This window comes from Saccopteryx leptura, chromosome 4 (assembly GCF_036850995.1).
Source record: "Saccopteryx leptura isolate mSacLep1 chromosome 4, mSacLep1_pri_phased_curated, whole genome shotgun sequence".
Taxonomy (NCBI): Eukaryota; Metazoa; Chordata; class Mammalia; order Chiroptera; family Emballonuridae; genus Saccopteryx; species Saccopteryx leptura.
In genome coordinates this window covers 104,404,176-104,692,533 of record NC_089506.1, presented here as the reverse complement: position 1 = coordinate 104,692,533, position 288,358 = coordinate 104,404,176, and the positions used below count along the sequence as shown (strand labels likewise).

Here is a 288,358-nt window from a genome sequence, read left to right as displayed (position 1 = left end):
CTCCCCTCTGACTCTGAGAGTGCAGTTTTTCTTTCCACCAAAGACTGAAGACTGGGTTTCCCCAGCTGAAGTGGAAATACCTAATCACCATGCTGCTTTATAATTGAGCTATAACACTGCTGAGCTGTTCCACAGCTGTGCTGTACTGCAGTTGAGCTGTTTGCACTGAATAAAGTTTCCTTCCTCACCACACCTCAAATTGGGGATTCCTGTTGACATTAAATTGGCAACAAAAACTATTGGTTGACAGCTTCTTATTAAACATATAAAGACATTAAGAGGTGTAACATTTTGAGAAGGGTGATGGTAGGACAAGGTAGCAAGTGGCCCCTGGAAAATCTGAGAAGTACCTGACATTGCAGATTTGTGCCCCAATGCATTTTATTTTATAAGTGTCCCAGGAATGACCCAAAATGATAACCCTCTCTCTGTCCCCGTGACTCACCCCAGTTTCCATCACCAACTCATTCTGTTTTCACAACTTGAAATACTGACAAGAAGACATAAAAACTGATTTTTGAAAGCAAAAGCTGAATGTTATTAAAGTACATTATGTTGTAAAGGACTGAAGTGAGAATCTTCAGTGTTGAAGGGTATGGCTGTGGTTCATTCTTACTACTGTATAGAATTTTATTGTAGCTATATACCATAATTTATTTATTCATATTTGAGCTAAAAGACATGTGGACCATCTCCAGCTTTATGCTATGGCAAATAATACTGCTATAAATATTTCTTTGTATGTTTCCATATGTTCTAATGAAAGAATTTCTTTAGAGACTATACTAAGGAGTAGAATTATTGTGTTGTTACTATCAATATGCCAGATAATGCTAAAAAGTTTTTCAAAGAGATTAGATCAATTTACAAAGCTCTATATCCCCACTAATTCTTGGTATTGTCAAGCTTTTAATGTTCACCAGTCTGGTTGGCATAAAATGGTATCTGTGGTTTTGATTTTCCCTGGTTTTAAATAAATTAAAAATTAAATTTATTGGGGTGACATTGGTAAGTAAAATTATATAGGTTTCAAGTGTACAATCCTATAAGATATTTGTATATTGCATTGTGTGTTTACTACCCACCTGATATTTACTTTGGTTGAACATCTTGTCATATGTTGGTTGCTCATACATGTGTCTCCTCTATGAAATGCTCATAACCATTTTTCTATATAGTCATTTCTTATTTCTTATTCACTTTAAAGCATTCTTTATACACTGCTCACAAAAATTAGAGGATCAGGGAACTTGCAGATACTCCAGTACTTTAGCCTTTTGTATAGTGCATTTTCACCAATGAAATAGAAGTTGGTTTTGCATCTCATTTGCATAATTGAACAACTTTCTTTGACTTGTTTGCTTTTCTGATGTTCTTGTTTAATAAAAAAAATCAAATGCTTCTTTTTTTTTATCACTTCATATTCATTTTGAAATATCCCCTAGTTTTTATAAGCAGTATATATTCTGGATATTTGTTCTCATTTGGGTGTGTACACGATAAATATCTCTCCCCATTTGCCACTTGCTTTTCACTTACTTTTTATGTCTCTCACAATTCTTTATTTTATTTGTATTTTTCTGAAGCTGGAAACGGGGAGAGACAGTCAGACAGACTCCCGCATGCGCCCGACCGGGATCCACCCGGCACACCCACCAGAGGCGACGCTCTGCCCACCAGGGGGCGATGCTCTGCCCCTCCGGGGCATCGCTCTGCCGCGACCAGAGCCACTCTAGCACCTGGGGCAGAGGCCAAGGAGCCATCCCCAGCGCCCGGGCCATCTTTGCTCCAATGGAGCCTTGGCTGCGAGACAGAGAGGAAGGAGGGGGGGTGGAGAAGCAAATGGGCACTTCTCCTATGTGCCCTGGCCGGGAATCGAACCCGGGTCCCCCGCACGCCAGGCCGACGCTCTACCGCTGAGCCAACCGGCCAGGGCCCACAATTCTTTATTTTAAAATGCCAAAATAGTAATGCTTTTCTTTAATGGGGTTTATATCTTTGTATCTTTTAAAAAAGTCTTTCCTATCCAATGTTACAAAGATATTCTTTAATATTTTCATTAAAAGTCATAAAGTCCTGTCATATTTATATCCTTGTGCATGTGAAATTCATTTTTGTGTGTGGTATGAGGTAGGGATTCTGTTTTATTTTCCATTTGGATAATCAGTTGTCCCAGTACTATTTCCTCATTGATCTTAAATGTCACCTCTGTCAAATATCAAAGTTCCATATATATACAAAGCTGTTTCTGAGCTTTAAGTTGCATATTATTGGTTTTTTACACCATCCCCTCAAAATATACCCTCTTCAGAAAAGTATTGGATATATTTGACCCTTTAGTCTTTCCTGTAAGTCAGGGGTCCCCAAACTTTTTTCACAGGGGGCCAGTTCACTGTCCCTCAGACCATTGGAGGGCCAGACTATAAGAAAAACTATGAACAAATCCCTATGCACACTGCACATATCTTATTTTAAAGTAAAAAAACAAAACAGGAACAAATACAATAATTAAAATAAAGAACAAGTAAATTTAAATCAACAAACTGACCAGTATTTCAATGGGAACTATGCTTCTCTCACTGACCACCAATGAAAGAGGTGCCCCTTCCAGAAGTGCGACGGGGGCCAGATAAACGGCCTCAGGGGGCTGCATGTGGCCCGCAGGCCATAGTTTGGGGACCCCTGCTGTAAATTCTAAAATCATATTGTCACATTCTTCAAAAAATTCCAATGGACTACTGATTGGAAGTGATTGAATTTTAGATATATAGACATCTTATCCCTGAACATGGTATATCAGTGTAAACATGTATATTGGGTTTTCTAAAGATTTAAAATTTTTTCTCCACAAAGATTTTTTATATATTATTGATTTAATTTTTTTTTAATTTAGTGAGAGGAAGTGAGGCAGAGACAGACTCCTTCCTGCATGCGTCCCCACCAGGTTCCACCCGGCAAGTCCACTAGGGGGTGATGCTCTGCCCATCTGGGGACCTTGCTCCCTTGCAACGAGAGCCATTTTTTAGCACCTGAGGTGAAGGCCATGGAGCCATCCTCAGCCTCCTGGGCCAAATCGCTGCAAACAAGCCAAGGATGCAGGAGGGGAGGAGAAAAGAGAGAGAGAGAAAGAGAGAGAGAGAGAAATGAGAGGGGGAGGGGTGGAGAAGCAGATGGGAGCTTCTCCTGTGTGCCCTGGCTGGGAATCAAACCTGGGACATTCACATGCCAGGCCAACATTCTACCACTAAGCCAATAGGCCAGGGCAATTTTTATCCTATTTTTATTGTTATTTGAAATAACATCTTTAAAATTTTTTTATTTGTAAGTATTTGTGACTAGTATATTGAAATAGAGGTTTTTTTTAATATATTTACCTTAAAGTGAGCTATCTTGCTAAACTTTTTAATTAATTCTAATACTATTTTTAGTTTTTTTTGTTTTCTAGATCAAAACTATATCATCTACAAATAATGACAATTTTATTTATATTCTTCTATTACTCAAACCTCGTATATCATTTTATTGTCTTACCGCACTCTAGGATCACACAAGCAGAGCCCGTCCCTGACCTGGTACAGAGGATCTCCCTTTCCTCTGTGCTGCCTCCCTTGTACTTTAATATAAGCTTAATAAATTCTGTCTGGACATTTCTCTGGGTTTCCTCTCAATTCTATCTTAGGAAACCCAAGAACCCCAATGCCAGTAACAGAACTATACACCTAAACCCAAACATAGTGCATTAAAAAGCTAGTGACACTCAAATAAGGTCTACACCCAAATTAATAGTACTGTACCAATATCAGTTTCCTTGTTTTCCCAATGTGCTATAATTAGGTATGTATTATCCTTGCAGAAGCTTGGAGAAAGGTGCAATCAAATCGTATTATTTTTGAAATTTGTTTTGAGCCTTAAAGTCTTTCTTTTTCTTTTCTTCTTCTTTTTTTTTTTTCAAGAGAAACAGAGATAGGAAGGGAGAGAGATGAGAAGCATGAACTCATAGTTGTGTCACTTTAGAGTGTTCATTGATTGCTTCTCATACATGCCTTGACTTGGGGGCTCAACTTGAGCCAGTGACCCCTTGCTCAAGCCAGTGATCTTGGGCTCAAGCCAGCAATGTTTGGCTTAAAGCCAAAGACCTTTGGGCTCAAGTCAGCGACCATGGGAAAATGTCGATGATCCCACCTTCGAGCCAGTGACCCTGCACTCAAGCTGGTGAGCCTACACTCAAGCCAAATAAATCCACACTCAAGTGGGTGACCTCAGGGTTTCAAACCTGAGTCCTCAGCATCCCAGGTTGACACTGAATTTACTGCACCACCACTGGTCAGGTTTAAACTCTTTTAAAGTAAAAAAAGATATAGATATCTATATACTATCTGAATCTTATATATGTGTATATGATGTTATATATATATGATATAGTGTGTTCGTAAAGTCATGGTGCACTTTAGACTGGTCACAGGAAAGCAAAAACAGACGATAGAAATGTGAAATCTGCACCAAATAAAAGGAAAACCCTCCCAGTTTCTGTAGGATGATGTGGCAGCATGTGCGCATGTGCAGATGATGACGTAACACCATGTATACAGCAGAGCAGCTCACGGCCATACTAGTTGAGATGTGGATGGTACAGAGGAAAGTTCAGTGTGTTCTGTGGCTCGCTAAATTAGAATCAGTGACCAAAGTGCAACGTGAATATCAGCGCGTTTATAACAAAGCGCCACCACATAGGAATAACATTACTCAGTGGGATAAGCAGTTGAAGGAAACTGGCAGTTTGGTGGAGAAACCCCATTCTGGTAGGCCATCAGTCAGTGACAAGTCTGTAGAGGCTATACGGGATAGCTACCTAAGGAGCCCTAAAAAATCTGTGCATGAACCCACATCAAACTGCACTGAATAGGTATGAAACTGGGAGAGTTTTCCTTTTATTTGGTGCAGATTTCACATTTCTATCGTCTTTTGTTGCTTTCCTGTGACCGGTCAAAAGTGCACCATGACTTTACGGACACATTGTATGTATAACTGTATTGCTCACTTTGGATTCCTGCTTTCATTCCGTTTTCAGCCCTTTGCTTTTCAGAGTAGTTTAACTACTCAGACTAGTTCCTTTACTTTCTTGATAGCTCAGTCATATTTTATTTAGCATTTTAAAAATAATTTTTAATTGATATTTTTAGAGAGGAAGTGGGAGACAGAGAGAGAAAGAGAACGAGAGAGAGAGAGAGAGAGAGAGAGAGACTTCAATTTGTTGTTCCACTTATTTATGCATTCTTTAGTTGATTCTTGTATGTGCCCTGACTCGGGATTGAATCTGTAATCTTAGCATATCAGGATGACTCTAACCAATTGAGCTATCTTTCCAGGGCTTATCTAGCATTTTCTAGGTGCTTTGTAGCAGAAGTGGGGTTTTTTTGGTATCTTATCTACAACATTTTGGGAAATAATAGTTCTGCTGCACAAAAGAATATGAGAACTAAGAAGGCTTATAATAAAAAATGCTACCTTAGTGCTAAAAAATGGATAAGCTCAGTTCAGCGGAGTACCACAAAGTCCAGCTTAATCAATAAAATGGTTTTATAATCAATAAATAATTCTTTTTTTTTTTTTTTTGTATTTTTCTGAAGCTGGAAACGGGGATAGACAGACAGACTCCCTCATGAGCCCGACCGGGATCCACCCGGCACGCCCACCAGGGGGCGACGCTCTGCCCACCAGGGGGCGATGCTCTGCCCCTCCAGGGTGTCGCTCTGTCACGACCAGAGCCACTCTAGCGCCTGGGGCAGAGGCCAAGGAGCCATCCCCAGCGCCCAGCCATCTTTGCTCCAATGGAGCCTCGCTGCGGGAGGGAGAGAGACAGAGAGGAAGGAGAGGGGGAGGGGTGGAGAAGCAGATGGGTGCTTCTCCTGTGTGCCCTGGCTGGGAATCGGACCTGGGACTTCTGCACGCCAGGCTGACGCTCTACCACTGAGCCAACTGGCCAGGGCAATAAATAATTCTTAATATAAAGTGGAAAGAGCATGGGCTTTAATGTCATATCGACAAACTATATTTATACTCTAACCATACAAGTTATTTACTAGTTAACTCTATGAGTCAGATGAGATTGAGGGAGTAACACAGATGAGCTGTGGGTAACAAATAACTACCAAATCTCAGTGGCTTGCCACCACAGACTTCCTTCCTTCCTTCTGGCTCACTACAGGCAGCAGCTCCACTCCTATGGATTGCTTTTGGGATCCAGGCTAAAGGAGCAGCCTCTGTCTGGATATTCTTTTTTCCTGACAAAAGGAAAAGGGATGGCAGAACTAAGTGATGACTTTTACAGAGAAAGTCTCGTGGCAAGCCAGACATCAGTGAGGTGGAGTGTATCATTCTTTGTTAGGAACATGCTGGAAATGCAGGAACAGTATAGCAAATATTCCAACAAGAGTGCAGTATTCATAGATTAACCTTACTAATCATGGATTATTTGCCTGTTACTCCACACCTTGTCAGTGCAAAGAACTCCCATATGCCCTTCTCCCAGGATCTGCAGTTTTCAACATTTTACCACATTTGTACCATCTCTTTTATTCTTTCTCTCTCTTACATTTGTATACCCTCCATCATTCTTTTTCTTATTTGAGAGCAGGTTTCAGACACTGTATCTAATTGCCCCTAAAAGCTTCAGTGTGTATTTCTCCAAAACAAGGACACTAACACATGCTAATTCAACCATCCAGAAGAGAAATCAACATAGATTGGACACTACTATGCAATCAACAAACCCCACTCAAATTTTGAAGTGTTTCAATATGTGTCATTTTTGTTATGCTTCAGCATTCCAAGCAGAATCTCTAAGTTTTTATCTTGTTAGTTTCTTTCTACCTGAAACAATTCCTCAGCCATTTCATGTTTCACAACATTAACAGTTTTTTAAAGGGTACAGGCCTTCCATTCTGTACGATTGCTCTCAACCAGGTTTCTGGCTTCACCATAAGCAGACTCAGGCCATCCATTCTTGATGGGAATGCCATGGAAATGATACTGCCCTCTCCTCCCTGCATTACATCAGGAAGGAATTCAGTCTTAACACATCCTACAACTGGTGATGACTTGATCATCTAGCAAATTAGTGCCTGTCAGTTTTCTCCACCATGAAAGTCATTTTTTTCCCTTTGTGGAGAGATACTCCCCAACCTATGCCAACATCCTATACCCATTAAACCTCCATGTACCAACTTAAGCATGTAGTAATAATTCTCACATGACTTAATCACTGTTATAATGGTGTCCAGTTGTGATTTCCCTTTTTCATCATTGCTTCTACCTCTGGCAGTTGTCAGTCGACTATAAAAAAGAGCATTTCCCTCTTCCCCATTCATTCATTCATTCATTGATATCACTTTAAATTTGTGAATTCAAATTTTATTCAATGTGATCTGTTATTTATTTTAATGCTCAAATTGTCCCATATATATATATATATAATAAAATCTCCCTTAAATTACCTTCTTTATCATTTTGATATGTCCCATCATTCTTTGACACTTCCTTACCTTCTGATGCAACAAGGTGCTCCAGGCTCACCTTGTACATCCCTTGCCCGAGACCTGGAATCAACCATTTCCCTAAGGACTCCTGGTTGCTCTTAATATTTAAAAACTAAGATCCAGGCAGTAAGTATGCTCATTGCTATGGTATGCCATTACTACTAGACTCTCTGAGAGGCTAGATCTAGAAAATATATTCATATCTATGTGTGTATATATAGATATGCACATATAGATATAAGTGCTGTTTCACTTGTATTGTGCATAGTATATATACACATACACACATCATATAACTATATCTCTTTCAATAGCTATTTATCTCTCTAAAATAGTTCACACTGATATCTTCAGTTCTGGTCTGGCACAGCGGGTTATTCCTAGCCTTCCCTCTTGCCATTTTGGTGAATCTCTTCCTAACTGCCAGAAACCTGACTCCCATTATTCTCAATTTAGTTTCTTCTTATTTCCTGCCCTCCACTCCCATTTACCTGTATCTGACTAACCTCCTCAGCACAATAGTTGCCTCCTTGGCTTCCCAGCCTTCTGCTGCGGCCTCTACAGCTCCTTTTGTCTCCAAGGGAAGGGAAAGAAAAGAAGGGGCAGAGTGGGGAGACGGGGAGAGGAAGGGAAGGGAAAATATGTTTTCCACCAATTTGTTTTTTTATTAAAAAAATCACAAATAGCACAGTGGCAAAGAATAGGTTCTCGATATCATGAATTATTGTCCCTCCCCACTCCATGTTTCATTTGCTTATTCCCTGTAGATAGTCCAGATCTTCACCTTTTTCTCTAGGTCCTGTTGGTTGGGGATATTGGTCCTAGCAGTGTGTTTATTTGGACGAAATCTTCTTACAACAAAGCCAGCTGAGGTCCCGTGGAGCTGATTATATGGACAAAGTGTCTATATTGGGTTTGTGGGTACTGGCTTGTTGGAGAAAGCATACAGCACACAGTGAAGTCTTCTCTCCTGCGTGGAAGGCACACCATGGCCAGTGACCTGTGTCTTCTGCAGTCCTGGAGGTTAGGAGGCCACAGCACCAGCAGGGACTAATGGTGGCCAGTGAACCCTTATGAGCAGGATTAGCCCTAATTTGGTCATTTTAGGCAAAGCTGTAACCATAAACATCCTAAATCCAGAAATTAAGGTTTCCTAAACAATTCTCAGAAGGCATTCCTGGCAGCACTGCTTTCCCGAGGAAGCAGAGAAGCCTGAAACAAAATCCAGATGCCCTTCATGGACATTTGCTTTGTTACAGAAGGCAGTGCTGTCAAAGAGAAATGGCTTCTCTGGCTTTCCATATAGTGTCCCAAATGCAGTAGTGCCAACGGCATTCTCAGAAAAGCAACGGTGTCCTCAGAAGAGTAAACTTGGTGTCACGTAGATTAATGTGCTACAAAGTAAGTATATGCAGTAACTTTGGGAACGTCTGTGCCCCATGAGGTGGGAAGGACTGGTAAGCCCACTTCCTATGCTGTCCTGAGGTGCTCTGCTAAAGGCCACCTGAAAGGGGGCAGGCAGATGGCCCTGGGCACCACAATCAGCATTCCCATTTGTATGGCTGCTCTAGACTGGGTCTGGGTATTTCTGAATCAGCATTCCTGAGGAGAGTCTGTAATTAGATGTTAGAAATCAGCAGAAGGGACTAGAGGGAGGAATAGGGATGAGAGGACAGAAGGAGAGAGAATAGACAGGGAACTACGGCTGATGAAATGTCTGGGTGCATCAGACACGTTCTGTAACAATTATAATAATAGTATCTTACATTGTTGAGCATTTACTATGTTCTAGGTTCTGTTCTGGCCACTTTACATATGTTATTTCATTAATGCCTTTCACCAGCCTTATGAAGTGGGTATTATTATTATTTTTTATTTATTTATTCATTTTAGAGAGGAGAGAGAGACAGAGAGAGAGAAGGGGGGAGGAGCTGGAAGCATCAACTCCCATATGTGCCTTGACCAGGCAAGCCCAGGGTTTCGAACTGGCAACCTCAGCATTTCCAGGTCAACGCTTTATCCACTGTGCCACCACAGGTCAGGCCAAAGTGGGTATTATTATTGTTATCTCTACTTACAGGAACCAAGACATGGAGTAACTTGCTCCAACAGGTATAGGTTGAAAGGGGTGTGTACCTTACTTCATTTAATACAACAACCCTGAGATACAGATTTTTATTATCTCCATGTTACAGGTAAGGAAACTAAGGCCCTTGGAGGACCAACATTAACATCACTAGGGAGCTTGTTAGAAACACAGAGTCTTGGCCCCCACTTCAGAGCTACAGAGTCAGAAACCTGTACAGAACCCCGTGGCTAGACCAGTGGACTCTAGTGAGTCTCAAACTTGCACGAGCATGAGTCACCTAGAGACTATGTATGCTAAAACCTGGATTCCTCGGTCTATCCCCTAGAGATTCAGGGTTCATGGTATTCCACAGTAGTATTTTGGCCCTCTGTAGAACTGCTTCTACCAAGTACTTTTTTAGATCACATCATCTATCATGATTAGCTGATGTCAAAAAGCACAGTTTTCATACTAGTAAGAAGCAGGCATCAAAGCTTTGTTTAGCTCAGGGTTGACACACTCTTTCTGGAAAGGCCAAATAAATATTTTAGGCTATTTGATCTATCACAAAAGCAGCCACAAACAATATGTAAATGAATGAGGGTGATTGTTTTCCAAAACAACTCAATAAACTCATTTATTTATTTATTTAAGAGAGAGAGAAAGGAACATCAATTTGTTGTCCCACTTATTTATGCATTCATTGGTTGGTTCTTGTATGTGCCCAGACTGGGGATTAAACCCACAACCCCCGCACATTGGGATGATGCTCAAACCAACTGAGCTACCCAACTAGGACCATTAAGTCCTCCTCATTTAACTCATAACTGAGGGATCCTCCAGTGATGGCAATGAGACTACTTCAGAGTGTACTTGAGGAGCAGGATCTTAAATATTCAGACAGGAAAGGACTATCTAGATAAGACAGCTAATACTGTAGGGGAGGAAAAACAATTTACCTCGACTCTGCTAAGCCCTTAGCTGTCCTGCCTGTCATAAAAAAGATTGTCAAAAGAGCCCTGGCCGGTTGGCTCAGTGGTAGAGCATTGGCCTGGCGTGCAGAAGTCCCGGGTTCGATTCCGGCCAGGGCACACAGGAGAAGCGCCCATCTGCTTCTCCACCCCTCCCCCTCTCCTTCCTCTCTGTCTCTCTCTTTCCCTCCCGCAGCCGAGGCTCCATTGGAGCAAAGATGGCCCGGGCGCTGGGGATGGCTCCTTGGCCTCTGCCCCAGGCGCTAGAGTGGCTCTGGTCGCAACAGAGCGACGCCCCGGAGGGGAAGAGCATTGCCCCCTGGTGGGCAGAGCGTAGCCCCTGGTGGGCGTGCCGGGTGGATCCTGGTCGGGTGCATGCGGGAGTCTGTCTGATTGTCTCTCCCCGTTTCCAGCTTCAGAAAAATACAAAAAAAAAAAAAAAGATTGTCAAAAGAAAACAAACAATTTTAAAGAATTGTTTTATTGATTGTTTGAGAGAGAGAGAGAGAGAGAGAGAGAGGCATTCATTTGTTGTTCCACCTATGCGTGCATTCACTGGTCACTTCCTTTATGTGCCTTGACGGAGGATCAACCCACAACCTTGGCATTACGGGACAATCCTCCCGCTAAGCTAACTGGCCAGGGCCAGAAAAACAATGTTAAATAGGTATGTAAGGGAGCCCACCAAAAATATGAGACTCAAAGGCAGCCAGAAAGTTAAGGCTTACCTACCATCATAAGCTAAGGTAAATGATAGGGGCCTGGGGTTCAAAGGGGAAGAAGGCAAGTCACAGAAAGATAAGAAGCACAAATGCTTGGTAAGCAAATGTGTGCCATGCTGTGATGAAAAAGTTTCTCTGGTAATAACACTCTTCCTGGTACAGGCTCCTTTTCTACTTTCTTCCAGGCAGTTAAGAGGGAGGTAAAAAGCTTTGACAGAATCAGCTGAGCCTTGTTTGCCTTAAGGTCAAAATAATCCACTAAAGTGCTAATGTGGTGCATCCTGTTAATGGACTAAAGGGGTCCGTCTGTGGCTCCTGATGGCTTCCAGGACTGGCTTATATAGGGGGAAACCATTAGTCACTGTGGCTAACAGAGTTGGGTCATGGACCAGGGCTGAAACACAACTGAGGTCAAGACGTTTCTGGGGTTGGCTTTGGCCAGTAGCTCAGTTAGTTAGTGTCCACCCAACACGCTTAGATTGTGAGTTTGATCTGCAGTCAGGGCACATAAAAGAATCAACCAATGAATTCATAAATATGGGGGACAACAAGCTGATGTTTCTCTCTCTGTGTCTTTCTCTCTCTCACTCACTCTCCCTCTGCCTTCCTCTCTCTCTAAATATCAATAAATAGAATTTTAAAAAATTGTTTTGAGGATTCTAAGATGGTGATGGAGTAGGCAGATGCTGAAACTGCCACCTCTCAGGTCCAAATTGCATTACAACTTAATTTAAGAACAATCATTCTGAAAATCCAACTTTGGACTAAACAAAGAGGAGTCTATAACCAAGGATCACAGAATAAACCACACTGAGAGCGGTAGGAAGGGCAGAGACGTGGAAAGGGCTGCCCCGCTCCCAGGAGCTAGCGGCAGCTGAGGGTCCACAGGGACTCTCACTGCAGGAAGGGTCGCCCTGAGAGACTGCAGAGGGACTTCAGAGGGGAGGGACCTCAGCCCCGAGCTGGAGCCCCAGCCTAGAGCCCTAGAGCCTAGAAGAGGCTTCCACACAGTATTTGGTGGTGATAAGAGCCCAGGTTTCTGAGAGATGATAGCTCTCAGAGGCTTGGCCTGTGCAGAAAATCTCGTTCACAGCCACTTACCTGGGACTCCAGTGGAGGGCGGGCTGAGAGGACTAGAGTTGCGTGAAGAGAGTGTGAATTTGGTGGACCAGGGAGAGACACGGTGGGGAACAGCCACTGGAACCCCTGTGCTGAGTCATTCTCCAATACTGCAGTTACCATCTTTTTTGGGTGCAACAATTCCCTCTGAGTGGCATCAACTTGGGGAGAAGCAACGCTCCATCCTCAGTGGTCTCTCCAGACCTAATCCATGAAGACTGAATTATTTTGCAAAGTCAGCCAGGAAGCAGGGGATGCATCAGGTGACAATTTTCTGGTGTTGAGGCTGGAGCTTCCGCCCATATGCTCCCAAGTCAATGATTGGTGCTTCCACCTCATGGGAGACTCAGTAGAAATTGCTGGGAATGTGGGCAGACCACACTTCTGGGTCTCAGAGGACACATCCATAGGACTCCTGGTGGCCACACCCTACTGAGGTCTGTGATAAAAGTCCAGACAGACTGTCACTTGGGGCCGAGGGGTGGGAAGCACACCCACCACCCTTTCTAATTCCTGAATTACCTCAGGGTCTAGACTCTACCAGAGGTTTTTTCAGTGGCTGAGCTTAACAAGCAGACAGCAGACAGAGGCTGCAGGAGGTGGGACTCAGAGAACCTTGGCCTTTTAAGGGAACCTGCCCCCAGGCCCAATGTGGGTAAAGCGAGCCTAGGAGTGCAGCTTGGTATTTTTATGTACATCTGGGACTAGCAGAGGCAGCCAAAAACTCTGGATTGCTTATAGTTCCAAGAAGGTTGCTGAAGGCCAGTCACAGGCAGTGTCTCCCACTGGTCTGCACTGGGTTCCTTCCAGGGATGCCCAGAGCTGGCATATCCAGTGGCCAGCTGCAGTGAGCATCAGTTCAGGACCTAACAACCCTTGGTAGAGTGGTATCCTAAATAAGGGCTCCTCACACCTGGCCCAGCTGAGCCAAGTTCCGCTTTCTGTAATCAGCACCAGCACAGCAGCTCATGTGCATTAGATAAGGTGGAGCTTCACAGTCAGCTGGTCTGGGTGCTGAATATCCTGCCTCACTGGGCTAGCTTCCACAGGGGGAAGGGGGAGAGCCTTGGAGCATGAACATTCAAAATGTGGGTCCCTGCAAGCGTATGTCTGGTCAAGGGGCTTAGCCACTTTCTGGGCAGGGCACAGTCAGCCCCAGGAGAGGGCTCTCTCAGTCTTCCTCCCTGAGACCAGGGTCTGCCGGGGTCCAGCCCCGGGGGGAAGGATCCAGGGGTCCCACAGGAAGAGACGGCGTCGGCACGAATCGAGTGAGAGAGCCGAATTCTTTTCTTTCTCTTTATTCTCCAGTTAGCATTTACTGCCAGGCATCTCTGCCAAAATGCTGGTCTAGCTTTCCTTTTATGCACACACACACTAAGTTACAATCACATGATATTCAGAATACATTGATCAATCATTGTTTTTGTATCACTATTCTCACATCTACAAATCAGGTGGTAAGTCATTCAAAGTACAGTTATACAGTACAATCACTTGAACAGCAAGAACAATGTTGGAACAGACTTCTAAAAAGTCAGTACTGAATAACAACTCTACCTTACCTATGATGCTATTGTCTAATCAAATTTTATTTTTTACTATATTCGTACACTAGTTAAGTTTTAACTTTACTTTTCTCAGAATGTTCCACCACCTGCAGGTCAGGTATGCAAGAAGAATGGAAAGTTTCTTTATTCTACTACATGAAAGGGCTAAGGAGGAAAAGTAAGGAGGAAAAGTGATGAATTAAGTGAAGGCTGAAAGGTGCTCTGTGTATAGCTACTGTTTCCTACCTATTCATAAGTCACAATCTATTCTTTCTACCATGATTAATAAAAAGAAGTTCTCCTATCAACTTAACCCTTTATGAGGAATATCATAGCCAGCCTCTTATGTCTATGAGCCCAGTTCAAGGGGCTTACAGGCTTTTCTGTGGAACTCACACCCTCTGTCTCATTTCCAAAGAACTTACTATGAATCTACAGGGAAAGCACGGTACTATTATCCCTGTGCCATAAATGATAGCACACACCCAGAAAAGGGGGGATATAAGGCCAGATTAATTCAAAAAGGTCAAAAGGGGGAAGTATCGTTGTGCCTCTCCTCTGCGGTGACTTTGTCAACCCGCAGCTGTTAGTCTTCACTGCGGTGACTTTATTAACCAGCAGCCATTGGTCTTCTTCTGCTGTGACTTTGTCAACCAGCAGTTGTGGATCTTCTTCTGCTGTGACCTTGTTAGCCAGCACTAGTGGATCGGCTCCCGACAAGGGTCTCACCAGCTGTAAAAATTTCGTTGGCCTGAACCTGCTGCTCACATTGCTGGGGAGAAATAAAATGTGAGTATCCAGCAGTGCTGAGGGTTTAGGCTCTGGAGTAGGGGCCACTTTCCCTGTACTGAGCTCCTGACCAAGAGACCCCTGAAGTAGGTGTTCCCACTAATGTTGTATTCCCAACCTCAGCTGCCCCAACCCACCAATATTGCAACCTGTAGAGGGGTTGGTGGGGTGAGGCCAGTCTGAGCCCACACTACTGTCTTTCTATAGAAGACTCTGTGGAAAACAAGGCAGCTTCAAGAGGAGGTGAAGCAGCTGAAATGTGGAGACAAATCTTACAGAGCTTGGGCTTATATGGAGCTATTATCTCTAAGCAGGAGGAAGCTGATTCTTATATATAGGTTGGCCCCTCCCACACTACCCAGGCACAAGAAACGCAGACACAAACAGTGAATAAAGAAGTAGTTCCAGAGAGGTAGCCCACGGCATGTTACAAACAACAGCTGATGCCAACCCAAGAAGACCTAGAACCAACAAAACCAAAAGTGGGTGGCAGACAGCACCAAGCTTAGACTCAGCCAACTACACAAGCAGCATGCCCAAAGAAGGAGTTCAGCAGGCACCAGACACTGTGGAGAATAAATATGCCCGAAAGGACAGACACTGCACAGTGTTTAATACACATGATCAACGTTGACTCTTAGAGCCAGCCAGACTGAAGGGACATCTGCATCCACGAAAGGACCAACAGCATTCAATACTCACATACAACAAGAGGGTAAATAGTACCCTCAAGAAGCATGCCTAAAGCATGGAAAACAGGTGGCCTGGAGGTCAGTACCACCAAGCCCATCTTCCTCATAGAGACACCACAACAAATTTCAAAGTCAGAAAGCACTACTTAATACACAGACAAAATGGGCAAGAAAAGAAATATGACCAAATGAATCAACGAGAGAAATCCCAGAAAAAGAACTAAACGAAATGGAAGTAACCAAACTACCAGATGCAGAGTTTAAAATAACGATTTTAGAATGCTCAAGGATCTTAAAGAAACAATGGATGGTCATATGAGTACCTAAATAAAGAGATAGCAAATATCAAAAAGGACATTGAAATCATAAAAAATAACCAGTCAGAAATGACAAATACAATATCAGAAATGAAGACTGCACTAGAAGGAATCAACAGCAGGCTGGATGAAGTAGAGAAGTGAATTAGCGATTTAGAGGACAAGATAAACAAAAGCACAGAAGCAGAGCAGCTAAATGAAAAGTGGATTGTAGATTAAAAGAATAAAATGGCAGTAAATAAGTACATATCCTTAATAACCTTAAATATAAATAAATTAAATGCTCCAATCAAAAGACATAGGGTAGCTGCATGGATAAGAAAACAGGACCTAAAAAAAAGAAAAAAGAAAACAGGACCTATACATATGCTGTCTATAAGAGATCCACCTCAGAACAAAAGATACACATAGACCAGTGGCAGTCAACCTGGCCCCTACCGCCCACTAGTGGCTGTTTCATCTTTCATGGTGGGCAGTAGCGGAGCAACCAAAGTATAAATAAAAAGATAGATTTAACTATAATAAGTTGTTTTATAAAGATTTATTCTGCCTAACAGTGAAAATCCGACATAAAGTACTTGGTAAGTAATTATTATTATATGCTTTAACTTGCTGTAACTCTACTTTATAAATTTTATAAAGAAAAGTTACTTTTCTACTTTATAAATCACTATTACTGTGGAACCAGTGGGTGGTTAGAAAATTTTACTACTAACAGAGATACGAAAGTGGCCCTTAGGTATAAAGAGGTTGATTACCCCTGACATAGACTGAAAGTGAAGAGATGGAAAAAAGTATTTCATGCAAATGGAAATGAAAAAAGTCCTGGGGTAGCAATACTTATATCTGAAAAATAGATTTTAAAATGAAGGCTATAACAAGAGATAAAGAAGGTCACTACATAATGATAAAGGAAATAATCCAACAGGAGGATACAACCATTGTAAATATTTATGCACCTAATATAGGAGCACCTAAATATATAAAGCAGATTTTGATGGACATAAAAGGTGAGATCAACAGAAATACTGTAATAGTAGGGGATTTTAATACTCCAGTAACATCAATGGATAGATCCTCCAGACAGAAAATTAACAAAGAAACAGCTGCCTTAAATGACACACTAGAGCAATTGGATTTAATAGATATCTTCAGAACTTTTCACCCCAAAGCAGCAGATTATACATTCTTTTCAAGGGCTCATAGTACATTCTCTAGGATAGACCCATGTTAGGACACAAAAGGGGTCTCAATAAATTTAAGAAGATTGAAATCATATCAAGCATCTTCTCTGATCATAATGGCATGAAACTAGAAATTAACAATAGAAAATCTGAAAAACATTCAAACACATGGAGACTAAATTGCATGTTATTAAATAACAAATTGGTTAACAATGAGATCAAGGAAGAAATAAAAAATTTTCTTGAAACAAATGAAAATGAACATACAATAATTCAGAATTTATAGGACATGGCAAGAGCAGTCCTGAGAGGGAAGTTCATGGCATTATAAGCATACCTTAAGAAGCAAGAAAAAGCTCAAATAAACAACTTAACCAGGCACCTAAAAGAACTAGAAAAACAAAAACAAATAAAACACAGAGGAAGTAGAAGGAAGAAAATAATAAAGATTAGAGTGGAAGTAAATGATATAGAGGCTAAAAAAACAATACAAACGATCAATGAAATCAAGAACTGGTTATTTGAAAAGGTAAACAAGATTGATGAACTTTTAACCAGATTCACCAAGAAAAAAAGGGAGAGGACTCAAATAAATAAAATTAGAAATGAAAGTGGAGAAGTAACAACTGACACTGCAGAAATACAAAAGATTGTAAAAAAAAAATACTATGAAGGTCTATATGCCAAAAAATTGGACAACCTAGGTTAAATGCATAAATTCCTAGAAACATACAATCTTTCAAAACTCATTCTGGAAGAATCAGGAAACCTAAACAGACCGACTACAACAAGTGAAATTAAAACAGTAATAAAAAAACTCCCAGCAAACAAAAATCCTGGACCAGATGGCTTCACAGACAAATTTTACCAAGCATTCTAAGAAGAACTAACATTATTCTTCTCAAGCTACTATATTTCAAAATATTCAAGAGGAGGGAAGACTTCCAAGTCCTTTCATGAAGCAAGCATTATCCTCATTCCAAAACCAGATGAAGAAACTACAAAGAAAGAAAACTATAGGCCAATATCCCTGATGAACATAGATGTTAAAATTCTCAACAAAATGTTAGCAAACCAGATCCAGTAACATATCAAAAAGATCATACATCATGATCAAGTGAGATTTATTCACAAATCAATAAATGTGATTCATATCATAAATAATAGGAAGGATAATAATCACACAATTATATCAATAGATGCTGAAAAAGCATTTGATAAAATTCAGCACCCATTTATGATCAAAACTCTCAGCAAAGTGAGGAAAACAGGGAACATACCTCAACATGATGAAAGCCATCAATGACAAACCCTCAGCCAACATCATACTAAATAGGCAAAAATTAAAAGCAATCCCCTTAAGATCAGGAAGAAGGCAGGGGTGCCCCCTTTCACCACTCTTATTCAACATAGTTCAACATAGTTCTGGAAGTCCTAGGAAATGAAAGGTATCCAAATTGGAAAAGAAGAAGTACAACTATCATTATTTGCTGATGGCATGATGCTGTACATAGAAAACCCTAAAGTCTCAGTCAAAAAACTACTAGACCCGATAAATAAATTCAGCAAGGTAGGAGGATATAAAATTAATATGCAGAAATCAGTGGCATTTTTATGCACCAACAACAAACTGTCAGAAAGAGAAATTAAGGAAACAATCCCCTTCACTACTGCAACAACAACAAAAAGTACCTAGGAGTAAATTTAACCAAGGAGGTAAAAAACTTGTACTCAGAAAACTATAAGACATTGTTAAAGGAAATCAAGGAAGATACAAACAATGGAAGCATATACCCTGTTCACGGATAGGAAGAATAAACATCATTAAAATGTCTATATTACCCAAAGGAATTTATAAATTCAATGCAATTCCTATTAAAATACCAATGGCATACTTCAAATATATAGAACAAAAATTTATATGGAACCAAAAAACCCCCCAAATAGCCTCAGCAATCTTGAAAATAAAGAATAAAGTGAGAGGTATCACACTTCCTGATATCAAGTTATACTATAAGACCATTGTAATAAAAACAGCTTGGTACTGGCATATGAACAGGCATACAGATCAGTGAAATGGAATAGAGAACCCAGAAATAAACCTTTATGGTCAATTGATATTTGACAGAGGAGTTAATAGCATACAATGGAGTAAAGACAGTCTTTTTAATAAATGATGTTGGGAAAACTGGATAGGTACATGCAAAACAATGTAACTAGACCACCAACTTACACCATTCACAAAAATAAATTCAAAATGAATAAAAGACATAAATGTATGTTGTGAAACCATAAACATCTTGGAAGAAAACAAAGGCAGAAAACTCTACAATGTCTCTCATAGCAATATTTTTGCCAATTTATCTCCATAGGCAAGTAAAATAAAGGACAAAATAAACAAATGGGACTATATCAAACTAAAAATCTTTTGCACAGCAAAAGACACCATTAACAAAATAAAAAGACAACACACACAATGGGAGAACATATTTGCCAATGAGTCTGATAAGGCGTTAATAACCCAAATTTATAAAGAACTTCTAAAACTCAACACCAGGAAGGTAAACTATCCAATTAAAAAATGGGCAAAGGGCCCTCGCCAGCTGGCTCAGCGATAGAGCGTTGGCCCAGCTTATGGAAGTCCCAGGTTCAATTCCCGGCCAGGGCACACAGGAGAAGCACCCATCTGCTTCTCTACCCTTCCCCCTCTCCTTTCTCTCTACCTCTATCTTTCCCTCCCGCAGCCAAGGCTCCACTGGAGCAAAGTTGGCCCAGGCGCAGAGGATGGCACTATGACCTCCACCTCAGGTGCTAGAATGGTTCTGGTTGCAATGGAGCAATGGCCCAGATTGACAGAATATCACCCCCTGGTGGGCATGCTGAGTGTTTTCCGTTTGGGTGCATGCGGGAGTCTGTAGCTCTGCCTTCCCACTTTTCACTTCAGAAAAATACAGAAAAAATGGGAAAAGGATCTGAATAGATACTTTTCCGAAGAGAATATACAGATGGCCAATAGGCATATGAAAAAGTGTTCAACATCACTAGTCATCAGAGAAATGCAAATTAAAACCACAATGAGATACCACCTCACATCTGTCAGAATGGTGTTAACAAATCAATACACAGTAAGTGCTGGCGAGGATATGGAGAAAAGGGAACCCTCCTGCACTGCTGGTGGGAATGCAGACTTGTGCAGCCACTGTGAAAAACAGTATGGAGATTCCTCAAAAAATTAAAAATGGCCTGACCAGCTGGTTGCGCAGTGGATAGAGCATTGGACTGGGATGCAGAGGACCCAGGTTCGAGACCCCGAGATCGCCAGATTGAGCACAGGCTCATCTGGCTTGAGCAAAAAGCCCACCAGCTTGAACCCAAGCTTGCTGGCTCCAGCAAGGGGTTACTCAGTCTGCTGAAGGCCCGCGGTCAAGGCACATATGAGAAAGCAATCAATGAACAACTAAGGTGTTGCAACGCTCAATGAAAAACTAATGATTGATGCTTCTCATCTCTCTTCATTCCTGTCTTTCTGTCCCTGTCTATCCCTCTCTCTCTCTGAAAAAAAAAAATTAAAAATGGAATTGCCTTTTGACCCAGCTATCCCAATTTTAGGAATATATCCTAAGAATATCAAATCACTGATTCAAAAGAAGATATGTACCTTCATGTTTATGGCAGCATTGTTTATAATAGCCAAGATCTAGAAACAGCCCATGTGCCCATCAGTGGATGAGTGGATTAAAAAGCAGTGGTACATATACACAATGGAATACTACGTGGCTGTGAAAAAGAAGAAAATCTTACCTTTTGCTGTGGCATGGATGGACCTGGAGATTATTATTATTATTTTTTGTATTTTTTCAAAGTTAAAAGCGGGGAGGGAGTCAGACAGACTCCCGCATGCACCTGACCGGGATCCACCCAGCATACCCACCAAGGGGTGATGCTCTGCCCATCCGGGGGCATTGCTCCATTGTGGCTGAAGCCATTCTAGCACCTGAGGTGGAGGCCGTGGAGCCATCCTCAGCGCCCGAGCCAACTTTGCTCCAATGGAGCCTTGGCTGCAGAGGAGAAGAGAGAGACAGAGAGGAAGGAGAGGGGGAGGAGTGGAGAAGCAGATGGGTGCTTCTCCTGTGTGCCCTGGCTGAGAATCGAACCTGGGACTCCTGCACGCCAGGCCGACGCTCTACCACTGAGCCAACTGGCCAGGGCCTGGAGATTAGTATGCTAAGTGAAATAAACCAGGCAGAGAAAGAAAAATATCACATGGTCTCACTTATATATGGAGCCTAATGAACAAAGTAAACTGAGGAATGGAATGGAGGCAGAAGTGGGGTCATGGGGAACAGAGACCACTGTCAGAGAGAAAGGGGATGAGGGAATGGATCAGAGAAGGTGAAGGGATTAGTGAAATTACATATACATAGCACATGGACAGCAATCCTAGAGGGAAGATGGAGAGGGGTTAGAGGGAAGGGGGCAAAGAGGGTGTAATGGGGGATACGGGGTTGCGGGGTGAGCGTGTTATATTGAGTGGGACACTTGAATCCATGTTAACACAATAAATTAAAGTTAAAAAAAAAAGTTGTTTCGTGGTTGACAGAACTGAGGCTGTATTAAGACAGTTTAATATTGATGAGAATCTGATGTCTTAAGGACTTAATGATTAAGGAAGAGAGAGGGGCATGTTAAAGAAGTGGAGTTAGTGCCTAGTGACCGTTCTGAACCCCCTCAATACAGTATGCCGATTAACGTGTGAATAAACCACAACACCTTTGGGGGCTTTCTGCTAGGCTTAACATCTTAACACTTTATCAATTTCTTCAAGGCAATCTCTCATTTACAGGACTATACATTGTCACAGTTTCTGTCAGTTGTGTGTCATTAACTTTAAAATAAGAACTGTGACAACAAACTTTCATTCCCCTGGAGTATCAAGTGAATGAAAGTCCCATTTGACAGGGTCCTATTTTTTTTTAAGCAGGCATGTTATTTCCTAATAACAGACTATACATAGCAAAAATAAAATCAGGTAATCACCACTTTATCATTTCCAAGTTTGGTATAACTTTTCTCATTGGCATTATAGGAAAAAGCCCTGGGACATTCAGTACTGTTATAAAGATTGTTGTTGAAGACATGTGTATCATGTAGGTATGAACAAAACCAACTCTATCTTTGTGTCCCAGATTTGTCTCATGCTGTGACTTGAATGAACTTCATTGTCCCTAGCAAGCATATGAAAGCTGTCTAGTTTATAATGACCTGTGTTCCTTTGTTCCTTAAAATGTAGCCATAAATATTTTTTGGTAGGAATAGCTGGAATGGCATGACAGTGGAGATAAATATCAAATTGGTGACAGTATTGATTATAAGCAATCATCTGTCACAAGACTACCAGGAGGTGTGGCCCCTGGTGCAACTACATTCTTTGTCCCTGTGTCCTGTCAGTACCTGAGTTACACTATAAATCATGTACCGTAAAAGGAGTCTATCAGCAGAGAATAATTTATGCATAACTGGGCTGACTGTCTGCTCAGGTCCCATCTTCCATAAGTAAATTACCATATAATAAATTCTACTGTATGCTGTGGAGTTACCTGCTCCGGATTTTTTTGTCATTATGGTGTGGAGTATACCTTTGCTCTAGCGCCGAACAATATGATTTTCTACCTGACAGGATGTCAGTACCCACAGATAAATAGTCCTGTCTCCTGTGAATCATATAACTTCCCTAACCAGACACCAGGGTGTGAGCTTTGTGACCTCACTGTCTCCCTGGTATAATTTTATTTTACCTATCTTCATTTTCACTTACCATGTTTCCCCATGTATAAGATGCTCCCATGTATAAGACACACCTTAATTTTGGGGCCCAAAATTTGAAAAAAATATGTATTACATAAAGTTATTGAACTCAAGTTTTATTCATCATAAAATTCATACAACTTCTCATCACTGTCAAAACTTCCATCCATTAACTTGTTCTCCTCTGTGTCTGATGATGAATCACTGTCTTCAACAATGAGCGCAAAAACAAGTGCGAAAAAGAGGGAAATGCAAGTAAAAAAACCACAACCACTGTATAAGACATACCCAGTTTTTAGACCCCAAATTTTCAAAAAATCGTGCATCTTACACATGGGGAAATACAGTAGTTCCTACTTTCTCCAGCTACTTAATTTTTATCTTACTTTGGCAGTTTTACAAATTGCCTTATCTCCTTTTTGGAATACAAATTTACTGAAATAAAGAGAATGCTCAGAATTGAGGATTGTTTCGTCCAGTGTGCCTTGAGGAGGAAGCAGAAGTGGAGCTGATATTTGCAGACTTAGCAGAAAATTCATCTGATGGCAAACAGCAACTTGAATGTAATGTCCTCACATTTACATCGCCAGTCATATGACAGCAGTGGAGTGCTCCTACTGTTAAAGAAGTGGAGTTAGTGCATAGTGACCGTTCTGAACCCCCTCATTACACCTGTGCATTACACCTGCCTCACCTGGAGAGATCTAAGTAATCTAGATACAGTTACTCTACAGTATCTCTTCTTTGTTTTGTTTTTACTTAAAATTCACACTTTATTAGATTGAAATTAACTGCACAAAATCATATTTCCTCACCAAAAAAGCATTATTTTCTGTTATTCCTAGATAAACCATAAAAATCTTTGCAATTTTTGCAGTCAGGCCAATGTTTCTGGTTATGCATATAAATAGCAATCGATACGGTCATGAAAAACACCCCAAAGAAAACAGGCAAAACCAGACTGCTGAGTGCTCAGTACCTGCGGATTTAGGTTCTGTGTGACCTGTGAAACGGGGTGCTCATTACGTCTGCTAAGAGGCTGATGCCCGGTGTGGCTATAGATACAACAGCAGGAATGCAAGTAACAACAACACATGTGGGTGACAGTAGCCTGTTCTTCCATTAACAGTAAGAGAATTTGTTTACATACATTCTTTGGATGGAGACAAAGCCTCCACTGAAACCTTCTTTAGGTGAGTGCATACTTTCTATCTTTCTGGTGATTTCTATAACCCTCCACAACAAAGTCTAAATGACGTCCTTAAAATATGCGGTACTCAAGTCAGAAGCTTCATTGCATTTTATAAAAGTTTTTTCCTCTCCCTTCATCCCCTGCTTCTCAATATTTCTTTCAACAACTGATGACTCTAATTCTGTTTATTGAATCAGTGATAATAAATGTCATGCCCAAAATGATTTCAACCCCTCCATCCTATCACAGGAATCCAATAGCAGCAATCTGACACATTTGTGTAGGGTTCGCCATTAGGTGTCAATCATGAAATCCACATCATGCTTTGTGCGGAGTTATTTTAGCAAAGCCAGGTGACTTGACCTCTGTTGAGGCAGTGTTTACAGTATGTTTTACATCCAGGTTTCTTCTCCGTCTACATCCTGGGGAGAATCCACAGAAACTTAAACAATATGGAAACATTGAGAAAAATACATAAATATCAGATAGGCATAGAGCATTATAAATTGTGGAGAAAAGCTCTTTACCTTTTCCTCTGTTTCCACTTGAGTCTCTGACAATGACACTCCACAGAGTGTCTTGATTGGTCAGTCACTCTGCACATGTCGGCTTAGAGTCCCTCTGATGTGTTAAACTGGAGATGCCACACGTATTAATGTAAAAGATTTGAGGTGCTGATCTGGACACTCTGTTACTCCACTGAGTAGTTATAATAACCTCAGAGGTTAACTGAGATTCTAGATTCCCTTGGCAAGGCCTGCAGAACTTCCCACAAAGTTTCATTTGAATATCACATTTAGGGGCCAAATTTGTGGCTTCCTCAACCCAAAATTCATAATAAAATTTATTATTTTCTATTGCTACATTAATATGACACTGTAGTTTGGCTGCCAAGGAGACACCAGAGTTTGCTTGCCTGATTTTTTAACCCATGGGCTCTTGTTAAGAACAGCATATGAAATCTATGAAATGGAAGTCTGTTAATACACCATAGAGCACAAATGCTTGACCAGTTATAAACTATTCCATCTAGCAGGTGTGCCAATCTTTATACTGTCTGTACATAAAACAAACACTTGCAAGAGCTCCACCACAGTTTCAAAAGCATCATGTCTTCCTGGCTATTGATAGGGCCCATATCCTCCAGTTAAACCTTCCTTCACTGCTCTGATACAGGGCTGCGATTACATTGTTGAATGCTAAAAGCAGTTGCAGTGAGTGCTGGAAAAAAGAACAACCTTCCTCAGTTGTTCTCAATGTGGCAGACACCCCATAACAAGCCCAGACTTGCCAAGAACAGCAGAGTGTGTGGCTACCTCGGGAACATTTCTGTAAAGGCCTTTCAATATGGAAGGAAACTCACCGGACACTATACCTGACCACACCCCTCTCCACGATCAGCCCCATCGTTTGTGTATGGAGGATATCACAAATATGGACAGGGAGAAAGACTGATTCTTTCTAAAAAGTGAAAGTTAATAAAACATAAACTTAGGATCATAATGGTAGCTCACACTTACTGAGTATTACCAGATGCTGGACAGTGTGGGAAGCACATGGTATTAGTGTGTATTATATACACATATCAATAATAATAATGTAAACATTCCATTATAATACTGTTGTGTGCCAGACACGATGCTGAGCACTTTACATCATGTTCAAATCTTACTTCATTATCCTCTTGTGGTCTCAGTTGTCACACAGAGGGACATTTTTTTCAGAATGAGAAACGTCCCTCCCGTTGTGAACTAATTGGTCATTTAACAATATTTTATATCATTTGATCCCTTTTGCAGAAAGAAAAATATAAAGCCTTAAAGTTGCCAAAGTCTATATAAATGCCCAGAAACAGACCATCTACAAATCATTCCGTTCAACACATCTGTATTACATATCATGTTCCAGGAGGGTCTGAATCAGACACTTATCTCCTCAACAGTTTTGTGATTTGAAAAACATCACTGTGGGTTGCAGATACTCAGCACTTAGGTGGTAGGAGCTTTCCCAATGCTGGGAGCTGGGTACAAGGCACAGCAAGAGGCAGGCTTTTGAGCCAGGCTGTAAGTCAGGGCAGGACCGGCAACAAAGCCTCTGACTCAGGTGCTGGGCTCCTGCACACAAGACCTCAGAGCCTAAGTTGCGTTGCTCAGCAGCCATCTCTTTGGTAACTTCCCATTTTCTGCCCAGTCAAAGCACACACGCCAAGCAATCAATGAACAACTAAAGTGAAGCAACTATGAGTTGATACTTCTCTCTCCTCACCCCACCGCTCTCTGTAAAATTAATCAATAAAAAAAATATGTAGGAAGTATTTGTTGTTCAAAATTTAAACTGAACTGGGAGTCCTATATTTTATCTAACACCCTACTTCATCCTCTCTGTGTTGTCTGTGGTGTTTGGCCCCATGAAACTCTCCTCCTTTGGGCCGTATCACATTTGTTGCTTTTCCTACTCTACTCCTTCTGCCTGGTTCAGTGACTTCTATAGCTTGCACTGGGATCATTTAGCACATATCTGTAAGCCTCTCTTTTTATCTCCACAAGTTCTCTCCTTGGTGCAGTCATCTCTTCTTATCCCTGATTGGAGTGTAGTTCTTTATTTATTTATTTATTTATTTATTTATTTATTTATTTATTCATTTTTAGAGAGGAGAGAGAGACAGAGAGAGAGAAGGGGGGAGGAGCTGGAAGCATCAACTCCTATATGTGCCTTGACCAGGCAAGCCCAGGGGTTTGAACCGGCAACCTCAGCGTTTCCAGGTTGACGCTTTACCCACTGCGCCACCACAGGTCAGGCTGGAGTGTAGTTCTTAAAGTGTGGTCCTGGACTGGCAGCAGCGATATCACCTGGAAACTATACAGAAATGCAAATTCTCAGGCCCCAAGCCACACTGACAGAATCAGGCCTTCTGGGGTGGGGCTCAGCAAGCTGTATTTTAAGAAGCCCTTCAGTTGCTTCAGGTGCAAGAAGTTTGAGAACCTCTGGTTTAAATGAATACTTCTATGCTGTTGACTCCCAAATCTTATTAACCTTCGGAACCAGAATCTGCATTTAACAAGAGCCTAGGTGATGATAATGCCGCTGGTCTGTGGATCACATTTTCCATAGCAACAACCTACAATAGAGGTTCTCAGAGAGTGGTCCTCAGACCACCAGAGTCGGCATCACTGGAAACTTGAGAGAAATGCACATTCTAGGATCTCACCTCACACCCTCTGAATCAGAAATTCTGGGGATGGATGTTCGTACCTGAAGACCCAAGGAAAAATCCTGAGGCTGAAACTCTACCTCTGGAAGTGGAGGACAGGAAATATTGAAGAGGCTGGCCACTCCAGTCCAGTAACTAATAAAGTTTATTAAGAGAAAATTACATGCCAGGTGTGTCTTGGGCAACTGCAGTACAAAGTGGATGTTCTCACTGTTTGGCAGGTACCAGAGAATTATATGAGATAAAAGATGGGGCCCTGGCCGGTTGGCTCAGCGGTAGAGCGTTGGCCTGGCATGCGGGGGACCCAGGTTCAATTCCCGGCCAGGGCACATAGGAGAAGTGCCCATTTGCTTCTCCACACCCCCCCCTTCTTCCTCTCTGTCTCTCTCTTCCCCTCCCGCAGCCAAGGCTCCATTGGAGCAGAGATGGCCCGGGCGCTGGGGATGGCTCCTTGGCCTCTGCCCCAGGCACTAGAGTGGCTCTGGTCGCGGCAGAGCGACGCCCCGGAGGGGCAGAGCATCGCCCCCTGGTGAGCAGAGCGGCGCCCCTGGTAGGCGTGCTGGGTGGATCCCGGTCGGGCGCATGCGGGAGTCTCTCTGACTGTCTCTCCCCGTTTCCAGCTTCAGAAAAATACAAAAAAAACAAAAAAAAGGATGGGTAGTCATGCGTACAAGTACGTGAATGTTACCAGGTACAGAAATTACTTTACATGTTTGACCAGGACAGGGCAAGATCCTGTTCCAGGAACCAGCATGTAGTGGGAAGCAGGAGAGGGAGGCTTATTTATGTCAGAATGGACATGAGTTACCATCAGTCTTTGGGGTGGGCTGCAGACAGCAATCTCCATTCTGGCCCACGTCCGGCTTGCAGGACAGATGGTGATCGTGTCATGGAACAATCTCTCCTTCATAGTGGAGCCCAGCGATCTGTGTTTTCACTCCCCCTATTTCCCCAGGTGATTCTTATGCATGCTGTAGACCAGGGGTAGTCAACCTTTTCATACCTACCGCCCACTTTTGTATCTCTGTTTTTCTAACTGCCCACTGGTTCCACAGTAATGGTGATTTGTAAAGTAGGGAAGTAACTTTACTTTATAAAATTTATAAAGCAGAGTTACAATAAGTTAAAGCATATAATAATAATTACTTACCAAGTACTTTATGTCAGATTTTCACTAAGTTTGGCAGAATAAATCTTTATAAAACAACTTACTATAGTTAAATCTATCTTTTTATTTATACTTTGCTACCACCCACCATGAAAGCTGGAATGCCCACTAGTGGGCAGTAGGGACCAGGTTGACTACCATTACTCGAGCAATCTTCTTTAAAACCTATTTCATCTCAGGGCACAAGTAAACTAATTACTAAAATTGTGTGGCACACCAAAAATATATCTTTTACCAATCTGACAAAAAAAGAGATATGATTTTGATTCATTCACACCAGACAGATGCTGTTGTGTTGGCTGTTGTCATTTTTTTTTATTTGACAATCTAAAGGAAATGAGGTCAGCGACTCTGATGAAACAGTCAGAAACAAAGAAATATCACGCTTGGCTCTGTTTATGTTCCATTTATAAACAGGTATAACCATTACAGTAAAATTAAGACACTCTAACCTTGAAATCTGCACGTACTTGCTTTAAAATTTTTTTATCCCTCATTATCGTGAGTCATAGAATTTCTTAGCCTACTTTTGAAACTTGCACACTCACTGCAAAGGTGACAGAAGTGGGATGACATGCTGTGGTCTGCTACAGATGCAGCTGGGGGCGCTCGGGGCTGGGGGTTAGAGGTGGGGAGGGGACACTTGCTGCTCCGAGGCCACAACGTTGCTGGAGGTCTTGTGGAGGGGCGGTGTTGAAAGTGGCGGTTTCATTACTCCAGCATCAGCACGCTGACCCATGAATGCCCTCTGCCTGGACTATGGCAAATACCTAGTCCCAACTGGCCTCCCAGGCTCAGGCCCTACCCCACCACCCAGCGAGGTGTTTTGCAGGCTCCAGCTCCTGGTTACACCAGATGCCCTTGCTGTCTCCCTTTGCTTTTTCTCCAAAGCCCTTCCTCTGCTTCCTTCAGCGCCCTCTCCTTGGGAATGCCCTCTTTGTTTCTATCTTGTGCTTGCCGTTATGCTGGCCAGCAGCTGAGCACAGACATCCGGACATCCCGGTCATCCATTTGCTAGCTCAGCCTCCACCTGGCAACCCCCTGTGGTACAGATTCCTGTTTCCTCCCTGGCAGCTAGCTGAGTTCAACACATATTGTCTACTTGGGCAAGAGATGCCAGGGGGAATAAAACACAGCCCGTCTTAAGGGAGCAAGTTACAGGTCCTGGGAACTAGCCACAGCCATGTAACGAGCTAAGTGACCTGAAAGAGATTCCAGCCCATGCTCAGTTTTCCTGGTCTGGCCAGCACTTTTTAGGCCTTAAGATTACACAGGAGCCCATTCATTATTCTTCAAAAGGTGTGAGCTATTTTCCTAAGAAGCCGGCAAGGAGACTGAGCCTCTGCCACTTCCTCGCAGCTTACACAGAGCCAGGGAAGGGACATGGCGTGCACGTGGAGCTCAGGCTTGCTCCATGACTAATATTTTGTGTGCCCTGGAGAGGAAATGCTGAGAGCCGAGGACTGCTCAGAGCTCACTGGTGCCTGTGGAATAGAGTTCAGAATCTTTAGAAAGTTGGTTCACAATTAAAAATTGCCTCACATGTATGTTTAAGAAAAACCTTTTCAAAGCTCCACCTTGACCTGTTCAATTACTATCATTTGTATACACAAGGCTTCCACATTCTGGTAAATGTTACTGCTACATGAGTAGAAATGGCCAGGAGAGGCCGTGTTCATACTTTAAACATCATTAACATGCTACTCTCATGTCCCCTTGAGGACCTGTTACAGGGGCTCTTGGTTTCTAGAAGGTCCTTGGTTCCTAGAAGGTCCTTTTTCCTTCTCTATCATTTCCTTCAAAACTAAAAATGTCTCATACAGAAAAGAAGAGGAATGTGTGTGTGTGGATGACACTGACCTGATATTTGGCAGGTCCATCTGATATAAGTGCTTTTATTAACCTGTGAACTGAGTCTATGGTTAGTTTAGAAGACACAATTACAAACTTCAAACCAAAAAATGAAAAAAAAAATCATTACAAAGTTGATTGATTTGGACACCATGACATGAGCTAATTTTTCTAGTATATTTTGTCATACACATATAGCACTTAGCAGTTGCTTGATAAATATTTGCCAATTGAATGAATAGAACATAAAACCTTCCCCAAGGTTGCCTCATCCAACATTGGTGTTGTAGCCCGCGGAAGGGAGAGGGAACTCAGAGTATCTTAGAGGGATGCCAGCTCAGGGCCCTGTCCAGGTGCAGGGAGAGATCCTGGACACAGAGTCTGCATCATATGGCCCCTGGGAAGGAGGAAGGCCCAGGACTGGAAACCATAGCCCACCGTGCCTCTCTGGTGGTCCCTGACTCGACCACCCTGGGTCTTTTAGGGCTCCCCTCCCCCTTTATAGCCAGTTGTAAATGCAGGAGAAGAACACTGCTGGGGTGAGAACAATTTTAGATTTTAGAACAATTTTTCAAATATTCTTGATCATTACTTACAGTAAGAAAACATTTTACTTTGTGAACCAGGAAAGACACCAACATAAAATTAAAACCAAAGTTTTATAATACATTACCCTTACTAAACGAAATGCACTGATTTCTCAATTCTATTTTTTTTATTTTATTTCTTGATTTGAGAGAGAGAGAGAGAGAGAGAGAGATCAACTTAATGATCCACCCATCTATGCATCATTCACTGGTTGACCCCTGCATGTGCCCTGACTGGGGATCGAACCCACAATGTTGATGTATTGAGATGATGCTCCCTCCAATCAACAGAGTTACCCGGCCAGGGCTCAATTCTATTCTTGCTCACTCCTTTCCATGAAAGAAAAATGTAGCCCTGGCCAAATAGCTTGGCTGGTGCAAGCGTTGTCCAATAAGCAAAGGTTATGGTCAGGGCACACAGAGGAACAGATCGATGTTTCTGTCTTTCTTCTCCTTCCTCTCTCTCTAAAATTAACAAATAAAATTCACAATCCACTAATGGGTGAGACCAGCATTTTGAAAACAACTGCACAGTGATCCGCTGGCAGGATGGGCTCGGACTCTCCATCTCAGGGACCCTGCAGGGAAGGAAGGGTGGCCCTCCTCCACGCCCACACCTGGAAACACATTTAGGCCACAGCAAAGTGTGATGTAAATCCTTCTTTTCTAGAATCTGAACCAGAAATCTTCAAGGAGAGGTCTTTGCTTCTATATCTAAAATAATAAACTATACATAAAAAAAATCAGTAAGATTCTTAATCACAATCTTCCATAGGGAAGAAGACACTTTTGACTGCCCAGACAGGAACTCAGAGCAGAAAGACTGTTTCAAATAATCCTCAAAAATCTACAAAACACAGTTTAGAGCAGGGGTCTCAAACTTGCGGCCCGCCCACCAATTTTGTGCGGCCCGCAGACTAATCCACGAAGTTTGATTAGTCTGCGGGCCGCACAAAATTAGTCTGCGGGCCGCGAGTTTGAGACCCCTGGTTTAGAGAATGCTGCCCCAAGTGGCTGCTCTCTGCTTCTTCCACTAATGGGAAGAAACACATTGTAGACTTCCTCACTGCTGATCCAAGAGAGGGCAAGGTCAACCGAGGGACACTACAAGGGGAACTGAAGGCATCACTGTTATGTTGCTAACCAAGTGACAAAAGCAGAACTTTGCTAGCGTGCTGAGCGATTCTTGTTTATGGAGTCATCATTTGTAGTTTCAAACTAAGCAAGTTGTGCCCTGCCTACCTCCAGGGGGCACCATTCACACTGACCACATCGTGATTGAGGGCCTCTAGAAATAGGTTTATGTTTTAAATCGTGAAAAACAAAATAAAGTTACAGAGTTGTTGGCCATAACATCCAACATTCTCTTTCACCCTTGACGGCATCTGCTGATTCCTCCTTTTCAGTAAGAGCAGCTTCTCTGGTTGGGAGTGGGTAGGATCTTAAAGACTGGACTTCTTAGAACCATCAGTTTCTGTTTGGGAAATCTAAGACTCTGTCAAATCACGACTAAAACCGGCACGATGACAACACTTAGCCACCAAGCTAGGAGAATAAGGCACATTGAAGTTCTTTTTTTTTTTTTTTTTTTTTACAGAGACAGAGAGAAAGTCAGAGAGAGGGATAGATAGGGACAGGCAGATAGGAATGGAGATGAATAGCATCAATCATCAGTTTTTCGTTGTGACACCTTGGTTGTTCATTGATTACTTTCTCATATGTGCTTTGACCGTGGGCCTTCAGCAGACCGAGTAACTCCTTGCTCGAGCCAGCGACCTTGAGTCCAAGCTGGTAAGCTTTGCTCAAACCAGATGAGAACTGCGTTCAAGCTGGTGACCTCGGGGTCTCGAACCTGGGTCCTCGGCATCCCAGTCCAATGCTCTATCCACTGTGCCACCGCCTGGTCATGCTAAAGTTCTTTATAAATGTCTAAGAAGCCAGGTCCTGCTGCAGTTCCTGCTCTCAGGCGTCAGGGCTCGGGTTTGCTACGTCCTAGCTAATGGCACTGGGAAAGGCCATGGGACAACCCAGGGAGAAGTTGTTTGCCATGTGGTTGCTTATGTACAGTAGCTCTGCAGAGGAGGGTATTGTGCCTAAACTTGATGATTTGCTCTGAGCCAGGAGAGAGGTAGGACTCTGAAAATTGGACTCAGCCCAGAATTCTTTACACTTGCTGAAAAATCTTTGCTGCCATAAACAATCATTAAATAATTTCTTGGATCAATATGGTTATCCTGAGTGCCTCGGATATATACCATTACATTTTTACCCAAAACATAAAAACAAAATACACCTTTGGTCTCAAAGGCAACCATTTCTATGGCAGCATCTCTATTTTATTAACTGTAAGATGAGCAATCATATTTCCAGAGACTAGAAGAATGGAAAATTTTAAATCTCCCGGGAGCACATTTTGTGACGTGGGGTTTCATGAGGCTAACATGAACATCCCTGACGAGGTACACTTACTTTTTGTACCTTGATTGAAAAAAAAAAAAATCATGCCAATAAAGTCACTGGCCAACTTGCAAAATGCAAACCACTCTTCCTAATTCTTTCTAACAAAATCAGTTCCCCCCTTTTAGTCTTTATTGTTCTACAGACCTGTTTTATCTGAAGTCCCGAAACTGTGGGAGGAAGTGATTTGCTTGGTGGTGCTGGTGGCAGGCATCTGTAAGCTAGCGCTGGTCTCAGTGTAGCCAGCTGTGTCTCCTCCTGTGGTCCCCTCTGTGGCTCTGCTTCTACAGAGACTTCTCTGTGTGGACTGTCTCGCCCACAGCAGTTTCCAAGCCGCCGCTCTATACTTCTTTGAAATTAGGTTGTAGAGGATTGGGTTAATGGATGCACTTAGATAGAAAAGTTGCAACGCAACGATGTTAAAGTACTGAGAGAAGTACATCATTTGAGAATCTTCCGTATTTATGTAAATTATTCTGCCAACGTGGAAAGGCAACCAGCAAACTATAAAAGCCAGAACCACCACCACTGCAAAACAAGACACAGGCACCAGAATTAGCTAAAGCATCGCAAAACAAATAAGGGTCCCCAAGAAACCATCGGAAGTAATTAGTAACAGACAACAAATTAAATAAAACTTTGACCTAGCCAAATCCCCAGCCCATCCATATTTGTTTAAAGCTGCATATTTGGCTCATATATGTGTTATCAATGCTGGACATAAAGCAAAAGGAGCAATTTCTACTAATAAGCTACAGGCTCCCTTCTACTCAGCCACTTGAGAGGCGTGTTCTCTGCTTTCCGTTGAAAAGAATTCTGCATCGGGTCTGCACAATCATGGTTCTCTTTAGCCTTTAGAAAAACAGCATCAAGTAAAGAAATTTTAGTTCAACGTTATCTACCGTGTCTTCCCAAGGTTACGGTGAGAACCCATATCTGCGAAACCTAAGGGGGACAGGCAGTCGCCTTAAGAGTCTTTAATTACGTGTCCTGGATCAGCCCGGCTCACTGACGCTAGCGGTCGTGGAAAATCATTGCTGTTTAAGGGACCCGAGTTTCCTACCTTCAGGGACACCTGGGGACTTGGCTAGAGGAGGCGCCCAGGGCTGGGAGACTAGCGGGTTGTTGTTAGGCAGAGAGAGAGATGGCGTCACTTACGCAGGACGCGGACAGTCTGCCGGTGGCCCCTCTCCCGCCCGGAGGCGGCCGGGCCTCGCAGCGGCCCCCGGCTCCTCCACAGCTCGCGCCCAATGAGCCCGTAGAGGACGCTGAGGCACAGGAAGGGCAGAAAGAAGTAGGCGGTGGTGACCCACAGCATAACACGCAGCGAGCCCAGCTGCGCGGGGCTCGGCCGGCACTCGCGGCTGAACAGCGCCGCCGCCGCCTCGCGCCCCGACGGCGGGGACAGAGCCGGGGCCCGCGCCCACCCGAGGGGCGGCGGCGTGGGGGGCGGCGAGGCGCGCGGCGAGGGGTGGAGCCGCGCGCTGCCGTTAAGGTCCGGGAGCGCCTCGACGCGGGGGTCCTGCTCGACGCCCACCAGGAAGAAGAAAGGCCCCGCGGAGAGCAGCGCCACGGCCCAGAGCGCAGCGATGAGCGTGCGGACTCGGGCCCGGGTGACGAGGACGCGGGCGCGGAGCGGGCGACAGATGGCGAGGTAGCGCTCGACGCTGAGGGCTGTCATGTGCAGCAGCGTGGCGTAGGTGCAGCCCTCGCCCACGTAGAGCGACAGGCGGCAGAGCAGCGGCCCGAACACCCAGGGCCGCGAGCGCCACAGGCGGTACAGGTCGAAGGGCAGCCCGAGCAGGATGAGCAGGTCGGACACGGCCATGCTGCCCAGGTACAGGTTGGTGGTGGTCCGCATGTCCCGGTAACGCCCAATGAGCAGCACCGTCACCACGTTGCCGCTCACCCCGACGGCGAACAGGCCCAGGCACACGGCGGTCACCGGCACCAGAGCACCCAGGGGGAAGGGCGAGCAGCGGTGCTCGTCGCATGGCAGGAGCGCGGCCCACGGCGGCTCCCGCGCGCCCTCCGCGCCGTCGCTGCCGTTCCGGGGGCTGCCCATGGGCGCGCCCCACGGGCCAGACGCACAGACACGCGCGGGGTCCAGGCGCCGCAGCGCCCCTGGGTGGGCCGGGCGCCTAGCCTTGGTGGCGAAGCGCTTCCTTTGGCAGCCCACTCGCGGCGAGCGCGCCTAGCCCTTGCCCGCTGTGCAGGAGCCCAGGCAGCGCAGCCCGACCCCTGCAGCGCGGGAACGCAGCTCTGCAAGGTCCGCTTTGACGCGCGACCCAGCGGGTGGCGCGCAGTCTCCGCCCCCGGCTACCGCCCGCCCCACTCACGCCCATTTCCCGGGCCCGTTGTTTGCAAGGGCGCTTCCCTCTCCACCAACTGGAACTCGGGGCGGGGGGCGGCCGCAGCGCATCAGCCCCACCCCGTCCGGGGGAGCGGTGCGTGAATCCCAGTGAGGTTAGTTGCTGGGCGGTTTGGTTGGTCTGCCACAGCGGGGACCTTCTGAGGGACGTTGACCGGCGCCTGCTTACTGACGGTCGGGAAGGCTGCCCCAATACTTAAGAGTGGGAAAGGAGTTTAGAGGAGAATCTAGAGTTCCTCCGGAGTTCTAGCTGATCCACAACCTAGTGACCTTGGATCAGCTCCAGCCTCACCCAGCCCCATTCTCCTTTAATGTAAATTGTCTAGTGGTGTTGGGACAGCTGACCAAATTATTTTAACGATATCTTACAACTCTGAAATCTATGGGCACGAGTATGTCTACTCATCTTAAAGAACAAGGTTTACACATTTACCTGTACATTTGAGTGCTTAAACATGTGTTATATTGTTCCCATGTACAAAATAGTTTATGAACTTGAAAAACAGAGTATTTGCCAACACCAGAACGAACTAAAATTCCGGAGAAAAGACTCAAACTGAGTCAATTCCTGTGTAACGTCAATAGATGATGACATTTATTGAATACTCTGATGTGTTTGGTCCTGTGCTTTCCCTCTAACTGCGTCCTTGGGAGCTTATTGTACCGTGAACACAGTGTGATTCACTTGAGATAGCACAGGCGCCAAGATGCAGGACTGGGATTTGAACTCTGGTCAACCTGATTCCAGAGCCTGCAAGTCCTATGATGTCTCAGCAAACTGCCCTGCTGGACCCCACAGTCGTTCTAGCTTTGCAGGTCTCACCCCAAAGCACCAGAGATTGCTCTGGAACAAGAGGTGGATTTAACAGCAGGCTCATCCGCCTGTGCCATGGGCCCCGACTTCTGAAGGGCCTCGCAAAACCCCAACTTGACACATTTTTCTAATGACACCAAGTTTGGTTTCCTATGTGCAATTTTAACATTAATAGTACATAATATTTTTTATTTATTTAAAAATATGGTTAACATATATATTTATTTTCTCTCTCTCTCTCTCTCTCTCTCTCTTTGTATTTTTCTGAAGTTGGAAACGGGGAGGCAGTCAGACGGACTCCTGCATGCGCCGGACCGGGATCCACCCAGCAAGCCCACCAGGGGGCGATGCTTTGCCCATTTAGGGCGTTGCTCTGTTGCGACCAGAGCCATTCTAGCACCTGAGGCAGAGGCCATAGAGCCATCCTCAGCACCCGGACCAATTTTGCTCCAATGGAGCCTTGGCTGCGGGAGGGGAAGAGAGAGACTGAGAGGAAGGAGAGGAGGAGGGGTGGAGAAGCAGATGGGCGCTTCTCCTGTGTGCCCTGGCCGGGAAACGAACCCAGGACTCCTGCACTCCAGGCCGATGCTCTACCACTGAGCCAACCGGCCAGGGCCTCTCTTTTTTTTTTAAGGGGCCCAATATTTTCCTCTGAGCTCTCGGGGCCTCAACCGACCTTAATCTGCCTCTGTCTGGAACTTTGCTGGGAGTTCTTTATCTCATTGTGTGCATGGACACTGCTACCATTTTCCTATTCAACATTCTGTGGTTTACGTCCTCAATTTCTTTTTCCTAAAGTTCCCTTCTCCGTCCGTCCTGGAACTGAAACTTGGCTTTGGGCATGCAATTCTGTCTCACACCCAGGAATCATGGGCTTGGAGGAGGGGTACCTTCCCCATCATTGCTCTTCCCAGCCATCCTAAACTTCAGTCTAGAATCGTTCTTGTACTTTCCAGCTCTCTCTCATCATCCACACCCACTGAGGATTTCACTGCCTGCCCCTCACTCTCTCAAGCACTCCTCCTGATAAAATTTACACCCTCACACGCATCTGGCAATGCCTTCATCTCTTCTTTCTATCAGTGGTCTTGTCCTGCACCACTTCCCAGGCAATGGCTTCTGTAGACATCCCTTACACCTGATTACTGCAAGGACCTAGGAGTCCTTCTTAATCTCCATTTCAGTCATCCCAGTTTCTGACTTCTATCACCCATCTTTCCAGCTTACTTTCTCTAATACAGGGGCTCTCAAGTAACAACACAGTTCCGTTCCGAGGACAGTGACACAACCTAAACTTTGGTGTAAGTCAAAACACACCCTAGCCTAACACAAACAGAACACTTGCACTTTTAACAGTCCAAAATGGCGTAGGTAATTGAACTGGGGGACACCAACTCTCTCAATCATACTCTGCTTTACTGCGTATTCTTCTGCCTCACAACCAAACTAGTTTGCCCATGTAGTCTATAAGTACGACGCTAATGGCATAAGCCGAAACACTGACGTCTCAATTTTTTAAAGTTTTTATGGGAGTGAGCCTCATAAACTCAAAACGTTGTATGTTGAGATTGTTGTAACTCGAGAAACCCCCATACCTCAATTCTTGCAGTACTTCCGTGTCACTGGGACCTCTGACAGGTTGCTTCTCCGCCCCCCCTTTATTGTCCCTTATCTGCTTCAAGTCCTTAATTTACCCGATTTAAACTTCATAAACGACCCTGGTCATTCCCAGGCAAACACCTGCAGCTTCTGTGCTTTCTCTGTTGTCATACCCACCTCCTGAACCAGAGTACACCCACAACCCTGGCTAAGCAGAATTCCCCGCTTGTCATACCCACCTCCTGAACCAGAGTACACCCACAACCCTGGCTAAGCAGAATTCCCCGCCTACCCACCTCCTGAACCAGAGTACACCCACAACCCTAGCTAAGCAGAATTCCCCGCTTGTCATACCCACCTCATACCCACCTCCTGAACCAGAGTACACCCACAACCCTGGCTAAGCAGAATTCCCCGCTTGTCATACCCACCTCCTGAACCAGAGTACACCCACAACCCTGGCTAAGCAGAATTCCCCGCCTACCCACGCAACTCTCAAATAGCTGTTGTTTCACTTGAAATTCACATCCTTTAGAGCAGTGGTTCTCAAACTTTTTGAAGTTGGGCGCATTTAAAATCCTACAAATAATTGTAGGCGCACTATATACAAATTTCTGAGAAGTATGTTATAATAATTAAGTCAAATACTAAAGAAAAAAATATAAAGTCCAAGTATGCTTTTATGGTAATTAAACAAAATAAATAAGACAAAATTAAATTTATTTTAACATTAAAAAACATTTTTGTTACATTTTTTTGTTATGCTTTTTAGAATTTGTAAAAAAGAGGGGTTAAAATACAAAAAAAATGACAAGAAAGTTATCTATCTATATATATCTATAGCTATATATCTATATATATAGCTATAGATATATACATTCTTTGTAAGATTTAGTAAATTCGTCAGGTCCCAGTACGAATGTGTTATGTTTTTTTATTCTTGTGTTTATGAGAAACATGAGCCTGATGTGTCCTAGCGATTTCTTCAATGTTTGGGCATATATTTGAAAGGCGAACTCTCATTTCCTCGTCAATACATTGAAGAACTTCTCTCTTTTTACTCTTGTGTTGAGGGTAGAAAATCCTAATTTACATAAATAGGATGTTGAAAATTGTAGTAAAATGTTCAAAGCTTTTTTAGATATTGCCACATATTATTCTTTTATAGAAATCCAAAAGGCTTCAAGAGACAATTCCTTATGCTGAATCATCAATCCACAATCAGTGGATATAGCTGCCAGTTCTTCTTCTGTTAATGTTAAACCAAAATCACTTGAAGCTTCCATGAATGGGTTTCTAATCCAATTGTATTGTTCAGTGTTAAGTGAGGGAAAATGCTATAAATTAAATTCTGCTCATCAGCCTTCAAGTCCTATTTTATTTACACTTAACTTTTGCTCACTTCCAGAATCAGATTCTTCAATATTATACTTCTTTTTGAGAAATCTATTCATTTTATTTGGGTGTATTTATTTAAAAATATAACGATGTGTTAATAATAAATATAATAATGATGTATTAACAAAAAGAGTGGTATTCCCATAATGAAATGGTATAATAGAGTAACTATATTTATTTTTATATCTGGGCACATGCCGCGAACCAGTGCAGCTAGTAATTCTAGGTCCCGAGTGGGAATGGTGCAGAATTAAGAAAATACATGATTGGGAGGGCCCTGTTATTGCTGCTGGCAAGAACAAAGCACGCCCAAAAACCACATCTTGCTTTATTTATAGGGTAAAGTGGGCCATTAGCAAATCAATGAGATCTTTGATCATTTTTCCAAGGCAACCCAAGAATTTTACCAAGTGCAGAAAACCCCCACCATATATATCATCTTAACTTTACATCAAACAAAAGATAGAATAAACTTGCCTCCAGTCTTTACAGGGAGCATGGGGGTAGTGTAAACAATCCAGCACCACAGCTTAACAGCCTTTCGCAACCTAATCAGGCAAGTGAGGTGTGGGGTTGGGCAGTCTGTCAGTTTACAGCCAATTCCCCACACCTCTGTCCCCCAAAAATCTAAAGTCCAAAAGCCTAGTTGGTTTTTTGGTCCCCAACAGGCACATATTTCTCTGGAATACCATAGGGCGCACCAGTGCACCCTGGCGCACACTTTGAGAACCACTGCTCTAGAGTAATGCTTAGTTTTCCCGGCCATCTTCATACTTACCCTCTTTCATTCAGTCTCCCACCCTCCAGACCACTCTTTTATACATCCTCCCGTCTCCTCAATCCCCAGGACCCCTCCCCCTCACTCTCAGCTGCTGCCCTTGCTCTCTGATTCTCAGAAACAACAGAAGCAATCAGAAGAGAACTTGCACAGACTCTCGCCACCACGCCCACGCACCTGCCCTGTCCCCCCCTCCACACACACAGATGAATTGGGTGGGTGGTACTGAACCTGAAGTCAGCTCTGCCCCTTCTGTACTTCACTCACCTCCTCAAGGACATTACTCTTGCAGTTCTCTCTCTTATCATCATGTTTTCTCCCTCTTCTGGTTTCTGTTTTCAGCAAACTCAAAATAGAGTTTTTGTATTCACTGTCTCCATTTTTTCTCCTTCCCCCCCTCCTCCCCTAAGCAGAGAAAATGTAATTTCTTCATCTATAGTTGATCTGATTTTACCTTGAGCTCTTACCTGCTGGTAGCAAGAGAAAATTATCTAGTCCAAGTAAAGTGCAGTGGAACTGGTTGAATTAAACAGTCCCTCTAGGTCAGGGGTCCCCAAACTACTGCCCGCAGTCCGCATGCGGCCCCCTGAGGCCATTTATCCGCCCCCACCGCACTTCCGGAAGGGGCACCTCTTTCATTGGTGGTCAGTGAGAGGAGCATAGTTCCCATTGAAATACTGGTCAGTTTGTTGATTTAAATTTACTTGTTCTTTATTTTAAATATTGTGTTTGTTCCTGTTTTGTTTTTTTTACTTTAAAATAAGATATGTGCAGTGTGCATAGGGATTTGTTCATAGTTTTTTTTTTTTTATGTCCAGCCCTCCAACGGTCTGAGGGACAGTGAACTGGCCCCCTGTGTAAAAAGTTTGGGGACCCCTGCTCTAGGTAGTGTGTAGATCTCTCAAATAACATGGGTTTCCTCTCCCATGGCCATCTTTCCCTTCCCAGCCTTTAAATAAGGGGGCCCATGTGTTTGGGGAGGGGCGACGAGGTGGCTTGAAGATCCTTACAAAACCAGAAGGGCACCTGACTCTGTGCTTGTTCCTGGGGGTGCCTGGTCTGGCATTTGCTAGATTGTAGTTTAGTGTTCCTTTCCTGCCTGGCCACAGGTGCTCTGCTGAACCCCGAGGCAGAGCTCTATGGCTAGTGTAGTGTGGCGCTTGCTTTGACACGAGCGATGCTCTCAGGAGCACTTGACACCTTCCCCCTTGGCTCTCACAGTCTGTGCCCTGAGACTCTTTCCTTTTCTCCTATTCTGCTCCATAGCCTGGCGGTTGCCCCAGCCTCTGCTGAGGGCCCCTCCCTCTTTTCCCCACCTGCCACGGCAGCTCTTAGAAGGCAACCTGGGTCTCAGATTAATGTCTGCGCCACTCAGGCTCACCACACCAGCTATCTACCCTTTTTGACTGTTTTGTGCTGCTCACCCTCCTTTCACACCTCCCTTATCTGTTGCATTCTCTTCATACAGCTTATTAGTAACTGACCTGCTGTTTAATTTCCTTAGCTGATTGTTAGCTGCCTCCCTCCATCTCCCAACATCATGCGCTCTGGAAGACAGGGCTTTAATCTGTTGTTGTTTCATGCTCTTTCCCTAGTACCTGGGTCATGTCAGTACTTGGTACAGAGTGAGAATTTAATAAATATTTGTTAACTCAGGGAATGAATAAGCTTCTGTTCTTTTTTTTATAATTTCCAGCAGTTGAGAACAGTACTGTGATTATAGTGGGTGCTCAGTACGTGTTCTTTGATGATCTAGTTCAAGATAGAAAAGTGATACAAAGAGATGAGCTCACTGCAGGCTTTTTCTACAACATTGCAGCTCAATTATGACTTGGCCCACAGGACAGCTCTGACCCCTTATAATGGCTCGGCACTCTATATTTTAGAAAGAAATAGGACTGGTTTTCTGGAGAATGACTACATCTGCTTTCTACTTTGTATTTCTAAGGTTATCTACCCACTTACTGAGTTCATATTTCATCTGAGGAGAGGGGAAAAAATTCTCAGTAGGCCAGGTGTGTGGACACCTCTCTCCTCCATCTTATGAGTAACTCTCCATCCGGTGCCTGTGTGGGGCAAGCGTGAGTCTAGTTCTGGCCTGGTGAGGGCTCTGTGTTCCTGGAAGCAAGAGGTTGGTGTCCTCAGTAGGCCCTGGCTCCTGGCTTGAGGTCTCAGAGGCTGACGGGCAGTCTGGGACATCCTGCATAAAATAAAGCGAACACTTGCTGTGTTCAAGGTGCCGTTCTAAGTGCTTGCAGTGTGTTACCTCATATAACCTTCAACAGCAGTGTTATGAGGTGGTTTCCTTTGAGTACATCCGTTTTTTCAGGTGACAACGTCAAGGTTTAGAGGAGCAATCTCAGGTTATGGGCCAGTAAGTGCAAGTGCTGTCTGCCTCCCGAGTCTCCAGACACAACCGCTGTTCTGTGTGGCCCCTTGCTGTCCAGACCACAGCACTACCAACCTCAGCAGTGCTTGGTGTGACCTGGATTCTGCTAGGAAAGTGTCATCTAGCTTTATTCCAGAAACCAGATTTTGTGGACAAATGGAAGGACATGGAAAGTTTTAAGGAGCAATAGGATACACCCATAACTTGCAATGTACTTATTTTGAAACTTGTACAAACTCTACAGATTTTACACTTTCTCCACAGAGGAGCGGGTGTGAACAGAAGCTGAAAGGTGACTGCACAGCAACTGAGATTCACATTTCATAACATTTTGAGCCTTTTTTTTTTTTTTTTGGCAAGAAGAATCTAGATGAATTTATTGTCATTCAAATATTTCACACAGAAAGGAACATAGCAATTGAGTCGGGGTTTATGAAGACATTTTTAAATGCAGGTTTGTAGACATTGCCCGGTTTCAGCGAGGACAGGCTCTCCCGGCCTCAGGCATAGTGGCAGCATGCTTCCGATGCTCCTCTGCAGACGCAGGCAGCCCTGGGCACGGAGCACAGCCCTCCATGCAGCAGGAGCAGCAGCTCTTTTGCAGGAGATGCATTTGCAGTCTTCGTGGTCGCAGGAGCTGGTACAGGTGCAGGATCCCCCAGCAGGCAGGAGCAGTCGGGGCCATTTCACTCTGGGCAGGAGGCTTGCGGTCCAAAGCGGGAGAAGGCACTGGTGCTTGTGCACAGTGTGGTGGAGCCATCCTGGCTCGCAAGACACAGCCGCTCCCCCATGGCCCAGCTCGGGCTCCCCTCACCCTGTCCTCTCTGCTGTGATGTGATGTGGTTGGTGACATCTTTGGCACTCATCAGTCACAGGATCACAGCTGTCTCGATGCTGCCACATGTAGATTTAGAGCACTGAGCTCCCTCAAAGTCAAGGGGACCATGAGATGTAAGCCACAAGTGTTTTAGCTCTGTAATTGCAAAAATCTCAAAATTTCCATGAATACAATAATAAAAGTAAAGAAAAACTGTAGACACTGGTTATGATGCAACTGCTCAGACTGCAACATCTCCTGGAAAGCCTGCAAGTACTATCTCAGTAATCTGCTTCTGCCACCTATTCTTCCATTTTTAACACATTGTTGACCGCTCACGAGTTAACTTGCATTTTCATTCCCAAACGTTGTTGACCGATCATGAGTTAACTCGTGTTTGCACTTGCATTAGTTATTTCAGTTTTTGAAACTCAGGGTAATATAGGATTATAGTATTTGTGACTCTTCGCCTTGAGGGTCGAAGTTCGAAAAACAGCACACCATTCTATATTCTCATGTGGACTCCTTTTCTTCCCACTCCTCCAGGCGTGAGACCGCAAAATCAAAGGTACGATAAAAACAATCACAGTGTCGAGTCGTCTAAACTTGGACTATTTTCTAACTGCTTGCAGTTTGAACATACATATCAAGGATATTGTAAAATCTTTCTTCTTCGTGTTCAATTGTGTTCAGTTTATTATAAAAAAGTGACTTTTCTTGATATTTAGGTTTTTATTGCAATTATAGTATTACAAAAGTTTCAACCATGACAGATTGTGAAGGTGAAGAACTTTTCAATGAATTATATTCAGATACTTTATCTGATTGCCCAAGTGATTTTGAAATATATTGTAGTGATGTAGAAATTGATAGTTTATCAGAAGACAGTAATGAGTCGGATATTAGACCACCAAAATGACAAAAAAGAAATGTAATAAGATCTGAAAGTGAAAGTGATTTTGAAGAAGAGTAGATTGAAAATTATACTACACCAACTTTGGAGGATTATTCAAATATTTCAGGGGTAACTGCTGACCTTAGTGACCCACGAAGCATCAGGGAAGCGATGGAATTACTTTTTAGTGATGATTTTTTTTTGTTTAGTTGTTTCTCAAGCCAATTTATACCACCAACAAATGGAACAATTTTACAAAAAATCCACTAAAACTGTACCATGGATGAAAAATTACCAATACTGATTTAAAGAAGTTTCTTGGTTTGTTGGTATTGATGGGACAAACGAAAAAATTACATTGGAGGGATTAATGGTCAATGGACCCTTTGGTTGAAGCTACAATGTTTCCTAAAACTATGAGCAGAATGAGGTTTGAGCAAATTCTTATATTTTTCCATCTTAGTGATAATTCACAAAATACATCTAATGAAGACAAACTGTATAAAATTAGGCCTCTTTTGGATTACTTTCTTCCAAAATTCTAGTCTTTGTATGTACCTAAGCAGGAGTTATCCCTAGGTGAAGCAATGTTACCATATAGAGGACGTATCAGCTTCAGAACATATAATCCAGCTAAAATAATAAAATATGAGATTTTAGGGAGAATGCTTTGTGAAATTGGATACATCTGCAACTTCGAGATTTATTCAGGTGAAGGCAAAAGGCTACAAGAAACTGTATTATCTGTCTTAGAGCCACATCTTGATTCTTGGCATACCAAGATAATTACTACAATAGAGTTTCTACAGCTGAAATATTATTAGAAAAGAAAACGTTACTCTGTGGTACCATAAGGGAAAACTGTGGCTTGCCAAAGGTACTAAAAGAAAAGTCAGAGAATCTTCAGAGAGGGGAAATGATGTTTTTATGGAAAGGACCCATTGTCCTTATATCACGGAAAGATAAAAGACTAGTGAATATGATATCAACTTCCCACGATGCCTCTATGAAAACAACTGGAAAGCAAAAAAGAAATTCTATGGAAGGTATAGTTAAAACTGCATGCACATTAGACTACAACAACAAATACTGTACATGAAAGGAGTCGATCGAGCAGACCAATATTTGGCAAATAGCAGTAACTTTCGAAAAAGTATAAAGTGGTCTAAAAAAGTAGCATTCTTTCTGATCAATTGTGCTTTATTCAATGCATTTGAAATTTACTGTAATTATAATAGACAAAATAAGATCCAAAAAATTTCTATTTGAAGTAGCTAGGGAACGGATAGCTGCTGGTTCAAATGAGTGCAGCTCAGAACCTAACACTTCTTCTGGTACTTCTAAAAGAGCTCCTTACATTGACTCACCTTTTAGGCTTTCAGGGCAACTAAAAGACCATGTTTTAGAAAAAACAGTGACTGGTATAAAAAGGAATTCAACTAGAATGTGTAAAGTGTGTGTTTCAAAGGAAAGCGCAGCGAAACCAGATATATTTGCAAATGGTACACCTACGTGTACCACTACACATAGGTGATTGCTATACAGTATACCACACTCAAAAAAATTACTAAAATTTATAATATGTATAAAATATAATATGTAGCAGATATATACAAAGTTTCATTTAAATTCATTATGTGTAAATAAAGTATACTGAAGTTTATTTAGATTGTTTCACTTTCATATTCAATTACGAAAAATAGCCGGTGACATGAGATAACTTCTGCATAAAATTGCCAGTCAACAATTTAATAAAACACCAGCTGCCCTTAACAGCTCAACCAAGCCTTGTCTGAGTGCTTCACATGGCCAGGCACACCTAATACATACCTGCATAAAATAACAAGGAGTGATTCCCTTTTTTAAAATTGATTGATTGAGAGACAGAGAGAGGAAGGGAGACAGAGAAAAAGGGAAACATTCGTTTGTTCCACAGTTGTACATTCATTGGTCATTTTCTGTATGTGCCCTAACCCGTGATTGAACCTGCAACCTTGGTATTTTAGGATGACACTAACCAACTGAGCTAACCGGCCAGTGCCCACAGAGTAATTTCTTGCCCCCCCTTCTGCTATTCATCTTCTAGGTAGGTAGAGTTGTTGTTGGTGGTGATTTTTACCTCAGAAGGGGCTGCTTAGGTGTAACTTTCTGTCTCAGAAGTAGGTGTATGACTTACGTGAGAAAGTAGTTTATCCTTAGGGACCCTTCTGTTGTCCCTGTGGGGACTTCCCTCAGGGACTCTGCACAGAGTGAGGGAGAGTATGGATGCTAACGAGCTCCCAGGGCTACATACAGTTCGCCACTTGGTAGGTAAACTTGGGCAAGTTACTTAATGTCTCTGAGCCTCATACTCCTCCTCATCTGTAAAAAAGGGTGTTTATTCCAGGACCCCCTTCACTGGGTTGTTCCAGCCAGTAAATACAAGCCCTTATCTCAGTGCAGTGCCTGGTGCACAGGGAGCCTTCTAGAACTGTTTGTTCTTATTAATCATAATAATTAGAAGGAGGCTATCCTTGTATCTGGTTTTTTAAATTCAGTCAAATCTTATGCTTTCTGGCTGCCATGTCTCTGCTCCCAGTCTTAGCTCTCCTTCCATCTCTGTTGTTCAAGAGCCCAACCCACTTGTCTTTCTTTATTATTATTAATTTTTATGGGGTGACTGATTAATTAGGGTATATAGATTCAGAGAAAACATCTCCACCCACTTGTCTTTCAAAAGGGCACATAAAATGGCACCTTTTCCAGGATAAATTTCCTAAGCCCCTTAGTGGGATGTGAGTGTTGTTTGTGGTGCTCCGAGAGTCCTCTGACACCCTGACATACGGGCTGAGGCGCAGTCACAGACTGTCACCTTCAGCTCGCTAGAGAGCTGCCCCACAGCGCAGCCTCTAGGGCACGTGCACGCAAGGTGGCTGGGGCCGTCCATGATAAACAGGTGGCGCCTCCAGGAGGAGCAGGTGGTCAGCGCCAAGGGGAAGGGAGGAGAGGGGAGACTATGCTCCTGTCCCAGCAGCCTTAGAAGGCCAGTGGCCTGACATGCACCCCTGAGTGTATCTCAAGGCTGGGGGATGGTCTAGAGTGAGCTTCATTTGGTGGCTCACTGGTTTGGGTCGTTTTAGGCCGCGCCGTCATGGGCTTCTCTGTAAGACCAGATGCTCCCATAATCTCTAAGCAGGGGAAGCAGAAAGTGAATGCTACATCTGAAGTGCTTCCTCCTGAAAGTAACTGTACCAGCTCAAAGCCGTTGTCTCTGGCTCGAAATGCAACTTCTGGAATTCAGCACACCACTCATGTCAACAAGGGTGCTGGAGGATAGCGGGAGGGGAGCTAGCACCCGCCCCTTCTGTGTGCTCCTCTTCCTTTCAGCAGCACCGCCCTGGTTTCCAGCTCCTTCGGACACAAACAGAAGCCCCACAAGCAGCAGGCAGGCAGCAGCCCCTCCTTAGGGGTCTGACTCCCTGTTCCTGGGGCTCCTCCTTCTACCTTGGTTCCGACATCCTCAACATCTTTTGCTCCCAACCCAAAGTGGCAGCTTTTCTCTGCAATTATGTTGCCTCAGTGTCACCTGCTTTTCTTGTTTTTTTATTTTTATTTTTATTTATTTATTTTTCTTAGCTCTCTGATGCTTGTCCAATGTTAAATGATTCTTGTTAAGTACCTAGTGTCGCATCTGTTTTCCTGACTGAACCTTAACAAATACAGGGACATCTTTTCTGCTCACATGTTACTGGCCAGAAGAAGTCACCTGGCCCTTTACAACCTCCGTGGTTTAGGGGTGGGGTGTGTGGGGAGTGTCCTGAAGGAGAACCAATATTTGGCAAAGGACTTTGTATTTTGGAATTCGAATTAGGTCTTCCAGTAACTATTGCTGCATAACACAATTTCTGACTATTTAAGGGGTTTAAAATAACCATTTTGTTGTGCTTATTAATTTTGTGGGTCAGGAATTTGAGGGTGGCTTGTCTCTGCTCAAGGATGTCTGGGACCTCAGCTGCAAAGGCTGAAAGGCTTGGGAGGGCTGGAAAGCTGGGGGCTGGCATCACCTGAAGGCTCATGCACTCACCTGTTTGATGCCTGGACCTTGGAGACTCAAAGACCAGGACACCTGGCCAGAGTGCCTGCATTAATCTTGGCATTCCTTCCATTTCAGTTAATAGGAGACTACGATCTTCTTCTTGCTACAGCTGCATAGTATTTCACTGCATTAGGTGTTCAATTTATTTAACCAGTTTCCCACTGTTGCTTATTTAGGTAATGTACAGTCTTTCACTGTTACAAACAGGTTTACAGTGAACACGGTTGTCCACTATGGCACAAGTGGGTGACTAGATCTGTAGGCTAAATGTTTGTCACTGGATGTGCCTGATCAAAGAGTACATGCAATGTGCAACTTCCCTTCCTAGGGGCTGTATTGCTACTCCACAGCAATATCTTGTTTCTTTACAGTGTTGCCACATAGTGTGTAAACAAGCTTGGCATTTTTGCCAGACAGTGAAAAATGTTTATTTTCTCTCGTGTTTTAATTTAGCATTTCTCTTATGTGTGCGATTATGCATCATGTCGTATGTTTGAGTTCTTTGTATTTTCCCTCTCTGTGAACTGCCAGTATCCTTTGCCTGTTTTTATTTTGGGTGATTGGTCATTTCGTTTCCATATTTTGGAACTTAAGTTTTCCTGTGTTAGATTACATTAGCCCTTTTCTGGGGTATGAGTTCAAAAAAATTTTTTTCCCATTTGGTATTTGTTTTAATGTCTTTTTATTGCTATGGATAATTTTTTACTTTTATGATATTAAAAGGACGTTTTCTTTTTGTGGCATTTGTATTTTGAGGCATGATATAAAAGGCTGCTGCCACTCGGAGGTTAAGGAATTCTCCCACATCTTTTGGTTTTATTGTTTATAATTACATGTGAATTCATCTGGAACTTATCCTGGTGTAAGGTATGTATGATATGGATCAGAGTTTACTTTTTAGATGGCAACCCATCTAATGATGTCCCAGCATCATTAATTTATATTATTCATTTTTACTCTGCTTATCTGAGGTGCCAGCTTCATCACATACTAAATTCCTGTATATACTTGAGATTATAGACTATTCTCTTCTTTATTATTATTATTTTTGTGTGTATGTGTGTGCTGGTATTAAATGCTGGGGCTAATCCGCTTCTCATTGCCTTTTTCCCCATAGTTTTTATATATTATTTTTCCAAATGACAGTATCATACTCTTTTATTTACAGTGGATTTATAGTACCTTTTACATTTTTGTGTCCTATCTTTTTAAACAATTCTTTATATTGTCATAAACTGTGTGCTCTTTTTTGGAAACGTGTGTTCTCCCTATTTCTTTGCAGTCTTTTCACCCCTCTGAGGTTATTTTGAAACAGCTGTACAATGAATGTACTCCAAGTTTTTCATAACATGACTGGACACTAGACTTCATGCTGGTTTAAATGAGTCTGAATCAAATTTAGAGAATTATAAATTAATTCTATTATTATGACTTGAGCACTAATACATGAATTTTCCTCAGCTGTTTTCTAGATTACTTTTCAGTATATAGGCTGTGAGGAAAAGGGATCATACTACTATATAAGAACAGTCTTACTGCAAAGCAGCTGTTATTGGTAAACTGTGAAACTAAAATGTAGTTTATTCTCTAAGATGCTGAGTCACCTGAGAAATATTAAGAATCCGATACAGCTGATAAATTAGGTCTGTGCAGGCCAAATCGTTTAAAAGCTATCAAATAAAGCATATACATCTGTTAAAATAATCACTTCTTTCCAGGGGAAGGAGGTAGAAAAGTATATTCTAAACTTGGTTTATGAGTTTGTTGGTGGTCTTAACTTTTGTTTTGGCTCTAACTGAACCATGCCAATAAGTGTTTTCAAGAATTTTTGCTTAAGTATTTGTATGAAAGTTTACAAAATAAAGGAAGTTCATCTACACTTGAATCTGTAAACAAATTAACACAAGTGTACCAAGTGATTATTAACTTTGTTGTTTTATAAATTTGTATGAATTTGGAGTATCTGTTGCCCATTACATGTGCAAATAAATGTGGCTTAGACTTGTGTGGCTGCTTAAAAAAAAAAAAAGCTATCAAAGACAAACAAAAAAAAAATCAGTTGTAAACTAGGCACACCTGAAAGCAGTGGTACACCTAAGGAGGTCTGGGATGTCTGAAAAGGAAGTGAGGAGTGGCCTGTGTTCTTTGCAAAATGGACTTAAGGACCAGGTCAACTTATTCTGACTCACTGATGTCCAGGATTTTGTAGCCCTATACTGTTTATCAGTCTTTAGAAAAACTGATGAGAAATTCACACAACATATAATTAACCATTTTAAAGTGAACAATTTAGTGGCATTTAGTACATTCACAATGTTCCGAAACATTTCCAAAATAAAACCCCATACCCATTAAGCAGTTACTCCCCATTTCCTCCTTCCATCCCCTGGCAACCATTGATCTCTTTTGTCTTTATGGATTTACTTATTCTAGACATTTCATATAACTAGAACCATGACTTTTTTTTCCCATTTAACTTTTTCACGGTCCATCCTCATTGCTGCTATATTCCCCTTTTGAAGTTAGCTTGTCTCGTTTGTGGCAAGGGGCTATCTATAAAGCGTGGGAGACAGGCTGTGGGCTGGCAGGGTTGTCATAGCCTAAGGCTTAGTTTAAGAGTAAGCCTTTCCCATTCTTTTAATACTGAGATCTCTTAATACTAAGATCTTTTCAACACTAAGCTTTTCCCCACACCCTTGACCAGGGGTCCCCAAACTTTTTACACAGGGGGCCAGTTCATTGTCCCTCAGACCGTTGGAGGGCTGGACTATAAAAAAACTATGAACAAATCCCTATGCACACTGCACATCTTATTTTAAAGTAAAAAAACAAAATGGGAACAAATACTGCACATCTTATTTTAAAGTAAAAAAACAAAATGGGAACAAATACAATATTTAAAATAAAGAACAAGTAAACCTAAATCAACAAACTGACCAGTATTTCAATGGGAACTATGGGCCTGCTTTTGGCTAACGAGATGGTCAATGTGCTCCTCTCACTGACCACCAATGAAAGAGGTGCCCCTTCCTGAAGTGTGGCGGGGGCCGGATAAATGGCCTCAGGGGGCCGCATGTGGCCCATAGTTTGGGGACCCTGCCCTTGACTGTTGCATGATGTGGGTGGTGCACTCTTATGAGGAATCCAATTTATTCCCCAGATAAGTGGCTTTGTATCAGAAACTCCCCTATTTGTATATTGGCTTAAACTTTGTCTAAGCTATCTAATAAGTAAAAGACCAGGGGCTCTCACTCTCTGATCTTGCCATCAGCGTTGCAGAGGCCTCGCAATCTCATCCTCTTTTTCTCGGTGAGTCTATTTTAATTCCGCACCATTCTCCCTCAGGACCTGGAATTACTAGCTGCACTGGTTTGCGGCAATAAAGGTCCTTTCATACTTGGATGAATGACCATTTACAATGGGTTATTCCTAGGGTTGGTTGTAGGCTCAAAATGAGAGTCAAGGTATCCAAGGATGAAATTCTAGAGGAAACTAGAGCTTCTCATTTAGTCTGATAGGGCAGATTCTCATCTGACTTTTCAATCCTTAGAAGGGTGTGTGGGTTGTTTTGGATATAGCCAGTGTTAAGAACCATGCCTGGCATACATAAAGTACTTAATAAAAGCTATCATAAATGCATTATTAAAGTCAATTATTATTTTCTTCTTAGAATCTAGGACTTCTAGGAAGACACATGGGAGGATGGCGGTCAAGTGTGGGGGCACTAGACCAATCACTTGGATTCAAATCTCAGCCTATTATTCATTAGCCAGATGACCTTTGGCAGAGTGCTTGACTTCTCTGTGCTTCAGTTTATACTTAACAGGCAATGAGGAAGATTATATAACTATGGTAAAGCACTGAAAACAATGCCTAGCATACATTGAGTGATTAAGAGATGCTGGCCCTTTTGATTTGAATGGATCATGTGGCTTCAAAATCTGTCCAGTTTCAAAACTCTTTTTCTTGGCAAATTTCTCATATCAAGTATCATCCTCTTTATTATGTAAGATGAAAAACAGCCCTTTGTAGCATTTAAACATTTGAAGGAACCACTCTGGGCAATGAGAATTTGATGACAATTATTAAAATCTTAGTTCTTGTCAATTTCCTTTTTTCTGAGTTTCTTCATCCCTTTAAAAGTATCAGAAGGAAAATAATGAACAGATATATTATCTTAGAAAGTATATATGAAATAGAATATTTTAAAAACTTTAAAAAAAATTATTTTATTCATTTTAGAGAGGGGAGAGAGAGAGGGAGAGAGAATGGGGGGAGGAGCAGAAAGCATCAACTCCCATATGTGCCTTGACTAGTGAAGCCCAGGGTTTTGAATTGGCAACCTCAGCGTCCCAGGTCGACACTTGACCCACTGCACCACTGCAGGTCAGGCTTAAAAACTTTTAAAATGAGGCATTATCACCTATGTTGATGATAGGTGGTTAGGTTACAGGATGACGGAGTTTAGGTGTTTGGGGAACCATTTTCTTCTGCAGTCTGTTTCCTGATGGAGACACCATATACATGGGATCGCCCTGCAGAGAATTTGTTCATGATAGTGAGAAAGTATCTGTATTAGAAACCAATCCCTGGAAATCTCAAATATGATATATTTCCCGTGTCTAATCCATGGAAAAAAATGAGATGATGTGCACCACAATAATCAGTATCACATTCTTCTCAAGGCTGGACTCATGCTTAGTTGCTTCTGTGAATTAAAGCTCCTCCATCCACAAAATAGCTCTTCCCCAGACTTAATTTTATTGTGCCACCTGCATCTGTGGCAATTAGCTACCGAATTTAAAAAGTGATGGATGCCCAGACTGGGTCTGTGGGACAGAAATACTAATAGGGGATGAGTAAGAGGGTATGTTGCACTTTCTTGTGGAGGGCAGACCTGGGGTTAGATGGCAGTGCAGGACAGAAGGTTCTGAGGTCCTGGAGGGGGAGGAAGAAGGTATTAGAAAATAGATGAAGATACAGGAAAGATGAGGGGACAGAGATTTTCTTTTCAATGGTAAGTCTATCTAGGACTCATATTTCATATATGTAAAAAAAAAGATATCTAATGAAATGCACAAAATCAAGTCATGGGGATAACACTTCTAATTTTATTCTTTAATCTACTGATATTTACCTTCTTGAATACGGGTCCTCAAATCTTCTATTGAAGATATGAATACTATTGGGAAAATTGTTGTAAGCTCATTGCAAAAGTGGGGACCTTACATTTTCTGTAAAAGGCAGCAAATAATGAGTATATATGAATACAATAAGCATATCTCAAAAAAAGAATGATACAACCTTTATTTTCCATGGATTTTAAAGATACTTCTGCTACATAGTTTATGTACTTTTATGAGATAATAATTTTCCATTTGTATGAAGTTTAACCTTATACAATTTTAAGGTGATATGTTTGGTAGTGTATCTATAATCTTTAAAAAGTTTAGAGTTTTTGGAATGTACAGTGTATGAGGTAAAATCAAGATTACATTAAAAATTGTTTTCTCTTCTGCACTAATTTTGCAGTGAGGCTCAAATGGCAAGTACACTATTAAATGACATTTACTATCAAAAATAGGAGTTCATTTGCGTTACTATGAAAAACATAAGCCACTGTAACCACCACAGTGGCACAGTTTACCATTTTAGACATTCAACTATTATAGAAATCTCTGGGCTACTACACTCAAACTCATTTGTATTGCCAAATGTGGCACTTTTAAGTAGTTTCTAGAAAACAACCGCAATCATTTGTTTTTGGGGAAGATATCAGTCTATACATAAGAGGTTAAATTTAAATAAAATGTAAACATACAGTATATTATAGTGACAGGTCATTCTTACCACTTGGAAAGGCCAAGTTTATCCGTTTCTTTTTTGAACAAAAGTTAATGTTTTTTTTCTACAGCATGGATCATTTGACATAAAACAATTACAACATATGCCCATTCTAATATAAGAGAAATTCTTCAGAGATCTTCAAAGTACAAAACATATGTCCTTTAAAACACAAGTGCTTAGTAATCACTGAAATGCTAACCTCAGCAACTAAAATTAGTGATTCACTATCCTAAAATTCAAATAATAAATTAAAAAGGCTAGTTACAAGTGTTTTACAGATAACAGATATGATAAAACAAGAATTTTAGAAAGTTTCATCACAAACTGTATTATTACTGGCAGTCATTGACATCTAAGCAAGATGTACAATGTGATACTTGACAAAATACAATCTGATCATCCAATAACTCACAAATGCAGGCTCACAAACATTAATGAATTATGCAATTGCAAAGTGCTCTAATGCAACGTTAACCACATGCAATCAACAATTTAGAAGTATCCAAACAGACATTACATTAAACATTAGTTTTTTAATAAAGAAAGCAGCTTGAAGTTTACTGGTGCAAATTAATTTTGTCTTTAAATTTGGTGCCCCAAACAAAAAGGTTAGGTTTGATTATGAACTCTGATGGTGATGGCAGTAGTTGTGGGAGAAGCAGCGAAACTTGTAGGAGTTCTTCAAATCGGCCTATACCAGATAGATGAGTGTGTGTGTATTCCTACACTTTGTATGTTGTTTATATAAATGCCACATATGTACATGTATGTCCTTATACACATATAGTTCACAAAACCAAATCAAAAAGGTTTGAAATTCAGAGTTGATTATGATTACTTCAAAAAAGTTAACTATCTAAAAGCTCTCTGGTTATTTTCCATATTCTCAAGACCTGAAGACGTGCCTTTTGAGTACACATTAAATTATTTTAGGCCAAGTAAACTGTCAGTGCTTTCTGTAAGTGATTTGTCTATGAATTTATGACCATATAGTATAATAAGAACTCCACATCCATCAGACAAAGGCTTTTTTCCATGCATGTCCTTTCAAACAGTTCTGTTTGCTCTGCTCCTCCAGTTATTTATCATAATCTCACTTACCAAATAATTAAGACAAATGAGGAGGTAGAAATATAGCACTAGATTGCTTTCACAGCATCAGACTTACATTTTAATATAGCATGTTAGTGTGAATTTTAATCGTTCTGAATGATTCACTAGCTAATAACCTTTGAAACAGATCAGGTTGTCAGTGACACATGCTGACTGGTCAAAATATCAATTATATATTCTTGCCTCTTAGAAAATTTGTTTGACAAGAAGGCATGTCAAAAAGAAAAAAAAGAAAAATAGAAAAAAGAAAAAGCCCAATCAAACAAAAACCAAAAATTGCTATTTCTGTGGCTTGCATTCTAACAAGGTGCCAGCCTCTACCTAACAATACAAGCACTGAAAATGGCAAAAACGATGTAGTCTAGTCTCAATACCAGTGCTAAATGACACTGTTTTTGTAAAAGCAATACAGAAATAATTTTAGTACATGACAAAATAAAATGTAATACAGTATTAAAAATAAAGTTGTATTTTCACTTGATTACAAAGTACTGAATGATAAAGGCAATCAAAATGGAAAAGAAAGCAAACAGCACAAGGATGACAGCTGCACACTGCTCGTCACTGAGTGCTCGCCGGGCCCTCGTGCTTTCCACAGTGTCCCTGTTGGTGCTGGCTGGCGGTTCAGTCCTCTGAGAGATGAAGAACACTGTTGTGCTGTAGGGGCCGACCAGGTCCTGATGCCCCGCAGGGTCTTGGCACTGGCGAATGGCACACACGCGGAAACGATATTCACAGTTAAGCTGAAGGCTTGAATACCGGAATGAAGAGTCGGGACCCTTGTAAATCTGTTCATAGGTATTAGAAAAAGAGTTGTGTGTGGAGGCTGGGCAAAAAATGAGTGTTAAAATTAATTGGCTAGTTTTAAAATTATTTTTGACATGGAAGCTGGTGAAGGCCACTGATTTTTTATCTTTTAAATGATATTTAAAAAATACTTATCTACTAAAGAACTTACCTGTCTGCTGTATAAGTGCAGGAGAAATTTGAAAAGGTACAATGTAAGAGCTACCCTCACAGAGCTTGCAGAACAGTTAAGAAGTGAAGATGTGCCCCTAAAGTAGCTAGAGAACAAGCAAAATCAGACCATGGGCATTTCCCTGGTTTCCTCAAATGTAAGAAGTCAAACTTGTGAACTCATACATGAAAGGAGAAAGAGTGTCTAAATCCACTTCCCCATTACATCTCTGCAGAACTGGTCCCTGCATAGTTTCAAGTATCTGTTGAATGAAACAATGAATGAATGAATAAGGAGCTTTCTATAGGTGTTTATGGTAAGTCATTTAATAACCTTTGAAGAGATCACTTAGACCAGGGGTCCCCAAACTTTTTACACAGGGGGCCAGGTTCACTGTCCCTCAGACCGTTGGAGGGCCGAACTATAAAAAAAAATTATGAACAAATCCCTATGCACACTGCACATATCTTATTTTAAAGTAAAAAAACAAAACGGGAACAAATACAATATTTAAAATAAAGAACAAGTAAATTTTTTTTTTTTTTGTATTTTTCTGAAGCTGGAAACGGGGAGAGACATGTCAGACAGACTCCCGCATGCGCCCGACCTGGATCCACCCAGCACGCCCACCAGGGGCGAAGCCCTGCCCACCAGGGGGCGATGCTCTGCCCCTCCGGGGTGTCGCTCTGCCGCGACCAGAGCCACTCTAGCGCCTGGGGCAGAGGCCAAGGAGCCATCCCCAGCGCCCGGGCCATCTTTGCTCCAATGGAGCCTTGGCTGCGGGAGGGGAAGAGAGAGACAGAGAGGAAGGAGGGGGTGGGGGTGGAGAAGCAAATGGGCGCTTCTCCTATGTGCCCTGGCCAGGAATTGAACCCGGGTCCCCCGCATGCCAGGCTGACACTCTACCGCTGAGCCAACCGGCCAGGGAAGAACAAGTAAATTTAAATCAACAAACTGACCAGTATTTGGGAACTATGCTCCTCTCACCACCAATGAAAGAGGTGCCTCTTCCAGAAGTGGGGCGGGGGCCGGATAAATGGCCTCAGCGGGCCGCATGCAGCCTGCGGGCCGTAGTTTGGGGACCCCTGACTTAAGACTAACAGAATTGGATCTTAATAGCCAAGTCCTCTGCCTATCCTTTAGGAGGAAAATAGCAAGAATGGAATTCTATGGATTTTCAGGAGTGTGTGTTAGTGATTAAGAGAATACAGAATGGGGGCGAAAGTAGGTTTACAGTTGTCCATATGGAAAATAATTCAAGAATAAACTGTGTTTTATGTACTCACAATTGTAACCTAATTTTCTTTTTTGGGGGGCCTTGATCAGGAGGATGTGGGCCCTTGTAGAGCTACTTTTTCCCACCCTGTATGTATGAGAATGATCACCCCTGGGTCCAAGCTGTGTTCTACCACCTTCTACTCCATGGGATCTTATACCAATTATCTTAGTATAATGTACATATCAGTAGTTATCTTGTATGGTAATTATGATAATGAAATAAACGGCTACTTGTTAAAGCCTACAGCAAGTACTCAATATATGAAGCTATCATTTCCATTAATAAGTCCCTTCCCTGATTCTGTATGTAGGAAAAGCAAGGCTCACGGTGATCTTCCAGCTGAGTTCTCCCTGCTAGCTGGTGGCTATAAGTCAGATTAACCCAAACCTGGGCTAGCATTCTTTCAAACAATTTTAGATGCCTCAATTGTATCCAAGCTGTAAATCTAAATTTTTTACATACTGGTTTGCTCCCAAGGGAACAATCTAAGATCTGTCTCATTTTGTGTTTCCAGAATCCAGCATGTAATAGGTACTTAATAAAAGGCAACTAAATTAGTGAATTATTGACTATTTTTACTTCAAAATGTATTAGCAGTGGATGCTGAGAAGATATACAAAGAAACTCTTATTTAAGAAGGTAAGCCTAAGACAAGTCTTCAAGAAAATGGTGACCATACATTAGTTAGTTCTGAGGATGCAAATGAGCGTTTCAGGAAGTGAGAGCACAGACAGGGTTCATGCCTAGGCAATGGTAAAAGGACTAAATAAATTAGAAGCTTGTATTAAAATGCAGTGTGAAACAGCACATAAACTGAGGCCAACTTAGTAAAAGTAAAAGTAAAGAATAGTATGTATTGTATTTGTCTTATGGGCATAATATGGGTGTTTTTTATTTTTGTTTATAAATTTTTCTTTGCTTTCCATGTTTCCAAATAAGCATAGTAGTATGGTTAGAAAAAACTCAATGAATGGCATCTGACAAATGGCAAAGTGATATGTAAGAGATTTGACAGAAAGGAAGAATATGTTAATATATTAGTAGGAAATTTAAGTTTGATTCCCCAGGGCCACTTTAGGGGTGTGATATTTAAAAAGTGTTTAAGGAATCCTGATCATAAGGCTGAGGGAAGTAAGCAGGAACAGGGACTCTTGCTGTATAAAAACACAAGGTTATGAGGCCTTAGTATAGTTCTAGTTTTTATAGATCATTTTTAGAAATCAATTTTACTTAAATAAAAGCTAACATACTCCCAACCCCCTCCCCCCATTCTTCCAAGAGTTTAAAGCTTTGGCATGAAAATGGTGTTAGTGTTTACAACACTGATGATGTAAGGAAGACGGAGAAGAGAGATGGGAAGGAAGATGACATGAAATTTTCATTTGTGTTTTAGATGTTAGAAGGATATATAAACAGGGAGACATCTTATAGGTAACTTTAGATACAATACTGAAAAAACAAATGAACTTGCTAAAGCTAATTGAAAAAGGTTTTGGCCCTGTCTCAGTGGCTCAGTGATTACAACGTTGTTCTGGTTCATCAAGATCACGAGTTCAATCCCCAGTCAGCACACAAACAAGAGCAACCAATGAGTGCATAACTAAGTGGAACAACAAATTAATGCTTCTCTCCCCTTGCCCCCAAAATCAATGAAAAAATTAAAAAGGAGAAAAAAGAAAAAAAGAGATTTATATACCCAAGTGAAACTATTTAAAATAAGCCTCAAGCTTGAGATAAACTGGGTTAGGTATTAGAATAAAATATAAAAATAAAATAAATAATGCTATTTACGCCTCTCCATCCTTTTCATATTAACAAAGTAAAATTATTGTGACTTTAATAAACAGAAAAGGACAAGTAAAAACTAATTCATAATTTTTGGCCTGGAGCTATTGCTCACATAGTATTACATACAATAAAAACAAAACAAAAATAAAACAGCTCCTTATTTGCTATCAATCAACTATCCATTTATAAGGAGAGTGTGGCAAATACCAATTAATGCAGGTTTAGTTAAGAGAATGGCAGGTAAGAGATTACTGGTTTTATTTTGCATTTCAATTAAGAAATGCAAACTAAATTTAAGCTTGTGAAGTTTGTGCATGTTTAGTTGGCCAAGAATTTTGAAATAGTATGTCAAGTGCAACAGAATTTTACAGAAAAATCTTTAAAGAAAGTTTAGAGCAGCGGTCGCGACCCACAGGTTGAGAACCGCTGGTTTAGAGTTTCACAAATTGGTACTGGTCTTTATTTTGGCTTTGTGAATATATCACATCATGGAGAAAGTAACAATTATAGAACTGGGGCCAATAAAAATAAAACCAGTATCTTACCTGCTTATATCTATCTTTACACCTATATTCTAAAAACTCATTTGGTTGGCTAGATTAATTTACCAAATACCTTAATACTAAAATTCAAAAGATTTCTGTTATCTTAATTTAAGGGTACATGTACATGCTTACTATCAAAGATAACCACTTTAGAAGCTGTTATTATAGAGGAATAAATTCTAATTATTTTTATTTTTTGTGTACATTACATACCCACAAATCTGATTTTACATTGGCTAAATAACTGGGTAATATGCACTGTATACATTATTTATAGCAGTAACTATAAGACTGATTTCAGCAGTACATTACTTTTAGACTGAGTGTCCTTATTTAAACATCTCAAGATTTATTACGCATTTGATTATAATTAAAAGTCATTATTCATTATGATATATAATTAGGCATATGCTATCATATAACTTGGCATATAAGGTCACATGTGAGCCTTCTGTCATTTATGAATACACTATTGCAAATCATTACTTTGTAGTAATAAATGCATGAAAAGAACAGTAAAAACCCTCACAAACTGATCACAACCACACAGCTCTTGTCTCTACCATTACCCCTTTTCATTATTGCTGGGAAAGCTGTAAGTGAACTTGGAGCTTTTAAAGCAGTTCTTAAATTTATTGTGCACAAGTTCTAGAACTTAGGAAAAAAAAAAAAAAGTGTGGGTACCACTCCCAGATACGTATTTAGGTTCATTAGGTCTGCAGGCTACTCTGAGGAGTGCTCTTTTGAGAATCTAAGTTCAGAAAGGAAGAAGTTGTATAGAATCCAACAGGCCTCTGCCCAGTACCCATTCTCTGATGCTGCCGACAGTATCTGGATCTCAGGTGGGGTTTCAAACTCTCTCTTACCTGGGAGAAACTGGCCTGCCTCTTAACTCCAGAGGTGGGCCGTGGTTGGCTTTAGCCCTGGCATAGTCAGGGATGGCTTTGTAACTCAAAGTGCTCTCCCCACCTATCCAGCCCCCCCTCCCCCGAATGTGAATAAGGAAGAGTAAGTTCCATATGGCGAAGGGCAGCCATTGAAGACTGTGAGAGAAACTATGTCCCTGTAGACTTAACTGAGTTTCTGGATCAACCAGTTCTGAAACATGACTACCTTCAGGAGAGGATACTTAATTGCTTATAAGCCAGTTTGAATTGATTTTATTGGTGTTTGCAACAAGATGAACTCTAACACAAGAACTGCCTTAGGTATAGAGATTCCTAGGTGGGGCTGATCTTCTTTGAAAGTGGCTCTATTGTCCCCAATATTTTCACTTCACCTCATTATACCACTTGAAATGGCATTTTGGTTAAAATGCACTTGCTTTCAAAAATACATACACTTTTAAGATTAAAGAGCCAGCAGACACTTGACTTTTGGCATGAATTTTCTCAAGCAAATACTCTTTCTTTAATGCTAATAAGGTCAGCTATATTGTGTATATGGGAGTTATATGTATGCAAGAGAGAGGCAAGAGTCAGAGGAGAGTATAATTTTAGACAATGGGGGCAAGTCTAAATGAGGTGCTGCACAGCAGGGCAGAGCCTCAAGAACGCAGCAAGGGCTAGTCAAAACCTCTGACTGATCAAAGACCTATCATCAAAGGGAAGAATGCAAAAAAATCAATTTGTTTCTAAATCCCCAAACTTAGCAACATTATAGGTTAAACAGGGTTTTACAGGCTAACTTAGAAACTCAACCACCAATTTATAAATACGTATTTTCGCCCCATAAGACGCACCTGACCATAAGACACATCTAGGGTTTTAAGGAGGAAAATAAGAAAAAAATATTCTGAACCAAATGGTGTGTTAAAATATTTAATAAAATACCATATTTTTTGCTCTATAAGATGCACGGGCATTTTCCCCTCCACTTTTGGAGGAAAATAAGTGTGTCTTATGGAGCGAAAAATACAGTAATTCCCCTTCTTAAAAACAAACAGTTCTAGTTCCTGCTGCCATAGAATAAAGATCCACCTACACCTGGCCTCCTCCACTACACACTCCTTTCTTGAGCCTTATTCAAGTTATACTTGAGAACTCAGTTCCTCCTAAGCTTGCCAGTCCCCTAAAAGACTCACTTAAATGACGTCCCTTTTTGTAAGGTAGGTTTTATCTTCATTATGACCTTTTATTTGTTCAGCTATATATAATGTCATGTTTATAATAATTCTGCTTGCTTCCTAAATTTAATTCTAAACATCTTGAAATCAGAACAGTAACTTAATAATTTAGCTCCCCATCATTTTTTCCAATAATTCTTTATATGTAATATTTAAATAATGTGTGCTGAATATCAAGTAAATTTCAAATAAAATATAAAATTCTATGAATGAAATTGAACTCTTAAAAAAAGACTTTCAAACGTTTGAAATATAACTGGCTAACAAATTGTAAAAGTTTTATAAACATTTGAGAAATTTAAATTTAGATGAGCATACATAAGATGAAGTTCTACAGAAATTAGTATTTTAGGTTTTACAGTGTGTGAAAGTGATGACAGGGTTTAGCTTTTAAATTACAATTAGCATTGCTCTTTCATGTAGTGGTATTTGTTAAAATTCATACAGGACTCAAATGTGGGGTCCCTATTTCCTTTAAACATGTAATACAATTACATTTTCTTTAATATTAATTTGGCTTCCTCCTTGGAAGGAAGCCTGCTTATCTGTAAATTATATTAAAATCTAATTATCACATCAATTTGCAGATGGCTTAATAAGAAAAACAATCACATGCCAAATTTAATATGACTTTTTGGGGCCTTTTGTAATTTCAGTTAAGAAATTATACTTCTATACTTAATAAAATTTGAAAGAAAGATATATCTATACTGGAAAATATTCTATTATTAATAGTTATAACAGAAGACTAAAATAAAGATGAATGATTGGTTTTCTAGTGGAAAAAACAAATACAAGATGAAATACTAAAATCAAAACAACCCAGCTTAAAAGCCCTCAAGATCAAGAAGGTTGATAGCAAAAATGGAAAATCAGATAAAATAAATATAGAAATTAGGTTTTTGAGTTGCATAAAAACTTCTTTACCTTTGAAATTTGTTGGCCAGGAAGTTGATACCTTCTCTAGGCTTCTAGAATAACGGTATCTATTGTCATATTTACAACACTGCATTATAATTATTACTGTTATTATTATAAAAGCCTCCTTAATGGTCTCTCCCCTTCTGTCCTTGTTTCAATCTTGGCAAAATAATCTTGTGCCTGATCCTGTGACAATTCTGGTCAAAATCCTCTACTGCTCATTTTACATGGAGTGCAAGTCCAAGTATAGCCTATAGTGCCCCACATGCTATCCACACCACTCACACACCCCCTTCCATTAACTCTACCTGACTTCATCTACCATTCTTCCCCTTGCTCACAACCGCCCTAGCCACACTGCCTCCTTGTTATTTATTAAATTTAATCACATTCCTACCCCAGGGCCTTTACACCTATTGTTTCCTCTTCTTGGAACACACTTCTCCCCATATTTACTTCCTTTGGGTTTCTGTTCAAATGTGATCTGACTGCCTGTATAAATAATACTAGCTGTCTCTCCCCCCAGTACTTCCTATTCCTTTTATTTTTCTCCACTGCAACTATCACTATTTAACAAATGATAGTTTCGTTGCTTATAGTATCTTTTTCTACTAGAAATGTGAGCTCCATAGAGGCAAGGACTTTTTATTCAGTGTTGTATACTGAGTGCCTGATACCTTTTCAAACAATACTTGTCAAATGAACAAATGATCTGTTTAAGTGTAGTTCACATCCAAAAGATTTGAATCCTGAGGTCCTGTGTAGTTACTAATCTTAGAAACATTTTAAATACTGAACACAGTTTTTTCAATTACACTTGACATAATTATATTAGTTTCAGATGTACAACATGGTGATTAGATATTTATATAACTTGTGATCACCCCAGTAGGTCTAGTACCCATATGACACCACACACAGTTTTTACAGTATTACTGACTATACTCCCTTTGGTGTACTTTATATCTTTTGACTCTTTTTATAACTGCCAATTTGTACCTCCTAATCCCCTCACCTTTTTCATCCCCAATCCATAATCTGGCAACTATCAATTTGTTCTCTTTTTATCTATAAATTGAACGAATGTTTTTGAATTAGGAAGATAGAGAGAGCCAATCTTGCATTGAAAAAATTCATAAAATTGAGAATGGTAAAGAAAATAATATTAATCTCCACAGATTATAAAAAAATAAAAATCTCCAATTATATATTGGCACATACCTGTTTGAATTCAGAATCTTTTCCCACCATAACTTGAAGACTGTAAATAACTGGATCTCCTTTCATTGGCTGTAAACATTCCCATGTAATTTCACAAGTGTGATCATTGACTTTCTCTATTTTGGGGGCTGCAGAGAATTAAAAAATAAATAAAATCTGCTCTACTTAATTTTTACTTCGAACATCAAACAGGTACTTGTTTTAATCAAAATCAACAAAACTTGAAAACTTTAAAATTTGGATAAATACACGAAGTACAATCTTGCTGTGGTCACTTTAAAATAACACTTCTGAAATTAATTTTAAAGATATATGCATATACAAATGTGTATGTGTGTGTAAATTTCATTTAAAAAATTCAAGTCAGCATACAGAAACAGATCTATGTTCATGTCTCTATCTCTTCCTTCCTTTCTCTTTAAAACCAATTTAAAAAAATTTAAAGAATTTGTTTTGCTTAACAATCTGACTTCTCTCCCTGAAATCCTAATAAATGAAATAACAATGACTCAAAACAACCAGAATTTGTGAATTTTTTCTTTTAAGTAACAATAACAAAAACAGCTATTGACCTTGTTAGAAACCAGCCTATCCAACTTAGTATTTTTTTGTTAGATTATTAAAAAGATCAGTGACAAAAACCACTACTTGTCTGAATATCAAAATGCCAGATAAAATAGCTTTTATCATTGAGTGAAACTACCAGTAGGTAGGCTTATCTATCAAATTTCTTTCTTACAAATATTGGACTTATACTGCATAATAAATTTTAGTTACAGTACATAAAGCACTTGGTGAAAATGCATTTAAAAATCATTTCTTATTAAAGAAAACTGGAGGCTGTATAACTTACCTTTCAAAGCAGCTGGGACAGATTTTGGAGTAGTGAAAATATACTCTTGGGACAGAGGCCCTTCCCCTGCTTCATTACAAGCTTGAATACAGAATTTATAGGGTGTTGATTCATTAAGCCTCTGTACTTTGTATGTATGACATGGGCCTCTGTACAGGGACACAAACCTAAAATGGAAATGGTTTATTAAAAATAATCCTTGGCCTGACTTTGGCGGCACAGTGGATCAAGTGTCAACCTGGAACACTGAGGTTGCCAGTTCAAAACCCTGGGCTTTGCCTGGTCAAGGCACATATGGTAGTTGATGCTTCCTGTCCCCCCCACCCCCCCACCCCCGTCTAAAATGAATAAATAAAGTCTTAACAATTAAAAAAAACCCTTGACTACCTTATGTTTAAAAACTACTAAAAAAATACAGATGGGACATTATTTAGGAATAATAGCTTACTCCTAGAATTTAATGCCAGGATTGGTTTGTCACTCCAAATCATGTATGTTTTTTCATCAGATGTTGAAAATTACAGAACTGGTAAATTTCCCAATTACATGGTTTTCTGAAACATTATGGCTAAATTTCATATCCAAACATGGTAACTATTTCTTTTTGAGCTTCTGACTGTTGTGTTTTAATATACACATTTAAAAAGTTACTCAGAACACCACAATTTTCATTATAAATTATTCCTACCTGGACTCAAACATATAATTTGTCACATAAAAAAGATAACTCTCAATTCCCAGGCATAATTTTAGCTGATTTGGTGATGTTTTCTAGAGCTTCACATAGCAGTATGAGAGAATATATTATTTCCCATAAATTATCCACTCAAACTGCCTGATGAGAAGTTTAACATTGTACATGTTACCTATAAGTTCAATGTTCCCCAGTATTTTTGATTGGTATTTAATGAATGCGTATATAGTTCTATTAGTCTGAAAACTATAGTCAGGTTAAAAATGAAAGAATTAAAAATAATTCTTATGCGATCCTTTCTGGGTAGCTCATTGTTAGAGCATCATCCCCATACGCCAAGGTTGCAGGTTTGATCCCCAGTCAGGGTACATACAAGAATCAACCAATGAATGTATATATAAGTGGGACAACAAATCAATGTTTCTCTCTCTAAAATCAATAAAACAAAATTAAAAAAAAACTTACATGAATTCTATTTTAAAATTTATATATTTAAGACCCAAGAAACTGAAGAAGCAATTAAAAACTCCTACCTTCCATTCTTATCCTCCATCTGCAGGTGGTACTGGATAGAATCTGTTGACAATATCTTTGGGGTTCCTTCTCCCCATTTCAGCTTAAGGTTTTGGTGGCTGAAGGCAACACATTCCAGACGAGGTGGATCAGGAGGGAGGGGCTTTGTTTTTAACTTTATCATGTGGCTGAAAGGACCAGCCCCAAGGCTATTCAAGGCTTGAATTCGTATTCTAAGTGCCACATTAAAAGAAAAAAAGTTTAGTTTATGATTATTCTATTTAAGGTGTCACTCTTGTCTACGCAAAAACTGACACAGTTTTTATAATGTACCTGTATGTTGTATCTGGTTGCAAATTGTCTATAATATAGCTTGTAACCTTTCCTACTGTCAAAGGCTGTTTATCTCCAAAGTCTATGCTGTAGGCAAGGATTTCTGAACCATGGTCACGAGGCTTTTCCCAGCTTATTGAAAGGCATGTAGAAGGTGAATAATTGGGATTTTCTATATCATCATCACTTATTTCTCGAAGACAAGTTACCATAGCAGGAACTGATGGTGGAGTCACACAGGCTACTACGTCACTGAAAGGGCCTGCACCCACAATACTCAGAGCCTGCAAAATAACAGAGCTCATAGTTAACAACCACATGACCATAAAAATGCTCACAAAACCCTGGACAGAGTAAGTGACAGGCCCTGATCACCTTTACCTGGACTCTGCAATAGTAGGTAGTTGCTGGTGAAAGTCCTTTTACTTCATAACTGAGACCGGGACCACAGTAACATATCTGCATACTTCCTTCAACTCCTCCCCACTCCAATCGATATTCAGTGACATCAGTTCCATTACTCAAAGGGACCTTTAAATTAAGAAAAATGATACAGGTCTTAAGTTCTTTACCCAAAAATATAAAAAATGACTGTTTTTGAATTTCTTTAAAAATTTTAAGCAGGCCTGATGAGGCGTTGGTACAGTGGTTAGAGCATTGGTCTGGGACGCTGAGGACCCAGGTTCAAAACCCTGAGGTTGTTGGCCTGAACACAGGCTCATCTGGCTTGAGTGTGTGGGATCACAGTCATGACTCCATGGTTGCTGGCTTAAGCCCAAAGGTTGCCGGCTTGAAGCCCAAGGTCAAAGGATTGAGCAAGGGGTTTACTCACTCTACTGGAGCCCCCGGTCAAGGCACATATGAGAAAGCAATCAATAAACAACTATGATGTCGCAATTAGGAGTTGGTGTTTCTCATCTCTCTCCCTTCCTGTCTGTCCTTGTCTATCCCTCTCTCTCTCACTAAAAAAAATTTTTTTAAAGCAGAATTAAGACTATTCAATATTACATTTTTATTTAATAAGGGCACTTGAATTTAAGACTGGTCAAAAAAATATAAACTTTTTTCTTTTTTAAAAAAGATTTTATTTATTCATTTTATAGAGGAAACAGAGAGAGAGAGAAGGGGGGGAACAAGGAAGCAACAACTCCCATATGTGCCTTGACCAGGCAAGCCCAGGATTTTGAACCAGAGACCTCAGCATTACAGGTTGTCTTTTCTTTCTTTCTTTTTTTTTTTTTTTTGAGAGAGAGAGAGAGAGAGACAGACAGACAGACAGACAGGAACAAAGAGAGATGAGAAGCATCAACTCATAGTTGCAGCACCTTAGTTGTTCATTGATTGCTTTCTCATATGTGCGTTGCCTAGGGAGCTCCAGCTGAGCCAGTGACCCCTTGCTCAAGCCAGCAACCTCTGGACTCAAACCAGCGACCATGGGGTCATGTTTATGACCCCACACTCAAGCCAGTGACCTTGGGGTCATGTTTATGATCCCAAGCTCAAGCCAGTGACCTCAGTTTTGAACCTGGGTCCTCAGCATCCCAGACTGATGCTCTATCCACTGTGCCACTGCCTGGTTAGGCTAACTTTGTTTTCAATTAGAAATAAAAATATGACTGAATTGCTTTAGAAAGAGTACTTTAAGATAAACATACTTCTAAGTAATCCTATTAAGTAATACAAAATGGTAAATCATACAAGAATATTTTCTTTGTTAAATTTCAAAGGAAACTGAAAATGTAATTATCATTACTGATTATAATTATACACAAAAATACACTGGAGATAATAAATATGAGAAATAGTATTATACTAATTCTTATGAATGTTTCTTCTGAACATTAAGCTAGCTAGCCAGTGGCTAAATATCTCAGTACTGAGACAAAACATTTGATAAAACATAAAGCACATCATGAATAAGAATCTACATACTTGTAATGCAAATATAGCTTATTGAAATGCTTCAAAGAGAAGAAAGAACTCACTTTTTATCATGTGAATTCAATTAGACTTACTCTTTGTATAAAGATAGGATATGAACAGTATCTTTATTATTTTATATCAGGGATCGGGAACCGTTTTGGCTGAGAGAGCCATGAATGCCACATATTCTAAAATGTGATTCCGTGAGAGCCATACAATGGACCCATGTGTACCTTATGCATTATCCAATAAAAATTTGGTGTTGTCCTGAAGGACAGCTGTGATTGGCTCCAGCTACCCGCAACCATGAACATGAGCAGTAGGAAATGAATGGATTGTAATACATGAGAATGTTTTATATTTTTAACGTTATTATTTTTTTTATTAAAGATTTGTCTGTGAGCCAGATGCAGCCATCAAAAGAGCCACATCTGGCTCGCGAGCCATAGGTTCCCGACCCCCGTTTTATATAAACTATTCTAACTTGCTTAAGAAAGTAAATAGAAAATTACAAGTACAATACCTCCCAATTCACTTGGGCACAAGTTGCAGATCTGCAGGTAACTTGAGGGGGCTTGCACTGATCTGGTGGTCCAGGTGCTGTAGTAATATCACATTTTTCTGAAAATGGTCCAAACTAGAAAAACAAATATAACCAGCATTTTCATTTTACACCTACTGACTGCATAGCTCTCCATAAAAATTCACAAATAAATAAGTGTATAATTCCTCTCCTTTAAAACTATCTGGTCATAATATAATTCTAAAAGCATTCATAGAAAGTACAGATTTAATGATCATGAACTTCCCTTACTCCTTCATGAACTGTTTTTTCTGAGAAGGGCAGGGAATTAGGGAATTAGGTAGGTAGAATCAGGCCAAAGAAATAATGTGAGGGAGTAAAGAAATGGATACCAATTAAAAGCATGAGATGGTAGGCATAAATTCTATCTTAAAATTTACAATAATTTCAGAAGGGTCTAAAAGGTATGTTCCTTGGAAATACAGAAAGCAAGTGTTTACTTAAGATGATTTAGACAAATTATTACAAACCTGAAAATACAGATTAAAGATACTAGTATCAAAGACACTATACCATATACTATACTTGGGCTGACAAGATGAGTTATGTATGAACTGCCAACAAAATATATAAATTTGACATGTAAGAAATTTAGAAATAAGGTTACAGATATAAATGCTGAATTCATCTGGAGAACATAAAATGTAGTATAGTTTACTAAAACCCCCAATAATGGGAAGGAAAGCTTAGTTTAATTTTGTAAAATTTTAATTATAAACTAGTTCAAAGAAAGTGTTCCTCAGTTCAGAAATTACTGCTGTGACCTTAGAGAACCTGCTTCCATGCAGAGGTGAGAGGCTGTCATAGTTGAGTGGGAAGGGCTTCGGCTCTGGGTCTGAAAAACCTAAGTCGAAGGCCTGTCTCTATCACTTCTGTTTGTGTGACTATGAAAAAGAGTCTAGTTTCTCTGGACCCCAGCCTCCTTGGTTGTAAATGGAAATATCACCCATTTTGTCTATTTCATGGAGTTGTACAGCTATTTAGATAATATTTTTAAAAATCCACATAAAACCAGAAGTGCTTAAAATGTAGTTTTTATGCAAAAAAAAAAAAATTACAATTATTTGCCAATGGAAAGTAAATGCTACATATAACCAGCCTCAAAAAAACAAATATTTCATCTTATACTCTTGTTTCCACTCTTTGATTTATTAAGCTCTATTAGCATCACCTGAACGGCAAATTTTTGACCAGCTCAAGTGTCACAAACTGTAAGTGGGATTTAAAAATACAAAGGTTCTATAAAATAAGTTATGTTATATACTGACCTCTCTCTCTTATTTATCATATAGGCTTAAAATGATAAATTGCAAAATATGGAGTTACAAATAAGGGGTGTAATTATATGTTATATGAAACACCACTGTGAATGTAATTCAGTCACCATTGTCTTCCTACCCCCATTTTGTTAGCTGCATGCAGTCTGAAGCTGTAAGTCTTCCCAGGAAGCAGGCTGCTCACTGTACATTCTACTTCAGAACCTTGGTAAACTTCTCTGGGTTCATCTTTTTCTACTGGAGACATTTCCACACGATAGCAAGAAATAGGAGCTCCACCATCTACCGAAGGGGGTCCTAAAAGTGGAAAGATTTATGCAACTTAAAAAGGGGAGTATATTTAGTACTAATTCAATTATAATTTATTACCAAAATGGAAATTACCCCATCGTAATTGTATTTCTTTTGCTTTGGGTCTACCCTGTAATCTGGGAGGAAGGCATGGGCCAGGAGGCACCGCTGGAGTCTGCACAAGTAAAGTTTCAGATACCTGCCAAAACAAAAGCAAAAACAAAACAAAAACGCCCCAAGCTAAAGAATTATATTGCTTTTGTTAAAGAAAAATAACACAAACACAAAGATTACAACAAATATGAAACTGTACTTAACTAACAAATGAAAATAAAGTTTTGAATAAAATCAAAACCCAGTTAAATAATTAAAACTCAAATTTTATATAGACAAATAAAATAAAGACACTATGAGTACCATAAGCAAAGTAGGTTACCAAAAAAACAAAACAAAAACAAAATAAAAACTCTTCGTTTTCGCCTGACCTGTGGTGGCGCAGTGGATAGAGTGCTGGCCTGAAATACTGAGGCCACCAGTTCAAAACCCTGAGCTTGCCAGGTCAAGGCACAAATAAGAAGCTATGACTACGAGTTGATGCTTCCCACTTTCCTACCACCTTTTCTCTCTCTCTAAAAAAAATCAATAAATAAAATGTAAAAAAACCAACTCTTCTTCTTTTCATAAATAAAGACCAAAAGAACCCTACCAATACAACTTAACTGATATAATTTCTTTTTAAAATTGATTTTGAGAGAGAGAGAGAGAGAGAGAGAGAGGTGAGATGTGGGAAGCATCAACACGGAGTAGTGGCTTCCTGTATGTGCCTTGACGGGGCAAGCCCAGGGTTTCAAACTGGTGACCTCAGCATTCCAGGTTGACATTTCTGGATATCATTTTTGACCTTGTCAAAATGGATCCATAAATCTCTTCCTAAGGAGGGATGTTTTAACATTCTGTAAATGCTACTTGCTATGTTTAGACTATTTTGGCTACTTTACTGTTCACTGTATTTTTAACCTAAGCACTGATTGATTTAAAACAACTCTTTTTTTCCTGTCCAACTAAAATTAATTAAAATTAATTAAGAATTCATTCATGAATTAAAATTAATTAAAAAATCAAGTAAGTTTTTCCAAGTTAGTATTTGGTATTACTTTCAGCTTCTCTGCAATTAAAAAAAATTTTTTTAATTGAGTGATTAATTTAGAGACTCAGGAAGGGAGAGAAAGGTAGTGGGGAGAGAGGGAGAAGGAAAGGGGGAAAGTGGGAAAGGAGGAAAGGAGGAGAGGGGAGGAGGGGAAAAGGGGAGAAGGAGAGAAGGAGGAGAGAGGAGGAGAGAGAGAGAAGGAGGGAGAGGGTGCGGGAGAGGGGGAGGGGGAAGGGGAGGAGGAGGGAGGAAGGTAGGGAAGGAGGAAGGGAGAGAGAAGCATCAACTCACTGTTCCACTTAGTTGTGCATTCACTGGTTCCTTCCCATATGTGCCCTGACTGGGGATTGAACTCACAACCTTGGTGCTTCAGGAAGATGCTCTGACTAAGCTAACTGGCCAGGGCTATCTCTGCAATTTTTTAAAAAAATGTCTTTTTGTTTTATTTTAAAAGATATTTTCTTTAAAATACTGACACAAACCCAGTGCCATATTCCTTACCCACATTGTATTAAGGTTACACTTAACTTTCTTTCCAAACATTAAATATATGGTCATCACCTTATTCAAAGAGGTATCTTATATAAGAATGCTATAATGCTATATTAGAAATATAGCTTTTCTGGATAGGATTGTAGGAAAGGTTTGCTTTTTTTAAAATCCAGTAGATTTTCTCATTAGATAAAATGAGGCAACTGAATCTCAAGCCTGCTGGATAGAACTGGTACTCAAGTTTCACAATACTTGCATTTTCAACTAAAAGCTTGTAATTCATTTTTAAAAAGTCCTTTTATTGCACTAAATTCTGTTTGAAAAATAATAACAATTATAAATACTCCAAGAAACCATTCTTGGTTAAATTCATTAAAATAAACCAACACTCCCATTAAAAAACATACTTCTCCAGAACATTACATATTTCTCATACATAGTATGGGACATTTTAAATTCATCTTGGTTAATGGGTCTCTAATAATAAATGTAATTACCAACTTTTCTGAAATAAGTAAATATTAGAATCTACATTCAAATAGTAAATGATATTTTGTGGTTTGTCTTGATACACAGTTTAGTTATTTTATTTCTATTTGTTAGGTATGGTTATTAAGCAACATCCTAAAATTTATCTTTATAAAATTTTCTGCAATGTTTTCATATATTTGTTTTTTTCCAAAGCTAAACACCAAGCAGAAAATAGGTATTCACTGAATATAGACTATGAGCTAAGCATTATTACTAGAATATTCTGGTGACTATAAAATTAACAACCTGGGCCACAGAAATTACTTTTATACATGTGTAAATGCATTTTATAATTGAAATGGCATCTGGTGGTCTCATTTCATTTGACCAAAGTTGAAAAAAAAACTCTTTGTAAGTATTACCGCACTCTGTCCTCCATCACTGATGCAATAAACGCGTAAACGATAGAAACAGCCTGGAATCAGTCGATCACAAAGATGTTCCCTAGTAGCTCCACTGTATATCATATCCCATTTGTTTCCTGTAAGGGGAAGAATTATGTTCAATCAGCTCTAAGGTAATGTTTAACGTTTTGGTATCATGGACACGGCAGGTATCCTAGCTTCACTAAATAAGTGTTTATGCAATTTGTCAGAAACAATTTAAGCTTGTTTCAAGTTTCCTGGAAATGATCTAATTTTCTTTATCTGTGTAGCTTCCTAGACAAATTTGAATGACTTTGTTGAAGGGAAATAGCTCTGTAACTCTGTAGAGACTTTGGCTTAGATTGATAATTTGCTTTTAATTAAGCATTTTAAATGTGTTTACTGGTCCAGTAATAACATTATAATACAAAAAGAGTAGAAAAAACCAATACCATAGGAAATTTAGTCTTAATTAAAAGACATCCTTATTTTTTGCAGGCAATAAATCAGTTCACAGAAATAAAGATTGTTAAATGTGTCATTCAAGAATAAAGTTCACTAGGCATAAAATTTATTATTAAAACTAGTATAATGTAAATTAAATAAATTTTGGAAGATAAATTTTCTCTGATACATTTCGGTATAAATCTAACAGAAGAAGCCCTGGCCAGTTGGTTCAGTGGTAAGAGTGTTGGGCCAGCGTGTGGAAGTCCCACGTTCGATTCCCAGTCAGGAATCGAACACAGGAGAAGCGCCCATCTGCTTCTCTACCCTTCCCCTTCTCCTTTCTCTCTCTCTCTTTTTCCCCCTACCACAGCCAAGGCTCCACTGGAGCAAAGTTGGCCCGGTGCTGAGGATGGCTCCATGGCCTCCACCTCAGACACTAGAATGGCTCCGGTTGCAACGGAACAGCAGCCCAGATGGGCAGAGCATCGCCCCTTAGTGGGCATGCTGAGTGGATCCCAGTCGGGCGCATGCAGGAGTTTGTCTCTCTGCCTCGCCACTTCTCACTTCAGAAAAATACCAAAAAAAAAAAAAAAAAAAAAAATCTAACAGAAGAAACTAATTTCAGAAGACTTTAGGTATACTAAACCTGAGCAATGCAAATAAACAAGAAAAAAATAAGAAAATGTAAATGTGATAATATAGGTGTACAGCAGTCTTACATTTGATCTATTATACTTCTGAAGATTACAGCTTAAGGTAGGTTATTACAGGCAAAATCCTAACTGCTTCAAAGAAAAAATTCAAGAGGAAAGAAAAAGGATCACATAAAATGTAAAGTCATGAAGAGCAGAGGCAGACTGACTAGTATAAATAAATGTATTATTTTTTAATTTTTTAATAGTTATTCTTACCATTAGAACCTTCTGCCATTTCCACTACATATTTACTGATGGCTGCCCCTCCACTGTCTTTCGGTGGATCTATCCAAAAAAACAAAATGGTATTAAGCAAAGTATACGCAATTTAAAATGACAGAAATTCCTAATAAACATAATACCAAATCTATGATTGCTTAGAAAAAGCAATCACTTGCAATGTTTTTTAAAATTAGTATCAGCATCTCATTACTCTATTGTTTTTGTATTATGTAGTATATAAGCAGGTGCTCAATAAATGTTCATTTTTCATGAGGGCCAGGATGACCCTGGTAACATTAACTACAAGTTCCATAATCTTCCATTTAATACAGTGCTGCCCCTGCTAACAGTCCTGCAGTGGATCCCAAGGTCTTCCTGTATCAAATCTGAACTTAGTATGTATGTGGTGCAGAGCTGCCCACAAAAAAGATCATCAAACAATGACTCTCACATTTCCTATTAAATTTGCTCAATCTAACATATTTACTTAAATATCTTAAGAATTCTTAATATTCAAATCACTTTAATCAAATATAAAAATAATGATATGCAAATATGTACAATATCTTACCCCAAGTTATTTTAAAACTGTGTGAATGTATCTTTCCTTTTACTGAAGGCTTTAAAGGAACGCCTGGTTTATCAGGGCATGTAGTGAATTCTACTATTTCACTTGGATTACTTTTACCTTCTGAGTTGTAAGCAATAACCTGTGATAAGAAGACAAAAACATGAATTAATGTTTGATACCAAATGATACTGGCTTAATGAACAAAGTGATGAGAGACATAAAGGCTCAATCAAATGATAAAGTTTTCACACTGTGATGGCTTAGTTATGTAAGGGTTGATTGTCTTTGATAGGGATTTAGCATATATGAAGAATGGTCAGTCCTGGGAACACAAGCGTAAGTATAACATTTTGATAGTAAAGAAGAGTCATCATAGGAACAAGCTATAATCTGATGATACCTAATGGGCTTTAGGTTTGTTTCACTTATTCTTTCAATGTCCTTCAGGGTTTAACAAGTTGTCCACAAATTCTTTGAATATTCTTTTTTCAAAAGACAAAGGCTAATTCTTCTTCCTTTTGAACTGTACTTATGGCTTACTTCTAAAAAATCAAATGTAGCAAATATGATAGTGTGTGTAGCTTCCTTAGGGAGAAGCTTTTAGGGTGAAGAACTGGGAAGAACTGAGGGCTCCTGGTAACAAACACTTGAGTGAATTTGGAAGCAAGTCCTTCAGCCCCAGTTGAGTCTTCAAATGACTGGAACCCCAGCTGACATACTGACAGCAACTTCAGAGAAATCCTGCAGTAGAAACACATAGCTAAGCTAGTCCTGAATTCCTGACTCACAGAAACTGTGAGATAATAAATGCTACAAAGCTGCACAGCAATAGATATATATTCATATCTAGGTATTATATTTGACTTTAGCAATTTAATTATATATATTTATATTTCAACCTAGCTCATCGAATGAACTTAATGCTCACAGACAGTATCAAACCTGGTATGATTTTCTCTTTTACAAACCTGCTCCATCTCTGTTCTTCCCCATTGGTAAAAGCACTACCATCTACCTATTTGCTCATGTCTAAAATCCAGGAGAATCCTTGATTCTTCATTCTTTAAAGCTACATATAAATCTACAGTAGTTTCCCCCTACCCCCTTATCTGTGATTTCACTTTCCCAGTTTCAGTGACCTGTGGTCAACTGCAGTTTGAAAATATTAAATGAAAAATTTCAGAAATAATAAGTTTTAAATAGTACAACTATTCCGAGTAGCATGATGAAATCCTGTGCTATCCTGCTCCAGCCTGCCCAGGACATCAATCTTCCTTTGTCTAGCGCATCCAGTATGTAATACTGTCTACCTATTAAGTGACTTAGTAGCCCTCTTGGTTATTAGAGAAAGAAAGGGGGAGTGGGGAAGAAAGAGAAGGGGGAGCGATAGAGGAGAGGAAGAGAGTGCCTGTGTGCCTGAGAGTACTTTTACATAACTTTCATCACCACATGTATTGATAGTAGTTGTATTTTATTATAATTGTTAATTGCTTACTGTGTCTACTGTATAAATGAAACTTTATGATAGGTATGTATGTGTAGGAAAAAACACATGCAGTTTCAGAAATCCACTGGGGGTCTTAGAATACATTCCCCACAGATATGAGGGATTATTGTGTCAGTAAGTACTGTCAACTCTATCTCCACTTCTCAGTTTTCCACAACTACCACCACCTTAGTCAATGCTTCCTTTATCCTTTCTTTTCTAAATGACTGCAATATACCACTAACTAGTTTCCCAGCTTCCATTCCTTCCTTTAATCCCATCTGCTTTCTATACTTCAGACATCACTTTTCAGCTCAGAACCCTTCAATGGCTTCTCATCTTTATCACGGCCTATGTGGTTTCACCCGACTACCTCCACTTGAGTCTTTTGTAATAGCTATTAGTTCCCCTGCCTGGAATGTTCTTTTTGATCCTGACATGCTATATCCTTCTTACTATTCAGATATGTTTAATGTCATTTATGAGAACGCTTCTTTCCCTATCCAAGTAATTGTCACGTCACCCTAATTTAGTTAACATCACTATCTGATATTTGTTTGTTAGCTGTCTATTCCCTCTGCTAGAATATTAGCTATCCGACGACTGCTGTAGTCCCAGGCTTTAGAAAAGTGCTTACTACAGAGTAGATGCTCAATAATTACTGGATAGGGATCACTAATGACATGTCATGACACTATAGACAAGGACCTAAATAAACCTATTACCTCAAATAACTCATGCAGCCCATAAGAACTCAGTAAAATTTAGTCTACTAGTTCAATTTTGCTCAGACATCTAAAGTCCTTCTACACAGAATTCAGATGGCTTTTTCAGGATGTTTCATCACTCTGCTGCTATACAAATTAGACCACAAAGGGGAACAAAACACTTTCCATATGGTACAGAATGTCTGCTAAAACCAAATAACAAAACACTTTCCATATGGTACAGAATGTCTGCTAAAACCAAATAACTAGAGAAAACTTGAAAAATAAGAATTCCCTAAAAACCACAAAGACCCATTATGTTTTTAAAGCTATATAATATTTCAGTATCACCTTCTTTTACTTCAGTTAGCCATAAAGGTATAAAGCCATAAGGTTATCTTCTCCCATCCCAATTTTACAAGTAATCAAAATATTCATTTAGTGCCCACCACAGGGGGAGCATGGTGCTAGAAATTCTAGGTATAGGGCACACTTTACCTTTATTAGAATCTTTATGCAAAAGACAGGCAATATGCATATAATTAGGCAAGAGAGGAAAGATGACTATGGCTTAAAATGGTCCAGAAAAGCTTTGAAAAGGCACAAAGAAGTGATATGGGGTCTTTACGGGCAATGGCAGTGAAAGGGAAAGCACGGGTAGAGAGAGAACAGAAAGCCCTGAGTATAAGAGAAGTGAACAGTAAATAGAGAGCTCTGCTCAGGAAAGAGTAGTGAATCTGGTGAGTTAGCCTGTTCATGGCAGGATGAAAGGAAGTACATTTAAAAAACTGAATTGATCAGAATAAAAAGAACCTATATCAAACCAAGGAAACTTTTTTTCAGAGGGAAAGCTGTTTTAAAAAGGTTAATCTAGGTATAAAATAAAACTTGGATTAGAAGTCAAAAGAATAGCCTGAAAGCAATACAAAATAGGTTTGGAGAGTTAGTATTCTTTAGGACAGAAATAGCATAGGAGAAAGAAAGGCAGACAAGATGAGAAAAAGGAAGGGAACATGACTATGTACTTACTGTCTTAGATGCTGACACATAAGTGAATTTCAAGGATGAAAGATAAGAGAAGTTACTGAATTCAGATACTGCTCTGATTTCTCTCCATTGATGAAAAGGTATCGATGAGACCTTTCAAGTAACAAGTTAAAGTGAAAGTATCTAAGGGCTCTTTAGCCCTTAGACCAGGGGTCCCCAAACTTTTTACACAGGGGGCCAGTTCACTGTCCCTCAGACCGTTGGAGGGTCGGACTATAAAAAAAACTATGAACAAATCCCTATGCACACTGCACATATCTTATTTTAAAGTAAAAAACAAAACGGGAACAAATACAATATTTAAAATAAAGTACAGAGTGACGTCACGGAAATGGCGCCGTGAGCAGCGCGTCCGACAGATCTCCCCAAAATCACAACAAATTTATCAACTAGAAACAGGAAAATTTATCCTCGGAGCATTCTGGAGTTCCACACAAACTGAAAGCGAAAGGACTGTTATCATTTGAATCTGAGAGACGAGGGTGTGGAGGAAGCTACCGCAGGGACGTTCATTCAAGCCGCGAGGAAGTGCGCCTGTGGTGAGTCAGCCCACACTCGGGAGCCGCGAGCAGCCACCGCAGGCGCACGCCCGGTCCGGTTGCAGAGTGAGCACCGCTAACGTTCCCAGCGGCCCGCGCACTGCGAGTGAGAGTTGCCAGCCACCGGTGCCCAGAGCACCCCATTCGCGCGTGTACCCTGGGCATTCCACGCGCCCAGAGCGCCCTGCTGACCCGCACACCCAGGGCGCCCCATCATCCTGCGCCCGGTGCGCCCCAGCCGCCAGCAGCGGGGGGAGTGGGAGAGGCCCCAGGGCGGTATTCCCTACTTGGGAGATTCTCTCCGGGGCCGGGGCACCTCACCCAGCCATTCAAGCTAACAATCAAGCGTTGGGGGAGGGGCGCGCGCAGGCAGCCTGAAATACCTTCGGGAGCACAGCTGCGACCCAATTACTAAAATTAACTTAACCTGTGAAATCTGCGCACCCTCGGTTCTAATTGATAAGATCTCTCTCAGTTCAGCAACCCAAGACAAGAGGCGTGATATTTTTTAGTGCCTCTCGCTAAAGGGGCGGGGGCAACTTCTGATTGATAGAGCCTCCTTATTCAGGGATAAACGCTAACAAGAAGGACTTGGCAGATAATAAGATCTATACTACACTAGTCGCAAGCAGAGACTAGTGCCTCTTCTTCCCAGCCAAAACAGGCTACAAAGTGTGAAAAGCCTGGGTTGAGAGGTCCAACTGAATGCTAGGCGCTGAACAGTCACCTTGACAACAATTGACTCCCACCCCCACCTGATTACACTGGAGGCCCTGACTGCCAGAGCCTTTCCCAAAGCCTTGCACTGAGTGGGGATAGAGTGGGGATTTCCCAGCTCTTTGAGCCTCTTACTCCCCAGGCAGAAGCAGTTGCAGCCTTATAGCTGGATCACGAGGCTGCTAATTCAGGAAGGGGGGACTAGGAGAGAGAATCCAGGAAAGCAAACTCTCTCATCGTTGGACCCTGCAAACGTCAACAAGCCTTGACTACCAGCAAGACTAAAGACAATTATATGACATTGCCATAGAATCCCATCAACTGCAAATCCCTACCTAAGTGTGACACAGGGGCAGAGCCTGGGGTAGAGTCACCGACCAGGAAGAGGGAGAGAAAAGAAAAAAGAAGAAGTTAACATCTCAAAATCAAGAAAAATCCACAGACTTTACAACTTGTTCCACTAATTTGTTGTTGTTGTTGTTGTTGTTTGTTTCTTCTATCTTATTGCCTTTATTTCCTCCACCTCGGTCCTTCTATTCTCTGCCCATCTTATGCTTCCCTTTTCTTGAACTACACTACCCATAAGTGTTACATTTTATTTCTCTTCTTCATCCTCACCCTCCTTTAAGGTTATACTCCAAAACACTTAACTCTCACTCTCTCCTCTTTTGTTTTATTTTGTTTTGCTTTATCTTGTTTTTTTTCTCTTCCTTTATGTCTTCCTTCGTTTTTCTCTTTTTCTTATTTTTTCCTTTCTATTCGTTTTTTCTTTTCTCGTTTTACTTTCATCCCATTTAATCCTCAATCACAAACAAATTAGTTAATTTGGCTTTTTTTGGCTTTATTTTTCTTTTTCGCTTTTGTTTTTTTCTTGTTTGTTTATTTTTGTGGCATTTTGGGTCCTCCCAACCCAAGGTCTCCATTGTATTTAGTCTTCGCTCCACTTAATACAACAGATTTTTACTTATCATTTTTATTTTTTTTCTTCTTTATTATTCTTTTTTTTGTCCTTTTTTCTGGTTCCCTCTTATCCCTCTCATTATATCTCTTAGTTGACCATCACTCACAAGCAAATCATCTTATGCTTGTCTAAGATTTTCTTCCTTTTTTTTTTTTTTTTTTTGCATTTAGTATGTCCCTACTCCCCTTTTTTTGCCCCTTGAACTCTTCACCCCAAATCAGGCCCTCCATTATAGGCACGATATTTCCCTGAGGAGGGGAGAGGAGGGAAAGAGAAGAAAGAAAAAAAGGGGGAAATAATAAATTATTACTGTTTTTTTTTGTGGGGTGTTTTACCTTTTTTTTTTTTTTTTTTTACTTTTTACTCTTTATTAATTCTAATTAGTGCTATCAACAAGACCACCCTCAGATGCCAATAAGAAAGAGGAAATCGAATATTATGGATACAAAAGAAAGAGAGGTAACACAAATAGATGTGGAAAAATCTATGGAGAAAAGACTTAACATATTGGAAGCCTTGGAGCTAAATGACAGAGAATTTAAAATAGAAATCTTAAAAATACTCAGAGATATACAAGAAAACACAGAAAGGCAATATAGGGAGATCAGAAAACAACTCAATGAACACAAAGAATATATTACCAAGGAAATTGAAACTATAAAAACAAATCAAACAGAAATGAAAAACTCAATTCACGAACTGAAAAACGAGGTAACAAGCTTAGCTAGCAGAAAAGCCCAGATTGAAGATAGGATTAGTGAAATAGAAGACAAACAACTTGAGGCACAACAGAGAGAAGAAGAAAGAGACTCAAAAATAATAAAAAACGAGAAAGCCCTACAGGAATTGTCTGACTCCATCAGAAAGAATAACATAAGAATAATAGGTATATCAGAGGGAGAAGAGAAAGAAAATGGAATGGAGAATATACTCAAACAAATAATAGACGAGAACTTCCCAAGCCTGTGGAAAGAACTAAAGCCTCAAATTCAAGAAGCAAACAGAACACCGAGTTTTCTTAACCCCAACAAACCCACTCCAAGGCACATCATAATAAAGATGACACAAACCAATGACAAAGAAAAAATTCTCAAGGCAGCCAGGGAAAAGAAGAGTACAACATATAAAGGAAGGCCTATTAGATTATCATCAGATTTCTCAGCAGAAACTCTACAAGCTAGAAGAGAGTGGACCCCAATATTTAAAGCCCTGAAAGAGAGGAACTTTCAGCCACGAATACTATACCCTTCAAAGCTATCCTTCAAGTACGAAGGAGATATAAAAACATTCACAAATTCAGAAAAGATGAGAGAATTTATCAACAGAAAGCCCCCACTCCAGGAAATACTAAAGGGGGTTTTCCAACCAGATTCAAAGAACAAAAGAAAACAACAGCACAAGTAACAGCTCCACCAAGAACACAATAAAACCAAACTTAAACTGTGACAACAAAGGAAAAAAAGGGGGGAGAGGATGGAGATTAACAGTAGCAAAGGACGATGAAGTGCAGAAATACTTATAAGATAGGGTACTACAATGAATATGGTAGGTACCCTTTTCATTACTTAATGGTAACCACCCTAGAAAAAACCACCACAAAAACACTTGACTTAAAAAAGGTAGCAACAGAGGAAAGAAGTATGGAACACAAACAAACAAAAACAAATGATAGAAAAACAAAAGAGAAGAATCAAACTAGATACAAAACTAACAGAAAGCAATTTATAAAATGGCAGTAGGGAACCCACAAGTGTCAATAATTACACTAAATGTAAATGGATTAAACTTACCAATAAAAAGACACAGAGTAGCAGAATGGATTAAAAAAGAAAATCCAACTATATGCTGCCTACAAGAAACACATCTAAGCAACAAGGATAAAAACAAATTCAAAGTGAAAGGCTGGAAAACAATACTCCAAGCAAACAACACCCAAAAAAAAGCAGGTGTAGCAATACTCATATCTGATAATGCTGACTACAAGACAGAAAAAGTACTCAGAGACAAAAATGGTCATTTCATAATGATTAAGGGGACACTGAATCAAGAAGACATAACAATCCTTAATATATATGCACCAAACCAAGAAGCACCAAAATATATAAGACAGCTACTTATTGACCTTAAAACAAAAACTAACAAAAATACAATCATACTTGGAGACCTCAATACTCCGCTGACGGCTCTAGACCGGTCATCCAAACAGAGAATCAATAAAGCGATAGTGGCCTTAAATGAAATACTAGAACACCTGGATATGATAGACATCTACAGGACACTTCATCCCAAAGCGACAGAGTATACATTTTTCTCTAGTGTACATGGAACATTCTCAAGAATTGACCATATGTTGGGCCACAAAGACAATATCAGCAAATTTAGAAAAATTGAAATTGTACCAAGCATATTTTCTGATCATAAAGCCTTGAAACTAGAATTCAACTGCAAAAAAGAGGAAAAAAATCCCACAAAAATGTGGAAACTAAACAACATACTTCTAAAAAATGAATGGGTCAAAGAAGAAATAAGCGCAGAGATCAAAAGATATATACAGACAAATGAAAATGAAAATACGACATATCAGAATCTCTGGGATGCAGCAAAAGCAGTAATAAGAGGAAAGTTCATATCACTTCAGGCCTATATGAACAAACAAGAGAGAGCCGAAGTAAACCACTTAACTTCACACCTTAAGGAACTAGAAAAAGAAGAACAAAGACAACCCAAAACCAGCCGAAGAAAGGAGATAATAAAAATCAGAGCAGAAATAAATGAAATAGAGAACAGAAAAACTATAGAAAAAATCAATAAAACAAGGAGCTGGTTCTTTGAAAAGATCAACAAAATTGACAAACCCTTGGCAAGACTCACCAAGGAAAAAAGGCACAGGACTCAAATAAATAAAATCCAAAATGAAAGAGGGGAGATCACCACAGACATCATAGATATACAAAGAATTATTGTAGAATACTATGAAAAATTATATGCCACCAAATACAACAATCTAGAAGAAATGGATAAATTCCTAGAACAATACAACCTTCCTAGACTGAGTCATGAAGAAGCAGAAAGCCTAAACAGACCAATCAGCAGGGAGGAAATAGAAAAAACTATTAAAAACCTCCCCAAAAATAAAAGTCCAGGCCCAGACGGTTATACTAGTGAATTCTATCAAACATTCAAAGAAGACTTGGTTCCTATTCTACTCAAAGTCTTCCAAAAAGTTGAAGAAGAAGCAATACTTCCAAACACATTTTATGAGGCCAACATAACCCTCATACCAAAACCTGGCAAGGATGGCACAAAGAAAGAAAACTACAGACCAATATCTCTAATGAATACAGATGCTAAAATTCTAAACAAAATACTGGCAAACCGAATACAACAACATATTAAAAAAATAATACATCATGATCAAGTGGGATTCATCCCAGAATCTCAAGGATGGTTCAACATACGCAAAACGGTTAACGTAATACACCATATCAACAAAACAAAGAACAAAAACCACATGATCTTATCAATAGATGCAGAAAAGGCTTTTGATAAAATACAACACAATTTTATGTTTAAGACTCTCAACAAAATGGGTATAGAAGGAAAATATCTCAACATGATAAAGGCCATATATGATAAACCATCAGCTAACATCATTTTAAACGGCATAAAACTGAGGACTCTCTACCTTAAATCAGGAACAAGACAGGGTTGTCCACTCTCTCCACTCTTATTTAACGTGGTGCTAGAAGTTCGGGCCAGAGCAATCAGACAAGACAAAGAAATAAAAGGCATCCATATCGGAAAAGAAGAAGTAAAGGTATCACTTTTTGCTGATGATATGATCCTATACATCGAAAACCCGAAGGACTCCACAAAAAGATTATTAGAAACAATAAACCAATACAGCAAGGTCGCAGGATACAAAATTAACATACAGAAGTCCATAGCCTTTCTCTATGCCAACAATGAAATATTAGAAAACGAACTCAAAAAAATAATCCCCTTCACGATTGCAACAAAAAAAATAAAATACCTAGGAATAAACATAACAAAGAATGTAAAGGACCTATATAATGAAAATTACAAAGCATTGTTAAGGGAAATCGAAAAAGATACAATGAGATGGAAAAATATTCCTTGTTCTTGGATAGGAAGAATAAATATAATCAAAATGGCCATATTACCCAAAGCAATATACAAATTTAATGCAATTCCCATCAAAATCCCTATGAGATTTTTTAAAGAAATGGAACAAAAAATCATCAGATTTATATGGAACTATAAAAAACCCCGAATAGCCAAAACAATCCTAAGGAAAAAGAATGAAGCTGGGGGCATTACAATACCTGACTTTAAACTATATTATAGGGCCACGATAATCAAAACAGCATGGTATTGGCAGAAAAATAGACACTCAGACCAATGGAACAGAATAGAAAGCCCAGAAATAAAACCACATATATATGGTCAAATAATCTTTGATAAAGGGGCCAACAACACACAATGGAGAAAAGAAAGCCTCTTCAACAAATGGTGTTGGGAAAACTGGAAAGCCACATGCAAAAGAATGAAACTCGACTACAGCCTGTCCCCGTGTACTAAAATTAATTCAAAATGGATCAAAGACCTAAATATAAGACCTGAAACTATAAAGTACATAGAAGAAGACATAGGTACTAAACTCATGGACCTGGGTTTTAAAGAACATTTTATGAACTTGACTCCAATGGCAAGAGAAGTGAAGGCAAAGATAAATGAATGGGACTACATCAGAATAAAAAGTTTTTGCTCAGCAAGAGAAACTGATATCAAAATAAACAGACAGCCAACTAAATGGGAACTGATATTTTCAAACAACAGCTCAGATAAGGGCCTAATATCCAAAATTTACAAAGAACTCATAAAACTCAACAACAAACAAACAAACAATCCAATAAAAAAATGGGAAGAGGACATGAATAGACACTTCTCCCAGGAAGAGATACAAATGGCCAACAGATATATGAAAAGATGCTCAGCTTCATTAGTTATTAGGGAAATGCAAATCAAAACTACAATGAGATACCACCTCACCCCTGTTAGATTAGCCATTATCAACAAGACGGGTAATAGCAAATGTTGGAGAGGCTGTGGAGAAAAGGGAACCCTCATTCACTGTTGGTGGGACTGTAAAGTAGTACAACCATTATGGAGGAAAGTATGGTGGTTCCTCAAAAAACTGCAAATAGAACTACCTTATGACCCAGCAATCCCTCTACTGGGTATATACCCCAAAACCTCAGAAACATTGATACGTGAAGACACATGTAGCCCCATGTTCATTGCAGCACTGTTCACAGTGGCCAAGACATGGAAACAACCAAAAAGCCCTTCAATAGAAGACTGGATAAAGAAGATGTGGCACATATACACTATGGAATACTACTCAGCCATAAGAAATGATGACATCAGATCATTTACAGCAAAATGGTGGGATCTTGATAACATTGTAAGGAGTGAAATAAGTAAATCAGAAAAAAACAAGAACTACATGATTCCATACATTGGTGGAACATAAAAATGAGACTAAGAGACATGGACAAGAGTGTGGTGGTTACCAGGGGTGGGGGGAGGGAGGACAGGGGGAGAGTTAGGGGGAGGGGGAGGGGCACAGAGAACTAGATAGAGGATGGCGAAGGACAATCTGACTTTGGGCGAGGGGTATGCAGCATAATCTAATGACAAAATAACCTAGACATGTTTTCCTTGAATATATGTACCCTGATTTATTAATGTCATCCCATTACCATTAATAAAAATTCATTTTAAAAAAAAAATAAAATAAAGTACAAGTAAATTTAAATCAACAAACTGACCAGTATTTCAATGGGAACTATACTCCTCTCACTGACCACCAATGAAAGAGGTGCCCTTCCGGAAGTGCGGCGGGGGCAGATAAATGGCCTCGGGGCCGCATGCGGCCCGCAGGCCGTAGTTTGGGGACCCCTGCCTTAGACTATACTTTTTTTTTTTTTTTTTTTCATTTTTCTGAAGCTGGAAACAGGGAGAGACAGTCAGACAGACTCCCGTATGCGCCCGACCGGGATCCACCCGGCACGCCCACCATGGGGTGACGCTCTGCCCACCAGGGGGCGATGCTCTGCCCATCCTGGGCGTCACCATGTTGCGACCAGAGCCACTCTAGCGCCTGAGGCAGAGGCCACAGAGCCATCCCCAGTGCCCGGGCCATCTTTGCTCCAATGGAGCCTTGGCTGCGGGAGGCGAAGAGAGAGACAGAGAGGAAGGCGCGGCGGAGGGGTGGAGAAGCAAATGGGCGCTTCTCCTGTGTGCCCTGGCCGGGAATCGAACCCGGGTCCTCCGCACGCTAGGCCGACGCTCTACCGCTGAGCCAACCGGCCAGGGCTAGACTATACTTTTTTAATTAGAGGAACTATTTTTCAGGAATTTTAGGAAACAAGGCTTTTAGGAAACAATCAGCTTTCTGGTGGCTCAGAGTCATAGGGATTGAACATTAGGCTTCTGAAGCCTTTAATTCCTCTCTTAATTTTTCCATTGATTTGAGAGAGAAGCATCAAATCATTGTTTCATTTAGTTGCTCCCCTCTGTTGTGCACACACTGGTCGGTTCTCCTACGTGCCCTGACCGTGGCCTCAGCATGCTGGGGCGATGCTGTATCAACTGTGCCACCGGCCAGGGCTATTTTTTTTTTTTAATTTGGAAAGCAGTCTTGGTCCAGCTACAAGTGAGCCATTTAATGGAATTAACATTGTTGGCTTTATTTTATATGATTTTAAAAAATGACTGCTTTCTTATGCTTTAAATTCCTATTTTAATTCTTCTTTTACCTTTTAAATTCTTTCATTGCTCTAATTTTGTTTTAATATATTTTAGTATTTTTTAGTGTCCGAGGATTGTCTTTAGTATCAAATCTAGAACTCTGGCATTTGGAAAACTTGGTCATTAAGACTTTTATTTTATGTAGCCCTGGCCGGTTGGCTCAGTGGTAGAGCGTCAGCCTGGCGTGTAGAGGTCCCGGATTCGATTCCTGGCCAGGGCACACAGGAGAAGCGCCCATCTGCTTCTCCACCCCTCCCCCTCTCCTTCCTCTCTGTCTCTCTCTTCCCCTCCCGCTGCCGAGGCTCCATTGGAGCAAAGATGGCCCGGGCGCTGGGGATGGCTCCTCGGCCTCTGCCCCAGGCGCTAGAGTGGCTCTGGTCGCAACAGAGCGACCCCCAGGAGAGACAGAGCATCGCCCCCTGGTGGGCATACTGGGTGGGTCCCGGTCAGGTGCATGTGGGAGTCTGTCTGACTGCCTTCCCATTTCCAACTTCAGAAAAATACAAAAAAAAAAAAGAAAAAAAAAGAAAGAAATGATTATATTAAACAAGCACTGCAGGAAAATTTGATAAACTCAAATTCTGAGTTTATCAACTAATGAGTATCTTGTTATATTTTTGTGAAAATTTCTACACAAAAATATAAGCTGGCTTACATGAACTGGTATGTTAATTAGTTCAAGCACTGTCAGGAAATAGCAATGCTTATCATGGTCCAAGTCAGAGCTAAAATATATCCAAGAAGGTATGCTATACTAGAAAAGATAAGAGAAATTTTAGGAGTCTCCATAGCAGAAGAATTTCAAAGTTTGCTAACGTTTCAAGTGAGCAATAATAATATGTAGGGTCTCCATGCCTTAAGCAAGCAAGAATAACATGCAGTCTTTACTGTCTTTTTCTCAAAATGATTCCATCCAAAAATCAACAGATGAGCTAGCTATACAGGCAAGTATTTGTGTTGGGGGAGAGGGGTGGGTTGAGTGGAAGCAGTAGTATTTGCTTAGTAGAAAGTCAAACATCCTGAAAAGAGAAGGGCATGATGAAAAGGGGAGGAGCTTGATCTAATAAATAAATAAATTTACTTTATATTTTTTATTGAATGATTTTAGAGAGACAGAGGAAGGGAGGGAGAGAGAAAGTAAGAGAGAGGGAAGGAGAGGGAGGGAAGGGCAAAAGGAAAAAGGGGAGAGGAGAAAGGGAAGAGAAGGAGGGGGAGGGGAAAGGGGAGAAAGGAGGAGGGGGAAAATGGGGGACAGGAAGGGAGAGAGTGGGAGGGGGAGAAGGGGGCAGAGGGAGAGGGAGAGGGAGAGTGGGAGGGGGCGAAGGGGACCATAAGGGGGAGGGGAAAGGGGAAGAGACAGAGAAAAGTATTCATCTGTTGTTCCACTTAGTTGTATACTCAATGGTCACTTCCTGTATGTGCCCCGACCAGGGATTGAACTTGCAACCTTGGTGTTTCAGGACCATACTCTAACTAACTAAGCTAATTTGCCAGGGCCAATAAGTAAATATATTAAACAGAATTGGGGCAATGTTTCTCACTGATAATGAAGGAAGTCAGAACTAAAAAAAGGGGAAAAAAACTAGTATGAACCTGTGGTGTTGGACTAACTTGGTATAAACTCATCATGATTTAAAAAATAAAAAAAAAAAAAAAATATATATATATAGGCCCTGGCTGGTGACTCAGTGGATGGAGCGTCAGCCCGGCATATGGATGTCTTGGGTTCAATTCCTGGTTAGGGCACACAGGAGAGGCAATCATCCCCCCCCCCCCCCCCGTCCCCTTCCATAGCCAGTGGTTTGTTTGGTTTGAGCATGGTCCTGGGTGCTGAGGATAGCTTTGTTGGAATGTGGGCTCAGGCACTAAAAATAGCTCAGTACTCAAGCACTGGCCCTAAACAGGGTTGCTGGGTGGATCCTGTCAGGGCATGTGTGGCAGTCTGCCTCACCATCTCCCCTCCTTTCACCTAAAAAAAGAATATATATATATATATAATATATATATTATATATATATATTATAATATATATATTATAATATATATATATAATATATATATTATATATATATAATATATATATATTATATATATATAATATATATATATATAATATATATATATATCTGTATCTATGTGTATATCCCCCCCCCCCACAAATACAGTTGTAAACATGTTTGTAAGTACATAAATTATGAGCACACATACATAAAATACAGTTTCCAGCTCTGTCCATTGAGAGGGTGACCAGGAGTAGCAAAATCCTTATAGCAATAAATATATTGCCAGATCTTGGCTTCTAAATGCCACTACAAAGGACCCAGATACTTTGAGAAATAGCCAGTTCTACAGTTAAAGGGAAAGTACAAGACTGGAATGCCATGTGTCAGAAAGGAAAGTCTTAAAGAATAATGGGGGGAGAGGTATGTCAAAAGGATTAACAAGCCAGATTGAAGAGACTTCCAAATCTTAGACAATTTGAACCTCATCTCATAACTGATAATATCCACAGTAACCAAATATAACCCATTCAGTAAAAAAAAATTCATGACTTCATATTGATACAGAAATGTATGAAAAGAGAAAGCTTTTCCTTATATTATAATGCCAACTAATAAAATGTAGAAGGAATGACAAAATACCATGTGGCAACAATTAATCATAGTGATGATTCAGGCAGAAATTATCAATGGGTGTTAAAACGAGTAGGTAAAAGTTTGATGAGGTAAGAAGTTTACATAGTATTTACAAAGTACTTATTATAAAGGGTAAAAGAACTTTATAGTGAAGAAACATGATAGCTATCACCTTCATCAAGTGACTACCAGTAATGAGACAAACTGAAACTGTGCACCATTTAATATGATGCACTGAGAAAAAAGCATTCCTTTTCCTATACATACATATTCTGAGTATGTTTAACCTTTTGAGTGGTACAAATGTTCATGTACATCCTCGTGCCTCCTGACCATCCAGAGTACGACCACACATGTACGTCTTTAAACTCTGAGCTGGAGCAGTAAATGTAGTATGTTCTTCTTGTTTACATAAATTGGTTATCAAACAAACATGATTTTAAGTTAATAAAACTGGAACTGGGCCTTGGCTGGTTGGCTCAGCAGTACAGCGTCGACCTGGCGTGTGAAAGTACCAGGTTTGATTCCTGTCCAGGGCACACAGAAGAAGTGCCCATCTGCTTCTCCACCCTTCCCCTTTCCTTTCTCTCTATCTCTCTCTTCCCCTCCCGCAGCTAAGGCTACAGTGGAACAAAGTTGGCCTGGGCGCTGAGGACAGCTCCATGGTCTCCGCCTCAGGTGCTAGAATGGCTCCAATTGTGTGGAGCAATGCCCCCGAGAGGCTGAGCATCGCCCCCTGGTGGGCATGCCGAGTGGATCCCGGTCAGGGGCATGCAGGAGTCTGTCTGCCCTCACCCCCTCCCACTCTCCCCCCCCCCCCGCCCCCGCTTCTTACTTGGAAAAATACAAAAAACTGGAACTGGAACTAATTTCATTATTTGAAAAAAAACTCCCGGGGATCAGAGAACATGAAAAAAACTCACTACTCAAAGGGTTAAAAACAACATGCACATTTAAAAAGACATTTGTTTCTCATTATACAAAGAGTCCCATCTAACATTAAAACTTTTGAATTTAAATACAGTAGTTTCCCCTTATGTGCATGGATAAGGCCCCCAGTAGATGGTTCCAAGACCGCCAATAGATGCCTGAAACTGCAGATAAATCTAAATCCTGTATGTACTAAGTTCTTTCCTAAACATACATACCCCTGACAAATCTAATTTATAAATCAGGCACAGTAAGTGAGTAAACAATAAACAATAATAAAACAGAACTATTATAACTATAATAAAAGTTGTATGAATGTGGTCACTGGTTTCAGGAGATCCCTTGCTCAAGTCTCTATATAGGCTCAATACTTTCTATCACAACATACTGTCAACAACTGGAACATATTTTCTGTCATGTCTGCCACCCACAAATTTAATGCCTTTTCCACTGTAACTAAGCAGTTACACACTGTGGCCGTAACTTCTGCAGTTTTTTTTCTTCACAATTTCGTGGATAGAAGATTAGTTCTTACTGTAGAACTTAGGAACCTCAAAATAAGATTTTTTTCTCCTTATTAAGTCGATAACTTTCATGTTTTCATTTAAGGGAAGTACTTTATGGTTTCACTTGGGCATATCTGAATTGCCAGCATGACTGACTATTCTTGTGCTTTGGGGCCATTATTAAGTGAAGTAAAGGTTACTTGAAATATGAGCACTGTGATACCATGACAGGCGATCTGATAAGGGGAATGGCTACGAGGTGATTAAAGGGGCAGGGAGCATATACATGTGCATATACTAGACAAAGGGACGATTCATGTCCAGGGCTTGATGGATTGGGAGGTGTGAGATTTCATCATGCCACTCAGAATAGTGCGCAACTTAAAGTTTATGAATTATTTATTTCTGGAACTACCTATTTAGTATTTTCAGACCTCTGTTGACCATCAGTAACTGAAATCGCAGAAAGTAAAACCACAGATAAGGAGGAGCAGGACTACTGTAAAGTGTGAGAAGCACTGCTATATAGTAAGAAAATATAACAAAGTTCATTAGAAAGAACAAGATTATTTAAAATTTAAAACCAAAGGAGTAAAGTATATACTTGGCTTTAAAACAGGAATAATAATAACAAATCTTTTAAGGGCTTTCAAAGCTTACCTTAAATTTATACTTTGTACTACGCCTGAGGTTTTTCACTGTGTAAGACAGATCTTCTCCATCATATTTTGGCTTAAACCCATATCCCTGCAAAGGGAAAACAAATCTTCAATAGATGTCTAACAGAGAAAATGGGAATAATGAATACGTGAAAAGACCCAGCTTTTCCTCATCTTTTATTATGTGCTATGTGATCAATGCTCTGTAGAGTGTAATTTTCATGTGGATACTTCTAACTTGACTGGACAGATGCAGAAATGCTACTAACATATGTAGAAGGATGAAGGAGACCACTTATTTTCAGTAAAAACAGTAGCCAAGAGAAGATTTTTGTGTTAAGGGAAGAGTCAGAGCCAATGGTTAACTACTATTAGTAAGTTTATCTCGAGAACTAATTAAAACTTTCCAGACACATGTTTTAAGAGCTAAACACAACTATAATTAACATAGTTAAGTTGCCCTAAACATAGAGTTGAGTTTAGGTGAATTAAATGATCAATCAGTTGGAATGTCACTTAGGTTTGGGATTGCTATTTACAGCTCCACTGACAATGCTTCATTACTTTCCTGGTGCTATTTTTAAAGTTTTAAAAAACAAATATAATTCATGTACCATAAAATACACATTTTAAAGAATAAAATTCAATGGTTTATAGTGTATTCAAAAGGTTGTATAACCATCACTTAATTCCTAATTCCAAAATAAAGCCTATACTTATTTTTTGGTTAGCAGTTACTTCCCCTCTTTTCTCATTCACTAATTTACTTTCTGTCTCTAAGGATTTACCTGTATCAATATGAATGAAATAACATAATATGTGGTTTTTTGTGACTGAATTCTTTCACTTATGAAACAATGTTTTCAAGGTTCATTCATGTTGTGGCATGTGTCAATACTTCATTCCTTTAAACAGCGGAATGATAGTCCATGGGACAGCTCAATCACACTTTGTTTATCCATTTAGCAGTTGATGGACATTTGAATTGTTTCCACAGTCTGATTGTTATGAATGATGCTGCTATGAACACTTGTGTACAAATTTTTGTATAAACATGTGCTTTCAATTCTCCTAGATATATACCTAGGAGTAAACCAATGCTATTTTTGATTTTTATTGGTTCAAAGTAGCTCTAAAAAGCTATGAACTATATAGAACTAATAAAAGACATTCTAACTCTTGATCAGCTCGGTTCTAGCTCACAGAAGATGAGCCACTGTAACTAGATTTAGGTTTCACGAGGGAATCTCATGTGAGCCTCTTTAAAACTTCAGCACTTGGGTAAGCAGTGTATAAAGACAAGTGGAGAAGGCAGAGATAATATTCCCTTATCTTTCAGAGTAGAGGCTGCAATGATGTTCCCCTTCTCTTTATTTCCCCCCAAACATATATATTTAACAAACAGTCCATGTTGTTCCCAGGCACAAACATACATACAAACACATAAAAAATAAAACTCATTCCTATACATCAAAAAAACTAAAGACTGAGTTCTCTCTCACTCCCAATCCCTCCCTGACAATAGCCAACCAAGGATTTGAAAGATTTGGAGAAGGATCTAAGTAGTGTGTCAGTATGTATTACACTGCTCACAAAAATTAGGGGATATTTCAAAATGAGTATGAAGTGATGAAATATCCCCTAATTCCTGTAAGCAGTATATATTAGGATTAATATCATACTGAAATGTTTTAAATACTCTATTTAAAATACAGATTCATACTCACTGAAGTTTCTTCCTCCATCTCTAAAATGTAAGAAATTCCTTCATCTGATGGTGTTCCTGAAGGTTTACTCCATTGTAAGGATAACCAAGTAACCCCAGCCTTAGTTAATACGGGGCTTGCTGGCATAGAAGGGGCACAGCCTGAGGTGTAATATAAAACTTCTTCACTAAAACCACTGTTGAAACAAATGGTTATTTTTAAGAAGGAATGAAAAAGTGGTATTTATAGCTAAAGCACTAATTTTTGATAAACACTTTTGGAGAAAATGACAATTTTTGATAACTATCTTGAATTTTATAATATCTTATGTTAATCAAATCAGAAAACTAAAAGTAAATTAGCATTCTTTTAAAACTGCAGTTTACGTAACTAACACATTCTCTTATAGCTTTTAACACAACTATATCAACAAAATGATAACTTAAAAGCAGAATTTTAGCAGATAATTTGGACTGTGAATAATTTATACAAATGAAGTTGGGTAATCTAAAATATCTTCTTTAAAATGTATCTTACCTTGTACCATACTCATTTTTGGCCGACAGTCTAAATTTACAACCCATTGCTGGTGACAGTTTCGTTATTTTAAATTGCTTCTGTGAGCCGATGTAACACTGACAAAATTCTCCATTTCCTTTTCCCTGAAAGAAATAGCTAATTATTATATATTGTGTACATTACTATAAAAAGATAAGTCCACATTAATTCCTACTTGACAGACAGTAATATATTAACTAATATACATTAAAAGTCATCTTGTTACATGCATGTCATGGATCTCAAGAGAAAGTTGATCATAACATATCTTTTACATGATACTAACTGTTCATTAAATGCAGAATTCAAAAACTCATGAATAAATATCTTTGTATAGCTTCTTGAACTAAGTACCCTGTTTTAGCCAACACCAAACCTTGGTTTTAGTAAAAGAAACGGCAGGTATGGATCCCACAATCTCTGTGGGAGGAGTGGCAGTGGTGGGAGCAGGGTGATCTTTGATGCGTACAACTGTTGGTGCTCCTCAGTCAATATAAAGTTCTATGCAAACAGTTTTAAGAAAATGTCCCCACCCACTCCCAGAACTCCACCTAGACAGCTGCTAAGCTTCTTTACAATAATGATTTTTAAAGTTACTACTGCCTAGATTTAACACAGAAAATGTATAGGCAGAGAGAAAAGCCCAATTACAGGCACTAAAATTGCAGAGAAAACTCTGCAGGTTGGGGAAACTAGAGTTTTAGAAATTTAGGGTGCTACATAAATCTAGTTTCTCATCTCTACCCATTTTTGCTTACTGTGTCAGTAGAGGTAAAGGGTGGTTAAAGTAACTTCTGCTTCAAAGAAAACCTTTAGTCTGTAACAGGCTGCTTTACTGAACTCCCTTGTCAGTTTTAAGTATTAGTTGATTCTACTAAGTTGTCTAAAAAGAAAGTCACATTTTCTCTAATTATCATTTTGCCCCCTAGGCAAGCCACGATGGCTGTACCTCATTTTGGTTCCCAATCATACTGCAGAATATAACTTCCTGAATAATGTTAAATAAAGGTGGGGATAACTGGTAACTTTTACTTGTCTCTGCTTTGACCAGAAATCCTTTCATTGTTTAGTGATGGTGCTTTGCTTAATATAAAAATAACAATCAAAACAGGAAATACCTTTCAATTCCTAATTTGTTTTGAATTTTAATTAGAATGGGTGCTAAATTTTACCAAATATTTTCATAATTTATCAAGATGATATGGTTTTTCTTTTAAATTACCATCATATAGTGATAGGTTTCCTATTCTAAATTCTCTTAAAACTTTTGGAATAAAACCCATTTTGCTGGGCCTCATTACTCTTAACGCATTGCTGAGTTCCCAAATTATCAATGCACTTTATACTCTCTCAGGCCCCTCCTATTATTATATTCGCGGTGGTGTGGCCAGATAAACAGAGTACTAAACAGTAAAGCCCAGTGTGCCTGCTGTGGTAGGCTGAATGATGGCTCCCAAAGATATCCAGGTCCTAATACCTAAAACCTGCAAATGTTTCCTTACATGGTAACAGCGACTGTACAGGTGTGACTAAGTTAAAGTCTCTGAGATGGAAAGATTACCCTGGTCATCTGGACAGGCCCTAAATAGAACTAGAAGTATCCTTTTTAGAGCGAGGCAAGGGACTTGGAAGATAGAGGAGGAAAAAGACAATGTGGTAATGGCAGCAGGGGGAGTAAAGGCATCTGATGTAGCCATTAACCAAGTAGCAAGATGAGCCTCCAGAAGTTGGAAAAGGCTAAGCAATGGATTTTCCTCCAGAGCCTCTGGAGGAAGCATGGCCATGGTGACATCTTTTTCTTTGACTCAGTGAAAGCCATTTAAGATTTTTGGCTTCTAGAACTGTTAAGAGAATAAATGTGCATTGTGTTAAGCCACCAGGTTTGTGGTAATTTGTTAAAATGAGCATAGTAAATAAATATGCTTGCCTTTAATAGGCTGATATAAAAAAATGATTCTTTAATCAAAGTAATTATCCAAGTGACAGCTTGATGATGGTTTAGCTGGAAAAAGAAAACAAAAACAAAAACAAAAAAACACAGGGAAGTCCAGTCAGTAATATTTTCTAAGAATACAATCAATTCACTCAGGCATTACACAAGATCATTTATGTTTTTAAAGAGAAAATATTCAACTATTAAACAAAATGTTATTTCTGCCTGAGGATATGCACACAATTTTAGCCAAATTTAAAGATTCAATTTACTTACCTCATCCCATTCTAAAATAAAGCTTTGGATTTTAGAACCATTGTCACTAGGTGTCTAAAACAAACAAAACGAGTACAAATTAGTACTTTTGTAAAAGATACTGTGATGATCTGATCTAAGGAATCTCACTGTTGCAGATAATCTCCATGACTTAGCCCTAGAAAAAGTTGCATAGAAAATACAGAAATAAGGCCCTGGCCTGTTGGCTCCAGGGATAGAGTGTTGGCCAGGTGTGTGGACGTACCAGGTTCCATCCCCAGGCAGGGCACATATGAGAAGTGGCCATCTGTTTCTATCTCTCCCCTCTCCCACTTCTCTTCATCTTCCCCCGCCCCCTTGCAGCCATTGGCTGGGTTGATCTGAGTGAGTGCAGGCCCCAAGTGCTGAAGATAGCTCGGTTGGTCCAAGAGTCGGCCTCAGGTGCTGAGGACAGCTCAGTTGATTTGAGCATTAGCCCCAGACAGGGGTTGCCGGGTGCATCCGGTTGGGGTACATGCGGGAGTCTATCTCTTCTCCTCTCAATTAAAAAAACAAACAAACAAACAGAAATATAGCCCTAGAAAATTTACACAGAAAGTTCAGCAACATGTATTGTATACCCATAATCCTTTTAAATGCAAGAACAAAGCAAAAAGTTATTCAAGTTTTTCTAAATATTGAACTGTCTTTGTGAGCAAGAACTCTTAACTTTCAAAATGCTTTAAAAAATCATTTTGTCTTTTATCAGGTATATAGTAAGAACTGTCAATTATAAATCAATCTCTTTTGCTACAGTTACATATAGTAAGAAAACCCAATATAGAAGTATTATTTTAAGATATAAGAAACAAATGCTTATTTAATATATGTAAAGAGCAAGAAAAAGAGCAAGAGCAAGTTTGTCTCCAAAAATAACTGAAATTTAGTATTACGGGGGAAAAAAAGGGAAATAAATGTCCAGTTGGAAATACTCGAGAGAATATTATTACCTTCCACTGCAAAGTGAGTGAATTTTTGGTCCGATTGGCTATCCGTGGTGGATTAGGGATGTCAGGTTCACAGCTCAAGGTGGTAAAGCTTTCAGTTTCTGAGGGAGCTCCCTTTATAGAATTGTATTCTGCCTGGACTCTATGGTGATAAAATAAATAGTTTTATCCTGCAAAATCATTGTATCTGGCCTTTCAATAGCATCACCTTTAAGTACTTGCAAGTTAGTAAGCTGCCCTCTAAATGTTCTATTAAGAAAATAATCATATTAGAAGGGTGGTCCTTATAAAGACAAAAAGGATAGACCAGTGGTTTTCCCCTTTTTTTGACTGCTACTCAAAGTAAAAAATACATTTTATGACACAACTGTCTCTGTGCAATATGTATTTACACACAGGCACACAAACACTACTGAGTGAGCACATGTGGGAAATGAGTATCCTGAAACAATATCCTTAACTAGAGTAGTATAGAGATACTTTTCTATTCCATTTGAATCCATTTTATTTTTTTAAAATGCTGAATGTACTCTACACAAAACTAATTACACGGTCCAATAATGGTTGCAATCCATAGTTTAAAATATACTAGGCTGGACAATACATTGGGTTTATCCATAGGAAGTATAATTGAAAATTTATTTTAATAGTTTAATAGGAATAATCCTAACCTCAAATGTTGTTTTTCAAAATGAAGATTACTAAATGTATTATACTCAGTCCCAACCAGGAAGTCTTTAGTCTATAAAAGTGATTAAATGTATTATACTCAGTCCCAACCAGGGAAGTCTTTAGTCTACAAAATTTTCATAAATTACAATGAAAGATCTACACAGAGCAAAATAGTAAGGTATCCCCAATTAAATTATATAAGAGTTTTGATATCTCAAACTCTTTCTGAAAGAGAATGTAGTAAAAATACATTAGTGTAAGCCAAATATTATTTATGATTCTGTTTTGTAAAAATTTCAAAAGCTGGGACAATTTTCTATTGCTAAACTAGATATTGTAGGCATATTGTACATATTATCTGTATATTCATTCTAATCCCTAGGTCCCACAAACTGGGTGATTAACCCTGCAATATAACAGCTGACTGAAAATGTTTTACTTCTGGGGGACACTGTTAATAACTACACCAAAAGAAAAACCAAATTCCATATTTTTAAATACAAAGTTAAATAAGTTATTTATATTCTAGACTTTTAATAAAATGATTAAAAATAAAATACTTATGCTATATCACAGAAAAGCAACATGTAAGAGTTCCTTACTTTGCATGGTATTCCGTAGCTGGTTTGAGATCATTTAAAGTGACACTTGTTTCTTCTCCTCTGAGGAATAAAAGGTAATATTTCATGGTCTAATAAATAAAGCATTTTGAAGGTTATGCTTTATAAACTCTACAGGCAATTTACAAAATTATACTGCTTCTTACTTTACGAACTGACTATATTCAAATTCCACTAAAATGGAATTTGTCTAATTAGGATATGTGCCCAAAAGTATGCATCTGCACACCACTTTAAAACAAATAGGTGTGGTAAGAAATCAAGAAATGGGACCATTTTATATTATTTAAAAATCCACTTTGCATATAGTTAAAATGCAAAATAACACATACAATACAGAAATCAAAACTACCAAATTTTTACAAGGAGTCTGCCACTATTGCATTTTATTAGAACATAACATGGAACTTTATTTAAACTGTTACAGTTTAATGAGTAGATAAAGTTACCATAATTTATAGTAAAGCATTTCCAATGGCAATTACTACATTTTTAAATACTAGATTCATCTTTTAAACTAATCATTTCATAGAATTATTATTTGGTATATAGTCAACAAACCAGTCTATTTTCTATTTCTTTTTCTTTTTTTCTTAATCATTGTTCTCCATTCCAATTCCTTCATCCAAGTTTCTCTTTCCTCTATGGGCTTCTGTAACCCTTTCTCCTCTCTCCCTGCTTCCTAGCTATCTGTTTTTTAGATTAAAGCCAGAAAATATGAGAAAGAAAACATGTCTCATTGGTGAAAATAAACTTGAATGAACTGGCAGTTGCAGTAGCATCCTCAGAGAGACCTTAATTGGTACAGGGTGAAGGAAGTGACTAATACTCCTCTTGTGCTCTCTGGTCAGACTGCAAATGGACATAAATCCTCTTAACAAGCAACCATGGCTAATTAGAAATGACCATTAACATATAAATACCCTTTATGTTGATGGTCCTCTATCCCCTATTTATTGTACAGGTAGGTTTGTCTCTTTTAAGAAAAATGAATAAATATAAGGAAGTCTCAAAGAGATAAGGAGATAGGACATTTTTATAACCTTATGTTACTAGGTGATACAGTCACTTGGAAGTTTCAATTCCCTTCCCTATACTGGCTATTTTTTGAATAAAGATACCAAGAAGGCTGATGGGTCCAGTGTTCTGTGTTAATTATGATCATTTGATGACTAACCACCTTGTTTACAATCTTCCTGGTGCTTAAATTGTATCTAATAATCAACTTTATTCTGTATTTTTTTATTAGAATAAGCAATGTCTATATGAATAAGGACAGAAAGATAATTTATTTTACAACTGTCAATCATAAATGTCACCATGTTAGCCACTGCCTCTAAGGCTACTTGGTGTATAATACACTTTTGAACCAAGGAAAGAGACTATGGTAGGTTTAACAAAGCAACATATAAATGAGAAATAATAGTATTAAATTCATTTTACAACAGGACATGAACTTGTAAATATAAGAATTAAGTCGAACTCTTCAGAGGAGCAATACCATATTGCATGAATTCATAATCAAAGAGTTCTCCATTTCTGGTTCTGGCTTCTACACATTATACTTTATATTTATGCCTCAGGAATATGTGAATAGTGAAATATCTGTGGGGAGCCTACTGAAAAATACAAAAGCTCAATGTGGCCAGTGAAAACAATTATTCCAAGGGCATGTAGAAATGTGTACCAGCTGACATCTAGAATATAAACATTGAAATCACTATAACTGATCAATTTATAGTTCAAAATAAAAGCATGAAGAGAGAAAAAGTAGAACAAAATTAGTATTAAGCTCTTTATGATAAATCATTAACCTGCATAATGAGTGGGAGTAAAACATAAATACCTACACATAGACACTTTTGTATTTCCCATCTTTTCCAGTACTCGAGACCAAAATTTCATAACCATAAAACTCTGGTATAGTAGTCTCATCTCTTTCGCCATTAATAAAGCTGGAAGGTGGGGACCAGGTAAGTACGATTGTCCTTGCCTGGATGTCTGAGGCCTGCAAAAATACAACATTCAAAAGCTCTGTTGAACAACTGTAACATGTATAATGAACAGTGAAAAATCTAACGAGGTTTCAAAATTAAATAAAATATATCTATCTACTTATATACAATGGGTCACAAATAGAAACCTGTCCATTTGTAGATGAGATATAATTTGATCTGAACTGTTGAATGGGTTAAACAAAAATTTAAAGACATTTGAACCATTCAAAATTATTAGTGTAAACACAGTCAAAAGAAAGAATGGGAGAAAAAAGTTCACTTGTAACATTGGAAAGGGTTCATTTCTCCAACTTACAAAGTATCTTACTATAAGAAAGACAAAAAAAAAAAAAAAAAACTCAAGAGAAAAATGAGGAAAGGACACAGACTCCAAAGACACATAAATATAAATGGGTAATATATGAAATGATGTGTAACTATATCCACAACTAAATATATGTAAATTAAAACAAGATACCACTTTTTTAACCTTCAACATATGAGAATATACAATATAACTATTGTATATCCTATTTTATGGAAGAAACAGATTTAGAAAGGTTAAGTGACTTGTCCCAGGTCACTTAACTCCTAAGTGTGCAGCTGAGGCTAAGACTAGCTTCCACACCCTACATTTGAGTCATATGATTAAGCTTTTCTTCTTTTCTTTCTTTCGTTTCTGGTTCCTCAAATGTGCCACGTTCCAATCATTTTAAATGCTGGTTTCAGTCCTTTTTAAATGCTGGTTAATGTTTGCAAAACTGTCTTCACGCCCTCTCTACAGTACCCAGCTACTACTTTTTTCTTTTTATATTTCAGTTCCATCCTTCTTCCCTAGGAAACTTTAACATTACAATCAAAGTCTTAGTCCCCTTTTATATATTCTTATAGCACTGTATCTCTTTGTTCTGACACTTTACAGATATAATTTTACATTTACTGCACAATGCTTACTCTACTAAGTTCTGAAGGCAGAGGCCATGTCTGCCTTTTGTTTCCAATTCTATCGCCAGCTTCTTAACACAGTATCTGACATTTTGTAAATGGTCACATATTTATGAAATGACTAAGTGAATAAATACAATTTGGTATTCTAAATGAACTAGAGCATGCAAAAACAACCACAAAAAAACAATAAAAAATCCTGACCTAGACTTCACAGCTTATGTAAATCTAATTTAAAAAGGCACAGCTGTAAAACTGTAAAAACAAGTATAACAAAACAAAACCATCAGCATTACCGGTACTTTACGTTTTATGACACAGAACTACTGTTTTATTAAGTTACCTCTTTATCATAATATTGGGCAAGAAATTCTTTAAAAAATTGTTTCAAGCTTTATATGCCTAAAAAAATTATACTTTTAATATTATATAGTATAACAAGTAAATCCTGCTAGTATTAGTTATTATATCATTCAAATAATTCTATTAAGGCGATCAAATTCCTTTTTTAGTCGTGATATAATCTGTATATATATAGATCTTGAAAGAATAATGCCTGAATTTCGATGTCAGCTTCAATTATACTTATTAAACCTACTCTTTCCTTATCTGTAAAACAGGAAAAATAGTAGAGAATTGTTGCAAAAATTAAAGGAAGTAATGCATATATATATTCAAAGTACTTTGGATAGAGTCTGACACTAGAAAGTTTGTGTTCGCTATTATAAAATAATTCTGTATATATATTTTTATGTTTATTTATTGACCTTGCAGGGGGGGGGGGAGGAGAGCGAGAGAAAGACAGGAAGACTGATCTGTTCCTGTAGGTGCCCTGACCAGTGATCAAACCGGCAACCTCTACGCTTTGAGATGATGCTCCGAGTTAGCTGGCCAGGGCTAAATCTGTATATGTTTACATTGATTTACATGTATATGCTCAATTTTTAAAAGAGAACAAATTAGAATGAGACATAACTAGAGAATCCAAATTTATTATTCAGGATTGTCAGAAGAAATAGGACCAGAAAAAAAAAGCATAAACTAAAATCTTGGACATTACTCATAGCCACATTTTTTTCTGATATATCACCTTCGGCAAGAGAAACCAACAAACAAAAATAAACAAATGAGACTACGTCAAACTAAAAAGTTTTCCACAGCAAGAGGAACCATCAACAAATGAAAAGACAACCCACTGAATGACATATTTGATAAATCTGACAAGGGCTTAATATCCCAAATTTATAAAGAACATATAAAACTCAACATGAAAAAAAACCAATCCATTAAAAATGGGCAAGGGCCCTGGCCGGTTGGCTCAGCGGTAGAGCATCAGCCTAGCGTGCGGAGGACCCGGGTTCGATTCTCGGCCAGGGCACACAGGAGAAGCACCCATTTGCTTCTCCACCCTCCGCTGCGCTTTCCTCTCTGTCTCTCTTTTCCCCTCCCGCAGCCAAGGCTCCATTGGAGCAAACATGGCCCGGGCGCTGGGGATGGCTCTGTGGCCTCTGCCTCAGGCGCTAGAGTGGCTCTGGTCGCAACATGGCGACTCCCAGGAGGGGCAGAGCATCGCCCCCTGGTGGGCAGAGCGTTGCCCCATGGTGGGCGTGCCGGGTGGATCCCGGTCGGGCGCATGCGGGAGTCTGTCTGACTGTCTCTCCCTGTTTCCAGCTTCAGAAAAATGAAAAAAAAAAAAAAAAAAAAGGGGCAAGGACCTGAATAGACAATTCTCCAAAAAGGACCAAGGACACAGAGATGGCCAATAGCCACATGAAAATGTTCAATGTCACTAATCATCAGAGAAATACAAATTAAAACCACAATGAGATATCACCTCACACCTGTCAGAATGGCTATCATCAATAAATGAATAAATAAGTATTGGAGAGGATGTGGAGAAAGGGAACCCTTCTGCACTGCTGGTGAGAATGCAGACTGGTGCAGCCACTGTGGAAAGCAGTAAGGAGTTACTTCAAAAAAATAAAAATGTAACTGCTTTATGACTCAGCAATTCCACTTCTGGGAATTTATCCAAAGAAACCTGAAGGACTAATCCGAAAGAATAAATGCACCCCTGTGTTCAATGAAGTATTATTTACAATAGCCAAGATCTGGAAGCAGCTCAAGTGTCCATCAGTACATGAGTAGGTAAAAAAAAAAGGCAGCGGTACATTTACACAATGGAATACTACTTGGCCATAAAAAAGGAGGAAATCTTATCCTTTGGGACAGCATGGATGGACCTGGAGAGCGTTATGCTAAGTGAAATAAGCCAGTCTGAGAAAGACAGGTACCATATGATTTCACTCATACATGGAATCTAATTAACAAAATAAACAAGCAAAACAGAGACTTATTGATAGAGAGCAGGCTGACAGCTGTCAGGTAGGGTGTTGGGGAGACAAGGAACTAAGTATAAAAAAAAGAAAAAATTCATGGACATGAACAACAGTGACTGTAGGGGTTGTGGAGAGGAGGGTATGGGGCGGGGATAAATGGTGATAGATGGAAACTTGACGGGGTAAACACAATAAATCTGTGTATATTTACACTGATGTGTACAGAGGATGTGTTCTAGAATTGTGCACCTGAAATCTAATTGTGCACTGAAACCTAATAATTGTGTTACCAGTGTCACCCCAATAAATTCAATGAGAAGGAAAAAAATAAGAAAAAAAAAGAAATAGGACAATAGTAGCCTACTAAATTTGTGAATGTCTTACTCAAACTTCCTAAAATGAGGTAAAAATAAAAGGTAACTGTAGCAATGGTGTTAAAAGTAACAACTTTTCTAATCTGTTCTAACAAAAATTAGAGCAAATTATTTTTTAGATAATTTAGCACGAAATATTTACCATAGATTTTTTTGGGGGATAAGCAGATCATTTTCTTTTGAAAACCAAATTACTTTTTATCAGTGTTAAATGAATGGCCTATCCTGGCTGAAAGGCCTACTGTCGTCTACTTCTTCCACCACATTCTGTACTATTTTTCCCTCCATTTTATTACACTCCAGTGATAATGGTCTATCTGGCAAAGTTGTCACGCTCTCCCTTTCCTATTCCTTCCAACTTTTGTGACTTTTCTAACTCTTCAGAGGCTCACATAAAAGCTTTCTTGATTGTTCTATTTACATAACTCCCACCTCCTCAGTAACTCATCACATTACCCTATTTCTGTAACAGCACTTTTTACACGCACATGTGACATATATATATATGTTTTATTTACTGGCATATAGTAAGGGCTCAATTCATATTTTGATTGGTTATCATGATGATAAATACCTTGATAGAATGGATAACTATGTAGCTCTTCAAAGAATAATGTAATAACAAAAAGACTGCTAAGAAATAACATAGTAAGAGAAAATAGTTTGCTACACAGAATAACAGGGTACAGTATAATCTTTTTACATAGTGACAAGAGAGCAAATTTATAGCTGGATGTATATATACAAATGAATTGAAATAGGACTAGAAGGAATCCCAAACTGTCAGGCATGATTAAATTGGAGGCGTGGGTAAAAAGATTTACTTTTATTCTGTTTCTGTACTACTTACACATTTTACTGTATTAATTATATAAAATACCCAGATTCAATCAGTCACTGGCACTTTTATTAGCTGCTCTTAAAATGCAGTGAAGTTATAATTCTTACAAAAAGCAGGAAAAAAAAAGATTAATAATCAGAACAATGATCATGGTATTTTAGTTTTTCCTTCTAGTCTTATCTAATTTTTGGTAAAGGTTTTTCTTCAAAAGGCTGTAATTGTGGTATTCACAGTTTGATCCCTAGCATTTTCCCTACAAAAGCACTGTTTAGTGTTTTTGCAGTCTTTCAAACCATATTTTTAAATTGCTATATCATTCTGTCCAGTAAAAACATTCCAATTTATCTATGCATGCCTTGTCCTATTTCTGTTAATATTAGTGCTGCAACATACATTTTTGTTTGTGTAGCTTTTTATTAAGAAACAGGACTGTACAGTTTCAGAGAAGTTTATATTTCTTTTGATTACTATTTAAGAACCCTTTGGGGTCTTAACAACTTTATGAGGACTTAACTGAATGTTAATTTTTTGTCACATCTGATGTAAATATTTTTCCTATTAAAACGACAGCCTTTATGTAGGCTAAAAATCATGCAGAAATTTACATGTAGCCAATTCTACTACCATATGTTTTTCTGATTTCTTCTATTACATCTACACTTATAAAAAAATTGAAGAATATTAACTTTCCTCTACAGTTTGATATTATTTAACTATTTATGCATCAGGAGTTAACTGGACATATTTTATATGCAAATCATGCAAATTTGTTTTAAAAAATTTGACAATTAGTTGTGCCCACATGCTTTATTAGCTCTTAGACTGAAAATGATTTTCAATGTCATTTAGCATATATTCAATCCTTATTTAAGAAATAAATTCTTGGTTGAACATTCTGCTTCACTGATAACATCTGTCTCCTTATGTCAAATCCATATTGACCCATTACTGACCTAATATCTTCCTTATATAGAATTAAGTTTTAAGTAAGGCCTGAATAAAAATATACCAAAATCTTATCTGAACACACTGAATATAAACAGAAAGAAAATACATGAAATACTTACCACTGGTTTGACAATGTTGGAAAGAAGTGCTTCAAAGGCTTTTGTTTCTTCATCTTTTTCTTAAAAAAAAAAAAATTGAAATTAAAGTGCGCTTAAATGCAATCATCTCACTCCCTCCACAATGTTTTCTGAAACTTAGTATTTGAGATATTTTTCTAGTTTTTATTTCTTAATTCACATTCAGCAGCTTGCACCTCTCCAGGATTTTTGTTTTAGTATCTATTTCTATTTTAATCATGATTACTAATTATAATACCAATATATATTTATCTAAACTAGCAAGTTTTTCTTACAGAAAGTATATTTTTATTCATACTTGTAAAAAATATTTGTTCCCTGCAAAGTTCTTACTTGCCAACCTCATTCTTCTTTCTTTTTTTTTCCAATTGATTTTAGATAAAGAAAGGAAGGGGGAGAGGGAGAAGAAGAGGGAGAGGAAGAGGAAAATGGAGAGAAGAAGAGGGAGGAAGGGAAGGAGGGAGGGAGGGGGAGATAGAGAGAGAGAGATAGAGGTACACTGATTTGTTGTTCCACTTATTTATGCATTCACTAGTTGTTTCTTGTATGTGCCCTGACCAGGGATCGAACCTGCAACCGTGGCATATCGAGACAAAGTTCTAATGAACTGGGCTACTCAGATAGGGCTGCCAATCTTATACCTCTTACTGACAAATTAACTATTTGTTTCATTAGATGCCTTAATTATTGTTCCCAAAATAGGAATATAATTGACCTGACCGTAACTTATAAGCCACTACTGATAGACTTGAAACTTATAACTCTTCTGAAACACCAGTGCTGAAAAAGAATGATCGAGAGGTCTCAAAAATATAAAAGAACATTTTTGTAGATATTAATCTAGCCTGGACCAGTTGGCTCAGTGGTAGAGCATCGGCCTGGCGTGCAGGAGTCCTGGGTTCGATTCTCAGCCAGGGCACACAGGAGAAGCGCCCATCTGCTTCTCCACCCCTCCCCCTCTCCTTCCTCTCTGTCTCTCTCTTCCCCTCCTGCAGCTGAGGCTCCATTGGAGCAAAGATGGCCCAGGCGCTGAGGATGGCTCTGTGGCCTCTGTCTCAGGCGCTAGGATGGCTCTGGATGCAATAGAGCGACGCCCCAGATGGGCAGAGCATCGCCCCCTGGTGGGCATGCCGGGTGGATCCCAGTCGGGCGCATGCGGGAGTCTGTCTGACTGCCTCCCTGTTTCCAGCTTCGGGAAAAAAAAAGCAAAAAAAAAAGGTGAAAAAAGGTATTAATCTAGAAGTGAGGAGCCCTTAAAACATTAAAACTTGTTGGTGAGAAGTGAAAATTTTAAAGAAAAGGAAGTAGCACCCAGAGTTCACATTGTGAAGTCACAGGTTAGGGAAAGAATCTAAGGAAAACATGAGGATTTTAAGAGAAAAGAACTTTTGAAGAAAGGAATGGAGAATACTCTACACTGACCAGAGAACAATTTTATTTTCATTTTCTGTTGCATGAGGTTTTAGAACTGTTTCTATATATTTCTGCATGGCTGATTCCAAATCTGAAATCCGTTTTTTGGTGCATGCTCTAGTTTTTATGCAATTTTAATTTTTTTGTTACAGTTAATGGCATGCATTGTTTTTTAAATTGGAGTTAAAGGGCAATGACTCTTGGATTGAACATAACCACAAGGCAATTAATGTTTTACACACATCACTTTTACATAATTGTAGCTGGTTTTTTAAAATTTATTTTAAATTTATTCATTTTTAGAGAGGAGAGAGAGAGGGAGAGAGACAGAGAGAGAGAAGGGGGGAGGAGCTGGAAGCATCAACTCCCGTATGTGCCTTGACCAGGCAAGCCCAGGGTTTCAAACCGGCGACCTCAGCATTTCCAGGTCGACGCTTTATCCACTGCGCCACCACAGGTCAGGCAATTGTAGCTGTTTTTAAATGTAAAAAATTATCTGATAAAAACACCCTCTTATTTTGATTTAAGACTGAATCATGGCTTCTTTGAGTAGGTGTAAATGTAAGAATAGTCCTGACATCTTCTGTTATATATGTGGCTGTTATACACTTCAACATCAAAGGTGCAATATTTCATCATTTGTGATGTGCATATATTGCCTATTTTCAAGTTCGAACCCCTTGGTGATCAAGACAAGAAGTGGGCTTCTCATATTGTGTGTCATAATTTTGAGGAAATGCTTTGTGACCGGACAAAAGGAAAATGCAAAGGAATGCCTTTTGGTATTCCCATGGTTTGGCGTGAACCTAAGGACCACAGCAGTGACTGTTATTTCTGTCTGATCTATACAAAGGGCATCGGCAAGAAAAAATGGCTTATGATCGCATATCCTAGTATTTCTTCAGCAATACGACCTATCCCACACTCTGAGACACTCCTGTGGTTCCAGTTTGCAATGGTTTTATTTCTTCTAAGGATGAAGAAAGTGAACATGGTGATCAAGTGTATTTTGATAAGATGCATGAGAAGGCCCTGGCCGGTTGGCTCAGCGGCAGAGCGTCGGCCTAGCGTGCGGAGGACCCGGGTTCGATTCCCGGCCAGGGCACACAGGAGAAGCGCCCATTTGCTTCTCCACCCCTCCGCCGCGCTTTCTTCTCTGTCTCTCTCTTCCCCTCCTGCAGCCAAGGCTCCACTGGAGCAAAGATGGCCCGGGCGCTGGGGATGGCTCTGTGGCCTCTGCCTCAGGCGCTAGAGTGGCTCTGGTCGCAACATGGCGACGCCCAGGATGGGCAGAGCATCGCCCCCTGGTGGGCAGAGCGTCGCCCCTGGTGGGCGTGCTGGGTGGATCCCGGTCGGGCGCATGCGGGAGTCTGTCTGACTGTCTCTCCCTGTTTCCAGCTTCAGAAAAATGAAAAAAAAAAAAAAAGATGCATGAGGAAATGGTTGTAGAATTAATCTGAAGGGTCTTTTTCTAATGCCAAGCAGTCATTAACCCCTCAGCAGTTTAGCTAACTTGAATTGAATGACTCAGTAAGAGATTTGGGCCTATCAAAGAAAGCAGCTGAGTTATTAGCCTCCAGCCTTCAAGAAAAAAATGTACTTCACCAGTCAGCTAAAGTATCTCATTTCAGGAAGTGTGAACAAATTTTTGTGGACTTTTTCTCAAAGACAAACACTTTGTTTACTGTCATGATATCAGCAGTCTTCTCAGCTACCTAGGTGTTATCACTTACAGTCCAACAGAATGGCGGCTATTTCTTGACAGCTCTAAACGGAGTCTGAAATGTGTTCTCCTACACAATGGTAATGTTTATGCAGCGGTTCCAATTAGTTATTCAGTTCATCTGTGAGAAGATTATGACATAAAAATTGTCCTTGACTTTTTGAAGTATGAGGAGCATAACTGGATCATTGTGTGGATCTTAAAATGGTAAATTTTCTGCTAGGACAACAGAGGTTTATGAAGTATCCTTGCTTTCTGTGTTTGTGGGACAGCTGAGCTCTGTGACACAGAGCTCTAAATACCCAACACTCTCCAAACAGGATTCTCCAGTAAAAAAAGCTATATTTTCTAATATGGCTTAGGCTGTGAAGCTGCAGCAAGGCTTTTGATTTATTTCTGCTCGGAAATAGAAAGGTGGTTTCTGTGTTTGTGGGACAGCCGAGCTCGGGAGAAACACTGGACACAGAAGGAGTGGCTGAAATGTGAAGCTCTGGAAGTAGGGATGTAAAATATTGTGAATGAACCTGTAGTTAATTGAGACAGGATCATTGTTCCCCCACTTCAAATCAAACTTGGCTTAATGACGCAGTTTGTTCAGACTTTGAATAGAGAAAGTGAATGCTTTCAACATGTTATTTCTGCTTCTCCTGCCTTGTCTTTTGAGAAAATAAAAGCAGGTGTATTCGATGGACCTCAAATTTGAATCTTCATACGTGACGAAGAATTTGCCAGGAAGATGAATAAGGAGGAGAAAGCAGCATGGCAGACTTTTGTGGCAGTTACAAAGAACTTCCTTGGCAACAAAAAAGCAGAAAACTATGAAGTTCTGGTTCAAAGGATGCTGTTGGCTTTCCACGACATTGGATGTAACATGAGCGTTAAGATTCACTTCCTGAACAGTCTCAAAAATCTTGGAGCCATTAGTGATGAGTAGACTACTGCTAGAGCATCAAATGAGATCGTCCTCAACAAGTACACAAATGCAAGAGCTACAAACGCAAATTTTTGCCTGAATAGAACTTAAATAAGTTTTGTACAAATTTTATGATTAAAATAAGTGTTTTACTATGTTCTATTTTGAAATTGTAGACAAATCTGATGCAATCATATCTTTTAGTGTATTAGTGTATTTACTGCATTATATAAATTATTGTATCTTCACAAAGATGATGCTGAAGAAGACATTCTACTTCATTATGTTAAACTAAATGCTGAAAATTTTACAATAAGATGAAAACCTAAAATCTTGAATTGCAAAAAAACTGTAGCTTACAGAGAAAAACTAATGTCCCATTTGAGATCAGCACACTCGAATTAGGTAAGAACAAGTGTTTTTGTGGATACAACAAAAATTTTGTTCCCCAGTGATACAGTATCTCACTAAATTGGTGAATGACATAAGTAGTTACTGTCAGGAACTTACACATAAGATGTTGGGAAAAATAAAGAGTTTTGATAGAAAACATCATGACCTCATCAAAGGCACATTAAGAAGAGGAATCTGGAAAAACTTTATCTAAGTTTCTGTATCAAATACAAATTTCTCTTGGTTAGTAAAATTTTCAATATAAGTAGAACTACTAATTAAGTGCCTCCAAAATGTAAACAGGAGTACCCCAGTAACAACTCAAGTTCTAAAACATTTTCTTACATTTAGGGGTGTTAGGCTATTAATCTCGTTTATTTTGAGCATGATGAAATGACTAGAAAGTTAGAATATACTTTTAGTCTGTTAAATATTGATGAAAAGTACCAGAGAGCATAGCTGAGTATTTTAAATAGTTACCTTCGATTTCTGTATCGATGTGTGTGCCACCTTTCCCTTTCCCTGACTTGTTCTTTGCTAATCCTGTGTTTACCCCACTAGCATTCTGCCCTTTTATAAGTCCATTATGTTCACTTGTGGGAGAAGGGCATTTTTGGGGTGATGATGGTGGACTGCTCATTTTATCTTTCTGTGTTCCTTGGCGATCCTTTAGTTTTTTCTGCAAACGTTCATACGTTTTACTAGACCTTTCATCTCTAAAGTTGGACCTTCCATGTGTAGAGTGAGCATCTAGAAAGAAATAAATAAAAAACATTTAAAAGGTTACTTTATCCAAATACATGTATAGAATGTGAAAAGAAAATAAACCTATCATAATTATATAAAATACAAAATATTTTGAAGAATAATTTTGTACAGAAAAGCTACTTCTATGTCTCTACCAACTGATGAAACCAAGCTTTGTGACTTGATTATAGATGTAAAATAAATTTACAGAGACATCCCTTTCCTTCACCTTTTCGCAAGTAACAATTATTCTTCATAGAAATAGCTTGGTGGTATGCTATGATTACCACAGGTGCGGAATAAGACTTGAACTAAGCTGTATACAGTTCTTTTACTTTTTTGTAGCCATTACCTTTAGCATCTTTCAACTTCAAACATGTAAAATAGGTAAAAATAAAAATACCTAACTGAATTAAATTCCCTTATGATTCAATAAATCAAATCACTAAAAACTAAAGTTGTAGGAATTAGCAAAAAAGAGTTTATTGCTTACTAGTAACAGAATCTAGGTACAAAGTATTACATCTTCGGATATTATAAACTGAAGGTTGTATTAAAAAAATATATTCATTCTAATAAAAGTCACACATCAATATAATAAAATTAATATAGTCAATAAACAGTGTTAAATCAACTCTCCTCAGCTTATTTTTATTTTAAAGTTAAAAAGTCTCAAAAATCCCAGAAGTTTTAATTTATCAGTGCTTTAAGAAAATTATAATATTCTTGAAATGAGTATTAGAAGTCTATGTACAATGACATTAGAATAAAAAGCATAAGAATTTGGTTATCGACACATAAAAAAATAAGTTAGGATTCTTACTTTTCATCACATAGAAAAATTTACTCAAAGTGCCTCAAAGACTTAAATGTAGTCACTAAAACTATAAAACTTATAAAAGAAAACATAGGTGTAAATCTGTATGATATTTGATTACGTAAGTTTCTTAGATATGACAACTAAAGCACAAGCAATAAAAATATTTGACTTCATCAAAATTAAAAACTTTTCTACTTCAAAGGATACCATCAAGAAAGTGAAAAGACAAGCAAGCAAGAAAAATCTGTTAATCAGATTATCTGAAAAGAGTCTTGTATCCAGAACACATAAAACCTCTTACAACTCAACAATAGACAAATGACTTAATTTAAAAAATGGGTGAAGATTTGAACATCTCTCCAAATAAGATATACAAATGGCCAATAATCAATTGAAAAGATGCTTAACACTCATAGTTATTAGGAGCAAGCAAATCAAAATCATAATGAAATAAATCTTCATATGCCAGGATGGCTGGAATCAAAAGACAGACAATAACAAATTTTAGTAAGGGTACGGAGAAATTTGAGCCTTTATACATTGCTGGTGAGAACGTAAAATAGGGTAGTCAATATGGGAAACATGTCATTCCTCAAAAAGTTTACAGAATTACCACATGACCCAGCAATTTCATTCTTAGGTATATACCCAGAAGAAATAAAAACATATGCTTATACCAAAACTGCATTGGTATTCATAATAGACAAAAAGTGGAGACAAACTAAATGTCCATCAACTAATGACTGGATAAAATTATATCCACATAATGGAGTATTTTTCAGAATAAAAAGGAGTGGAGTGCTAATAATCATGTTACAACTTTGAAATGAACCTTAAAAAAATATGCTAAGTGAAAAAAGCTAGACAAAAAAGGTTACACATTGTACAAACATTTATATCAAGCATACATGTCATATGTACATTGACATGAAATGTCTAGAATAGGCAAATCCACAGAAATGCAGAAATGTTAGAAATGCAGATTAGAAGACAGGGTAAAAGAAATTGGGACTGACTGTTAATAGGCACAGAGTTTCTCTTTGGGAGGGTAGAAATGTTCTGGAATTAGATAGCAGTAGTAAATATGATACATAGTGAATATACTAAACACCACTAAATTGTACACTTTAAACTGGTGAATTTTGTTACATTAATTATATCTCAATAAAAAAAGAAAAATGTAGAAATTAATTAATTAGCACATACTTTTAAAATGTACTTATACAAATGTTTTTTGTATTTTATTTATTACAAGATAAAATAATATAGGAGCCATGGGCAGGGGATATCAAAACTATGTCCTAGAGAGAGCAAGGACTTTATTATGAAAAAGAACTGAGAGGGTTAAAACTCTCAGCAATGAACTAGTAGTGGTCATGCAAAAATTAGTTTCAGTTTCTTCACCTGTTACTTTGCAGAATTTTATCGAGGCTTAAAGTGATACAATACATATATCACAAAATTTAAGCTTAATAACAGTAGTTGTTGACAGTGAAATGTTGGATTAAATTCCACTTTGGGAATACATATGAAATGTGAAAAAGAATCACGGAAGCAGCTATTGGTTATAAAATTATCTATTATTAGGATCTGTTATTAGGATTACAAATTCCTTGGTTTATAACCTCAACTCAATATGACTCTTGTCTTCCATCATTATTAAGTAGCTAGTTTTCAGTTTTTTACATGTCATTTCCCTTCACAGCATTGTGAATCATATTTATATTTAAAATTTTGTATTTAGGGTTTATCTTCTACAAATTTACTAAGCATAAATGACAGGTTTTACTAAGTAAATACAAGAGAAACAGGTGATGAATAAAACAAATTCAGTTCACAGGGAACTGAAGTCAAATACGGGAGAAAGTAATTTTGTGTTCAGTTCTGTGAAAGAAATAAGCAGATTTCAGTTCTACAGACTGATAAACAAAGTCATCCAAGTTGAAACGTAAAGGAAAAAAAGCCCTCCAAGGAAAAGGGGGAAGAGCAGTCATGGCAGAGAATACCACGTGCAGAGGCACTGAGGCAAGAAAGAGCTTGGCGGTTCTGAAAAACAGAAGGGGTGGTGGAGACAAGGGGGACAAACGGGACAAGGCAAGCAGAGGCCACAGGACAGAGCCTTGTCCAGGGCAGTGGTTTGCAATCAGGGCCAATTTTGGCTCCTAGGGGTCACTGGGCAATGTCTGGAGACATTTTTAGTTGTCACAAGTAGGTGAGGATTGAGGGGAGGGTTGGAGTAGTGTGCCACTGACATGTGAGTAGAAGGCAGAGATTCTGCTAAACACCCTAAAAAGCAGAGTCCTATTTCACAACAAACACTTATCCATCCCCAAACATCAAGAGTGCTAAGGATTTCTTGAGAAATCCTGGTCTGGGAAAGGGTTTAAAATTTTATACTAATGCAAAGGGAAGTCGCTGACATAGGGGGATAGTCTGATACATGTTTTAAAATGATTACTCTGGCTGATCTTCGATGGTTGGAGGCAAGAATGACAGCAGAAAACCAACAGGTAGGCTGATGTTGCACTTGTCCTGACAAGAGCTGATGGTGCATTAGATCTGAGTAGCAGTTAAGAAAAAGTAGATAAATTTGGGAAATTTCTAAAAATAAAACTAATACTAAATGATGAAGAGGAATCACATTTTACCACCTGGTTTTCAGCTGAGCAAATATAATACACAGTGGTACCACATACTGAGATAAAGATAACAGTAAAAAGCAGGTTCCATAATTAGATTTATGTTTTAGAAATGCTGTAACTAAGATGCATGAGACATTTAAGTGGAGCTATCAAGAAGCCAGTTAGGAATATAAGTCTGTGGCTTAGAAGAGAGGCTTTGGTGATGATACAAATTTGAGAACCCTCAGTAGATGGTAAATCTACAGGAAAGAATAAGATTGCTATTTTGTGTGGATGGCTGTCTATTCTTCCCAACAATTAACTTCCTGAGGGCAGAGGTTATGTCTTAATGTTTTTTTCGACCTCTCAACAGAACCTAGCAACTTCAGTTAGTAGCATGACAGCCTTCAAGATTTAACAATGGAGTGATTATTCCTGGCTGAATATTTTCTTCAGAGCCTAGAAAGCATAACAGAGGAGAAAAACCTCTTTGAATGTGTCCTCACTTAATATTGCTATATGATATAAGGTACTTCCCCCCTCTTTGATTTTCTGTTGACTCATCTCCTTGAAAGATGATCATGAGATAGAAATACTTGGCCTAGTGCTTAGGTAACAGAAAATGACTGTGACAGTTACTATTTTTTGTTTCTTTTATATAATATGACACTAGTATTTATTATATTCAAGCAAAGAAGAGCCAATTGCATTAAACAGGAATTTTTTAGACATCTTACCTAAGTCTCCATATGCTTGTGAAGACTGATACTGCGGCATATACTGTGTTGCCATGTCTCCAGCTCCGGTCACTGGTGAGTACATGTGGCGTGGTGGAGGGGGCATCATGGTTGGGACAGGGATGAAACCCGGCATAGGAGGATGTGGAGAACGATGTATGACTGTGTGACCACCAGGATGAAATTCTGGTGCCTGAGGAACCACAACAACTCTTCGAACACCATTGTCTTCAATAACCTAAAAAATGAACATTAGATTAAAAGTTTCTTCTACAGAATGTAAGTAATTCTTTTGAAATATGATAGAGTAAGACTTTTTACACCACTAGAAATTAATTTTAAAAATATTATGACCCAGCAATCCCTCTACTGGGTATATACCCCAAAACCTCAGAATCATTGATACGTAAAGACACATGTAGCCCCATGTTCATAGCAGCATTGTTCACAGTGGCCAAGACATGGAAACAACCAAAAAGCCCTTCAATAGAGGATTGGATAAAGAAGATGTGGCACATATACACTATGGAATACTACTCAGCCATAAGAAATGATGACATTAGATCATTTATAGCAAAATGGTGGGATCTTGATAACATTATACGGAGTGAAATAAGTAAATCAGAAAAAAACAAGAACTACATGATTCCATACATTGGTGGAACATAAAAACGAGACTAAGAGACATGGACAAGAGTGTGGTGGTTACCAGGGGTGGGGGGGAGGGAGGATGCAGGAGGGAGGGAGGGAGAGATTTAGGGGGAGGGGGAGGGGCACAGAGAAAACTAGATAGAGGGTGACGGAGGACAATCTGACTCTGGGCGAGGGGTATGCAACATAATTTAATGACAAGATAACCTAGACATGTTTTTCTTTGAATATATGTACCCTGAATTATTAATGTCATCCCATTAACATTAATAAAAATTTATAAAAAAAAAAATTATAGAATCAACAAGATTTTAATTACATTAAGAACATACAAATTAGAATTGAACAACATGAGAAAGTTTTTGTTATATAATGCAATATAAATCTTAAAACACTAACGGGAATAGCAAAATAATAATATAAACAAGCTATGATATTAGGTATTTATCCTATGTGTTACATGCATTTAGTGATGTAGTAAAAATTAAGGGAGACTCCAGGGCATTTTTAGTTTGGACACAATAGGGTCAGGAATTATTTTCCTTTTTCATAGTATGGGTGAGAGTTGAGGGAAAACAAGCTGTGGAAAGAATACAGGTTGTGGAAGAAAAATAGGGAAAAAAATCAGATCCCGACTCCTAAGATCAACCATATACTGAATGAATTTAGGTATAAAATTCTTATTACCATGGCCAGGACAAATTTATTTATTTATTTATTTATTTATTTATTTATTTTGAGAAAGGCAGGGAAGAGAGAGGAACATCAAGCTGCTCCAGTACATGCCCTGACCTGCAACCTCTGCACTTGGGGACAATGCTATGCTCCAACTAACCAAGCTATCTGGCCAGGACTTTATTGTTTTTATCTACTGATTGACTTTTAGAGAGAAAGAAGAAGAAAGAGAGAGGGAGTAAGAAGGGAAGCATTCACTTGTTCCACTCAGTTGTGCATTCTTTGGCTGCATCCAGTATGTGCCCAGACTGGGGATCAAACTCTCAATCTTATTGTTTAGGGATGACACACTTAACCGACTGAGCTAACTGGCCAGTGCTGACCATGACAATTTTAACGGATAATCATTTTAATGGAGAAACATCTAATATATTAACTCCCATTTTAAGAAAAAATATTTGTGGGTTCAAGTCTTAGAAATTACACATTTTTAAAAAGGGGTCACACTATAGAAAAGGATTTCAAAAAAAACACAGATGTCTTTTTCCCTTTAAACCTGACTGGAGCAGCAAGGACATATAGGAAAGCCTAAAATAATACAGAGTTTAATCTCAAAATTTGGAATCCCTCCATTAAAATAGGGTCTTTACCTCCTTTTTTTGTGTGAGAGAGACAGAGAAAGGAACAGATAGGGACAGACAGAAAGGGAGAGAGATGAGAAGCATTAATTCTTTGTTGCAGCTCCTTAGCTGTTCATTGATTGCTTTCATGTATGTGTCTTGATCAGGGGTCTACAGCAGAGCGAGTGCCCCTTGTTCAAGCCAGCGACCTTGGGCTCAAGCCAGCGAACCTGCACTCAGGCCAGTGTGCCTGCGCTCATGCCGGCGACCTTAAGAGTTTTGAACCTGGGTCCTCCGTGTCGCAGTCCGACATTCTATCCACTGCGCCACTGCCTGGTCAGGCAGGTCTTTACCCTTTTATACTGAAGTGTAGAAAATGGCTAACAATACCTTTCCTAAGGAAACAGAAAATAATTAGAAGGTAAAGTGCTAACTTAAAGGCAAATCCTGCCTGACCTGTGGTGGCGCAGAGGATAAAGCGTCGACCTGGAATGCTGAGGTCGCCGGTTCAAAACCCTGGGCTTGCCTGGTCAAGGCACATATGGGAGTTGATGCTTCCTGCTCCTCCCTCCCCCTTCTCTCTCTCTCTCTCTCTCTCCCCTCTCTAAAAATTAATAAAAGAAAAATTTAAAAAAAAAGAAAAAAAAAGCAAATCCTGATATTTTCAGGAGAAAAACAAGTTTTTTTATGCTTAAGAAGAGCAAATTTTATATAAAAACATATGTGCTTGGTAGATATATCAGAAAACACTCTTGGGTACAGACAAGCCTTCATTAAAAGCAAATTACAGGTTTAGAAAGATAGTTGTGATTAAATAGTCTGTTAAACCATCCTTACCTGTTGGAGTGTGAGATAACTTGTCTGTAACACAGGTCTAGAAGACTAAATGAATTCACTGTTTTTTATACAGAAGCTCTGGAACTGCAACGCCTTGCTTCCAGCAAACTGGATGCCTCATATCCCACATTTTCCCTTACTTAATTTAGTTCTGGATTCAACCCTCAAACAAGTGCATATAATTGGCAGACACAAAATCGTCCACCCTAGCTGAAGAGAATCTGGAAACTTTTTATAGCTTTTCAGTCTCTAACCTACAGAAAAGAGCATCAGAAGAAGTTTAGAATGAATTCTGAGTGGCCAAACCATAGGGTCTGTCACAATATACCATTTATTACCTTTATCAACTCTCTAACTCACAAATCTCAAATGATCCCATTTCCAATAGGATTCAAGTCCATAATCTTTAACCTGGCATTCAACCTGGTTCCAACCTACCTTACTAGCTGTGTCTTTCTTCTACCTACCTGAACCTTAATTCTAGGTAGGCTGGTATATTAAAAAACCTATTTTCATACTGACTTAAACATTTTTGTACCTTTTCCTCTTAACTTTTGCTTCCCCTTAATCAATAACCACATGGATCTTATCTATCCTTCCAAGTCTATTTCTAACTTTACCATCCCCACTCATTTAAAAAAATATTTGTTTTTGAATAAAACAAAGACTGGTAATTTAGGAGAGAAAAAGTTTAAGTGATGTTTTTGTGGGGGCTCAGACCCACAGGGGCAAACAGAACAACGAAAGTGAATTATTTATGCTGCAAGGTGATAAAATAGTATAGAAGAAAACAGCAGGTAAGAGTGCATTAAAAGTATTGCGGGAGGGGGACAGGTTATAGAATAAAATAGTGTTCAAAATAGGCCTTTACTGGCAAAATGAAATTTGAGCACAGACTTGAAGAAACTGAAGGAATTAGCCATACAGAAATTTTGAAGTGTTCTGGGTAGAGGGAAGAGTTAGAATAAAGCCCCTAAAGTAAAAGTGCCTGGATTAGCATAAAAGAGGAGGAAGGACAGCATAAAGGAGGACAGAAATAGTTGAGGTCAAAGAGATTAGGGGGTGAGGGGTGGCCAACTCAGGTAGGGCTGTACTGGCTATTAAGGACTTAAAACTTCAGTATTTACTCTCAGTGGAATGGGAACCCCAGAGTTTTTTGGCATAAGAGTGATATAAGCCAGTGGCTCCCAGCCAAAGGTGATTTTGCCCCTTAGACATTTGGCAGTATCTAGAGCAGGGGTCTCAAACTCAACTCAGCATGTGGGCCGCAGAGCAAGATTACAGCCGTTCGGCGGGCCGCACTAGGTCTACAAAAGGCAACTGTTACGCAACACTTTTCTCACTGCAGTTGAAAACAAAAAAAAAATCAGTACAACAAGCACAATCGTACATGCAGTTTACTCAGTGTCACAAAACGACCAGAAACTGTAGTTCGCATCACAACTGCTGTTAACTAAGCTAATATCTAGCTAGGATGCTAGAGAAATGAAAAATACAAGTAGGCCCCTAGGCTTACTTAATTTTATCCAAAATATTTTGAACTTCATGGATTAGTCTGCGGGCCGCACAAAATTGTTCGCCGGGCCACATGCGGCCCGCAGGCCGCGAGTTTGAGACCCCTGATCTAGAGGTATTTTCGGTTGTCATAATGTGGGGGTGGGGGGAGTGAGTACTATTGTTAGCTAATGGGTAGAGGCCAAAGGTTAGGGATTGTTGGGCAGATAAAATGTATTATGCTCACTTTGTTAAAGATTACGCTGCCCACGTGAGGCCGTAGCCCAGGTGATATTAATGTGTGTTGAGAATCCTTGTAGCCTGGGGCTTGGTTTTGGGATTAAGCCTTTCCCACCCTTTTTGATGTAGGGCGGTACAATCCAATCATGCCTCGGAGAAGTGACTTTGTATTAGAGACTTCCCTGTATTGTATATTGGATTAAGAGTTTGGATTGCTACACTATAAAATGGGGACAAGTGGGAGCTTGGACTCTTGGTTCCTGAGATTAGCATAAGAGAGCAGAGGAGAGCAGAGAAAGGCCACGTGGAGTAGACCAGGAGAAGCAGCCAAGATGGCAGAGTGCTGAGAGAGAAGCCAGTTTGGGCAGAGTTTGTATCTGGGAGCTGGAAGGAGATGGTGAACTGAGGAGAATAAGGCCGGTGAGCTAGAAACCTTTGATTCTAGGAAACTCGGATAAGTCAGTGGCTTTGTGAGCACTGAATGTGAGTGGGTTTTGGAGCCCAGTGTGTGTTTTTACTTGCCTGCCGGGTGCAAGCTAGGATTAAAGACTATGGCCCACCAGTTTTTGGCTCCGTTGTTTCTTTACCGACTGTCCGAATCCAATGCGAACCTGCATGGGCCGGGCTGCTCTGATGGTGGCCCTTGCCCTGCCTGTTGGCTTTACAGGGATGCTGCTAAATAACCTATAAACAACTCCCTACAAGAAAAATTATCAAGACTACAATGTCTTTAGTGCCAAGGTCGAGAAATCCTGATATAATCTTACATTTAATAGGATTACTCTGGCTGTTGAATTGAGACTAGACCATAGAGCAAAGGCAAAATCAGGAAAACTGTTCAGGAAACTACTGTTGAAATCTAGACAAGATGGTGATGGCTTAGACTGGGTGGAAGCAATGAAGATTGTGAGAAGTGGTTCATAATTTGCATATGTACACTGCTCACCAAAATTAGGGGATATTTATAGCCTCATACTCCTTTTGAAATATTCCCTAATTTTTGTGAGCAGTATATAAAGGTAAAACAATAAGATTAGCTGATGATTCCATTGGAAAAGTGAGAAAAGAGGTTATAAAAGGATGGCCTTTCATAAACTGTGATGGGGAAGGCTGTAGGGTAGAGTAAGTTATTTGGGGGAAAGATTTGGGATGTGAGGTTTTCAAGAGCTTGGTTAAGTCTATGAAACATCTAAATGGAGAGTTCAAGTAGGCAGTTAGATATAGTAGTTTACAGTTCCAGTAAGACTGGGAAAGGACAACCAAGTAAGGTAGGAAGAAATCTAAGAGTGTGGAGTGTGGAGATGTCTATCAAGGATAAAAGATCAACTTTGTCAAATAATGCTGACAGGCTAAGATGAAGAATACCTGACCACTGACTCTGGCAATGTGAAAGTCACTGTGACCTTAATGAGAACAGTTTTGGTGTAATCATAGGGGCAAAGTGTGATTGGAATGGGTTTAAGAGAGATAGTGGGGAGGAAAATTAAAGAGCTAATAGCACAATTTTGGGAAGTTTTCCTACAGGGGGAAAGATAAAAATAGGGTAGTGGTTGGTAGTAATACAGTCAAAAATTTTTTTAATTTGTTGTTATTGGAACAATTACAACATGCTGACAGACTAATAAAAATGATCCATCAGAAAATAAACTGATGATATAGAAGGGAGAGAAGAAAAATGCTAGCGAAATGTCCTTGAGCAAACAAAAGGGGAGGGATCCAGGACCCCAGGGGCACACTGGGTCTAGACAGAAGAATGTATGTCTCAAGATGACAAGCAGAGCATATAAATCCAGATGCTTACAGAGATGTGGGACTAGGAGCTGTTGGGCAGATAAAATGTATTATGCTCTGTAAAGCCAGGAGCCACAGCTGCCACTATCAAAGCAGCCTGGACCATACAGGTTCGCATTGGATTCGGACAGTCGGTAAAGAAACCATGGAGCCAAAAACTGGTGGGCCATAGTCTTTAATCTAGCTTGCACCCGGCGGGCAAGTAAAAATACACACTGGGCTCCAAAACCCAGTCACATTCAGTGCTCACAAAGCTACTGATTTATCCGAGTTTCCTAGAATCAAAGGTTTCTAGCTCACCAGCCTTATTCTCCTCAGTTCCCCATCTCCTTCCTTATCCCAGATACAAACTCTGTACAAACTGGCATCTCACTCAGCACTCCGCCATCTTGGCTGCTTTTCCTGGCCTTCTCCACGTGGCCTCCTCCCGCTGCTGGCTCTATTCTCTCTGCTGAAGATAATCTCAGGAACCAAAGAGCCAAGTCCCGTTCTGCCTCCATTTTATACTGTAGCTTCACAACCTCTAATCCAATATACAAAATAGGGAAGTCTCTAGTAGAGTCACTTCTCTGAGGCATGATTGGATTGTACCACCCCACATCAAAAAGGGTGGGAAAGGCTTAATCCCAAAACCAAGCCCCAGGCTGCAACGATCCACAGAGACACACATTAATATCACCTGGGCAATGGCCTCCACGTGGGCAGTGGCGCCATCTTTAACAAAGTGAGCATAATACATTTTATCTGCCCAACATGCTCACTTTGTTAAAGATAACAGGAGGAGGCCGTCGCCCAGGTGATATTAATGTGTGTTGGGGTGGGCTAAAGGCAGGCAGAATCCTTTAGCCTGGGGCTTGGTTTTGGGATTAAGCCTTTCCTACCCTTTTTGATGTAGGGCGGTACAATCCTATCATGCCTCAGAGGATGACTTTGTATTAGAGACTTCCCTGTTTTGTATATTGGATTAAGGGTTTGGATTTCTACACTATAAAATGGGGACGGAATGAGAGTTTGGTCTCTTGGTTCCTGAGGTTAGCATGAGAGAGCAGAGAAAGTAGAGCCAGCAGCGGAAGGCAGCCACGTGGAGGAGGCCAGGAAAAGCAGCCAAGATGGTGGAGTGCTGAGTGAGATGCCAGTTTGTACAGAGTTTGTATCTGGGATAAGGAAGGAGATGGGGAACTGAGGAGAATAAGGCTGGTGAGCTAGAAACCTTTGATTCTAGGAAACTCGGATAAGTCGGTGGCTTTGTGAGCACTGAATGTGATTGGGTTTTGGAGCCCAGTGTGTATTTTCTACTTGCCCGCCGGGGTGCAAGCTAGAATTAGGGAAAATGGCCCATCAGTTTTTGGCTCCGCTGTTTCTTTACCGACTGTCCGAATCCAATGCGAACCTGCATGGGCCGGGCTGCTGTGCTAGTGGCCCTGGCCTTAGCTTCTGGCTTTACAGGAGCCTAGATGGTTTCTTCTGATTGCTCTCCATGAACCCTTCCCTGAACACCACAATCTCAGTCATGTCTCTCTCCTATCACTTCCACTGCATTTGTTCTGTGTCAATTGTTAGGCATAACAGTGTAGTATTTGTTAATTTTCTAAATGCATATGTCTTAGTCTATAACTTAACTGAAAGTTCCTCTAGAGATGTGTATTAACTAGAAGTATTTAATACTCATAACAATGCTACAATCAGTATTATCATCTCTATTTTTTAGATAGGTTATCTGAAGCATAGAAATGTTAAATAACTTGCTAAGGTTACACAGTAAGTAGTGGAGCTAGTATTTGAACTCAGGCAATTTGGCTTCAATTCTATGTTCTCTTCCAATTTATGCGCATAGAATCCACAAGTACTTGGTCTTCTAGTTTTTTCCCCACCTCTTTTTTAAAATTTCACAACACAAGTGAGATCTCACTAGAGAAAAAGGAAAAAATTTCATAAGCTATCTTGCTTATGAAATTAAAACCATTTTTTTCTGCTAAAAAAGAACACTTAAAAAACAAAGACAAACTTTGGGGAAGGGAGAATGGGGAGTTATTATTTAACAGGTACAGTTTGTTTTGTAAGATGAAAAGATGGTAGTGATAGTACAACAGTGTAAATGTACTTATTAATGTCACTGAACTGTACATATAAAATGGTTATGGTAAATTTTTTGTTATATGTATTTTATCACAATTAAAAATGACAAAAAAACTAAGATATTTGGGGTGGGGGGAGGGGAGAAAAAGAGCCAGACTAGGACTAAGTGAGTATGGAGAGCTCTAGCTCAACCACTTCAAGTAACCATGAAGTGGTAACTTTAGTGTGAGGCTGGAGACCTCAAAACTACCTGCTAAGTCTCCAGCTGCTGAGAAATGGCCAACCAGGTAGACACTGAATTTTTCCCATAACGGGGTGCACTACTGGTGATGATTAAAATAAAATCAACAAGTTGTGAAAAGGAAAAAAGAAGAATCCAAATTAGTTTATGTAAATAAAAATTAAAACAAAGACAATGAAATATAAATCAAATGGGACAATTATAGCATAGTCTACCTAACCACATATGCCACATAATTTCTTTTCCTTTTAAGTGAGAAGAGAAGAGGGGAGATAGTGAGACAGATTTCTCCTTGTGCCCCAATCGGGACCCACTGACAACTCCTGTCTGGGTGGATGCTCAAATCAATCGAACTATCCTCAGTGCCTGGCTGTAGCGGAGCAACCAAATGGCGCAGTGATTGGCCCACCATGAAATCTGGAATGTTCACTAGTGGGTGGGAGGAACCAGGTTGACCAGCACTGCAAAAGTGGGTGGTTTTTATAAAAAGGTTCACCATCACAGTACTAGTCCAATGCTCTATCCACATCCACTGCATCACCGCCTGGTCAGGTGCTACCACAAATTTCTAATTAGGCAAAGCCGTTTTCTTTCTTTTGTTGAATATAGACATATTGAGAGGGGCTGCAGAAAAAGGAGTTTGTGTTTACTGACATTTTATACTGTGCCTTCTCCACCATAATATACAGTCCATGATAAATATCTTTTATTTACCATTTTCTCCCCACTTGCTGGTGTATTACATTCAGCATATGCTCAATTTTTGTTGAGTAAATAATATGAACAGAAATAAATGTATTCTGCTACTTCTACTAGAATAATGTATTTCTTTCCCCTCTTACAACACCATGCTAACAGCATTCTGTGCCTTCTTCAATTCTTACAAATTTTTCTTACCCTCTACTCTATGGCCTCACCATGAATGCAAAACTATTCCTACTTCAAGCTATTCTATAATACCAGTATTTCTGATCATTCATTCATCAGATATTTATTTTATGTATTTAAACACACACATATGTTAGTAAGTGACCACTAACTTTCTCTCTAGCTCTAACTATAACTTCATCCTCACCTAAACCTCTAAATCCCCCTACCTTCCAGATTATCATGCTGCCTGTCTTTTTGGCTGTTTTCCCCAGGAAAGACAGAGAAGATAGATCAAACCAGTATACAGAATCTCTGGAAAATTTACTGGCCTCATTGCTGCATGCTGACATAAAGGCCAAGCCCAGCTCAAAACTGTAATCTGAAACTTTTCCTGAGTTGATACAGGCCCTTTCCCTGCATTATGAGATCTACAATCCCCTCCATGTTAGGTACCCATTCATCACCACAGCAACCCACAGTCCACAAAAACAGGAGACCATTACAAGAAAGGCAGAAGGAGAGAACTTTTGATGTTGCCTTTCAGGAGTCCCATTCAGGTTGTCTATATTCTTTTTTTGAGTAAGTCATTCCGTTCTTACTAAAATACCAAGTGTTGAGATAACAAGTTATGCTTGTAGTGCCTATTAGTATTATTTGACAGTAAATTAAGTCCCTTTGAACTGCTGTCACCTTTTGCTTTCTATCATTAATTACTTTGTGTTTGAGTTTTATAGTTTTTGTATCTTCCCCATTTGATATCTTAGTTCACTGGCACACACTTCTGCCTCTATGCAGTATGTCAAACTCTCACAAACTTCCCTTTCTTATTTATTAAATTACCATAATAAGACTCATTAAAGTTTCTTATAAAATTATGTTTGTAATTAGAAAAATGGCTAACAGAAAATATACTAAATATTTACCCAAAGTATTTCTGGATATTTAATGTAATTTTTTCTTTCTATCCTTTGATATATTTCTCAAGTTTTTCTACATAATAATAAGAAACATAGTTTAAAATACACAACTATATTTGTTCTTTATCACTAAATATATTTTAAATTGCCTGTTTGCAAAGTTAATATTCCTTTAAGCTTCTGGAACAATTTCATTTTGCTTTATGCATATCATCATTTTAATTAGCTTTAGGTCTTCCTATCACATTGAATAGTATCTTATCTAGTGTCATGGTGAACAAAACAATTTTTAAATAATAATTTTTTAAAATGATCTATTTTTCTGATTCAATAATAAAAATTATTTGTATAATTAAAAAATTAAGTCTCACTATTCCAATTAATGTTGAGTGGAATGCTACAGTATCAAAGCTATAAGGTGCAAAGACTATAAAATAAACAACACTGTAGAACTCTTAAGAATGCAAAGGATGAATAAATATCACAACCAGCAATTAATAGCAGGCCTGTGTAAATTGCAAATAAGAAAAATAGAACCAGCCCTGGCCGGCTGGCTCAGCAGTAGAGTGTCGGCCTGGTGTGTGGAAGTCTCAGGTTCAATTCCCGGCCAGGGCACATAGGAGAAGTGCCCATCTCCTTTTCCACCCTTGCCCCTCTCCTTTCTCTTTCTCTCCTTCCCCTCCCACAGCCAAGGCTCCATTGGAGCAAAGTTGGCCTGGTCACTGAGGATAGCTCCATGGCCTCTGCCTCAGGTGCTAGAATGGCTCCGGTTACAATGGAGCATCGGCCCCTGGTGGGCATGCTGGGTGGATCCTGGTCAGAGGCACATGCAGGAGTCTGTCTGCCTCCTTGCTTCTCAGAAAAATACAAAAAAGGAAAAAAAAAGAAAAATAGAACCACTTACTCCCAAGGTATGACACCCTGACTGTCTAATGTTATTCTCAAAAATGAAGCTAAAATATATGTATGAGTTAATAACAAGCTCGTATCTAAAGTGGTTCTAAACTTAACAGGTACATGCCATTAGTATAAACATCATACATTTGTAGGTTGATACATCCTAGATAAATCATGATTTCTTCATGTTTTATAAATCTTAATCTTAAATTAAGATCCAGCTATCTTTTGGCCTTTTCATTTTTCTGCCCAAAATGCTCTTAGGTTTATGTATGCCACATTATTTCCTCAGTGATAGAGCTAAAAAGTCCCAACACCAGATTTTTATTTTTGTTGTCCTTCCTTGCCTAACCAAACTTTTTAAGATACATAAATTTTCTGAATCCCATTAGTATGTACTGAATCACATGATGATACAGCAAAAAATATCATTTGACCCTCCTTAGGTCACTGGCCTTCAACAACAGAAACACATAATGCAAAGGATGAAGGTGATTTAAGCTGGTGCCATGAAGAGAGATCAGTGCATAAAAGCCTGAAAGGAGACTACAAATGACAGCTGTTTATAGGGTTAATATATGTGCTACTGAGTTCCTGCTGAGCCACATACAGGTTATAGTTTATTATTGTATATGTGTGTCTCGATATTTGGTTCAACTCCTAGTTTCTAAATTTGCTATAGTTATGTTTGCTTACATGTCAGGTTTTGGACAACTATCAAGTACTCATCTGTGCAAGAACCTGGATCTTAATAAGTATTTTATACCATCAGGAATTGTGTTTTCACAGAGATGTCAAAATGCTAGAATCCATTCTTACATAGTGGTACTTAAATTATTTCAATAATCATGTGTTGGTCACATAAGTTTGTAAATATGATATATGTTTGCTAGCTCATAGTTTGCATTGGGTGTGAGAGACAGGCTGTGGACTGGCAAAGTCATTATAGCTTAAGGCTTAGTTTTAAAACTAAGCTTTTCCCCACACCCTTGACTGTTGCATGATAGGGGGTGGTGCACTCTTATGAGCAGGGGTCCCCAAACTACGGCCCGCGGGCCACATGCGGCCCCCTGAGGCCATTTATCCGGCCCCCACCGCACTTCCGGAAGGGGCATCTCTTTCATTGGTGGTCAGTGAGAGGAGCATAGTTCCCATTGAAATACTGGTCAGTTTGTTGATTTAAATTTACTTGTTCTTTATTTTAAATGTTATATTTGTTCCCGTTTTGTTTTTTTACTTTAAAATAAGATATGTGCAGTGTGCATAGGGATTTGTTCATAGTTTTTTTTTATAGTCTGGCCCTCCAGTGGTCTGAGGGACAGTGAACTGGCCCCCTGTGTAAAAAGTTTGGGGACTCCTGCTTATGAGGAATCTCATTTATGCCTCAGATAAGTGACTTTGTATCAGAGGACTTCCTTGTTTGTATATTGGATTAAAGGTTTTGATTTCTATACTACAAAATGGGGCAGAGAAGCCCATGCAAGAGAGCAGAGAAAGGCCACGTGGAGGAGAGAAACAGCCAAGATGGCGGAGTGCTGAAGGAGAAGCCAGTTTGTGAAGAGTTTGTGTAGAGAGAAGGAAATGGGGAACAGAAGTGAATGAGGCTAGTGAGCTAGAAAGCTTTGATTCTAGGAAACTCGGATAAGTCAGTGGCTTTGGGAGCCCTGAATGGAAAGGTAAGTGTTTTCCCACTGTATGTATTTCTTGCCCGCCGGGATGCAAGCTAGGATTAAAGCTGATGGTCCACCAGTTCTTGGCTCCACTGTTTCATTACCGCCTGTCCAAATCAAATGCTAACCTGCATGGGCCAGGCGGCTCTGATGCTGGCCATGGCTACTGGCGATACATCATGAAACTAGATTTTTGTCTTTGGATTATTACTCTGTGAGATGGAAAATGATACAGTTCCTACAGATAATCTTAAATTAAGATTGATAATAGTAGCCACTAGACTCACATAATCCATCCAGTAAGATTGTTATTAAAGCTCATTCACTTACTTGACAAATACCGTATTTAAAAAACATCTACTATATTCTAGTTACCACAGAACAAAAATAATTAAAAAGTACCTCCAATCCTCAAGGAACTTAAAATAGATACTGTTTTCTCTTATGGGATTTTAAGTTCCCTGTATGTAATATACATAATACATAACAAAGAGTGGTTTGAATAACTTGACTTAGGTCTTCAAGGATGGGTAGAATTTCAAAAGGCAGAAATGAGGGAATGAATAACATGCCCTAGATAACAGCATTAATAAAACTATGGAGGAAAAAAAAACATCAAGTGAGATGTGAAAGGGATATGTCATTAGATATATGAAGAAAAGGGTACAACGGCCAACAAGGACAGCTTTGTAAGGCCTTATATGTAAGGAATCAAGACTTCCCTGTGTGAACAAGCCAACTAAAGGCTCTTTATGATAACAGAAGTGAAAAGATCAACATAATATAGGAAGATTATTTTAGTGGCTCTTGGCCTAAAGATATAGAACCTCTACTTGGATGATTATTTGATTGACTTATAAGTATTTATTGAAACCCTATTATATAACAAGTACTGTACTCAGCATTGAGGAAATAAAGATGAATAAGAGTGCTAAAAAATCTGGTCCTGTCACCTCTCTGACCCCATTACTTACTATTTTCTGCTTGAGGACTCAGTCTAGCCACAATGGCCTCTTTGCCATTCCCACATGTGGTTTTATCTTAGGCCAGTGGTCCCCAACCCCCGGGCCGTGGACCAGTACTGGTTCGTGGGCCATTTGGTACCGGTCCGCAGAGAAAGAATAAATAACTTACATTATTTCCGTTTTATTTATATTTAAGTCTGAATGATGTTTTATTTTTAAAAAATGACCAGATTCCCTCTGTTACATCCACCTAAGACTCACTCTTGACTCTTGTCTCCTAAGTTCGACAATTATATTTAAAAATACCACAGTTTTTACACCGGTCGCATAATTTTATTTTGTGCATTTATCTGTCCCACCCTAAAGGCCGGTCCGTAAAAATATTTTCTGACATTAAACTGGTCTATGGCCCAAAAAAGGTTGGGGACCACTGTCTTAGGCCACCTGTACTGGCTCTTTCTGTTCCCAGAATTCTCTTCCCCCAAGTAAATGCATGGCCAACTTTCGTCTGTCTTTCGAGACTTGGTTCAAAAGTCCTCTGTCCAATAAGATCAAGTCTGACCACACTGACCACGCTATTTTAAAAATGTAACCAGCTCTATCTTCTTTCTTTTCCTGCCCCTACCACTCCCCACCCCACACATTCTATAACTTACCCATTTATTATGCTTACTTCTTGCTTCTCCTCACAATAATTTAAACTACAGAGGGACAGAGGTCTTTGCATCTTTTATTTGTGGATATATCCCAAGCATCTAGAAGAGTGCCTGGCCTTTAAGAATACTCAATAGATTTTGCTGAACACTGTTGAATAGGGGACCTGTAAGAATTCATAATCTCAGGAAAGAGAATTTATAAACAGTGTGATTCATTCACTGAAGGAGGGATCTACACAATGTGCCATAAGAACCCAAAAGGAGAAATACCTGGAAAGGTTCAAGAAAAGCTACTTCTAGGTAGTCATGAATGAGAAGAATAAGATTTTGCCATAAAAATAAAAGGTACTGTTAGCTGAGAGAACAGGATACCCTATTATTGCACTGAAATTATTTGTCTTAATCATCTTTCTGTCACTAGTATCCAAGACAGAATTTGGCACACGATGCTATTCAATACATGTTTGTTGAACTGAACCTATGCCAGAGAGAAAAAAACCCAAGTATGGTTTTATGTAAAGGGAGAAAGGCCTGCAAAGAAGCAACCAGAGAAGTAGAAACAATCAGGACAGCACTATGTCAAGGAAACCTGACGTACTTCATATTAGTGATGTCAAATGTTTAGAGGTCAAAGAGGATCAGGCTAGAAAAAATTCCTTTGGGGTTAGGACATATCAGAGCAGATTTAGCAGGGTAATACAGACAGAATACATACTAAAATAAATTAAGGATCAGTGTGTTTAAATAAAGTAGAGACAGTAGCAGAATACTTTTCTGAAAAGCATACAAAGTACTTTTAAATATGTTATTTCACCTTACAGTGAGGACACTGAGACTTAAAGAAGTTGATTTGTCCAATACCATGCGGCCACCCAGGGTTTAAAATAAGACACACACCCAGCTTTTGTGACTCTAATTTGCTTACTACTTCCAAGTCTTCCTACCAGTATGGCCTTTTTTTTTTTTACTATCATTCATGTAGTTTCATAGAGTAGGCAATGAATCCACCACAATATCCCATCAATATCCTGGCATAATCAAGGAGGAAGTAAGAGAGGCCTGAAGAAAATTTCAAGTGTAAATTTACTGGAAGGAAAAGAAACTGGATACTTCCAAAAGGATTTGAGACAATGAGTATAGACTACACAGAATCTAACCAGCAGGAGATACTGAACATCTGCAGATCTTATAATTTAATTCAGTTTGCCTGTGCAAATAAGTTAGCTATACTTGACTCTTTGTCAGAGCTTTTCAACTGGTGAGCAGGAAAGGCATACAGTTGTGTGGTGATACTGATCTCCTTAGTTCAGGTCTATAGGTCTCAATTCTCTTTGATTTACCATGGTTATTACAGGCAACTGTGAGCCACTGCATGAATAAGGTTGGAAGCATTATCTTAGGTTACTTCTAAACAAAAATTGATTTAAAAAAATGTTAGTGTAGGCACTGTTAAACCTTAAGAGAGTATTTACATTATTCACATATTCAGAGAATAAAACTCTAGAATTAACTTGTTATTATAATTCAACATCCAAATGGTGAGTGCTGCCAATTTTGTTTTTCCTTCTTTCTAAATACAATAAATGTACTAAAATACTTGAAACAGATTTACCAAAAATATACTAGTACCGGGTAAGCTCCAGGACTAAAACTGTATTTTTTTAAATCAAAATTAACGAGACATTATGATCACTGTTATATAGGTATAAGAGAAAAATAACATAAAAATATACCTGTGGGGCATATCCAGGAGGCACGTAAATAGGAGGCACAGAACCATTTGGTGACATCATTGGAACCTGAGCAGGACCTGAATGCAACACAGAAATGATGTATTAATCCAGGCTTATGCAGCAAGCTAGAGTTGAAAACAATTTGAATTATACTTGAATACTTCATCTAAACTAAATATTGAAACTAGCAGAGATTATATAACTACAAAAAGAAATTCAGATGATTCAAATGTTATAAAATATAAAAGTTTATCTTACAAAGCACACTGATCGATTACCCTTGTGTTTCTCAAATTCGCATGGTGATTGCAAGTTACCTGGGAAGCTTTTAAAAATACAGATTTTCAGGCTCCTCTAGAGATTTTTATTTAGTATGCTTACAGGAGATGGGGGTGGTGATGTCTTGAATCAGTGTATTTATTTTACAAATAGTTCATGTGGTTCTTATTATTATGCAAATTATAAACACTGACCTAGAGGAAAATAAAACCAAATTTTGCATATAAAATCAATGAAAGATACAAAAGGCAAAATTTTGAAAAGCAATAGGAAAAATCAGGAAAAAGTCAAGAGGTAAAAACAATAAAAGGAAGACTAGTTAGGGATTTGGAACTGGCTTTGTTAGGGTTAAACCTCTTACATAATGTGTAAGTTATGTGTGAGAACAAACAAAAATGCCACACATGTATATTTAGCCAAAGAAAAATTTTTTGTTTCTTACACTGAAAAGTTCTTTAAAAAAAAGGAAATTCAACTTGTCTTATTCTGTATTTTATTTAACTTTTATAGTGTTATCTTTTCCCAACAATTTTTATATTATTCTTATTTACCTTCTCTTTTAACCTGAGATAAAACAGGCACTTCAGGAAGGTGTGCTTTCTTCTTTCTAGGAACAAAAACCTTGCTTTAACTAACTTTAAAAAAATCTCACATTTGGATACCCCTTTCCTGGTAACTTTAGACTGCACTGTCCCATCACCTACTAGTTATAACAACTTGAAATGAAACCTCATTTATAAGGAAGTAGAGGTATCCAAGAATCTGATGAAGAAAGCAATGGGAAACAAAATCCAAAATGAAAGGGAAGAAATCACCACAGATATCATAGATATATAAAGGATTATTGTAGAATACTATGAAAAACTATATGCCACCAAATTTAACAATCTACAAGAAATGGGTAAATTCCTAGAACAATATAATCATCTTAGACTGAGTCATGAAGAAGCAGAAAGCCTAAACAGACCCATAAGCAGGGAGAAAATAGAAAGAACTATCAAAAACCTCCCCCCCCAAACAAACAAACAAACAAACAAACAAACAAAAAAACCTCCCCAAAAATAAAAGTCCAGGGCCAGATGGCTATACTAGTGAATTCTATAAAAAATTCAAAGAAGGCCCTGGCCGGTTGGCTCAGCGGTAGAGCGTCGGCCTGGCGTGTGGGGGACCCGGGTTCGATTCCCGGCCAGGGCACATAGGAGAAGCGCCCATTTGCTTCTCCACCCCCACCCCCTCCTTCCTCTCTGTCTCTCTCTTCCCCTCCCGCAGCCAAGGCTCCATTGGAGCAAAGATGGCCCGGGTGCTGGGGATGGCTCCTTGGCCTCTGCCCCAGGCGCTAGAGTGGCTCTGGTCGCAGCAAAGCAACCCCCCGGAGGGGCAGAGCATCGCCCCCTGGTGGGCAGAGCATCGCCCCTGGTGGGCGTGCCGGGTGGATACCTGTCGGGCGCATGCGGGAGTCTGTCTGACTGTCTCTCCCCATTTCCAGCTTCAGAAAAATACAAAAAAAAAAAAAAAAAATTCAAAGAAGATTTGGTTCCTATCCTTCTCAAAGTCTTCGAAAGAAAAATTAAAGAAGCAATACTTCCACATTTTATGAGGCAGACATAATAACCCTCATACCAAAACCGGGCAAGGACAACACAAAAAAAGAAAACTACAGACCAATATCTCTAATGAATACAGATGATAAAATCCTAAACAAAATACTAGCAAATTGAATACAAAACACATTAAAAAAAATAATTCACCATGATCAAGTGGGATTTATCCCAGAATCTCAAGGATGATTCAACATACGTAAAAAAATTATCATAATACACCATATCAACAAAACAGAGAACAAAAACCATATGATCTTATCAATAGATGCAGAAAAGGTATTCGATAAAATACATTATTTTATGTTTAAACACTCAACAAAATAGAAGGAAAATATTTCAACATAATAAAGGCCATTTATGACAAACCATCAGCTAACATCATATTAAATGGCAAAAAACTGAAAACTTTTCCTCTAAAATCAGGAATAAGACAAGGCTGCCCACTCTCTCCACTCCTATTCAACATAGTACTGGAAGTTCTAGCCAGAGCAATCAGACAAGAGAAAGAAATAAAAGGCATTCATATTGGGAAAGAAGAAGTAAAGGTTACACTTTTTTGCAGATGATATGATCATGTATATAGAAAATCCCAAAGACTCCACAGAAAGGCTATTAGAAACAATAAATCAATATAGTAAGGTCACAGGATACAAAATTAATATATAGAAATCTATTGTTTTCTTATATGCCAACAATGAAACTTCAGAAAATGAACTGAAAAAAAAATAATCCCTTTTATGGTTGCAACAACAACAAAAATACCTAGGAATAAACATAACAAAGAATGTAAAGGACCTATATAATGAAAACTATAAAGCATTATTAAAGGAAATCGAAAAAGACAATAAAATGGAAAAATATTCCTTGTTCTTGGATAGGAAGAATAAACATAGTTAAAATGGCCATATTACCCAAAGTAATACACAAATTAATGCAATTCCCATCAAAATTCCAATGTCATTTTGTAAAGACATGGAACAAAAAATCATCAGGTTTATATGGAACCATAAAAAACCCTGTATAGCCAAAGTAATCCTAATGGAAAAAAAAACGAAGCTGGGGGCATTACAATACCTGACTTCAAATTTTACTACAGAGCCACAATAATCAAAACACCATGTTATTGGCAGAGAAATAGACACACAGACTAATGGAACAGAATAGAGAGCCCAGAAATAAAACCACATATACGGTATATGGTCAAATCATCTTTGATAAAGGAGCCAAAAACATAAAATGGATAAAAGAAAGCCTCTTCAATAAATGGTGCTGGGAAAACTGAAAAGCCATATGCAAAAGAATGAAACTCAACTACAATTTGTCACCTTGCACAAAAATTAATTCAAAATGGATCAAACACCTAAATATAGGATCTAAAACAATAAATTACATAGAAGAAAACATAGGTACTGAACTCATGGACCTTGGCCGTAAAGAACATTTTATGAATTTGACTCCAAAGGCAAGGGAATTAAAGGCAAAGATTAATGAATAGGACTACCTCAGACTAAGAAGCTTGTGCACAGCAAAAGAAACTGACAACAAAACTAACAGACAGCCAACTAAATGGAAGATGATATTTTCAAACAACAGCTCAAATAAGGACCTAATATCCAAAATATACAAAGAACTCATAACACTGAATAACAATCAAGCAAACAGCCAATAAAAAAATGGGAAGAGGATGTGAACAGATACTTCTCCCAAGAAGAAATGCAAATGGCCATAGATACATGAAAAGATGCTCATCTTCACTAGCTATTAGAGAAATGCAAATCAAAACTACAATAAGATACCACCTCACACCTGTAAGATTAGCTATTATCAACAAGACAGGTAACAAGTGTTGGAGAGGCTGTGGAGAAAAAGGAACCCTCATTCACTGTTGGTGGGAATGTCAAATAGTACAACCATTATGAAAGAAAGTATAGTGGTTCCTCAAAAAATTAAGAACAGAACTACCATATGACCCAGTAATCCCTCTACTGGGTATATACCCCCATAATTCAAAAACACTGGTACATAAAGACACATGCAGCCCTATGTTCATTGAAGCTTTGTTCACAGTGGCCAAGACATGGAAACAACCAAAAAGCCCTTCAATATAGGTCTGGATAAAGAAGATGTGGTACATATATACAATGGAATACTACTCAGTCATAAGAAATGATGACATAGTGACATTTATGATGACATAGATGGACCTTGAGAACATTATAATGAGTAAAATAAATCAGAAAAAACTAAGAACTGTATGATTCCATACATAGGTGGGACACAAAATTGAAACTCATGAACATAGATAAGAGTGCAGTGGTTACCAGGGGGAGGGGAAGGGAAGAGAGGGACATAAAGGAGGTAGGGGCAAAAAGAAAACCAAAAGGTGATGGAGGACGATTTGAATTTGGATAATGGGTATACAACATAATCGAATGTCAAAATGATCTGGAGATGCTTTCTCTAAATCTATGTACTCCAGTTGACCAATGTCACCTGTTAAAATTAGTTGTCTAAAAAAAAAAAAAGCAATGGGTAAAGGATTCCTTTTGTGTGTGTGACAGAGAGAGTGAGACAGAGAGAGTGACAGAGATAGACAGGAAAGGAGAGAGATGAGAAGCATCAATTCTTCGTTGCAGCACCTTCATTGTTCATTGATTGCTTTCTCATCTGTGCCTTGACTGGGGGGCTACAGCACAGCGAGTGACCCCTTGCTCAAGCCAGCGATCCAGTGACCTTTGGGCTCAAGCCGGATGAGCCTGCGCTCGGCAACCTCAGGTTTCAAACCTGGGCCCTCCACGTCCCAGTCCGATGCTCTATCCACTGTGCCACCACCTAGTCAGGCAAAAAGGATTCCTTTTATATGTAAAATTTCAACCTGCAGTACATATAATGGATCCTGGTTATGAGAGCAATAAAAGAGGAGAGGCTTACTCATAGGCAGTAAAGAAACAAATTTCACTGGTAATATTATACATACTTCAGAAAAACAAAATAAAGAGCATGGAGGTTGGCAGAAAATGTAGATATAGCCCTTTTCCTCTTTATAGATATAAGTGGTTGTGGGGGTAGGGAAAGGGAGGTGAGAAGTAGGGAGGGAAATAGAAAAGAAAATGTAGAAAAAGGAATTCAGAAGGAGAAATACTAAATACTGGTAAGAAAAGAGGGAGAGGATAGAAAAAAGGGATGAGAAGGAGAAGAAGAATAAAGGCAAGAAGGAAGAGAGGAAAGGGCAGAGGAGAAGAGGTACAGGAAAATAGGGAGAGTAGGGGAGAAGACAGGAAGAATGCAGAGGGTTGGGGCTGGAAGGGAGGAAGTGAAGGAGGAAAAGGATAGAAGAAAGAGAAGAGGAAGAGGACAGAGAAGAATGAGAATAGGGAAAACACGTGGTTGAGAGGCAGTATGGAGTGTATGTGTATGTGTGGGGGGGCAGACTACCAAATTATGCTATGTAATTTATGATTGTAAAAATAAAATACTCTTCCCATTCAGACAAGCCCATTAAATACATGAAGTTGTTTAGAATATTATCTTACAATAGCTAATTAATATACAGCTAATACTAATGTACTGTGTGCCAGGCCCTTTATGTATTTTTTCTTTTCATACTCATCCTATTAGGGAAACATCATTTTCCTGATGTGAAAAATGAGGCACAGAGGTTAAACTTACCTACATGGTGGAACTATATAGAATTCAAAACCAGGCGGTTTCATTTCTAAGGATACAGCTCTACAATATCTGCAGGAAGCATTAAAATACTACGCATTACTGGCAACTGATGTAATTTGAGATATAAGCATGCTCTGATGCTTTTAACAAAAATTAAGGCCTCGTTGTGTTTATATCCTTGAAAAACAAGAAAGGAAGAACAAAATTTCCCTAAATTTAAGACATTACCTATTACTTTACTAAATAAAGCTTATGAGGTGCTTTATACCTCTAGGCAAAAAAGGCTTCGTCCAAAACTTACCTTTTAACTTCTATGCGCTGGACTCGAGAAAATGAGAACAGTTTTAAGGTAATGTTGGTTTATTTTTATTAGCTAATTTACACAAAACTATAATAAATTAGCTTATGAATTCTGGCAGTTGGCTTACACAGAAATATCTTATGTAAAATTTAGCGGGGAACCAGAAAGAGAATTCCTTGAAAATCTTATTTGCAATCTTAAAGGATTTAACATTTACTGAGATATTATATATGCCAGGGACTGTGGTTCCTTTCTCTTGTTGTCAAATTTAATCCTTCTATCAAGTCATCAGTATAGTTTGTTTTTAGCCATCAGAATAAAAAATTTACTGTTAAGTAATTTTTAACTTGTAAAACTATGTAAGTGCTCTGAGTTGCCCTTCTTTTATTAAAATATGAATATATAAGTACTATGTAATTATAATTCAAACCATACTATACTCTGGAAGCTGTCAAATAGTTTATAATTTAGTAGTATGAAATTCTACTTTATCCTTTAATTATATTTAAGTGTGATACCAAAAACATAATAAAACAAACCCAAAATAAAACAGTAGTAAATACATTCATTACCAGTTGCAGTCTAAGAATAATGATGAACTCATTTCCCTAGGAAGTAATCACTTCACTCTAGAGCAAGTAAATTTTTTTATCCTGAGGCAGAAATGGAACCTGATTAGATTTTTTAAGACAATTCAGGACTACTATATTTATATGTAAATATGAGTGTGAAGTAACATTTAACACTGAACTTTACATAAAACTCCCATTGTATAAACATAGTAAATATAAGTATTGGTGTTTGGAACTACAAATTTACACTTCTGTTGCTACTCCAACTATAGGAGCAAAATCCCAAAACCTTATATACTTGATGCAAATATATGATTACCACCTTAGTACTAATAATACTTTTTAATTTAGGAAGCACTAAAAGATTAACTACAAACTCTAATTAAAAGCAGTGAGGAGGATTTTATTCCTAAGAAGCTAAATCTGGTACAGACTGTACTATTAAATGCACACCTGCACAAGAGTAGCTATATCTGAATAGCTGTAGATAAACCTAGCAGCTTCTGAATAATTTACATGATTTGAACAAAATCTGTTCCAAGTCATAGAGCTATTGATTATTTTAAAGGGCATATTTCCTATCCCAAAACCTTTCCAAAGAAGAAATAATTCTATTCACCAATTGTCAAGAATTTTGAAAGCCTTTCACCTTAATTCCTTAAAAGGGTCATCAATAACTTATTAAAGGTGGTATTTAATCTAGCATAAATTAAATTCTATTTTGTTAGCCTAAGTCCACTTAAATGTTTCTTTTTTTTTTTTTAATAAATCTACAAATATTCCTGAGTTTAAATTCTTAAATCGAAACGGGCTACACATTGTTGGTTTGCTACACATTCTCTTTATAAGCAAGCTTTCACAATGGCTTCCAAATAATCTGATGCCAATTTTCAGATTTAAGTTGTAAAAAGAAAAACCTATGAAAACGCTGGAAAGGAATATTCTGTGGAATATAAAACCAGCCCAAATCGAGAGTCTTATCATTTATAACTATGTGGCAACAATATATTTTTATAGCGATAGACTTGGCAGCTACTGAAAACACAACACACACACACACACACACACACACACACACACACACACACGACTTCAGCTTAATACAATGCTTTCTGTGTTTTAAAATAAAAACAGAATGTTCAAAAGCAGTCAGCAAATCTTACCACTCATTTTGTTTTTACAGTAGCAGCAGAGAACAAGACAATCCAACAAGGAAACAGCGTAGTACACGTTAACAGCTTTAATTGGAGAACGGCTCGGGTTTTTTTTTTTTTTTTGCAAAGCTGCGAGGAAAAGAGCCTTTGACCGCGTCACGTGATGTCTATCACGTGACCTACAGTTAACCGCGGAAAGGGAAGTGAAAAGAAAGCAAACGTTCCCGCTGACAGCGTTTCGGATATATGTAGTCAATGATTAAACAATTTCTAATGTCGCTACCTTAAAAATGACCTGACCATGTTTCAGACTTTCTTATGAACCAACAGAGATGCTCAGCAAAATACACGTACAGAAATATGTATCTGACGTAAAACGATTCTCTTTGCTTAAACTTTCCCCTGGTAACATCATCTTCTAATTCAAATTTTATTATATGGCCTGTTGCTTTTCATTTAAAAAATTTAGGAAACATATAACATTAATTTGGAAGATTCACTCGTAAAAACTATATATAAATTTTCTTATGCCTTAGACCTTTTCACGTGCTTCCTTGAAATGAAACCTGACTCTCTCCTAGCAGTTTTTCAGTAGCCCAGGGGAACGGAGGCTTCTCACTCTCTTCTGAGGCAGTCTCTAGATACCTAAGGCTGCTTCCCCATTACCACTGTTGTTCTCATTTCATGCTAAACTTTCTTTTTCCTTGAGATTATACTTTACGAGTATGTTACCCTCTACCCCATCTAACTGTCATGCTCATACCTCACTGAGAACTTTTGCACACTTACAGTTCTTTTTTTCTCTAACCCAATGTTTGCCCATGAGTACAATGACTTTAATGTCCAAAAAACCTAGCTCCAAACTTTCTTGTTTTCCTTCATTCTGTTTTTAGTAACCCATGGTCAAAGACCCCTGATATTTTAAGCACCCACTGGGCACCATATACAGTTATTACAACATTATTGACTATGCTGTACTTCACATCCCCCAGACTATTTTGTAACTAGCAGTTTGTATTTCTTAATACCTTTACCTTTTATACCCAGGCCCCAACCCACCTCCCCCCTGGCTCCCATTAGTCTGTTCTCTGTATCTATGAGTCTTTTTCAATTTTGTTTGTTCACTGTTTTTAGATTCCATATAAGTGAAATCATGTTATTTGTCTTTATCTGACTTACTTCACTTAGCATAATATCCTCTACTGTCCACGCTGTCACAAATGGTAAGATTTCATTCTTTTTTATGGCTGAGTAATATTATATTGTACGATAGCTTTTTTATCTACTCATCTATTGATGGGCACTTGGGTTGCTTTCATATCTTGGTTATTATAAATAACGCTGAAATGAACATAGGGGTGCATATATTTTTTCAAATTAGTGTTCCAAGTTGTTTTCAGAAATGTAGCTAGAAGGTTCATAAGGCAGTTGCATTTTTAATTTTTTAAGAGACCTCCATAATGTTTTCCATAGTGGCTGCACCAATCTGCATTCTCATCAACAGTAACATAAGTGTTCTTTTTTCTCCACATTCCCACAAACACTTGTTATTTGTTGACTTAATGATGATAGCCATTCTGACAGGTGCGAGGTGGTATATCATTGTAGTTTTAATTTGTATTTCTCTGATGCCTGGTGACGTTGGGCACCTTTCAAGCATCTATTGGCCACCTGTATGCCCGCTTTGGATAAGTGTCTATTCAGAACCTCTGTCCATTTTTACATGGAATTGTTTGCTTTTCTTTTTTTTTTTTTGGTGTTGAGTAATATGAGTTCTTTATAAATTTTGGATATTAACCCCTTATCAGATATATCATTGGTGAATATCTTCTCCTATTCAGTAGGTTGTCTTTTTATTTTGCTGATGGTTTCCTTTGCTGTGCAAAAACTTTTGAGTTTAATGTAGTCCCATTTCTTTTCCTTTTGATAACTTTGCCTTAAGGAGCTACATCAGAAAAAATATTACTAAGAGAAATGTCAGAGATTTTACTGCCTAGCTTTTCCAGGAGTTTTATGGTTTTCAGCCTTACAGTTAAGTCTTTAACCCATTTTTGGGTTCATTCTTGTACACACTGGTCTAGTTTCATGCTCTTCCATCTATCTGTCCAATTTTCCAAACACCATTTATTGAGTAGACCTTTTTCTTTACCCCATTCTATGTTCTTACCTCCTTTGTCAAATATTGACTATATAGGCAGGCATGAGTTTATTTTTGAGCTCTGTATTCTGTTCCATTGATCTCAAAGTCTGTCTTTTTTAAAAAAATTTTTATTTATTCATTTTTAGAGAGGAGAGAGAGAGAGAGAGAGAGAAGGGGGGGAGGAGCTGGAAGCATCAACTCCCATATGTGCTTTGACCAAGCAAGCCCAGGGTTTCGAACCAGCGACCTCAGCATTTCCAGGTCGACGCTTTATCCACTGCGCCACCACAGGTCAGGCTCAAAGTCTGTCTTTATAACAACAACAGTACTGTGTTGTTTTGATTACCATAGCCTTGGAATATAGCTTGATATTAGGTAGTGAGACACTTCCAACTTAGTTCTTCTTTCTCAAAATTGCTGCGGCTATTTTGTAATTCTGGATTATTTGTTCTAGGTCTGTACCTGTGCCATTAATATTTTGACAGGAATTGCGTTAAATCTAAAGAGTGCTTTGGGTAGTATAGACAATTTAATGACATTAATTCTCATCCGTAAGCATGATACACACACACACTTCCATTTATTTGTTTTAATAATTTTCTGAATACAGGAAATTTACCTCCTTGGTTAAATTTATTACTAGGTGTTTATTTTTTTTGAGGCAATTGTAAATTAGCTTGTTTTCTTCATTTCCCTTTCAGATAGTTTATTACTGGTATATAAAAATGCAACCAATTACTGAATATTAATTTTGTATACTCCTATTTTACTGAATTCATTCATCAGTTCTAGTAGTTGTTTTGGTGGATTCTTTAGGATTCTCTATATACAGTATCAAGTCATCTGCAAATAACAATAGCTTTACTTCTTTCTTTCCAATCTGAACGCCTTTCCTTTCTTCTTGTCTGATTGCTGTGACTAGGACTTCAGTACTATGTACAACAACAGTGGTGAAGGTAGACATCCCTGTCTTGTTCCTAATCTTAAGGAAAGTGCTTTTGGATTTTGCCTATTAAGTATGATGTTTGCTGTGGGTTTGTTATATATGACCTTTATTATGTTGAGATATGTTCCCTCTATTTCCACTATGCTATGAGTTTTTTTTTTTTTTTTTATCACAAATGGGTATTGTAAAATGCTCTATTAATAGGATATTATTTTTATTCTTCACTTAGTTTATACGGTGTATCATGTTATTTGATTTGGATATTGAACCAACCATTCACCCCAGGAATAAATCTCACTTGATCATGGTTTTTGATCTTCCTGATGTATTACTGAATTCAATTTGCTAATATTTTGTAAAAATTTTTGCATCTATGTTCATCAGGGGTATTTGGCCTGTAATTTTATTTCAAATGTCTTTATGTAGTTTTAAAATTAGACTAATGCTCGTCTCATAAAATGAGCTTGGCAGTCTTCCCTCCACTTAAATTTCTGGAATAGTTTGAGAAAAACAGGTGTTATTTCTTCTTTAAATATTTGGTAAAATTCACCTGTAAAGCCATACAGTCCAGAACTTTTGTTTGTTGAAGATTTTTTGATTACTGCTATGATTTCGTTAGTTGTAATATTCTGTTCAGATTGTTACCTCTTGTTCATTTTTGAAAGATTGTATGTATCTAGAAATTTACCCATAATCTTTTGGCACATAGACATTCATAGTATTTTCTTATAATCTTCTGCATTTATCTGGTGTCTGTTGCGTTTTTTCCTCTTTCATTTCTGACTTTATTTGGTTCTGCTCTCTTTTATTTTTGCTGAGTCTGGTTAAAGGTTTATCGTTCTTGTTTATTTTTTAAAAGAGCCCACTCTTGGTTTCACTGATCTTTTGTATTGTGCTTTAGACTCTATTCCGTTCATTTCTGCTCTGATCTTTTTTTTTTTTGGTATTTTTCTGAAGCTGGAAACGGGGAGAGACAGTCAGACAGACTCCTGTGCGCCCGACCGGGATCCACCCGGCATGCCCACCAGGGGCGACGCTCTGCCCACCAGGGGGCGATGCTCTGCCCCTCCGGGGTGTCGCTCTGCTGCGACCAGAGCCACTCTAGCGCCTGGGGCAGAGGCCAAGGAGCCATCCCCAGCGCCCGGGCCATCTTTGCTCCAATGGAGCCTTGGCTGCGGGAGGGGAAGAGAGAGACAGAGAGGAAGGGGGGGGGGTGGAGAAGCAAATGGGCGCTTCTCCTATGTGCCCTGGCCGGGAATCGAACCCGGGTCCCCCGCACGCCAGGCCGACGCTCTACCGCTGAGCCAACCGGCCAGGGCCTCTGCTCTGATCTTTATTGTGTCCTTCCTTCTGTTCACTTTGTGCTTTGTTTGTTGTTTTTCTAGTTCCTTTAGGTGTAAAGTTAAGATTGTTTACCTGAGATTTTCTTGTTTCTTCAGGTAGGCCTGTAATGCTATGAATTTCCCTCTCAGGACTGCTTTCACTTGTGTTCCAGAGATTGAATTGTGTTTCTACTTTCATTTTGTTTCAAGGTAACTTTTGATTTCTTCCTTAATTTCATTGTTAACCTATTTATTGTTTAGTAACATGTTATTTAGCTCAGTGGTTTTCAAGTTTTTTACACCTGGGGACCAGTGAAAACAGAATTATTTAGGGGACTGCTGAGAGAGAAATCACACTAAGCATAAGCGAAGATTATTGGGTCTAAAATCTTCATGTAACATCAGGATGGTTAACTCTTTCTCAGACTAGCATAAAGTGTCTAGCGGGCTGGCACTTGAATAACACTGACTTTAGCCTCCATGTGTTTTGTGTGTTGTTCAGGCCCCCCCCCCTCCCCCGGTAATTGACTTCTAGTTTCATACCACTGTGGTCAGAGAAGCAGCTTGATACAGTTTCAATCTTCTTAAATTCACTGAGGCTTGTTTTGTGTCCTAAAATGTGATCTACCCTGGCAAATCTTTCATGTGCACTTAAAAAGAATGTATAGCCAGACCTGTGGTGGCGCAGTGGGATAAAGCGTCAACCTGGAACACTGAGGTTGCCGGTTCAAAACCCTGGGCTTGCCTGGTCAAGGCACATATGGGAGTTGATGCTTCCTGCTCCTCCCTTTCTCTCTCTCTCTCTCTCTCCCCCCTCTCTCTAAAAAAAAAAAAAAAAAAAAAAGAATGTATAATGTATACTCTGCTACCCTGTGGTGAAATGCTCTGAAAATATCAACTCATCTGGTCTTGTGTGTCATTTCAGACCACCGTTTCCTTGTTAATTTTCTGTCTGAAAGATCTACCCAGTGATGTCAATCAGGTGTTAAAATCCTCTACTATAGGACTATATTACTGTCAATCTCTCCGTTTATATCAATCAAGGTTTACTTTATATATTTAGGTGCTTTTATGTGGTATGCATAAATGTTTACAAGGCTTGTATCTTGTTGGATTAATCCTTTTATCATTATGTAATGTCCTTCTTTATCTATTATAGTTTTTGTTGTAAATTGTTTTGTCCGATATAAATGTTGCTACTGCAGCATTTTATTTAGTCTCCATTTGCACAATTTATGTTTTCCTATTCCTTTACTTTCAGTCTGTGTGTATCTTCTGTTTTGAGATGGATTTCTTAAAGACAGCATCCATATGGGTGTTGTTTTCTTATCCATTCAGCTATCTTATGTCTTTTCATTGGAGCACTTAAACCATTTACATTTAAAGCGATTAATGATAGGTAGGTATTTATTGCCATTTTATTCTTTATAATTATGTTTCTCTTGTTTTTCCTTTCTTCTTAAGGAAGTTACTTTAACATTTCTTTTGGTGATAATGAATTCTTTAGCTTTTTCTTGTCTGGGAAGCTCTTTATTTCTCTCTCAATTTTAAAGGATAGCCTTGCTGGATAGAACAGTCTTCTTTGTAGGTCCTAGCTTTTCATCACTTTGAATATTTCATGCCAATTCCTTCTGGCCTGAAATGTTTCTGTTGAGAAATCGGTTGACAGTTATGGAAACTTCCTTTTATGTAACTAATTGTCTTTCTCTTGCTGCTTTTAAGATTCTCTTTTTGTCTTAACATTTTAATTATATATCTTGGTATGGGCCTCTGGGTTCATCTTGTTTGGGAATCTCTGAACTTCCTGGACTTGTATTTTTCCTTCACAAGGTTAAGGAAGTTTTTAAATCATCATTTATTCAAATACGTTCTTGTTGGGCAGATAAAATATATTTGCTCACTTTGTTAAAGATGGTGCTACCCATGTGGAAGCCCGTTGCCCAGGTGATGATATTAGTTGCCCTTCTTACTCGGGATGGGCGTGATTATATTAATGTGTATTGGGGGTGGGCTGTGGGGCAGGCAGGATCCTTGTAGCCTGGGGCTTGGTTTTAGAACTAAGCCTTTCCCACCCTTTTTGATGTGGGGTGGTGCACTCTCATGAGGAATCCCATTATGCCTCAGATAAGTGACTTTGTATCAGAGACTCCCTTGTTTGTATATTGGATTAAAGGCTTTGGTTTCTACACTATAAAGTGGGGCAGACCCGGAGCTTGCTCTTTCTCAGTTCCTGAGATTAGCATTAGAGAGGAGAGCAGAGAAAGGCCATGTGGAGGAGGCCAAGGTAGACACCTTTGATTCTAGGAAACTCGGATAAGTCAGTAGCTTTGTGAGTGCTGAACAAGTAAGTTTTGGAGCTCAGCATGTTTTTACTTGCCTGCCGGGTGCAAGCTAGGATTAAAGCTAATGGCCCACCAGTTTGTGGCTCTGTTGTTTCATTACCGTCTGTCCGAATCCAATGGGAACCTGCATGTGAATGGCCATGATGGTGGCTACTGGCTTTACAGTTCTCAAATCTCTTGTTCGCTCTCTTCTTCTGGTACCCCTATGATGTGGATGTTGTTACACTTAATGTTGTCCCAGGGGTCTCCAAACTTTTTACACAGGGGGCTAGTTCACTGTCCCTCAGACCATTGGAGGGCTGGACTATAAAAAAAAAAATTGAAGAAATCCCTATGTACCGCACATATCTTATTTTAAAGTAAAAAAATAAAACGGAAACAAATACAATATTTAAAATTTCAAAGAACAAGTAAATTTAAATCAACAAACTGACCAGTATTTCAATGGGAACTATGCTCCTCTCACTGACCACCAATGAAAGAGGTGCCCCTTCCAGAAGTGTGGCGGGGGCCGGGTAAATGGCCTCAGGGGGCCACATGCAGCCTGCGGGCTGTAGTTTGGGGACCCCTGCCATGCGACCTCCTGCCTCAGGCTATCCTCAATTTTAAAGAAAATTCTTTTGTGCTCTAATTGGGTATTTTCTGACACCTTGTCTCCCAAATCGCTTATTTGATTCTCTGCCTCATCTATCCTGCTGTTGCTCCTTCTAGTGTATTCTTCATTTCAGATATTGTATTCTTCATTACCGACTTTTTAAAAAATGGTTTCTATGTCCTTTTTTATGCTTCCTTTCTTTTTGTTTAAGTTCCCATTGAGTACATCCATTCTTCCCCCTAAAGTCTTTGAGCACACTTAAACTATTGTTTTGAACTCTGGACCTTGCAGTTCTCTTGCCTTCATTTCATTTAGTGCTTTTTCTCCAGATTGCTGTTGTTCTTTCATCTGGGGCATGCTTCTTTGTATGCTCATTTTGGCTGTTTCTCTGTATTTGTTTCTGTATATTAAGTAGATCTTCTATTTCTCCCAGAGTTGCTATGGTGGCCTTACATAGTAGATGTCCTGTGGGTTTCAGTAGTACAATCCCCTGATCATTTGAGCTAAGTGATCCACTAATGTCCACTGAGTAGGTTATGTGAGCCTTCTGTTGTAGTTTAAGTCTTGACGGCTACTGTCTTGTCCATGGGTGGGGATGACCCTTAGGCGGGCTGACTATGAGGACTGACCCTGGCCACAATGCACACAAGTTGCTTTGTGGGAACTGACCTCATGAAGTGAAATATGCTCTAGCACAGTCTGGTGCCTGCCGAGATCTCCCTTTCAGTGTGCTGCTGTGGAGCTAGCTAAGTTGTGCTCTGAAAGCTACCACAGGGCTTGTTGGTTCTGGGGCCTCCTGGGAGGATCTCTGGTGTAGGTCAATGTCAGATATTGGGATACCCTTTTGGAGCTACAAAGCGATCTACAGTTTGTGGCTACCTATATTGAGCCTGGATATGTATGGAAGGGGCCAAGCTATATACTAAGATCAGCTGCCAAAAGTACAAAGCCCAGGTCAACAAAAGTCCCAAGGCACCCCAAGATCTGCCTCTGTCTGCCAGCTGCTCCACCAACATGGGTCTGCCTTCCAAGCATGTCTGTGTAATAGGCCAAAGCCAGCAGATTCTTCTGTAGGGCACAAAATTGGCAGGGTGGAGACACAGGGAGTCAGTAAGGTGGGGCTAGTGGATCTACTCTGGGAAGGTGTCACTGGTCTGGTACAAGGGGGAGAAAAATGGCCCTGTCCCAGAGCCACACAACTCAGCCTCTCCACATGACCATCTCTGACACCCCCTGAAACCACCAGAACTACCTCAAGAGCTCTCTAAGGAAGTCTGTACTGCAGGCACATGCTGGCTGCATTGTTTTCATTTTCCCTTTTTACCTGATAAAATGATAATTTTAACAAAACTTAAAACATACTTGATTTTTATTTTCCCATCACTATCAAATATTATTCAGAGAGCTCTCTTAATAATAGCATTACATGCCGTATCAGTTTATTTGGCCTTCTTGATAACATTTTAACACATTCCTGAACTACTGATTTTCAGGTAAGCTTCTCATCACAAGCACTAGCACTATACAGGGGGTCCTCGGATTATGACACAGTTTCGTTCCTACAACTGACGTAACTCGAATTTTTCTATAAGTTGAAACACACCTTAACCTGTCACTTACCTATCCTAACACAGTTGTAAAATCATAATCTAGAACATAAAAATACAACTAAGCCACAGAAAAAGGAAAAGGACATAAATATACTGTACCATACACTGTACTGTGTGTATATCTTCCGCTGCAAGCAACCAAACTATAGTTCACCCATGTAGTGCATAAGTATGATGCTAACAGCGTTAAGGTGAAACACGTATCAATTTTTTAAAGTTTTTCCGGGAGTGAGCATTGAAAACTCAAAACATCATATGTTGAGAGTGTTGTAATACGAGGGCAACCTGTACTTGGGTGACAATATTTAGAAGCACTTACTGCATACCAGCCACTGGTCTAAGTGCTTCACAGAAATTAACTCATTCAATCTCGACAAAATGAAGTAGAATAACTACTATTTCCATTTTATAGGTGAGAAAACTAAGAGTTAAAGATGTTAAGTAAATGGGAAAGTCTCACAGCTAGTAAGACGTAAAGAGAATTAGATGTTTAGCTCTGAAATCCATGGTCTTTATCATTATATCATGCTATCTCTGTTCAGAATATATTACAAATTATAAAATGAATGAGAAAACTGCAGCACAATAATAACGATATTCACGTGAGGACAAATTACAAATAGAAAAGCACTGAATTTTTGGAGAAAAGATACCACATAATACAAATATCTGTTGCTTACATATGTGATAACAAAGCAAAGTGGACCTAAATGAATCTCATTGAACTGTTTCAAAGACAGGTTCTTACAAGTTTCTTAAGTTAGAATATCTTACGGAAAACAGTCAGTGAATCAATAGCCAAACTTATTCTAAAAGATAATTTATAGTGATTAAAAGATACACACAGCACCAATAACAAAAGCTAAGCCCCTCACCAAATAAAACCCCCAAATAAAACAGGAGACAAATTAAAGAACAGAGAAAATTATGATAGAAAAATGATATAAGTAAGAAGTGAGGCTGGTCTTATTCTCTCCCTAGAGTTGGGATATAAAACTTCTCTAGTTTCTATGAGCTGAAATGTGATTAAAATTAAGACTCAAAGGGCCACAGTATCGAGCTAGTTCCTCTCCTCGGCAGATGAAGAATTTTATGTCTCAAACTGCCACAGAACGTGGCCCTAATGACTTGGCATGTCAAAATCAATAATCAGTGACATGCAAATTAAAACCACAATGAGGTACCACCTCACACCTGTCAGAATGGCTATTCTCAATAAGTCAACAAATAAGTGTTGGCGAGGATATGAAAAAAGGGAACCCTTGTGCATGGTCAGTGGGAATGCAGATTGTCACAGGCAATGGAAAACTGTATGGAAGTGCCTCAAAAAATTAAAAAATGCAACGGCCTCTGTCCCAGCAATTCCACTTCTGGGTATATATCCAAAGAAACCCAAAACAGTAATTTAAAATAATATGTGCACCCCTATGCTCATTATAGCATGATTTACAATAGCCAAGATATGGAAGCAACCCAAGTGCCCATCAATAGACAAGTTGATAAGATAGTACAATGAACTATTACCCAGACATAAAAAAGAATGAAACTTTTGCATCTTTGACAGCAAATGGGATAGACTATTTGCTAGGACATATCTATAGGGTATTATGCTAAGTGAAATAAGTTAGAAATAGACAAATATCACATGATTCACTTATATGTGGAATCTAAAGAACAGAATAAATGAACAAAGAAAACTGAAGCAGTCTCAAATATACAGAGAAGAGACTGATGGGAGCCAGAGGGGAGGGGGCTAGGGAAACTAGGTAAAAAGTTGAAGGTATTAAAAAAGTACAAACTGGTATGTAGTTACAAAATAGTCACAGGGACGCAAAGTATAGCACAGGGAATATAGTTAATAATGTTGTAATAACTACATATGGTGCCAGGTAGGTGTTTGAAATATCATGGGAATACTTTGTAAAGTATTTGATTTTCTAACTACTATGGTGTACACCTGAAATTAACGCAAAACAATACTAAAAGCTATAATTAAAAAAAAAAGTTAAAAACAAAACAAAAAAACAAAGCAGGCATACCCCAATGCTGACTTCTGCCATACAATATATAAAATTTAGTAAAGCATTAATAGTCTTACATTAATAGTCTTACCCTCAAAAATATCTAGTTAATAAATGAACAGCCAAGATAGCAAGACAGCTTGAATCAGCTGACTTGCAGGAAGGGGCTGTTAACTATGAGGCAAATTAAAAGTTGGAAGAGTTAATATTGATTTCTGTCAATAAATAAACAAGATTAGTTGTTTATTAAGGTTGCTCTTAGGCCTGACCAGGCAGTGGCGCAGTGGATAGAGCGTCTGACTGGGACCTAGGACGCAAAGGACCCAGGTTCGAAATTTTGAGGTCGCTGGCTTGAGCGAGGGCTCACCAGCTTGAGCATGGGGTCACTAGCTTGAGTGTGTGTAGGAAAATGGCTGGAGACTACAGCCCTGAGACAAGTCTTTGATGCGGACTTGCAAATGCCAAGTCCTCCGGGGGCAGAACGCTGCTTGGCAAGCACTGATAAAACTGTTTAAAGGAAACAGCTAATCCCTATGGCCTTTTCCCTACATACCTGAAAGGTATGCATCTGAATCCATTCTATACTAATTTGACCCAGGCTCTGCCAATTTGCTTGATGAGTAAAGAAACGAATAAATATGATGAGGCTGCAGAGATCTGGGTTCTCAGTCCTAGAGGCTGGGAGTCCCCTGTACCCCATCTTTTCTTTACATCATGTCTTGTGTGTGTTTTCTTAAGTCCTGCAGTGCCTTCCTTTCGTGCACACCATTGCCCATTCTTAAAAAGACTGTCTCTGATCATGATGGTGCCCCTGACTTTTTAGCAGTATTAAGGTATAGGTTCCAAATAAACATCTAAATAAACATGTGCTAAACTCATGAAGCTTAGACCACAACTGATGCATGCCCATGGAATCAAGGGACCAAGGAAAGGGTAACGAAATCCATTCCTGGGCAGTGACTGATAATGATATATGCAAATAATCTTAGGACGGTAAGGGGAACAAAAGATTAGAGCCTATAACTTTGTTTTTTGGGCACAAACCAAACCTTGTTTCTATTAAGTCTCTCTTATTGGCTTGCCTATGTTTTTCCTTTCACCCTTTTAGGGGCCTGAGTTAGCTTGCAGATCTGGCAATCTAGTATTTTCTTTTGCTATACTTTTACCCTTTACTTATGTTAAACTAAGATATCAATTTAACAAAGTCTTACTTTACATGATGCATGCAAATAGGAAGCAATGGTGAGGATTATCCTAAAATTAGATATATTTTGGATTGACTGAAGGTAGGGGTGAGGGCGGCTGGATGAGGTTAGGAGTCCATTCTAACACAGTATTTCCCAAGTGTTTGGATTTATGTGCCAGTTAATTTCAAAACAAATTCTAGAGACGCATTAAGGTAACTAGCTTTTTATTTTCCTTTTAATTAGGCCAAGTAATGAAATAAAAATGACAGAAGGGAGAATTAAGGACAGATAGAAAAAAGTCTATTCTATATTACCATATCATTTCATAAAGAATATTTTTAATCTCAAAACAGCTGGAGGGGGTTAAGTTCATTAATTGACAAACAGCTTTTGTTATATTGAGGGGCATAAGAAGTTCTTTAAAATATATTTTAAAAAAATGTTTTATTAAAAACTACATTAAAGAGCACTTTTAAGAACTTCTTTATATTGAATATCTGAATATTAAAGAGAAATATAAGAAGAACAATTATTATTAGTGTATATCTATGTATTTTAATTTGTTAACTATGCTGTCTAGAATTCCGTATCGCTGGTATTTAACTGAAATTTTCTTTTTTCAATAGTCTTTTTTTTTCCATAAAACTTCTTGCAACTATTGTATTTTATGGTTAATTATTTTGAGGCTGAGGATATCTTCAGTTGACTCTTCAATTATACAAGGTGGGACAAAAGTAGGTTTACAGTTGTTTGTATGAAAAATAGTACAATAATAAATAATAATACAAGAATAAACTGTTTTGCATACTCACAACTATAACCCTACTTTTTCCCACCCTGTATTTTAATTTAGGACTATAACATTTACATTAAAATATTCTGATTCTGAGGTGCTGACTGGTGAGCTGGGAGCAAATTTTGCCATGTGAAGGATATTCTTCAGTTCTATTTTTTTATCTTATAAAAATTGTGCAAATATTCAGTCCAAATATTTTCACTGATACTACAATGCCTTCAAATACTTTTACAAAAAAAATTTATTGAATTTTATTTATGATTCTTTTGAATGTTTTACCAAATTTAAGACTTTTTTAAGCTCATAGTTACTGAAAGGGTTTATTGCAAAGTAAAAAAGCACTGCCAATAATAAACAGTTATAGATTTATATAAAAAATGACAAAACCAGGCTATTTTTTATATATTTTGTGGCAGGAATGTTTAGATTTTGTTTACTGCATATATTTCACATTCACCTAACCTATAGGATTCCCACTGAACCCTCCAACTTGTGGCCTGATGACACCAAGTGGACAGCATGGGCAGCAGCATCTCATATGACTTCTGCCACTGCCACCTCTAGGAGACTGGAAGGAGTTAGCAGTTTTTAGCCCTCTGTATCAAAGAGTACTTTGCTTATTTTACTGTGAAGTCCCTTAACTGCTCTCCTTGACTTCCTTCTGGCAAGGGTCAGGAAAAGAGAAATGGTTTGTTCTGGTTGCCCTTATGATTTAATCACAGGTTAAAGTAATAATGAGAGGAATAACCTGCTTAGAATTCTGAGATCATGGCAGAAGCTGGAAATACACTATGATGGTCAACCAGATGCATCATAGCTTATTTTAATGTAACTACTAGTTACAGTAGATAAAAAAAATAAAGTCTGGGACAAATGTTAAACTGGTTACATCCTAAGATGATAGCAATAAGGTAAGACTGTTCTAGACAAACTAGGACATAAGATTACCTTATCAATAGGAAATGCTTATTTGTTAAGGCTACAAAACACCTGGCAACATTTATTCACATGAGGCAGGCAATTAGCATAGGTCTTGAGTCTAGGAATTTAACAAATCTGTCATAATTTGAGAGCAGAATGAGGCAGGAAGTTACTGAAGAAAGAGAAAAGACCAAAGTCATTATTCACTGCTTTGACGATTTGGGGCCTCAGTATGATTCAGAATGATGGCAATTTAATTTATGTATGTACACGTAACTGAAAATTTCTATAATTATATTTGCTAAGTATTTAGATGCATCAGTGATAAGCATACTAAGAAAGTTTGAAGAATGAGTTCATATTATGGTTAGAATTTACCTTAAAAACAAAACTGAATTACTATATATATAGACAAAAAACTTAAAGTAGATGTGTTTACCAAGCATGTGTTTCTAAACAAAATGTATTTTGTTTTTTTGTTTAGAGAGCTACAAAGACTGTGATATTAATGTGAATGCATACAGCAGCTTGTGAACATCGCTATTTTTAGTATCAGTCTAATGTGAATAATGATGAATCATTTCTTTGTAATTCTAGTAGGAAATAGTGCTTGGGATTTATTACAGCACATTAGGTTAACTGTCTCAATAATTGTACACCCAGACACTGACATCATATAGGCAGTGATAGGGATCAATGACGCAAATCCTGTCAGAATCAAACATGAAGGCCACCCGTGGTTAAAAAAAAATAGTGTGCCTACGTGACAGGGCCGAGCAGTCATTTAACAGACTGCATTAAATCATCATTGCTGATGTTAAAAACAGCTGTGCTAGGTTCTTTTTACATATTAGCTAAGCTTTTAAAATTTTCATTATAGATTTTCCACATAACAGATATTTACCTTTAAGTTTCTTCACAGTACTATGGTTTAAGGTCTGGACCTCTAAAAACATGTCTTAAGGTTTCACCAGCCACATTAGTTATCTAGAAAATGGTCCTGTAGTCAGGTTTAGACAACTCTTTGGCAAAACATACCACCATTACTTAAGCATTTTATACAACATATTGTGCTTGACAAATAACATTTAGATTTAGATATGGAACACTATAGGGTAGACTCACAATTCACTGCTACCTCAGAGTCTTTTTTCCACATCACCTTTTTTTGAGGCTTTTAATTTTACTGACATCAAAGTATTGTTTTATGGTGACACATAGTTTGGAGAAGAAGGCTTATTATGAGTAAACATATCTAAGGTTTCAAAATCTCTTCTCCTTGAATTAAACATATCTACCTGAAATTAGTTCATTTCCTGAAACAAGAAGAGAACCTATCCCTGGGGACCTGGCACAGAATGTTCACATCCTGCTGTAGGTTCTTCTCAAAAGAAACTGGGCTTCTCAGCCTAAGCAATACCCTTCCACCTATTTTATCACTTCCCAGAAGAACCGAACAGCCAAAGGTAGATGATATCTGGAGGTGCTTAATAATTTTGTTGTATCATCATTAACCTGAAATAATTCAGCTAATTTGAAAACATGGCAAGGATCCTTTCTCATGCTCTCAGGCACTTACTTTCATGTTTCTTCAACTAGTTGGTTTCTTAGAAAAAATTGGAAAAAAGGAAAAGCAAAGTCCCCTGTCCCCCATCCTAAGGTTCATTTGTTTTTTCAACTGTTAATCATCTGAAAGAAATATTGGGAAAACATAAAAATTACTGAGATAGTTGTCTTCGTATTTCTTTTATGAGGAGTCCTCCTTAACCTAGATTTTCTATGTTAAAAACCAAATGCTATTTCAGTTGAAAACATTTCTATCTTTACCACACATCAACTTTCAGCAGAAGACTGGACTCTAAGGTCTTACTTTTCTTCTATCATGATATATATTTTGATCATTTGCTGTTTTTCCCTATTTTATCCTAGTCATTCCAAACTTCTCAAGGCGAGCCCCTACCAGCTAACATAATCTTAAATGGAAAAAGGAAGATTAAAAATCCACTGTGTTGTTGGCATGCAACAGCTGCAAAGAGTAAGAAAAATACTCCACAAAAGGCAAAGATAGGAATAGAGGCCTCATTTCCCTCTCATTCACTTCAGGTTCAAATATTACCAGACTGGGAAACCGAGTCTTATTTATGTATATAGGTAATTTATAATAAGATTAAGCAGAGGCCCTGGCTCCTCTAATTTCTGTGTTATACCTGTACATATGCTATTCTTTCTGCCTCTAAGATATTTCTCTATTTTATTCTTTCTGGCTAACTTCTATTTCTTTAAGCATCAAGCTTAGTTAGGCTTTCCTCTTCTGGCCCTCAATAAGTATCTGAGCACACCTAATTCCATCATATCACATATTACTCTGTTTTAATTGTAGATACTTGCTTGTCTCCCTCCCACTAGGTTATAAAGTGGTATATATCTTTCAAATGGCCATCAAGAAAAACTGTCCTTCAGGACAGGGAGAAATTTAGGGCAAATTCTCCAAGAAAAAAGCATGCATTTAGTTGTGTTTTCTGTGTTCTGTCAAGCAACTGAGCATGAGTGACTGAGAACAAAAGGCTGAGGAATTTCTACATATTAAAATTACATATAAAAACGCTAAAATATGATATTTTATTGTAATGAAAAAGAGACTTTCCAAAAATGCTAATAAAATGAAACAGAATGGGATGTCAAAGACAGAACTTTGTTGATCTATAAAGAATGGAAAGAGGATTTGATTAAAATTTACTCTCTAAAAGTGAATCTACATCTTTAAGGTTTTGAGATTAGAGTTTTATGTTAAAATTATGGCTAGCAGAGAGTTTACTTAACCTCTGGAGTCTAAGAGAAATTAATACACACCTGCAAGAAAATCTTTTAACACCATTATAATTATGTTATTGCATGACTCTTATGGTAAATGGCAACATATATGGATGTGCATTAATATAACACCATAACCACAGTGGGGAACACAAGTCATGCTTGCAGATATAAGAGTCTGAGAAATGAAATTAGGCCAAATGTTGGTTGCCATGTGAGAGAAAATTGAGAACTGTGAGAATTCTACATAAGTTGGAAAAAGATAGATTTTTCCATCTCTGTATTTAGGTATATATTAAAAATTACATCCAACATACTGCCATATAAGAAACGTTTTTTTTCCTGTTTCCTGGACAATCTCTGCAGATGGTACGTAAATCATATTACATAAATTCTTTGTATAACTTTATATAAATTCTTCTTTACAACTTTATATAAATGTTCTCTGAAGATCCTAGCCTTGCCTTATTCCAACTATGCTTGGGGGAAAAAAATAGGAAAGTTTATGCTTAGGTTAGAATGCTTAATTAGCACTTCCCTTAGTCCAAAATTGTAAATACAGTAACTACAAGGATAAACTAAGATATATTTCTTTATTTATAATTCAGATGTCTTTCTCACCAGGAAATCCTTCTACTGAAGCTAAATTTAGAGAGTCTGGTTTTTATTTTTATTAAGAAAAGTGATCTTTCTAGACATTCTTACACAGGGTTAGAAAAACATATGCAAAGCACAAAGTAGTTTTGTAGTAAATACTGGTCTCTTTACCTAGCATTCTTTCACAGAATGGTTTGGTTAAATAGAGAGGATCCAAATAAATACATCATTTTCCATAAAACAGCCTTGCTAATACTGATACATTTTTGAGGTTGAGAAAATTCTCAACATTTAAATTATTTTTTGTCTTGGGATTGTTTTCTGATCTCAATATCAGAAATTTTAAAAGCCAGTTCTAGGCCCTGGCCAGTTGGCTCAGTGGTAGTGCGTCGGCCTGGCGTGCAAGGGGTCCCGGGTTCGATTCCCGGCCAGGGCACACAAGAGAAGCACCCATCTGCTTCTCCACCCCTCCCCCTCTCCTTCCTCTCTGTCTCTCTCTTCCCCTCCCGCAGCCGAGGCTCCATTGGAGCAAAGATGGCCCGTGCGCTTGGGATGGCTCCTTGGCCTCTGCCCCAGGTGCTAGAGTGGCTCTGGTCGCAACAGAGCGGCGCCCCTGAGGGGCAGAGCATCGCCCCCTGGTGGGCAGAGTGTTGCCCCTGGTGGGCGTGCCGGGTGAATCCCGGTCGGGAGCATGCGGGAGTCTGTCTGTCTCTCCCGGTTTCCAGCTTCGGAAAAATACAAAAAAAAAAAAAAAAAAAGGCCAGTTCTATATTATGATATCAAATTTATATATTTCATTTTTATGCCTTCATAATTTTCAAAAATTATCAGATTATTATGTGTAAAAGCTTGGTATGCTCATTTTTTTTTTAGGTTTTTTTTGTTTTGTTTTGTTTTGTTTTGTTTGTGACAGAAAGAGACAGATAGATAGAGACAGAGAGGAATGGAGAGAGATGAGAAGCATCAATTCTTCGTTGCAGCTCCTTTAGTCTCCTTAGTTGTTCACTGACTGCTTTCTCATATGTGCTTTGACCAGGAGGCTGCAGCAGGGCAAATGACCCCTTGCTCAAGCCAGAGATCTTGAGCTTCAAGTCAGTGACCTTTGGGCTCAAGCCAGTGACCATGGGGTCATGTCTATGGTCCCATGGTCGCAAGTCAGCAACCCAGCACTCAAGTTGGTGAGCCCACACTAAAGCTGGATGAGCCCACGCTCAAGCTGGCGACCTTGAGGTTTTATTTATTTATTTAATTTTATTTTTTACAGAGACAGAGAGTGAGTCAGAGAGAGGGATAGACAAGGACAGAAAGACAGGAACAGAGAGAGATGAGAAGCATCAATCATTAGTTTTTCATTGTGCATTGCAATACCTTAGTTGTTCATTGACTGCTTTCTCATTTGTGCCTTGACCGCAGGCCTTCAGCAGACCGAGTAACCCCTTGCTGGAGCCAGCGACCTTGGGTTCAAGCTGGTGGGCTTTTGCTCAAACCAGATGAGCCCGCGCTCAAGCTGGCGACCTTGGGGTCTCGAACTCGGGTCTTCCGCATCCCAGTCAGAGGCTCTATCCACTGTGCCACCACCTGGTCAGGTGACCTTGAGGTTTTGAACCTGGGTCCTCCGTGTCCCAGTTTGACGCTCTATTCACTGAGCCACCACCTGGTCAGGCTTTTTTTTTTTTTTAGTTTTTACTAGCTAAAATATCCACTTGTTGCAATAAAAGTGATTGAATGGGTCACTATTTTCCTTAATGAGCTCAGGATATCAGCTCAAGAAAAAAAAAACTACATTTATATGATTAATCAATTAATACTTGTCAAAATTATCATACAGAAAGTATAAAGAAGGGAAAAAAATTCCTGTAATCTCCTACCATAAAGGGACAGGCACCTGAAGAAAATGTGTCAACATTATTTTTAAAAAATATACATTCAGGCCCTGGCCGGTTGGCTCAGTGGTAGAGCGTAGGCCTGGTGTGCAGAAGTCCTGGGTTCGATTCCCGGCCAGGGCACATAGGAGAAGCGTGCATTTGCTTCTCCACCCCTCCCCCTCTCCTTCCTCTCTGTCTCTCTCTTCCCCTCCCGCAGCCGAGGCTCCATTGGAGCAAAGATGGCCCGGGCGCTGGGGATGGCTCCTTGGCCTCTGCCCCAGCCGCTAGAGTGGCTCTGATCGCAACAGAGCGACGCCCCGGAGGGGCAGAGCATCGCCCCCTGGTGGGCAGAGCGTCGCCCCTGGTGGGCATGCCAGGTGGATCCCGGTCGGGAGCATTGGGAGTCTGTCTGACTGTCTCTCCCCGTGTCTAGCTTCAGAAAAATACAAAAAAAAAAAAAAAAAAAAAAAAATATATATATATATATATATAATACATTCATTAAAAGTAAAATTTTTCCTTACTACAAAAGGGCTAATTCTACTGATATTCTTAAGAATGTATAATAAAATAAACGGCCATCAAGATTCAAGTCCAGACTCTGGCTGGTTCACTTGGCAGACAGAGTGTCGGCTCGGTGTGCAGACATTCTGGGTCCGAACCCTGGTCAGGGCACATATGAAAGGCAACCATATGCTTCTATTCCCATGCTTCTATTCCCATCCTTCTTCCCCTTCTCACTCTTTTCTCCCCTAACAGCCAGTGGCTCAACTAGTTTAAATATTGCCTCAGGTGCTGAGGATAGCTTGGTTGATTCAAGCATTGGCTCCAGATGGGGGGTTGCCGGTTGATCCTGGTTGGGGCGCATGTGGGAGTCTATTTCCTCTCCTCTCATTAAAAAAAAAAAGAAAGTTAACTGTACCACAGAATATAATTCAATCATGAAAGTAAAATTAATCATAGTCATAATCCCAGTAATTATTGAATGGTGTGTACAACAGAGGACAATGTTCTTGAAGGACATCTTAGAATTCTATCTCCCACATCATTTAAGTTCTGGCTTCAGGTTCTTTTATGTACATTTTTGTTGTTAAAAAAAAAGGTTTCTTGTGAGAGAGAGACATGAAGGGAGAGAAAGGAGGAAAGAGACGAGAAGCATCAACTTATACATAGTTGCTTCACTTTAGTTGTTCATTGTTTCTCATATGTGCCTTGTCGGGGAGGAGTGGGGGAGGTTCAAGCCAAGCCTATGACCTTGTGCTCAAGTCAGCAACCTTGAGATGTCGATGATCCCACAGTCAAGTCAGCAACTCCGTGCTCAAGCCAGTAACCCCATGCTCAAGTTGGCAAGCCAGCACTCAAGCCAAGGAGCCTGTGGTATTACCAGCAATCTCAGGGTTTCAAACTGGGGACCCCAAGTGTCTGTGGCTGATGCTCAATTCACTGTGCCACCATCGGTCAGGCAAAAATGAAAATAAAATTTTTAAAATTTATTTTTAAAAATTGTGATTAAAATATACATAACAAAGTTCTCCATTTTAAACTATTTTTTAAAATTAATTTTAGAGAGAGGAAGAAGGGGAGGGAAAGTGAGACAGAAACATTAATCTGTTCATGTGTGTGCCCTGACCAGGGATTGAACTGGCAACTTCTGTGCTTTAGGATGAAGCTCTAACCAACTGAGCCATCTGGCCAGGGTAATATTTTTTCCCCCTTCTTCTTTTCCAAGTGAGAGGAAGGGAGACAGAGAGACAGAGTCTCTCATGTGCACTGACCAGGATCCACCGAGTAATCCCTGTCTGGGGCCGATATTCTGCCCATCTGGGACCATGCTTACAACCAAGCTATTTTCAGTGTCTGAGGCAGAGGCTCTATAGAGCCACTCTCATCACCCTGGGCCAATGTGCTTGAACTAATCAAGCCATGGATGGCTACAGGAAGAGGAAGAGAGAAAGAGAGAGAGAAGGGCAAGAGGTGGAGAAGCAGATGGTTGCTTCTCCTGTGTTTCCTGACTGGGAATCAAATCTGGGACATCTACACACCAGGCCAACACTCTACCACTGAGCCAACTGGCCAGGGCCAGTAAGGGTGATTTTAAACTATTTTTAAGTCATAATTTAGTGGCATTAAGCACTAACACATTGTTGTGCAATCATTGCCACCTTTCATCTCCAGAACTTTTTCATCTAACAAAACTGAAATTTGGTACACACTAAACAATAATGCCCCATTTTCCTCCTTGCCTCTAGTAATCACTATTCTACTCTCTGTCTCTGAATTTTACTACTCTAAGAAGAATCATACAGTAATTGTCCTTTTGTGACTGGCTTATTTCACTTACTTTTTATATACCTTTGAACTTAAATCTTAATACACATCAAAAACGACTAAAAAGGAGTTGCAAGGTAGGAGAAAAAACAGAACATGAAACCTATAGAAGGAAAAGTCAAGAGAACAATGTTTCAAGAAGAAAATAATACACTACATCAAATATTGCTGAAGAGGTCAAACATGATGAGAACCGAGATCACACATTTTGGCAATATAGACCTTTGACAAAGGTATGATACACTAACAAAATAAAAAGACAGCTCACTTATGGGAGAACATATTCACCAATATGTCTGATAAAGAGTTAATAACAAAAATTTATGAAGAACTTATAGAAGTCGACACCAAGATGGGAAGCAATCCAATTAAAAAATGGGCAAAGAACCTGAGTAGATACTTCTCCAAAAAGGACATAGAGATGGCAAATAGGCATATGAAAAAATGCTTAATCACTAGAGAAATGCAAATTAAAACCACAATGAGATATCACTTCACACTTGCCAGAATGGCTTTCATTAACAAATCAACAAACAAGTGCTGGTGAGGGTGTGGAGAAAGGGAACCCTCTTGCACTGCTGGTGGGAGAGTATGGCATTACCTCAAAAAATTAAAAATAAAACTGCTATCCCACTTCTAGGAATATATCCTAAGAATCCAAAAACACTAATACAAAAGAAGATATGCACCCCAATTTTCACTGCAGCGTTGTTTGCAATAGCCAAGAGTTGCAAACAGCCAAAGTGTCCATCAGTGTAAGAGTGGATAAAAAAGCTGTGGTACATTTATACAATGGAATACTATGTGGCAGTAAAAAAGAAGGAAATCGTACCTTTTGCAAAAGCATGGATGGGCCTGCAGATTATTATGCTAAGTAAAATAAACCAGGCAAAGAAAGACAAATATCATATGATCTCACTTATATGTGGAATCTAATGAACACAATAAACTAAGGAACAAAACAGAAACAGAGGCAGGGTCACAGGGAACAGATGGACAATTGTCAGAAGGAAGGGGGAAGACGGGACAGGATTAACAAAGGTGAAGGGATCAGCCAAAACACATACATAACACATACATACAGACAACAGGGTAGCCATAGCCAGAGGGAAAGGTGAAGTGGAAGTAGAGGGGGGAGGGCAGTGGGGGGGTAAAATGGGGGTGGAAAGAGTCTTTGTATGGGGCAGCAGGGAGCACGATATGGTGTGTAAAGGGTGTTATATTGACTGGGACACTTAAATTAAAAATAAAAAGAATAATGTACTCAATCTAGTTTAAAAGAGAGATTACCTATATGTTGTACATAACTATTCTACTGAGGTCATTTTCTCAGTTAATAAATATTTCCTAAGTGTATATAGTGCCAGGAATAGACTTCATTGACACAGCACATTTCTTTAATTTTTTCAGATATTAAAATATGAAGATTAAAAATAATCAGAATGGTCAGTAAAAAACAGTATGTCTAATGGGCGAACATTCACTTAAGTAATGATGCCAATTGCAACCAAAAGCCTTCAGTAAATTTGACTAATATGTAATCATAATAATAGAAAGGAGCAAACATCTGAGAAATTATGAACAAATAGCAAAATTTTTCTTCTATAGAAAAGATATTTCAAATTTTTTATCTTTTACCTAGAACCTAACAACTACTTTGAAACAAAAATAAATAACCATGTGAATGGTCATTTAATTTCCAACCTCTCTCTTATGAAAACATGTTACCATTTTTTTACTTAGATATACTATACTCATTGTATAACTATTTAGTATAATATTTTTTAAAAGAAGCTTTAAAACCCAAGCGGAACAGAAACTACCTTGGATATGCAGTTTTTAAAGAGTAATTAGTATAAAAAGTGCTTAAAATAAAGATCCTCTCTCTAGCTCTTCTTTTACTTTTGATTCTCCTCATTATTTAAAGAATCCAAATTCATTTTTATTTCTTGCCTTTAAAATTATCTAATTTTCTATTTCCCCCTCATTCTAAATCAACCTGTTTTTCTATCTTCCTCATTCCCTAGCTCTTAGCTACCTTTAATAGGTGGTTTTTTTCCTAAAATAGAAAAACAAGTCACTTAAAAGAAAGAGAAAATTACACTCAAAATAAACATTTTATATTCATATTTCTGCCTACTTAATAAGATACTATTTTGTGAAGCCAGTTCAAAGAAGACACAGTTCCTGCTAGGTCCATTTTATTCACTAACCAATATTTAAAAAGTGTCAGATGCAACAGAGTTAATATAAACTATTTCATATATTTATATTTCTGGGTCTTAATTTCCTTTTTCCATCACTTATTAATTTCTCTTCTTTAATTTAGGGTTTTTTTGTCACTTATTTTAATAGATCTCACTAAACTGCTTTAGATTTCCTACTTCCAAAAGAATAACTCTAACAAGCTCATTTTATTCACTAGATTCATAAAAAATAACCACAATTTAATTTGCCTTTGTTTTCCTTTCTAGAATAAATGTTGCAATTTTCTCTTAACTAAGTCATATGTAACATGGTTTCTCTTGAAAAGTAACATTCAATAGCTTTAAGGGACAACCTGGGACAATTACACAATGTACTTATGATGAGTCATAGTCATTCATTTAACCTAAAACGGACTAGATTTATGAATGGATGATCTGTTATACATTTTCACAAACAAGACTCATTAGTGTTTCAAAACTAGTATTTTAAGCTTCTCTATTTGAACTGAAGATTTTATCTTATAAGGACTTGTAAAGGGCAAAGTTTTTTTTTAAGGTTTTATTTATTCATTTTAGAGAAGGGGGAGAGGTGGGAGGAGCAGGAAGCATCAACTCCCATATGTGCCTTGACTGGGCAAGCCCCGGGTTTCGAACCGGTGACCTCAGCATTCCAGGTCGACGCTTTATCCACTGCGCCACCACAGGTCAGGCTAAAGGACAAAGTTTTTAATAGAATAATATGATTTCCAGCAGTATGAAAAATAGTTACCCAAGCTTTACAGCATTTTCTAAGGGTAGTTAAGATTTTCTAAGTAATGCATTAAGGACATAATGTTTCCATGGTTTGGTTTGTTAAATTATGAAAAACTAAACACTGTCTACTAATATGGGAATTAGAATCAGCTTGAGTTACTTATAATTTCTGTAGAAGTAAAGAACTTGGTTAAGTTCAGTCAGATTTGTAGTGATGAAAGTCAGTAGGCCAAAGATAATCAGTAATGTAAAAAAAAATATTCTTAGAACGTTGATCTCTCTATTACTAAAAAAGTTTAAAGGAAAGTGCTATCAGTCAGCATCATGGTAGAGATAGATGGTTACTTTGCCTCTTTCCTTCAATGTACAACTAGTAGGGACATTCACCACTTAAAAGTTTCTCTGCTCAATATACTAGGATGCCTTAAGAGATCCACCTATGTGTACATCTGAAAATAGGTGGACTGGAATAAACAGGGGAGGAACTGGAGAAATGGCAAGAACCGTGCCTGTGATCCCAGTCCCCCAGCTGTCCAAACTGAGCTCACTGGCCCAGTGAGCACAGTAGCAGCAAGAGACAGGGCCCCGATTCTGGCCCCACAAAACCACCACAGTGAAGAAAAGGGGAGCTGTGGAATTGGAGCCTGGGACTCCAGCTCCCTCCCATAGCTGTGGCATTGCCTGCACTATAATAACCTGGTAGTAGCAGCAGAGGTGGTACACACGACTCCTGGCCACAGTTGTGCCAGTGATCACAGGGAACCTGGCAGCAGTGGTGGCAGGGCTCAAGATCTCAGCTCCCCTTCCACCCACGCCATTCCCCCCCAACATGGTGGTGGAGTCCAAGACCAAGGTGATCATCCGACACAGTAGGGGTACCCACTATCCTGGTGACACAAGCAGCAACCCTCATAATTATAGCAGCAGCAGAAGGCACAAGCAATGATGAAGGCTACTACAACATCTCTGGCAGAGGTTGTGGAGGGTGGAAAATGCTAGCTCTCAAATACAGTTAGAGTCAACCTAGGTAAGAAAAACCAAAAACCTGCAATACAGCGCCATCTGCTGGAAAACAAAAGACAAACTTGTAGTCACCAACCTGTTAAACTGTTAAACTATTTTTTATTTTTTATTTATTCATTTTAGAGAGAGGGAGAGAAAGAGAGAGAGAGAGAGAGAGAGAGAGAGAGAGAGAGAGAGGAGAGAGGAGAGACAGAGAGAGAGAGAAGGGGAGACGAGCTGGAAGCATCAACTCCCATATGTGCCTTGACCAGGCAAGCCCAGGGTTTTGAATCGGCAACCTCAGCATTTCCAGGTCGACACTTTATCCACTGCGCCACCACAGGTCACCAACCTGTTAAACTATTAAGATCAAAGTAAATAAAGCTGTAGCTAAATAAGCAAGGTGTTCGCCATTTTTCAAAGGCACTGGTAAAAGAACAATCCAATAAACACAATGAATATTCATGATATCACAAAAACAAAATAATTCTCCAGAAACCAAACCAAGCCATGGAAAACTATTATCTAAATGACAGAGGATTCAAAATAGTCTTGAAGAAAATAAGATACAAGAAAACTCAGAACGGCAGTTCAATAACCTCAAGAATAAAATTAATGAACAGAAAGATTACTACAGAAACTGAAATTCTAAAAAAGAAAGGAACAGAAGTTCTGTAACTGAAAAACTCAATAAATGAGATAAACAATGCACCAAAAAGTATTGGAAATAGAGTAGACTATACGGAAGAGAGAACTTGTGAGCTCAAAGATAGAATGTAGATATAATAAAGTGGAAGAGGAGAACAAAGACTTTTTTAAAAGTGAAAGAACTCTATGAGAACTATCTGATCTATTAGAAAGGGCAACGTAAGAATAATGGGTATCCCAAAAGGAAAAGAAAAGGAGAACGGAGAACCTGTTTTAAAAAATAACAGATGAGAATTTTCCAAACCTGGGGAAAGAAGTGGACATACAACTACAAGTAGCTCATAGAACATCTAATTATCTCAATGCAAAAAGACCTTCTCCAAGACACATTATATTAAAAAATGTCAAAAGTCAATGATAAGGAAAGAATTTGATAAGCAGCCAGGAAAAAAGACAGTAGCATACAAAGGAATCCCCATTGGGCTATCATCAAATTTTTCAGAAGAAACTCTACAGGAAAGGCAAGAGTGAAATGACATCTTAAAAACTTAAACTGAAAACTGCCAGCCAAGAATACTCTATATGGAAAAGTTATCCTTAAAATATGAAGGAGAAATAAAGGCTTTCCCAGAAAACACAACCTGAGGGAGTCTGTCACAAGACCTGCCTTACAAGAATGTTCAAAGAGCTCTTCTACCTCAAAAAAAGAAAAGGCAAAAGTACACAAAACTTTAAATAAGGAGGTAGACAGAATAGAAAGGTGAACCAACTTTCAGAATAGGATGTTAAAGACTTAATTATAGTCTAGCACAAAGGTTTTAAAGGGGGGAAAAGTGTTAAGATGAAATATAGTTACTTCAAATTGGTAACACACAACACAAACAGGGATAATTTGTCACAATAAAAATACAAAAGAGGAGGAAAAGGAAAGAACATATATAGGCAAATGAAAATGCTATAAAAAAAAGGACTGTTTTATCTATGAGATGTTTTATGCAAACCTCATGGTAACCACTAAACATAAAAAAAAAGAGGAAATGGAGGAAAACATCATTGAAAATCACCAAACAAAATTAGTAGACAGAAACAAAGAAAAGAAACAATGGAGATAAAGAACAATCAGAAAGTAAAAGATAAAATGGCAGTAGCAAGTCCTCCTATAGCAATAAGCAGCCTAAATATAAATGGACTGAATTCACCAATCAAAAGGCACAGACTAGAATAAAAAAAGAAGACACAAGTACATGCTGCTTTTAGTTGATTCATCTCAGTTACAAAGACAGGCAGGCTCAAAGTGAAGGAGTGGAAGCTGAGATTCCAAGCCAATCGCATCACCCCCACCCCCGGAAAAGAGCAGATATAGCCATATTTGTATCAGACAAAGTTGACTTCAAACCAAAATAATAAGGGACAAAGATGAATATAATGTAATGATAAAGGGACAATCAACAAGACATAAAATTTATTAATATATATGCACCCAAATCAGGAGCATCAAAATATATAAAGCAATTATTAACAGACCTAAAGGGTGAAATTGACAGTAATACAATAATATTTGGAGACTTTAATACACTATTTACACCAAAGGATAGATCATCTAGACCAGGGGTCCCCAAACTACGGCTCGTGGGCCACATGTGGCCCCCTGAGGCCATTTATCCGGCCCCCGCTGCACTTCCGGAAGGGGCACCTCTTTCATTGGTGGTCAGTGAGAGGAGCACTGTATGTGGCAGCACCGCAAAGCGCGGCGTCGCTCACGTACAGTACTACTTCCAGTGATACGGGACGCAGGCGTCACGGCTCCAGAAGTGCATCATATCACTTGTTACGGCTAGCAGTGACAAATATGGAACCGGACATTAACCATCTCAATAGCCAAAAGCAGGCCCATAGTTCCCATTGAAATACTGATCAGTTTGTTGATTTAAATTTACTTGTTCTTTATTTTAAATATTGTATTTGTTCCCGTTTTGTTTTTTTACTTTAAAATAAGGTATGTGCAGTGTGCATAGGGATTTGTTCATAGTTCTTTTTATAGTCCAGCCCTCCAACGGTCTGAGGGACAGTGAAATGGCCCCCTGTGTAAAAAGTTTGGGGACCCCTGATCTCGACAGAACATTAACAAGAAAACATAAGTCTTAAATGACACATTAGACTAGATAGACTTAACAGAACATTTCATCTTAAGCAAGAAAATATACATTCTTTCAAGTGCACATATATTATTCTCAAGGACAGAGTATATGTTCAGAAATAAAACAAGTCTCAAATTTAAGAAGACAAATCATATCAAGCATATTTTATAACCATAATGGTATGAATCTAGAAACTAACTTTAAGAAGAAAGCTGAACAAATCACAAATATGTGAAGATTGAAACAGCATGCTACTGAACAACTATCAGGTTGATGAAAAAAAAAAACAACTAAGGAAAAATAAAAAATACATAGAGACAAATGAAAATAAAAATATAAGATGCCCAAATCTATGGGATACAGCAAAAGCACTACTAAGAGAGATGTTTATAGTAATACAAGGCCTACCTCAAGAAACAAAAACAATCTCAACTAAACAATATAAACTTACTTTTAAAGGTACTAGAAAAAGAGGAAACAAAGCCTAAACTCAGTAAAAGGGAAAAAAAAAGAAACAGAAATAAAGCTAGAGACTAAAAAACAAAACAAAAAAACAATAGAAAAGATCAATAAAATAAAGAGCTGGTTTTTTGAAAAAAGAAATAAAACAAACCTTTAGCTAGACTCAGTAAAAAAAAATAGAGACAAGACTCAAAATTAGAAATGAAAAAGAAGTTTTAACAGATACCACAGAAATGCAGATGACCATACAGAGTAGTTCTGAGAAAGGCTATATGCCACCAAATTGTACAACCTAGAAGAGATACAGTCTTAGGATCATACAACCTTCCAAGACAATCATGAAGAAATAGAAAATCTTAATAGATCTATCACTAATAAGGAAATTAAAAGCTATCAACTCCCTCCCCAAGTTGACTTGGTCAAATGATCAATATCCAGGCATTATCTATGGCTCACTATTTGGATATTTAAATAGACATTTCTATATTACTGTACAATCTTAACTGATGTTCATAATGAAGACACTGAGGCAAAAAAAAATTCCTACATACAGAAGTATATTTTTAGTACACAGATGTTACCAAAGCAAAAAACTATACCAATATACTTAAATATATCTTAGCAGTGAATTTTAATAAATATTGACAGCATGGCTACTAAACAAAGGGCATTATTTTAGCACACAGAATTAGAGATAAAAAAGAACAATTTCTGTTGTTAAGGGAACAAAACAGAAGGAAGCTAATATACTTTAAAGACTTTAGTAAAGTAAGGGTTTTATGTAGCAAGTGAAAGACAGCATTATTGTTCCTGCCCCCTTAAGATTCAGAAGTTCAGGGGAAGTTTCTCTCTCAAGTGTTTATTTCATTAGAAATGTGAATTAATAAACTAACTAGTTGGCATCCTGTTTATAAGTCTATTCTGAACAATACCCAATCACTGGCACAGTAACTATAAAATGTACCTGTACACAGATATATTTGATAAATTTAACTCTCAGAGTATTCCTCTCAAAAATTAACTAAAGAGGTCTCAATTTAATTAACAAGTTGTTTTGGACTCAAAGAATCTTTAGTTAGAATGAATGTTGGTGCATACCAATCAAGCTTCTTCTATGCAAGAACTACTTTTACAAAACCATCTAAGCAGTGCATGAGCACATATGATGAGAGATGAAACTCTGGCATAACAAAGCAATGACTCCATTTTTATACAGCCATATTGTTGGATAGTTCTTCCCTGTGCGTCAAAATTTGCTTCCCAGAAACTCTCACCTGTTAGTCTAAAGTCTGCCCTCTAAAGGTGCAGAAAACAATGTATTCCAAGTTGCAGCTCTTTCTCTTAAGTTAAACATCCTTCACATATTTTTGTCTTTTATAATAGTGACTTCATGATTCTGTGCTCTTTGAGTTACCTTCATGGGTTCAATCTCAGTTTGTCAATACTTTTTAAAAACATGTTAAAAGGGGCCCTGGCTGGGTTGGCTCAGTGGTAGAGCATTGGCCTGGCGAGCAAAGAGTCCCAGGTTCGATTCCCAGCCAGGGCACACAGGAGAAGCGCCCATATGCCTCTCCACCCCTCCCCCTCTCCTTCCTCTCTGTCTCTCTCTTCCCTGCCCGCAGCCAGGGCTCCATTGGAGCAAGGTTGGCCCGGGTGCTGAGGATGGCTCTATGGCCTCTGCCTCAGGCGCTGGAATGGCTCTGGTTGCAACAGAGCAATGCCCAAGATGGGCAGAGCATTGCCCCCTGGTGGGCATGCCGGGTGGATCCCGGCAGGGTGCATGCAGGAGTCTGACTGCCTCCCCGTTTCCAACTTCGGAAAAATACAAAAAAAACCCCCACAAAAAACATGTTAAAAGGATACAACCCGTTTTGAACTTACATTTACTATATTTTTGTAGTCTAAGATTTCATTTCTTTCACTTTTGCAAATGAGATTAACTAGGTAACTCATATTTAGCTCTAGTTGTACTAAAATAAGCAAGTTTTATATATAAAGTTAAGTCATCCATTCCTGCACGTACTAGATACTGTCAATTGTTTTTGTGCACAGGATATAAAGCCCCTTTGTGAGTTGGAGGAGTCACCTAGGTGTACCTATAAGTGCTGATAACCCAGGAGGCAGTGGTAGATAGCTATAAGATTCCTGTTGCAGAAGATGTATCTTTGCTGGTAGCAAGTAATATTGAATTCTTAGTGGAGAAAAGGCATGTGTACAATCATCAGTTGATGATGATTTACCAATCAGACCAGTTCTGTAGCATGGTTTGGGGCATTGTTCCTGAATCATAGAGCCTTGAATCTGGCTCTCTATTCTTCCCAAAGCCTCTAAGATATCCAATATTATTTTCTTAAAGTAATATATTTTTTAAAACTCTGAAACAATCACAAACTTATAAAAAAAGTTACATGTCCGAGGCACAAAAGAACTTTCTTCCCTAAACCATTTAAAATAAGATGCTGTTATGTGGGATATTCTAGTATGCATTTCCTATAAATAAGGTCATTCTCTAATACAACACCACAACTAGCAAAATCAGAAACTGTGTTATTACTATCTGTTACAAGTTGAACTGTGTCCACCCAAAAAAGATATATTTAAGTACAAGCACCTCAGAATGTTACTTTTTTGGAAAACTGGGTCATTGCAGATATAATTAATTAAGGTCAATCTAGAGTACACAGTGGGATCCTAATCCAATATGATACCCTTGTAAAAACAGGCATGTGAAGATGGAGACAGAGACTGGAGTGGTACATCTACAGCCAAGAAATCTAGAGGATTTCTGGCCATTACCAGCTGCTAGGAGAGAGGTATAAATTCTCCCCAGAAGGAACCAGTCCTGCTGACACCATGATCTTGGACTTCCAGCCTCCAGAAATATGAGACATTAAATTTCTATAGTTTCAAGCCACTCAGTTTATGGTACTTTGCAATTAGAAAATAATAAACCATCTAATTTTAAAACCTCAAATATGATTTACCAGTTGTCCTAACATGCTTTCTAAGGATTTAGTTCAGAACCACATACTGCATTTAGTTGGCATGTCCCCTTATTCTTTCAGTCTGAACAGTTCCTCAGTCTTTCCTTGACTTTCATGACCTTGACTTTTGAAGATTATAAGTTACTTATTTTGCCGAATGTCTTTACGTTTGTCTACTATTCCCTTGTATTTTTATATTTTTATCTATCTATCTATCTATCTATCTATCTATCTATCTATCTATCAAGCAAGCCCCATGAGGCTGGCTGGCTATCTATCTATCTGAGCAAACCCTGCGAGGCCATGGAACCAACCTCAGCACCCAGGGCCAACTTGCTCCAACCAAGCCATGGCTGCAGGAAGAGAAGAGGGGGAGAGAGAGAGAGAGAGAGAGAGAGAGAGAGAGAGAGAGAGAGAGAGAGGAGGAGAAGAAGAAGAAGAAGAAGAAGAAGAAGAAGAAGAAGAAGAAGAAGAAGAAGAAGAAGAAGAAGAGGAGGAAGAGGAGGAGGAGGAAGAGGAGGAGGAGGAGGAGGAGGAGGAGGAGGAGGAGGAGGAGGAGGGAGGGGGAGGTATGGAAGAGCAGACGGTCACTTGTGTGTGCCCTGACTGGAAATTGAACACGGACGTGCATATGCTGGGCCAACACTCTACCACTGAGCCAACCAACCAGGGTCAATTCTCTTGTGTTTAGATTCAGATTAAGTATTTTGGCAGAAATATCAGAGAAGTGACACCACATTCCTCTCAATGCATCATTTCAGGTAATAGTAGCACACAATTTTGATTTCTACCATTACTTATGACATATAATTTGATCACTTAATTAAGATGGTGCTTGCCAAGCTTCTCCATTGTCAAGTTATTTATTGATTGATTGCCTTTAATCAATAAGTACTTTGTGGAGAGGTATTTGAAACTATGTGAACAGTCCATTTTTTACAAACTTTCTTATTTATTTGTTTGTTTGTTTATTTCTAGACTTATCATTAGTTTTCCATTTTATTCAGTAGATTCTAATCCATGTCTGTTATGATTTTGATGTTCAAATTGTGCTTAATTTTGCTAGCAAAAGCTCCTTCTAGCTGGATACTATGTTCTTTTGACATATTTCCATCCATTTTTGAGTACTTTCTTCTTCTGAGGTAACAATATGTTCTAGTCACAATTTGTAATTTCCCTGCCCCAGACCTTGAATCAGAAATGTCTGATTTTTCTGATTCAATAGCCACAGGTTTTATTCTAGCTTCCTCCCTTTCCACATCTAAACCTTCTTCCTTGATATTAAGAAACCTGGCTCTCATAGTTCTTAATCCCCAGTATTATATTATCTATCTACCACTTCTTTTTTTTTTTTTTTAATTCTTTTTTTTTTATTTTTTATTTTTCTGAAGCTGGAAACGGGGATAGACAGTCAGACAGACTCCCGCATGCGCCCGACCGGGATCCACCCGGCACGCCCACCAGGGGCGGTGCTCTGCCCCCCAGGGGGCGATGCTCTGCCCATCCTGGGCGTCGCCATATTGCGACCAGAGCCACTCTAGCGCCTGAGGCAGAGGCCACAGAGCCATGCCCAGCGCCCGGGCCATCTTTGCTCCAATGGAGCCTTGGCTGCGGGAGGGGAAGAGAGAGACAGAGAGGAAAGCGCGGCGGAGGGGTGGAGAAGCAAATGGGCGCTTCTCCTATGTGCCCTGGCCGGGAATCGAACCCGGGTCCTCCGCACGCTAGGCCGACGCTCTACCGCTGAGCCAACCGGCCAGGGCCTATCTACCACTTCTGTCACCATTCCAACCCCTTGTAGATGTTCCTCACTCGATGACCCACTTAACGTAGATGCAAGGCTCTGACTTCCCATCTTGAGCCAACCTCCACTCTCCGCATGTGAATGTCATCCTCTCCTTGGTTCCACGTGGTCACACACAGACTCTAATACCCTATGCTGGGTTACCGACTCTGATTTTGTGTATATTCTCTTCTCACCACATTTAAGCTGACTCCCCATATGAAGACATACTACCTTCAGCCCATTATGTGGACTACCCCTTTACTCTGTTTAGCTTGATTATCCACACCAGGTCATTCCTCCATAGGGGTGCATGCCCTCCTAAGTCCACTCAGGCTCTCATTTCATATGGTCCTCCCACGAGTGGATGGGGTCTTCCTTCAGTCCTGACACCTCCTATCATTCCATGGGTATCTCTCCTCGCCATGCTCAGGATCTGATTTTCCTTGCTGGACCCCATCACCTACCTCAATGCAGACAATAAAACATCTTTATCACTTCATTTGGGCTCCAACATCTGATACCAAGTCACTTCTTACCCTGTGAATACTGTCACACTGCTTGGGCTCAGATTCTTCACGACTGCCTCCATTGCATGGTGACTTTCATCACCCTGCTGTGACTATGGTACCCCATGCCAAGCTGACCCTCTGTGTGAATACCTTCCCCATTCAATAACAAGCCATTTTCTGTGTGAATATCCTTTTTATCTGACTTGGGCTCCAAGTCTCCAACTCTCCACTCCAGATCACCCCCAGTATGTGAATGAGCTGACTCTGCTGGCTCCACCAAGCCATGTCAGGCTACCCCTCTACACTGATGGCTTCCTCACCATTTGATCTCTGACTCTTCATCAGATTGTCCGGTTGCCCTCATATGTAAATGCACTCACCTGATTCAGGCACTGATTCCCTATGCTGGGCCATCCCACTGTATTGATGACTTTATTCTACTCAGATTCTTATATCTTCTACTCCAGGCCACCGCTTCTTGAGAATACCTCCCTCAGTCTGCTTAGACTCTTGAGTGCCTGTACAGGCCACCTCGATGTGTGAATTCCCTCCTCACTCTGGGCTCTGATTCTCTACTCTAGGATGTTCTATATGATGAATTCCTCATTCAATTTAGGCTCTGAAATCCCACTCAGTGGCACTATAGTTCACCTCCCTGACTCCCACTAGGAAAGTGCTGCTATAGACTGGATGTGTCCCCCCAATATTCATAAACTGAAATTCTGGCCCCAATCTGATGGTATTAGGAGGTGAGGCTTTTGGGAGATGATGAGATCATGAGGGTAGAGCCCTCATTAGGGGGATTAGTGCCTTATAAAAAGAGACCCAAAGAGTTCCCTTGCTCCTTTCACCATATGAAGGTACAGTGAGAAGTCAATAGTCTGCAACTGGGAAGAGGACTCTCATCAGAACCCAACCATGCTGGCACGATGATCTTGAATTTCCAGCCTCCAAAACTGTGAGAAATAAATTTCTGTTGTTTATGAGCCACCCAGTCCATGGTATTCTGTTATGGCAGTCCTAATGAATTCAGACAAGTGTCTAAACCAGGGGTAGTCAACCTTTTTATACCTACCGCCCACTTTTGTATCTCTGTTAGTAGTAAAATTTTCTAACCACCCACCACACCAGTTCCACAGTAATGGTGATTTATAAAGTAGGGAAGTAACTTTACTTTATAAAATTTATAAAGCAGAGTTACAGCAAGTTAAAGCATATAATAACAATTACTTACACCAAGTACTTTATGTCGGATTTTCGCTAAGTTTGGCAGAATAAATCTTTATGAAACAACTTACTATAGTTAAATCTATCTTTTTATTTATACTTTGGTTGCTCCGCTACCGCCCACCATGAAAGCTGGAACGCCCACTAGTGGGCGGTAGGGACCAGGTTGACTACCACTGGTCTGCCACACCTAATGGTTACAGGACTGGACTGTAAGGAATAAATGAGAAGAAATAGAAAAAAAAGAGTAATGCTATCAGAGAGTGACAAGCTAACCCACAGAATGTGATACAGTATCTGCAAATCATATATCCGATAAAGAACTTGTATGAAGAATTTATAAAGAATTCTTACAATTCAAAAATAAAAAGATACATAACTCAATATAAAAATGGGCAAAGGATCAAAACAGACATTTCTCTTCAAAGAAGATATGCAGATAGATAATGAGCACTTGAAAAAGTGCTCGATATCATTAAACATTAGGGAAGTGCAAATTAAAACCACAGAAGATGCCCCTTCATATCTACTAGGAAAGGTATAATCGAAAAGGTGGATAAATAAGTACTACATTAGCAAGAATAAGGAACCCTTATATCCAGTTGGAGGGGATGTAAAGTAGAAACTTGAGAAAACAGTTTTGCAGTTCCTTAAATTTCAACATTCATTCCCATGTAACCCAACAATTCCACTTCAGCATCTATTCAAGAGAAATGAAAATGTATGTCCACACAAAAACTTGTACATGAATGTTTACTACTGCAGTATTCATAACAGCCCTAAGTGGAAACAACCGAAATGTTATCAACTGATGAATGGATAAATAAAATGGTACCCCCATACAATGTACAATTATTTCTCAATAAAAAGCAATGAAGTACTGATGCATGCTACAACGTGGATAGATCTTGAAAAAATTATGTTATGTGCAAGTAGACAGTCACAAAGAACCACAAACTGATCAGGCAAATCTACAGAGATAGTCTAGTAGTTGTCTAGGGCCAAGGGGTTTGGAGGAAAACGGGGAGTGAATGCTAATGGGTATAGGGTTTCTTCCGGGGTTGACAACAATGTTTTAAAATTAATGGCTGTAGAACTCAGTGGACATACTAAAAATTAGTGAATTGTAAACTTTAAATTGGTGAGAAATATGGTATGTGAATTATACTTCAATAAAGGTATACAAGAAAAAAAGTCACATCTGCCTCTTAATAGGGAGGGTTTTTAGATTAAACTGTTTGTCTATACAGACTCTATATGGCACACAGAAATGCTCAAGAAACCTTAGGTTTTTTTATCTTTCTCATTCAACTTAATTAAACATTTATTGAGCATTCTCTATGTGCTGGGTTATATGAAAAGTACCAAGACTACAAACCTAAGTAAAATTTAATTTCTGCCCTCAATTATTTCTGTATGTGTATCCAGGGGTAGGAGAGGAGAGAAACTGAAGAAGCATCTTTTCTGCAAACACTTTACACAACAGATGATGTCTGAGGCATGGGACTTTTTCACCAAGAAAGCCAGTTCTACACTAGGATCTTAAGAGATATATTCACTATGAAATATGCTTCTAGGCCCTTCCTAGAAATCTAAAGTCAGAAACCTTGCCTAATTCTCTATTCTGCATACCTCTCTACAAAACAAAACTAAGAAGGTCAGTCTTCAGTATATGTTACAGAGATCTTTTAATACTAAACCTAAAGATTTACTCATTCAGTGCACTTTTACATTCCTAGGTACAAGTGAATTATCAAGCAAAAATGAGTTATTTTTCATCATATAAGAAAATCTATTGACATGCTATCAAAGTAGTTCACTAAAAGAATCAAAAATACCCAGTATTTTGATTAGAACTGAAGTTGTAAGTGCCATATAAAAATCAATTTAATTGATTTTATGAGGGAGGGGATTTAAAACTTGTAATTACAATTGACTTTTAAAATATAAGCTACATGGGTACAAGATTTATCAGGATGCTCATTTAGTAAGTTATGCAATGTCTAGTCACTAGGTTATACATGTGAAACTAATATAATATTACATGTCCACTGTAATTAAAAAATGATTAAAAAATAAAATATATTATTGAAAAATCAGAGTCTGGTTATCCAATTGCCACTAGCTGTTTTTGTATTTTAAGTCACACTAATATAGTAATGAATATAGAACCCTTATCTGCAGATGTGTTTGAAAAGGCCAATGTTATATTAGTTAAAATGCTTCCGTCGTAAACAATGATTATTGAAAACAATTTGAAAAGAGGTATAGAAACAATCCTACTGTGGATACTCTATTAGAAACTTACACTCTAAGAGGTATCCAGTGTAAAAATAAAATTATTTTTATGAAAACCTAATTGACAAGTAAAGACAGGCAAAATTTATTATAATGCATGAAAACCTACATACATGGTTTCTTTTAAGATCATAATACATAAACCCTTGCTATTTTGAAGTTATCTTATTTGCCACACAAATGATTTAAGTTAACTTAGAGAAAGTGCTAACTCTAAGACATCTGAGGTTTAGATGGCAGGTTAAGAGTTTTAACTAAGCTAATTGCATTTCTACAAAGAGGTCTATTTCTTTGTTGGTTAAATTCAGTCGACAGGCCAGGTTAAATGGGAGGAAACATTAGTCCTGGTTTGCCTGGGACAACCTTGGCTGACATCAGTTGTCTTGGAATAATTGCTAGGGTCCTTTTTCATGATCAGAAGTATGCCAGGTTGGATAATTAGGCATATGTCATCCTACTTCTAATGTATTCTTCCCAAATGAAAGGTACACTATTATTTAGGTCTGTAATATGTGGAAGGCCAATAATTGAAGGGTATACAAAGAAATGTCAGAAACGGTATCTGCCCTCAAAGTGCTTCTTAAAACTAAGTTGAAGAGGTTAAATAAACATTTCAAGTTAAACATATAAAATGTAAATGGCTTTTAAAAACATAAATAGGAGGAATGTTCTAAGAACAGTTACTTACTAAATGAAAGGCACAATAATTGGTATTATGAGGTTTCACAAAGAGATGGGGGTGACTTTCTATTAAACAATTAACACCACAGCACCCAACATCAACATTTACTGAGTGCCTTATATGTGCCAGGTCTGGTTTAGAGTGCTTTACATGTACTTTAGTTAACCTTCACAATTATCCTATGAGGTATACTATTATTCACAAAGATGGAAATTTTACTGATAAGTAATATACCTGAGAGAAGTTAAATAACACATGAGAGTTTATATAGCCAATAAGTGACGGAACTGGGATTTAAACCCAGGCTCTCTAATTACAAAGCCAGTGACCTTTTTATTGCTCTTGTCTTCATATAAAGCAGCTGTTTTCAAGTGGGGGTGATTTTACCCTCCCAGGCAACATTTGGTGACATCTGGAGACATTTTTGTTTGTCACACAAGTGTCTGTGTAGGGTGGCTAGTGAGTACTGTAAAGGGAAGGCTCACTAAGGACTTTATAAAAAAACCTTTTAAAGATAAGATCTGAGCTCAGTCTTAAAGCATGGTAGCATTTAAACAGGCTGGGGTGGTAGTGATAAGGGAGAATTCTAGTAAGAATAGTACAATAACTACATGACAGGTTCAAAAGACAGTAAATAAATTAATTTACCAAGCTAGAAGTAAAACAGTATTGAAGGGAAAGTGGGAAGAAAGACTAGAAAAATAAAATGATCTTCTTTTTTTTTTTTTTTTTAATTTTTTTTTATTTTATTTATTCATTTTAGAGAGAAGAGAGAGGAGAGAGAGAAGGGGGAGGAGCTGGAAGCATCAACTCCCATATGTGCCTTGACCAGGCAAGCCCAGGGTTTCGAACCGGCAACCTCAGCATTTTCAGGTCGACGCTTTATCCACTGTGCCACCACAGGTCAGGCTAAAATGATCTTCTAAAAAGACTAACAAACCTGAACTGGATTCAGTGAAGATTCTGAGCAGGGGAATGACATAAACAATATATACTGCTCATAAAATTTAGGGGATATTTCAAAATGAGTATGAAGCGGTAAAATATCCCCTAATTTTTGTGATAAGTGTAGTAAGTATAATCAAGAAACCAGGGCAAAGAGACTAATAAGGATGCTACTTCAGTAGTTAAGCCATAAGATATTCAGAGTTTGCCTTGGTGTGGTGGTAGATACAAAGAAAGGAAGAAACCACAAGCATATATACTTTTATGTACCATAAATTTTTGTCTTGTGTCAAACAATAATAAATTACCATTCTTACCTGTAATACACTGAAACTGTCCATCTTCTCTTCTTATTGTAAATGCTTCCCCTGGGTTAACTTGTACCAGAATAACCTTAAAATGAGGAGGAAGAAGTATTAATCAAAACAACAATGCAGCAAATTAGTATATTAAGGTATTAAATGTTGCTAGTAAGAGAGTGGATGTGAATTACTTAAGCCTATGAAACTGGGGAAAAAATGGGGATTATTCATTTTACACATTAGTTAAAAATGTATTATTTAACTTTTCTAGAGGTCACACATAAGCCAAAAGTAAGGGAATACAAAAAGATAATGACAAACTGTTACTGGAAAGTCAATAAACTTCACTATGAAACAAAGATGGAGTCACATCACAGAATATTTGGGTCATCAATACTTAGTATAGCAGTTATTAAGTACAGTTTTTTTTTAAGGGTAGGTTTCTAAGACAATTCATACTTTTCAAATTATACTTAAGAATCCCACCACTTTAAGTAGTTTTTAATACATGTAATAGGTAATACTCAATTTTATGAAATCTAAAAAATAGAAAACTGGAAAAAAAAATCTGAGGTCTATCCTAAAATAAACATTGTCAACATTCTGATAAATTTCTTAGTCTTCTTCTCTAAGTATAGGCTTAATTTTTCTCATTAAATACAGATCTAAAATCTCCAATTCTGTATCAAACGACTATCCCATAAACTACCATTCTCTTAATGTAATGAAATTAGATAATTAGTGTTTCAAAACACTAATTCAAAAGAATTTATACACCTCTCTGCTTATTGCAGCATTATTTACAATAGCCAAGGTTTGGAAGCAGCCCAAGTGTCCATGATTAGATGAGCGGTTAAAAAGCTGCGGTATATTTACACAATGGAATACTACTCAGCTCTAAAAAAGAAAAAAAGGAAATCTTACCCTATGTGACAGCATGAATGGACCTGAAGAGTATTTTGCTAAGTGATTAATAAGCAAAACAACCTGGACGAAATGTATTAATTTCTAAAGACATACAATCTTCCAAAAATATATAATCATCCACAACTGAATCAGGAAGAATCAGAAAATCTGAGCAGAATGATTACAACTAATGAAAGCAAAGCAGTAATTAGAAAACTCAGCAAACAAGTCTTAAACTAGATGCCTTCAATGGTGAATCTTATTTACTTATTATTTATTTATTTATTTATTTATTTGAGGAGGGGAGATAGCGAGGCAGACTCCCGCATGCACCCCAACCAGGATCCATCTGGCAACCCCATCTGAGGCTGATGCTTGAGTACTGAGCTATTTTTAGTGTCCGAGGCTGATGCGCTCCAACAGAGCTATCCTCAGTGCTCAGGGCCATGCTCAAATTAATCGAGCCACTGGCTGTGGGAGGGGAAGAAGGAGAGAAGGGGGAGAGAAGGGGGAAAGAAGGGGAAGAGGGAGAGAGAAGCAGATAGTAGCTTCTTTTGTGTGCCTTGACTGGGAATTGAACCCAAGACGTCTATATGGCAGGCCTATGCTCTATTCACTGAACTACTGGCCAGGGCCTTAATGGTGAATCTTACCAAACATTCAAAGAAGAATAACACCTATCCTTCTCAACCTAGTCCAAAAACTTCAAGAGGAGGGAATACTCTCAAGCTCATTTTATAAGGCTAGACACCATTCTAATTCCAAAACCAGATATAGACATTACAAAAAATAAAATTACAGGCCAATATTCCTGATTAACACAGATGTAAACAATCTCAACAAAATATTAGCAAACCAGATCCAGCAATACATTAAGATCATATACCATGGCCAAATGGGATTTATTCCAGAGATGAAAGATTGGTACAATATCAACAAAGTAATTAACATGATACACCACTAAACCAAATAAAGGATAAAAAAACCATATGATCATACCAATGATGCAAAACAACACTTCATAAAATCCAGCATCCATTAATAAAAACTCTCAGAAAAGTGGGAATAGAGGGAAGATATCTCAACATAATAAAGGCCATATATGACAAATCCACAGCTAACATTTTACTCAATGGGGGAAAACTAAAAGTGTTTCCCTTAAGATCAGGAACAAGAGAGGGATGTCTTCTTTCACCACTCTTATCCAGCACAATACTGGAAGTCCTAGCCACAGCAATCAGACAAGAAGAAGAAATAAAAGGCATGCAAATTGGAAAAGAAATAAAACTACCATTATCTGCAAGTGAGATACTAAATAGAGAGAACCTTAAATATTCCACCAACAAACTATTAGAACTGATAAATGAATTCAGTAAAGTAGCAGGATATAAAATAAATATTCAGAAATCAGTTATATTTTTGTACACCAATAATAAACCATCAGAAAAGAAACTAAAAAGAAAAAAAAAAATCCCATTTCCCTGGCCCAGTGGCTAAAGTGTCAACCTGGTGTTCCAGAGATTGTGGGTTCAACCCCCCGTCAGAACATGTATGAGAAACAATCAATGAATATACAACTAAATGGGACAACTAAGTGAAATGAGTTGATGATTCTCTTTCTCTCTTGTTCTCTCTACTTTCCTTTTTCTCAAATCAATGAAAAGAATAAAATTTTTTAAAAATAAAAATGTAATCCCATTTACAATTGCATCATAAAATACCTGTATTTGAAAATTACAAGGTACTAAAGAAAGAAGAAGATACAAATAAATGGGAGTGGACAGATAGAATTAATATCATTAAAATGTCTGTGTTACTCAAAGCAATCTACAGATTCAATGCAATTCCTATCAACATACCAATGGTGTACTGCACAGAAGTAAAACAAGTAATCCAAAAATTTATATGAAACCACAAAAGAAACCACAATAGTCTCAGCAATATTAAGAAAGAAGAACAGTTGCAGGTATTACACTACCTGATACCAAACTATACTACTACAAGACCATAGTAATCAAAAGAGGATGGTACTATCATAAAAAGATATATAGATCAATGGAACAGAATAGAGAGCCCAGATATAAATCCACATTTATATGGTCAATTACTATTTGAGAAAAGAGGCAAGAACATACAATGGTAAATACAATTGATTCAATAAATGAACCAGGAAAACTGGACAGATACATAAAAAAAAAAACTAGACATTCTGCTTATGCCATATACAAAAGTAAACTAAAATGAACTAAAGACTTAAATGTAAGACTCAAAACCACAAAAATTGAAGAAAACATAAGCATAAAATCTGATATATTTCTTAGCAATATTTTTCTGATACATCTCTTCAAGCAACAAAGTCAAAAGAAAAAAATAAACAAATGGGCTACTTCAAACTAAAAACAGCAAAGGAGCCTGACCAGGTGGTGGTGCAGTGGACAGAGCGTCAGACTGGGATGTGGAAGACCCAGGTTCGAGACCCCGACGTCGCCAGCTTGAGTGTGGGCTCATCTGGTTTGAGCAAAAATTCACCAGCTTGGACCCAAGGTCGCTGGCTCAAGCAAGGGGTTACTTGGTCTGCTGAAGGCCCGCAGTCAAGGCATGTGTGAGAAAACAATCAATGAACAACTAAGGTGTCGCAATGGGCAACGAAAATCTAATGATTGATGCTTCTCATCTCTCCATTCCTGTCTGTCTGTCCCTGTCTATCCCTCACTCTGACTCACTCTCTGTCTCTGTAAAAACAAACAAACAAAAAAACAGCAAAGGAAACCATAAACCAAATGAAAAAACAACTATTGAATGGGATTATAAACTCCCACCAATGTTACATCCAATAAAGGATTAATACCAAAAATTTATAAAGAGCTCATACAACTTAATACACACAAAAAAACAAATAATCTAATTTAAAAGTGGGCAGAGGACATCAACAGACACTTTTCCAAGAAGGATATACAGATGGCCAATAGACAATTGAAAAGATGCTTAACGTCTCTAACCACGGGAGAAATACAAATTAAAACTACAATGAGATATCACCTCCTATCTTTCAGAATGGCTATCAGCAATAAATAAACAAACAAGTTTGGTAAGGATGTGAAGAAAAGGGGATGCTCACACACTCTTGGTAGGAATGTAAAACCAGTGCAGCAACTGTGGAAAACAGTATGGAGGTTCTTCAAAAAATTAAAAATGGAATTGCCTTATGACCCAGTGATTCTACTTCTGGGTATATATCTGAAAAAACCCAAAACACTAATTTGAAACAATATATGCGCTCCTACATTCACTTCAGTGTTATTCATGATAGCCAAGATATAAAAGCAACCCAAGTATCCATCAATAGGTGAGTGGATAAAAAAGAAATGGCCTATATATACAATAAAATATTACAAAATGAAACGTTACCATTTGTGACAGCATGGATGGACCTAGAGAATATTATGCTCAGTGAAATGTCAAAGAGAAAGACAAATACCATATGATATCACCTATACGTGTAATGTAAAATACAAAATGAAAAACCAAAACAACCCCCCCCCCCTCTTTTTTTGTTAGGGTCTATGTTTTCAAACTTTTTGAAGAGCTTGTTGATGTCTGCAAGAGCTTTTGCTAAACCCATCACTGAATTTTCTTGGGGGTTCTTCTTCTTGTTCTTCTACAGTTTTCTTCCCTCTCCTCTCTTCTTCAGCTATGTGTTCCTGTTTCAGTTCCAACACTCAGTCAATTCTTAAGGAACCACCTCTAGGACCTTAAAGTCATACCCGTCCCACACCAAGATTAAAGCTGTTTGGCATCTCAACCACAGACTTATTGATTTTTGCAACCTCCTCATCCTTGGCAAATCCTTTTTAAAGTCATGCACAAACCTCCTGAGTGTCTTCTTCCAGCTGCCATTCAAACACTCTTTGGTCATATCACTCCAAGGCCAAGCAAGGTTCCTGATGCAATCATAGATATTTTAATCCTCCCAGAATAGCATCAGTGTCTTCCTCAGTTGTAGCAATAGCTTGGGCAAAGGTCCTCTTTAGGTTAGGGGCATCTCAGTGACTACCTTGAAAGCTGCTATAACTCCTTGAGACTAACAGGTTGGATCAAAGAGGTGGTATTTGGATGGAAAACTAATACTTTGTTATTGGCATAAAGATTACCAATTAAAGGACGATATCTGGAAGCATTATTAACAATAAGCAAAAACTTAAAAGGCATATTATTCTCCAACTAGTACTTCACCATTTTGCTGGCACAGCAATTTAGGAGGGCATTTTGAAAGAGAGGACACAACTTCTTATTGTTCCTGTAGTACACCGGCATGTGTACTATGTGATTGATACGCTTGAAGGCTTTGGAGTTCTCACTGTACCAGACCACAAAGGGTTTCAATTTGTAGCCTGCAACATTGTCCCCAAGCAAGACTGTTATCCTGTCTTAAAAGCATTGAAACCTGACATTGACTTGGCTTCCTTGGGGATGAAAGTTCTTTCAAGCATTTGTTTCCAGAACAAGAGGTTTTATCTATACTGAATACTTGCTCTGGGAAGTAATTTCGCTTCATAATATAATCAATTTATCTAGTTTCCAAAACTTCTTCAGTTGCCTTCACATTAGCACTTGCAGACTCACCAACACTTTCATGTTATGTAATGAATAACAATTCTTGAATTGTTTAAACCACTCAGAGCTGGCAGTAAATTCAACATCATAGTTGGATCCAGCCTTTTCTTTCAACATCTCAAACACACTTTTTGCTTTGGCCATTATCATCATTATTCTTTGAGAAATACACTTCTGTTTTTGGTCTTCAATTCAGGTCATTAGAAGTTTTTCCATGTCTGATGTAGACCCTTCTCGAATTTTTATTAGTCTCATTGCCTTCAATGTAGCAGATCCTTCAGTTTCTGTCACTTTGTTCAAGATCAATAGTGGAATGGAGCATGTCTGACTGAAAAGCAATAACCATCACTAACTTTCCACCTTCATAGTTCTTAATCACTTTTAATTTCACTTCCAGGTCAGTCTCTCAGTGTGGCCTCTTATTGGCATTAGCAATGGATTTTGTCTGCTCAGGGGCCATGATGAACAAAACAATGTAAGATTAAATCAAGCACAAGAGAAAATTATGCAATCAAGAGACATGGTAAACATAAGATACATGAGGCTGCTGACGGTATAACACAACATACTGTTACAGTAAACTTATTTTAATAAGTAGAAAGATTACACTCTAAAATACCAATAAGAAGTATAGCATGCTAACCACATAAACTAGTACCAAAGTCATTTATTATCAAGTATTATGTTCTAGATAGACATAATTTATATAACTGGTAGCAGAGTTGGTTTATTAATATCTGCATCACCACAAACACATGAGTACTGTATGTAATATATTACACTAAGATGTTACAATGGCTACTATGTCACTAGGCATATCAATTTTCAGCTCTATCATAATCTTACACAACCACTGTGGTAAATGCGATCCATTGTTGAGCAAAATGTTGCTATACGGCACATGAGTATATATACAGATTATCTCAGTAACATCAACACTTACTTCAAAACAATGCAAAAGGATTAATAGCATGAGTTTGATTTACTTTGTCATTTCATATTTAAATTAAAGAAAATGTAGGCCCTAAGGCTTCAATGAACAAGTTCTACCAAATATTCTAGGAAGAAATAATTTTCAGCATATATAAACTTACCTTATAATAGGGGGAATAAGGGTATACTTCCCAATTTATGAGACTAGCTAATATATCTTTGATACCAAAGACAGGACTCACTCATGAACACAGACAAAACATAAAATTCTAGAAAAAATATTAGCATTCCCAAATCCAGCAATATATAAAAAAGACAACATATCATAACCAAGTTAGGTTTATCCCAGGAAAATCAGTTGAACATTAAAAATCAATACAAATTATCATATCAAAGTTTAAAGAAGAAATATTATATGATCATCTCAAGAGATGCTGAAAAAGCAGCTAAATATATTCAACACCCACTTACAGCAAAATATTCTTAGCACACAGAAAACAGAATGGGACTTGTTTAATCTTATAAAAAGTATCTGTAAATATATTAAACATCATTGCTTAGTGATAAAATGCTAAAAACATTCTCATTAGGACCAGAAAATGTCTAATCACTATGATGTACATCTAAAACTAACAGAATACTGGATGTCAACTATGCTTGAAAAATAGAAGAATTTGGCCCTGGCCAGCTGGCTCAGTGCACAGAGTATCAGCCCAGTGTATGGATGTTCCAGGTCTGATTCCTGGTTAGGGCACACAAGAAAAGTGACTATCTGTTTCACTCTCCCTCCCTTTCCTCCTTTTCTCCCTCTTCCTCTCCTGTAGCCTGTGGCTCTTCTAGTTCGAGCATCAGCTTTGGGTAGTGAGGACAGCCTGGTTGGTCTGAACACATCAGCCTCAGGTGCTAAAATTAGCTTGATTGATTGGAGCATCGGCCCAAGACAAGGGTTGCCAGGTGGATCCTGGTCAGGGCATGTGTGGGAGTCTGTCTCTCTATCTCTCCTCCTCTCACTTTAAAAAAAAGAAAAGAAAAGAAAGAAAGAAAAAATAGAAGAATTATAAGAATTATCTAAAAAAATGGGCTCTGATCAGGTAGCTCAGTTGGTTAGTACATCATCCTAATACACCAAGGTTGCAGGTTCGATCTTGGTCAGGGTACATATAATAATCAACCAATGAATGCATAAATAAGTGGAACAACAAATTTATGTTTCTCTCTCTCTCTCCCTTCCTCTCTCTGTAAAATCAATATTTTAAAAAAAAGACAGTTTCTCCTATCAAGCACATGCTTGAGAATGTGAAATAGCAGAAAGCCTTTGGAAAACAATTTGGCAGTTTCTTATAAAGATGAAAAACCTTACCATACATGATCATACTGGTAGGTATTTACCCAATTGAGTTATAGGTACTAATGAAAACCCATCATTCCCATCCCTTTACAGAATTATACTTATAAAGCCATGGGCTGAGGGAAAACCACACCAGCTTTTTAAAAATTGTGCATTTCCTTTTGGAAGGAAGGAGTGTGCACAAGAGATTAAATTTAATTGTTATATGATATAGGCCATCATTTAATCACATAATTCAATGATGACTTCAATGATGTAAAGTCATAATTTATAATAATCATTTAGGTATAAGGTTAAACTTTGTTTAAAAAAACCCCTCAGAAAACAACACATAATAAGTGCTGGCGAGGATGTGGAGAAAAGGGAACCCTCCTGCACTGCTCGTGGGAATGCAGACTGGTGCAGCCACTGTGGAAAACAGTATGGAGATTCTTCAAAAAATTAAAAATGAGTCCTGGCCGGTTGGCTCAGCGGTAGAGCGTCGGCCTAGCGTGCGGAGGACCTGGGTTCGATTCCCGGCCAGGGCACACAGGAGAAGCGCCCATTTGCTTCTCCACCCCTCCCCCTCTCCTTCCTCTCTGTCTCTCTCTTCTCCTCCCGCAGCCAAGGCTCCATTGGAGCAAAGATGGCCCGGGCGCTGGGGATGGCTCTGTGGCCTCTGCCTCAGGCGCTAGAGTGGCTCTGGTCGCAACATGGCGACTCCCAGGATGGGCAGAGCATCGCCCCCTGGTGGGCAGAGCGTCGCCCCATGGTGGGCGTGCCGGGTGGATCCCGGTCGGGCGCATGCAGGAGTCTGTCTGACTGTCTCTCCCTGTTTCCAGCTTCAGAAAAATGAAAAAGAAAAAAAAAAAAATTAAAAATGAAACTGCCTTTTGACCCAGCCATTCCACTTTTAGGAATATATCCCAAGAACACCATATCATTGATTCAAAAGAAGAAATTCACCCCCCATGCTTATGGCAGCATTGTTCACAATAGTGAAGATCTGGAAACAGCCCAAGTGTCCGTCAATGGATGAGTGGATTAAAAAGCTATGGTACATATATACAATGGAATACTATGGGGCCATGAAAAAGGAAATCTTACCTTTTGCGACAACATGGATGGACCTAGAAACTATTATGTTAAGTGAAATAAACCAGGCAGAGAAAGAAAAATATCATATGACCTCATTCATTTGAGGAATCCAATGAACATTGTGAACTGAGGAACAGAATTGAGACAGAGGAGGGATCAAAGGGACCACAGGAAAAGAGGACAGAGGGAAAAGAGATGATAGGATGGGATAAACCTGAAGGGAAGGGGGAGGATGCTGTGGGGAGGGGGGCAAGGGAGATGTTGAGGGGAATATGGGGGAGGAGGGATGCATTCGGGGCAACACTAGAATCTATGTAAACACAATAAATTAAAATCAATTAAAAAAAAACAAAAAAAAACCCTCAGACAACTACACTGTCTAAAGTAAAACAAAAACAACTTTATAGGCAACTAAATATCCACACAAAAAAACCTCAAATATGAATTAATGAGACATTATAGAAGTAAATTCAAAAACAGTCTCATTAGTTCACTGTCTTATGAAACCAAAACAACATTCTGAACTGGAGTTTAAAACATGAATTAACGGGACCCACTAATGTGAAGTTTTATTCTGTTTAAAATTTTGCACTCTTCTGAAAGAAATACACATGTACTAGACATAAGGAAATGAACATATTGGTTTCCTTACCTGTTGTGTTCCATCTGCACTTACAATAGGGGCAGATAGAAGAGAAATATCACTAGTTAAAATCTGAGATGTATCCAGTAGTGGTGGATGTTCTGCCATTATCAGTAAGACATTAATATACCGGATAACTCTCCAACTCTGAAAAACAAAAATATATAGCAATGTGTATATATAGCCTTAAAAATGTATTAAAATATAATACATTCAAGATTTATCTTTTTTTTTTTTTTATGCGCTTAGGATAAAAATAAAAACAGCAGAGAGCCTAAGTGGTGCTCTGCTTTGGCTCTCTAGAAAGGTTATAGGAAAGTAGTGAGCCAAGGCAGGGCTGCTTTTAGCTCACTGAAAAGTCAGAGAAAAAGGGGCCTGGGAGGTTCACAGGGTAAGCCTGAGATAAGCTCCCACTACCCACTGCTCCCCTGGTTGCAAGTCTCATGGGGATCATTAGAGTTTAGGAAAGAAAACTAAAGATGTATACCTGAGAGGGAAGAAAGGCATGGTGGGGATGCTCCAGAGAGAGCCCCAACAGTTGTTTTATTCTTTTACCTAAAAGATTTTTTTTTTAAAGGGAGGTCTTTTTTATTTTTTTAACTTTTTTTTACATTTTATTTATTCATTTTAGAGAGGAGACAGAGAAAAGAAAAAAGGACCAGGCAAGCATGAACTCCAATATGTGTCATGACCAGGTAAGCCCAAAGTTTTGAACCAACAACCTCAGTGTTTCAGGTTGACACTTTATCAGCTGCACTAGCACAGGTCAGGCTTTTTTTTTTTTTTTTACCGTGAAAGGAGGAAAGTTAGACTCCTGCATGTGTCCTGACTGGGAGCCACCTGGCAAACCCGACTTGGGTCAATGCTTAAGTACCGAGCCATTTTTAGCACCTGAGATAATGTGCTAGGACCAACTAAGCCATTCTTAGTGCTTGGGGCCAATGCTCAAGCCAATTGAGCCACTGGCTGTAGGAAGAGAAGAGGGAGAGAAGGGGGAAAGGGAAGTGGAGAGAAGCAGATGGTCACTTCTTCTTTGTGCCTGACTGGAATTGAACCTGGGATGTTCATACGCTGGGCCACTGAGCCATCAGCCAGGGCCAGAGATATTCTTGTCAGAGGAAATTTTACAATATTCTGCTGACATCTTTTTACTCATCAGACCATTTAAGGAAACATATTTCTTACAACTTAGCCAACTGTTAATACAGACAATAAACTAAGATGAAATAAAGCCAGTATATCAGCAGCTTCTATGTAAATTGTCTATCCTTTTCATCTCTATACGGTATTTATTTAATTTAACCACCACTTTAGCTAAACACTAGGATAGGCACTAAAATGCAATGGTTGAGGGAAGCAATTTTACCATTGATTTTTTTTCTATGAGAAAAGGTGATTATGAAGACCCATCCTCTCTTATATCAGTCTCTAGGAACTACACAGAATTATTAACTTTTCATTAATCCCTCAGATAGAGCAAAATGGTAGAAAAATTTGCTTAGGATTAGAATAAGACCGTTCAAGTTTTAAGTTTTATGTTCTGACACTGGCCTTCATCTGGTTTTTTCTTTTCTAAGTGATACCTACTTTATTATAAACAAAATCATTTCAGTGATAAAAGCACATACATTTAGAAATCCTTAAATGTAAACAAAGTATCACATATAAAAAGTCAAGGACTTGATATAAGTAATACTAGTCTATAATATACAACATCAACCAATAAAAATCAGTCAATTACATGTCAATATGAGCACAACTGAGCTCAATCATAAATTTTATTGACTCTATATGAAAGGCAAAATATTTTTAGATGCTTGCAGCATTCTACAGCATTCAGTGTGTCAAAATGCTTAACTTTTATAAGACATTAAATTTACATATTTATTTTTAAATCTTGAGTCTTAGCAGAAACTCTTAGATACAAGTTGACTGTACCTAAAAGCAATTTTCTACTTAGATATATAAAAACTGCTATAAGACTTTAAAAAGTACTCAATACAGGTATCTACTTCAAGATTTTATATGTAAAACCATAGTACAAAACAGTCTCATAAAATGCATGCAATGTAAACAGATACATATTTATATAAACATTGTGCATATGTATCCACATGTATATGTGTATATAAAGAGAGAATACGTAAATCTAATTTATGACTTAATCTATATTGCTATATTTCTTAAAGTTCAATAAAATCAGAGTAGTTTAAATCATCTCAAATAATTTTACTCTGTGGAACAAAGAATTATAAGATGGGAAAGAACCAATTTATTATTTTCACTCTTGCACATCACATTTTAGTTTAAAAAGAATCATTTTAGGAAAGACAACACGGGATTAGCAGGATTAATTAGCATTAAAAGTTTATAAGTAATTATTTTAATTTTTTTGCCTGACCAGGAGGTGGTACAGTGGATAGAGCGTTGGACTGGGATGGAGAGAACCTAGGTTCGAAACCCCAAGGTCACCGGCTTGAATTGCAGGCTCATTCAACTTCAGCGGGAGATCACCAGCTTGAGCGTGGGGTGTCACTGGCTTGAGCGTGGGCTCATAGACATGACCCTATGGTTGCTGCCTTGAGCCCAAGGTCACTGGCTTGAGCCCAATGTCATGGGCTTGAGCAAGGGGTCTCTCGCTCTGCTGTAGCCCCCCAGTCAAGGTGCATATGAGAAAGCAATCAAATGAACAACTAAGAAGAATAAGGAGCCTCAATGCAGAATTGATGCTTCTCATCTCTCCCTTCCTGTCTGTCTATTCCTATCTGTCCCTCTCTCTGTCACACACACACACACAAATACTATAGTAATTATTTTTTGCAAATTAGCAAATTTAAAAATATTAATTTTTGTTATTTTATTTATTTATTTTAATTTTTCTTTTCTTTTTTTTTTGTATTTTTCTGAAGCTGGAAGTGGGGAGAGACAGTCAGACTCCCACATGCGCCTGACCGGGATCCACCCGGCACGCCCACCAGGGGCGAAGCTCTGCCCACCAGGGGGCGATGCTCTGCCCCTCCGGGGCGTCGCTCTGCCGCGACCAGAGCCACTCTAGCGCCTGGGGCAGAGGCCAAGGATCCATCCCCAGCGCCCGGGCCATCTTTGCTCCAATGGAGCCTTGGCTGCGGGAGGGGAAGAGAGAGACAGAGAGGAAGGAGGGGGGGGCGTGGAGAAGCAAATGGGCGCTTCTCCTATGTGCCCTGGCCGGGAATCGAACCCAGGTCCCCCGCACACCAGGCTGATGCTCTACCACTGAGCCAACCGGCCAGGGCCAATTTTTTTTTTAAATTAATTTTTAGAGAAGAGAGAGAGAGAGAGGAGGAGGAGGAAGGAGCAGGAAGTATCAACTCCCATATGTGCCTTGACCAGGCAAGCCCAGGGTTTTGAACTGGCGACCTCAGCATTCCAGGTCGACACTTTGTCCACTGCGCCACCACAAATCAGGCTGTTATTTTATTTTTAATATTTTATATACATTGAACTAAAACTGCAAATCACTATTATTATTTAAACTTTAGAATGTAATGCTGAAATTACAACCATGGCTTGGTGTCAAGAGGTGGACTGGAAAGCTCTACAAGTATAAATTTCTCCTGAACCTCCAATTAATTCCAAGAACACTGCTACTATAGATTGGCTCTGAAGCCACATGCTATGTTTTAATATTATAATTCCACATACATATTATCTTTAATTTTATTCTTTGTAAAGCCGTAACACATCAAAAGTTTCATTTATGAATTGACTTCCTGTATGGGCATATTCATAGCTTTTGGTTTTATTTCAGCTTGCAAATTGGGAACTTCAGTCATGCAACTAAAATGTTGTTTTTAGAAACCTAAAAATTCCTTTCATCATTCCTGCATAGAGAACACTATCAGCTTCTTTCAATCAATTTCTTCTAATTTTGTTCCCACTCACTTCCTACATTTTCATCTTACCTTGTGATTACAAATAACCACTTGTTTTAAGTTATGCATCTATTTTTACTTGGTTTTTATAATGTAATGTTTGATATATGCAAAAAAAGAGGAGAAATGATTTCTTGCTTTTGCTAATATCCAAGGAATAAATACTCCTCCATGGCCTGTATCAAGCCATCATGACTTAAAACTTGACCTGAAAATTCCTGAATTTTTAACAATCAACTTTTGTATATAAGTACAAGATGGCTCCAGTATGTCACTGTGTATACCTACAATATCTGTATATCAATATGCAACTATCTTTGTGGTAATAATACAATAAAATGTTAACATTTCAGGAATCTGAGTGAAGAAAAGCTGGATCTGTACCATTATTTTCTGTAAGTTGCAACTTTTCTGTAAGTCTGAAATTTCAATGTCAAATTAAACAATATTTTAAAAATATTAATGCCAGGTTGCAGATATGAATGCAACGGTAAAACAAAAAAGCTTCTAAAAGATAACACAGAAGAGCGTCTTCAGAACCATGGGACAGACTTTTTTATTATTTATTGATTTTTGGAGAGAGGAAGGGAGAGAGAAAGAGATAAAAACATCAGTCTTTTCCTGTATGCACCCTAACCAGGGATCGAACCCACAACCTCTGCATATCAGGACAATGCTCTGACCAACCGAGCTATCTAGGGCAAGAGAAAGATTTATTCATTCATTCATTCATTGTACTTTTCTGAAGTGAGAAGCAGGGAGGCAGAGAAGACAGACTCCCACATACACCCGACCAGAATCCACCCAGCAAGCCCACTAGGGGGTGATGTTCTGCCCCATCTGGGGCGTTGCTCCTTGGTAAACGGAGCCATTCTAGTGCTTGAGGTGGAAGCCATGGAGCCGTCCTCAGCGCCCAGGCCAACTTTGCTCCAGTGGAGCCTTGGCTGCAGGAGGAGAAGAGAGAGACAGAGAGAAAGGAGAGGGGGAAGGGTGTAGAAGCAGATAGGAACCTCTCCTGTGTACCCTGGCCAGGAATTGTTTTTTTTTGTTTTTTTGTTTTTGTATTTTTTGTATTTTTCTGAAGCTGGAAACGGGGAGAGACAGTCAGACAGACTCCCGCATGCGCCCGACCGGGATCCACCCGGCACGCCCACCAGGGGCGACGCTCTGCCTACCAGGGGGCGATGCTCTGCCCACCAGGGGGCGATGCTCTGCCCCTCTGGGGCGTCACTCTGCAGCGACCAGAGCCACTCTAGCGCCTGGGGCAGAGGCCAAGGAGCCATCCCCAGCGCCCGGGCCATATTTGCTCCAATGGAGCCTTGGCTGCGGGAGGGGAAGAGAGAGACAGAGAGGAAGGAGGGGGGGTGGAGAAGCAAATGGGCGCTTCTCCTATGTGCCCTGGCCGGGAATCGAACCCGGGTCCCCCCGCACGCCAGGCCGACGCTCTACTGCTGAGCCAACCGGCCAGGGCCCCTGGCCAGGAATTGAACCCAGGACTTCAACACGACAGGCCGACGCTCTACCAACAGAGCCAACCAGCCAGGGCCAAGACTTTTTAAACAAGGTATATTTCTTAAATCATAAAGGAAAAGAATGATACAGTGAACTTCATTAAAACCAAGAACTACTAGTCATTAAGTAATATTTTTGAGAATGAAAGGCAAGTCAAAGATATTTACAAGATACATAACTAAAAAACCGCACATACTTAAGAGTATAAACAAGGCTCCCTACAAATTGATTTTTTAAAAATAGAAAAATGTCAACGGACCAGAATATGCTCTTTACAAAAGTGCAATCTTAAGATAGTTTTTATATTTAAATGTATGAAAAGATTCTCAATTTAATTACTAGGAAAAAGCTAATTAAAATCAGAAAATACTACCACATACTCAATTGGATGATAAAAACGAGAGTCTGACAATATTAAGTATTAGTGTACTGGGCAACTGGCACACTCATATGGAATGAAAACTTAAAATCCCTTTGGGAACCAATTAGATATTATATATCAAAATTGAACATATAAATATTCTGTGACCCAGTTATTATTTGGCTATTAGATTGCTTGTGTATATCAAAAAGAAATGCACTTACATGTGCACCAAAAGATAACATGAAGGTACACAGCAGCATTACTCTTTAATAGCCCAAGACTATAAACATCCTAAACAACCCTTCACAGTAAATGGTAAACTATTTCTGACTCATCCAATTAGACAACTACACAACAATTAAAAATTAATGAACTAGAGATCCAGGGAACAATACAAATACATTTCACAAGTAAAATGTGAGTGAAAAACAGACCTAAAAGAATATATGTAACAACTTTTTTTTCTTTTTAAATTTTTATTTTTTTGACAGAGACAGAGAGAGAGTCAAGAGGGACAGATACAGATGGACAGACAGACAGGAAGGGAAAGAGATGAGAAGCATCAATTCTTTATTACAGCACCTTAGTTTTCAATGATTGCCTTCCTATATGTGCCTCGACCAGGGGGCTACAGCAGAGCGAGTGACCTCTTGTTCAAGCCAGCGACCTTGGGCTCAAGCCAATAACCATGAGGTCATGTCTATAATCCCATACTCAAGTCAGCAACCTCGGGGTTTCAAACCTGGGTCCTCTGCATCCCAGTCTGACACTCTATCTTTTGTGCCACTGCCTGGTCAGGCTATGGAACAACTTTTTTAATAGAAAGTTCAAAATCCAATAAAACCAATCTATTGTATTAAAAGTCAATAACCTTTGGCGAGGAATAAAGGATGGAGACTGGAAGGAGCATGAATGCAGTTTATGGGGAGCTGGCACTATACTGTTCTACATGTCTTGGCTTAGACACTGCCATTACATTATGCATTGAGTTGCACACTTATATAGAGGGTGGGGCAAAAGTAGGTTTCAGCTGTTCTTATGGCAAATAGTATAATAATTAATAAATAATAATACAAGAATAAACTGTTCCATGTACTCACAACTGTAAACCTACTTTTGCCCCACCCTGTATGTGACCTTTTCTCTGTATGCTTTAATAAAATTACTTTTAAAAGTTAAAATAACCATCTCAATTGATGAAAAAAAGCATCTGACAAGATTCAAAGCATTTTCATGATAAAACACTCAATATACTAGGAATAGAAGAAAATTATTTCAACATATTAAAGGCCACACATCTAAAGCCCACAGCTAACATCATACTCAGTGATGAAAGACTGAAAGCTTTTCCTCTAAGACTGGAACAAGACAGGATGGCCACTCTCTCACTACATCCATTCACAGTATTGGTAGTTCTAGCCAGAGCAATTAAGCCTGAAAAAGGCATCCAAATTGGAAAGAAGTAAGACTGTCTTTGTCAACAGATGACATAATCTTGTATGTAGAAAACTCTGAAAATAATTGAAAAAAATCTATTAGAACTAATAAAAAATTCAGTAAAATGCAAGATATTAAATAGAGACAGACTTATAGACAGCAGGTAGACAGCTAGGGGTGGAAGGATTGAGAAAAAAAAAAGAGAAAAACTTATGGACATACACAGTGTGGTGATTGCTGAGGGAGTAGGGGGAGGTGAAGGAGAGTACAAGGGAGATAAAAAGAGATGGATTAAGACTTGACTGTGGGAGGTGGTGAACAAACAATATAGTGTACAGAGATGTGTAGAATTGGGCACCTGAAATCTGTACAATTTTCTCAACCACTGTCACCCCAATAAATTAAATATAAAAATACATATATTAAAAAAAGATTAAAAAAACAAAAAAATAAAACCAGCACTCAACAATCAGTTGCATTTCTATACACTAACCAAATAATCTGAAAAGGAAATTAAGAAACAATTCCATCTACAATGGCATCAAAAAGAATACAATACACAGAAACAAATATATAAATATATATTGTTTACTGAATGTATTAGGATGGTACTAGTTAACATAATCATACAGATTTTAGGTCCCCAACTCTTAGAAATAAATCTAATCAGTGAGGGAAAAGATGTTTACATTGAAAACTGACAAACTATTGCTAAAATAAATTAGACAATCAGATGTACTGTGATCCCCTTTACCCACTGTTTCAGTCACCGGTGTTCAACTCCAGTCTGAAAATATTAAAGAGAAAATTCCAGAAATAAACAATTTGTAAGTTTTTAAAAAGTCTTAAAGAAGACCTTTTAGAAAGCTATCCTGTGATCAATTGCTAAGATTTCCATACTACCCAAAGCAATCAACAAATTTAACGCAATCCTTGTCAAAACCTAAACCAGGGGTCAGGAACCTATGGTTTGTGAGCCAGATGCGGCTCTTTTGATGGCTGCATATGGCTCGCAGACAAATCTTTAATAAAAATAATAATGTTAAAAATATAAAATATTCTCATGTATTACAATCCATTCATTTCCTACTGCTCATGTTCATGGTTGCGGGTGGCTGAAGCCAATCATAGCTGTCCTCCGGGACAACAACAAGTTTTTATTGGATAATGCATAACATACACGGGTCATTGTATGGCTCTCATAGAATTACATTTTAAAATATGTGGCGTTCATGGCTCTCTCAGCCAAAAAGGTTCCCGACCCCTGATCTAAATAGTACTTTTTCAGAAACAGAAAAATTCATTCTAAAATTCATATGAAATAGTCAAAACAATTTTGAAAAAGACCAAAGTTGGAAGACTCAAATTTCTGATTTTAAAACATATTACAAAGCCCCAGTAACCAAAACAGTGTGGTACTGGCATAAAGACAAATATAGTAACAATACAGAAAAGGGAGGCTAGAAATAACCTCTCATGTATATGGTCAAATGATCTTTGACAAGTGTCAAAACACGTAAAGGGGAAAGGACAGTCTCTTCAACAAATGCTAATAGGGAAAGTGCTATCTTCTTTCAAAAGAAAAAAAAAATGGACCTGTAACTTAGCACTTCACAGAAAATTAACCCGAAGTGGATTTAAAACTTAAGTGCAAAACCCAAAACTATAAAACTTCAAGGAAATGGGAAAAGCTTCAGGGCCTTGTTAATGATTTCTTAAATATGACACCAAAAGCAAAGACCATAAAAGCAAAAACAGACAAACTGGGACTATATAAAATTTGAAAACTTTTGTGCATCATGGAACACATTCAACAGAATGAAAAGGTAACCTATGAAATGGGAAAACGTACTTGCAAACTTTGCTTCAGTTGCTATAAAATATCACAGACAGGGTGACACAGTTCTGGAGGTTGAGAATTCCATGATCTGGGTACCAGCATTATCAGGTTCTTGGTGAGGGCTCTCTTCTTGATCTATAGATGGTTACCTTTTTGCTGTATTTTTACAAGGCAAGAGAGAGAAAGCTCTCATCTTTTCAGTTCTTCTAGTAAGGGCATTAACCTATCATGGGGGTTCTATCCTCATGACCTCATCTAAACATAAATACCTTTCCAAAAGCCCTATCCCAAAATATGATCACACTGGGGGTTAAGGCTTCAACATATACCTTTAGTACCTAACTCTAAAGGTCTAGAAACATTACTGTATATTGTTTTCTCACTCAGTCACTGCTTTCACTCTGAACTGTACTACCTTCCTTACTCGTATATTCTGCCAGTTTTTCTTCCTTAATCTCCTCATTCATATCCATCCATTCTATCAAATTTGTTCTACTCTAAGAATGCTACTGTTATAATGACAACAGCCTGGAATTAGAATATAAGATAGCTAGCTCATGACAATGAGTATGGCCTGGGGTCTGAAACTCTGGCTCTACTTCTTCAAAAAGTATGTGGGGCCCTGGCCGGTTTGCTCAGTGGTAGAGTGTCGGCTTGGCGTGCAGGAGTCCCGGGTTCGATTCCCAGCCAGGGCACACAGAAGCGCCCATCTGCTTCTCCACCCCTCCCCCTCTCCTTCCTTTATGTCTCTCTCTTCCCCTCCCACAGCCAAGGCTCCATTGGAGCAAAGTTGGCCTGGGCGCTGAAGATGGCTCTACGGCCTCTGCCTCAGGTGCTAGAATGGCTCTGGTTGTAACAGAGCGATGCCCCAGATGGGCAGATCATCGCCCCCTGGTGGGCATGCCAGGTGGATCCCGGTCGGGCACATGCGGGAGTCTGTCTGACTGCTTCCCCATTTCCAACTTCAGAAAAATACCAAAAAAAAAAAAAAAGTATGTGGGAAAATACAAAGCAAGATCCTACTTGGATTATAGCCATAGCATAATTGAGAGACCAACAGGAAAAATATGTACAATTAGACCAAGAAATCCAATTTATTCTTCTGTTCTCTGGATTTGCTAAATCCATAAAACTAAAAATGAAAGGACTCCAAGGCCATATCTTAAATTATAAAACTACTAAACATTCCAGCAAGTTTTACCATCACAGTTAAATCTAGAATTTAGGAGAATCTGAAAATAAATATATGAAAAAACATTAGGTAAGAACATTAAAATCATAGTAGCAATTGTATTAAGATGATGGAATTATAGTAATTTTCTCTATTTCCCAAATATTTCTGGTAATGTGAATATGGTATTCCACTTTCATCAAAATTTTGATTTCAAAGTGGTCAGTAATGAAGAGCCCTAGGCAAAGACAGTCCTTTTTGGCTTATCAACCATCTAAATGCCTTCTCAGGAAAATATCAATAAATTCTGCTTGAATTTGAACCTTATCCAAATAACTAATTCATCTTACAAACTGATATTCTAAAATACATTTTTCAAATTTAACCTTCTATTTCATTTTTTAACTTTGAGATTTGTTTATCTTCTAAATTTGACATTAGATTTTAAAAATGGCACTTAAAATCACCTGTAGTGGAATTTCCTGAGATGAAAGTCATAGCAATCAATCTGCAAAATCATTTTATCAATTATCACAAACCTAAAAAATATTTTGTAGATTTTATTTAATAAAAACATTCTAGATTATATTTTTCCTAAGACTATATTCTTACAATTATCCTGTTTTATTTTAACTGTACTCCAGAAAAATTACTATTAAAAATATCTGCAATTAGGCCCTGGGCAGTGGCTCAGTGGTAGAGCATTGACCTGGCATATGGAAGTCCTGGGTTCAATTCCTGGTCAGGGCACACAGGAGAAGTGACCATCTGCTTCTCCACCCCCTCTTCTCTTCCTGAAGCCATGGCTCGATGGTTCGAGTGAGTTGGCTCCATGGCCTGCCTCAGGTGCTAAAAATAGCTCGGTTGCCAAGAAATGGAGCAAAGGCCCAGATGGGCAGAGCATCGCCCTTAAGGGGCTTGCCGGGTGGATCCAGGTCAGGGCACATGTGGGAATCTGTCTCCCTGACTCCTCTCACTTAATAAAAAAAATATGTGTATGTGTTTGTATGTATATGCAATTAATTGAATACATTATTTTGGTTCACCTAAATTTCTACATTTTAATGTAAACTTTCATTAATGTGTAAAAAGGACAGCTGTGACTTTTAAAAAATGTATAATAGAAATTTATACTTGTACAGACAGTAAGACTGGAAAAAATAATACAACTGGATCATTAAAAAGACATGATTACTTCAGGTTTCTTCTTTGTCTTTCTCTCATCAATTTTGTAAATTCTTTGGTCCTTGGAAGCATAAAAGGAATACTCGTATAAGACTTGGTACAAAAAAATACTGCAACTAAAAGTATAGGTATTTTAAATAAAAAGAAATAATAATAAAAAAGGCAGTCCTCAACTTAGAAACAGGCTGACTTCTAAAACTGCTTTAGAAATCAAATATTTGGAAAATATTTTCCTACAGAAAACATGTAATCAGTGGTAGGTTCTTAGATCATGTTGCAAAAGTTCAATTTAACCTCTAATATTGCTTTCTTATTTTTATTTCTGGAAAATTTCAAATATATACCAAAATAACCATAATAGTATAATGAACTCTCATGTTCTCATCACCCAGCTTCAACTATTTCAATTCATAGCTAGTCTAGTTTCACCTAAACCACCAGCAACTTATTCCTATCTTGTATTATTTTCAAGTATAATATATAATTTCATCTCCAGTCTATCTCTGAAAGATACAGACTCCTTCTTAAAAACATAACCATAATGCTCAATGTCACTAATAGTCCAGAGTGTAAATTTAAACATTGTAGACTATTAAAAAAGTAACTGATAACAAAATGATAGCAAGGAAAAAAGCATAACTGAGAAACCATTACCAAACATAAAAATTAATAATGCCTTAAATCATTACATTATTCAGTGTTTGAATTTCAAATTCTCATTACTTTTTATTAAAATTTGTTTGAATCAGAATTCTTACTAAATGCACATACTAGTGGCTTTCATGTCTTTTAAAACTTCTTTTAATCTGAATATTTTCTATTTGATTGTTATGACTTCTACAAAGTGTTTTAAAAATCAGTAATTTACATCTATCCTTAAAGGTGAGAATAACTAGATCATAGAGGTATAACTGATGAACATTTTCATCTTGATCATTAACAGTGAGTTAATCAATGCACGTAATTTAAAAAACATTGGACTTCTGATCAAGATGGTGGTGTGAGTAAATGCAGTACTGTGGCCTCCCACAACCACAGCAAAATTACAACTAAACTATGGAACAACCATCATTCAGAACCACCTGAAATCTGGCGGAACAGAAGTCCTATAACTAAGTATATAAAAAAGAAGTCACCTCAGGACTAGTAGGAGGGATAGGGACACAGAATGGGCTGGCCCCACACCCACACGTAGCAGCTGAAATCAGGAGGGATATATATTGGTTGTGGAGTTTCCCAGCTGAGGAGCAAGGGGTCCCAGCTCCACACCAGGATCCCAGCCAGGGGTTCCAATGCCAGGAAAAGGAGTCCACATAATTTCTGGCTGTAAAAATCAGCAGACACTGTGGGTGAGGGAATGAAGGGCTGCTGGAGTTCCAGGCATTCCTCTTAAAAGACCTGCAGAGACTTACTCTGACTCACTCTTTGACCTCTAGTGCTGGAGCAGCAGCTCGAAAGGTGACATGGAGATAATAGGGAGAAACTGAATTATCTGGCATCAAGACTAGAGCTGGAGAAGTAGCTTCCTCCCAGAATGAAGTGTTGGCAGAAGTCATTGCTCCTTTTCTGAGATCCTCTCCAGAGTTAGCAGGCAGGTGCCATAGGTGAGTCTCCCTTTACCAGGCTAACACTGTTAATTGCCCCCTGCCCTAGGTGATTGCCTGAAATCCTGTCCTACTCAAGCTGTTTCCGGTAGCTATTCCTTACAAATGGCTGTTATGGCTCATTCTGCCAAGTTTCCTAAAATCTTTCAATCAAGCAGCATCTGGCCTCTGTGAACCCTGTACATCTTGCTTAGTGGCCCCAGGCCTGGCAATAGCAGCAGCTGGCTTTAGTTTGCAGCTTGGCTTCTCCTGAGCATCTCTGAGCCTAGCACAAGTAGCAGCCACTGAAAATTGCTTGATAGCTTATGCCAGGTGGCCCCAGAGCCAGTGCACCTGGTGGATGGCTTCACACCACAATGAAACACTACCCAACCACTTCCAAGAGCAATACACTGAGAAGTCAACTCAGTGGGTACCTAAGCCCTGCTGAAGTGAGTTCTGCTCCATGGAGTCAGCCCCTGAACCCCAGTTGCCACTGGCCAGTATTCACAGCTGATCAGCCTGAAGGTAAATCCCTCCAACTGACATGTCAACAGTAATCAAGGAGCAACTACAACAGTAGGATACACAGAGTCATCATGGAGAGTACACTTAAAGTACCCAGTTTGAGTTACTGGGGAGGGTGCACCAATGGGCCCTACAGGACACCTACTACATAAAGCCAGTATACCAAGACCAAGTGACATAGCAGTTCTACCTTAATAGATAAAAACACAGGGAGGCAGCCAAAATGAGGAGACAAAGAATTATGTCCAATGATAGAACAGAACAAAACTCTAAGAAAACACCTAAACAAAAGGAGACAAGCAAGCTACCAGATGCAGGATTCAAAATACTGGTTATAGAGATGCTCAAAGAACTTAAGAGGTTGAGTAGAGAAATTTAGTGAAAACTTCAACAGAGATAGGAAACATAAAAATAAAGATAGAAAACTTAAAAGCAGCAGTCAGAAATGAAGAATACAATAAATGAAATGAAGAATATATTAGAGGGAATCAACAGGAGATTAGATTGACCAGAGGATCAAATCAACAATTTGAAAAGTAAGGAAGCAGAAAACACCCAATCAGAACAGCAAAAGGAAAAAAGAATAAAAAAATAAAACAAACAAAAATAAAAAAAATAAAACAAAGATAGTATAAGGAGCCTTTGGGACAACTTCACGAGTGCCAACATTCATACCACGGTGTACAGGAAGAAGAAGAACCTATTTGAAAAATGGCAGAAACTTCCCTAACTTTGTGAAAAAACAGACATATAAAGTCCAGGAAGCACAGTCCCAAACAAGGTGAATCCAAAGAGGCCCACACCAAAACACATCATAATTAAAATGCCAAAGGTTAAAAATAAGGAGAGAGCCCTGGAGGGTTGGCTCAGCAGTAGAGTGTCGGCCTGGCGTGCAGGAGTCCCACGTTCGATTCCCAGCCAGGGCACACAGGAGAAGTGACCATCTGCTTCTCCACCCTCCCTCTCTCCTTCCTCTCTGTCTCTCTCTTCCCCTCCTGCAGCCGAGGCTCCATTGGAGCAAAGTTGACCCGGGTGCTGAGGATGGCTCCATGGCCTCTGCCTCAGGCGCTAGAATGGCTCTGGTTGCAACAGAGCAACGCCCCAGATAGGCAGAGCATCGCCCCCTGGTGGGCCTGCTGGGTGGATCCCGGTCGGGCGCATGCGGGAGTCTGACTGCCTCCCCGTTTCCAACTTCAGAAAAATACAAAAACAAGGAGAGAATCTTAAAAGTAGCAAGAGAAAAAGCAGTTAGTTACGTACAAGGGAGCCCCCAAAAGACTGTCCGCCGATTTCTCAACAGAAACTTTGTAGGCCATAAGGGACTGGCATGAAGTACTCAAAGTGATGAAAAACAAGGACCTATAACCAAGATTACTCCTCCCAGTAAAGCTACCATTTAAAATGAAAGGACAGATAAAAGACCTTCCCAGACAAGAAAAATCTAAAGAAGTTTATCACCACCAAACCAGAATTACAAGAAATGTTAAAGGGTCTTTTTTAAGAAAAAGAAGAAAAAAAAAAGAAAAAGTATGAATAATAAATTGGCAATACATACCTATCAACAATTACTTTAAATGTAAATGGGTTAAATACTGCAACCAAAAGGCATACGGTGACTGAATAGATAATAAAACAAGACCCTTACATATGCTGCCTACAAGAGACTCACTTCAGATTCAAAGGCACACATACATAGATTGAAAGTAAAGGGATAAATAAAAGATCTTTCATAAAAATGGCAAGAACAACAAAAGCTGGGGGTAGCAATACTTATACAAGAGAAAGTAGACTTGAAAACAAAGCCTATAACAACAGACAAAGACCCAGGAATCCCACTCCCTCCTGGGTATTTATCTAAAGCAGCGGTTCTCAACCTGTGGGTCGTGACCCCAGCGGGGGTCGAACGACCAAAACACAGGGGTCGCCTAAAGCCATCGGAAATACATATTTTATTTAAAAATGTATTGTATAATAAATATGTATTTTCCAATGGCTTTAGGCGACCCTTGTGTTTTGGTCAATATGTATTTTCCGGGGTCGTGACCCACAGGTTGAGAATTGCTGATCTAAAGAAACCCAAAACACTAAATAGAAGACATTCATCCATATATTTATTGCAGCATTATTTACAATATCTGAGATATGGAAGCAACCCGTGTCCATAAATAAAAACATATATATATATATATTTTTGTATATGTATATTAGAATATGATTCAGCCATAAAATTGAATGAGATCTTGCCATCTGCAACAACATGGGTGGATCTAGAGCAGTGGTAGTCAACCTGGTCCCTATCGCCCACTAGTGGGCATTCCAGCTTTCATGGTGGGTGGCAGCGGAGCAACCAAAGTATAAATAAAAAGATAGATTTAACTATAGTAAGTTGTTTTATAAAGATTTATTCTGCCAAACTTAGCAAAAATCCGACATAAGGTACTTGGTAAGTAATTATTATTATATGCTTTAACTTGCTATAACTCTGATTTATAAATTTTATAAAGTTACTTCCCTACTTTATAAATCACCATTATTGTGGAACCGGTGGGCGGTTAGAAAATTTTACTACTAACAGAGATACAAAAGTGGGCGGTAGGGGCCCTGGCCGGTTGGCTCAGTGGTAGAGCGTTGGCCGGGTGTGAGGAAGTCCCAGGTTCGATTCCCGGCCAGGGCACATAGGAGAAGCACCCATCGGCTTCTCCACCCCTCCCCCTCTCCTTCCTCTCTGTCTCTCTTCCCCTCCCGCAGTAGCCAAGGCTCCATTGGAGCAAAGTTGGCCCGGGCGCTGGGGATGGCTCTGTGACCTCTGCCTCAGGCGCTAGAATGGCTCTGGTCGCAACAGAGCAACGCCCCGGATGGGCAGAGCATCGCCCCCTGGTGGGCGTGCTGGGTGGATCCTGGTCGGGCGCATGAGGGAGTCTGACTGCCTCCCCGTTTCCAACTTCAGAAAAATACAAAAAAACAAACCAACAAACAAAAAAAAACCCCAAAAGTGGGCGGTAGGTATAAAAAGGTTGATTACCCCTGATCTAGAGGATACTGTGATGAATGAAGTCAGAGAAAAACAAATGCCAGATGATATCACTTATATGTGCTATCTAAAATACAAAATAAATGAACAAGCAGAATAGAAACAGTCATAGATACAGAGAACATTTTGACAGTTGCCAGATGGGAGGGGGGCTTGAGGGCATAGGTGAAAAAAGGGAAGGGATTTAGATGCACAAGTTAGTAGCTACAGAATAATCATAGGGTTGCAAAGTACAGCATGTGGAATATAGTCAATAATAGTGTAATAAATATATATAATGTCAGATGGGTACTAGTTATATAAATGTCTAATCATAGGGCTGCACACCTAAAACTAATATAATATTATACGTAAAGTGTAATTTAAAAATAAAATATTTTTTAAAATTGAGAACATTAGTGAGATTAAATTTCAATATCATTTTAATTTGACTAGAAAATTTTGAATAGCCAATTGCTAAAATAATTAAATGCAGTGTCAATGTATTAAAACAGTCTTCTATTTTTACTCGTAATTATGAAGATATTAAAATTTCATTACCATGAACCATTATTTTGTCTGAGAGCACATCTGAGCACATTTCTTTCTCTTGCGCAAAAACTTTAAATGATCCATGTGATTTTATACTTTATTATGAAAAGTCTTAGACCTACAGGAAAGCTAAAATAATTAACAGTGAATACCATACACTTATCATCTAGAGTCTAAAATTAACATTTTTCTTTATCACATACATTCCTCTACCAATCTTTCTCTTAAAAAATGCATTTCAAAGTTGCAGACATCAGTATATTTCACTGCTAAAGAGGTAATGTTTCATTAACTACTATTCAGTATTTTCTTTTTAAAGGCAAAATTAACATATGAAATACACAAATCTTAACTATACCATCAAGTGAGATTTCTTGCAACAAACTCTACCTCTACCAGTGTCTAAGTATCTCAAGTCCCACTGTTGCTCTAAGAGTGTTGTTCTCAAACTTTAGCATGTATCAAGAATCATTGTAGGGTTTATTAAAACACAGACTGTTGGGATCCACACCTCGAGTTTCTGATTCAATAGCTATGGAGTAAGGCCCAATAATTCACATTCCTAGTAAGTTTCCAGGTGAAGCTGATGCTACTAGTCCCATGCCAATACAGATCAAAGACTAAACTAATCTGTACATAAAAATTAAGAGATAATAAAGATGTCAAGTTGACAATAATATGTAAGATATACTTCATTGTTGAGGGTCTCATTCCAGATGTGAATATATTCCTGTTCTTTACCTAGTAATAGAGAAAAATAATTTCCATAAGAAGAAAGTGCAGCCTGACCAGTGGTAGCACATTGGATACAGTGTTGGCCTAGAAGGTTGGTTCAAAACTCTGAGGTCAATGGCTTGAGCATGGGCTCACTGATGGCTTGAGCATGGGCTCACTGATTTGAATATGGGCTGGCCAGCTTAACTCAGAGGGGTTGCTGGCTTCAGTATGGGCTCATTAACATGATTCCAAGGTTGCTGACTTGAGTCCAAAGGTCGCTGGCTTGAGCAAGGGGTCACTGGTTCTGCTTGAGCCCCCCATCAAGGCACATACAAGAAACAATCAATGAACAACTCAAGTGAAGCAACTATGAGTTGATGCTTCTCACTCTTTCTCCTCCTCCCCACCTCCCTCCCTTCCTGTCCGTCTCTCTCTCCTACTCTTTCTCTAAAAATAAAAAAAAATGTTTGCAAAGTAATCAAGTTTAGTTTGTGTTCAATTTTCTTCTTGCAATTGATTTCGTTTCATATCACTGTGATTGAAGAAGCAGCTTGGTATAATTTTAGTCTTCCTTTTTTTTTTTTGTAATTAATTGAGAGGCAGGTGGGGCTTGGCAGACAGACAGGCTCCCACATGCGCCCAAAGTGGGATCCACCAGGGCAAGCCTACTGAGCAATGCTCTGCCCATCTGGGCCCGCTGCTCCATTGCTTGGCAACAGAGCTATTTTAGCAACTGAGGCAGGCCATGGAGCCATCCTCTGCACCCAGGGCCAACTTGCTCTAACCATTCGAGCCACAGCTACAGGAGGAAGAGGGAGAGAAAGAAAGAGAGAGGAAGGGGGAAGGGTGGAGAACCAGATGGTTGCTTCTCCTGTGGCCCTGACCGAGAATCAAATCCAGGACATCCACACGCTGAGCCGATGCTCTACTATCCTAGAAAATGTTTCATGTTTGCATGAAAAGAATGTATACTCGGCCTGACCAGGCAGTGGCACAGTGGACAGAGCATCAGACTGGGATGCGGAAGACCCAGATTTGAAACACCGAGGTCGCTGGCTTGAGCGAGGGCTCATCCAGCTTGAGCATGGGCTCAGCAGCTTGAGCGAGGGGTTGCTGGCTTCAGTGTAGGATTATAGACATGACTCCAAGGTCTCTGGCTTGAGCCCAAAGGTTGCTGGCTTGAACAAGGGATTACCCACTCTGCTGTAGCCCCCCAGTCAAAGCACATATGAGAAAGCAATCACTGAACAACTAAGGTGCTATAACAAAGAATTGATATTTCTCCTCTCTCTCCTTCCTGTCTGTCTCTATCTTTCCCTCTCTCAGACTGTAAAAAAATATATATATATACTCTGCTGGTATGGGGTGAAATGTGCTAAAATGCTAATTAAAGCAATCTATCCTAATGCATCATTTAAAGTCACCTTTTATGTTGATTTTCTGATCCATAGGTGTCAATGGGCTGCTGAAGTCCTGTACTATGATTGTATTACTGTCAATCTCTCGTTTCATGTCCCTTAATATGTATTTGCTTTATATATTTAGGTGTTCCTGTATTGGATGTGTTAATGTTTAAGTGGTATATTCTCTTGCTGGACTGATCCCTTTATGTAATGTCCTTGTCACTTGTTCTAAAGTCTACTGTATCTTATATACATATTTAAGGTAGCTTTTTTTTTCATTTCCACTTGCATTAAATATCTTTATCTACACCTTTGCTTTGTCTGTGCATATACTTTTTATCTAAAGTGGGTCTCTTGTAGGTAGCATGTGTATGGGTCTTGGTTTCTTATCTATTCACCTGCCAAAAAACATTCACATGTTTTTTGACAGAAACATTTAACATATTTATACTTAAAATGATTACTAACAGGAATACAGTTATTGCCATTTTATTATTCATATTTTCATCTTTTTCTTCTTTTCAAAGAAGTCCTTTAACATGTCTTATAACACTGGTTTAGTTGTAACAAACTCCTTTAGCTTTTTCTTGTCTCGAAAATTCTTTATCACTCCTTTGATTTTAAATGACAGCTTTGTTGCATACAGTAATCTAGGTTGTAGGTTTTTGTTTTTGTTTTTTAAATGAGGAGGGGAGATAGAGACCAATTCCTATATGCACCCCAACCAAGATCCACCCAGCAACCCCCTTCTAGGGGCTGATGTTCTAGGCCAGGGGTCGGGAACCTATGGCTTGTGAGCTAGATGTGGCTCTTTTGATGACTGCATCTGGCTCACAGACAAATCTTTAATAAAAAAATAATAACGTTAAAAATATAAAACATTCTCATGTATTACAATCCATTCATTTCCTACCGCTCATGTTCACGGCTGTGGGTGGCTAGAGCCAATCACAGCTGTCCTCCGGGACAACACCAAATTTTTATTGGATAATGCATAAGGTACACTGGTCGTTGTGAGGTGAGGAAGTAAACTTCCCTCCTTTTAATCAAGTAGTCAGCTAGCTAATTGCAGAAACCCTTTTGACGAAGAAGATGGCTAACAGAAAAAAAGATGAGTATCGTACTTTTCAACAGGAATAGACAGAGGAATTCACCTTTGTGGAGAGAGCAGGTTCTGCAGTGTGTCTAATATGCAATGATAAAATTGCATGGATGAAACGGTCAAATATAAAGTGGCACTTCAACACACGCCATACTACATTTGCATTGAAATATCCAGTGGGGGAAAACAGGAAGAAAGCATGTCAAGAGCTACTGTGCAGAGTGCAAGCTAGTCAGCAGCAACTCTGTGTTTGGTCCCAACAAGGTGACTGGAATTCAGCTAGCTTTGCTGGTGCTTTAGCAATTTGAGAAACAGAAAGCCATTCACAAGTGGGGAGTATGCCAAAACATTCATGCTTGATGTTGCCAATAAACTTTTTGACGACTTTTCGGATAAAGACAAGATAATCAAACGAATAAAAGACATGCCTCTGTCGGCAAGAACTGTTCATGATCGTACCATCATGATGGCAAATCAAATTGAGGCAACAAAAGTGAAGGACATAAATGCAGCACCATTCTTTTCTCTCACTTTGGATGAGTCAACAGACATAAGCCATTTATCCCAGTTCAGCGTGATTGCAAGGTATGCTGTTGGTGACACACTTCGAGGAAAGTCTTGCTGTTTTGCCTATGAAAGAAACAAGAGGGGAGGATTTATTCAAGTCTTTCACTGAGTTCGCTAAAGAAAAAAAATCTACCGATGGATACTTATTTCGTGTGTACTGATGGTGCTCCGTGCATGGTGGGGAAAAACAGAGGATTCGTAGCGTTTCTTCGTGAACATGAAAAGAGACCCATCCTAAGTTTTCACGGCATCCTACATCAGGAGGCGCTTTGTGCTCAGATGTGTGGCGAGCAGCTTGGTGAGGTGGTGTCGCTGGTCATTCGGGTGGTCAACTTTATTGTTGCCCGAGCTTTAAATGATCGTCAGTTTAAAACACTGCTGGATGAAGTTGGGAATAATTATCCTGGTTTGCTTCTGTACAGCAATGTGCGTTGGTTGTCAATAGGGAAGGTGCTCAGCCGTTTCGCAGCTTGTCTGAGCAAAATCTGGACTTTTCTTGAAACGAAAAATGTCAAGCATCCTGAGTTAGCTAACACTGAGTGGTCTATCTCGTGGATATGACTGAACATCTGAACCAGCTCAATGTGAAAATGCAAGGTGTTGGAAATACAGTCTTATCCCTTCAACAAGCAGTGTTTGCATTTGAAAACAAGCTGGAACTCTTCATCGCTGACATTGAAACAGGTCGTTTACTACACTTTGAAAAACTGGGAGAGTTTAAAGATGCCTGCACAGCAAGTGACCTTGCTCAACATCTTGATCTCCAGCAGCTAGCGGGCTTCACATCTAATCTCCTGCAGTCATTCAAAGCACGCTTTGGAGAATTTTGTGAGCGCACTTGTCTTTTTAAGTTTATCACCCATCCACACGAGTGTGCAGTGGACAGCGCTGACCTGAGTTACTTACCCAGTGTCTCTGTCAGAGATTTTGAGCTACAAGCTGCTGACCTGAAGGCCTCAGACATGTGGGTGAATAAGTTCAAGTCACTGAATGAAGATTTGGAAAGACTTGCACAACAGCAAGCAGAGTTGGTGAGCAAACACAAGTGGAGAGAAATGAAAAAACTTCAACCCGCGGACCAGCTGATTGTCAAAACTTGGAATGCGCTTCCCACCACATACCACACACTGCAGTATCAACCAGACTACAAAGCCATCAGCAAAACCATGTAGCACCAGAAGTCGCATTAATGGTGAGAAGTACTTTATTCATCGTTGGTTAGCAACAGCATAACAATGTTATTAAAAAGAATTCAGAGACTTATTGTACTTTAAAAGTATTGGTCTTACATAAAATGCACACATTTACTTGTATTTAGTGTTAAACATATTGTATGGCTCTCAAGGAATTATATTTTAAAATATGTGGCGTTCATGGCTCTCTCAGCCAAAAGGGTTCCCAATCCCTGCTCTATGCCCACAACCAAGCTATTTTTAGCACCTGAGATGGAAGCTCCACAGAGCCATCCTCAGTTCCCAGGGCCAACACGCTCAAATCAATTGAGCCATGGCTGCAGCAAGGAAAGAGAGGGAGAGAGGGAGAGAGGGAGAGAGGAGGGGGGGAGAGAGAGAGAGAAAGAGAAGGGGGAAGGGGGAAGGTGAGGGGAGGAGAAGCAGACGGTCACTTCTCCTGTGTGCCTTGACTGGGAATTGAACCCAGATTTCCACATGCTGAGTCAACACTCTACCACTGAGGCAATAGGCCGGGGCCCTGGGTTGTAAGCTTTTAATTTTCATCACTTTAAAAATCTGATGCAAATCTTTCTGGCTTGGAGTTTCTGTTGAGAATCAGTTGACAATTTTATAGGAGCTCCCTTGTAGGTTGTTACTAACTGCCTTTTTCTTGCTGCTTTCAGATTAACCTTTGACATTTTAATTATATGTCTTGGTGTGGACCTCTTTGGATTCATCATTTTTGATCATCTCTGTGCTTCCTGGATGTGTGTTTATTTCCTCCACCAGGTTAAGGAAGTTTACTGCCATTATTTTTTCAAACAGGTTTTCAATTCCTTGCTCACTCTCTTTCCCTTCTGGTACATCAATCATGAGATTGTTTTCACAACTGAGGTTTCCCAGAAATCACTTAAATTATCCTCTTTTTTCGTTTTGCTGTTCTAATTGGGCGTTTTGTGCTACCTTGTCTTCTAAATTGCTGATTCAGTCCTCTGCTCTATAGAATCTATTGATTCCATGTAATGTATTTTTCAATTTAGTTATTGTAGTCTTCATTTTTGACTTGTTCTTTTTCTATAGTTTTGTCCTTTTTATGTTTCCTATCTCTTTGTTGAAGTTCTCATTGAGTTCATCTATTCCTCCCGTAAGTTCACTGGGAAGCCTTCTAACTAGTGTTTTGAACTCTGTGTCTCAATAGATTGCTTGCTTCCATTTTGTTTAATTTTTTTTCTGGAGTCCTGTCCTTTCATTTGGGACATGTTTGCCTCATAACCATTTACATAAATGTTCTTGACCATTTAATTTAGCATCTAGGTTCACAAACAGAAGGATTTGAATTCCTCTGTAAAAGGGACTGGCTTATTATAACTTCACCATATTTAGTATGTTTCTTTCACTAGTCACTTATAGAGATTTTATCATAAGAAAATCAAGAAATATTTTTTACAGGTCCTGGCTGGGTAGGTAGCTCAGTGGATAGAGCACCATCCAGACACACTGAAGGTGTGGGTTCAATCCTCAGTGAAGGCACATGAGAAGCAACCAATGAATGCACAACTAAATGGTACAACTAAGGGGAACAAGTTGATGCTTCTTTGTCTCTTTCTCCATTCCCCCCATCTCTCTCTCTCTCAAATCAATGGAAAAATTTTTTAAGAGAGAGAAAATTTCTGTGTTTTCCATGAGAAAAAAAAAATTTGTAGAACCCAGTATTTTAATGTTCTCACTTGAGATAACCAAATTCTTTGTTCATAAATCTACAACTATGCCTTAAAAATTATTGCCTACTCATACTCATATTCCCTTATCTTTTTTTTTTAACTTCCTTCTCTTTACTCGGTCTTCAGCTTAAGCTACAATGGCAAAGAAAATTTACCAACTTTCTTAAAATATTAAGTTCTAACATTAAAATGGGGAAACAAAATATCCAGGTATTTGAGTCTGTTTTATATTTGAAAAGCACTTTTATATTAGAGATTCAGAAAATAAAGTACACTAAAATTGTCTTGTTGGCACATGTAATTATAAAGGTTGAGAATCACTCATCTATAATTCTCACTTCTTCACCCACTGTAGTATATATAGCTTTAGACCCAATACTATATTGAAATTGCTATTTTTAAAAGTACCAATGACTTCAGACACCAATTGGGAATCTTTTAGGAGTAAAAGGAGCTGCTATTAAAAATTACACAGGGCCTGACCAGGCAGTGGTACAGTGGATAGAGCGTTAGACTGGGACGCAGGGGACCCAGGTTTGAAACCCCGAGGTTATCGGCTAGAGTGTGGGTTCATTTGGCTTGAGCACGGGCTCAACAGCTTGAGCACAGGGTCACTGGCTTGAGTGTAGGATCATAGACATGACCCCATGGTCACTGGGTTGAACCCAAAGGTTACTTGCTTGAAGCCCAAGGTCGCTGGCTTGAGCAAGTGGTCACTAGCTCTGCTACAGCCCCTACCCCAAAAAGGCACATATGAGAAAACAATCAATGAACAACTAAGGTGCTGCTACAAAGAAGAATTGATGCTTCTCATCTCTCTTCTTCCTGTCTGTCTGTTCCTAACCATCTCTCTCTGTCTCTGTCTCACACACACACACACACACACACACTTACACAGGGAAAAAGACAAATAAAGGTTGTCCAACTAGCATGTAAGGTTCTACCAAGGACTAATCATAATAACCAAATCCAAATTTCATAAGTTTTGTTATTTTTATTATGTCACCAAAGTTGTATATTTTATACATTACTGAAAAACATATTGGCAGACATTTTAACTCTTCTCCTGCCTCCAAATCCAACTTCCAATTTCTACAGCTACCCACTCTGGAATATACTTTCAGATTTTTCTGCATTTACTTGTGTATGAAGTTTTCTGGTAGTACCTGTTTCTTAAATGAAATCACATGTATTAGTCAGTATCTTGCTTTTTCATATAAAATATCTTTTTAAAGATTTTTCCTAAAGAACTACATCTGTATCTACTTTATTCTTTTTCATGGCTGCCTATTATACTGTAAGGACATATCATGATTTCAGTATTCTAATAATGAACACTGAGACTGCTTCCATTTTTCTTCATACAATTCTCCCTCTGCAGGGCATAACCATATAACATTCTCTATGAACCTATGATAGTGTTTCTTTATTACAGATATAAAAAAGTTAAACCTCTGGTTCAGATGTACGTACTTTTAAATTGATAAGATATCGCTGAAATTGTCTCCTAAAAAGATAAAGCTATTTATTTAGTAGTTTTGAGTGTCTACTTTCCAATTTGGCACGTACTAATATTAAGATTTTCTAAATTTTGCCAATTTTATTAGTAAAGATTTTTTTTAATCCTTCTCTCATTGATGTTTTAATTGGAATTTCTCAGATTACTGGTGTGGTTGAGTATCTCTTCAAAATTTTATAGGCTAGATTTCTACTTCTATGAATTTCCTACTTACATTCTTTCTCATTTTCTACCAGGTTGTCTTTTTCATTCTGAGATGTAGGCACACCTTGCATACTTTGAATATTAACTTTGTCTATTACATGTCAAAAAGTTTATCCCAATCTATTGCTTGTCTTTTTAAATGCCTTTTAAAAGTTTGATGTCTCACCTGAAAAGGCTTTCTTTACCCCACAAGCCCTCAAATATAAAAAAATTCTCATTCTTTAAAAGTTTTGCCATTTTATTTTTTATTTATAATTAGTCCACTTGAGAAAACTGTCATATAGTTTTCCCCTTTATTAATATTATAGTGAGTTACATGAAAATGTTTTCTAATACTAAATCAATATTACATTCCTGGGATTCAACATATCGGAACTGATATGTTTAATAATTGAAAGCCCAGGTGCTGAAGTCAGAATACCTGTGTTCAAATCCCAAATCTCTCACTCACTAGTTGTATGATCTTAAGCATGTTATTTAATTTCTCCATGCTTCAGTTTCCTCATTTTTTAAATGGTGACATCCATATATATCTCAGAGGGTAGTTTTAAGGCTTAAGTAAACTGATACACATAAAGTTGTTTAGAACAAACAGCACCCAGAACACAGAAATTGTTTAATACATATTCTTATTGCTTACTAAATTAAGTTCCTTACATTTTCCAGGTATAGGGTAGGCAGCATTGCTGGAATTGGCAAAAGCCTATAGGTCAAATTTGGCCTTTTGCCTGTTTATATAAATAAAGTTTTACTGGAACATTCATACCCAAAGTTTAGAATTTATCTGTGGTCATTTTTATGCCCCTACAGCATAGTTAAGTGGTTGTAGGAGTCCATCTGGCCACAAAGCCTAACATATTTACTATCTGTTCCTTTATAGAAAAAAAATTGCCAACAGTCCCAGCAGAACTGTTTAAACTCAAGAAATTCAGTTTAGTACTACACAATCATGATATTATGTTACTATGGAAACACAGCAATTAAGTAATAAATGACTAGAAAGATTCATACAAGTGAAAAGAGGCCAAAAAAATGTTTTATTTACTTTCAATTATTTAAACATTTTGCACTTTTTGGATGTCTTTATCTTTTATTCTAGTGTGTGTCTACTAAAGTAAAGGGGTATGACATGCATATTCTAAGGGTCTGGGACGTTTAAAGTTTTTAACAAATAAACGATAATTAAATGGTGAAAACAAAAATAGGATACCTAGGTGACAATGATTAGATATGTCTAAATTCTAAATATAAATATCCTATGGCAAGCATTTTATTTGCCATATTAAATAAAGTCTTTCTTTTAATTCTTACAGTAGTCAATTCTAAGAGCGATCCATTACCCCTCCCTAAAGTGAAGAGACTAAAACTCATAGCAGTAAAGTAACATGCTTATTCTTTTAAGATTTTATTTATTGATTCTTTTTTTAAAGAGACTGAAGAGAGAGAGAGAGAGAGGCGGGGGTAGGGGAGGAGTGTGAAGCATCAACTCATAGTTGCCTGTGCTATATGCCTTGATTGGGCAAGCCCAGTGTTTTGAACCAATGACCTCAGCATTCAAACTTGACACTTGATCCACGGATCCACCACAGGTCAAAGAACATGCTCATTTAGATACCTCTGGTAAAGGAAGAAGCCAGCATACAAACCCTGTTCTCCCTAATGTAAAATATGCTCTTTACACTACAAGGTTGGAAAGTGGTAGGAAATAGATACAGTCACAGAATATTATCAGAGTATAGACTCTGAAAGAGACAGAAGACATGTAAATGATGCAACAGAAACTGTGGTATAATTTTAATTTCTAAAATTAAAGGGGAGAGTGACAGAATTGTTCATTTCTCCTAGTAGCAAAATTTTAAAAACCAAACTTTACTAGGTAGCAATTTATGAAGGCTGAAATTTAGTTCAAAAGGTTTATACTGGCGGGTGACAGAGGACAATCTGACTTTGGGTGGTGGGTATGCAACATAATTGAACGACAAGATAACCTGGACTTGTTATCTTTGAATATATGTATCCTGATTTATTGATGTCACCCCATTAAAAAAATAAAATTAAAAAAAAAAAAAAAAAGGTTTATACTGTCTTAAAACTTAAGATAGCATATACATTTAAAAGTATAGAAAATGCTAGTATAAATAAAAATAAAAAGTTAAATTTTGGAGTTTTGTTTGTCTTTAATGGCTTTAAAAGGAAAGAAACACCACTGATTTTAGCCAGACAGCTCTCCATCCTATACATCTTTACTTATTCCAGCACCTAATACTATCCCTGACATACAGGATGTATTTATTAATGCCATCTAAATAAAAAAAATCCTCTTATGTCATATTTGTGCTTTCTTGATGACACAAATACAGAGTAACCCTAGCCAACTGGTTCATGGAACCATAACCCAAGGCACCACTATTCACCTGGTAATGACAACATTAAACAATGTGCCAAATAAAACAGAATGCCTTAGAAATATATGTACTTCTATAAATTTAGAAACTTCAAAGAGATATTTCATGTAAATAAACTTTCAAAATAACTGATACCCTTTAAATCACCACAACTTATCTTTAAACCATCTTAATGGAAATACAGTGTGTCCGTAAAGTCATGGTGCACTTTTGACCATTCACAGGAAAGCAACAAAAGACAATAGAAATGTGAAATCTGCACCAAATAAAAGGAAAACCCTCCCAGTTTCTGTAGGATGATGTGGCACATGTGCGCATGTGCAGATGATGACATAACACCATGTATACAGCTGAGCAGCCCACGGCCATGCCAGTCAAGATGTGGACGGTACAGAGGAAAGTTCAGTGTGTTCTGCGGCCCGCTAAATTCGAATCCGTGACCAAAGTGCAACATGAATATCGGCGTGTTTATAACGAAGTGCCACGACATTAATCACTTAAAACAGAGAATCACAGACGTTATTTACTCTGTTACACCAGACGTCCTTACCCGTGTGTGGCAAGAACTTCACTATCGTTTGGATGTGTGTAGGGCAACAAATGGAGCCCACATCGAACTGCACTGAATAGGTATGAAACTGGGAGAGTTTTCCTTTTATTTAGTGCAGATTTCACATTTCTATCGTCTTTTATTGTTTTCCTGTGACCGGTCAAAAGTGCACCATGACTTTACGGACACACTGTATTTAAGAGATTTCTAGGTCTTTTTTCTTTACTTTAATCTCCACACAATATAAACTTTTGATGACTCAAGTTCATCAAAGCATATATCAATCATTACACTGTTTCACAAACAGGGAGTCTTCGTGAGTTATTGAGGGATGTCCAATTGTTTTGTCACTTCACTAACTCATCCTTAATACTACTTTTTAAAATGTTTCCTACTTACTGTCTGTTCACCTGTTGCCACGTATAGGCCACCACCACCCTAGTCAAAGTTTCTAAAATGCCAGTTGTAGTTTAAAATATGTAAAACCAGACAGACAGTTGATATACCTGACCATGTACAAATTCTGAATCTAGCCCAGGTGTAGCAATTTTCACTGTTCTAAGGCCTGGCTCAAAAGTTTTTCTTTCACTTCCTAGTTCTGAGATCTAGTATTGCCACAAAATAACAATTACAACAGAAGTTATTTCTGCATATTTTCTTTATTTTTACAATATAGGGAAAAATATAAATGATAGTCATAACAAAACACACTAACCAATCATGTAGACAAATCACATCAGGCACTTCATAGTATATGTTATATGAACAATTACCTAGCCAATTATTAGCCAAGAGTCAGCAAACTAGGTCCACTGGCCAAATCTTATAGAAAGCTGGCTTGTCTTTGTTTGGCTCTTGAGCTAAAAATGCTTTTTATGTTTTTAAAAGATTGTAAAAAACGACTAAAAAAGAACATTCAAAGAGACTCTAAGTGGCTTACTAGGCCTGAAATACTACCTTGCACTCTACAGAAAAAGTCTGCCAACCTCTGATCTAAGATATAATAATAAACAAACACATATAAGACATATAAAGCCACCCTTTATACAAAAAGCTTAAGCTATAAATATGTCAAAGTAGATGTATAGTTGTTTCAGTGGTGGGTTCATAATGATGCAGCCAAACTGTCTTGTCCAGCCCTGCCTATTCCTCTCTAGACCATGCCCTAGCAGAGGTCCCCAAACTTTTTACACAGGGGGCCAGTTCACTGTCCCTCAGACCGTTGGAGGGCCGCCACATACAGTGCTCCTCTCACTGACCACCAATGAAAGAGGTGCCCCTTCCGGGAGTGCGGGGGGGGGAGGGGGGAGGGATAAATGGCCTCAGGGGGCCACATGCGGCCTGCGGGGCCCGTAGTTTGGGGACTCCTGCCCTAAGGCTTAGGCAAATTTTCTGACTACTCTTATTTATTCCTCCTGATATGTTGTTGGATGCTCAAAGAATGGTTTCCTTGCTACTAGTACCAGCTATGTCTGTCAGTCTTTTTAGGAATGTCATTGCCTTAGCTATTTAAATCTTTCCTAAACTTCATGTCTGACTTCCTCCAAATGCCTTTCAGGATCTTTCTAGTTCTTTGGTGGCCTCACTTTCCTTTAAATTACAGTTCTTGCCACACAATTTAATAAAATCATCTTATTTTTTTGCTAATGATTTCCTGTGTGTTAGTCTAGTATCCCCAAGTAAACTACTTGTAGGAAGGAAACACATCACATTGCTGTTATCAGTACCTTTAATAATAGTTCATCATCTTCTAACTACATCATTTCCCAAGTGCATCTTTCTACCTTAGAGAAAAATAACTTGAGGGCTGGTAAAAAGTAGTAAGTGATTGGAAATATCAAAGGATGACACACACAAAAGAACTGAATAGAAGACCATAGGTTACACTGAGAACTTAGAACGTGTATGTGAAAGACAAGCAAACTATATTGGGGGAGAACAGAGATATCAGGATCAAGAGATAAAAAGAGACCACTGAATAATACTCTGAAGCAAAATAAGACCAAAATATTAAGAAAATTATAAACGCTCATAATACACGTTAAAAATAAACACAACTACCCCAAATTTGCCTTTCAACATTACTGGCCATTCATTTCTTTCTAACATAAGCTCTTGACATTGATATCCATAGGGGCCATTTTTCTTTCTTTCTCTTTCTCTTTCTTTCTCTCTCTTTCTTTCGACAATGTCATAAACTGAAGCACTAAAAGATTCAATGGAAGAGACATGCACAGTATTCTAAATCTTTGAATTTACAATATTGTGAATTTACTTGAAGTCTGGTAGAAAATGCTAGGAATAAGAAAAAGAAAACCAATCATTTATCTTTTGATTACCTAATAAAATGTGCATATTCCTACATCCATCTCAAAGATAACTCCTAGACTCATTTTCATTAAAAAAGCACCAAAACCATTTTTAAAAAACCTCTTCAGGTTACTTCATCAAATTGTAATTTAATATAGGCAAAATATAACGTACACAGCTTTGGATGTATAAACATAAAATTAAAAAAATTTTAAAGCATAAATACAGGGTGGGCAAAAGTAGGTTTACAGTTATGAGTACATGAAATCATTTATTCTTGTATTATTATTTATTAATTTGTATTATTTTTCATACAAACAACTGTAAACCTACTTTTGCCTCATCCTGTATTACCAATGAGACTAAACTAAAAATAGAAAAATTATAAATAAAATGTTCTTTACCTAAGTAAAGCTACTAATGACAATGAGACTATTAACCATGCATACCTTCTCTTTTATCTGAGTTTTACAGCCTCAACCTGACCTATGCCAACCTAGTCAGAAAACAAATTAAGAAAAATATGCTTAATATAATACTGTAAAAAATTCACAATTATTAAATGCATGATAAAAAAAATATCAGCTCTCCATTACTCAGATGAAGAGGGTAAGTGATGAAACAGATGATACCAAAAAATATTCCTAGAATCAGTTTTTTCAAAGCCATAGTATTCATTTGGGAGAAGCAAATTACTCTCATAACTATGTTTGACTGAAGCCAGTAATAACCAAAAGCTTATTTTTTCTGGACATTCAATGATTCTGAGAATTCAGACAAAAGGGAAAAGGGAGTTAATTCAGAAGCATACAAGTGGCTAAAGGCAGCCAGCCCGGGATAAAGAGAAAAAAAAAATTCAGTTAACCTACACAAGAAAACTGAAAAATGATCTATGCAGAAAAATAAGAAATTATAATAAAATTTACTGTGATAGTGCTAAAGGGTTTAAATATGTCATTAAAAAAAAAATCTTAACAAGATTTTTTTTCCTGTCAAGTCATCATCCCTTTTTTCCACTAACTGGTGTTATCAGTGATGGCATTACCAGTGGTCTGAAAAGCTGAAAGCAAAATTTTAGGTTCTGTATTATAGAAGATATGTTAAAAATACTTGTTACCACTGTTTTCCGTAAAATCCACCATCTGTCTCAATAGGCACTTCATCTCATTCATGAGAAAAATCAATTCAAACAAGAAAATATGAGAAAGGCAGGGGACTAATTTCTCTTGAATTATTTTAAGTGATTTAAATAAAACACACGATAGTAAGAATTATGGATTTAGCAAATACATAAAAACTAAATATTCATCCAAATAGAAGCCCATAGGCACAAAAACTCATTTAGTTTCTAACATATGGCTCCAACTCCTGAGTGGCATATGTTTAGCACTGGTGCTGGTAATAGCATGGTGGTAAAATATTATAGTAACAACTCAACTTCTGCTATTTCATTCTTATAATACAGAGAAACACAAACCAACTTTGGTTTCAAGAACTAAAAACACAGACCACAGTTAAGAAGCAAAATAATTACGTTGCTCAGTTTAAAGAGTCCACACGTATGTGAGGATTATAGCATACAAAATAATCTTGTCAGCCTGTTATTCTTAGTTAATAGATGTTCAGACACAAAGGCTTTTCACAAAAAAATCTCTTAATTCACGATTCTTAGCACCCCAGCAACCATTACGCGCGCACACACACACACACACACACACACAATACCCCAAGGCTTTTAACGCTTAATAGTTTAATAAGAAAGAACGATTAACGACTACATTAATTAAAACAGCCGCTGCTGTGCCCGCGATATTGTGACTAAATTATTCGTTCATTTTCCTTTACCTAACGCTTGACGTCTCTCCACAGCGGTGTCAAAAGTTCAACGATTCGGGCTGTTAAAACAGAGCGAGGACTGCAGTCTCCAGCCCCCCTCCGGACTGAACAGGTGGTTAACTCCGCCGGGCAGAGGGACGGCCAGGTACTGCCACCAACCCAGCCAGATCACACACACAGGGCGGGTTTTCGAGGTTTTAACCCCAAGATGAGCGGGAGAAACTCTCTTCAGAAAAACGTTTCAAGTTCGGCGGCCGCGGGGCGCCCCAAACCGAAGGCGCGGCGGCCGCTCGGCGACCCGGAGGGCTCCGCTCCCGACCGCCACGGGCCGGGGACCGGGGGGCGTTGGGAGGCCGCCCGCGTCCCCGCGCCGCCGCCTCGGGATAGCGACCGGCCGCGCCCCCGCAATGGCTCCGAGGGGAGGCTGCCGCCCCGCAGGTGCCCCGGCAGGGACCGGGTCCGTCCCCACCCCGATCCCCCCGGCCCACAGCGCGCTCCCAGGACGGAGGGGTCCGGGCCGTCGACGGGCCCGAGCCGCGCTCGCTGCGGCAGCCCCTCAGCCCAGCCTAACGGTCTCCGTGACGCCCGCGAAGGGACGGGACGGGGATGGCTCGGACTCCCCCACCTCTCCCGAAGGCAGCGCCGCGCTCTCACCTCCGAGTCACGCCGCTTTGGGCGGAGGGAGGCGGCTACCCTGGCGCCTCTTCTTCGGGTAACTTGATCGTGCTCGCTCTACCTCAGAAGCAGAGCCAGCTCCCGGGGCCGCCGCGGCCGCCGGCCACTAACTCTCGGGGTGCTTTCCCGGCTGTGACAGCGCCGCCTTCAGCCCCGCTCCTCGCTCCCTCTCCGCGCAGCTCCCGCTTTCTGTTTCACCCGAGGGACCACGAACGCCGCCGCCGCCATGCTTACTACGGAGCCAGGAGGAGGAGCCGGGCGTCGGCGCGCCGAGTGCGGCTGCGCGAGCCCCGCCGACGGCGCCCCCGGCGGCCCGGACCCTGCCCGCAGCCCACGGGGTCTCTCCCGCGCCCCAGCGCCCCCTCTGCGCCCTCCGCGGCTGCGGGCGCTCCCCTGAGGCCCAGCCGCGCCTGGTTGGTCGTAGTCCCTGCCGCAGCCTGGCTGCGAATCACACTCGGGAAATGTGGTGTTAATGGACGTTCCTAGGGCCACTGACACAATTCTCAAACCAAATTGTAAGATCCCCTCCCCCCAACCCCCGTTCCCCGGACGCCCCGCGTCAGCCTCCTTCTGAAAGCTCGGGAATTGCACACGGGGCAGGTGCCCTTAAAGACACTCCCCCACGGAATTGGAAGACAACCCAAGTGGGCTTGGGTGTTTCAAACCTCAACACATGGAGCCCGGGACCTCTCTAGCAAGCGAAAATACTTAGCTGTTTACTTCAGATGAAAACGTGGGGGTTCGTTTCTTGGTCTCTTCCCCAGTCAAATCGCGTGGAAACCCACTACCTTAATTTGTACAACAGCACGAAGACTTACAAGTGAACGCAGCAGAGATTTCCTTAAACCTCCAGCTACTGGGGGCGCTGCGATATTGCCTGCGGGCTGGCCAGGGCCGCTCACTTCCGCAGTCTCCACGGGAGGACTTGGGAAGGGGGTAGTCCTTGGGGCCGAGCGCCCAACCCCACTAATTGTCCCTTCAAAAGCAATGATGGATGTTACCAGGATCCATGTTTTGGCTTTATTTCAGTTTTGTGTATGTGTGTTGTTTTTTTTTTAATTGTGCACCTTTTAAAATGGCAGTATTTTTATTTTCTCATAAATCCTTTAAAAATGTACTTAATCCTTAATACTATATTCTTAAAGAATACAATGGTTGAATAAAATCCTCTGTTGATCAAGGACCATCAAATTCCATAACTTGGTCAAGTGCTCAAGTCCCAGATGCTTGCTAAAATATATAGGATCCTTGCTTTGGTGATCTCTTTTTCCCTTGGGATGTTCTCATCACCTTTTCTGGTGTCTGCCACTGCTTCTCATCTCATCTGCCTCTATTTACACTCTGATCCTTCTCATCCTTTCTATTTTACTGTTCATTTTTTACTCTTTTTTTCCTTTCTTGATTACTTTTCTCTATGGCTCCAGGTGATGATTGATCGGATGCTTAAATCTACAGCCAGCTGAGAGATTTTTTTTTTCTCATCAGTAAATAAGACAGTGACTCTATATCAAGTGGTATCTTGAGATACTTTCATTGCTATTCATTGTCAAAAGTTCTTTTTCTGTGAGAGGTGCTTCCTTTTCTTTTTAAAAAATTAATATATTTAATTTTTTATTTTAATTAAAGTCAATATACAATATATTCGTTTCAGGTGTATAGCATAGTGATTCAACATTTATGTATCTTACAAAGTGACCACCACACTAAGTCTAGTAACCATGTGTCATCATAGATAGTTATTATATTATCGATTCTATTCCCAATATTGTACATTAATCTGCATAATTTATTTTATAACTGAAAATTTGTACTTTTTAATCCCTTTTCCTTTTAGATATTTCCTTTCCTAACTTCCAGGTTTGTCCATCTTCCAGACCAAATTGCTGGAAACCTGATCTCTGAATAACTAAATCATTAACTGTATATTGTTTTAAAATATGAGGATTTATCAGAATGTGTGTGAGTTGGGTGGCTTCTCTATATTGCTGTGCCAGCTCTGTTTGGTCTGAGACTAAGCTAGTGGTTTTCAAATCTGACTCTAAGCTGGTAATTTCTAAAGCTTTCTACTTGGAAGTTTTTTAAAAAGACAGAATCTTATCATCTATCCCTCAAGATGTTGATTCCTTTGTGTGTGGGGCAAGAGGTGAAGCAGCATTTTTTTAAAAATGTATTTTTAAAAAGTATGTCTTGGGCATACCTACATGTGTATGGGCATCAACAAAGAACAGCTGTTTTGAAGGAAATTGAGACATAATTCAGGAATATCATTGAAGCAGATCTGGAGATTGTAGTTAACAATATGCAATGCTGTAAGGTTGAATCAAGTGAGGACTGGGGAATGTATGTCCTGTGGAGAGAATTAATCACACATGTAACCCTAGCATGGACACCAGTATGAATTTTCTGAGAATCCAAAGAGGGACAAGAATTTACATGGCGACAAACAAACCACTTTTCAGTGCTTCATTTTCCTTATCAGTAAAATAAGGGTCATTTTTAGTTTCATCTTTATTGAGCTTTCAACAGTTCAATACTTAACACTTTGATGACTTATTTCCTTGAATATTTTTTCTTCCTTTGACACTATACATTTTTGGTCTTTCCCCTACATTTCTGGATATTGCTTCTCTAATTACTTTGCAGATTCCTTTTCCTCTCCCAAGCTATTAAATATAGGAGGACCTCACAATTTCATTTAGGTTCTTTTCTGTTTTCATTATAATCTCTTGGCCTGAACATTATCACCCACACCACTGGTTTTAATTATCATGTATAGGCTGATGATTTCCACATGTGTGTCTCTAGCCCAGACTCTCCTTCTAAATTCTAGATCTGATACCAGCTGTTTCATTAACGGGTTCACTTAATGTTACAACAGTTTAGTCCAACTGAATTCATAAGCTCTTCTTGTTTTCCTTCCCCCTCTCCTATCCAATTATTCAAATCAAACATGTAGTAGTTATCCCTGTTATCTCACCTTCAATCCCCATATTCATTGCAGCACCAAGTGCTGGCAATTTTGTCTCCAAAATCTTTCAAATTGATCTACTTCCTTCCAGTTGCCACCAGTTTAATTTGGTCCCACTGCATGCAATTGGATATCTTTCATTCATTCTCTATTTTGCAGCCAAAATGATTTTTTCTAAACCAAAAAGACTATATATCACTTCTCACATAAAACCCTTAAACAACTTTTCATTGCTCTGAGATAAGACTAGAATTCTTTTTAACATTTTTTAAATTTCTTCATTTTAGAGAGGAGAGAGCAAGAAGGCAGGAGGAGCAGGAAGCATCAACTCCCATATGTGCCTTGACCAGGCAAGCTAGGGCTTCAAATCGATGATCTCAGCGTTCCAGGTCAGCACCCTATCCACTGCACCATCACGGATCAGTCCAAGACTAGAATTCTTTTTTTTTTTTTAATTAATTTATTTTTTTTACAGAGAGTGAGTCAGAGAGAGGGATAGACAGGGACAGAGAGAGATGAGAAGCATCAATCATTAGTTTTTTATTGCGCATTGCAACACCTCAGTTGTTCATTGATTGCTTTCTCATATGTGCCTTGACCGCGGGCCTTCAGCTGACCGAGTAATAGTAACCCCTTGCTGGAGCCAGCGACCTTGGGTTCAAGCTGGTGGGCTTTTGCTCAAACCAGATGAGTCCGCGCTCAAGCTGGCGACCTTGGGGTCTCGAACCTGGGTCCTCTGCATCCCAGTCTGACGCTCTATCCACTGCGCCACCGCCTGGTCAGGCCAAGACTAGAATTCTTTTTTTTTTTTTTTTTGTATTTTTCTGAAGCCAGAAATGGGGAGAGACAGTCAGACAGACTCCCCCACATGCGCCCGACCGGGATCCACCCGGCACGCCCACCAGGGGTGATGCTCTGCCCACCAGGGGGCGATGCTCTGCCCCTCCAGGGCTTCGCTCTGTCGCGACCAGAGCCACTCTAGTGCATGGGGCAGAGGCCAAGGAGCCATCCCCAGCGCCCTGGCCATCCTTGCTCCAATGGAGCCTCGGCTGTGGGAGGGGAAGAGAGAGAGAGAGGAAGGAGAGAGGGAGGGGTGGAGAAGCAGATGGGCGCCTCCCCTGTGTGCCTTGGCCGGGAATCGAACCCGGGACCTCTGCACGCCAGGCAGACGCTCTACCACTGAGCCAACCGGCCAGGGCCAAGACTAGAATTCTTAATGTGGTCTACCAAACCATGTGAGATGTCTTGCATTTTCCAGTCTCATCTCATACCACTTTCCTCTTGCTTACTATGTGGAAAACTTTCTGACCTTTTAGTTTCTCAAATGTACTGTGATCCCAACAGCCACAGGCTCTCTGCACATGCTCTTCCTCTCCCTTTTAACCATCTTCTTTTACTCATTCAAGTAAGCAAAAACATTTCCCAATTCCCAGACAAGTTCAAGACCCCTGTTGATGTCAGCTGTTACATACACCTTTCCCTCTGACTTAACCACAACTTGTAACATTTCGGTATGTTGCTCCCTTCATGAGGAGAAAAATAGTGCTTATTTTTGCTAACACATGTATTAGGTGCCCAACAAATATTTCTTGAATGATTAAATGTTCTTTGTGATCCCTCTTAGGAATCTAGAAGGTTGTTGAATCATGCAATTAGATTACTGATCACTTTTGAGAGAGCAATCTTCTCTATGATTAGTGGGCAGAGATATAGGTATATGTTAGGACACATTTATCCATGGGATTGTCATATTCCTGTACATCTTGTGAGCAGTGGCATTAGTAGCTTTCATTTCAGATGATCTTTTCCAGAATGTTTGTATAGCAAATGGTCTGACACAGATATAGTGGGTTGAAGAGAAAGAAGGACATGAAGAAGTCAAACTACATGTGGAGACTTGTCCTTTAAGAGATTGCGGGAAAAAAAGTAAAGAAAACCAGATAGAAGGTGACTGAAGACAATTTGACTTTGGCTGAGGGGTATGCAACATAATCAAATGTCAAAATAATCTGGAGATGTTTTCTCTGAACATATGTACCCTGATTTATCAATGTCACCCCATTAAAATTAATTTTTAAAAAGGACAAAAAAAGGTTGCGAAAAAAGAAATTTGGTGAGGGAGAATGCTAGGAGAGCAGATTGAGGAGGGAGGATTATGCTGACTGAATTCTCTGAGCAACATTGGGGGTCCTAATTCTGAACACAGTCAGGGAAAACACAGCCATTGCTCTTCTCTTTGGTTGGGGGAACTGATGCAAGTCTGGAAGAGGAGAAGGAGGTGGAAGCAGTTGATCTGGAGGTACACAAATTAAAGCAGCCAGAAGCTTTTTGTTTGGCTATAGGAGTTGATGTGGGAGAGGAGAGACGGCTTTGGAATCAGGTAAATGTGAGCTTGTATCTCAGCTGTATTACTGACTGATGGATCTTGGGTGTGTCATTCATCAGTGCCTCAGTTCTTCACCTGTAAACTAGGTAGAAAATACTTACTTTGCAGGACTAATTGACATAATGTATGAAAATGCCTGGAACAAGCCTGGTGCTCAGTAAATAAATGATAGCAATATGATGAGAATGTTCTAGCTAATTGTGACCTGGTGAGGTTAGGGAAATTTAAAACTTTCCTCGATGTTTCTAAAACACTTGGGAAGAGATTTGGCCAGGGTCAACTCTTGCTCCAAATTCTTGATCCTGTTGCAATTGCTATCCCTCACTGTGCTTTCCCAGCCATGCTTTACTCTATGGAAGGAACAGCTCCATTCCTAAGAGCAAAGGAAACAAGGCACAAGATAGGAAACAACTTGATATTGAACATTAGCCATTTCCATCGCAGGGTATTTCTCACTGGCCATCATTCTTCTCAGACCCCACCTTCCACGATGTTGCTTTCATTTTAACAAAGACCTTCTCTGCAGTTTCCTAAATTTCAGGGACTCTCTTAAAGCCACTTTCCTTTAAAGCTACCTGAGAACAATTCTCAAATTCTTAATTTATTATTGCTCAGAGCAATTTTGTTTTCTGTCTCTATTTTTATCCAGAATAGCCTTAGAAACCTTAGCTTTCTTTTCAAAATCAAGAAGATTCATTCAAGTGATTTGCTAAACTAAAGAGTAACTCTGTCCTAGAGAAGTAGTTCTTAAACTTTGCATGAATAAAAATCACCTAGGGTGCTTCTCTAAGATATAGTGGTTCTACCATGTATCCCCCACACTGAGATATGGATACAGAAATCTGCATTTTATAAGCACTCTAAGAGATTTTGATGAGGGTAGTCTCCATGAGCCATGCTCTGAGCATCTTAGAGCAGCTCAAACAGCAGCCAGCTTTCACAAATAGTATATCATTTTTTTTTCTTTCTGTAACATGGAATTAACCCAGGATTGACTCACTTGTTCAAGGAAACTGCTCATCTATAATTCAAGTCTTTAATATTGTTTCTTCTTTATAGAGAAACCAATTAGGAAAGACCAAGGAATTCCTTAATCACAAAATTATAATACTAATAGTCCAAATTTGTCATTGTTAACTATACAGTTTCAAAGCATTGCTACTCAAGACAGTCCTACTTCCAAAGAAGGGAAAGTCCTGTCTGATTAATGATCAGGACTTATTGAATAGGTTCCTGATCCAAAGGGATTATACAATAATAGACAGATTATAAAGATTTTCTTTAGTTTGAAAAAAATAAGGTTTCTGTATCTGTTTTTTTGACTGTCAACAGCTTTTTGATGTTTTGTATAGCTTTAGGAGGCTCTGATAGTAGCCTTGGGGTTGAGCACACCACAGTCATTATCCAGCATAACCAGGTGACATATGAATCAGTTTTAAAGACAGAAGAAGGAGATAGGCATCTGTAAAGATAATGGGGCCAAAGGTGGTGGATTTGAAAAAACTGTCCTCAAACTACTTGCCCTTTTAATTTCAAAAAGAACATTTCAAAACCAGAGCAATACTTGATCAAGATCACAATGATCCAGAACAAATAAAAATTAAATTTAAATGAGTTAGGAAATGAAAATTCAGATAATTTATATGCAGTTATCATTATACGGAATGAAATAAGTAAATTAGAAAAAAACAAGAACTACATGATTCCATACATTGGTGGAACATAAAAATGAGACTAAGAGACATGGACAAGAGAGTGGTGGTTACCAGGGGTGGGGGGGAGAAAGGACGCAGGAGGGAGGGAGGGAGAGGGTTAGGGGGAGGGGGAGGGGCTAAAAAAAAAGAAAAAAAAGAAAAAAAATTATATGCAGTTATCATCAAATTTAAAGCTCTTCCTCAAATTTCAGAATTAAATATTTAAACTAAATTGCATTTTATAACTACCAGACAAATCAACTATTCATAAATAGTAAATATCTTTTTATAGTAAGTTGCTTTTAATTTTTATATATAAAATACAAATGAAACAGGCATCTTTTAAATAAGGACAATGGTGTATAACAATGGAAAAAGGGGAATCATTTGTAAAATTAAATACTTTTAACGAAGTAAATAAAATACTAATTTTATTTATTATTCCAAATTTTTATGTATAATTAAGACACATCTCAACTTTGAGCTTATTTTCTTTTTTTAGTGAGGAGGGAGATAGAGAAAGGGGGGAAGAGCAGGAAGCATCAACTACAACATGTGCCTTGACCAGGCAAGCCCAGGGCTTTAAACCCATGACCTCAGCATTCCAGATTGAAGCTTTATCTACTGCACCACCACAGGTAAGGCTTGAACTTATTTTTTTTCACCATACATATAAGATATAAACTGGTACTATTATTGTGGAAAAAAACCCAAAAAGTAAAATTAATAATTTATAGTAATTTCTTCTACTAAAAGAAAGTAAAATAAAGAGATTCTCATTTAGAGGCTTCAAATCAGAGGAAGCTAATGAAATTTAAATGTAATTTATTTTCTCAAGCTAATTCAGACTAAGAGTAAAAATAGGTCATGGTGGAACTCTCAAAGAGTAGTCTATTACTCTTCTTCCATCTACACTCTACACTTTACACTCAAATTTATTCCAGGTAATTCTAAGAAGCCCCAGGGATTTGCATAGGTACACTTCAAGAATTAGTCCCCTGAGCAAACTACATGACATTCAGCATTCATCTCCTTTCCTCCTTGGGCTTATTGAGGTATTTTCTCCTATTATTTGCAAAGCCAGCATAGCTTCTCCCATTGCGGTGCTGTCCGTGCTAAGACTAAACCTCTGCTTTGAAGGGCACCCATGCCCATAGCATAATATAGTTTTCCATGATCACCATCTCCTGTTATTATGTTTTCAGCTCCAACACTTCCATGTCCATCATAGTGAAGCATATAATTATATAATTTGTTTGCAGCTCTAGGACTCAGGCATGAATTCATAGAATAGGCACACGCTGCGCTAAGCCTTTTCCTTTAACACTGGGCAATTGACATTGAAGCAAACTTTTCATATCTCTCTTCACTTAGAATGAGTTTTTCCCCCCACTTCCTCTCTAAATAGGCCTGCTTTACCAGCTCTATAGACATGCCCAGACATGCCTGACTCCTAGGGCGAAAAACAGTTTAAACTCAAGCTGTAACCCCCACCTAAAAAAACAATTAAGTACTTTGATTGAGGGATGTGGATGTTAATTAAATGATTTATTAGATTAACTTTCTTACTAACAGTGTCTATTGAACATTGATATTACACTAGGCATCTTACTCAACATCGAGTAAGAGCAAACTCCTTTGTTGTAAAAATCTAACTTAAATTGGTAACCCAAATTATTCTTCAGAGAGGGGTTTAGTGCAAAAGAGAGAATCCAGCAAGACTTATTTCTAAATTATCTTTTATATTGAAGGCTCTGTACAAATGCCTTGACAGTAATAAATTTACTTTTTTGTGCTGATTATTTATCTTTTGTTCTCAGTTCCAAGCCCATCTTTTAATACTCTGCTCTGGGATGCTGAGGCTACATCTGGAAACTACATTTCCCAGAGTCTCTTACCAACAGCCTTCCTGTTAGGTTGGCCAATGGAGGCTGTAGTTACTAAAGAGAGATTGGAAAGCAAGTGAAGCAGAACAGAACTTGTTTCCTAGTTGCAATTCCTGTCAAAAAATAACCGCTACAAAATAGCCTTAATGTCTTTTGGCATATTTAAGCACTAGGTGTCCCTTCATGGCTACCAGGAATAGCCAGTTGTGCCCCCTGGTTAGCAGTAGCATTAGTCATACAATGTCTCCCTCAGAGACCTGAGTACTAACTATATGAGTAATGAGAACCGCTTCCTCCAAGCAACTAGCTCCTCCTCCCCCAAGCCCAGCAGGTGTTAGCCACTTCCTCCAGCACCCCCCATTTGCCCTTTTCGTTTTTCAATATCTACATGGCTAATTTCTCGAATTAAATCCTTCTTTTTGAAATACTTAGCATGGTTTTGATATCCTGCCTGGACTTTGACAGATTTTAACCAGATAGATTTTGAATACTTGGCTAGGGAGATATAATATACTCACGCAAAAAGACATTTGGCGAAAAAAGATTTGAAATGAACAACTCAGATAAAATTTGCTGCATGGATTCAAAAAGGCAAGCAATCAGTTGTTATAGGATGACCAGACACAAGCACTGTGCTTTTTAAATTTAACTTCTTTTATTTAATCTTCAACACTGTGATCAAAGTATTATTAGTCTTGTTCTGTACATGAGAAATATTAATTCTGAGAGGCTGAACATGTGTTCACATATAGACAGCTAAGAAAGTAGCAGAGCTGGGGTTTATACCTAAATCTGTGTAACTAACCCATTCCTTCCATTATTCCATATTAGTGCAGAAGGGGTGAAATTTGAGGTGAACCTTAAAGAATAAGCTTCAAATAGAATGGTCAGAGGAAAGCACTTGAATGGAAACATGAGCTAACAAATACATAAGATTGGGAAAATGCCAAGTGTGCCTAAGGGTAAGAAATAAGCTGGTGCAAAAGTTTGTGGTGGAAGGTGTTGGAGATATACGAAAGGAAAAGTAGGTTTTGGCTAAATTAAGGACATTGGCACATGAGGAATTTAGGAACCACTTAGTTTTTTTTATTTATTGACTTTTTGTTTTTAGAGAGAGGAGAGAGAGAGAGTAAGAGAGAAGGAGGGAGGACCAGGAAGCATCAACTCCCATATGTGCCTTGACCAGGCAAGGCCAGGGTTTCGAACCAGTGACCTCAGCATTCCAGGTCAACACTTTATTCACTGCACCACCACAGGTCGGGCAGGAACCACATATTTTTAAATCAAGAGTCTGAGAAATGAAATGGGAAATAAAACCTGTTTTGTATTATGTGTTTAGTGGACGTCATCATGAATATTTGTCAAATACTGTGGTTATCAAAGGCTTTATAAATTACCAAAAACTTAAGGCAAGAGAGAAACCTTTGTGGATTACTGTTATCAAAACAAATGATTAGAAAAGGAATTTTAACTTTATATAAATTTCAGGATGATCAAAGAACAGCAAACAGAAAACTTTTTAAAGAAACTAATTTTTATCACAGAAAAGGAATACATTCCTTTAAGATAAATCAAAGTCCTAAAATGATTTACATAGCTATGAGAAATTTATTCAGTACTTTTTATAGAAAAGTATTGTTATTTGACATATATTTTTAGGGGATGAAATGAGGAAATGTTAAGATGATAAGCCAACAACACTAAATTGAGAGATACTGGTAATATGGGCTTCCGATCAGGCTGTCAGTGAACTATTATTATATTGTTACAAACCTCTCCTTGCAGCAATTGGATTCAGACCCCGTTATGGATTAGATAGACTTTTGTGGGCTAGCCTGGAAATTCAACTGTCGTTTATCACTTTGTTTCCATGGTAAAGTGCCCTTGGAAATTCTAAACAGCTGACTTTCAAATTAACTTTCGAAATATAACCCATTTGCAACTTTGGGACTATGCTTTGAATGTAGATCGTCTATTAAAACCAGGGCTTTAACTCCACTGACTCTCAGAGGATTTCAAATTAGTACCTTTCTTTCAAATCCAATACCTTATTTGATAAAAAAGGGTTTAAAAAGTAACCCACCTGGTGTGAAGAAAAGGCAAATACAATAACTTTTTTTTCCCATTAAAGCCTGGTTATAAGGAAGCAAACATTTTATCTATAAGAAGAAAGAGTAAAATGATGAATAAAATACCTGAGTATATAATGGAAGGCTGTCTTTTTGAATTGTCTCTACAAATGTAACACAAGTAAAGAATTGAGTTGATTATCCTTGAAATGCCTGCTTAAACTTTTCTTAATAATGCAATTGTAAATTTTAGATGAAATTTTTCTAGACTAATTTGTTGTAAAGACTATTGCAGTAATTTCCCTTTAAATAGTATACTAAAAAAAGAAAAATGCAGGCAAAGATCTATAAATGATATCTGTTGTTAAAATGTCTTTTTTCAAGGGGATAAAATGCTTGTTTAGGGAAGAGATATAAAACATTGGATTGAATTTCCAGTTAATTTTACTCTTTTAAGTTAATTTATCTTTTCCTCTTTAATAAGAATATTTGAAATAGGTACAAGCAAAATAAGAATTATTGTTCTCTTCCATAACTCCTACTTTATTGAAGACTTCAGTTTAAACTCATTAAATTCATAGCTGATAAGTTTGGAAGGGACTCCATAAATTATGTAAAGTTCTGGTTTTTGGTTAGGTAGGTAATCTAATGAATGCTGGTAGTTTTAATAAAGGCTCACTTGTTATTTTACCTTTGGAATCTTGTTTGTTTGCTTATTTTAGACATCATTTCTTCCTGGTCCACTTATCATATAGGTTGGTAGGAATAATACCATATATAGTGAGATCTTAAAACATTTCTTCTAGGCCCTGGCCGGTTGGCTCAGTGGTAGAGCATTGGCCTGGAGTGCAGGAGTCTCTGGTTCGATTCCTGGCCAGGGCACACAGGAGAAGCGCCCATCTGCTTCTCCACCCCTCCCCCTCTCCTTCCTCTCTGTCTCTCTCTTCCCCTCCCACAGCCAAGGCTCCACTGGAGCAAAGTTGGCCCAGGCGCTGAGGATGGCTCCATGGCCTCTGCCTCAGGTGCTAGAATGGCTCTAGTCGCAACAGAGAATGCCCCAGATGGGCAGAGCATCACCCCCTGGTGGGCATGCCGAGTGAATCCCGGTCGGGTGCATGCGAGAGTCTGTCTGACTGCCTCCCCGTTTCCAGCTTCAGAAAAATACGAACCCCCCCCCCCCAAAAAAAACAACAACAACATTTCTTCTATTAGATACCCTAAGTATCTTTTGAGGTTTTAGCCTGACAGGTTGAAAATTACTATCTTTATTTAGAATTTGTCTGGTCCTTTATTTTTATATATTGCTTTTCAAATACTTCATTTTAGTATTCCTTATATGGCAATTAAAAACCATCAGCTTGAAAGTCAAAAGCACTGGATACTAGTTTACTTAACAAGTATGTCCTGAGGGCCTTATGTGTAGTGTTTCCATTGCCATTTAGTTCTACAAATGTTTTAATCCCTATATCGATTTTCTCTGTAATCCATGAGTTATATTTTTTGTTTTCTTTACAAACATTTTAAATTGATATTTTGTTCTTGAATTCTAATCTTTTGTTATCCTAGGCAGAGAACATGTTTTATATGATAGCTGTCTTTGAAGTTGTTGAACTCTCTTTGGTGATGTAATATGTAGTCATTTTTTAACAATGTGCACTTTAATTTCTCTATTTGGTGCAAATGTCTATTCATATATATTGGATGAAGGTTGTTAATTTTGTTCTATTCTTCAGTATTCTAATTAATTTGAGTTTGAACTCTTAATTCAAAATTTCATATGGTCAGTTTGTCCATTTCTCCTAGTAATTCAGTAAGATATTGTTCTACATTTTGGGGGCTAAGCTTTTAAGTACATATGTGTTGAAGATTGCTGTATTTTCTTGGTAGATTATTTTTTCTTAATATTGTTCAATATCTCTCTTTATGTTATTAATACTTTTTGCCTTAAATTATATATTGGCTCATCTTATTTTTGTTCTAATTTTTTTCCTACTTGTCTGATTTAGCATATATTATTTCTATACCGCTTTATTTTAGCCTTTCTTACAGTTTTGTTTTAGATGTACAACTTACAAGCAGTATAAAATATAGTTAAATTTTATTTATTTTTAATCCATTCTGATAATCTCTATCATTTTATAAGTATCACCTATTTATATTTATTGTGATTCTTTACCTGTTTAAACATATTTCTACATTCTCAGTTGTTTTTATTTTTATCATATTTTCCTTTCTTTCCCCCTTTCCTGCTTTTTACTGGATTAAATGGCATTTTCTGTGTAATCTATAATTTTCTCTAAAGGCTTGAAAATTATAGATTATTTTTCTTTTTTTATTAATAGATTCATTTATTTATTTTTATTTCTATTTCTATCCTCTTGCTGAGCACAATACCTATTTTGGCATACATTGCTCTTTAATATACACAACTGCCTTATTTCCTCAGTGCTCCTATTTTCTTACTGTTGTTGTTTTACATTGAAATTTTTTTTTTTAAATAAATTTTTATTAATGGTAATGGGATGACATTAATAAATCAGGGTACATATATTCAAAGAAAACATGTCTAGGTTATTTTGTCATTAACTTATGTTGCATACCCCTCGCCCAAAGTCAGATTGTCCTTCGCCATCCTCTATCTAGTTCTCTGTGCCCCTCCCCCTCCCCCTAACTCTCCCCGTGTCCTCCCTCCCCCCACCCCTGGTAACCACCACACTCTTGTCCATGTCTCTTAGTCTCATTTTTATGTTCCACCAATGTATGGAATCATGTAGTTCTTGTTTTTTTCTGATTTACTTATTTCACTCCTTATAATGTTATCAAGATCCCACCATTTTGCTGTAAATGATCTGATGTCATCGTTTCTTATGGCTGAGTAGTATTCCATAGTGTATATGTGCCACATCTTCTTTATCCAGTCTTCTATTGAAGGGCTTTTTGGTTGTTTCCATGTCTTGGCCACTGTGAACAGTGCTGCATACATTGAAATTTTAACTGTATTTCTTAACTGAACATTAATATATTACGTGTTAATTTATGCTCACTCATCTATACTGACTAGCATTTTTAGCTGTTTCTACTTTCCTTGTTGATTCTCATAGCCTACATTTTTCCTTTAGGTTCACTTTTCTTCTTATAGATTGAAGCATGTACTGTATTTAATAGCCTTTTTAGTGAAGGTTTGAGAAAATTTTGGGCTGGATCAAATGGTTCTTAAACCATATCAGAACCAGATACATCTTTTTGTAATAAATATTTTGTAATGTCTTCTTCACTTTATGAAATAAAACACATAGCTAATATAGCATCAATATATAAAAGTTCTAAGCAGTCAATACCATGCTGTAACTGCTATATAATGTATTAATAAAAGGAAAGTAAACCATCAAAATGAACATGCATTTTGATATGTAAATAAATACTTGAACATGACCACACTAGAAGACATAATGAAGCAGTCACATACGCCTACCATGAATTTAAGTTTGGGTTTAAGAGAAGTGAAACAATATTCAACTGGACATTATCAGTATTTTTACTTTATATTTTTATTTTGCATTTTATCACTTATCTTATTTACTACTTATTTTATATTGACATCTTAATAAAAAGACTAAATGTAATGCATATACCCACATAGGCATGTCCATATGTAAAATCAGCATTAATATAATAGCTATAAGGCACAGGTGTGTTATTATTTGAAACTCAGAATCTTTGAATGGTCTTGCTATTGGTGACATAATTTTCCAAAGTGGTGAACAACCTTAAGGAAGTTTTAAACAAAACAAATTACAATTGCTCCTTAATTTGCATCATAAAGGAATCTTTTCACCTACATGTATGTATAGCAGGACATTAGAGAGTCATGCAGGACAGCACAATGTTTTGTTTTATGGGACTTCCCAGCACATTTCAGGCCATCCAGCATTCCTGGCCCTCATGCTCTCTAATGATTAATAAGCATTCCCTCAATTATTATGACAACTCTGATTGCCCTCTCAGGTTTGTCAAATGCACCACAGAGGGCAATACTGCTTGACTTGAGGACTACTCTACTAGATAATCTCCTAGATAGGGCTTCTTAATGGGGGTCCCAAAGAGACCCATATGATTTCAGGAGGTAGGTCTATGACATTGGAAGGGAAAAGATACATATGTTTTCATGTTTGAAATGACATATATATTGCTTTGTCAATGCTCTTATTCAAGCTAAGCATAATAACCTTCATGTTCCTATATTTCTGCCTATAATTTATATACGGTATTTGCTTGTTATTTAGTGCATTAAGAATTACATAATAGGCCTGACCAGGTGGTGGCACAGTGGATACAGCGTCACACTGGGACACAGAGGACACAGATCCAAAACCCTGAGGGTAAGCACAGGCTCATCCTGCTTAAGCGTGGGTTCACCAGCTTGAGTGCGGGGTCACTGACTTGAACATGTGATCATAGTCATGACCCCATGGTTGCTAGCTTGAGCCCAAAGGTAGCTGGCTTGAAGCCCAAGGTTTCTGGCTTGATCCCAAGGTCGCTGGCTTGAGCAAGTGGTCACTCACTCTGTTGTAGTGTCCCTCCCCCCAGTCAAGGCACATATGAGAAAGCAATCACTGAACAACTAAGGAGCCACAATGAAGAATCGATGCTTCTCATCTCTCTCCCTTCCTGTCTGTCTATCCCTATCTGTCCCTCTCTCTGAACTCTTTCTCTGTCTATGTCAAAATAAAAAAAAGAATTACATAATAGTAGTACACATTTATTTCCTTTTTAAATATGTTGATAACTTGATTTCAGTATAATTGGTTTACTTTGCTTTGTGTATTTTCTTTTATGCATTTAAAAACATTAGTTTCAGAAGTAAGGTCCATAGCTTCACCAGATTACCAACAACATTATTCACACACACACACACACACACACACGCACACGCACACGCATATGCACATGCATGCATGCATGCGCACGCTACAATCACAGAGCCAAGGCTTCAATGTCTATGCATTGTTCTGCCAAAGTTGACTCCATGGAATAAGGTCAGATCCAGGTCCTCAGTGAGGGACTAAGACAGGGGTCAGAAACCTATGGCTCGCGAGCCAGAGGTGGCTCTTTTGATGGCTGCATCTGGCTCGCAGACAAATCTTTAATAAAATAAATAATAACGTTAAAAATATAAAACATTTGCATGTATTACAATCCATTCATTTCCTACCGCTCGTGTTCATGGTTGCGGGTGGCTGGAGCCAATCACAGCTGTCCTCTGGGACAACACCAAATTTTTATTGGATAATGTGTAACATATATGGATCGTTGTATGGCTCTCATGGAATTACATTTTAAAATATGTGGCGTTCATGGCTCTCTCAGCCAAAAAGGTTCCTGACCCCTGAGGAGAGTCCACGAAGTAGTCAAAAATCAATATACTATAGAAAAATAGTTAGACTGGTAAAATACAATAATGCAAGAAGGTATATTGATAGAGTCTAGATCAGGGGTCTCAAACTTGCGGCCTGCGGGCCGCATGCGGCCCGCCAAACAATTTTGTGCGGCCCACAGACTAATCCACGAAGTTCAAAATATTTTGGATAAAATTAAGTAAGCCTAGAGGCCTACTTGTATTTTTCATTTCTCTAGCAGCCTAGCTAGATATTAGCTTAGTTAACAGCAGTTGTGATGCGAACTACAGTTTCTGGTCGTTTTGTGACACTGAGTAAACTGCATGTACGATTGTGCTTGTTGTACTGATTTTTTTTTGTTTTCAACTGCAGTGAGAAAAGTGTTGCGTAACAGTTGCCTTTTGTAGACCTAGTGCGGCCCGCCTAACGGCTGTGATCTTGCTCTGCGGCCCACATACTGAGTTGAGTTTGAGACCCCTGGACTCTAGATAGTCTTTGGACCTAGTTTTTCTTGATCAGGATAGACCTGGGGTTCTCAAACTGTGATGTGTGTAAGAATTTTGAAGAGCTTTTTCAGAAACAGTGATTTAACTGAATCAGAATTAGTAGGGGCTGGTATCATATTTGTGATGCATATGATTCATAGGCCAAACTCTGAGAAACCTGGGCTATACATACAACTCCTGCACAATATTTTTGTTTTGTTTTGTTTTGTTTTTGTGTGTGTGTGTGTCTGTGACGGAGACAGAGACAGAGAGAGGGACAGATAGGTACAGACAGGAAGAGAGAGAGATGAGAAGCATCAATTCTTTGTTTTGGCGCCTTAGTTGTTCATTGATTGCTTTCTCATCTGTGCCTTGACCGGGGGGCTACAGCAGACCTAGTGACCCCTTGCTTGAGCCAGAGACCTTGGGCTCAAGCTGGTGAGCCTTGATCAAACCAGATGAGCCCGTGCTCAAGCTGGTGACCTCGAGGTTTTGAACTTGGGTCCTCTGCATCACAGTCCAATGCTCTATCCATTGTGCCACCACCTGGTTGGGCTCCTGCACAATGTTTTAAAGGAACTAGTCAGCACCTGACACATATTTCACTTTCCTGCTCCTTTATTCTAAAAAGTCCTTCGCTTATTACAAAATTTCCCTGATGTACTTTTACTTATCTGTTAAGCCTAGAGTGCATGTAGACGCCCCCCCCCCCATTCTCTTTTGCATTTCTGCAGTAGAATGCAAAACCTTGACTGATAGCTACCTAGTCTCATCCATGAGTATGCTCCTGTAACCTATGTTAGTGCAGCAGAAAACTAACTAAAGAACTGGCCATTACTTTGTTATTTATTTGGCCAACATAGAGAACAAGCATATACTCTATCTGGCCTCTTCATACCTAAATTATAAAGTGACATTTATATTAATGTCAGATTTCTAAAAGTCATATATGTATGTGTGTGTATATATTAAAAATATACATATATGAATACCTATACACAACTATCTAAAAAGTTATCATAATTTTATATTGCTTGCATCTCCTATATGACTGTGGATGTATGATATTTATAATACCCAAAATAATAATAATAATAAAACTTTTTTAAAAAAAGTGAAGTATAATGAGAAGAACATTCTTATAAGAAATAAAATTCCTCCCTGGCCAATTGGCTCAGTGGTAGAGCATCAGCCCGGCATGTGGAAATTTCAGGTTCGATTCCCGGCCAGGGCACACAGGAGAGGCGCCCATCTGCTTCTCCACCCTACCCTCTCTCCTTTCTCTCTATCTCTCTCTTCCCCTCCCACAGCCAAGGCTCCATTGGAGCAGAGTTGGCCCAGAAGCTGAGAATGGCTCCATGGCCTCCGCCTCAGGCACTAGAATGGCTCCGGTTATAATACAGCAACATCCCAGATGGGCAGAGCATCACCCCCTAGTAGGCTTGTCAGGTGGATCCCACTCGGTTGCATGCGGAAGTCTGTCTCTGTGCCTCCCCGCTTCAAACTTCAGAAAAATACAAAATAAAATAAAATTCTTTTTCTAAGGATACTATTAAACAACACCACTTTGAGGGAAAGAAGCAAAGGACTCATTACACTCTCGATAAACAAAGAACTGTTGAAGGTTATGAGGCCACAATCACAATGTAAAATGAATAACAATTCACTATACTGTTTTTTTTCTTGCTCACATTTTCTAAGGTTTTTTTTTTTTTTTTTCACAAACATATTCCTTTTGTAATAAGGAAACATTATTGAAAAATATAGTAGATCTTCAAGAATATAAAAGGGTTTAAAATTTTAAGTAGTCATTGTGCAATCATAGCACAGGGTGATTTGAATCAATTATTTTCTTCATATTTTTCACTGTGATTGTACTTTAATATGTGTCAAACAACAATGTAGCTGGGTTTGAAGTAAGAGGCTTTTCTAGCAGGTAGGTACTGTATTTAAAACTCTTTGAAGAAGAAGGGTATTATTTAAGTATTAAGCATTGTTGTGAACATCCTGCCTTTTAAAAGCTCAAAGGGAAAGACAAAAGGACCTGTCCTTATTAGTATTTTAAATTAAACTGAGAAAGATAATTTCCAAACCATCTAATCTTTCCTCCATGTCCCCACCAACCCTAGCAGTACATTTCAGTCAAATGTATATGTGGAGAGAGACATGAATTCAAGCCTCTAATTTTCCTTTAAAGCTCTAATAAACACGTTTATTACAGGGTTTCTCTGCATGTTTGTACACACAGTCTTACAGAAATCTGTTTGCTTCTGCTAATGAAGTTTAACAATATTCTCATATGCAGTACTACTTGTCTCCCAAATTGAGTGGGTAAATACATGATCATTGGCTGTTTAACTTGGGGTCTCAGAAAACATTGTACCAAATCCTTTAACTGTGGTATTGGGTATACTAACCATTCCTGGAAGAGTCATAAAATGTACCTTTAGAGATTAGTTACTGGGAAGTTCTTACTCTTTTTCAAGGAATTGAAAACAGTCTTAATACAACTGCCCCTTAAATTAATTGAAGTATCATACTCATTGCATGAAGTCAGTTTTTATGACTTGTATCCTTGGTGCTTATCCAGCCATGCCCAATAGCCTTCAGCCTTCTGAGTGATAATTCCAAAGTCACCCAGCTTTAAACTGGCCTAAGAGCTCATGATTTAAGAAATTGATTTGCTGAGGGGTAAAAACTGAATTTCATAACAATATTAAAGAGTCCCCCCCAAAAAGAGTTCTAAACTACAACTTTGAATGTCTGTCACAAGTAAGAATATTCAAGAAAGGGTACATTGAAACAAATTAGAGACTTAACTGAGACCATCATAAATTTAGACTAGATAATTAGAGGATGCAATTTTTGGCCCAGTGGGACATGTTTTGAATTCAACACCAGTTATTTTTAGTAGAAGGTTGAATCTGAATATTTCAAATGAAATGGCACCGTATTAAATTACCTGTTCTAAAATGAAGACCTTTGTTCTTTTCATAAGGTTCCCTTTTAGAAGTACAGTGTGATGAATTAAAATTTAGGCTGTGTACTAAATTGAAAGTATGAAATCCCATCTTTAATTACTTGAGGAATCAAGTGTTTGCAAAATTATAACTATTCAGAAGGCTTTTTTTGCTTCCATGTGTTTAGTTTAAATGGGTAAAAATTCCATAAAGACCAACCTTCTCGCCTCATTATAAGGGTAAAGAATTTTAGTTAAAAACATAATTTCCTTCTGAATATATGAATTAAAAAATCTGAACTCATTGTGTTGCTAGTATTCTTGTAGCTCTAACAGCAGCCTCAAATTAAGAGTTCATGGTATCAGAATTATGAAACATCACATAGGATAGCTAGGGAGTCCTTTGTACTATGTTCCTGTCACCTGGGAGCTCTATTAAGGTGACTGAGACAACCATCTTGAGTCATCCAACTTAGTTTATTGATCATAGAATACAAATGTAAGTTAGATGTCAGGAAATAATATCAACATCTACTCTGTTAGCAGGGGAAGCCTAATCTTTAAAGTAACTCAGGAGTTAAGGACAACCTCATACTAATGGATATTCTACTGATATTGCCTCAGAATTTGGTCCCCTCTCGGAGTCTCTTTTCAGGAATAACATGTTCACCCTCTACCCCCCAGCTGCTGGGCATATTGGCTGCTGGAAATTCACATTGTATCTCTCACTGAAAATTGCCATCTGTCACAGGCAACTAACTGCCTTGACCAAGGTACCATCCCCTTTAAAGGCTGGCTTGTGGCCAATGACTGGATGGTACGAGAATAAAAGGTCCTGCCCTCACACTTCAATTTGATACCACTCTGAGGAGTCATCCTAATCTAATAGCTCCTTGAGGGACTGATTGAAACCTCAATTGAAACAGCTTTTTGGGTGAACTCCTGCTCTCAATAGCATTCTTTGCGCCTTTATACTCTCAAGTAAATTTTTTTGCAATTAACACCTCATTTATTGCAATCAACACCCCATTTATTCTATCTTTTCTGGGAAGCCAATTTAACACAGACATTGTCATCATGAATGGGCCTGATGCATTGGGAGAACATATTGCTGCATAGATTGACTCTGGTCAAATATTACTGCCACCACCCTAAGCTGGTTTTGAGTATTACCATAGATGAACCATTTCTTTGAGTTAGTCCAGAAAGCATATGATATGTAGGAATGTCTGCACTTTTATAAGAGGCTCCTAACAGAAAACAAGGCCCCAAGAAGAAGGGCAGTCTACTATACAAGTAAGATTGAATAAACTATGGGAAAAGGAGAGGGGAGAAAGATCTTATGTGGCCTGCTTGGGAGGAGAGGTTCATAGTGGGTTTTCCTGAGACAACTCATGTTGTATCTGTATGTGGCCGAAGGAGGATTGGAAAAGGTCATAGGACAGTGAGCACCTGGAGTTAGGGATGCTGAAAGGAAGCCTGCGGAAAGGAGCTGCTTGACAATTTTTGCTTTAAGATGACTCTAAAATGAAGCTACTCTAAATAACTACTGCCCACACAGTTTTCTCTTTTGAACTCTTTGTCCCACTCATTTTGGTGCTAAATCTTATTTTGTCTTATGTCATTTACATATTTAATAAGAGTGCCTTTTTCATATTTCTTTTGAATGCCTTATAGTACTAACACAGAACTATGCACACAGTAGGGGTTCAATAAGTACCTGTTACACGAATAAATGACAAGATCAACATAAGATGGGAAAAATTATTAAGTTAGCAAAGAAAAAAATTAGTCATCTAAAGGTCCTAAATCGACGGTTTCAGAAAACTTTTAAATAGAGGATTTAACACAATGTTTTTTGATAGGAAAAATGAATAGATATATTTTTATGTTGTCTGAATCCAAATGATATTTTGAGATGGCAGTTTTAATCCCAAATTGCTAATGTCCTTAACATCTTGTTGTAAGAGATAATAGACTTCATGCAATTTCAGTACATTTCACAACTCAGTGGGAGCAAAGGGACCTACTGGAAGGTTACATGCATTACGTTAACTCTGAGCCATAAACCACTTCTTTTTGTTCAGGGCGTTCCAGACATCCTCTCCTCCACTTGAACATCAGGTTTTGCCTGTGACAGAGAACAAAGATGCAGACTGCCGAGCACTTCTGTGTCTAGAGACCTAACTGGCTATAAAATGTCTCCATTTCCAGATGAAATAACTGTGTTCCTATTTCTCTTGGACAAAGTCCTAATACATTCCTTTCTTCCCCTTAATTCCACTGGCCAAAATACCCAGGTAAAACATTTCTAGGAATAGTTTCAAATGAGGATAATAATCATTTCCTTTTCACACTCCACTTTTCCAGGAAAGATAATTTCTTCTTTAATTGATGTTTATTAAGAACACTCCACAGCTGAGGTATACAGTCTAAACCACCAGCAGCAGGGCTGGACGGAGAAGACAACACGTCCATCATTTTCATTTTCATTTGGAAGATGAAACATATATCTACTCTGTCAGCTGAGATCAGTACTATGTGGAAGCTGAAACATGTAATTATCTCTCCTCTCAGAAGAAAAATTACATAAAACAGACTAAGGGACAATAGTATTTTTCTTTTATCATGGTTTATGTATATTTTTACAAAGCTGAGATAATTTTATTTATGTAATATGCACTGTATAGTTGTCATTATAGACTAAACATTTTCTAATTGTTAAAATAAAAGAATGTGAGTAGTGAACAAAAGATTTAATCTCAAAGTGGAGAAGTATATGGCTAGTTTGGGGAGTTGAAAGGACCTAGGTTTTGAAGGACCTAAGCCTTACCACTTCATTGTCTGACTTTGAGCCAAACATCTGACCTATTTGAATCTCGCATTTGTGGTATATATTAAATAGAAAAGACTTGGTAAGCTAAAAAGCACTGTATATATGTTTACCCATGTGTAGTCTTTGTGAAAACACAGTCTTAACCTTGTTCATCTATCTCGTTCTTGACATTTAACATATTTTAGGCATTTATGAATAGTTGTTGAATTAAACCAAATTCATTTTGTCCTGAAAAAAGAAAAGAACACTCCCACAGTTATTTCTTCCTCCAAAATCAAATATCTAGCTAAAAATGTTAAAATTATTTCGCATATATTTATAAAGTAAAACTTGAAAGTTAAATCCTTCGGTATATGTTAGTTAAAACATTTAGAAATGTGAGTGTAATAGAGAACCAAATGACCTCTTTCTAAAAGGTTAAAGCGCTTATGTTTGCAAGCTCTTCCCTTGAGTTTGTGGCCACAAACCTTATGGTGGTCTGCAATGACACTTCATTTGAAATTGGAAATCTATTTTTAAAAGGCATAAAGTCACATTCAGTAATGGAATCTATGTTGAAAAGTTATTAATCAGCTTCTAATAGTAAGAGCTTAATTACCTGTTGTAGAAAGGTCAATTAACCTGAAATGCATTTGTTGCGCTCTGTAGTTGGGAAAGATGGGCAAGTTACAGAAAAAGGTGGTAATGATAATGACTTAACAGCAAAAGCAACTTCTGGAGGAAAATTTTTCTTTAAAAAAAAAATAGGGCCCTGGCCGGTTGGCTCAGCGGTAGAACGTCGGCCTGGCATGCGGGGGACCAGGGTTCGATTCCCGGCCAGGGCACACAGGAGAAGCGCCCATTTGCTTCTCCACCCCCCCCTCCTTCCTCTGTCTCTCTCTTCCCCTCCCGCAGCCAAGGCTCCATTGGAGCAAAGATGGCCCGGGCGCTGGGGATGGCTCCTTGGCCTCTGCCCCAGGCGCTAGAGTGGCTCTGGTCGCGGCAGAGCGACGCCCCGGAGGGGCAGAGCATCGCCCCCTGGTGGGCTAAGCTTTGCCCCTGGTGGGCGTGCTGGGTGGATCCCTGTCCGGCGCATGCGGGAGTCTGTCTGTCTCTCTCCGTTTCCAGCTTCAGAAAAATACAAAAAAAAAAAAAAAAAAAAAAAAAAAAAAAAAATAGTGTGACCTCTTGGGTCCATGAGCAAATATCTGATTGAATTCCCAAAGTTTTACCCTACTGGGCAAGACTCAATCAATTTTAGCCAAGAAAAATCTCAATAATGCTTCCATGGAGTAGATATATTTTTAAACAAAATAGCTTGTGGATGAATTCACAATATAATTCAAGTTACTAAATGAATTAATATTTTGCTTGGAATAAGGAAATATGAGTTAAGTAACTTTTGGAGGAAATATTTAAAAGGTAATTTTACTTTCAAAGATTTATAAAAAACCTTTTTTTTCTGAGGATAATTTTTTTTTTTTTTTTTTTTTGTATTTTTCTGAAGCTGGAAACGGGGAGAGACAGTCAGACAGACTCCCGCATGCGCCGGACCGGGATCCACCTCACGCCCACCAAGGCCGACGCTCTGCCCACCAGGGGGGATGCTCTGCCCCTCCTGGGCGTCCCTCTGTCGCGACCAGAGCCACTCTAGCGCTTGGGGCAGAGGCCAAGGAGCCATCCCCAGCGCCTGGGCCATCTTTGCTCCAATGGAGCCTTGGCTGCGGGAGGGGAAGAGAGAGACAGAGAGGAAGGAGGGGGGTGGTGGTGAAGAAGCAAATGGGCGCTTCTCCTATGTGCCCTGGCCGGGAATTGAACCCGGGTCCCCCGCACGCCAGGCCAACGCTCTACCGCTGAGCCAACCGGCCAGGGCTCTGAGGATAATTAGATACTAAAAGCATGTAAGTAAAATAAACAAGTAAACAAATAGAATAAAAAACAAAATAGAAAAATCATTAGCATTAATGAGTGGAGACTATGCATTCAAATTATTGAAATATAAGTTGAAATCTTTTGTCTAAATTGTAAAGGGGATTTTCCATTTGACCAGTAACATAAAAATGTAGGCTGTATATGAGGATTGATAACTAAAATTTCATTCATGTCTCACGGTCCATAACAAGACCTTGTTTCTCAAACTGATATAAAGTAAAAAAAAAAGATTTATAGAATTGTTATTCTTGACAGATTTCTTCATGAGGTAAGTAATATGACAGTAATTAATCATTCTATAGTTGTGTCAAAATTCTTTTGCTCCAAAAACAAGAACAAAATAATGAACTCAGAAGCCCAGATCTATAGTTTGAAAGGGGAAGTTGGCCTCTTTTTTACAGTCCAATAAACTCATTAATTTGAATTTTTGAAGAAAGATACAATTACCCTTTAAAGAATAAATAAAGAAACCACATTTCCATCCTCATATATGAGAGCGTACCTCTCTCATATATGAAGGTAATTGAGGTAAACTGGGAGGCAAGTGTGACAGTCCATTAAGTAGAGGCGGCTTTGAATGGTTCTGCATGATGGAAATCTTTAGCTATGTGTGTCATTTAATTTTAAAACTTAAATCCAGTAAGAAATTAGAGTGATTTTATTCTAAATTTGAACTCATTATTTGCCAAAAATTCTCAATTATTGCTGCGAATTTAAGTATGTTATTTTAATGATAAGTAATGAAGTTACTTCCTTTCACTATGATTGATAAAATGCCACGTTGCTATCCTGACTTCCCAATAGACTTTATGAAATGAAGAAGTAGGTCTGCTAAGGTTAATATTTGGGGATAAAGAGGGAAGCTGCTCCCTCAAGGCAAGCAAAAGGAAACAAAAACAAGTTCCACAGAACCCATAGATTTATAAATTACTCCTGGGATTGGAAAGCTCTTCATTTCAAGACAATAATTGTAAGGTATTGCAAGACCATCAATAAAGGATTCAATTACATTTTCTGTTTCTGTTTACTCAGAAAGAAAATCATATTCACATAAAATCCCAAGTCATTACCTTCTCCTAAATCTTTTTTCTCCCCTTGATCCTGACTTAGATATGATAGCAGCATCACAATAGTAACCGAGTTACCTCCTCCAGTATTAGTCCCTGATTCACGTTGATTCTACCACCCAAACATCTTTTAAAGGCATTCACTGCTTTCTACCCTCAATGCCATGTGGAGGTTCAGGTCTTCATCAACTCTGTCCTGGACTGCTACTGCTCAGACTCAAGATTTTTTTTACCTCATTTACCTTTAATGACTCTCCTTCAGTCCTTTTAGATACAGATTTGTCTTTTCAGAACACAAGGTTGATCATGTCCCTTCCCTGTTTTAAAACTTTCATTAGCTTCTCATTGGTGATATAGTTTTTTATTCTATCCTCCATCTTCATTTCCCACCTATACACCATATACCCAGGTTACAGAATATGCTTTTTGTAATTTTCTGCCCTTCCATGTATGACTCTAATGGCACAGAATGCCTTTCACCTTGTTTGCCCTGTTCTTTTATTTTATTTTATTTATTTTTTATTTTTTTGTATTTTCTGAAGTTGGAAACGGGGAGGCAGTCAGACAGACTCCTGCATGCGCCCGACCAGGATCCACCTGGCATGCCCACCAGGGGGCGATGCTCTGCCCATCTGGGGCATTGCTCTGTTGCAACCAGAGCCATTCTAGCACCTGAGGCAGAGGCCATGGAGCCATCCTCAGCGCCCAGGCCAGCTTTGCTCTAATGGAGCCTTGGCTGTGGGAGGGGAAGAGAGAGACAGAGAGGAAGGAGAGGGGGAGGAGTGGAGAAGCAGATGGGCGCTTCTCCTGTGTGCCCTGGCCGGGAATCGAACCCGGGACTTCTGCACACCAGGCCGACGCTCTACCACTGAGCCAACCGGCCAGGGCTATTTATTTATTTTTTTACAGAGACAAACAGAGAGTCAGAGAGAGGGATAGTTAGGGACAGACAGATGGGAACAAAGAAAGATGAGAAGCACCAATCATTAGTTTTTCGCTGTGACACCTTAGTTGTTCATTGATTGCTTTCTCATATGTGCCTTGACTGCAGGCCTTCAGCAGACCGAGTAACCCCTTGCTCGAGCCAGTGACCTTGGGTCCAAGCTGGTGAGCCTTGCTCAAACCAGATAAGTCCGTGCTCAAGCTGGCGACCTTGAGGTCTCGAACCTGGGTCTTCTGCATCCCAGTCTGATGCCGTATCCACTGTGCCACTGCCTGGTCAAGCTGCCCTGTTCTGTTTTAAAGACACTGTTCAAATATCACAACCTCCAATTCTTTTGTTGTTTTTCCAGACAGAGCATGTTATATTTTCCTCTGTGCTTCCAGGGTATGTCGTATGTATTTTTAATTTCAGTGAGCATTTTGTCTACTAATTATTTGATAACATTTTGTTTTTCTCTTTGACATGCTAAGTGACTGAATAGTAGGGGCTACCTTATTTATCATTGTATCTCTAGGTTTAGCATATTGATTGATCCAGAGTTGCCATTCAATAAAAAATTTGATAAATGAAGAAACCAGACTTGATAGTTTCCTGCAACTTATTTATTAAATTTGTATGGAAGATGGCCCCATCAGCAATGTGCTGATTATGTATGATATTGATATCAATGACATAACCAGAATTATCTTACTACTTTATATTTTACAGAAGAAAGCCATGAATATACATCTAATTTGCTTGAATTCTGGAGATGAAGTAGCGCAATTCCCCAAAATACTGGATAAGAAAACTGTACAGGGCTCAGAAGAACAATGTATTATTTGACATTAGCTGTGAATGCTTTCAAAAGACAATATAAATTCTCTCCACCTCTGGGTTGTTTCCCCTGGTCTCTTTCCTATAAAAGATCACACTTCTCTTCTTGTACATATAATACTTTTAAAGTACTCAGCTCTTCTGAAGTATTCTGCAACCCCTGGTTAACCTATTTATTTATTTATTCATTTATTCATTTATTTATTTATTTATTTATTTTTGTATTTTTCTGAAGCTGGAAAGGGGGAGAGACAGTCAGACAGACTCCCGCATGCGCCCGACCAGGATCCACCCGGCACGCCCACCATGGGGCGACGCTCTGCCCACCAGGGGGCGATGCTCTGCCCCTCCGGGGCATCACTCTGTCGTGACCAGAGCCATTCTAGCACCTGGAGCAGAGGCCAAGGAGCCATCCCCAGTGCCCGGGCCATCCTTGCTCCAATGGAGCCTTGGCTGCGGGAGGGGAAGAGAGAGACAGAGAGAAAGGAGGGGGTGGGGGTGGAGAAGCAAATGGGTGCTTCCCCTATGTGCCCTGGCCGGGAATCGAACCCGGGTCCCCCGCATGCCAGGCCGACGCTCTACCGCTGAGCCAACTGGCCAGGGCCTGGTTAACTTATTTAGATCTTAGTGTTCTTACCTGTATAATGAAGCTAATGGTACTAAGCTGTTCTCCCAGAGATGTTTAATTAAATATATTTCTTGACATTGTACAGACTGCATACACAAGCAAGGATTTTCAAAATAAAATGTTCTATATGCATGGAAAATTGTTTTATTTGCACTGTTTTGAAAATAAGCACATTCCCAACAGGAACATTTGTGCCATCCGCAAACATTTCAAAATGGATCTATGGTAAAAATTGTTATGATTGTAGCGAATGTTTTATCTGGGGTTGATAAGTTAGGCAAGTAGTTCAAAACATCTTTACTCATAACTTTTAATAGAAAAAGTAAGGCTTCGTGGAATGTGAGGTAATTTTATCTTTGCTCAGTATACTGGCTATCATAGGGGATTTTCTAATCTTTTTTTACTCCAAGGCAGCCCTGTGTTCAATTGTATCTACTTATAGTGCCTCCTTTGCCACTTCAAGTAGGAATAGAGTCCAGAATTCCTGATGTTGCCCTGCCCTGGCAATTTTCTTGTCATTTTATGTGGGCTGCTTTGACCTCCCTCATCTGCAGAACTAGCTGGTTTAGGTGAACAGGGCCACTTTTCCCACAACTCGAATTTTTCTGTCCATCTGACTTCTCTTTGACCTCTACTACTTTTGTGACAACTGCCAACTTCTTTCCCAGTGACAATAGACCCAGATGGGCAGAGAGTAAAAGGCAGTAGAGAAAGGGAGGAAATAAATGGAAACTAAGAGGAAAATATAAACAAAACGTATTCAAGATGCTTTTAAGATGCCAAAACGTAATAAGATGAATTTAGATTTTCCAAAATATATTATAGGATAATGTTTCAACTCATGCCCTTCTATCATCTGTCCCAAACTTAAATTCGTTTGTTAATAGGTGAATAAATCAATGTCTCTTTCAGTAAAGTAGTGTAAAAAATAAATCAATGTCTGTTCAGTAAAGTCTAGCCAGGAGAGATAGCATATACAAAGGTTTTGACTGCAGGAACTGATAGTAATTGTTGTGCAATAGAATAATCTAGAAATATCTTTTAACTTTAAGAAAAATATACATAAAAATGTACACATTATAAGTATAAACTTGATGACTTTTCACAAACTGAGCATACTAATTAACCAGTATCATTTGGGGAGTTTTTTGTATAAAGATATAGCTTTCAGGACTTTTTTTTTTTTTGTATTTTTTCTGAAGTGAGAAGCGGGGAGGCAGAGAGACAGAGAGACTCCTGCATGCGCCCGACCGGGATCCACCTGGCAAGCCTAAGAGGGGGCGAAGCTCTGCCCATCTGGTGTGTTGCTCTGTTGCAACCAGAGCCATTCTAGCACCTGAGGCGGAGGCCATGGAGCCATCCTCAGCTTCTGGGCCAACTCTGCTCCAATGGAGCCTTGGTTGCAGGAGAAGAGAGAGATAGAGAGATAGAAGAGGGGAAGGGTGGAGAAGCAGATGGGCGCATCTCCTGTATGTCCCGGCTGGAAATCGAACCCGAGACATCCACACCCCGAGCCGACACTGTACCACTGAGCCAGCCAGCCTTCAGGACTTTTTCCAGACCCATTGAATCAGAATCTTAAATTTTGAGGCCCAAGAATTTGTATTTTAAATAAATTGCTCAGAACATGCTTTTTTGGAGCTAGCGGGGCACTGAGTTAAATTTTTGAACCACTGTCTAGATCCTGGGGTGGGGAAGGCATGACTTGGGCAGAGAGAGAGAGAGAGAGAGAGAGAGAGAGAGAGAGAGATTAGGGTAACTCATTGAGTCCTGGAAGAAGATAGAGTAAGGAATCCCCCCACTTTGGAAAGAGTTCCAACTGTTGTTTGAGAAAGGAACTATGGCAAAAATTTCCACTTGTCTCCCAGTATTCATTTACTTTGTGTTGTTTATTAATAGAATACTAATTTTCAGTGAGGCACATAATAGTAACCCAGAATAAAGACTAAATCTTGGCTTTTCCTGCAGCTAGTTGTGGTTATGTAACAAAATTTTAGCCATGGATATAAGTGGAAATGTCATAGGTGACTGGAAAGTCTTTAAAGGGTTGAGTTGTAATATGTAAATGTTGGCTAGAGATCAAGCAGCCTTTTTGATCTGGGTAGACAAAGGCCATAAATTAGGGATAAGCAGAAAGCTGAAAGGAACTTAGTTTCCTTAGAACTTTATGGAACTCTCTAGTACCAATTCAGAACTTTTAATAAAGTATTTTGTGTTCGGCTATTACTAATCTGAGTTTTCTAACATTACAACTGAAACTAATCCTAACTATACAAAGGTTTTTCCTGTCTATATATGTATATCTGAAGAATCCCAATGAGAGGTGGTGATCTCTCAAGAACATGGTGTTCTATTAATTGCCAAGAAACTACTGACAGCAAGTTTGGGTTTTGATAATCAACTCAAACAAGATAAACTTGTTCAATATTGTATAGTAGGAGCCTCCTTTCTTGGAGCTATTTATATGGTCAGTCTCTTTTCATAGGCTTCACCTGAACTAGGTTTTATCTGGTATCTGCAGTATGTTGGTGGAATTCTCCAAAGAGAGGCTTTTGCGTGCAGGTGAGTGTTAGCCTTATCATGTCATGGATTTCGGGGAATTCTTTGGGTTAGGACAAGTTTCTAGTGGCAGCTAAGGATACTGGGTTCATTTCCTAAAGAGTTGAAGCTGCACAGGCTAAGTGTGTTGTCAAGTCTTAAGCCAAGATAGGCAGGAGTGGGCTCTCACTACAGCTCCACTACCAATCGGAGAACCGAGACATTGTAATGCCAGTGGCCGAGGCCAGGCAGGTCCACAATGGATTTGGGCATACGATAGAGAAACTGTGGAGCTGAAAAGTGTGCCATTCTTGTTTAATAGATTCTTGCAATGGCAGATGAGCAGACAGGTAGGGGGAAACTTCTTCTCAGGAAAAGAAACAGCAAAAAATGGCCCCTCACAGTGGTGAGCAGGCAATCCACAATCTCTCCTGAGCGGGAGCACCCATAGCCTTATATAGGCTATGCACAGTGCCTCTGCCAGTGCTCACGCACTAATCAAGCAAAGTGCTTGCAGCCGGTAAAACAATGAGCAAGCCTAACACAGCGGCTTCCCCACAGACAGGAACCAGTTTTGGGGATGGAGCTGAGGAAGAGGTAGGGAAGAGCAGATTGCCTGGGACTAACCGACTCGGGTCTGCAGTGAGACCAACTCCAAGGCCCTACTAGCTAATGTCCGGGGTTCCTAAGGCATGAATATGCTCTACCTTGGGTTAAAATTGGAGAGGGCTGAGGGTTCTGGTAAAAGATAACTCTGCCTGAGGCTGAAATGGACAGGAGAATAGTCATTGTCTGACTTTTTGCAAGTTACTCAACTTGTCTTAGCCTCAATTCCCTCGTCTGTAAAACTGGGACTAATAATACCTGCCTCATAGGTATCCCATCATAGATTAAAAGAAAAAGTTTTATGTGTAAAAAATTTGCAAATTGTGATGAGTTATACATATGTAAATTATTATTACTAACTGGGGAGAAGGATGGCAGTAATTTAGCTGTGCAAATCTCCGCAGCATTTAAGATGAGATGAGTATAATTCATTTGTTTGAAATGAAAGGAGGTAGATTTATACTCAGGATATAATTACAAGATTTGTAATCTGGTCAGCATACTTGCGTCAGAGAGATACTGTATTCTTATTTGCAAAAAAAAATGCATGGTTTTTAAAGAGATCATGTGACAGATTTGTTTACTTTTTAATCATTTCATGGGCAATATGGTTTATATTAGGGAAGCTATGATTCATAAAAGTACAGCTTATGATTTACCAGAGTCAAGAATAACCATGTTAGAGTTTTGAACGTTGTGTGTTGTTCAAGACAACCACTAAGGATCACATACGAGAGGTAAGAGTGCTTGCTTTTTGCCATAAAGCAGCATTGGGGCAAATACCATTGTATTTGTTGTAATAAACCACGTTTTATAGGCAACAGGTCTAGCTGACTTATAGCCTAAATTGTGTGAGGTTGTGCTGTCAGGCTGGCTCTAAAGGGATTTGGAAAGATTTATGAGGTTGAGTGACAGCTAGGGTGATTCTTGAAATTGACTTTTTAAGGTGTCATCTTGGTGAATGACAGGTTATGCTATACTAAAAAACAATTCTCATAAGGAGTTTGTCTTTAAATGGCAATAAGGCTGTTCAGTGGGAAAAAACCTAATTATTTAACGAGAGATTGCTATATTTTGGACATTCCATGAATTTAATTGGTTCTGAGCATGTGGCCTGACTTCCCCAGCCATTCAGAATCCCTTCTACCCCCAGCCAAAGACCGCAGGTTCCTTCAAGCAGGGTTGTAATCTACTCGCACTACTTAAAACATAATTTAATCTTAATTTGTGTCTTTTCTAACTGTTGCAATTAATTTTAAGACAAAGAAATCAGTTTTGCTTCAAAGAAGGAAAGGGAGTAGAAAGGGGGTGGGAATTTATTCCATGGTCTTGTTAGATGAGCTTTTTTACCAAGCACCCTGTCCAGGGCCCCCCTGCTCGCTCCTCTCCTTAGATAAATCATTTCATCTCTATCTTCCTCTCATATTTCAGACCAGTCAGCTAGTCTCACAAAGGCTGCCGGCATTCGAACTTAGCATTTTCAGGTTGAATAAGAAGCATTTCCCCCAACTTTTATTTGCTGTTAAATACAATATTATAATAACTTTAAAGAACATTTTAGAGAAAAGGTCTAAAATTTTTCTTAACATAATTGTTCTTTTGTGCTTACTTTTTATTATATTGTTGATTCATTTGTTTATCTGACAAATATTTATTAAGAGGCTCCAACAGCCTAAACTCTGTTCTAGACACTGGAGATATTAGCAGGGAACCAACCAACAACTCTGCCTTCATGGGGTTTTTATCTGAATATAGGGAGAGATAAAATAAATATTATGTGAGATGATGTTAAACTCTAAGGAGACAAATAAAGCAAGGTAATGATTGGGAACGTGGGGTTGGGTGGGGGAGCTACCAGTAGCTTTTCTATCTTCTTCCAACCACATGCATATTCTTATGCTGCACTCTGTAAGACCGTATGTCCTTCTCCCCTCGAAATGCCAACTCCTCCTTGCCAGAAAACTCAATAAATGTTCATTTAGTGATGTGGTCTGAACTTTATTTTTTCATAGCATCCATATGTCATTTAAAGCAATAAATACCAACAAGACACTTGATACTAACTTTTACATGGAGAAAGTCAGAGAAAATAGATAGGAAAGATCAGAATGCATCAAATAATACCTTTGAATTGAAATTGAAGTATAACTATATTTTCCAGAATAAAATATATTTAATGAAAAAAAATTAGTAGGTATAAGCATGGTTATCCAGGAAATTGAGATAAAAGAATTTGTTACTGAGAATGAATGTTGAGATTTATCTAGACTGGTGGTTTAAATGGACTAAACTTACCAGGGACTCGCTTAGCTTTGTATCAAGCTATCTTAAGTTACAAGGTTGGTTGGCTGAAGACACAGCAGCTACTGCAGCAACAAAGATTTTTTAGCATTTGATACTCAGCGCTGAGCATTTAGGGCACAGTTCTGTTGTTTTCTTCTGTGGATTAACTTATCTCTTGTTTTAAGCAGTATCAGCATTTACCAAATGAGTGAGTTAGGGTTACATTTAAGAAGATACTTATTTACCTTGGCCTCCTTTACTTGGGGTTGCTAAAATACACTTTACGCATGTTTGCTAGTTGATCTCATTTCCAGTTCAGGAATCAGCTCTGATATGAACAGTGATGACTCGCAAGTGTGTATCCTCACACTGCTCTCTTGAATTTCAGTCTTGTGTATTTGACTTCTTTCTAGACCTAAACTGTCTCTCTCTTTGGGACACAAATGAAAAGATTTGAAAGTCAAACATATTCTCTTGCTACCTTTCATTTCTGTTAAAATTGTTCTTCCACGTATATTCCTTTCCTTAAATAATGATTATCAATGACTCATGGCCAAATAGAAAACTTGGCATCTTCTGATACAGATATTAGATGCTTGACTTCATGCTTGCTTTGTAGGTAATGGACTGAACCCACTGCATGCTCACTGATTTTTGACCTTGATCCTGTTCATCTGAAGATTTTGCTTTATGCATCTTCCTCATCTCTCATTGAGCTAGGTAGAAGAACTAGAATCGGAATAATCAATTTAGAAGGGATTATTTAAGCCAGGGATCAACAAATTTTTTGGTAAGGGGTCAACTATATAGTAAACAATTAAGGTTTTACAACCATATGATCTAACTACTTAACTCTGCTATTGTAGCACACAATAGCCATAGACAATATATAAATTAATGAGTGTAGGCCTGTGAGCTATAGTCTGCTGATGCCTTGTTTAGACCATAGCGTTGGATGAGATTGCCTATGGCAATAGAGTAAGAAGGCTAGGGAGCTCTGGAGAGAATCTGGAGGAACATTGTTATTGAAGTAATTTGTTTGGGAAAATAATTCAGTAAAGGAGAATGAGGCAGAATAGAGAACTAGAGAAAAAAACTAAGATATAGATGTGTCCTACAAGTCAAAGTAGTAGTATATCTCCATCATTGTCATAGGCTAAGGAGAAATGAAGTAGGTTGTGTTGAAATCTGTGTGAGCTTGGACATAAGCCATTCTGACACCAAGTCACTTTGTGACAAAGGTGGACAGAAAACTGGAACTGAGGTAACATAGGCTGAAGTTCAATTCTGGGGCCCAGGCCATTCAAGGAAGATTAAGGGTAGAAGGAGGAAGTAATCATTTCAGGGTATTTAAGACCCAAGTCTTGCTTGGTATACACAAAATATCAATTCTAGACAGCAGATTTTCTGTGTTCTAAAGCGGTAGAATTGTGAAATATATGGCCTTATTTCTAATCCAAAACTGTGGATATATGCTCTAAAATCATATGGACATTGACTTCTCAGTAAGTTATCCTGTGAGACATCACTGTCTACTTTCTGGTGGGGAAACTGAAAATAGTTTCTAGAAAGCTTGACATCATGGATAAAACCTATTAATCAACTAACCCCTAACTGTGCCCCCTCAAATTTTCCCCCAGCCCTGCTTATGTGAGGGTGAGGAGGGCAATCAGACAATTTGAGAAAATAATATTTTTTTTAGGAGAGAAGGGGAGATAGTGAGACAGATTCCTTCATGTTTCCCAACCGGGATCCACCCAGCACCCCCCATTTGGGCCCGATGCTAGAATCAGCCAAGCTATCTTCCATGCCCAGTGCCACGCTAAACCAATCAAGCCACTGGCTGTGTGAGGGGAAGAGGGAGAGAAGCAGGAGAGGGAGGGGGAGATTAGCAGATGGTCACTTCTCCTGTGTGCCCTGACCGGGAATCAAACCTGGGATGTCTGCATGCCAGGCCAACACTCTACCCACTGAGCCACTGGCCAGGGCCAAGTAGAATTTAATTCATGCACTATATCTATGAAACCCTTTTCTTTTGTCATCATCTAAGAACATGGTTGTACTTGCCATATTTAATTAGAGATAGATTACAGTAACATAAATTCACTGAATTTACTTTTAAAATGTTTTTACTTTTTGACTATGCAAATACATCATTCATCCTCAATATATAAAGACTAAAATAATCTCACATGATTTATAGTTTGGAAAATAAATATTTCTGTACATAGATTTTACAAATGCGTTTTTAAAGAAAGAGCTGATGGCATTCACTGGGAATCTTATCTCTACATTTTACCCATCATTTATATGACTGCATTTTTCAATTAAGCCAATGCTTAGGATGGAAGTCTCGTTTTCTTCTTCTCTCTTATTTTTGATGCCCTTACACTTTCGGGACATAGATTTGAAAGATTAACAACCTCAGAAACATTTGGGGGCTTAAATCATAGTACATGACCAAAAAAAAACAGAGAAAGAAAGAAAAATAAGAAAACCTATGACCTTGCTACCTTTTTATTTCAGGAATCCTGCTAGAGAGTTCTTGGAAAACACGGGAAGTGGATTAGTGTCACAATCCAAGGTTACTTGAGAGACACCGAGAGGCCTGTGGCCGCTCATTTAGCCTTTTGATCAGTGGGAGTAAAGCCTGGTACTAAAGATTTCACCTCATTTGTGGGGCTCTCTGACCACACCTCTCTAATTCTTTCCTGAGTGAATTTGTAATTTGCCTTTGGTTTCTGCTTTTAAAACAACCGATTGTGAGGGATCAAAGAGGAACTGGATAATGACAAGGAGGAAGTGGCAAGTTAGTGACATCTTTGTGGAAGGAATAGTAACTATACACAGTGTGATTACTCAAAAGTAGTCTTCAGAGAAGCGACTATAGAATAAATTCCTGTACAACAGACTTTAAGAGACTGTCCAAGTATCTTATTTATTCTTTAATTCTCATTCAGCCATTAACCCACTCTACGAAACACTTGGTAAAAAGGAAGTATAACATACAGATTGAGATTTAAAGTCAAGCAGAGCTGTGTTTGAATTTCTGGCTCTACCATTTACTAACCGTAGTGAGTTGAATTGAGGCTCCAAAAGATATCACCACTGGAAACTTCAGAATGTGATCTTATTTTGGGATAATATATATATATATATATATATATATATATATATATATATATATATATATATATATTTTTTTTTTTTTTTTAGAAAGAGAGACAGGAAGGGAGAGAGATGGGAAGCATTAATTCGTAGTTGTGACACCTTAGTTGTTCATTGATTGCTTCTCATATGTGCCTTGACCAGTGTTGGATAAAGGGTGGTCCAGCCAAGCCAGTAGTGATTGCATGCTTGACCCAGTGCTCAAGCTGGTGAGCCTGTATTCAAGCCAGCTATCAAACCTGGGACCTCAGCATCCCAGGTCAATGCTCTACTCATTGTGCCACCACCAAACTAGAATAAATCTTTGTAGATGTAATTGAGGTAAGACTCTTAAGATGAGATCAGCCTGGATCAGGGTGGGCCCTAAATCTAACAATGAGTAACCATATAAGATACAGAAAAGGACAAGAAACAGATATACAAGAAGGCCATGTGAAAATGGAAGTAGAGATGTGAGTAATGCAGCTCCAAACCAAAGAATATTAGGCTGCAGACAGCCACAAGAAGCTAGGAGAGAGGCATGGAATGGTTTCTTTCTCAGGGCCTCAAGAGGGAACCAACTCTATTAACATCTTAATTTTGAGACTGCTAATCTCCACAACTATAAAAGAATACATTTCCATTGTTTTAAGCCACCAAGTTTATGATAATTTTGTTACAATGGCCCTAGGAAACTAATTCGCTAACTCTATGACTTTGGGTTAACTAACCCTCTATATCAGTGGTAGTCAACCTGGTCCCTACCGCCCACTAGTGGGCATTTCAGCTTTCATGGTGGGTGGTAGCGGAGCAACCAAAGTATAAATAAAAAGATAGATTTAACTATAGTAAGTTGTTTTATAAAGATTTATTCTGCCAAACTTAGCGAAAATCTGACATAAAGTACTTGGTAAGTAATTATTATTATATGCTTTATAAATTTTATAAAGTAAAGTTACTTCCCTACTTTATAAATCACCATTACTGTGAAACTGGTGGGTGGTTAGAAAATTTTACTACTAACAGAGATACAAAAGTGGGAGGTAGGTATAAAAAGGTTGATTACCCCTGCTCTATACCTCAGTTTTTGCCTCAGTAAAATGGAGACGATAATATTACCTACTCATATTGTTATTGTGAAGATTCAATGACATAACACATGTAAAATATTTAGCACAAAATCTGGCACACAGTAAAAGCTCAGTGCATGTTAGCAATTATTATTAAGGTGCTTATGGTTCAGGTTTAATTTTTTAATGTGATTATTTGTGTAATTGCCATTCCTGTCTTTTCTGTTTGGGAGACCTTTTTTAGCTTTGAAACGGAAAGAAGAAGGAAAGAGAAGAGCTATCATGCAGATGAATTGCTCCTCCCAGTAGTGCAGGCTGCAGAAACCATATGGATCCCAGAACCTCTGCTCCTATGATAAGAACATAGTATACATTCCTCAGGAGGCTGATGAAGACTTGGTTAGAGCAGTAAGGACTTGTAAATACTGTTTACAGACTCTAGTGCACTTTTATCAAACTGCATCATTTATGTCTCTCCAAGTTTATGGGAACCCCAATAGTCCTCCAGGGCGAACATGTGTAGAGGAAAAAAAAAATCCTCAACATACCTAGTCTTAAAACTGCTTGGGGAACTGTTTCTTTAACTAGGTCTTTTATTTAACACCTTCAATAACATCTTAAAAATGTCTCCATAAAGTTTTCAAAGATTTGTGCTAGATTTATTTCTATCTTTTTCTTTGTTATTTGTAGGTTGCATCTATTTTTTAATTATGTTTGCTAAAAAGTTTTTTTTGTTAATGAATGGTTTTATCCAATGCTTTCACTGCATCTACTAAAGTGATCATATCTTTGTTCTTCCTTAATCAGTTAATATGGTAAAATACATTTATAGATTTACTATTGTTGAACAATGTTTGTAGTTCTGGGATACACTTAGTTTTGTTACTCATTCATTTAATAGGTAATCATTGGATGCTCATTTATGTTCCATTTGGTGCTTAAGGTGTTGGGAAATGTAATGGAAAAATAAATAAGTGGAAATTACTACCCTCATGGAGCTTACATACCAGTGTTTTACACACAGCTGGATTGAGTTTGTTAAATTTTGTTCGTAACTTCTGCATCTGTGCTCTTGAATAAAATTGGCCTGTAACTACAGTTTCTTGTATTTCTCTTGTCTGTGAAATTAAAAACTATTGTAGACACTGAGTCATAAAGGGGCAGTTAACCCGAAGTCATACAGCTAGCCTATTGGAAGAGCAGCTGCCCATCCACCTGGACTTGATTTACAGCTTCTCTTGCTCTGATCTTCACTCAAAACTGACAGTCTTACAGGTATTTTGTAAATGAATTGAAGTAGCACACTTAACTATGATATGAATTGCCTCCAAATAAAAAAAGGCCCCCCCCCTTTTTAATAGAAGGTGGTGATAGATATAGCAACTCGTTTTTCTGCTCAGAGGGGAGGGATATCTCAGTATGATCTAATCACCCCAGAAACTCTACTGAGGTGATGTGTCCCTGAATTGCCGTGGGGTTTATCTTTCACCTTCTGGTTTGCATTATCGCATGTTTTCTTCGATTCTGTGTCCATATAATTAGCAACTCTTGCACTTCCTTTGGTTTATAAGCTATATTCTTCCAGATTTAACTATATACATCCCCCCTTTGAACACGATGAGATCTGACCTGCATTATGAACTTGGTGGCAACAGGGAGTATTCAGGTTCTTGGGGGAGAATGAGAACCACCTTACAAGGCAAGAGCCTCAAATGAGGTTATTATAAGGTATACAAAGCAGGAATGCATCATTTTCTTACCTGTTCAGGGCAGGCTCCTTGTACTGGCAAGAGAGTCTTAGAATGATTTGGTGGTGATGGTAGTGGGGTTAAGATTCTCGGTGTCTTCTGAACCCAAGCAGATACCCTCATTTCAAGTTTCGAGTTCCATGCTTACCCAATCAATGCCCTAACTTTTACATTTGAGACTTAGAGGAGGCTTTGAATTCAATTTATGTTATAATTCTGCAACCTGTATTTTTAAAGTTTGTGTTTGGTTTTCAATATTATTTGCCCTGTGGCTACAAGAAATAAAAGGTTATTTTAGGGATATAATAAAAATTCTCTGTTAATCTGTGATTTAAATGGAGTGTGTAAAGATTCTTTGGTAATCTGTGATTTAAACTGAGTTTGTAATTGTCTTTCTGTAAGTGGTCCAATGTACTCAGAAGAATTCATGCAATGCCACAATTCTGTAGTCAACATTATATCATTAACAATTAAGAAAAACAATCACTTATTTCCCCAAAGCACTTAATTCATTAAGAACTTGATCATAATCAACCACAGGTATAATCTGATTAATTGCATGCCAATTCTTGGATCACTAGTATTCCATATTACTTGTCACAGAGTTCAGTAATGCATTCAGTCCCAATGACACAACCAAATCAATTTCCAAATCACATTTACAAACGTTTTTTTCTCTACAGTGATTCCTAGTATGAATTTATGTGTAGTTGGTGCCCAGTCAAGAAACAGAAATCATACTAGTTATTTTAAGAGATAATTTGTTATAAAAGTTATTAAATATGCATAAAATTGCTAATTAGTTAACTGAAGAGGTAAAAAGAGAACTAACATACCGTGAAGATAGCAACCATTGGAACAGCTACTATCCCTCTGGCTGGGGGGCAGAGGGAAGATGCTGGAATGATTAAAACTTAAACGTTTGGAGGGGAGATCCCAGAGAGCTAGAACTCAGACCTCTGGGAAGCGGGCACAGCCTGACTGTATCTCTGACATCTCTGAACCTGAAGATGCCCAGTAAGACTGTGGCCCAGACTTCTGATGTGGGGACACTGGCCAGTTGGGGCTGGTGTCGCTAAGGGGGTGTAATGTATTGAAAAAATTGCAAACTGGATCCAACTGCTGCTACAGGAAGGGATTGTACTTGCTGAGGCCTAGGATGATACAGGAACTGGAAGCCAACAAGAAGCATAGAGGAGGCAGACAGGAAGTGCAACTCCTCTCTTTCCTCCCCAGCCTTGCACTCCCCCCCCCCCCCCAGTGCTGCCTATGGCACAGTCTGATGAGGAGCCAGCTGGCAAAGCAGAACTGTGGCAAAGCAGGGTCCTTCGTGGGCACCACAAAGCAGAGAATGGGAGAGTTTTTGAAGTTAGAAGACAATCCCACAGACCTCTGTTTGACTCTCCCCAAATTTTCTTATTACTTTGAGTCTATTCAAAAGCAGGGCAAAGAGAGAATTAAAGAAACATTTGTTTTCAAGCCATTAGAAATAATTATTACTTTGGTAAATGTAGCTATTTACTCAGAATTCCATATTAAAAAACAAAGCCTTTAAGGAATTGTGTTTATTGTTTATAAGAACTGGCATTCCTACCTATCCCAATGTTGGAAATATTGAAAGTTGGAAAAAGGTAGGATTCAAGGATTTAATTAAAAGGAAAATAATAAAGAAAAATTCAACTTGAAATTTAGTTTAAACATAGAATTTATTTCTGTTCTTGTGCTATTCTTCTCAGACATTTGACATTCTACTGATTCCTTATAAAATCTTGATCCATATTGGGATAAAACTCTTTTAAAAGGCAAAATTCCAATTTAATTAATATCCCCCCACTAGTTGAAAAAGGTTTTCTGTATTTCCTTTTAACTTAAGATACATTTGTTCCAATTCAGTGATTCATAATAGAATCATGGCCGATGAAGTTGGCCCTAAAAATAAGGAACAAAATATGGAAACATTTTAGTCAGGGATAAATTTCCTACAGGGTCTAATTGCAAGGATTCTCTGTAATTAAGCTGTTTTGAATGTTGGCTTAAGTTTTAATAAGCTGATGTTTAACTTTCCCATGATTGTCCTCATTCAAAACAAATCAGACAGAAAAACATGTTTTTTTCCCCCTGAAACTGCAGTGCATTTCAGAGGCAGATACTTAAAATGCATTCAAATAATAAAATACAGTACCAAATGTTGCATTTAGTCTTTAATGTGTTTAGTATTTCCAAAGCAGTCTAACAGCCTTTTTCTTTAGCATTGTCGTAAATCACAACACAGATGGTGTTTCTTGATGTATTTCAGATTTCAGTCCTGTACCACACAAGCATCCTCTATCAATATGGCTTTTTGTAAAGGGCTTCATTTTTCTGTTGGCAAGGCTGATATTAACAAGTTGTATAATTTACTCTACTACCAGATAAATTACATGCGAACATTTAAGTTTAACAGTGCTAGCCTCATAGTCTGGCAAGTGTTTTTCTCTGCATGGAGAATAGTTGACATTTAAGCTTAACCCAGGAAAACAAAAACAAAAGCCAAGGTTTATTCTCCTGCGTCTAGGGAGAGGCATTGTGTGAGCAAAAGGTGGTTTAACAATGCCAAATAAGGAGGTTAACAGGCATCCTTTCTAAGGCTCTTTCAAGGAAGCTGTTTTCAGAAAAATTCTGAGCTTTCTGATAGAGTAAATGGACAGGATGTTTTTGATGTAAGCCAGAACCTGTGACCAAAACGTAAGAATGCTTGCTTCCATATTGATGAAATGTATAAATTCTGACCTTCTCCTGGTGAGAGGAGTTGAGCACCTGCCAGGGGCTGGAGAGACACAGGACAGGTATGCCCGCTCTCCTACATTACTGAGGAGGAGATGCTTTTATGTCCCTCATTTCTTTAGATTCCGAGGTGATGGTTGGGGTGATAAGTGAGTTGAAAAGATGCACACAAGAAGATGTTCAACATCATTAGTCAGCAGGGGAATGCAAACCAACATCATAACAAGAAACACTGTATACCAACAAGGTTGACTACAATGAAAAGGAAGGAAAAAAGTGTTGGTGAGGATGTAGAGAAATTGGGACCCTCCAATACTGCTAGTGAAAATTCAAGGCGGTATAGCTGCTTTGGAAAATACTTTAGCAGTTCCTCAAAAAGCTAACACAGAGTTACCATATGACCCTAGGTAAGTACCCAAGAGAACTTAAAACAAATGTTCACGTAAAACTGGTTCATGAGTGTCATAGCAGCAGTATTCATCCTAACCCCAAGTAGAGACAGCCGTAATGTCCATTAACTGATGGATGGATAAATAGATCCATACAATGAAACATTATTCAGCAATAACGAGGAATGAAGCACTGGTAACATGCCACAGCATGGATGAACTTTGAAAACATTGTGCTAAGTGAAGAAGCCAGATACACTTATTCTGCTTTTATTTATATGAAATGTCCTCATTAGCAAATCCATAGAAATAGAATAGATTAGTGGTTACCAGGGATTTGGGGATGGGAAGTTACTGCTAATGGGTGTGAGGTTTCTTTTTGCAGTAATGAAAATGTTCTGAAGTTAGTGGTAATGGAGGCAGAACTCTGTGAATATACCAAAAGGTAAAGTTCACACTCTAAAAGGGTGAATTTCATGGCAGTAAATGATATCTTAATTAAGTTATTATGTAAAAGAAAATTTTAAGGAGGCATTCATTGTCAGGTGTGAATATGGAACTTGCGAGAGCCTAAGAGTAAGAGCCTCATTAAAATTTAACCCTGGGTACTTTGCTTACTTCACCCGAGTCTAGGCCCTGTTAATGCACTGCGGAGCTCTGCCACTGGTCTTCATTTGGGTCTTCCACTTCTTTTACTTGCACCGCTTCATTTTTGGAACTCCAGTTCCCCACTAATGATTGGCCCTGCCCCCAAATCTACCTCCCCTTGCCAATCCTGATTGAAGCAGGAAGGTGGGTTCTGTGTCTGTCTTGTTCTGAGGCAGTCACAGAGTGCCTGGTATGTAATAGGTGCTTCAATACCTGTTGCATGGACGTTATCTTCTTTAAAAATATCACCCAATGATGTCCCATTGCTTTCAGGTTAAAATTCAAACTTCTTCCTGGGTTGACATGTAAGGCCTTTTGTGCCCATGCTCTTCCCAACCTGCTCAATCTCCTTCTACCTTACTCTTCAAAGCTCTCTGCATAATGCTCTCTTCACACCGAATGAACCCTTCACAGGCCATGGAAGTTTTGTGAGTTTTCACCTCTCTGTCTTTGTTCCCCCTTTTCCTGGAACTTTCTCCCCAAATAATAGCTTGGCCCTTACCCAATCATTCTTTCTTTCTCCTTTCTTTCTCTTCATAGTCTGAAGGTTCTTTCTCTGATTTCTGCTCCTTCACAGGCATCTTTCCTAACAAATCTCTTGCATTTCCAATCCTGTTTTGGCTTCTACTTCTCAGTGGACTTGAACTAACATACTAGTTTGGCAGTCACACCATTATTTTTATTCTTTCAATGTTTTTTACTCCAGAAATTGCATCATGAATGCTAACTTACCTAAATCTAAACTTAATATTTTTACTTCCTTTCCAAACGATACAAAGACTAGATTCTTAAACTGGACTGCTTCACTCTCCTCACCAGTATGATATATAGATATCAAATATTTTAATTCTTGCTTTGTGTTAAACATTCTACAATAATATTGCTGTTGATAGTTCATTTATATTTACTCACATATGTACCATTTTCAGTGCCTTCCATTTCTTCCATTTGCAATCATTTTATTTTGGCCTGAAGCACATCCTTTAGAATTGTCTTTTGTGAGGGTCTGCTGGTGGCAACCTCTGTTTCTATTTGTGTGAAGATATCTTCATTTTGACTTTATTCTCGATAGATAATTTCACTGGGTATAGAATTCTAGGATGGACATTATTTTCAATGACTTAAGGATTGTGAGAATTGAAGAGTCAAGAATGAGCATATATTCTTCAGGCTTGTCACCTTCTTGGACTCCTAGTTTACTCAATAGACAAAGGTGCCCTCCAAATGTATTAAATATGTAAAACATAAATCTATTCACTTAATAAAAGAACATGTAGGAGAATATGTTTGTGACTCAAACACACCTAATCTATGAGGCAAAGTCTGAAAGATGTGACCAGGTAAAGATGAAAGATTTTCACTTAATAAACATTTTTAGATTTAACAGGCAGATGTCAAAACAAAAGAAAGCACTTGCAATGTCAAAAAATCATCAATTTATTATTATTTGCTTTGGGTGGCAAGAATATGAAGAGGGGCTCGATTTTATTCATAGTCACAAAGATGCAAATTAAAACAATAATGAAATAACACTTTAATTTTTTGGTAAATTTTAAATTTTAATTTATTATTATTATTATTATTATTATTTATTGTTGTTGAGAGAGACAAAGACAGAGAAGGGAATAGACAGGAACAGACAGTCAGGAAGGGAGAGAAATGAGAAACATCAATTCTTCGTTGCAGCTCCTTAGTTGTTCATTGGTTGCTTTCTCATATGTGCCTTGACTGGGGGGAGGCAACAGCAAAGTCAGTGACCCCTTGCTCAAGCTAGTGACCTTGGGATCAAGCCAGTGACCTTTGGGCTCAAGCTAGTGACCATGGGGTCTATGATCCCATGCTCAAGTCAGTGACCCTGCGCTCAAGCTGGTGAGCCCACGCTCAAGCAGGATGAGCCCGCGCTCACCCTTGAGGTTTTGAACCTGGATCCTCTGCATCCCAGTTCGACACTCTATCCACTGTTCCACCACTTGGTCAGGCTTTTTGGGTAAAAATTATAAACATGGATAATATTAAGTGTTAGCAAAGATGTGGAGAAATGGGGATCATTAAGCACTATTGGTGGGGTGAACTTCTATAGTCATTCTGGAGAGAAATTTGACAGTTTTTAGTAAAATTAAGTGTGCACATATCTTATAACATCTTTGCAGAAGACTATGAGGGACAGGTACAGAGCTATTTATGGCACTGCAGTCAGTTGAGGTAGTGAGGGGTTGGAAGCAGGCTGTGTCCTGTAAGGAAGTGATAAATAAACGGTTGAATACTATGCAACAATTAGAAGCAATGGACTAAGTGTATTGTACTGCATTACCAATAGGTCTTAAAACATAGTTGAGTAAAAATAGTACAAATAAGAAATATGTCAATAGCTTGATACCATTTATTTAAGTTACAAGCATGTACATACGCAAAATAGCACTCTATACAAGGATGCATGTATACATTCAAAGACAAATGTTAAATAACTCAAAGAGAATGCTGTGTGTAAGAGGAAACTATGGGATTAATTAATGGGAATAAAAGGAGCAAAATAGGAAAGGAGTCATAAACTGAAGAAGACAATCAACTTTATCTTTTTGCCTCTGAGGTCCAATACTCACCCCTGTACCGCCCAAATTACCAAGTGTCACTTCTTCTGTCACATCTTGCTTGACTCCTCCATGAAGATAGAATTTATAGCTACTTCCTTTGGTCTGTCCCATGATTCTCCCATTATGCTGTGTCCCAAACTCCGTTTTAATACACATCACACTTTATCATAATTGTTGTATTGCATTTTTTTCCTGCTTTAATAAAATGATGGGAATTTTGAAGGTGGGAACTGAGTCTACTCATCCTTGTGTCCTCAGCAGCAGCTCAATGCCTGGCATACTAAATGTTTGTTGAGTGAATAAATCAAGGAAAATCAGCAAGGTCAGTATGTAGTTAGAAAATGGGGCAAAGTGAGTTTCATGTCTGAGCTGCTGTGGCAGATCGGAAGAAATTGCTTGGGCATGGGTACACGAGAAAGAGGAGCAAAGGATTTCAGTGAGCGATTCCTATCTATTCTCAGAGCAGGAAGGTAGGAGCCCAGCTAGATTTTCTCTTCCCACACCTTTCCATAACCTCCATCTGCACCCCACCACCACCGCTGCATTTCTCTGCTTCCATTCCCTGCGAAGCTGTTTGTCAGAGTTGTCTCCACTCACTGTCTCTACTTTTCTGTCTTCCCATTCTCTTTTGAATCCATCCCAATCACGATTTTGCCCCTTACTCCACTGGAACAATTCTTGTTAATGATCCATAAATTGACAAATTTGAAGGCCAATTATCAGTCTTTATTTTACTTATTCAGCAACATGTGAAAATCATACTCTTTTTTTCCCCCCCTTGAAACAGTGGCTTCCAAAAGAACTAGAATCTGGGCCATTGATTATTATAGTCATTGGATGTCCAATGTGGAGATCTCTGTAAGACTGACTGTTGACTCTGTATTTCTGGTGCACAGAGCCTTGAATGTGGTAGAATTACTTGTGACATTGTTTTCCAGTCTCCTTGTTGGTAGAGATTAGACACTGACGCAAATCTCTGCACTGGAGAAGGGTTCTTTCTCTGGGATTTTGTAATCTTGAATAGATAAACCGTTACTCAAAAATTTCCTTCCATTTCTCTGTAATTCTTTTAGATGTCTACCAACATACCTCTTTAGTCTACTTATAACAACTTAATGTATATTTCAGAAACACCTATCGGATTTCCAGAGATTCTATTGAGTACTTTAGTGAGGCTGTTGATAAGTAATCAAAATAACAACATAAACAAACTGTATCTCTATTTCATTCCACTCCCAGAGAAAGGTCTAAAAAACTACAGAATAGACAAAATCTGGTCTGCTGAGGCCGAGAAAAAATTGAGTCCTCAAGCAGAGAAATAGCTACCACTTGAATTAAAAAAATGTGTGTCCTCTGGGTGAGCCAATTAGAAAAAAAGAGCACAGTTTGGTGAATGGAGCTGGACCTGGATTTTGCACTCCTTTTTAGTTTTATGCACTCCCCCCCCGATTTCCTGAGATAGGTGCCATCACATGGTGCTGGAAATGTTGAGTAGAAGGAAATCCTTGGACAGTAAGCAGATAGCTGCAAGTTGAAGCTCCTTTGCTATATTTCTCTCCCAGAGAATACTGTACCCAAAGTGGGGAGACATCAAGTTTCAGGGTCTCAGTGTGTCTAACATGTGGTTTGGCGATTGAGGGCATAAAATGAGACTTTGTTTTAAAAACTCTTTTTTTTTGCATTTTTCTGAAGCTGGAAACAGGGAGGGAGAGACAGTCAGACAGACTCCCGCATGCGCCCGACCGGGATCCACCCGGCACGCCCACCATGGGGCGAAGCTCTGCCCACCAGGGGGCGATGCTCTGCCCATCCTGGGCGTCGCCATGTTGCGATCAGAGCCACTCTAGCGCCTGAGGCAGAGGCCACAGAGCCATCCCCAGCGCCCGGGCCATCTTTTGCTCCAATGGAGCCTTGGCTGCGGGAGGGGAAGAGAGAGACAAAGAGGAAGGTGCGGCGGAGGGGTGGAGAAGCAAATGGGCGCCTCTCCTGTGTGCCCTGGCCGGGAATCTAACCCGGGTCCTCCACACGCTAGGCCGACGCTCTACTGCTGAGCCAACCGGCCAGGGCTTAAAAACTCTATTTAAATAAGGATGTCAGCTACTATCTTCTCTTGATCTTTTTAGCCAAAACTTTCCATTAAATTCCTTCATTTGATGCTCTACCACATTGGTTCAGTTTCATAACTTGTACTTTTTTCTAGTTTCCTTATAGGTCTAAACAGGTAGATCTCAATTGGCAAACACATGGTATATTGATAAGTGTATACCTAATGAGCGAAGAATTATCTCCCAACTGAATTCATAGGGACAGATGCCCTTGGGTGTCTTAAACAGAGTATTAAGAAGTATTTGACCAAAGAGCCAAGGTTCTTGATGAGAGAGACTCGAATTCAAGTCTCAGGTTTGTCCTTTATAAACTGTGACCCTGGGAAGTTGCTTAACTACTACAGTCTCACTTTCTTTATAATGAGGATTAAATATGAATGCATGCAAATGCTTATGCACAGGGCCTAGTGTGCAGCAAGCATTTAAACATTAGGAGCTCTCACTGGAATCTTTATTATAACTGAAAGTAACTTGTCTGTGAAAAATCTTTATAATCAATTATGGTATCCATTGCAGCTGAGCCTACAAAACTGGATTTTAAGCAATTACTACTAAGTGGTTGGTCTTGTCAAATGACAGTGCCTCCATTGTCATCCTTACTTTGGATAATTATCTGTACTTGTCAAATATAAGACATCCTATTTTGGGGATAGTGGGATATGGTGAGCTAAGCCAGTAGAAGTTGGGGCTAGAAGCTCACTCAGGGGAGGCTCTATTGTAATGAGAAGAAGGAGATTGAGTCAGTACTATGAATCAAGAGCATAAAACCATGATCAATAGCCATGGCCCAAACTTCCTATGGCCGAGAGGAACCTGAATGTGCAAAGTTGAACCCAGGCTCAGGGGAAAAGGAGGAGGATGAAATCCAGATAAAGAAGTCCAAGAATGGAGACCCATATCTGTTGATACAAAAATGAATCATCCTACCATGCCCCAAACTCTGACTTGACTGAAGACATATTATTAGTCCTCTGACCTTGTTTTAGGTAGTCCCCAGAGACTGTGTGTTACTATACAACATAAGGCAGGGCTACTCATGTGACTCTACTACCTTTAACCCATTTTCTCATACACAGATGGAGATAGTTTTTGTATGAGGTAAATATTCCCTTATCTGCCTGGATCCTCAGTTGCAAAAGGATCCACCTGATGAAGCAATTTCACTGTGAGCTTCCTGGGGGTAGAGATGTGTTTTGGTGTTTTGAGTCAGACTACAGAATATTTTCCATTAAACTCCTTCATTTTGTATAGATATATTCTTAGAAGTTGGGAGCAAATATAATATTGGAGCAAGGATCTAAAAATTTCAAAAACTGTATAATTTCAAATATTTTGTTCCATTGTCCTTGAGAATTCCAATATTTTGAATATCCCAGAATATTTTAAATCCTGAAGAGGCACAGCATTCCTTTGAAAGACCTCATGCTATAGAAAATATGACTCCTGTAATAACAGTTTAAAAGGTTCCAGAATGCTTGTCAAATGAACCATTATGGAATAATGTTTCTTTGGAAGAATGATCAGGAAGTCATGAGCAACTAACTTTCAATGAAGCACTCTAAAGACAATTTGTTCATTTAGAGAAGGTGAACTGTTTATAAAGTTCCCTTCATAGGCTACATAACTCTACCAGAGGCCAGTTTATTGAAAATACTGCTATATCACAGGAGAAAGAAACCTCCAACATCTGTGTTCTTGTCTGTCTATAGGACAGTTCCATCCTTACAACCTAGTTAGATGGGCTCTTAGGAGCTGGCCCGGACATGTAGCTTGAGGGTGCCCTATACTTGCTTGCCTTGCCCTTTCTCTGTCCTAGTCTGTATCACAGGAGCTCGGCCCTGAAGGCTGCATCTCCCAGGCTTTCCTGTCGGCTGATTTCTGGCTCATTTGGCCAACGAGAGGTGGTGGTGGGAGACAGATGAGCAGGAGGGAGGAGAAGCAAGCAAGGATTTATCTCCTTTCTCCATCTCAACAGTGTCTCCACCAGCAGCTGTATTTCTCCAGCTTCCATGGGACAGGCCTAGAACTGCCCCAGTTTCCACTCGCCCCAAGCTCTGGGGATACTATCTCCTCCATTTGACCCTTTAATCTAGTGACATGGCAAATTCTTGTTGTTGCTAATTGCTGGTTGCTTCATTGTTCCCTGTTTGGATGCCCAGCCTCCTCCTTCACTTGTTAAACAATTTAATGCACTAAATTCCCTTTATTGTAAATTCTCTGTTTCCTGTTGGGCTCTGACTTTGACACAGTCACGTATGTTTTTCTATTTTTCTGGTTTTACCAATATAGATTAAGTGCCCAGGTGGGGCTGCCCAGGTGAACCAATAGTGTGACCTTCAAAGAATTATGTTAAGATGTGAGAGGAGATTGCTGAAATAAAAACAAAAGCAGACCTGTCGAGTCAGCAGTTGCTTTTGTCCCTCATTGCCTCCTCTTTTTCTATATCTTTCTTCATTATACTCCTTTTTAATTACTTTAAATACCTGGACTATTTTCTCTTTATTCACCTCTGTCACTGGTATTGCCACTGTCACCCACCCTGGCTTGTCACATTCTCCCAAGTTACTCTAGGAGCCTAGAATGCAGGAAAAGGGAGCAGGGCTGCACTGTTCGTTGCTGAAGCCACCAGAAAAGCCCCACCCATTGATCCCTTTTCTGTTTGTTTCCTGATCTGTCCCCTGGTGTTTCACTGTGCCCTTTACTGTTTCCTCTGACGTCTTTCCATCATTTTAAGGTTAACATTTTAAAAAAGAAGCTTGCTTACAGAACTGAACTTAGTAAATGTGTACTGAGCAGCTAGGAGCCAGTCTACAAAGTGCTGTGGGGTTATAAAAGGAGGGATAAGTCATACTTTTAGAGTATGTGCCAGGGGTGGGAGAGACCACCTTTCCTATTTCCCCAAAGCATTGTTCCTGTCCAACCTCCTTTCTGAATTTGTCACTGTATTGTTTTAAACTCTCAGCAAAACCATTTGAAGGCCAATTTTAGTTTACAAGTTTTTAATATTCTGCTATCTCGTCTCCTTCTCAGATCCTCTTAGAAGAAGCTGGGGCAGGAATCTGTAGTCACCAGGAACCCCAGTAAAGATGACAGTTTGTTTAGCTCATAGCTCTTAAGCACATTGTCCTCTTGGCTTTCTGGTGGCTTTATGGGAACAAGCACTGTAAGAGGCCCAGCTCAGATTAGTGCATTTGACTTATTCCTTATTCATTTGCAATATTTTCATATTTCCTCTTAGTGCCTTCTCCCTCTGGACACCCTTCTTCATTACCATAACAAATTCCAAAGAAAGATTCTGAGACGAACCATCTAGGAAGGAAAAAAGTTTACTTGCAAAGAAACTCACAAAGAACTTTCTGAAAGAACCAGCTTATTGGCTTTTTAAAACCCCCAACCAAAGTAAAAAAAAAGCCACAATATTACTTAGATTATACACCCTGAGTGCAGTTAGCCTGTTTAAGGTTGAATATAGGCAAATTTTTTTCATGATGATTATAGCCACAAAGGTCGTGATATACTATGATGGTCACAGAGGTGTGCCGCTCAGATCTCCCTTCAAGAAGAGAAACTGTTGTGAAAAACAGTGGTTAGCAGGCTGCCGTCAGCTTTGCCACACCTTTGGAATCTGCTGCAGTGTTCACACCAAGGCCATACTCTCCCTGAGTTGCTCCTAGCCAGTTGTTGAGCCAGCAGGGGAATTAAGAGTCCGGCCATTCTTCTAAAGAGCAGTCTTCTTCCTGGAGCTTCCCGCTGGCCTGGCCAAGTCTTTCCTAAAGCTGTATTGGAGCTGAAGGCTCTTTTATACAATATTCCTTCCTTCCTCTTCAGATCTCTCCCAGCCTTTTCCTGCTCCCTTGCCCCTTAATCCTCCACAAACATCTCCTCTAATGAATATTTGCATCCTTGTCAGGGCTGAAATTTTTGCTGAGGAAATAAAACTTGAACATCACCATTTGTTAAAAGAAAGGCTTAAGGTTTCATTTATTTTGGTGGCTAGACCTGGATAAGGTGACGCAGCCTTTTAATTTTGGTTTATCTTAGGTCCCGAAGTGTTTTACCTTCCCTCCGACTGTGGTGTGTGCTGTGCAAATGCATAAAGGCAGTGTTAGTTCTACTGTAGCTCAAATTGCAAGGGATGTTGTAAGCCAGGGGTCCCCAAACTTTTTACACAGGGGGCCAGGTCACTGTCCCTCAGACTGTTGGAGGGCTGGACTATAAAAAGAACTATGAACAAATCCCTATGCACACTGCACATATCTTATTTTAAAGTATAAAAACAAAACGGGAACAAATACAATATTTAAAATAAAAAACAAGTAAATTTAAATCAACAAATTGACCATAATTTCAATGGGAACTATGGGCCTGCTTTTAGCTAATGAGATGGTCAATGTGCTCCTCTCACTGACCACCAATGAAAAAGGTGCCCCTTCCGGAAGTGCTGCAGGGGCCAGATAAATGGCCTCAGGGGGCCATATGTGGCCCGCGGGCCGTAGTTTGGGGACCCCTGTTGTAAGCAGATAGTAGAGGAAAAATCCTGCTGAGTCAATGCTATTTATTCTGAAGGTTTTTGTGGTAGGCAAAAGAAATAGCCTCTCCATGATGTCCACATCCTAATCCCTGAAACCTGTGAATGTTATCTTACATGGTAAAAGGGATTTTGCAGATGTGAGTAAATCAAGGATTTCGAGGTTGGGAGATTATACTGTATTATTCAGGTGAGGCAATGTAATCACCAGGGTTTTATTAGAGGCCAGAGGGGCAGTGAGAGAGAGAGAGAGAGAGAGAGAGAGAGAGAGAGAGAGTTGAAGGTGTCATGCTATTGATTTTGAAGATGGAAGGAGTCACAGCCAAGGAGAGCAGGCAGCCTTAGATGTGCAAGAAAGACAAGGAAGTAGATTCTCCTCTACAGCCTCTGGAAGGAATGCAGCCCCACCAATACCTTGATTTCAGCCTAGTGAGAGTGATGAACTCTGCAACTTTAAGATAAATGTGTGTTGTTTTGAACCATCGAGTTTGTGGCAATGTGTTACAACAGCAATAGGAAACTGATAGAGTCTTCTTCTGGACTATCATTTTATCTTCTTTAGCACATCATGACATTCATCATCCACCCATGAAATCTTGAAAATTTTCATGACAAATATACCATTTGGGTCCATCTTTATGTCACTATTTCATCTACTGACTAAAAAAAAAAAATCAGTGTAGCATAGTGATTAAGAATCAAATTCAAGCCTGACCTGGTGGTGGTGCAGTGGATAGAGCGTCGGACTGGGATGCGGAAGGACCCAGGTTCGAGACCCCGAGGTCGCCAGCTTGAGTGTGGGCTCATCTGGTTTGAGCGAGGTTCACCAGCTTGGACCCAAGGTCACTGGCTCCAGCAAGGGGTTACTCAGCCTGCTGAAGACCCACGGTCAAGGCACATGTGAGAAAGCAATCAATAAACAACTAAGGTGTTGCAACACGCAATGAAAAACTAATGATTGATGCTTCTCATCTCTCTCTGTTACTGTCTGTCTGTCCCTGTCTATCCCTCTCTCTGACTCACTCTCTGTCTCTGTAAAAAATAAAAAAATAAATAAAATTTAAAAAAAAGAATCAAATTCAAGAACCAGATTTTAACCTTGATGCTGCCATTTATCAGCTTTGTGATCTTGGGCAAGTTACTTAACTTCCCTGGGTTTCAGTTTCTCCATCTTCAAAATAGGAAAGGGATCAGCAAAGTATGACCTTTGGGCCAAACCCATCCTGCTTCTGTTTTTATAAATAAAGTTTAATTGGAATACAGTCATGCCATTTATTTACCTATTGTCTATGGCTGATTGCTTCCACATTACAATGGAGTTCAGTAGTTACAACAGAGACAACATGGTTCACAAAGTTAAAAATATTTACTATTCCACCCTTTACAGAAAAACTTTGTTGACCCCTGAAGGTATAGGAGAGTCTGTCTCAGATCTAAAGGTGACATCCTGGAATACTAAGTTATGGCTGTGTCAGCACAGGAGAAAGTCATGAAATGGTAGACTGCTTGGAAGTCAGGAGGACTCGGTGGTGTGAGCCCAGACGACCTGTTTATAGGCTATAGCATGTCAGGCAGGGAGTAAGATCTGGTCCCCAAGAGACTTAGGGTTCCATGCTATGCCTTCATCCTAGACTAGAGCAGAATATGAGGCGGGATAAGAAGAGGTTCTAAAGAGGGAGGGGTCTGACTAAAAAAGTCTAGTTTTTTAGATAATCCGATAGTGGTGGTATGGAATACTAAAAACTTGGAAGCTACATGAAAAACACAGAATATTCCAGACTGCTTAACAAGAAAGAGGACAGGCTGAGGGACCTTGCCGTTCTGACTGGACCACCTGCTTGCGAGAAGATGATTTACATTTATGCCTGATCAACAGAACTGTGATCCTCAAAGTTAAGGCACATAAAAACCATCTGGAACATCCACTTACAATAAAGCAGATTTCTGTAACCTACTATCTTGTTCAGTCCATTTGGGATGAGGCCCAGAAATCTGTACTTTTTACAGATGATCCTGGTCCACAGATTATACAGTGACCTTTTCCTCTTTGTCGGGATTGGCTGATCCATCTGAACCACACATGAGTCTTGTCAAGATGGTCATCATAACAAACAAGTGACAGTGAGAGGATGAGAAATGGGGTAGCACAGAGGTGATCACTAGTCTATTCAGGCATATTGGGATTTAGAGCTGGATTTTTCCCATTTACCAAACTTCTTCCCCAGGGGCATGCATTCACCCAGGCAATCACCCAGAGAAAGACAAAGTCCTGCTTATTGACAGAGCACTAAACACCCAACACTCTTCAAACAGGGTTCTCCAGTAAAAAAAGCTGTATTTTCTAATATGGTTTAGGCTGTGAGGCTGCAGCAAGGCTTTTGATTTATTTCTGCTCGGAAATAGAAAGGCAGAGTCTGTGTTTATGTGGAATAGACCCGAGAGAGGCCTTGGCTAGGCTGCCCCAGAGCCGAGCCTTGCAAGCTAGCTTACATCTCAGGTACAGCAGGGAAAAGGCAGGGCATGGCCATATATCTATTTAGGTCACAGAAACTCTCTTCATAGTAAATCATGGTCCATACATAATCTTGATTCGTATTGGTGATTTTCCTTCCCTTTGAGGAGGAGCTTTTAATACACTGAAGAGAAAAACAAGAAATGTGACTGTTCACGTCTTTATCTGCAGGAATGTCTGATGTCCCTAAAAGGATGAAAGTAATTCTGTTGTATGTTTGAATGGACAAACTCCAAAGGATATTAATGCATGTTAATACTTCCTGGATTTATGGTAGCGAACACATAAATGAATGTCTGTCTCCCAGGCAACTTTGAATAGAGTCCAAAAACTTTATCTCTAATACCCATGCTTGCTACAGGAAATTTTTATAATGATTAAGAGAATGACAAAACACATTCTTTGATAATTTCTCAAAAAGTCCTCAGTGGCCTTGGGTCTTTTAGATCTCTTCAGAGACAACTGTGAAACCTGTAGCCCTTCAGGAGTTTCGCATGGCCAAATCTAGGACAATGAGAATAACAAAATAAATAATGCTAGTACTTGATTGTAAACTGTAAAATAAAATAAATATCCAAAAATCCATATTGAGAGAGACCATTCTTCCTTATAGTTGCATACCAATTAAAACATGTAGAAGACCTGCCTGGATAGCTTGATTGGGTGAAGTGACGTCCCAGAGAACAGATGTTGCTGGTTTGATTCCCCAGTTAGGGCACATACAGGAGTAGCTCAATGTTTCTGTCTGTCTCTCTCTCAAAAAAACAAAAACAAACAAACAAAAAACATGTAGAAGAAATTATGGAAATAGAACAATCACTCTTTGGCAGAGACCACTGGAAAAGTTGTTATAGGTGCCATCAATGGATGATAAATTTGCAGTTGAAGATATGAGAAACTGGTATTTGCATGGTTTTGAAATATATTCCCTTCAAGATAGTGTTAATTATAAAGTGTAAAACAGTAAGTTTATAGACTAGAAATGAAAAAAACACCCCTGTAACCAAGTGATCAAAGTTAACATCATCATAATAAGACACACAGTTATCATGTACTTCCTGGTATGTTATACTAAGGTATGAATTTCTATTATTCTTGCAAAAAATGCATTATCTTGACTAATCATGAGAAGAAATCAGACAAATTCTGAGAGACATTCTTTACAAAATAATTGGTCTATACTCTTCTTAAAAGGCTAACATTCTAAATTAAAGACACTGGGAGGCATGATAACTAAATGTGAAGAGGGGTCCTGAATTGCATTCTGCACCAGAAAAAGGATGTTAATAGAACAACTGGTGGAATTTAAATAAAAACTATAGATTAATTAATTCCATTGTATTAATGTTAATTTTCTGGTTTTAACAATTGTATTATGGATATGTAAAATGATAAAACTAGGGAAAATTGAGTGAAGGGACATAGAACTCCATGTCATACTTTTGCAACTTTTTTGTAAGTCTAAAGTTATTTCAAAATAAAAATAGTTAGAAAAGAAAGAACCCTTCTGAATTCAATGATGCTATTTTTTTCACCTTTAGATGTATGCAATGAATAAGATAAAAGTTGGTATATGACTTTAAATATGTTGTAGCATAAATTAGGCATATGATTTATAATCAACTAAATATAGTCCTTATGTCTATTTTAATAAAAAATTGGATATTGAATATTTCATTAAGAATTTAATACCTTAATCTGACTTTAAATCTGTGGAAATATAATTATCAGTTTGTGTAATTTTTTTTAGTTTGTGTAATTTTTAATGGCACTTTTTCTAAAATAGCAATCTTCTACAAAAGTGAGATGGCCCACAAATTAGTCACTTTATCAGAGACTAACTAGATTGATAGACTGACTTTCAGGGGGGTGTTCTTACCATCTTGATTTTTTTTGTCATGTTTACAAATTATATGTATTTAAATGAATAAGTTTAATTTTAGCTAAAATATAGCCATCGTACTGAAGGGCTTTTATTCAAGAATGCACTGATTAAAAATAATAAAGAAAAATAGGCCTAATATAATTCTGGATTTTATTTTCAATAACTTCCCTAAAGTCAGAATCAACAGGAATATTCTCTGGGCAAATTCTTTACCTGAAAGAACATTTTTGTTCATTCAGAAGCTGTATTACAGAACCAAGGCAGATGTATGTGAACATGCATGACTCTCCAAAAGGAAATAGAATTGGACACAGATGTGATTCCTGTCCAATCTGGGTGATGAATGTATTCCCACCTCCTATGCTATAGAATATCAGCCTATTGATTTTGGAAAGCACAGAGACCTTAGTTCCAGGGAGTTGGAACAAAAATGGCACCCTATTTAGTGTGATTGTCAGTGTGTGTGTAGCTCTAAGTCACTCACAAGGAGTCAGATGAATATATGACTTTGTAAAAAAATACTGATTAATTTTCTTTGGCAAAGCTAAAGATGTAAAGAAGCTAACATTTATACAGTGCTTGCTATGTGGGGGGCTCTGTGCTACATACTTTCCAAATTAACTCATTTAGTAATCAAAACAACCTTACAAGGTATATACTAACAATAATCTCCACTTAGGATGAGGAAACTAAGGCACAGAAGTAACCTAACTTGTGGAGTGGGAAAATCTTGGCAGTCTGACTTCAGAGTTATGCCTTTAACCACTATATTCTATTTAGTTTAGTTTAGGGTTTGCTTGCTTGGTGTAATATGTTCACTTGTCTCTTCTGGTCACATGCTGTCAATTTTCTTTTGATTCTCAATATATACTAATTAGTCAACATTTTTTAAACACTTTGTAAAAATCAAATCATTTAATTCCCTTAAAAAGTGTGTGCTTTTTAACACCTTCATTATGTAAATGAGTTAAGTAGCAGTACTATAATATATCACACAGCTAATAATAAGCCAAGGTGGGAGTTCTAGTTACAGAGCTCCTAAGGCAGAGTTCCTATTCTTAAACACTGTGCTCTGGGCTAAATTTGGGGGATGTGGCTGATTGCTACTTCTGTCCCCAAATCTGTTCTCTCCAGTTCTCATATCATGGAGTTTTGGATGATACAAGGATTGGACTTCATTTGAGGCCTGTTGGGCTGGAATGTGAGCCGAATGCATGCTGCAACTTCTGTCAAAAATATTGTTCACCTGGGATTAGTCTTCTTCCTAGGGTGAGGGGAAGGGAGCCAAGCTGCCAAGCTGGTTGGGACCTGCCGGACTGTGATAACATTTTTTTCTGATCAAAGATATGTCGTTTTTCAACAACTACTTCTTCTCAACCCCCCCTCTTAAGTATTCTGATGATAAAAATGTTGCTTGTATTCTGACACAGATTCCTTTTCTTGGTTATAGCAGCTTAACTTCTATCATAATATCAAGTGGTTCAATAGTTATGTACCAGAAACAGGTATAATTTTCCAAGTGGTCACCTATTAATACAGGATCTAAGCATTCTGAGAAAACTTGCCTAGAAATGTTCTAGGTTCATTATTCATTTGTGAACAGAAATATTGTTGTTCATCCAATTGTGATTTTCCAATGATTTGTGTAAATTTTATCATATATCCATTAAAAATTATATATCAGAATACAACAGTCCTGTTTAATAAAACAGAAGGACAGAATGTTCATGATATATTTGAAGAGAAAAGGTGCCTTAGAAAATGGTAAATGAAGGGTGATTTTTGTTTTATAACAGAAGATCTTATTATCTTTAGTAATTATAGATTTTTATGTTCTCTTTTTTGGGGCTTGTTTTTATAATACTTGTTCTTCAATGAATTTATATTTTTGTTAAAAACTTTAAAGATGAAATAAAAGCTTATATATATAGAGGCTTCTCTGACAAAACTACAAAATGTGGTGGCTTGAGGAGGAACTAGATGTTAGTTCTATGTAGCAGAGCAGAGTGTGGGTTCAGGTTGGTCAGTGGAGGCTAACTCTGTACAGTCATTCAGGGACTCAGACTGACAGAGGATCTGCTGTATTGAACACGTGGCTTCTAAGTCACCTTAGTCATCTTCATTCCCATCAGTAGGAATGAAAAAGAGCAGGGAGGAATATGCACAGCAGGTATTTTAGAGCCAGATCTAAAGCTGACACACATTCTACTCATACTGCATTGTTAAGAACTTAGTCTTGCTGTATTAGCTGCACACTATCTTCATTAACCTATGAGGTAATACCATTGTTTCAGCTATTCATTCAGGTTAAACAAATGATTGAACAGTATACTTTTAGTCTCTAATTCTTAGACTATTCTTTCTTTTTTAAAGGGAGTATTTTCCAAAGTGAGAAGTGGGGGAGCGGAGGCAGAGAGACAGACTCCTACATGCGCCTGACCAGTATCCACCCGGCATGCCCACCAGGGGGCGATACTCTGCCCATCTGGGCCACTGCTCTGTTGTAACTGGAGCCATTTTAGTGCCTGAGGCGGAGGCCATGGAGCGGTCCTCAGCTCTTGGGCCATCTTTGCTCCAATGGAGCTTTGGCTGTGGGAGAAGAAGAGAAAGATAAAGAGAAAGGAGAAGGGGAAGGGTGGAGAAGCAGATGGGCGCTTCTCCTGTGTTCCCTGATTGGGAATTGAACCCAGGACTTCCACATGCTGGGCTGATGCTCTACCACTGAGCCAACTGGGCAGGGTCCTTAGACTATTCTTTTGGGTTAAATTTGGTGCTGAAAGATTTTTATCAATTTTCTTCTCAAAATGTTTTTTTGTTTTTCTTAAAGAGCAGGAAATGAGAATCTTCTTCTTTCCTCAAAGATTCAGGACTTAGCTTGTTATTCTTGTTATTTTAATTTTAATTTTTAGCTTTGTACCAATCATATTGATTCTCTTTGTTATTATGCTCTAAGTAAGTTTCATTTCTAAACAAGTGGCACCTATTATTTATAGGTCAGGAAAATAGTTGACATTCAATCTTGTCTCTGGGGTGAAGCTAATGAATTGTAAGATTGGTTCATGGTGAATAAATTAGTTTTGGAACCATAAAATTCAGAAGTTTATTTTTTTTCTTTAAATCCCACATTGCTGTCTGTGGCTACCTGTTGTGTGCCTTTTAATTTTTATAGATCATATGAAACAAGCTCTTTGCATCCTCATCTCTACCTTCTTCTTTCCCTTCTCCTTAAGTAAAGGGGTAATTGTTAACTACTGAATACAGTCTCAAGAATTGAGAATTATTTCCCTTTGGTGATGGTCATAACAGATTTCTTCTAATCAAGGCTAAGTCACAGATTCTTAAATAACTTATTCCTCCCATCCCATCTAAAATATTCTGATGACAGAAATGTTTCTTGCGCTCTGACCTTATTTTCTGATGGTATACAGAGGCAGTGGGTTGAGAGACTTGAAATTCTGAGTCAGGAGAGTAGGAGTGATAAAGGAATAGCCTTGAAACTTTAAGATAGGAAAAATTAAACAGTATGAAGAAAAAGCTAATCAGCATCCCAGAGGACAGGTAAGAAAGGAACTAGACTCTGCAATGTATGACTTAAACAAACGGCAAAGTTACTAAGAGTGGGTAATACGATGCTCTAGTGCAGGGGTCCCCAAACTAAGGGCCCGTGGGCCGCATGCGGCCCCCTGAGGCCATTTATCTGGCCCCCGCCGCACTTCCGGAAGGGGCACCTCTTTCATTGGTGGTCAGTGAGAGGAGCATAGTTCCCATTGAAATACTGATCAGTATGTTGATTTAAATTTACTTGTTCTTTATTTTAAATATTGTATTTGTTCCCGTTTTGTTTTTTTACTTTAAAATAAGATATGTGCAGTGTGCATAGGGATTTGTTCATAGTTTTTTTTATAGTCCGGCCCTCCAACAGTCTGAGGGACAGTGAACTGGCCCCCTGTGTAAAAAGTTTGGGGACCCCTGCTCTAGTGCCTATAAAATCTTGTACTCCTTCGCAGCACGTCCCTCACCATTATCCACACTTCCTTTTTTCTCCTTCTCTATTTCCTGACTTCCTTCCTGTTCTTCTTTTACATCCATTTTTTCCTGGTGTCATCCTCAACTATTTATACATTTTCTAATGCCTTAAGGTGGCTACAGAATGGAAAGAAAAATCTAAAATACGTGCATTTATACACATATGTTTTAAGCACTAAATGTCAGTACCCATGTTAGGTCCTGGGTGTCCAAAGATGGGCAAGAGGAACCTCTTGATCTCAAGTAGCTCACAATCTATTTGGGGAGAGACTTCTGCTTTTTGGAAGTAAAAAGGCCAGAAAAGGTAATCTGGACAGAGAGAATCAGGGAAAATATCCTAAAGAAGGAAACGTGTAGACTTAAGTCTTAAAAGATGAGCAGGATTTTGCCAGGTAATGGAAGAACCTTTTAGGTGGAGGGAACAGCATGTACAATTTTTTTCCTAAAGGAAAAAACAAAAGATTTCCTAGTACTAAATGAACGTCATCAAGAATTATCAAAGAAAAGATATTCCTTCTTTATCTATCATAAGATATATTACCCTGACTAATGATGTCAAAGTAGACGTTTTCTATCTAGATCTAAGTTAGCTAGAGTTCCCATCATGTGAGAACATAGTTGAACACTGAGTAATAAGTAAACATGGTCTCTGAGCAGCCAAAAGTTTTGTTGCGAAACTTCTCTACTTATTGAAGAACTATTCAGTTAGAATCTCTTAATATTATGAACATCATTCTAACACAGCAAATCAAAGGCAGTGGGATGGGAGCAGGCTGTTAGGGTTTGATACTACTTCAGGTAGGCTTACTAGGCATACAGAGAAGTAACAGCTAGAGTGCTAAGAGTATGAAAGGAGTCAGAAAAACCATCAGTAGGCTCAGAAGCTCCAGTCAGAGCTGTCCAGGAACACTGAGTGAGAAGGAGAGAGGCTGGCCTGCCTTGGTCAGATCTGCACAGTTAACTAATTGCATTGGTGTTCCTAATGGAGAGAATGGGTCATTTACAAAAGAGATTAATTTGAGTTCTGTGTGCTCTGTCTTAAAAAACAGTTTAGAATTAATTTGAGAAAGACTGCCACCTAAAGTTGTTAAAATTTTCTGTTGAAAGGTGTTGCTATAACCCAAAATAGTCTGCTATCCAGCTCCATTAATTCTTTGCAAAGTTTTACGATTTTTCTAAATATTACTTACATTTTCATCTTTTGAAAAAACAAAAAACAACAACAGAAAACACCTTTGAACTGTTTTTACTTCTTTACTCAAGCAGTTAGCTTGGCAGGGCTAGGGAAAGATACAAGCGCCCGAGTCTCCTTCCTGCTCTCTGAGCCATCTTCAAGCTCAGAGCTGCAGTGGTCACAGAGGTGAGCCAGGGTACGTCGCCTAGAGTGGGGCAGTGTTCTGGGGGGTGGATCACATTAAACAGGACTGGCCTTCAATTAATTTAAAATGAAAATGTAAAGCATTTTCAAAACCTTGTTTACAATCAACTACCATTTGGTTATATTAAAGAATCATTGCTAATGTGAAAGATTACAATGAATCATTGAAGTCTTGGCATGGCCACCTCCAAATGTGCTGCTGAAGACCAGAGCTCCCTTGATCACTTCTTTCTGGGTTGTTCCCTATTACTCAGTCTCTTATGCTGACTAACTTAGGGCCATGCAACGAATATTTGTTTAGTAATTTATGGCAGAAACGTGCACAAAATTGGGATAAGCACAGAGATGAAAAAGGGATTTTCTGGCCCCTCAAAGAGTTTGGTGGAGAGAGAAGGATGTTCACAGAGCATTGTGATCAAGGTATAATGTGGAGAGTGTGATGTAATCTAAAACATAATGCTATTGGTATGGTTGGTGGAGTGAGATTATTTTCCGACAGGCAATCAGTGGCTTAGGGATTGAATCAGGAAAGATTTTATGAAGAGTATTGAAGTTAGGATTTGAGAATAAACATGACTTCAACAGGGAAAATGGCAAGGAAATCTCTTTTGGGTAAAAAGGCAGTAAGTGTGAAGGCATAGGGTAAAGAAAGCACAGGGCAGGTTTCAAGAATCTGGTTCTGAGGGGCACATGGATCAGGAGGGGTGTCGTTGAGAAGAACCCGGGGAAAGGTAGGCTGAAGCTAGGTCACTGAGGCTCTTCCACGCATGTTGGGAGTTCCACACATGTGCAATGAGGTGTGGGGGAGGACTGACTTGTTATTCCTGAGTTATATCCAGTGTTGCACCCCAAAGTGGAAAAGCATCTGCTCCCTCTGCATAATTGAAGAAAGAGTGGGGAGCTAGAGCTTCTGCAGCTTCCCTCTCATCCTTGGGGATGACAGTGACAGGGGAACATGGCAGAAACCCCAGTGGTCTGGGTGACTCAGTATGGCCTGTGCTTGGCTGGCATGAAGCTCCTTCTTTACTACTTGTCTCTGGTCCCCATACCCCCCCCCCCCACTACACAGGACGCACAGTAACTTCTATTCTTGAGCTCTTGAGTGGTACTGGGAACCTTGAATGAACTGTTTCCAGACCCTGAACTGACTATAAATTCCTGGAAGGCATGAGTCAGTTCTTATGCTTCTTCTGTTTCCCAACTCCCAATGCAGTGGCAGACACATAGTAGGCTTGCAAAGAAAAGGCTTTATTAATTATACCAGCCCATTCCCCCCCCCCCAATGGCTGAATAACGAGTATTATAGTGAACTATTTAATCCTTTAAAGATTCTGAATAAGAAAGCCCTAAGTAGTCAAATAACTTACCATAGATGTTTTCTTTAAATTAGCATAATTGGTTACATGAATATTTTTAGCTGCTACGAAGAAACAGAACTCTCGAGTGCCAATGGCTGCTTACACCCACTTCTTGGCCAATATTTTACCATCCCCTGAGTCATAGCTCTGAAATCAATTCTGCCTTTTATTGCAAAATTATTATAGGGCCAGGAGAAATGATCCTGGCATTTTAATCATTGGGGGTGCCGGGCAATTAAGAGACATGGATACTGTGCTGTGTGATAAGAATCTGAATGAAGTATGCCAGCCAAAGATAGGAAGATTGCAATCACATTCAACCCCAAGCCTGGCTCCAAAATGAATGCAAGGGAAAGGAGGTTCTGATGTACTCTCCGTAATTCACACAATCACAGAGTTTTTGCATAGTTAGTATTTCAGAGTCTTTTAAACCTTTCTTTGTCAAATAAAATGATATTCTGAAGCCGAACTATTTGTGATATAAGAAACTGAATATAGGTATGAAATAATGCCACTTTATTGTCAATTTTTGTACTGTCTTTTTTGTTTTAATAAAAACAAAATCTGAGTTCCAAGAAAATGATGAAAGAGAAAATATTTATCATGTGGTCAGAAAAAGTATAGAGCTGCAGAGACTCCTGTAGGGAGATTTCACTCTTCTTACCACCTCACACATGCCAAAAAATATAAGACTATGGCACCAGGATGAAAAGAATTCAAAAGCTGTTGGAGGTGAAAATAAGTCCTATTTTTCATTTTTTCCCTGGATACCCTGAATGTGTTGCATTTAGGGGTTACCTCCTTGCTTATTTGCATATCCTCTGGCTTGGTCATCAATTTGCAGGTCCCGTATGTCAGAACCAGGGTGGAACCACATGATACAAAGCCCGATTATTTAAATATAAACTGCTTCTGGCACCTTTGTTAAGGGGTAGTTGGGGATTGGTACAATCAGAATGTTTATGCCCAGGGTCAGACCATGAGTCCTTCAGCTCACTGGCTTTTCATGCTGCTTTCACTATGAATGACTAAGACTAGACTCTCCTTTACCACTGCTTTCTGGATTGTTCCCTATCGCTCACTCTCTTGCCTTGACTAACTTTGGCTCATGCAATTGATATTCATTTAGTACTCTATGGCACATACATGCTAGAGAGTAGGTGGGAACAAAGATGAATCAAGATTTTTATTTTGCCTTTCAATATGTTTAGAGGGGAGAGTAAGATATTCACAGAAAATTCAGTACAAATACTTCTGTAACACTCTTACCATATGTATCCTCTCTTCTGGCCAGTAGCATATTAGGTATCCAGGAGGGAACATTTGCCCTTTAGAGTATGGACTCTGAGAAAGAAGATACCTACCAAGGATTTCTGGTGGCTAACTGGGCTCAAATTTAAAAACAGAGCCTAGCAGCTGTTTTATAAACAGTGGCCTCTCATCATGCAAACCCCACTTCAAGGAGAAGCTTGCACTAAATTGCCTGCCTGTGCTGTGTGTTCCTGCTAATTGAGCCAGCCCTTATGAAGGAGTTCCTGAAACTGCATTTCAACCAATGGGACCAAGGCTTTTCTTGTTCACTCACAGCTATCCAGCTATATCCACCATTAGCATCTTCACTGACCAATCAAAATAACTCCATTCTGACCAATCAAGACAGTGCTTTTTGTACCAATCAAAGTGTGAGGACTTGGAGTCCTATTTGCATGAGAATGAACCAATCAGGAGCTGGGTCTGGGACTTCTGTCTATGTAAGTCAGCTTCCTTCTGGCTGAGAGAGCACACTTTCTCTTTCCATTTAAGACTGTGTTTCTTCCGCTGGAGCAGAAACACTAAAGTACAGTATTCTCAAAATAACCGAGTGGAGAAAGCTGTTTAGCTGGAGAAAGGCCGGACACCAAGGGTAACTCACCCCAGGGCCTTCTTGCAGCCATGCTGCTTCATAATTGATCTGTAACACTATCGAACTGTTACATAGCCATGCTGTTCTTACAGCCATGCTTTATCACAATTGAGATGTGTGCACTGAATAATGTTTCCTTCTTCACTACACCCAAAACTGGGGGTTCTTGGTGGTATTGAATCAACACCAACAACCATCACCCAAGGGATACTTTCTTAAAGGAGCTTGTCCATAGAGAGAAAAACACAGTAGGGTAGCCTGGCGGCTTATTTTCCTACTGTACTGTGAGCAACTTTTCTTGTTTATCTTTACTGAGCTAGCTTTGTGGGCAGTGACAGCATGTAGTGGTCTCTTAGTCATAGTAGATGCAGGTTGATAACAATAACAACAACAAGAAGCATCATTTAAAGAAGATCTACTGTGTGTAAAACTTTGCATATATCATTTTAGCAAATCAGTATCATGACTCTCTGGGGTAGATACAATTATTTTCATTTTTCAGATGAGCCTCTGAGAAGCCCCTGAAGTCACCCAAAAGAGTATGTGAGTAGTATTGTTTGTTGGCTGTGGAAATGTGGTTCTTGCATGGAGTTGCAGAAAAGGAATTTTACAAGACTTGCACTTAAAGATTAGGCTTTCACAATAAGATGTATTCGGTGTTGAAATAGAAGGCTCCCTATAGGTTTTCAGTGTCTCATCTTTATCTGCCTTGACCAGGAAAAAGTTCACCTTTGTCTTCATTAAGCCAGTATAAAGACCAAAGTCCAGATATTCTATGCCAGCGGTTCTCAACCTGTGGTTTGCGACCCCGGTGGGGTCGCCTAAAGCCATCAGAAAATACATAATGCATATCAGGTATTTACATTCTGAATCATAACTGTAGCAAAATTACAGTTATGAAGTAGCCACCAAAATTATTTTTG

General features: G+C 38.8%; 2 protein-coding genes across 5 annotated transcripts; both read right to left on the bottom strand.

Annotated features, from left to right (window-relative positions):
* Positions 1–31,874: 31,874 nt before the first annotated feature.
* On the bottom strand, positions 31,875–35,280 carry MLNR (motilin receptor). The gene is made up of 2 exons (XM_066383726.1): positions 34,374–35,280; positions 31,875–33,743 (listed from the first exon to the last, which is right to left on the bottom strand). Exons 1-2 carry the CDS (start codon positions 35,278–35,280, stop codon positions 33,355–33,357), a joined length of 1,296 nt encoding a protein of 431 aa, XP_066239823.1. The 3' UTR covers positions 31,875–33,354.
* Positions 35,281–53,641: 18,361 nt separating this feature from the next.
* FNDC3A (fibronectin type III domain containing 3A) lies at positions 53,642–222,366 on the bottom strand. 4 transcript variants are annotated; one of them, XM_066380887.1, is made up of 27 exons: positions 221,893–222,366; positions 188,649–188,786; positions 179,134–179,209; positions 132,122–132,198; positions 115,789–116,026; positions 111,344–111,613; positions 106,404–106,462; positions 100,691–100,848; positions 98,823–98,882; positions 97,552–97,690; positions 96,584–96,637; positions 96,302–96,376; positions 94,354–94,478; positions 93,838–94,012; positions 92,112–92,198; positions 75,086–75,224; positions 74,509–74,577; positions 73,148–73,266; positions 70,709–70,814; positions 70,446–70,621; positions 68,988–69,101; positions 66,923–67,072; positions 66,542–66,825; positions 66,229–66,441; positions 65,002–65,168; positions 64,149–64,276; positions 53,642–56,099 (listed from the first exon to the last, which is right to left on the bottom strand). In XM_066380887.1, exons 2-27 carry the CDS (start codon positions 188,745–188,747, stop codon positions 55,785–55,787), a joined length of 3,672 nt encoding a protein of 1,223 aa, XP_066236984.1. In that variant the 5' UTR covers positions 188,748–188,786; positions 221,893–222,366; the 3' UTR covers positions 53,642–55,784. The 4 variants fall into 4 exon arrangements, with proteins under 4 accessions (XP_066236984.1, XP_066236985.1, XP_066236987.1 ...); XM_066380888.1 differs by lacking the exon at positions 221,893–222,366 and adding an exon at positions 221,248–221,354; XM_066380890.1 differs by lacking the exon at positions 188,649–188,786 and having other exon boundaries at positions 221,893–222,365.
* Positions 222,367–288,358: the final 65,992 nt, after the last annotated feature.

What these genes read in the sequence shown, in the direction of transcription:
- MLNR (XM_066383726.1), bottom strand. Translation starts at nt 35,280, where the DNA reads ATGGGCAGCCCCCGGAACGGCAGCGACGGCGCGGAGGGCGCGCGGGAG. An exon ending in GCAGACTGTCCGCGTCCTGC is followed by an intron (nt 33,744 to 34,373) that starts GTAAGTGACGCC and finishes CTTGTTTTGCAG; the next exon opens with TGGTGGTGGTTCTGGCTTTT.
- FNDC3A (XM_066380887.1), bottom strand. Translation starts at nt 188,747, where the DNA reads ATGGCAGAACATCCACCACTACTGGATACATCTCAGATTTTAACTAGT. An exon ending in AATGGCAGAAGGTTCTAATG is followed by an intron (nt 73,267 to 74,508) that starts GTAAGAATAACT and finishes TTCCCCTTACAG; the next exon opens with GAAACAAATGGGATATGATA. An exon ending in TGTCCCAGCTGCTTTGAAAG is followed by an intron (nt 64,277 to 65,001) that starts GTAAGTTATACA and finishes AATTCTCTGCAG; the next exon opens with CCCCCAAAATAGAGAAAGTC.